The 202,920-nt window shown below is 38.6% G+C and overlaps 18 protein-coding genes, 1 long non-coding RNA gene and 2 pseudogenes across 26 annotated transcripts; 7 read left to right on the forward strand and 14 right to left on the reverse strand.

Annotated features, from left to right (window-relative positions):
- Positions 1-5,231: 5,231 nt before the first annotated feature.
- On the forward strand, positions 5,232-14,866 carry LOC120413202 (probable 3-hydroxyisobutyrate dehydrogenase, mitochondrial). Its single transcript, XM_039573918.2, has 2 exons — positions 5,232-5,493; positions 13,863-14,866. Exons 1-2 carry the CDS (start codon positions 5,341-5,343, stop codon positions 14,679-14,681), a joined length of 972 nt encoding a protein of 323 aa, XP_039429852.1. The 5' UTR covers positions 5,232-5,340; the 3' UTR covers positions 14,682-14,866.
- Positions 14,737-17,898, reverse strand: LOC120413201 (programmed cell death protein 2). The gene is made up of 6 exons (XM_039573916.2): positions 17,660-17,898; positions 17,190-17,287; positions 16,824-17,127; positions 16,572-16,763; positions 16,399-16,506; positions 14,737-15,064 (listed from the first exon to the last, which is right to left on the reverse strand). Exons 1-6 carry the CDS (start codon positions 17,873-17,875, stop codon positions 14,882-14,884), a joined length of 1,101 nt encoding a protein of 366 aa, XP_039429850.1. The 5' UTR covers positions 17,876-17,898; the 3' UTR covers positions 14,737-14,881.
- Positions 17,899-17,990: 92 nt separating this feature from the next.
- LOC120413251 (zinc finger protein 595-like) lies at positions 17,991-23,016 on the forward strand. Its single transcript, XM_039573979.2, has 4 exons — positions 17,991-18,851; positions 21,022-22,007; positions 22,067-22,274; positions 22,335-23,016. The coding sequence occupies exons 1-4, from the start codon at positions 18,684-18,686 to the stop codon at positions 22,929-22,931; spliced, it is 1,959 nt and encodes a 652-aa protein (XP_039429913.1). The 5' UTR covers positions 17,991-18,683; the 3' UTR covers positions 22,932-23,016.
- A 7,263-nt stretch (positions 23,017-30,279) lies between these two features.
- Positions 30,280-32,423, reverse strand: LOC120413241 (zinc finger protein 90-like). The gene is made up of 2 exons (XM_039573969.2): positions 30,838-32,423; positions 30,280-30,773 (listed from the first exon to the last, which is right to left on the reverse strand). Exons 1-2 carry the CDS (start codon positions 32,326-32,328, stop codon positions 30,354-30,356), a joined length of 1,911 nt encoding a protein of 636 aa, XP_039429903.1. The 5' UTR covers positions 32,329-32,423; the 3' UTR covers positions 30,280-30,353.
- A 334-nt stretch (positions 32,424-32,757) lies between these two features.
- Positions 32,758-33,641, forward strand: LOC120413154 (uncharacterized). Its single transcript, XM_039573859.2, has 2 exons — positions 32,758-33,010; positions 33,076-33,641. Exon 2 carries the CDS (start codon positions 33,129-33,131, stop codon positions 33,567-33,569), a length of 441 nt encoding a protein of 146 aa, XP_039429793.1. The 5' UTR covers positions 32,758-33,010; positions 33,076-33,128; the 3' UTR covers positions 33,570-33,641.
- Positions 33,642-36,438: 2,797 nt separating this feature from the next.
- Positions 36,439-39,406, reverse strand: LOC120413168 (zinc finger protein draculin-like). 2 transcript variants are annotated; one of them, XM_039573877.2, is made up of 4 exons: positions 39,230-39,406; positions 37,239-38,489; positions 36,866-37,177; positions 36,439-36,802 (listed from the first exon to the last, which is right to left on the reverse strand). In XM_039573877.2, the coding sequence occupies exons 1-4, from the start codon at positions 39,389-39,391 to the stop codon at positions 36,701-36,703; spliced, it is 1,827 nt and encodes a 608-aa protein (XP_039429811.1). In that variant the 5' UTR covers positions 39,392-39,406; the 3' UTR covers positions 36,439-36,700. The 2 variants fall into 2 exon arrangements, with proteins under 2 accessions (XP_039429811.1, XP_039429812.1); XM_039573878.2 differs by having other exon boundaries at positions 36,441-36,802; positions 37,239-38,484; positions 39,230-39,365.
- Positions 39,407-39,509: 103 nt separating this feature from the next.
- Positions 39,510-42,267, reverse strand: LOC120413172 (zinc finger protein 157-like). Its single transcript, XM_039573881.2, has 4 exons — positions 41,805-42,267; positions 40,175-41,302; positions 39,807-40,118; positions 39,510-39,748 (listed from the first exon to the last, which is right to left on the reverse strand). The coding sequence occupies exons 1-4, from the start codon at positions 41,964-41,966 to the stop codon at positions 39,647-39,649; spliced, it is 1,704 nt and encodes a 567-aa protein (XP_039429815.1). The 5' UTR covers positions 41,967-42,267; the 3' UTR covers positions 39,510-39,646.
- A 140-nt stretch (positions 42,268-42,407) lies between these two features.
- LOC128093576 (zinc finger protein 90-like) lies at positions 42,408-47,771 on the reverse strand. Its single transcript, XM_052710953.1, has 5 exons — positions 47,513-47,771; positions 43,054-44,373; positions 42,822-42,991; positions 42,623-42,764; positions 42,408-42,567 (listed from the first exon to the last, which is right to left on the reverse strand). Exons 1-5 carry the CDS (start codon positions 47,672-47,674, stop codon positions 42,466-42,468), a joined length of 1,896 nt encoding a protein of 631 aa, XP_052566913.1. The 5' UTR covers positions 47,675-47,771; the 3' UTR covers positions 42,408-42,465.
- A 268-nt stretch (positions 47,772-48,039) lies between these two features.
- LOC120413173 (zinc finger protein 184-like) lies at positions 48,040-59,470 on the reverse strand. 3 transcript variants are annotated; one of them, XM_052710952.1, is made up of 5 exons: positions 59,189-59,470; positions 48,655-49,782; positions 48,432-48,601; positions 48,228-48,369; positions 48,040-48,169 (listed from the first exon to the last, which is right to left on the reverse strand). In XM_052710952.1, exons 1-5 carry the CDS (start codon positions 59,345-59,347, stop codon positions 48,074-48,076), a joined length of 1,695 nt encoding a protein of 564 aa, XP_052566912.1. In that variant the 5' UTR covers positions 59,348-59,470; the 3' UTR covers positions 48,040-48,073. The 3 variants fall into 3 exon arrangements, with proteins under 3 accessions (XP_052566912.1, XP_039429816.1, XP_039429809.1); XM_039573882.1 differs by lacking the exon at positions 59,189-59,470 and adding an exon at positions 50,041-50,306; XM_039573875.2 differs by lacking the exons at positions 48,040-48,169; positions 48,228-48,369; positions 48,432-48,601; positions 48,655-49,782 and adding exons at positions 54,147-54,305; positions 54,377-54,518; positions 54,580-54,749; positions 54,816-56,189 and having other exon boundaries at positions 59,189-59,461.
- A 120-nt stretch (positions 59,471-59,590) lies between these two features.
- LOC120413170 (zinc finger protein 62-like) lies at positions 59,591-63,379 on the forward strand. The gene is made up of 3 exons (XM_039573880.2): positions 59,591-59,768; positions 59,829-61,301; positions 63,227-63,379. The coding sequence occupies exons 1-3, from the start codon at positions 59,610-59,612 to the stop codon at positions 63,326-63,328; spliced, it is 1,734 nt and encodes a 577-aa protein (XP_039429814.1). The 5' UTR covers positions 59,591-59,609; the 3' UTR covers positions 63,329-63,379.
- Positions 63,380-63,507: 128 nt separating this feature from the next.
- Positions 63,508-66,444, reverse strand: LOC120413169 (zinc finger protein 3 homolog). The gene is made up of 4 exons (XM_039573879.2): positions 64,983-66,444; positions 64,707-64,914; positions 64,336-64,647; positions 63,508-64,278 (listed from the first exon to the last, which is right to left on the reverse strand). Exons 1-4 carry the CDS (start codon positions 66,176-66,178, stop codon positions 64,174-64,176), a joined length of 1,821 nt encoding a protein of 606 aa, XP_039429813.1. The 5' UTR covers positions 66,179-66,444; the 3' UTR covers positions 63,508-64,173.
- Positions 66,445-66,534: 90 nt separating this feature from the next.
- Positions 66,535-68,384, forward strand: LOC128093577 (DNA ligase 1-like; annotated as a pseudogene).
- Positions 68,385-68,530: 146 nt separating this feature from the next.
- LOC120413176 (serine protease inhibitor 88Ea-like) lies at positions 68,531-70,402 on the reverse strand (annotated as a pseudogene).
- Positions 70,403-72,171: 1,769 nt separating this feature from the next.
- Positions 72,172-76,231, forward strand: LOC120413174 (zinc finger protein 345-like). The gene is made up of 5 exons (XM_039573885.2): positions 72,172-72,442; positions 74,566-75,419; positions 75,480-75,687; positions 75,747-76,058; positions 76,117-76,231. The coding sequence occupies exons 1-5, from the start codon at positions 72,263-72,265 to the stop codon at positions 76,201-76,203; spliced, it is 1,641 nt and encodes a 546-aa protein (XP_039429819.1). The 5' UTR covers positions 72,172-72,262; the 3' UTR covers positions 76,204-76,231.
- Positions 73,349-74,557, reverse strand: LOC128093578 (uncharacterized). 2 transcript variants are annotated; one of them, XR_008212606.1, is made up of 3 exons: positions 74,162-74,557; positions 73,757-73,974; positions 73,349-73,686 (listed from the first exon to the last, which is right to left on the reverse strand). It is a non-coding gene; the product is annotated as an uncharacterized LOC128093578 (long non-coding RNA). The 2 variants fall into 2 exon arrangements; XR_008212605.1 differs by lacking the exon at positions 74,162-74,557 and having other exon boundaries at positions 73,757-74,113.
- A 320-nt stretch (positions 76,232-76,551) lies between the features above and the next one.
- LOC120413175 (zinc finger protein 808-like) lies at positions 76,552-78,527 on the reverse strand. Of its 2 annotated transcripts, none has more exons than XM_052710954.1 (4): positions 78,244-78,527; positions 77,214-78,137; positions 76,845-77,156; positions 76,552-76,787 (listed from the first exon to the last, which is right to left on the reverse strand). In XM_052710954.1, exons 1-4 carry the CDS (start codon positions 78,400-78,402, stop codon positions 76,656-76,658), a joined length of 1,527 nt encoding a protein of 508 aa, XP_052566914.1. In that variant the 5' UTR covers positions 78,403-78,527; the 3' UTR covers positions 76,552-76,655. The 2 variants fall into 2 exon arrangements, with proteins under 2 accessions (XP_052566914.1, XP_052566915.1); XM_052710955.1 differs by having other exon boundaries at positions 76,553-76,787; positions 77,214-78,132; positions 78,244-78,385.
- Positions 78,528-78,915: 388 nt separating this feature from the next.
- On the reverse strand, positions 78,916-80,993 carry LOC120413167 (zinc finger protein 62 homolog). Its single transcript, XM_039573876.2, has 4 exons — positions 80,720-80,993; positions 79,506-80,654; positions 79,140-79,451; positions 78,916-79,078 (listed from the first exon to the last, which is right to left on the reverse strand). The coding sequence occupies exons 1-4, from the start codon at positions 80,954-80,956 to the stop codon at positions 78,920-78,922; spliced, it is 1,857 nt and encodes a 618-aa protein (XP_039429810.1). The 5' UTR covers positions 80,957-80,993; the 3' UTR covers positions 78,916-78,919.
- A 1,149-nt stretch (positions 80,994-82,142) lies between these two features.
- Positions 82,143-87,835, reverse strand: LOC128093575 (zinc finger protein 649-like). Its single transcript, XM_052710951.1, has 5 exons — positions 87,495-87,835; positions 86,030-87,427; positions 82,875-83,044; positions 82,668-82,809; positions 82,143-82,608 (listed from the first exon to the last, which is right to left on the reverse strand). The coding sequence occupies exons 1-5, from the start codon at positions 87,651-87,653 to the stop codon at positions 82,309-82,311; spliced, it is 2,169 nt and encodes a 722-aa protein (XP_052566911.1). The 5' UTR covers positions 87,654-87,835; the 3' UTR covers positions 82,143-82,308.
- Positions 87,836-90,564: 2,729 nt separating this feature from the next.
- Positions 90,565-145,227, forward strand: LOC120413155 (phosphatidylinositol 3-kinase regulatory subunit alpha). Of its 3 annotated transcripts, none has more exons than XM_039573860.2 (10): positions 90,565-91,305; positions 117,674-118,827; positions 124,120-124,476; positions 125,356-125,448; positions 125,626-125,673; positions 129,570-129,679; positions 129,758-129,892; positions 129,959-130,691; positions 130,764-130,971; positions 136,758-145,227. In XM_039573860.2, exons 2-10 carry the CDS (start codon positions 118,611-118,613, stop codon positions 138,337-138,339), a joined length of 3,483 nt encoding a protein of 1,160 aa, XP_039429794.1. In that variant the 5' UTR covers positions 90,565-91,305; positions 117,674-118,610; the 3' UTR covers positions 138,340-145,227. The 3 variants fall into 3 exon arrangements, with proteins under 3 accessions (XP_039429794.1, XP_039429797.1, XP_039429796.1); XM_039573862.2 differs by lacking the exon at positions 90,565-91,305 and adding an exon at positions 99,407-100,297; XM_039573863.2 differs by lacking the exon at positions 125,356-125,448.
- Positions 145,228-151,255: 6,028 nt separating this feature from the next.
- On the reverse strand, positions 151,256-152,253 carry LOC120413194 (dynactin subunit 6). Its single transcript, XM_039573909.2, has 3 exons — positions 152,118-152,253; positions 151,598-152,054; positions 151,256-151,535 (listed from the first exon to the last, which is right to left on the reverse strand). The coding sequence occupies exons 1-3, from the start codon at positions 152,132-152,134 to the stop codon at positions 151,434-151,436; spliced, it is 576 nt and encodes a 191-aa protein (XP_039429843.1). The 5' UTR covers positions 152,135-152,253; the 3' UTR covers positions 151,256-151,433.
- A 3,552-nt stretch (positions 152,254-155,805) lies between these two features.
- On the reverse strand, positions 155,806-201,314 carry LOC120413254 (polypeptide N-acetylgalactosaminyltransferase 1). The gene is made up of 5 exons (XM_039573983.2): positions 200,085-201,314; positions 167,268-167,481; positions 163,450-163,760; positions 163,267-163,372; positions 155,806-160,843 (listed from the first exon to the last, which is right to left on the reverse strand). Exons 1-5 carry the CDS (start codon positions 200,735-200,737, stop codon positions 160,322-160,324), a joined length of 1,806 nt encoding a protein of 601 aa, XP_039429917.1. The 5' UTR covers positions 200,738-201,314; the 3' UTR covers positions 155,806-160,321.
- Positions 201,315-202,920: the final 1,606 nt, after the last annotated feature.

The following is a 202,920-nucleotide window of genomic DNA, read 5'->3' on the forward strand; positions in this document are numbered from 1 at the left end:
TTCAAATCAAAAAAATCAAATTATTCGCTCTACAGCATTGCCTTGGCGTTCCCGATTACGAGATTCCTACTCGAAACTAGGTGTCAGAAGGCTTGATTGTTGAGGCAATTGCAAGCCTCTTTTTACACCTAAGCTTCCATCCACCCCTGGATTCGAACTGACTACCTTTGGATTATTAGTCCAACTGCCTACCAGCGACTCCACCGAGGCAGGACCCAGGGAGACGACTCCTACACCTGGACTGAGCTAACGACATAACCTCTAGGTTAGACCGGGACCAAAATTTACTTCCCTGTCCGACGGAAGGCGGCTGGAGGGTACAAAATTTAACCTCAATCTTTTTCGTGTACGTGCACGCAACACATGCGCACGTAGATAACTCTATGGCAGCTGCGGTTTTGTTCGCATCAGATTTGCCATCTCTTTCTAGTGAAAGTTAACTAAATCGGAATTCAATTCGAATCGTATACGAATTCCGTTTCAACAACCGGTACGTACACTGCCCGATTGAGTTTACTGGCCCAAGAGTGTGTAAGTTCTGTCTTGTTGGTGAGTCCATCTCCCATTCACGATCTTATTCCGTTAATGTTTTTCAAGTACAGTCATCCCTCATATTCGGAACAGATTACAGATCTGCCAATGTTCAACAAATCATAAGGTCTATTCCCGTACTGCAGAATTCTGCAATTCTGCACAAAAACGGCAGCAGAGCGTTCCCGTACTTTTCTGCAACAAAAGTAACTTTTCTTTCAGGCAGAACTTCTGCAGTGAGAGAGGTAGAAGTTGCAGCGAAACCGTTCCCGTACTTTTCTGCAAGCTCTCTCTTCTCTTTCTTGTTGAAAAGTTACTGTAATTTGGTGTGATGGATGTTGAGTACACGTTTACATAAAATTGGCCAGTTGGGTGAAATCAAGCATTTTATTACTAGTTGTAATAATTTTATTACTAGTTGTAATAATAAATGATTTTGGGGTAGTTTTTTATGTCTGTTTTTATTGAAAACGATTTTTTTTTATACTTACAATTTCAGGCTTTGTTCATTCATGTAAATGATAAAGCGATTTTTTTTAGTGTTTTTTTACCTGATAAAAACAGCTAGTACTTCAACAAAACAAAATGTACTATAAAAACAAACTAAACTTTTTAAAGACACATTTCTTTTGAGTTTAATAATTTCAAATAAATATTTGTTTGGTAATAACTTTTGATCCTAAATTGATTTTGAATTTAGTATATATAATTTGTATTCTTATATGAACAAAAAAAATGATGTAATTTTGTCAAAACTAAAATTCTGAAACTCTGAAATTCCTGAATTCTTAAATTCCTAAATTCTCAAATTATTAAATTCTTAATTTCCTAAATTCTTCGCAATCTTGAATCATAAAAAAACACACATTTTTTGGAGTCATATTTTAGATTAGAAACTTAAATTTAGAGGATCTAGAGATTGGAAATTTGGACTGTATCTATTTTATTTATGTTTGAGTTTTAAAATTTTTGTTTTACAGAATTTTTTAAGTTTTACTTATTTTTGAAATTATAATTTCTTTAATTTTCATTCTTATTATTTTAAACTGTTGCTTTTGAATTTTTGATGTTCTGAACTCATAAATATTAAAACCTTTGTTTTTTTATTTCGATTTTTTCCACCTTTTTGTTATTTTAAATTTTCAAAATTAAGATTCTTTTGAAATTCTAAACATTTTGAAATATTTAGTTTACAATTATTTGAATTTTTAAGCCCTTCTATATAAAACCTATGTTTGTCTTTTTTTTTATATTTTCATATTTATTGAACGTACCTGCCACTCTAATTTGTAAAATTGTTTACCTAATGTACACAATTTGAGTTGTTTCTAATATTAATTTCTACCTAAGCATAATTAATTTCTAGTTACTTAATAAATAATACATCCTTGATTTTTAAAATAAAACGTTGTACTGCATAAAAAATAATATCCCGTTATAGAGGTAAACTTCTTTCAATTACTTTTTTTGTGAACAATTTTTTTAATATGTTGAAATCATTAAAAAACTTTAATACCCAATTTGAGTAAATCCACTCAACCCCAGTCACGAATTATTCTAGCAGAGCTGGTTCTGCCAGAATCCTGCTAGAACGGTGGAACAGTTCTGCTAGAATGCTGTAAGAATATCCAGCTCTGTGAGAACTCTGCTAGAATCCTGCTAGAACGTCGTGACTGGGACTGTGTACAATATTGCAGAAAAAGTACTGGAACGCGCTACCCAGGCAAAAGTTTTCTCTCCTTGCAGAACTTCTGCAAAAGAGAGAGATGAAGAGAGCGAGCTGAAAAGTACGGGAACGTGCTGCAAAAAAGTGACTTATGCTGGCTGCAGAATTCTGCAGAAGCTGCAGAAATTCTGCAATTCTGCAAGTACGGGAATAGACCTATAGTGATAATGATTGCTTTTTCCTTCATGTGAACGCTTTTCTTGCGATCTTTCGATTGATGTACACCATGTTCTTGATTTACACAACGAAATGGGGGTGTTTAAATCGAGAATCGTTTAAAAAAGAACGTCCATGACTTAAATTGAGAATATGACTTAAATTAAGAATATTTGGGATTTCGTAACTTTTCGGAGAATTTTCAAAATGTATCAATTGTATTTTGTTAAGAAATGTTATTAAAACATTTTATCATGGTTTTGGAACACCTGGGATGTTCTAGTCCATCCGAAACTTCCGCAAATGTTGTGCAACAGGCTTACCAAAGAAACAAGTAGAAACTTCAAGATTTTGACAACGGATCCTATCCAGACTGCTTCAGTGAGTGTGGTAGGCTACAGATCATTATTGTAACAACGTATTGGGATGATCTGGGTCATCCAAGAACTCCCTGGAGTTAAGATCTGTGGGTCTACCGCCGTAACAAGCAAGAGGTCGACGGTTTTTGACCCCGGAACATATCCGCATAGCTTCAGTGAGTATGGTAGACTAGTTTGCTGATGTGTTGGGATGTTCTGGGACATCCAAGGACTCCCTGGAGTTAAGATCTGTGGGTCTACCACCGTAACAAGCTAGAGGTCGATGGTTTTTGACCCCGGAATATATCCGCATAGCTTCAGTGAGTATGGTAGACTACTTTGCTGGGGTGTTGGGATGTGATTAGATGTCCTGGGTCATCCAAAGACTTCCTAGAGTTAAGATCTGTGAATCTACCGCCGTAACAAGCAAGAAGTAGACGGTTTTTGACACCGGAATATATCCGCATAGCTTCAGTGAGTATGGTAGACTACTTTGCTGATATGTTGGGATGTTCTGGGACATCCAAGAACTCCCTGGAGTTAAAATCTGTGGGTCTACCGCCGTAACAAGAAAGAGGTCGACGATGTTTGACCCCAGAACATATCCGCATAGCTTCAGTGAGTATGGTAGACTAGTTTGCTGATGTGTTGGGATGTTCTGGAACATCCAAGGACTCCGTGGAGTTAAGATCTGTGGGTCTACCATTGTAACAAGAGAGGTCGATGGTTTTTGACCCCGGAATATATCCGCATAGCTTCAGTGAGTATGGTAGACTACTTTGCTGATATGTTGGGATATTCTGGGACATCCAAGAACTCCCTGGAGTTAAGATCTGTGAATCTACCGCCGTAACAAGCAAGAAATCTACGGTTTTTGACCCGGAACATAGCCGCATAGTTTCAGTGAGTATGGTAGACTACTTTGCTGATGTGTTGGGATATTCTGGGACATCCAAGAACTCCCTGGAGTTAAGATCTGTTGGTCTACCGCCGTAACAAGCAAGAGGTAGACGATTTTTGACCCCAAAACATATCCGCATAGCTTCAGTGAGTATGGTAGACTAGTTTGCTGATGTGTTGGGATGTTACGACATTTGTCGTAATACGTATGTATTGCTAACAATTTTTCAAATGGTTTTTCTATTGAAAACTGATAAAATTTACTTCATTGAAGAAATATTTATTATGGTGTTATTTCTAAGCAATGATTTGAGGAAATTGATGAATTTCACGGAAATCTTTAAATTTAACGAATTTTACGCTGTCCGCGAAATCGTGAAAATTCACTAACCCTAGTCATTATGCAAAATAGTCTCTTCGGTCATAGAACAAGCAATAAACTATTTTTTTTACTCTATAAATTCATAATGTTATCTTTAATTTCATGCAGTTAATCAACATTCATAAAGACGCATGTTATACCTAAGTTTAACAAGAATTTCATAAAAGAAATTTCGGGATGTTATATGTTTTATTACATTGGTTTGATTCGTAAAATAACAACTAAAAAAGGACAGTGTAACGATTTTTAGATCTCCATTCAAATTAATAACAACTTGCTAAATTTAAATAAATAGAGGTTACATCGCCAGATAGTTTAAGTCACACTAATGTTGCATCCATAAAAGTACATGCAAAGCCTAAAAAGCTTAAAGCGAGCATCATTCGACTGCGTTGCCTATTCGTTGGGCGCATTCCAACAACGTGAACGAACGAAAGCAAGCCGAGAGTAATTTGAAATATAGTTTTGGAGCGTTCTTCTAGGTGCTTTTTATTTAGAATAATGGATGATTTTTAATTTGTTTGATATTATTACACATTTGTTTTACAGAAACTCTAATTGAAAATAAGTTCAATTCTAGGTTTTGAAGAACCTAAATTGTGAAACAATATGAGTTATATAATTTTCAACTCTTAGATTAACAAGAAATTTAGACGTTTTTCTTTAGATGTCTCAATAGCAGCGCACTGGAATTGCGTTCCAAGGGTCGTAAGTTCAATTCCCGAAGCGGAAGGGCTCTAGTTGTAATCATAGATATCAAGCTGCACACAGAGAATGCCGTGACCTATTGGCACAATTGAGTGAGAAGATCGTTTTCATGTAATGTTGAAACCAATGAAGTAATGTGAAAACATTGAAATAAAAACCCAGAATTTTAGTTTGAAGTTGAACAAATTAAATCAATTGAAATTAATCAAACGTTCGTAACATTTGGAGACGCTTCAAGCTGTATTAGTTAGTTCCAACAACCAACACACCCGAAACTAGTGTCAGTCGAGCCTTCCACCGTGCGTTCGACAGTTTTCAAAATAAAAATATACACATATATTCCTTCATTATCAATTCTCGTTCGCCGGTCGATCCCGAAAAGTTTCTGCCCGGCGCAACAAAGTGGTGTGCGTACTCGACCGCGCGACCGACCGCCTGACAAACAGATCCTCCATATTTTTTCGCGCGACTGTATCGCCGAGTTCAGTCTGCAAATATCGTTCGAACGGCGTGGGCAAGGCAGCCGGGATTCTATAGTATTACCTCCAGCAGTGTGGTGCCAGAGTGAAAAGTGCAAAATGGCCTTCCGTGTGATGTCGACCAACAGCCTGAAGCAGGCCACCCTTCTCGGGGAGCTGCTGGCCCGTTCCTTCTCGACCGGTCCCAAGAACATCGGTTTTATTGGGCTTGGTAACATGGGCGGACCAATGGCCAGCAATTTGATTTCCAAGGTAAGTAGATGGGGATTATTATTTTTGGGTGGTGTTATGTAAGAAGAAGTGGAGAATACCAGTTTTGGGGAAGTCGTTACGGGTCGGCTTCGTGGCAAGGAAGTTTTTGCATGTGTTGGCCAACTGGCTTCCACCAAGGAATCTGGGAATAACTTACCTGAAAGAAGAAGAAAATGCGGAAAATTATGTAATATTATATTCTTAAATTTCAAAATTTCAGTTTGGAAGATTGTATAACTAAACCAGATTATTTATGCTCCAATTAAATTTAAATTTGGCACAAAGTGCCAAGTCATCGTGTTAGAGGTCATCTTCAAACCGGCTTAAGTCCAGCCTCCAAACCAGAATACGTTATCATGCTCCTCCAGTTTCAATACACACTTATGTTCAGTAAAGAATCGACTTATCAACTTCAATTACGTAAATAATGAGGTGGCGCAAATTTCGGCTCACATGTTGCCGACCGCGCACTTGAAATCGGCTGATTCTAGCAGACCAAAGCCCTGAACCACACACCACCAATCCTGATAACAGCGACAGACTGTTTTGAACAAATATTTCCAAAGCAATCAGCATCATCACTAGGAGGAGTATCCATCCAGATGCCCAATTTGCATTTGTGTTGTTGTTGCTGACGCCAGTATAAAAATACTAACACTTTTACTTTTACACACAACCTACATACTAATGGAAACTGCCGCGTGGTGTGTTGTTGGCTCTTAAAATAATCACGACGCACGCGCTAGCGACCTTGAACCGAGCCGTGCCGAGGTTTGTTTTGAAGGGAAGCTGTGATATAATACAATGTAGTGTGGAGTAGAATTAGAGGATTAGAGGAAATTGTTAGGCAATCATGAAAAAATCAAAACACAATTAATCTCTGTTAGTTTGCAAAAAATTCTAATAGTTATCACGTCCTCTATAACCAATTTACATTTTTTTCTGAAGCATAGTAAATTATCATTATTAAGATTTAGATCATTTAAAGATCTGTAGATAACCAATTTAAAGCATTTTTAAAATTGATTGTGTATAAATTTACCGAAAACCAATAAAAAACTGCTTTGTTTAAAAAAGGTAATAGAAATTGCCATTGTTGGAATTCGAGCGAGAAGAAGGAAAGCATTCCTCGCTCGCGAACGAGGGAGAGAACTTGTAGTACTTTTCTCTTCTCGCTCACGCTCGCATTTTCGTTCGCGTTCTCGCTCTCGCCGCGAGCGCTCGCGAGCGCCTCGTGCTAGCCGTTCGCCCTAAGCTAGCAATTTGTTTATCAGGCTTATGAATACGAACCAGGCGATGGTATAGAGGTGTAACTTCCATCGCTGTGTTGTTTTTTGTTCGTTTCTAACACGTTCAACTTCTCGCGAACGGGCAATTCTGGCTCGCGAGAAAGCCCGTTCGCGAGCGGAGGAGAGCACGGGCAATCGGTGAGTTTCTCTCGGCAGCTCGAGACTCGCGGCGAGAACTCGAGAGAGAGAAAATTTTCTCGCGAGAGCGCGATAATACCAACACTGGAAATTGCAATTAGCTCGAGAATTTGCTTTTTTTTATTAAAAAAAGAAACACTTAACTGTAAAGCCAATCTCCCCACCCCATCATAAGAAAAAATACCAAAAAGTTTGAGTTTTAGGAAAAACAGTTCTTGATATGTAGCTGGGCGGAGAACAGGGGGTAACAGATTCCCAAAAAAGTGTCCACGTTGTTTATGGATGGTCCCTAAGTTAGGTATTTAAAAAAAAATACCGCTGCAAAAGCAAGGTTCCTCCTATAGTGACTTGAATTTTCTTTTGAAAAAAAAACTTCAAAAAGAATTTTAATTCGCTTAACTTACTTTTTGCATTTTTTTTTTATTTTCCTTAATTTAAAATTTCGGTAAGAGCCGGAGCAAATGCACTTGAACTAAAATGTTATCGGCCGAAAAAATATTTGATATTATTTTTATTTATGAAAAAGACAAAAAAAAACAAAACAAAAGTTCAATTTGAAATTAAGTGACCAAAAAGCACTATTTTTGATAGTTACCGGCTCCGTGGCTTAATGGTTGCGGCTTCTGCCTCGAAAGCAGAAGGTTCAGGGATCAAATCCCGGTCGGCTTCCTTGAAATTTGGAATCAGGAATTGAACTTTGAATATGAACAAAAAACCTTTAAGAATCAGGTGGGTTCGAACTCACACCTTGGGTTCGATGGTCTGGGACGCTAATGCTCTAGAACTGAATTGATCCGTAGTGGCGAAATAATGTCACTAGGTATAATATATCAAACCATTATACAGCCATTCCACGTCAAACAGGAAGTCTCCAAATCAAAACTGCTCCGATTTGGCTCAAATTTGGAGTGGGGGTTAATTAGACACGTATTTTTTTGTTTGGCGATTTGGGTGGTCCTATCCGAAATAGGGTGATCCAAAAAATTGCGATTTTCGACGATTTTCGCAAAAACCACATTTTTCAAAAAATCATATCTCCGGAACGGCTGAACCAATTTTGGAGCGCCACAATTCGAAAGAAAGGTTATAAGTTGGGTTTTTAAGGAAAAATATGTTGAGGTCCGAAAAAACTAGCTGAGTATTTGAAAAGGTCATATGAAAATTTCATTTGCCGATTTCAAGGTCTCGGGACCAAAGAGCCTATGTCTGAAAATATTTTTCCCTAATTCCTTGTAATATTTTACATAACATGTCAAAAAATTGCGAATATCCATTAACACGTTTCGGAGATATGATTTTTTGAACATAAAAACTGGGTTTTTCGACGCGCCACGCGCAAAAACTGAAAAATGACGAAAACGGGTACCATGCTTCCACAAAATTGCATTGTAGCTAATACGAAATCATTATCATTCTCTCCATAATCGAGGGTTAAAATTACCATACCGCTCTCGACATAGTAAAACTGACTGTCAGTGACTGCATTAATCAGTCAATCCAAGCACGGAATGTTTTTAGCAAAAATACGTCGGTGCGTGTTCTCAATTTAACCCTACAATATGGTAGCAACTACCATGGTTGGGTTTTCAGTGTACAATAAATCATTCTTTGATTTTTCATGCATAAACAGAAACGAAATACACTCAACCCCCGGTGGTTGGTCACTTTTTCGTTTGACACTTTTTTAGTTTGTACCCCGTTGGTTGGTCAAAGTCAAACTAAAAAGTGACGAACTGTCACTTTTTACACGACGCTCACGCACACTATCAAAACAAACGTTTAGTAGTGTGTGTGAACTCCGTGTAAAAGGGGTGTCAAACTAAAACGTGACCCCGTTCGTTTGACAACAGTTGGTGTCAAACCATCGGGGTTTGAGTGTAAAAATTAACTTTTTTCACTAAAACTGTGATAACTCAAAAATTTCAGCGATGACCTATACATGTTTAGGTACCAAAATTTTCATAATTGAAAGACGCAACTTTTGGTACCCTAACATGTATAGGTCATCGCTGAAATTTTCAAGTTATCGCAGTTTTAGTGAAAAAAGTTGATTTTTACCCGTTTTCGTCATTTTTCAGCTTTGCGCGCGGCGCGTCGAAAAACCCAGTTTTTATGTTCAAAAAATCATATCTCCGAAACGTGTTAATGGATATTCGCAATTTTTTGATATGTTATGTAAAATATTACAAGGAATCAGGGAAAAATATTTTCAGACATAGGCTCTTTGGTCCCGAGACCTTGAAATCGGCAAATGAAATTTTCATATGACCTTTTCAAATATTCAGCTAGTTTTTTTGAACCTCAACATCTTTTTCCTTAAAAGCCCAACTAATAACCTTTCTTTCGAATTGTTGCGCTCCAAAATTGGTTCAGCCGTTCCGGAGATATGATTTTTTGAAAAATGTGGTTTTTGCGAAAATCGACGAAAAACGCAATTTTTTGGATCACCCTATTTCGGATAGGACCACCCTAATCGCCAAACAAAAAAAATACGGGTCTAATTATTTGGGCCAAAGAACCCCCACTCCAAATTTGAGCCAAATCGGAGCAGTTTTGATTTGGAGACTTCCTGTTTGACGTGGAATGGCTGTATATAACTACACAGAAAAAAATATGTAAATTTACACAGCACGTAATTGCTGTTTATAATGTAAACTCACTTAATGTAATGTTGAAATATGATGTAATGAGCAAAAAGTAATGGAAATTACTCCAATGTAAATCTAAATCTAATGTAAATCATGAATCTAATGGAAACGTTGAGCATGGAAACTCAAATCTGATGAATTTCTACCCGTGTTCGGCTTCCTGTAAATTCCTATTTAATGTAAATCATATATCCAATGTATTTCTGCCAACGTTGACTTCAAAACTACCCGAACTAAAAATAGTTATATTTGGTTCTCTTTCTATCGCTCTCATATTCGCTGGCCCACTGCCTGAGCCTCGACCTGAACAAGTTGATGCTTTAGCCGCTCGTTTATAAAATGCGAAGATGGCTCAGTCGGCAGCGGGTAGCAGCAGTAACACCGAACATCCTACCCGTCGTCCGTTCGACTCCAGTCCAGCGTTATTCCACTTGGCTGTCGACGAGAATGCGTCCCCTACCTATGAAACAACTTTTTAAAATCCGAATTTCCTTTTGCTGCCCGCTTCAATCATTTTAAAATAGAACACACACCATTTTCCTACTGCAATCCAAGTCGAGCTTCTCATTCCCATTGGCCAATCAGAATTAGTTGATTTGAACAAATGTAAATTCCTAAAGTAATGTAAATTCCAAAACTAATGTAAATTTTCAAAACTAATGTAAATTTCCAATGAATCTAATGTAAATTTCCAATGAACCTAATGTAAATATACATCATTTATCATGATACCTTTTGGTACATGATAAATAATGTAAATTTACAGGAATATTTTTTTCTGTGTACTAACACCGTCACCAAACACCAAATACATACATACATTCATTACATACAAAAAGTACTATTTTTGATAGCTTTTTTTATTCCATTTTCAGAATTAGTGAAATTAGTGGTGTTCCATTTTAAGATTCATTTTTTTGAAAACAAAAAAAAAATAGCAAAACTTTACAAGACAGTTCCGAGCTCCAGACGATAACGATAGAAGTATTGTTATCGTTAACGAAATAAGATAACTTTATTTGCGATAGGTTATCGGCGATAAGACATTTAAATTGAGTTTTTCAAATGAACTTATTCTAACGACATCCTCTCAGACTTAAAAAGTAGCTGATGTAGCAAGTTCAAAACTAGAAGTACTAAAAATTTTATAAAATAACATATTTTTGAAGAAATAGTAAAAAAATGCTGTTTTCATACTAATTGTTCTTAGAATTGCCATTATCTATTGAAATGTATTTTTTTAAAGACTTTTTTTTAGAGTTATAAACCGTTTTTCTACATGGTTTGAAAATTTTCCGTATTTTTATTTTTTTATTTTCAGGTTTACATCAAGTCTGTTTGTCTTGTTTTTAATGAATTTCCGAAGTAGCACATTTTATGTGTTTTTCTTAAAGTACACATCAAACTCAACTTAAAAATGTCATAAAGTCTAAATCGTCCAAAACGTACATGGGACAATTATGCGTAGAACGGCAGCATACACCTGTCCAGTTGTTTTGCCAGCATTAATTTCCAAAATATCTACTTATTGACGAAAATTTTGTTTATTTGCGAAAAATAAAATTTTTGCGGTGTTGTACATTTGAAATTTCATAAAAATTCTGAACATTTTTATACAAGCCCAAACATGCTAAATATGATTACACAGTTCAACAAAAAATCAAATATTTCTTGTCTCTGAGACGAGAATATGTGTTCCTAGTAGAATTTTTCCTGCTGAATCCGAATCCGGGTCCAGAATTGCTCCAAATGGTCCCAATTTTGAGATACACCCGTTTGAAATGTTAGTTTAGGCCAAAATTAGCTACTTTGTCGACTATTTTACAAAAGAACTATTGAATAAACAACTAAACCAATACGTGTATCTTAAAGTTCACGTTTTCCCCTTTCTGAAACACCCCTGGTTTTTAAAATTTGATTTTTTTACGCATATTTATAGCCATTTTAAAAATAAAATTTGACTTGCATGCAAGTTGGAAAAACTTGAATGAGTACCAACTGAAAATATAATTTTAAAATAGTTATAAATATGCGTAGAAACTATCAAATTTTAAAAACCAGGGGTGTTTCAGAAAGGGGAAAACGTGAACTTTAAGATAAATGTATTGGTTTAGTTGTTTATTCAATAGTTCTTTTGTAAAATAGTCAACAAAGTAGCTAATTTTGGCCTAAACTAACATTTCAAACGGGTGTATCTCAAAATTGGGACCAATTGGAGTAATTCTGCACCCGGATTCGGATTCAGCAGGCAAAATTCTACTAGGAACACATATACTCGTCTCAGAGACAAAATCTTGTTGGACTGTGTTATCAATGCAGAAAAATGCATTTTAGATTGCTTTCAGTTGATTAGACTTCTATTTTCATGGAAATTTCGAAGATTTTTTAGAAAAAAAAATTCTTTGCCCCCTAATTTTTCACACCAATTTTGAAGGGTGGGGGGCATAAACTTTGAAAAATATTTGCAAGGGCCTAACTTCGCGGGAAAAAAACTAGAAATATGGTGTCTTGAGGAAAGTTGTTTTAAATTTAATAAACGTTATACGAAATGGTAAAAATCGGATAACGGTTGTATGGAAAAAAATAAAGTTGTCCAAATTTAAAGAGCACAGCACTTTTTCAGTTCCTTTTGGGGTCCTAAATAACTCCCCAAAGTTTGGGACCGATTGGTTTAGTCTTCACTTTGCGCAAAGCGATTCAATTTTCCATATAAATTTGTATGGAAAATACCATTTTTTTATCAAATCCACGTTTCATGCTACATCAAAACCGGACTCATATTCGGATCCTCTGGAATGTGATCAACAACCTTCCCGAAGAGAGTATGGTGCTAACTTGCCCCTAAAAAAAGATACAGCGTGTTCAAAACTCGTCTAAAACGTGTTTTTTGCTCGAAAATTACATTTTAGACGAGTTTTGAGGACGCTATATATTCTTTCAGGAGCAAATTAGCACCATACTCTCTTCGGCAAAGTTGTAGAGCACATTCCAGAGCATCCGAATATGAGTCCGGTTTTGATATAGAATGAAACGTGGATTTGATAAATATCATAATAAAAAAAATGGTTTTCCCCATGCAAATTTATATGGAAAATAGAATCGCTTTGCGCAAAGTGAGGACTAAACCAATCGGTCCCAAACTTTGGGGAGTTGTTTAGGACCCCAAAAGGAACTGAAAAAGTGCTGTGCTGGAAAATCGATTTTGATATTACACCCTAATGGAGCCCTTCACAGGTAAAAAACAAAAACATTTACTTTTCTCCTTACATTTTGACAATTTTCCCATACAAACGTCAAGCGATAAGAGGAAGGGTTCCCGTGGTCTGAATGAGCTCAAATTTGGTATTTCGACTAGGTATAGGTCAATAGAGTGTAATATCAAAATCGATTTTCCAGCACAGCAAATTTTTCAGTTTCTTTTGGGGTCCTAAACAACTCCTCAAAGTTTGGGACCGATTGGTTTAGTCCTCACTTTGCGCAAAGCGATACAATTTTCCTTATAAATTTGTATGGGGAAAATCATTTTTTTGGATTTTTGGATTTATCAAATCCACGTTTCATGCTATATCAAAACCGGACTCATATTCGGATGCTCTGGAATGTGCTCTACAACTTTGCCGAAGAGAGTATGGTGCTAACTTGCTCCTGAAAGAAGATATAGCGTCATCAAAACTCGTCTAAAACGTGATTTTCGAGCAAAAAACACGTTTTAGACGAGTTTTGAAAACGTTGTATCTTTTTTAGGGGCAAGCTAGCATCATACTCTCTTCGGGAAAGTTGTAGAGGACATTCCAGAGCATCCGAATATGAGTTCGGTTTTGATATAACATGAAACGTGGATTTGATAAATATCAAAATCAAAAAAAAATTGTTTTCCCCATACAAATTTATATGGAAAATTGAATCGCTTTGCGCAAAGTGAGGACTAAACCAATCGGTCCCAAACTTTGGGGAGTTGTTTAGGACCCCAGAAGGAACTAAAAAAGTGCTGTGCTCACTAAATATGGACAACTTTATTTTTTTTCCATACAACCATATTACACCCTAATGGGTCAATCTTTGATTCCAGCGGGTAGCCCTAATACTTATACACTTTACTTTACAGAGTATGCCCAATAGTATCAGAAAAAAGTAAAATAGACATAAAAAATAATTGGAAAAGAAAGAGAGAACAAAAGTGCCTCAAATAAAACTCCAAAATAGAGAGAAAATTTAAAAAAAATATCGATGAAAATTGAGAAGAAGAGGAGTGTTTTATGACATCTTTACTTTAATTCCACAATTTAACTTCCAGGGCCACAAGCTGCACGTGTTTGACATCTCGGCCGACGCCAAGGACGCGCTGAAGGCCAAGGGAGCGACCACCTACGACAACGTGTCCGAGCTGTCCAAGGCGTCGGACTTCGTCGTGACCATGCTGCCCAACAACGACATCGTGGCCAACACGTACGATTCGATCCTGGCGGGTGGCATCAACACCAGCACCTTCTTCATCGACTCGAGCACGATCGACCCGAACGTGGCCAAGGCCGTCCAGCAGAAGGTGAAGGCCGCGGGGGCGACCTTTGTCGATGCGCCCGTTTCCGGTGGAGTTCCCGGAGCTAAGAACGCCACGCTGACGTTCATGGTCGGTGGAACCGCTGACGAGTACGAAACGGTGAAGGGAATTTTGGAGGGCATGGGCAAGAAGATCACCCACTGCGGAGGATACGGAATGGGACAGGCCGCCAAGGTGTGCAACAACATGATGCTGGGCATTTCGATGTGCGGACTGGCCGAATGCATGAACCTGGCCATCCGTCTGGGACTGGACCCGAAGGTGTTTGCCGACATCATCAACGCCTCGACCGGACGCAGCTGGGCCTCGGAGATCAACAACCCCGTGCCCGGAGTCATCCCGACTGCCCCGGCTGCCAACTCGTACGCTGGCGGTTTCGCCACCGGACTCATCACCAAGGATTTGGGCATTGCGTCCGCCGTTGCGACCACAACCAACACGCCCATCCCGCTGGGAGCGCTCACCCACCAGATCTACCGGACGCTGATGGCCAAGGGGCTGGCCAACAAAGACTTCTCCGTCGTGTACGATTTTATCAAGAACGATAAGGCCTAAGACGGTGCCAGGGAATGTTTCTTTCGCAAATGAATAACGTTATGTCTTCCAGAGATTGCATTTAAACTTTGAACAACTCGTTCCGAGGCGATTCTCCGCGTGGGGAATCCGGAAACGAGCCGCAGGGATTGATTTTTATTCTAGAGTAAATAGAGATGATGATAATAAAGTGACTCGAACTTTAACACTCTGGGTGTCTTTTACTCGTGACCAATTTCCGGTGGTGGAGCCTGGGGTTCGGTATTGACGACGTCCTGTTTGTAGACAAACTCTCTGGCATAGCCACAATCGGCCGGGTCACAGCTCTGCTCGCACGTGTAAACCGCCAGCGTGCCCCAGTCAATGTTTTCGTTTTTCAAACTGTTTAGCAGCTGGGGCATGATCTGAAGGAGGGATAGTTGGTTGATGTGAAACTGGTCCTAGTCTTATAGAATAATAACTAATTAAGAACATATTTTTTTAAGTTTGTTCTATAACAGAATTGAATAATTATGTTGTATTTACACAAAACAAAGTTGTGTTTAATATAAAGCAAGAAATTTATAGTAGCGTTTGGTACGGTATGTCCACGCATCCTTCCTCCCCTGTAGATTCTGTGAAATGTGATCCGTTCTCAGAATCCTCTCTGCGGTAAACACAACGTAGTAGGGCTGGCCGCTTTAATTTTTGCAATACATTTTCGGGTGTTCTCGGATGTACTGCAATTATTAATAATGACAAAAAAAGTGCTTGGGGCGTAATCTAATCACAAGACTTTCCAGCATGCTTTCATCGGACTGGCTGCGTTTGTGTTAGATTAGATTAGAATATAAAGCAAGAAATTTAAAATAGACTGTTTTGAGCAATTCTTAGAATTTTGACCATAGAACATTTTTTTATTTTCTTAATATTTTTCAAAAACATTTACAAAAAAGCAATTTTTTTATCAAAAAAATCATTTTGGAAAAAAATCTGAAGGATTCGGGGAAATATACCCATTTTAAGCCTAATATTCAATTTGATCTTTTTGGCCAGTAAATGGCAAAATTTGCGTGCTTACTCGGGGCGGTGCCGTTGCTGGTAAGTTTATATCCTAAATAGTATTTTTGGAGCTTTAATCGAGCATCAAACTCTTCATATGACGAAGATAGGTGTTTGATTACAAAGGGTATATTTCCCCTAAATATTTTTTTTTGATGTTTACGAAAAAGTTGAAGGTACACTAATTTTGTTATTTAAAATAGTTTGAGTTTAAAAATTTAAGATGTTTTACATTGATACGTCCATACAAAAATTGTATGTAAATATTCGGAAATCTATATGTTGGTAAGGGATTTTCTGATAGACTCCAATTTCAAAGTTTAAGATATTGACGAGGAAAAATACACTCTTAAAAATTTTTACCCATATTTTTACAACAAAAAAATGACCAAAAACCGTATTAAATATTTTTAATATGTATTAGGAGCCCAAAAAGACAATTTTTGAGCAAATGAGGCCGTTGCTAATATTTTTCTAAGAGCAATTCTTCTAAACATAATAAAAAAATCGTTAAAGTTTAGATATTTTGAAAACTACTGGACTGTTAAAATGCTTATTTAAACGACATTCCGGTTATGTCAAGGCATAACTATTTTAACATATTATTGTTGGGTTTTTCCAGTTTCTTTTTTAATATATTCTAGGTTTTAACCAATCACAATAAATTCTAAAAACAAAAATAGATCCTGAAACTCACCTGAAATTCAAACTTCCGAGATCCTCCACACTGATCACACGCTGGAATGCTCTCCGGAACAACCGGAGACAACCATAGAGGGTCACCTTTCCGATCGTAGCGTAAAATCTACACCGCCACCAAAAAATAACAAGTAATTTCAAAATATACAACATTTTATTCAACAAATTTACCTGGTCCGGATCCGCCTCGATCCGCTTCTTGAACTTGTCAAAGTGCTTGTCCTCGATCTGCCCCGAGTAGTTGTCCAGCTCGCTTTCGGGCAGCTCGCTCAGCTCGCCCGTTTTACCCTCGCTCACCAGCCGCTCGTACTCCTCCATCTGTTTCCGCTCCACTTCCGCCGCGGACAGTTTTGGCTCGGCGTCCTAGCCGGATGAAATCAAAATTATTCAAAGGTGCTTTAAACTTCGTCGATTGAATCTTACAATCTCCTCCGGTTCGGTGACGATCTCAAACTGCGGAAAGAGAATGGGAGAATTTCCTGACGGAGGACACTCCTCACTTCCGCAGCTCGTCTTGTGGCCATTTTTCCAGTCGATTCGCTGGTGGATCACGCCACAGTAGTTGACCTTTTTACAGCGCGAACACTGCTGGGAGCCCCGGCAGCCGCAGACGGCGCACAGAGGGACCGGGGATGGAATTGGGTCGGACTTTTTCGTCTCGTCCGATGGATCGAAGCCGTAGAAGTCGTTCGATCGCGGCAGTTGGCTGCGAAACGCTAGGATGTTTCTGAAATGGGATTTTAGATGTATATTTTGAATTGCTTATTCAAAAATTTAAGTTAATCTTACTTGCTCTGATTGTGTTCGTAGCAACTGGCCTTCGCGCAGACGAACAAGTAAACCATCCGATGAAAGCAGCTCTCTTTCTCCTCTAGAGGTGCATAAACCTAATAAGAATATGTTTGAATATTATTTTAAGATGCAAATTTAAATAAAAAGTATTATTACATCAAATTAGGTCAAATAAATTGTATTTTAACAAAACCAAACAAAAAAGCCTTCGAATAAAAATTCAACCTTGTTCACATACAAATTTAACTAAAGTACCAATATCTCATGGCAGAGTTGCCAGTTCTTTAATCCGATCTTTGAACTTAAAAAAATAGATGCCTAAAATAAAAGTCAGTGTTGCCTGATCTCGCATGCGTTAGTACATCCAATAAAGGTCCAACATTAAAAAATGTCAGAGGTCCCGACAAATTTTCCCACATTAGAACCTCTTACCCTAAAATAACAGACCAAATCCCGGCACAACTCACCTGACAGAGAAAAACGCACGGCTCGCCGCACACACCGCAGAGCAGATCCTTCGCGGCGGGCAGGTTCTTCAGCTCGAGCCAGGCCGGCTTGCCGCCCACCTTGCTGCGAAAAAACTTGTTCGCCAGCAGCCACTCCTCGCACGGTTCCAGAAAACCCAGATCCACGGACGATTCCATCTCGGACGCACGTGCTGCTGGGACTGTTTTTGTTTTCATTCAGTGCTGACAGCGCGCTCTTCGTACACGATGAATCGAACAGACGCAACTTTTGGGTGAAACGTCGCGTTTGACAAATGTGTTACTAAACGCACCCGCAAAGTTTGGCTTTGTTGTTTTCGATTTCGACGGTAACATTTCAAAAGGCATCATGTACATTTTGACACTTTCTGGGTTATTGTATATTCTGAAAGTACTTCTAATAAGCTACCTCTCCACCAAAAATGAGCAAAAGTTACTTCAGTAAAGTCTGTTTAATCATGATTTTAAATAAAGTAACATAAACAAAATCTCTGCCATCAGCAGTCCCTGTTTATATAGCCCTGTCAACCTGTCAAACAAAAGGCTACATAAACCTCGTGACGAAAAAAAAGCAACATGAAAAAAGCGCCATGTACATTCGGCGAAGAAAAACGAATCATAACAAAGCGCCCCCCTCAGTGACAGCAGGGTGATATCGACGTTGGTGATTTCAAAAGAAGTTATGTTTGTTTTTCTCAAATAAAATTACGGAAATAATGTTTTATTGAATTTGGATGATCAAGTATCAATAAAAGCAACGTTTTTCATCGTTTGTTATCATTAGAACATCTTATTTTGCTTTTATATAAAAATGGTAATTGAAAATGGATGCTCAACATTCAAATGCGTTTTTCTCAAAACGCATGGTTTGTACATGATGCTTTTTGAAATGTTGGCATCGATTTGTTGGTAAATTTGCACAATCTGTCAAAAAAGAGTTTGCATTTTTTGGGCTCTGCAGAAATTTTCGATTTTTCTGTGAAAACCCTAACAAAATTCAGCCGGAATGGCCGCGTTCAACCTGGCCAAGTTTCCGGACGTGTGCCGGGTGTGCATGAAGCCGGAATCGAAGCAGTTGATGCTGCGGCTGGACGGGACAACCCGCCGGAGAGGTGGCGGCGGTGGAGACAGTCTGGAAAAGTTCCTGGACGAAATTACCTTTCGCGTTTCGGAGGTTTGTTGAGTTACATTTTGCGGAAAATGTTCTTGTCCATGATCCACGACGGAGAACTTTAGATACTTGAATAGCACATCTCGAGATGAGAAAGGTTGTTTTATGAGCGTTTCATTTTGCTTTAAAAAAAATGGATTTCGATCTAGTTTAAGCCTTCCGTATTTAACTTCGATTTTTAGCTTTATTTTTTCTCTCCTTTAGACATTATTTTGAAATTTGCAAAAAATGGCATTTTGGGCGCCCTGGGGCCTCCTGAGGGGGCGCTATATCTTTTTCATGAAGGCGCAGCACAAATCGGCAACTTGGCAAATTTGCAAAATGCAAAGTTTCTCTTGGGCCCTGCTGAGGGCGCCAAATTGTTTAAGGAGGGCGACATTTTTTGTAAAGAACTTGTTAGTCGACGACTAACCTCGACTAACCTACAGCTCAGCCCTGTTTTTTCAACCGTTTGGTTAGTTTATTTATCTCCGTATTCTATCTTAAAGTTACCTCCTTAACCTGAAAAAAAAGTTGTAAACTAACGGGCACTCGTTACAAATAAACAATCAATTACAATTACTTTTATAGATCCCTAAGACCACAGATGAAGTTTGTTTTCAAAAAAAAAATATGCTCAGTTCCTCCAATTATAAAACATCTATAAAGAATCTTTTAATTGGTTGTAACTAGTCACTACCTTTCCTTATCGAGTTATGGAAGCTACGCGGCTACAGCCTTCCGTGGATGCTGTAACTGATTCCCTCTCCGGAAACGGATTCTCCTTGCAACCATGGAAGCCCTCTATACTACCATCAATAGTTCAGTAACAACATTTCAAAAGGGCGAAACCTACGATCCTGCCGTTTCGAGAAAATCAACATTCAAAATTTTGCAATTCCGATCAATTCCTATTTCCACAAAAAAGCATGAAAACCATCATTTTTTTTTTCAAAACGTAATAGAAAATAGCAATAATTTCATCATAGAGAGGAATTTGAAATTAATTAAGGTGTTTTTGCTTTTAAAAATTGAGAAAAACAAATTACGCCTTTTTGAAGAGCGTGCCTCCATTTTCGCCCCACCGTATTCGCCACCCACTCAACCAAAACAACGGTTTAGCCCGTCAGGTTACGCCACAAAGCAAAAGTAAACAACAGATTCGCCCTTTTGGTTTTTGTTCACTTTTCGGGTTTTTAAAGAAAAAAGTGGAGAAACAACTATTTTATCATTGTGAAACGTTACAGTCAGTGATAATACAGTGATATTTGCAACCGCAGTGATAAAAAATTGGTCTAGAAAGCCTTCATAAGGAGTCCGGTTCAGGCCAAGACTCGTTGAGCTAGGATACACCGTAAGTAGCAAGTTGGTTTGACGATGTGGTCTATATTGAAGTGACGTTCCTTGGGGTGTCCCCGCCGGAAGTGGGAGACATGGCACCTGACGACTAGGCCACCCCGCGACACCATCCTGCCTTCTCAATCTTTGCTTATAGCTTCAATCGTTACGGAGGCGATGATTTTGTACGGCATTCCTCCTAAACCTCCCTACACTAACTTTTTGTCTTGCAACTGCTCGACCCAGAATCCCCGGATGTCCCAAGAACCGGTAAATTATGGACCTTCATATCTAGATTGTGAATCCAGACCAGATCCGATACTACAATAATTGAAATTAAAAAGTTATGTATTTAGGATCATACAAATCTGTGTTTGTTGTGGAATTGTGGTCAGAGACATCAAAAACATACATTTTGATCCATTTTGAGGATTGTCAGGTTAAAATTCAATAAATTATAACGAAAATTTAGTGTTTCTGAATATACGTCGGAACTTGAAGAAAACACTACATTCGCCCCTCGTGATTGGATGAAAACACAAGGGCGGAAACTCAAATTGGTTTGTTTTGATTGATGTTGTTGATTAGCCCTTTTGTTTTTTGCTTGTAAAACTACGTATTTTCGGAATTTTGTGATGATGGAGGGTGTTTTAGAATCAGTTTTTTTCGCTTTATATGATTCTGACAAAAACTCAGTTTGTTTACATCTGAGGGTTTCGCCCTATTGAAAAGTTGTTACAGAGTTCATTGCTTAAAGGTTTCATAGGGCAGATATTTGAAAGATTTGTCCCCATTGCGAGGCCATGCGATCAACAAAATTATCCATATTTCAACTCAAGCGCCACTTTATTTGCAGCACAAAATCGGCTGTTTGCCAAAAATGATTTGCACCGGATGCTCCGAGGAGCTTCAACGGTTTGCCACCCTGCGGCGGAGGCTGGTTTTGACTCTGCAGTTCATGGAGGCACTGATTGATCTGAAGAGCGACTCCAACTCGGAACCTCTGTCGAAGCTGTTCAAAAGCAACCAGCGCGAGCTGGATGCACTTTTCAAGGAGCTATCCCTCTGCAACAAGGAGGAAGCTCTGGTGGATGATTTGCTGGAGGAGTTTGCATCGTACGAATTTGCCACGATGCCGCTGGAGTTCACCATCAAGGAGGAGGATCCGGTTGAGATGGATTTTGGCGGCGACGATGACGATGATTTTCGGCAAGCCAACGATAATGGGAGCGACGACAGCTCGTCCGAGGACATCAAACCGGAGATGGTTCTCGTGGCATCCGATCAGGACTCGGACAGCAGTAGTAGCAGTAGCAGCAGTAGCAGCAGCAGTTCCGATGCGCCGCGAAAGAAAAGACCCTACCGTAAAGGCCAAAACTTCAAGAAGAAAACCGAAGCGACCGGGCAGCGGCGAGGCCGGGGTCGTCCTCGACTCTACAACAACGGGACGTTCCTCGACGAGCCGTGGTCGTGCGACAAGTGCAAATTCACCACCAAGTATCGGAACGCCGTGGAGCGGCACAAAAACGTCCATCTCAAGCGCGAGAACAAGATCTTTCCCTGCACAGACTGCAGGGAAGTGTTCAAAACGTACGATGAGATGCGCAACCACAGCTTGACCCATCCGGAGAACCAGGTTGTCTGCGAAGTGTGTGGGATTGCGCTGAAAAACAGCTACTCGCTGAAGGCGCACATGGAACGGCACGAGGATGGCCGGAAGTACTCTTGCGAATACTGTGACTATACTGCCCAGACGAGCTTGAGTTTGAAGGCTCACATGCAGGCCCACATCCGGGACAACTGGAACAAAAGGTGCGAGGTGTGCGGAGTCGTGTTTAGGACGTAAGTTATCGATTAAAATTTTCATAGTTAAATTAATCAAGAAACATACATTTCTTCAGAACGAGTCGCCTCAAACGCCACATGGAAAGCCACGACAACGAGCGGAAGTACGCCTGCGATCAATGTCCGGCACGGTTCAACACGTCAAACGCACTGCGTAATCACCGAACGCGCGTACATCTGGCCATCCGACACGCGTGCGAGCACTGCGACAAGACGTACGACCAGAAAATCGCTCTGCGTGACCACGTTGAACGAGTTCACCATGTGAGAGCTCTAACTTGATACTCAAACTTGAACTCCTCACTTAAATCACTCATCTTCTAGATCCAATGCACCTTCATCTGCGACGTGTGCGTGCAAACCTTCGACAGCCAGCAAAAGCTGGACGTGCACCGAACCCGCCACGCTCACCCGAAACCCCTCGAGTGCAGCATCTGTCTTGCACTGCACACAACCCAGGAGGACTTCGATAACCACCAGTGCATCACCTACCAGGAGCACTACTTCTGCTGTGGCAAAGATCTTCGTAACCACCTGCAGTACAACAAGCACATGATGGTCAAGCACAACCTCAAGACGAACGCCCGCGTCAAGCCCGTGCCCGGAATCCTGCTCGGGGAACTCCGCGGCGCCCGGAAGCGACTCGAGCAGTGCCGCAAGTGTGACATCGCCTTCCCGACGCGGGCGCTGAAGCTGCAGCATTTGGCCATCTGCAGCCAGCAGGGGACGGCGCCGGAAAAGGTACCGCTGCCCGAGCCGGTGCCGGTGAATGTTCCTGTGCCACCGGTGCCGGTGATATTGCCGCCGGTTGTGCAAGGGGGACAGATGCATCAGCAACAGCAGCATATTCAACCGCATCCGGGGATGATGATGGACATGGATGGAAGTGTTGGCGGAGTGAGTACGGCGGGGGGATATTAAAACTTACTTTAAGAAATATTACTCTATGATTAACTGTCGTGTAGTGGAAGTTTGCGTAAAAATGTGTTATTTATCCGAACGTTCCACAAATGGTTCTTTTAATTGTAAAATTTTCAACACCGCAAAATATCACTTACTTTCTACTTTTACTGATGCAGTTGTTGTCTATATGGCTCCAGCAGGCCTCCAGAGGGACTGCAGCGAGCTCACCCTCGTCAGGCAATGCAGCTTGATCGTTTGCGTCGCCGATGACAATCCTGACGTCGTGTTTTGGACACTTCCTGAACTCGTGATCAAGAAGCTCGTAGTCATCGGCGTCGCTTCGCATGAGCGGCCGAGTGCGCGTTGATGATGCTCAGGTTGAAGAAACGGCCCTTGATTCTCAACCGGCATATTCTGTCGTTGACTGGCCACCAACTAATCACGCGTTTCGCCATTACATAGTGTAGTCACCGTACTCCCGGTAGTCCTTCCCCTTTCAGCACACCTCGAAGTTGAGAGACTTACAGTTCTGCGTCACAAGTTTCCAATCCGTGGATCCCCAGAATCTGGTTGGCGATTTCCAAATATGCAACCTTTGTGTCGAAATACAGTCCAAAGGTTTTTGTGGGACTTCGGATAATCAAATCATAAAAAAGTTAGCTTTTCTTTTTTTTTCGTCCATATCAAATTCGAATTCTGCAACCCCATTTTATGCAAATTGGAATAGAGTGAAACGGAACGCCCGAGCCTCCCAAAAAAGTTGGAACGGTAAATTCAACTTGCTGGTTCTCGGACATGATTAAACCAGTCGGGACGATTCTTGTTTCCAGTGTTTTGTAAGGATGTCTAGAAGATCCTAAAATTTTGCAGAACTTGTTTTGAACTAATCCCTGGGCTTTGTCATAATGAGTATCATAGGTTTGATGCTTGTTTGGCAAAGAGTATGAATTGATCCGATGTGGAATTAAAATCGAAGTATTCAGTATATTGCTGGAGCTTCCATTTTTACACATGGACACCACTTCATGCTGCGAGAACCCACTTTGGCGTAGTCTCAGGGCTTAATCGATGGCCGGTAAGCTGTCATCGAGACCAGGAGGTTCTCCGATAGTGGAAATATCACATTTGTACAATGAAACGCTACATATGTGATTTTTCCCTATCTTAATGTGGGTGTCAGGTTAGGATGCGGGTTTTTAAAAAAATAGTTTTTGTAGAATTTAGGATTTTAACTATAAATATCAACTTTTTATATTTTGCCTTTAGTTATTTAGTGACAAAATTGATAATAGTGAATTTAGTAATTCTATCAGAATCGGTGATTTTCATTCAAGTAGCATAAAAACCATTCTGATTTGTCAAAATTTCCATAGAGTCTCGATCAATCATTAGTGAAATGATATCGGACCAAATTCGTTGATCTGTTGAACTAACGGTTGTCGGATTATGATAGTATCGATCATTGTTGCGAATCGAGGATCTACTGTAACTCTGACGATCAAATGGTCGTCTCTTTTTCAATTCACGACTTGTAAAATATGAACTGTTAATCTATTTTTTTGTTTTTGTTTTTTTAAAAGAAGCCAGACAGGTTTTAAAAGAAACGTTCTAGTTTTTTTGGCTATTAATTAAAATGTCGGGGATTTGAGATAAGAGTAGCTTTCGGATATGTTACTTAAAATCTCAATTTTATTCAATTCAAGTTAGGTAGTTATCCGCAAATGAATATTTGGACTTATATGAATAATTGAACATTTTGGACTTATGAATAACACACAACTGTGCATTTATTCTAGAGTCAGATCCATACAGCGTCAGTGTTTATTTGGTCGAAGTGTACTAATTCATTGGCAGATCTGGTTCTAGTTGTAATGTACGACAAGACTACTGACGGACGGAAAAAAAAAAACTTGTTTTGAACTAATCTGTAATTTCGCGAATACCAATACCAACTACAATCACATATTGCTTCTCTTTCCCACATTGACGTGCCCCTTTCTTCTAGCCGTCTTAACCCTCGCTGGTCGAAGGTTTACGAGCCGTTTTCACAGGCCATCAGCTAGGTTACACCTTGTCATCATGATGACTATACCAAGTCAACGTGGAGGTAAGAAAATAGGACACTTGCAAGCAGGCTTGTAAAATGTCGACCAAAAAAACTACCGTCACATGCAAGCAGACCGTCGACGCAACACGGACAAAGAGAATGTCGCGACAACCGTCATGCAACATCTTCGATTCGCACGTCACCACTACGGTCACGACTAATTGCTTCGCATGAACGTCGCGCGACGATCACAGCTACCCTCTGTGAAGTTCATAGGAATGACCATCGTGCGCGACCATCACAGCACTGTTTGGGTATACAAAATGGTGATTTTTGACCACGGAACATACCCGCATAGCTTCAGTGGTTATGGTAGACTACTTTGCTGTTATGTTAGGATGTTCTGGGTCATCCAAGGACTCCCTTAAGTTATGTTGTTACCGCTATAACAAGCAAGAGGTCGGTGATTTTCCACCACGGAACATACCCGCATACTCTGCTGTTATGTTAGGATGTTCTGGGTCATCCAAGAACTTCCTGGAGTTAAGATCTGTAGGTCTACCGCCGTAACAAGCTAGAGGTCGGAGATTTTTGTGCATGGATCATACCCGCATAGCATCAGTGAATATGGTAGACTACTCTGCTGTTATGTTGGGATAATCTGGGTCATCCAAGGATCTGTATGATCTGTAGGTCTACCGCCATAATCAGCAAGAGGTTGGCAATTTTGGACCATGGATCATACCCGCATAGCATCAGTGAGTATGGTAGACTATTCAGCTGTTATGCACAGAAGATCTGTCGTCCAAGAAATTTCTGGAGTTATGATCTGTGGGTCTAACTTCGTAACAAGCAAGTGGTCGGTAATTTTTTACACGGATCATACCACTGTTAATATTTTATTATCGCGGCCTTTCTTTAATATAAAACAATGTACACTTGTTCCGTTGTACTTCAACTCTGCTCGTCCAAGGACGAGCTCACCTTTATTAAGTATTTCCATGTCGGTAGATCAACTACCTCCCTAGTATTACAATTGACTACCTATCGACTTAACTTCATTTTATCTCCTAGATTTAGTCATTGCGTTTACCTGTTGACGTACATAAGTTTTATTGTCTTATATCACCAAACAGAGATGGTAAATATGGGAAAAAGGGCGTGTTGTGGTTCAGGCCACAACACCACATTGGTCCCGCCCATGTGGATGCCGGACCGCGCACTGGGCTAACAATCAAGAGGTCGCCGGTTAAACTCCCACGGCGGGGTATTCGACGCCTTCGCTCCGTGCCATACCTTCGTACATTTAGGAACCCAGAGTGGCGAAGTTCTTGTAGTGGTTGGTACTAGCAATAGTGGCCGACAGCTATAAAGTCAACTTTAGGTATGATCCTTGGTCCAAAATCTCCCACCTCTTGCTTGTTTCGGCGGTAGACCTACAGATTGGATAACCCAGAACAACCCAACATAACAGAAGAGTAGTCTACCATACTCACTAATGCTATGCGGGTATGATCCGTGATCAAACATTGTAGACCTATTGCTTGTTACGGCGGTAGACCCTCAGATCTTAACTCAAGGAAGTTCTTGCATGACCCAGATCATCCTAACATAACAGCAAAGTAGTCAACCATAAACACTGAAGCTATGCGCGTATGATCCATTCACAAAAATCTCCGACCTCTAGCTTGTTACGGCGGTAGACCTACAGATCATAACTCCAGGAAGTTCTTGGATGACCCAGAACAACCCAACTTAACAGCAGAGTAGTCTAACATACTCACTGATGCTACGCAGGTACAACCCGTAGTCAAACATTGCCGACCCGCCGACCTCTTGCTTGTTACGGCGGTAGACTCACCGGTCTTAACTGAGATTTCAAAAAAAGTGTCCACGTGGTTTATGGATGATAAAGTGTCCACGTGGTTTATGGATGGTATCAGTGCACTCACACTCTCATTATCTGAAGCTTTTGTCAACAACGACACTCCCGTACAGGAACACAGGAACGACGATATTCGGCATGAACATCATCGTTGACCGTCAAAGACTACCGTCGTGCGACGATCGTAGTGTAGCGATGGTAGCGTGACGGTTTTGGCGTGTATTTGCGACGACTTTCGCGCAACGCATCATCGATGGTCTCGTCCCAAATGGTTATTGTGACGGTAGGTGCTGCACAGCATGAATGTCACAGAAAAAATGTCACTCGACGGTACATTTTACAAGCCTGCTTGCAAGGAATCAGAGCTAAACTGGTTTGACCAAAATAATCTGACAGCACTACGGATGTAGTTGGGCTCCTTCCAGGATGTTCCTCGCCTGGGCGTCACCCGAAGAGGTATCATCAGTATCATCCACCATTGGCTTGCTGATTTAAAAGCATTGTAATTTGATGTAAAATCTTTCCGGGATATTTCCGTAGTAACGGTTCAACAGGGCGAAACTGCGTTTGAAAACAAGCAGTCTATGCTCCTCTTACTTGACGTGAACTGTCACTATCGCAGATTCGCCCTATTGAACTGTTACATACTATGGATTTGGTCTCATTATAAAACCAGAAATGAGGGAAAAGCCATAACAATAATTTTGATCAAAATAGGAACCAAAAATATAAGTTTTTTTTTTTTAGATATTTTTAATACCCTAATAAAATTTAAATCCAAAGATTAAAAAATTATAATTATAAAATAGGAAAAAAATAAAGTTCCAAAATTTTATAAACCTAAGGATTTGATCATTTAAATGTAAATCGTATTCGATGATCCTCGCAAAAATGTCATTCAGAAAAAATCGCAATTCGCAATTTTCAGTGTAAGAACGGGCCTTGACCGATCATATGCACCAGGTTCCCGACGAAAACGCACTGCCCTTACACCTACATCTCACCCTTGCTCTGAGTCAGTACGAGCAACACGCTAGAACACGCTTTGAGTGTTCGTGCCAGGCATGCACACCTTCTTTTCCGGTTACGCATTTTAACTCGGCCGGGGGTGGTACATTACGTAGGGTTTGATGTAAGTATAAGCATTTAAATATTTATAGTGTATCTATCCATTTTCATCAATTCAAAAACTGTTTTATTTTTAGTTTGAACTCAAAAACTTATTTTTATTTACTGTGCATTGTTTTCTCCTGAAATCTTTCCTAATGTTGAGTCGTGTTAATCTGTTGCTGTCGCGGTGTTTTGTTGCAATTTTTTGGACCTAAGCATGTTCTTCAAAAGTTTACCAAAAGTACAATAGTAATATTTGTGTAAATTCTTTGATCATTCCAAAAATTGAGTAAGGACTCGAACCTCATTTGTTTGAAGAAATAGATTGAAAAAAGGGACCGTGAAAGAAATATACTATTTAAAGAATAAATAGTAAAAGAATGATAGCAATTTATTAAGCAGATAAAGAAATAAACAAAAATTAATAAATAGAGGAAACAAACAAGCTTAGATTGTATTAAGGGTAATTTATAGGGCAGATGAAAAATTATTCAAATAGATATATAAAGAAAAGGCACATGACAAACAAAATTGACATCGCTGCCAAATTAAGGGAAAACAGACAGCTGGTCAAAGGTTAACGAGTCGTTTCCACAGGCCACCAGCAAGGTCACATTTTGTCATCATGATGACGAAACCAAGCCAATGTGGAGGTAAGAAAATAGGACACTTGCAAGGAACCAGAGCTATACTGTCGTGATCAAGAATGATCTAACAGGACTACGGACGTAGTCAGTGACGCTCCTTCCAGGATGTTCCTTGCCTGAGCGTCAACTGAAGAGGTATCATCAGTATCATTCACCCTTGGCCTGCAATGTCATTCAGAAAAATCGAAAAAAAAACAGAAAAATAAAAAAAAATTGAAAAATGAAGCAACTAAGAATTTAAGAATTTTGCAGATCTTTTTTAAGGTCCAGAATATAAAAATTTAAGAATCAAAGAATCTAAAAATATAAGAATTTAAGAATCTACATGTTTTTTGCCTTCCTCACCTCACTGAGGCAAGGCTATAAAATCACTTAAAAATTGAACTTCTTAAATATACCTTTTAGATATACCTTCACGTATACAAATCGACTCAGAATGAAATTCTGAACAAATGTCTGTGGGGATGTGTGTAGACATGATTTTTTTTCCACACGATTTTCTCAGAACTTGCTGAGCCGATTTTGGCCGGGTCAGCCTCATTCGATTCGTTTTGGGGTCCCATAAGAACCTATTAAAATTTATTCTGTTTTGTTAAGTATTTAAAAAGTTATGCTAAGAAAAAGATATTTGTATCTACAAAAAATGGTGATTTTTTGCATAACCTCAAAAGGCTGGGTCTTTTTGTTTACGTGCGTGAGTCTTTTGAGTCGCGCCAGATGCGAAACGCCCGGTTGCCACATTGCTTCAAGTGAGAGTCTGCATGTTTTCTGGAAAAGTCTGTATTAGGTATATATTTTTTCATAAACTTATTTTCATTATTACTTTGTAAATATGAGGAAGGCATCAACAACCTAATGGTGGATTAAGAAACGTTTTTTTTTTTCGACTAATTGTTTTCAATTGTCAATTTTTTAAGTTTTTAAATTTTCATTTCTAGATTTTTATTGAATTTTAAATTCCTGAATTTTTCGAGTTTTGAATTTTAGATTTTTTAAATTTAGTTGTTCCGGATTTTTTTTTATTTTTGAATATTAAAAAATCTTAATTTTCAAATTTTGGATTAAACAAGTATAAAAGTTTTGAATTTTCTAATTTTTGTTATGAATGTCGGCGCATTATTTTTGAATATTTTGATCTCTTTATTTTCCCCCAAGAATGTTTAATTTTAGAAAAAAAAAACTTTCTACGGGTATTTAACGCATCTACAATCAAAGGCAAAAGCCAGCTTCTGTAACGTCTAATCAAGTTCCTATTTGGGATTTGACCACAGTATGCCCACCGGAACCCAATACTCATTTTTGTTATCCAAATGTCTTCGGGAAAAGCTTTTGCAATATGGTTCACAAGATTAAAAATTGAATATATCCAGTTTAAAATAAACAATAAATATGGTCACTCAAAGCTCAAATGAAATTAAATATTCAGAACCGGTAACAGATATTAAAAATGAGGTTAGAGTAGGAAAAAATTATTGAGGAAATCTTCAACAAAAATAATCTCTTCTTGAAGATTATTTCGACTTTCTTATTTAGAAATTACTAGCAAACATTTTAGGAGTTAAATTCAATTTTGTTTCGTCATCAAATTCTAAATTCTTTTTCAAAAATTCCCAAGTTCTAGGTTGGCTTTTCGGCTCATCTTTGAAGGTTATCAGAAAATGAGTGTGATAATAATAAAGAGTCATTTAACCTATTAATTTCAACCAGAAATTTAATCAAACTGAACAATAACAAACCTTCAGCGATCGCTCTTACACCTTAACCTCCCCGCCACCAGCCAGGCACGTTTCCTGGTGCTGCTTCTTGGCAATCCGCGTCGGGAAGCACGCGTCACAGTTCTGGCAGATCTCGAAGCGCTTCCGCTGGGCCCGCAACGTTCCCAGCAGCACCCCCGGCTGGGGCTTAACGCGCACGTTCACCTTGAGCCCGTGCCGCAGAAACACGTGCCGGTTGTAGGGTTGATGGTCGTGAAAGTCCCGGTCGCAGCAGACGTAGTTGTCCCGGTAGGTTATGCACAGATGGTCGAAATACTGCTCCTGGGTGCCGAACACGAACAGGCAGCGTGCGCACTCGAACATTTTCGGGTTTTCGTGGCGCGACTTGTGGATGGATAGTTTTTCCTCGCTTTCGAAGCTGGCCACGCAGATGTCGCACAGGAAGCGCATCTGGATCTGAAAGGTGGGGAGAAATTACTTTTTTAGAACGTTTGCTTTTGGGGATTTGTGGGTCGCCTACCCCGTGGACGTGCTCGATGTGGTTCAGCATGTTGTCTCTGGTGTAAAACGGCTTGCTGCAGTGTGCACAGTGGAAGAAAGGATTTTTGTGTACTCTCCGGATGTGTTTCATTAGTTGCGATCTGAGTTTGAACTTTTTATCACACTGCTGGCACGGGAAATTGAACACGTTGGAGTGGCAAATTTCGTGCGAGTCCCGGGTGCACTTGCGTTTGAATTCCAGCCCACAGGTGCCACATTTGAACATCGTTTCCGCCAGGTGGACACGTTTGATGTGAGACTGCATGTCCAGCTTAAGTTTGAAGACTTGTTGGCAATATTCACAGCTGAAACATGGTGGATTCTTGCTGTGTTGACGAACTTTGTGCATGGTCAGGTAGCCTCGATTGCTACACTGTAGGCCGCATTCGTCGCAGATCCATGTCCGGTGTTGTTTTTCAACGTGCGACGCCAAATACCGACGATCGGTAAATTCTGCGGAACAACCCTCTACCTTGCAGATGTGCTTCTTATTTTCACGCAACAGATGCGTCAGCTGGTGTGAGTGGAAAGTGCCCTTGCGGTGTGTTTTATACGGACACTTTGGACACTGCAGTGGCTCTTTGGACGACGGACCTCCGTAGATTTTAGTTGCCTGTGCCACTTTTGGATCTTCGATGCTCTCAATTGTGAGGGGCTTAGCGAGAATAGTTTCCCAATCGTGCCGCACGTTTTTACGACTCGTTTCCGGCTTCTTCCTTGGCTTCCTCCTGGAAGCCTTTTCGGGAACGGCCATTTCTTCGTCGCTATCGTCTATAAATTCCCACTTAACACCCGATCCAACCTTCGCGGGCCCCAAGTCCGTCTCGTTTATTTCAACAGCCTCCGCCACATCTCCCCCAGTCAATCCCAGCAGTTCCTCCGGTGAGCACTCCTCAGCATACAAAACGTTCTCCTCTGGGTCATCATCCTCAGCTTCATCCTCCTCAGCAACCTCCACCGGTTCCGCGACAGTTTCCTCCGTAACATCCACACCGACAAAACCACTCCCGCCCAACACCGCCGGCAGCGAGGCAATCCGATACTGCGGAAACTCTTCAATCAGTTCCTTGGCCCTAGGACGACCAGTCTGGCACACACCCAACTCCATCAGCATGGCCCGCATCGAAAGCTTCAGCGTGCGCGAACTCGTGAACAAACTCTTCATCGGTGCCGTGTTAAAGTCTCGCAGCTCGACCAGTGCGTTCATAAACAGATGCACCTGGCGGACCTTGGCGCGGAAGCGGGCAAACGTCCGGAGCAGGTCCTTGCAGGGTGCGCAGATCGAGCGCGGGAACAGATGCCGTTTTTCTTCCTCGACCTGGAACGTGAGCGTGGCCAGGTACTGCTCGTAAGTGGCGCCCCCCTCGAAGACCTCGTCCTCGGTGTCCAGCGAAGTCATCTTGCGGTGCTGTTCCGGCATTAGGCACAGCCGGCACACGAAGGGAAACCTTTCTAGTTTGAAAATGGGCATTTCGCCGGTTATTTCATGGAATTTTCACTTGAAACTGCTGGAACGCGACTACGGACACTTGTGCGAAATCGAAACAAAAACAGTACACGTTGATTTGCAATTACTCACGTTGACAGCAAAGAACTGTTAAATGTGTCGTTTTAAGTTACCGTGCATATAAAAAGTTTTCAAGCAAAACAATGTAAAAGGTCCAAAGTCAAAAGCGTAAACAATCCGGATTTTTGCTGCAAACAAGGCTAAGAGTCTTAAACTATCTCTACATATCGAGAAAAGCATTAAAAAGTAATTTTTATGTGAAAAAATGGCTATTTTACAAAAGGCCAAAGTCAATGATGTTTTGTTTGTATTCAAAATTCTCATAGACCCTTTGCTTCTAAGGGTCAATGTGGAAACTGGGTTTGTTTGTTTTGGAATCGTGTTAGACACAGGGACAAAAACAATTTCTTCCAAAACAAACATCGAAACAAAGTATGGCCCTTTGTTTCAAATTGGTGCGAAACAGCCAGCGGCCGGGACGGAACGGTGTAGCGATGCCTTGCAAGGCCACGGAACATATCAACGTCGACAAGAGAGACCTCATATCGGTTCGGGCAGTTGTACTCGGCCATTGCCGAAAACTGTGCTTATACGTTCGACCATATTATTCACATTCGCCAGCATTTCGGAAAAGCTGAGGTATTGGGTAAGTGGACAATTTTAAAAGTGCAGATTCTAAAACGATAATATTTTTTTGGAACCTTCTTTCAGATCTCAAACCCCTTCAGCACCATCCTGGCTGTTCCCGCTTCTTCAACTCTTTCATGAAGGAAATTTTGCGGCAGCACACAGATCGCTTCGGCAGCAACGACGTGTACCAGGTGAACCTTCTTCCGCAAACGATTACGCTAAGAATCAACCAAACCGACAATGTTCAGAACAACCCGGCAATAGTTTCAAGCGCAGATGACGACTGCGGAAGTGGCCAAACAAGTGGGATGACGACACGAGCGCCACACGGAGCATCGATCTGGAGCGGCAGATGCGTCAGTGTTCAAAACAAGAACATGCTGACCTCAGACGCCAGCTTCGCCTACGAGCAGGAGGAGGCTGTTGGTGGTGAATTGATAAAGGCACCTTCCGAAGAGTATCTGCTACCGGAAGCAGCTGCGGCCAGTACAAGTCAGCGCCGGCAACCACTAACCGCCACCTCGACGACGATCCGGACGACTGACAAACCATTTAAGTTCCAATGCCATCCGTGACGTCTCCAATCAACAAACTAACTCTTCCACTAATAAAAATGCATACGAAATAAAAATTCCTCGTTATTTTTGGTCGATTCCTAATCCCTCAAGACATGCGTCATTATGATTCTATTAATTTTCTAGTTTTTAAAACATACAATAACGAAACACCTCACCAAAAGTTTACAAAGATTTATTAAACAAAACCATCACCATCAGTCTTTAATTATTCGGGGTGATTTTTTTTCTCTGGTTTTCTATTCCATGTCGCAATCTCGTTCCGACGAAAACACCCTCGGATGGCCTCGGCTAAGCTGTCGGTGCCATCAACCCGTAGGCAACACAGGTTCGGCGGAGATGGCCATGCGATTTGGCGGCTTGGTACCTACGTCCCGGATATCGGATTGCACCAATCGCCGTCATCGGATCGTACGACGATGTTCCGTCCACAGATGCCTTAATGTGTTTCCTCAAAGAAGTCATTCTGGGGGGAAACAACTGAAGCTCCTACCGACCATAATCATCCGAGTTTGTAGAAATTTTTAGGCACCAAACTATCACGCACTTTCCTGTAAAATAAGAACTGTATTATGTACTTCGAATCACTAAAACTATAAACTTACCTTTGTGAATGAAGGAAAACTCGATTAAAAATACAAATGATGCGAAAAAAACGGGGTAACAGCAGTAAACTTAACAAAAAACGAGCAAAAATATTTTTTAAAGAAAAGGGCCCAACGCGAAAGCGTGATTTGTTTTGGTTTGGCCTGCGAGGCCAAAAAACAAAACAAAAACAAAAACAAAGCCTGCCGTCGTGTTTGGCCGTTTGGCATAAGGCCCAAATGGAAAATGAAACACGCCAATGTTTACAAAGGTGCTAAAATGCAAAGGGCTTAACCGATCCCGCATGTTGCTAACTTTTTTATAAGGCCTATGTAGTTTTATCTTTAATTTTTCAGCAATAATTAAATGTTTTCATCAAATTGAGTACGGGGAAGCATAACGATACTAGTTTCACGTATTTTAAATGAATAATACTCTCAATTAGGCAAATAAGTTCAAAATAGGAATTGAAAAACTATCCGCAGATTTCATCTTCGTTTTTCTCAATGTTTTGAAAAATGAGATTGGACGTTTTACAATGTTTTGCTTGATTTGATTTTGCTTCCTTACCAAATTTAATAGCACTTTCCTGTAAAATAAGAACTGTATTATGTACTTCGAATTACTAAAACTATAAACTTACCTTTGTGAATGAAGGAAAACTCGATTAAAAATACAAATGATGCGAAAAAAACGGGGTAACAGCAGTAAACTTAACAAAAAACGAGCAAAAATATTTTTTAAAGAAAAGGGCCCAACGCGAAAGCGTGATTTGTTTTGGTTTGGCCTGCGAGGCCAAAAAACAAAACAAAAACAAAAACAAAGCCTGCCGTCGTGTTTGGCCGTTTGGCATAAGGCCCAAATGGAAAATGAAACACGCCAATGTTTACAAAGGTGCTAAAATGCAAAGGGCTTAACCGATCCCGCATGTTGCTAACTTTTTTATAAGGCCTATGTAGTTTTATCTTTAATTTTTCAGCAATAATTAAATGTTTTCATCAAATTGAGTACGGGGAAGCATAACGATACTAGTTTCACGTATTTTAAATGAATAATACTCTCAATTAGGCAAATAAGTTCAAAATAGGAATTGAAAAACTATCCGCAGATTTCATCTTCGTTTTTCTCAATGTTTTGAAAAATGAGATTGGACGTTTTACAATGTTTTGCTTGTTTTTATCTTTTTATGACAGGTATGTAACGTAGGATTACGTTTTTTTTACTTCTGTTCAGTTCTTGATATTTTTATTTTAAATTTTTGAATGTTTAAAATTTACATTTTTTGATTTGTAATTTTTGTGCTCTCACAAATTTAAATTTTGAATTGCCTTTGCCTAATATTGTTTTCTAAATTTAGGAACTGTTATTTAGATTTCTGTTATTTTTTTTTTTAATTGAGATATTTAGAGTTTTAGAATTCGATGCCAACATTTCAAAAAGCATCATGTACAAACCATGCGTTTTGAGAAAAACGCATTTGAATGTTGAGCATCCATTTTCAATTACCATTTTTATATAAAAGCAAAATAAGATGTTCTAATGATAACGAACGATGAAAAACGTTGCTTTTGTTGATACTTGATCATCCATATTCCATAAAACATAATTTCCGTAATTTTATTTGAGAAAAACAAACATAACTTCTTTTGAAATCACCAACGTCGATATCACCCTGCTGTCACTGAGGGGGGCGCTTTGTTATGATTCGTTTTTCTTCGCCGAATGTACATGGTGCTTTTTTCATGTTGCTTTTTTTTCGTCACGAGGTTTATGTAGCCTTTTGTTTGACAGGTTGACAGGGCTATATAAACAGGGGCTGCTGATGGCAGAGATTTTGTTTATGTTACTTTGTTTAAAATCATATTTAAACAGACTTTACTGAAGTAACTTTTGCTCATTTTTGGTGGAGAGGTAGCTTATTAGAAGTACTTTCAGAATATACAATAACCCAGAAAGTGTCAAAATGTACATGATGCCTTTTGAAATGTTACCGTCGAATTATGGAATTTTATAATTTTCGAATACTTTTTGTTATTCTTCGTCCACTACCTAATCTATACCCTAACTGGTTAAATCGCCCTTGCCATCACGGAACCGTGCGTCAATTTATAGATCCACGATCTATTGATAGATATTACAATTCTGGATTTTTTTTTTTTTTTTGAAAGGGTCCAGTAAACCAAATTTTCAGTATTTGCTTTTTGGGTGTTTTTGAAACCGCCTTGAGTCAGGGGTATTTATTGGACCTTTTCAAAAAAAAATCCAGAATTATTCATTGTCTTGATTGATGATGATGATGATGGGGGTCTTGTTGAAAGAGTCTTCCTTCCTTTCTTCACGCGTTGTGGTGTGGTTGTGCGGGTTCCGGGCAGCAATCTAATTGTATAAGATAAGAACAATGTGGATCATTCTGGCACCCATACAGCGTGGTACAGTCGGGTGCTCCATTGATGAGCAATAAAAAAATGGTTCTCACAATGTTGACGGCTTTCGTAATGTTTATTTTTACATTTTTTTTAACAAACTCGATTAAAAAATCCACGGTCTCAACTTTTATTTTCTCCTCCAAGACACTTTTCCTGGTGCTGCTTTTTCTGTGTTCTCGTCGACAGGATGATGCCACACTTGAGGCAGCTCAAGATTCGTTTCTACAAGCAAAATAAAATTATCAGCATCAGAACACCTTTTTCGAAACATTGCCATTTTCCTACCCTTTTGGCGCGTATTTGCCCGAGCAAAAGGCTCAAATCTGGCTTAACCCGGGCGTTTATCTTGACGCCGTGCTTGTTGAACATGTGCCTGTTGTACTGCACGAAATGAAACAGATCTCGACCACAGCACACGTAATCTTCTCTGTATGTGATGCACATATGGTCTGCTAACGGTTCCGGGGCCGGAAACGCCGTCAAACATTGGCCACACTCGAGCTTTTTGGGGTTATCGTGACGGGCTCGGTGAGCCGCCAGCTTCTCCTGGCTCTCGAAATTTGCCACGCAAATCTCACAGACGAAGCGCATCTGAATCTGAAACATAATTAGTCCGCATTAAAAAAGCGACAGTTGGAACAAATCTGACAAATCAAACCTCGTGTACGCTCTCGATGTGGTCCAACCACAAGCTCTTGGTGTGGAACATCCTGAGGCAGTGTTCACACTTGAACGATGCTTCCTTGTGCGCTCGGTTAACGTGGTTGTGCAGCAACGGGTAAATTTTGAACTTTTTATCGCACTGCTGGCACGGAAAGTTGTACACGTCGCTGTGCGTAGCTAGGTGGTATTTGAGGGCAACTTTCCGGCGAAATTCCATCCCACATGTGTCACATTTGAAAAGATTCTTCAAAAGGTGCACATTTTTAACGTGAGTGTGCAGGTCGTTCTTTACCTTGAACGTTTTCTCGCAGTACCCGCACGGGTGCCGGTCGTTGCCGTGAGACCGTCGCATGTGGTCTTGCAATCTACTGGTGGATCCACACTGTTGACCACAGGTCTCGCAGACACACGTTACATGATTTGCCTCCATGTGTACGCGTAAACCCGCTCTATTTGCGAACTGTTCCGCACAACCTTGCTCCTTGCACGGGAAAGTCCGATTTTCACGCCTCAGATGCGTCAGCTGATGCGAATGGTAGTGCGTCGTGTTGATTGTTTTGTACGGGCATTTTGGACACTGCAGCGGCTCTTCCGCCTTTGGAGCCAAATCTCTTTCTTCCGGTTCGAGGCTGTTGAGCAACTCCAGATTGATACGTTTCCTTTTATTCGCAACCGTGATCGGGTTTGCTTTAAACTTAGGCTTTTTCTTGGTTGGTTTCTTAGCTTTATCATCTACAGCATCTAAGAGTTCCGTTTGATTAATTGCAGCCTCTTTCTGCGTAACATCTACCTTGGATGCTTCCTCAGCTACAACTTCCCATGTCACCTCCTCAACCACCTCCTCGAGTAAGCATTCTTCAGCGAATGCATTGTTCGCGTCGCGTTTGTCCGACTCCGCGACACCTTCCGGCTCTATTTCTATTTCCATTTTGATTTCTTCGTCCAGATAGTTGACTTTCAAAGCTGCCGGAAGTTGGGCAACTTTAAACTGTGGAAATTCGTCAATCAGATCCTCCACCTGGAAGTCAGCGTTGGCGCACAAGTTCAGCTCTTTGAGCATCGTCTGGACGGAGCCTGGTTTCGAATTGAAGAGATCCTTGATAGGGGCCGTGTTGAAATTCCGCAGCTCCACCAGAGCGTCCATAAACAGGTGAACGTTGCGAATTTTAGCGTGAAAACGGGCAATTGTTCGGAGCAGGTCCTTGCACTGGGGGCAGATCGAGCGCGGAAAGAGTTGGCGCCTTTCCTTGGGTTTGGGAAGTTTATAGCATAAAATTTATTTTTAAATTATCCGGAGTAAAATTTTGACAAGGACGTCGGATAATGGAGTACGAATTGTTAGGAAATATTTTAAATCCCGAGATTTTATATTTATGATAATTTTTATTATTATTTCAACTTTAACTTTTTTGGAAACGTAATTTCATTATTTTTTTTCTTAATTCAGCATAAATAAAATTTGCAAATTTTAAAATTTTTGTATATGGCATTTTCTGTTCGCGCATTTCGTCGGATGAGAAAGAAAATGTTGGCCCCACTCTAACCAAGAAGTTGTTAGATCGTTTGCTCAGTCCAGCTATAGGAGTCGTCTCCCTAGAAAATAAACCTTCCTCGATTGAGTCGCTTGTCGGCAACTGGACTCACAATCCAAAGGTCGTCAGTTCGAATCCCGGGACGGATGAGAGCTTAGGTGTAAGAGGGGTGTTGGATTGCCGCCTCACCGTTTCAAGCCTTCGGACACCTAGTTTCGAGGAAATTTGCAATGAAGAACGCCAGGATTGTCGGTTTTGAGCGAACAATTTGATTTTTAAAATAAAATAACGCTCCCAAAAATTTAAAATTAATTGTCAAACGTAGTCCTACGTCAAGACTAATTATCATAAATTATAAATCGTGTTATTATTTATTAGCATTTAATTTCAAAACTTCAACCATATAAAATATTGGAAATAAGGAATTAAAAAGTTTTTTACCCAAACTACTCACCTCCTCTATCGGGAACGTGATTTTGGCCAGAAACTCCTCGAAGGTGGCACTCCCCTCGAAGCATTCATCCTCAGTGTCCAGCGACGTCATCTTCCGGATCTGTTCCGGCTTTAGGCACATCCGGCACACGTAAGGATACCTGTCCAGCCGAAAAATTGGCATTTCGCTGGTTATTTCATGGATTTTTTTTCTTGAAATGTGACAACAAAATTAAATTATTTGTGTACAATTTAAATCAAAACACAAACAGTACACGTTAAATTAAGATTTCGACATTTGTGAGCGTATCAACAAAATGACTCGTTCAGATTGACAGTGTACAAAAAAGTCAGCAAAAACTAGATGACGTTGGATTACGTCTTTATTTTTCTTTATTTTTAAAGTTTGTGAAAATAAAGTTAAAAGAAAAGAGCACACTCAATTTTGTGTTTCTACTCCAATGCATGTTTCCTGGTGCTTCTTCTTTTGTGTTCTTGTGGGAAGGATGATCTTACACTTTGGGCAGCTTAGGACTCGTTTCTGTAATTGATAACGACTATGTAATAGAAGCACGTTTTTCAAAGGTTTCATTTCTCACCCTTTTGGTGCGTATATGCCCCAGCAAAAGGTCCGGATTCGGCTTAACGCGCACGTTCATCTTGACGCCATGCTCGATGATCATGTGCCTGTTGTACTGCACATGATGCCGCAAATCTTTTCCGCAGCAAACGTAATCGTCCCTGTACGTGATGCACACATGATGTGACAATTGTTCCTGCGCGTGAAATACAATCAAACAGCGGCCACACTCGAGATTTTTGGGACTATCGTGGCGAGCTTTGTGGGTCGCCAGATCGTCCTGGCTGTAAAACGAAGCCACACAAACATCACAGAAGAAGCGCATCCGAATCTGAAACGGATTATTGCGTGTAAAATTTGTTCAAGAGTGATTTGGAGAAATCAAACCTTGTGCACGTTCTCGATGTGGTCCAGCAGCTTAAATTTAAAGTGGAACATCTGGAAGCAATGTTCGCACTCCAGCGACGCTTCCTTGTGGACTGATTGTATATGCTTGTGCAGTAGGATCTTAACCTTAAACTTTTTGTCGCACTGCTGGCACGGAAAGTTGTAAACGTCACTGTGTCTCGCTTGATGATTTCTAAGTGCCGTTTTTGAACGATATTCCGTCCCGCATGTTTCACATTTGAACACGATTTCTCCAAGGTGAACAGCCTTGACGTGTTCCTGTAGGTCTTGCTTCACTTTGAAGATTTTCTGGCAGTACTCGCACTTGAGTCGGTCGTTGCCATGAAAACGTACCAAGTGATCCTTCAGCTGGCCGTTTGAAGAAGACTGGTAACCGCAAATCTCACAAACACAAGCGGTATGCTTAGCCTCCACCATGTGCTTTTGTAAAGCTACTCGGGATGGGTACTTCTCCGTACAGCCAGGTGCGTGGCACGGGTAACTCCGACTTTCCCGTTTCAGATGGGTCCGTTGGTGCGAATTGTAATGCGTCTTTCGGGTTGTGGTGTACGGGCACTTTGGACACTGCAATGGCTCTTTCGAAGTCTTGGTTTTGTATTTTCCTCTTTTCTTAGTAGGTTTTACTTCAAGGTCAAATGTTTCGCCGGTTGGTTCTAGAAGCTCACATCCTGCCTCTTGATTTATTTCATCGACAATTTCGATCTTCGGCTCGACCAGCTCTTCGAGTGGGCACTGCTCGGTAAATAAAGCGTCCGATTCGAGTTTTTCCGGCTCCACTTCTATTTTCACTTCAAATTCTTCGTTAAAAGAAGTATCTTTCAAAGTAGCCGGAAGCTGAGCAATTTGAAACTGTGGAAATTCTTCAATCAGATCCTCCGCATGGCAGTCTGCCTTGCTGCACAGATCCAGCTCCGTGAGCATCGACCGTACGGTGTCTGGTTGCGTCTGGAAAAGATCCTTAATCGGTGCCGTGTTGAGGTCCCGCAGCTCAGCTAGTGCGTTCATAAACAGGTGCACGTTGCGGGTTTTGGCGCGAAATCGTGCAAAGTTTTGGAGCGATTCCTTGCACTGAGGGCATATTGAGCGCGGAAACAGATGGCGCCTTTCCTGTGATTGATGATAACAATTGTTGTATAAGACAAGCACATCAACAAAATTACCAAAAGATTAATACGGGAAATACGTCTCAAATTGATATGTGGAGGCCGTTAAGCGATTGCGGTGACTGAACGTCAAGAAAAATCATGGAAATCCAATTCATAAATGAAATTTACATATTTGAAAACAAATACATATTTTTGATAAACTTTTCTTTATCATAAATATTTTGAAACATAAAAAAATCGTCCATGCTAACTAGGGGACAGCATCTAATTAAATCGTGCCTCTAATGTTGCCATATCAGGACTTAGACGTTCAATTACAGCTCATTAAAAGCGTTTTTAACTGAAATCAAGTGATTAATAGCTCAATAGGAAGTGAGCAAGCAAGTTTCTTTAAATACTTTTGCAAAATAAGTTGTTTAAAGAGTGAAAATCAGAAAATTGGATGGAGTTAGGTGCGAGTTCTTAACCTATTCAACGTAGTTCTACGTCTTTTAACTGCTCACCTCCACAACCTCGAACGTGATCGTGGTCAAAAACTCCTCGAAGGTGGCACATCCCTCGAAGCCTTCGTCCTCGGTGTCCAGCGGTGTCATTTTCAGGGACTGTTCCGGCTTCAGACACATCCGGCACACGAAGGGATAACTTTCCAGCTTGAAAACGGGCATTTCACTGACAATTTCATGCAATTTTCACATGAAAATTACAGAACGATTCGACAGTTTGCGAGTGTATCCGAAACCAAAACAATACACGTTGATTTGAGATTGACAACTTGTTTCGACAAAAAACATTAACATTAAATGAGTCGTTTTGATTGACCGTACATAGTTAGGACCAGTTTGACAGTTCAGACAGATTGACGTAGGAATACGTTTTCTCAATTTTTGTATTCATGATTTTAAAAAATTCAAGAAACTCGAGAATGAAAGTATTATTATTTTTTTAATTCAAGTTTGACACCCCGACAATACGCAAAAAATAGAAAATTTCTCAAAGTTCAATGTTCAAGATCCCATCATGCCTCAAGCAAATGAGCTCAATCGAATCGAAGCGAGCTTCTTAGGTTTTGGAGCTGTGATATTTCGATTGATGCAGTTTTACAGCATATTCATTGTTTTTTTTTTATTTCGTAACAGAACTCATAAATCAAGTCGTCATTCAAACTCAAACCTGAATGTCACCAGCAAGACACGTTTCCTGGTGCTGCTTTTTCAGCGTCCTCGACGGAAAGATGGCCTTACACTTGTTGCAACTCTCGACCCGTTTCTGCAATAAACGAAAAATAAGGTGACTTTTAAAAGCATAAATGCGCTGATCTTACCCTTTTTGCGCGTATTTGGCCCAGCAAAACGTTCGGCTCCGGCTTAACGCGGGCGTTTATCTTGACGCCATGCTTGACGAGCATGTGTTTGTTGTAGTGCAGATGCTGCCGCCAATCTCGCTCGCAGCAAACGTAATCCTCCCTGGATGGATGTCATGTATTAAAAATTTGAAGTTCAATTCAGAAATTAGAGAGCTACCTGTACGTGATGCACAAATGATCCACCATATTTTCTTTCGAGGGAAATACAATCAAGCAAAGACAGCACTCGAGGTCTTTGGGATGATCGTGACGAGCTTTGTGGGTCGCGAGCTCTTCCTGGCTATCGAACGTTGCAACACAAACGTCGCAAACAAAGCGCATCTGGACCTGGAAAGAATTTGCGCTATGAAATAAAGACTGTCGTTGAACAAAAAACTGACTTTCCAAACCCCGTGTCTGCTCTCGATGTGATCCAGCAGCATCCATCTAGTGTAGAACATCTTGGAACAGTGTTCGCACTCGAGCGTTGCTTCCTGGTGAACCCTGATGATGTGCTTATTCAGTAAGTTTTTCACCTTAAACTTTTTATCGCACTGCTGGCACGGAAAGTTGTACACGTCGCTGTGGGTAGCTTCGTGTACTGTAAGGGTACTTTTTCGCCGAAATTCCATCCCACACGTTTCACACTTGAAAACCCTTTCCGAGAGATGCACATTTACTATGTGGTTCCGCAAGTCTAGTTTCAGTTTGAATGTTTTCTGGCAGTACTCGCAGTTCAGGGTTTCTTTGTTGTGATAACGTTTGTTGTGTTCTTTTAATCTGGAGCCAGTTGAACACTGGAACCCACAAGTCTCGCAGATATAAGTAAATCCGCTGTGTTTCCCTTCCACGTGCATTTGTAAAAGCCGCAGGTTCGCGCACTTTTTCGTACAGCCAGGTTCCTTGCAGGCATAACTGATATTTTCCCGCTTCAGATGCGTCAGCTGATGCGAATGAAAATTTGACCGGTACATGGTTTTGAACGGGCACTTGGGGCACTGCAGCGGCTCTTTCACCTTCTTGGTGCCGTACTTTCTGTTTGCCAGCGCCTCACTCAAATCTCCCAGCTTGTCGAGCGTTAGCTCCTCTTCTGGTTCGCTGTCGTTGAGGAAATCATATTTTGCTCGCTTCTTTTTTGCCGCTGCTGACGCAGCTTTTTTCTTGGTTGGGATCTTTACTTCTTCATCGCTATCGTCTAGGCACTCCCATCGAAACTCGTCATCAACTGTAGATTCCTGCTCCGGAACACCCTCCTCGGACAACTCAACTTGACAAACAATTTCATTGACCAGCCCGGCCAACTCTTCGGGCGGACATTCCTCAGCAAAAAAAGTTTCCTCTTCAGGTTCTTCGAATTCTTTTATTTCTTCGCAGCATTGCAGATCGACTTCTTTTTCTTTAACCTCGGCAACCTCGTCAACCTCGTCAACACCGTTCTGTTCCATCGTGGCCGGAAGTTTAGCAATTTGAAACAGTGGGAATTCATCAATCAAATCCTTCGCCTGGCAGTCATCCTTGTGGCACAAATCCAGCTCCGCGAGCATCGTCCGAACCGATTCCAGTTTCGTGTGGAAAAGTTCCTGCATCGGTACCGTGTTGAGGTTCCGCAGCTCGACCAGAGCGTTCATAAACAGGTGCACGTGGCGCACTTTGGTGCGAAAGCGGCCAAACATTTGGAGTAGGTCTTTGCACTGGGGGCAAATTGACCGCGGAAACAAATGGCGCTTTTCCTGGGTGAATTAATAAAATAATAAACTCTCTAACGCCCGGAATAATTTAGGTAATGATTAACTTTGACCCGTTAAAAAAAATATTTTTTAAGTTGTGCAACAGAGCACACCCAGAAAGATGAGAAACTTATGTTTAAACTTAAAAACTTGTTTTGTGAATATGTTAGAAACCTTATGTTCTGCACTTGAAGACAAAATTTTTCTTAAAAATAAAATTATAATTGAACTATCTTTTAAATACAATGTTGTGCGTGGTTGTAAAGCTAGTACTTCATTAATGTGGATGAAATATGATCAGAAGTTAGTTTATATGTTTCCTCAAGGCTCTGAAAGGCATCATTCCCGATCGGCCATTTGGCGGCCATTCAAATCTTGATTCACAATGTTTCAATCAAAAAATGGTTTTCTTTGTGTTGTTAGTAGAAGCATTTTACATATAGTGATTATTTTTTCATTTCAATTTACTTTTTCTGGACCCTGAATTCAGAACCATCATTGAAGTCATTGCCCCATGACCTTAATATTAGAGAGATCCTAAATAGGGAGACTGGTCTAAACTTGCTAAATCGATCTGGCAACGTATGTTTTGAGCCTGGCAACACTGATAAAACGCAAAGGCAAACGCTCGTTTGGATACGTCAAACTCGTGTCTGTTTGGGTACGTCAAATTCACTTCGACCAGTACCCCTATTTAGGATCTCTGCTTAATATATGCAAAAAAAGCAGTTGAAAATATTGTCAGATCTTAGAGAAATTAAATCCCGAAGTCTTGGTGCTCTGGTAGCCTTAAGCGTTAGAGGGTTAAAACAACTTTATAAATTTTTCTGGTCTAAAATCGAGAAAACTAATAATAAATAATTCTTTCACATTTTTATAATCCAAGCAAAACATTGTAAAACGTCCAATCTCATTTTTCAAAACATTGAGAAAAACGAAGATGAAATCTGCGGATAGTTTTTCAATTCCTATTTCGAACTTATTTGCCTAATTGAGGGTATTATTCAATTAAAATACGTGAAACTAGTATCGTTATGCTTCCCCGTATTCAATTTTATGAAAACATTTCATAATTGCTGTAAAATTGATGATAAAATTACATTGGCCTTTTAAAAAAGTTAACAATATGCGGGACCGGTTAAGCCCTTTGCGTTTTAGCGCCTTTGTAAACATTGGCGTGTTTCATTTTCCATCTGGCCCTATGTCAAACGGCCAAACACGACGTCAGGATTTGTTTTTGTTGTTCTTTTGTTTTTTGGCTTCGCAGGACAAACCAAAACAAATTATGATATCGTGTTAGGACTTTTGCACCAAAAACACTTTTTTTCTCGTTTTACGTTAATTGAACAGTTAATTAGTTTTATTTTCATAAAATTTATATAATGTATCGAGTTTTATTGTATTCCTACAGGTAAGATCCAAGTTTTAGTGTTTTAAAGTACCTAATAAAGTTTTTATTTTACAGGGAAGTGCAAAGCAGGTGGCGGCAGAGGTCGAGGGGAGGAAGAAGTTTTCGTTCGCTGTTTTTTCGGAGGAGCTGCTGCTGCTGAGCCGCCATGGAGTATCAACCCGGTTACGGTGATAAACATGCCAGAGTACGTGACGAGTTGGATGGCGGGGATTATCCGGAACCGGCAGCAGCAGGTTACTGCGAAGCCATGAGGCTCGAAATCGTTTATCACCCAAGGAAAAAGGAAGTGATTGAGTTCTTTCTGTTCTAAAGAGCGTATTCAACGGGAGGTTCCATCGGAACAAAATAGCTTGGATCTTGCTACGGCCGAACAGTACGACACGGAATAGCAAACTGGAGAAATGAATCACCTCTCATAAGCAAAGATTTCAAGTGATGGTTTTCACCAAATAAATTGATGCATTTTTGTTCTTTTGTGTTTTTTTTTTTTAATAAAATCATAATGACGCACGTCTGGGGAGGAATTTGCCAGAAATAATCTCCAATTTTTATTTTTGGTAAATCGACATTAGTGGAAGAGTAAATTCGTTGATTGGAAACATCGATGACGGCGTCGGAACATGGCACCGGTTGATGGGTGACGCTGCTTCCGGTAGCATATTCTCCTTTGAAGCTGCCTTTATCGTTTCTTGGATCGCATCCACAGCCTGCATATTTTCAATTCGTACACTGACGCATCCGTCGTTCCGTATCAATTCTTCGGCGACAAAACGGATTCATGTCGTTGGCCCCGCTCGTGAATCTACTATCACCATGGTCACTGAAGGTGGCCACTATTGTCGGGTTATTCCGGGCGTCGTCACCTGAGCTGATCTTGAGCGTAGTCGTTGCCTGGGGCAGGTTCACCTGGTACACGTCGTTGCTGCTGAAGCGGGGCTGGGTAGCTGTTCACCGGCGACATGCGAGTAGCGCGCGGCCGCAGATTTTTAGTTACTGTCCGTACCGAACGAAGCGTTCATTCTTCTGCCGCGACCACCATCCGGACGTCACCTTTCACCGCTACCATTTTCAACTCCCCTGCTACTTCCGCAGGTGGATAAAATGGAACGAGCCATGTTATTACCGCCAGGACTGACTGGAATTCCGAACGAGCTGCGCGGACTGCCCGTTACTCGGCCCGTTATATTAGTTGGAAACAAAGGGCCATACTCTGTTTCGATTTTTGTTTTGATTCGATACTGGTTTGTCCCTGGAGCTAACACGATTTCAAAACAAAACAAAAAGTTTCCACATTGGTCCTTTGATGCAAAGGGTCTAAGTGGATATTGAAAACAAATAAGATGTCATAAACTTTGGCCTTTTGTAAAATTATGTTTTTTTCTCATAAAAATCATTGTTTAATACTTTTCTCGACATGCAGTGATAGTTTATGACAAAAATCATCGATTGCATTAAAAAACCGGTTTGTTTACATTTTTGACTTAGGTCCTTTTACAATGTTTTGCTTGAATCGTTGCTTCTAAAACCATGTTTAAAAAGGTTTTACGAAACGTAGTCCTACGTCAACATAAAACAAACGTCAGAATAAAGTTTATCAAAAATGCAAAAATAACGAGAATTAACTAGATTTTTTTCACGTTAGTCAAAGATTTTGTTAGGAACGAGCAGGAAAAACTGTTTGTTTACAATATAGCTTAAAAGCTCTTGGCTCATTGTTTTGCTAGAACTCACCTCTTCAACCTGGAACGACATCGTTGCCAGAAACTCCTCGAAGGTGGCACATCCCTCGAAGCTTTCATCCTCGGTGTCCAGCGACGTCATCTTGCGGTGCTGTTCCGGCTTTAGACACATCCGGCACACGTAGGGGTACCTTTCCAGCCTGAAGATGGTCATTTCGCGGGCAACTTCATGGAATTTTCACTTAAAACTGCGGGAACGCGGTGACAGCTACTTGCGAGTACCGAAATCAAAACATAAACAGTGCACGTCGATCTGAGATTGGTCACATTGTCAGCATGGTAACATTAAATGAGTCGTTTCGATTGACCGTACACAGTTTAACGTAGGGCTACGTTTTTGAATATCTTTTTTGCTGAGTGTTTTAGTACAATAATACAATAAAGCATTCTTTGAATATGCATTTTTCATGCGTAAACAGAAACGAAATAGCGCGATTTTTAAGATCAACAAGAAAATGATAAGTTTCTCAAAATAAAAATTAAATTTTTGAAATTTTTGCAACAGTAATTTATTGAACAAATTTCTATTAATACGCAATTGAAAGCATTCAACTCAAACCTCTCCAGCTGTACACGTTTCCTGGTGCTGCTTCTTTTTTGTTCTTGAGGGAAGGATAATCTTACACTTTGAGCAACTTTGGACTGGTTTCTGTAATAAAAAACAACAATGTCATAGAAGCACAATTTTCCACAGTTTTATTACCTACCCTTTTGGCGCGCATTTCTCCCACCAACAGGTGCGGATCTGGCTTAACCCGAGCGTTTATCTTGACGCCATGCTCGAGGAACATGTGCCTGTTGTAATGCACGTGGTAACGCCAATCTCTCTCGCAGCAGTCGTAATCTTCCCTGTTGTTGGAAGCAAGGAGCTAAAGTTGAAGTTTTATTTAGAAACCACAATTTATACTAACCGGTATGTGATGCACATATGATCTTGCATCTGTTCATGCCCGGGAAACACTATCAGACATAGGCCACACTGCATGTGTTTGGGATTATCGTGACGAGCTTTGTGGGTCGCCAACTCATCCTGGCTGTTGAATGAGGCTACGCAAACATCACAAACGAAGCGCATTCGAATCTGAAACAGGATATTTTTTAACAATGTGTTTAAGTGATTTAGCTTAATCATACCTTGTGTACGCTTTCGATGTGATCCACCAGCGTCGATCTAGTGTAGAACATTCGGGAGCAGTGTTCGCACTCCAGCGACGCTTTATTGTGAACTACCAGCACATGCTTAAGTAGCAGGTTTTTAACCTTAAACTTTTTATCGCACTGCTGGCACGGAAAGTTGTAGACGTCGCTGTGAGTCGCTTGGTGGTTTTTGAGGGCAACTTTTCGCCGAAATTCCGTCCCGCATGTTTCACACTTGAAAACGTTTTCCGACAGATGTATTCGTTTGACGTGATCCTGCAGGTCCACCTTCACTTTGAACGTTCTCTCGCAGTATTCGCACTTGAACCTGTTGCTGGTATGAAAACGAATTAGGTGTTCTTTCAATTTGCCGTTCGTTGAACACTGGTATCCGCAGGTCTCACAGACGCACGCTATATGATTGGCCTGCACCATGTGCTTTTGCAAAGCTCGTACGTTTCCAAACTTCTCCTTACAATCTGGTTCAGTGCAGGCAAAACTTCGATTTTCGCGTTTTAGATGCGACCGTTGGTGCGCATTGAAATGCGACTTTCTGATTGTTTTATACGAACATTTTGGACACTGCAGTGGCTCTTTTTCTTTGTTTTTGCTATATTTTCTGCGTACTTGTACTGCATCCAAACCTTCTTTTTCCGGTTCAGAAAGTTTTTGTTCAACATCCTCGCAAGCAACATTTTCAGAAACTATTTCCTTTGACGACTCGACCAATTCTTCCTCCGCTGTAAAATCACCCGCGTCAGGTTCATCCAACTCCTCGACATCTTCCATATCTACTTCCACTTCCATGTTGAGTTTCTCGTCAGAACAAGCGTCGTTCAAAGTAGCCGGAAGTTGAGCAATTTGAAACTGCGGAAACTCTTCAATCAGATCCTCCGCTCGAAAGTCAGCCTTGTGACACAGGTCCAGCTCCGCGAGCATCGTCCGAACGGTGTCCGGTTTCGTCTGGAAAAGTTCCTTGACCGGTGCCGTGTTCAGGTCCCGCAGCTCGACCAGTGCGTTCATAAACAGGTGCACGTTGCGGACTTTGGTGCGAAAGTGTGCGAACTTTTGGAGCGATTCCTTACACTGGGCGCAGATTGAGCGCGGGAACAGATGGCGCCTTTCCTGAGTTTGAGATTTTTAGATACATTAGAAGTTTTGAAGTTGAATTGCATTCAATTAAATTAAATTCAAGAGCAAAAATGAACTTCGTCTTAGGCTATTGCTATTGGGTAGCCATTTTCAATTTCGTGAAGCAAAACAAAACGCCTGAACACCCTTTCCCATCTCCATCTCGGGACGTGCTATTCAAGTATCCAAGGTTCTTCGTCATGTTGGTTATCCTTGTACCGTTAACACTGCATCTTTTATTATCCAGCTCACCTCTTCAACCTGGAAAGTGATCATGGCTAGAAAGCCTTCGAAGGTTGTTCCCTCCTCGAGGTACTCGTCCTCGGTTTCAAGCGAAGTCATCTTGCTGGGTTGTTCCGGTTTTAGGCAGAGACGACACACGTAGGGATACCTTTCCAGCTTAAAAATTGTCATTACTAGCTATTTTATGATATTTATGATAAAATCGAAAATTTAAATTAAAATTGTTGGAACGTAGATTGAGCTTGTGAAGCCGAAATCAAAACAAAAACAATACACTTTGATTGAGGTTTATTCTTTTTCTTTACTATAGCACCGAAATGGATTGAATTTCACTCAGATCTGAGTCAAATTTCCCTAATTTACTCATTTCTGAGTAATTTCACTGATGTTACTTGAGCAGGGAAACGTTAGCAGGGAAAATTTTAGTTCTCGTATAGAGCTATCTAAGCCCGATCTCACACACACTAGCGCACCATTTGTTTTGCTGGCTGGTACAAAATTTAACCTCACTTTTTTTCGTGTACGTACACGCAATACATGCGCACGTAGATAACTCTATTGGCCACCAGGTGGCGTCATTGAAATCCAATTTCCCTGCTCACTTCACATCGTCAGCAGGGAAAAAAATTGTGAAGACAGCAGGGAAAGTGAAATTTCCCTGCTAACGTAAACAGGATTTTTTTAAACTATAATTTTTATCGTAAATGCAATCTTTTCAACAATATATTTGCTTTGATGTATTTAAATTAGTTTTTTTTTACGTATTTCAATGCCTTCGAATCTGAACAAATATTTTCCCTGCTAACGTATCAGTTACTGAGCCAGAAGAAAATTTTAAAGTCATAGTCACGGATCACAAAAATCGGCGTTTTCAAACCAAAATAATAATTTAATTTTAAATTTACAATCAAACTTGTATACAAAGGTACTCAAATATGTTGGTGTAAAATATTTTCAAATCATTCCTGTTCTTCAAGTGTTCAGCAGTGAATTCTATCATAGGGGCGTGGCTTATTAATGTGATGAGCATTTTCCTTGCTAACTTCACAGTTTTTTTGTCACAGTTACCAAGCTTTTTGTTTTTTTTTATGCAAGCTAAGGTCTATGTAGAACTATTTAAAAAATAAATTAGTAGTGTGTATTTAATTTTACACTAGCTTCGTCTGAAATTTAAGTTTATTTCTGGCTCAGTAACTGTTACGTTATTTAGCATGAAAAATATACATCCGATAATAAAGCTACTCCTCCATTAGCTAAGTCAGGCCTTTTTGCTCATTTTTTACATTTTTGATCGTCTAATTAACAATTGCCTACATTTTCATGATTTGTTTGATGGAATCGGTTTTCATGTGACCAGTTAACATAACTTTGATAAAAGTTTGAAAAAAAAAACATACATACTAGTCATTTTTATCTTCATTTTAAGTCGAAAATCAATCCGGCTCGCGGACCAGTTAAAAAAACTGAAATTAAATTGCATTGAAATATACAAAAAATACTGATTTGATCAAATCAGCAGGAAATTGTTCAAATAATTACATTTTACTCATAAAGAAAACAAAAACAAAATATTCCGCTATCGCAAGCAGGCAATCGTTTCGTAAATAGTAGGCAAACTCTTAGAGATTTGGAGTTCCTTCAAAATATTTCGTTACTACAGTCATCCCACATATTCGGAACGGTTTCCAGATCGGCCAATGTTCAAAAAATCATAGCAAATCGATAATTGAACTTAATGATTCGCTTTTACCTTCATTTGAAAGCTTTTCTTGCGATCTTTCGAATGCAGTATCGAACATCCGCAATAACATCCCACAATTATGAAACAGGCCATTTGGAAGCAGTGTTTTGCTGCTCTAGACAAAATAGTCTTGGAATGAAGTTTTTTGTTCAGAAAGTACTACTTTTACTAGTGAAATAGCAAGATAATATCCAAATGAAGGTTCTAAAAATAGTAAGGTCGACAGAAAAGCTACTTTTGGCATGCTATTGACAAATTATCATAAAAGTGTTCCGAATTTGTGGGTGTTCCGAATATGTGGGATGACTGTATTAATCGCTTGACATTAGAACGTTTTTTAGAGCAATTTACAAAAACTATGGAACATTAAGGCCAAAACTCCTAGTGACATCCATTTGAATTATTTGAAAATTAATTATTTTTTTCTTAAGTTGAATTCGTGTCTCATAATTGATTCTTTTAACTGAAGTCACGGACAAAATCACCCTGCTTACGCGTTCCAGAATTGATTAATTTTTTTTTTTTCAAACTGAGGTCCCAAACAAATCAAATATGTTTTCCCTGCTAACGTAACAGTTTACTGGGCCAAGTGTTACTTCAGCAGGGAAAGCGTAAGCCACGCCCCCACAACGTTGTTAGCAGTGAAAAAAAGTGAAGTCAGCAGGGAAAAAAATGCCTATTTTTTATTATGTTTTCAAAACATGTTGAGGCATGATACATTTTTGTGGCTTTCATGTTATTTTCAATTAGATAGATTGCTTACAAAATAATATTTTCTTGAAATTACAAAAACAGAAAAAAAGTTTTTCCTGGTTCATGAGAGGAAAAGCCTTCAAAAGTATCAAGCCGATATTTGCAATCCGGATTAGTGACAATGTTATTACTTAAGTAATGATAAAATGATTCATGTTAATGTTAAACTAATTGGTCGATTTCCCTAAGGTGGCCATATAAGGTCGGGAAAAAATATCAAATGCAATTGAACTCTCAAACTACCGCATATGAGGTGAAAGCTTTGCCACCATACACGGCCCTGTAAAAAAACATAAATCTGTTGATAAGAACTATTTGCCCTGCTGACGACGTGGTGGGTCGTTTGCGAGACGTGGCCTACGTTTTCCCTGCTGAAGTAACACTTAACTCAGTAAACTGTTACGTAAGCAGGGAAAACATTTTTGATTTGTCTGGGACTGACACATAAAAAATAGATTCTGGGACATCTGTCTGAAAAAAAAAATCAAAAAAAAAAATTAATTGTTTTAAAATAAAATTTTAATACCAACCGGTTAATGGTAAAGAATTATTTGCAAGGTAATCCAAATCCTGAAGAGTTATACAATCAGAAAAGGTGTGATATTGTTATTTCAAACAAAATATTTATTTGAGTTTACATTACAATAGTACTTTTATGAAAAGGTAGTAAAATGTGCAGGTGTTAAATTAAATAGATACCTACTCCTTTATTTTTTAAATAGTTTTACATGGCCTTAGCCTGTATAAAAAAAAAACAAAAAGCTTGGTTACTGTGAAGTTAGCAAGGAAAATGCTCATCACATTAATAAGCCACGCCCCAATGATAGAATTCACTGCTGAACACTTGAAGAACAGGAATGATTTGAAAATATTTTACACCAACATATTTGAGTACCTTTGTATACATGTTTGATTGTAAATTTAAAATTAAATTATTATTTTGGTTTGAAAACGCCGATTTTTGTGATCCATGACTATGACTTTAAAATTTTCTTCTGGCTCAGTAACTGATACGTTAGCAGGGAAAATATTTGTTCAGATTCGAAGGCATTGAAATACGTAAAAAAAAACTAATTTAAATACATCAAAGCAAATATATTGTTGAAAAGATTGCATTTACGATAAAAATTATAGTTTAAAAAAATCCTGTTTACGTTAGCAGGGAAATTTCACTTTCCCTGCTGTCTTCACAATTTTTTTCCCTGCTGACGATGTGAAGTGAGCAGGGAAATTGGATTTCAATGACGCCACCTGGTGGCCAATACGAGAACTAAAATTTTCCCTGCTAACGTTTCCCTGCTCAAGTAACATCAGTGTAATTTCGGATTTCACGTAAACTGGGTGATTTCAAATGAGAGTGCATGCTGCTTATATTTCTGTACATAAATTTGACGTAGGATTACGCCTGAACGAATTTTTAAAAACATATCTTGAGTTTTTTTTATTAGGACCTAGAAACATATGAAAGATAATAGCTTATTGGTCCTTTAAAAAAAATAAAATTATTATCAATCGCAATGTCTTCAAAAAAAAAATTTCATGGCCGATGGGTTTTTTTTTTAATTCAAAGAACGTTAGTATCAAATTGCCTTCACAATTCTCAAAGTAAAAGACGTAAATAAAAACAATGTTTTTATTACTAAGAACCACAAAACTAATTCATTAAGTCACAACCTGAAATCTAGGTATTCAATTCTGCAGTACACGTTTCCTGGTGCTGCTTTTTCAGTGTTCTTGTAGCGAAGACGGCCTCACATTTGGAGCAACTTTCAACTCGTTTCTGCAAGTTTAGTTAAAAATAATAGTTACTCTGCAATTCGTTTTTTCCAAACAATCAAATAATTGTCTTACTCTCTTGGCACGAACTTGGCCCTGCAAAAGGTGCGGATCCGGCTTAACCCGGGCGTTTATCTTGACGCCATGCTTGAGGAACATGTGCCGGTTGTATTGCTGATGCTGTCGCCAATCTCGCTTGCAGCAGGTGTAATCGTCCCTGTTGGGTACAGCAGTTAAATGATGATTTCTTTTTTTTTGAAGAGGTTCAAAAGAGCTACCTGTACGTGATGCACAAATGATCTTGCATTTGTTCCTGCGCGGGAAACACTATCAAACATAGGCCACACTCGAGATTTTTGGGATTTTCGTGACGAGCCTTGTGGGTCCCCAGATCGTCCTGGGTGTAGAATATGGCCACGCACACATCACAGACGAAGCGCATCTGAATCTGAAAAAAAACAGGATTTAACTATAGAAAAACGACTACTGTTTGATTGAGCAGCACTGATCTAACCTTATGCTTGGTCTCGATGTGGTCCATCAGCAAGGCTCTTCGGTGGAACATCTTGAAACAGTGTTCGCACTCAAGCGACGCCTCGTTATGTACTGTAGCAATGTGCTTTTGCAGTAAGTTTTTTATCTTGAACTTTTTATCACACTGCTGGCACGGAAAGTTGTAAACGTCGCGATGCCTGGCTTCGTGCGATTTAAGAATAGTTTTTCGACGAAACTCCATCCCACACGTCTCACACTTGAACACGCTATCCGACAGGTGTATATTTTTGACATGGTTTCGCAGATCACATTTTGTCTTGAAAGTTCGCTGGCAGTACTCGCAGGTGATGCGCTCGTTGCTGTGATAACGTAGGACATGTTCCTTCAATCTGGTAGTGGTAGGCATCCTTTCGCCGCAGGTCTCGCAGATAACCGATGAGTGTGATTCCATGTGGGATTGTAACAGCCGTAGTGACGCGCACGTTTTCGTACAATCAGGCTCCTTGCACGGGTAAGTCTTGTTTTCACGCCTCAGATGGGTCAGCTGATGTGAGTAAAAATTCGACTTGAAGATGGTTGTATACGGACACTTGGGACACTGCAGCGGCTCTTTTGCTTTCGCAGTACCGTACTTTCTGTTGGCTAGTGCCGCATCCAAATCGCCCACTCTTTCCAGTGTGAGTTCCACTGCTGGTTCGTTTTCGTTGAGAAGGTCCCACATGTCGCCCTTTTCCATTGCTTTTTTCCTTTCTGACGCTTTCAACGCTCTCAACTCTCTCTTTGTTGGTTTGTTGGGAAACTCTACTTCTTCGTCGCTATCATCAAAACACTCCCACCTTACATCAGGGTCAGGTTCCTGCTCCTGTTCAACATCAACTTGGTCAGGCTCCTGCTCCTGTTCAACATCATCTTGCATAATTTCCTCGGATGTCACATTTTCATCAGCAACTATTTCTTTAGTCAGCTCAGCTAATTCTTCCGGTGAGCATTCCTCAGCGAAAATATCATCCTCCTCTGGTTTTTCCAACGCATTAAACACTTCAACGCCTAGCGGTTCATCTTCTTCGACTTTGATTTGAACAATCTCACCAGGACAACTCTGCACCATAGTGGCCGGAAGTTTAGCAATTTTGCAGTGGGGAAATTCATCAATCAAATCTTGCGCAAAGAAGCCAACCGTGTGGCACAGGTCCAACTCGGCGAGCATCGTCCGGACCATGCCTAGTTTCGTCCTGCATAGCTCCTTAATCGGTGCCGTGTTGAAGTCTCGCAGCTCAACCAGTGCGTTCATAAACAGGTGCAGGTGGCGGACTTTGGTACGAAAGCGGCCAAACATTTGGAGCAGTTCCTTGCACTGGGGGCAGACCGACCGTGGGAAGAGATGGCGCTTTTCCTTGGGTTGGTAAGTTTTTGAAATTAATTAAAAAAAAAAAATCAAACAAGTCGCACAATTAGTTATTAACCTATTTTTCGTTTTCTGATGTAGGGAAAATATGTCCATTCCCATCCTACTGAGCGGTCGTGTCTGAATGATGCTAGATAATCAGGTGTGTTCTTTGAAATTTACTAGAATCAATTACACCAACCAGTAGAGCCGCTTTATGTGAACATTTCTGTTTTATGTGACTTTTACTAAAAGTTTTTCGTATTCCTTTTACAAGCATTATATAAATATATTTCCCAAGTGTATTCTAATCTTACGAGAATGCACAAAAATTTATTTCCCAAGTGTATTCCAATCTGACGAGAATGCACTGGAGCCCACCCATTTTTCTATTATCGCTCTTTTGTGTCTGCCTAGTGCTGCCATTTGTGACGAAATTTTAGGCGCACACTCGCGAAAAGTTGCATTTATAGAGAAAGTTTCCTGGCCTCACTGGCTCATTCTTACGCACGTTGGTGGTGGTGTTGGTGGACAGTCAAAATAAAATAAATTTTTATCAAAAGTGCATTAAATTTGATCTTCTTGGTCAATAAATGGCATAAATTTGTGTACTTACTCGAGGCGGTGCTGTTGCTGGCAAGTTTATGACCTACACACAAAGAAAAAATACTCTAAATTTAAAAAGATCGTTCGTTGGATTAAAAGTTCGCGTTGGTGAATATTCGTAGAAAGTTCAAACTTTTTAATTTAAAAGTTGGAAAGTTTTTGATACTACCATGCACTTCTGGAACAAAATCGTTGTATCGGTAAAAGTTTTTACTTTTATTATAAGAAGAAACTTTTTATGGCAACAATAAATAACGTTTAACATTACAGTGATGATTTTCGAAAAATGTGATAGATTTTATTTATATTTTTATTTTAATATTAAAACTGCTGCTTATGCTGCTTAACATCGCGGCCTACATTTTGGAGCGCGACAGCGATGTAGAGAACAGGGTGGTCTCGTTGCCGGCCATCATCAGGACAGGCTTGGAGGAGTTGGCCATTGGGTGTTAATTCGGGAAGGTAAGTCGACGTTTTCCGACTGGGAAGTGAAGCGCCTGAACCGATAGTTCCCGATCACATCGTCCTCCTTCGAGAATGACACAGATGTTGCCAGTTCATCCGGCCGAAGCTGCGCCGTCGCGAGTTGAGAGTTTGCGGGCGGGAGTTGCTGAAAGAGTTTGAAAGTAAATTAAATTGGCTAGACACTGAACACATTCTCAATACTCACCGGTGACTTCTTCGGTATTCCAGGTAGATGTTCTTGATCAGGTTCGTCGGATATCGCTCCAACCTCTGGAAGTAATCCGAGTACGACAGCTTCAGAACCTGCGGCTTTCGTACAGACGGTTCTTCCAGAACTGGTGCAAACTGTTCTTCCGGATGTTTATGTAATACTCGTCAAACATGTCCCGCACCGAGAAATGGACTGCGGACCCTCAGGACATCCCACACTGTCCCGTCATCACTTCCGGCACATAATGCTGCTGATGGTCGTAAACCGCCGGCACCGAGTGCAACATCCGCGCTGACCACCTCCGATCGCTTCTCGTCGTTTCCCTCTTCCGTCGGATCCTTCTCCTCACCGTTAAAATTAACTTTATCGAATACAACTGGTGCAAAATCACATCCGCATAAACGGCGTCCTACAAAAACAAACAAAATCAAACACAAACGCCACCAAAAACCTAAGCTTCCTTCTTACCCATTTCGGTCGTGAAACAGCTGCAGATCCGGCAGGAAGCTGGCCTCATCCTTTTGAAAACCAACTTTCCCCTAATCCCCTAACCTTGTTCCGCACCATCCTCCTTCGAAGGTATCCGCGTACAAGTCCTGGCTGCGGACGCGTTCTGTTTTGATTGACGTCGTGGACCACCACTCACTCACCACCGGAATCACCTAAACGTTTGTTTACATTTTGGACCGTGTACTTTCACGAGAACGACAAAATGAAAGAAATTATATAGTCGAATTAAAAGTTAAAACTTTTAAATAAGTTAGCAATGAGATTTTCAAAAACTGTAGTAGTAAAAGTTTTCATTTTCAAAACAAGAAAAAAACTTTTAATGTAGCAAATTTTAACCACTTATTAATTCAAAAGTAAGTTACTTTTGTCATTACCATAATATTTTTTTGTGTGTAAGCATGTTACAATGTAGGTAGTTAAGTTATTCACAACTCTCAAATTACATGATTTTTAATAGGAACCTCATATTTTTACTGACCCAATTTCAACGACGAAGTTTATACACTCTAAAAACTGAAAAATGTTTTACTCACGCAGAAAAATGTTTTGTAGAATCAGCCTGTACGAGGTTTGTTTCAACAAAAATTTTGTTGAATATAATCAACGCCGATTTTGCGTTGAAACAAACCTTGATTTTCTCAATTCCACAAAATTCTTTTGTTGTTTTGAAAAAGTTGCTTTGACGTTTAGCGTTGATTCAACAAAAATCTTTATTTTCAAATCAACAAAATGTTTTGTTGATTCAAATATGCCTTATTTTTCTGCGTGCTATCATTTGACCGAAATGGCACATTTTTTAACCATTCGATTCGATTTTTTGTAAACAATTTTCTATTAAATTTTCAATTGCTGTATTATCGTATCATAATTTACGTTGAAGGCTAAAATTTAATGTAAGCTTCCCTAACACTGGTGTGAACTTTAAACAACCGAAAGGTATAAACTTTGCTCCAACTCAAACTACAACACAGATGTAAAGTTCAAGAACACATTATTTTACTGATCAAAACTAATACCACAAAGATGTTTCGATTGATTCAACTGACATAAATTGCGTTATCCAACGCCATTCCTGTTATGTCTACTGCATAAGCAACTAAGTCTTGAACTGTTGTTTTGTAAAACGAAGTTCTGAGTAAAAATTTATTCAATGTCGCCCAATAAAAATAGAACCAAAATGAACAGTTTTTGAATTCATTAAAAACCAAAAACCTACCTCCTCAACCTGGAACGTGATCGTGGCCAGAAAGTCTTCCAGCGTTCCCCCCTCGAAGCACTCGTCCTCGGTGTCCAGCGACGTCATCTTCCGGTGCTGTTCCGGCTTCAGGCACAGCCGGCACACGAAGGGGTACGCTCGCAGCTTGAAGATGGACATTTTTTCATGCGAAATTCAACAAAAAGCCAAATTTTCCTCGAAAGTGGCAGAGACCGCGAACGGACAACACTGATGTAAACAAACGGTGACAGCGGCGTGCGTGCACGCTCAAAAAGATCCCTTCGTGAATGTATTTTTAAAAGTTAAATGACTGGTTTTCGCTGAACGTGTACTGTGCGATTTGTTTTTGTTTATCAAATTTTACCGCGCTGAAATCGCGCTCTGATTTAAATCCAAATGCTGAAACCTCTGGAGAATAAAAATGTCCTTCACCAAGTTGCAAAAGTACCCGTTCGTGTGCTGGCTATGCCTGCGGCCGGAGGCCGGCCAAACCATGACGCCGTTGGACACGGCTGAGGACTGCTTCGAGGGGACCACCATCCGGAACTATCTGACCGCAATGACCGGCAACGTGGATGAGGTGAGTGGGGTGTTATACGTTTAAAATGATTTAAATTAAATGAATCTTGTTGTTATACAGAACAAACGACATCTGTTTCCGCGGTCGATTTGTGCCGGCTGCAAGAAATCGCTGGAATCCTTTGCTCGGTTCCGAACCAAAGTTCGAACCGTATACGAGCTCTTGAATGGGTTGGTTGAGCTGAGGCATGCGAACGCGGAACCGATTCGAGAGTTTTTCGGTTCCAATTCAGCTATGCTAGCTGAGCTAAAGGTGGCCAGTGACGTCGAGGATCTGATCGCCGAGTTTCCACAGTTTCAAATCGCTTCATTGCCGGCCTCCATGATCAACAGCGTTTACGTTGAGAAGATTAAAACGGAGCAAGATGGTTTTGAGGAGGTTTTATTTGCCGTAGAATGCCTACCTCAAGAATTGGCCGAACTGAAGCAGGAAGCGTGGTTCGAAGGGTTAGATTACGAGCCAAGCCTCCCAGATCATGATGAAGCCTTTGAACCGGAAGACTTGCTCGGTGAAAATGAGTCTGAAAGTGAAGTTGACACGAAGCCGGTACTCAAGAAGAGGAAGTACACAAGACGGGATCCCAACGCGGAAGTCAAACAGAAACATGTCAAGCTGGACGAACCGCTGCGCTGCTCCAAGTGTTCGTACAAAACCCACTGGGCTTATCGAATGCAAGGCCACGAACGGACGCACGAGAAGCGTAAAAACAAGAAACATCACTGCAAAATGCCAAACTGCACGGAATGGTTCGACACGTACTCTCGATTGATGATCCACGTTGAATCCAAGCACCGGGCACACATTTGCGAACTGTGCGGCCAACAGTTTTCCTTCCGCGCCTCGCTGAAAGATCACATGGTTCGAGCTCACAGCGATGGCGAGCCTAAATTCAGCTGTGAGTACTGCCAGGCAAGCTACAAACTGAAAACGGATCTGTACGTGCACGTTCGGAACATACACCGGCCGCTGATGACGGTGCACAAGTGCGACATCTGTGGGGCAGAATTTAGGTTCAAACATCTGTTGGAGTCTCATAAAAGATGGCACGGCGACTCGTACGATTTTCCCTGTACGCAGTGCGATAAAAAGTTCAAGAACAAACATTCCCTCGGAAAACACACCACCAAAGTGCACCGGGAACGGCTGTTCGCTTGTGACCACTGCGAGCGGATGTTAGGTACCAAAGGTTCATTGCTTGACCACATTGAGCACGTCCACGAGATCCAAATGCGCTTCGTGTGCGAAATCTGCGTGGCCGTGTTCGAAAGTCGCGACGTGCTGGCCACCCACACCGCGCGCCACCAGCACCCCAAACAGCACGAGTGTGGCCAATGTTTGGTGGTACTTCCGACGGAGGAGCTATTCCGGGACCACGTGTGCATCACGTACCGCGACGATTACGTGTGCTGCGGGCGGGATCTCGTGTCGCACCAGCAGTACAACAAGCACCAGCTCGTCCAGCACGGCACCAAGGTGAACGCCCGGGTTAAGCCGGTCCCGGGTGCGCTGCTGGGACGGTTGCGCGCGACGAGGGTAAGAGCAAAAAAAACATTACCTACTTTTCATCGTTAAACCGATACAGTTCAGACTCGATTACCCGAAGCCTCGATTATCCAAGTTTCGATTATCCGAAGATTTGTATGGAACTTCGGATAATCAAATCACAAACAACCTTTTTTTTTCTTACGTTTAACATCAAATTGGTTGCGTATTAAATAAAAAAAGTATTTTTTCAATATCTCATCACCGTCGTTTTGGCCGCCATCTTGGATTTAAAAATTCTTAGTCACCTTAGAGTAATTTCGAGGTCATACTAAAGCTCAACAATCAAAAATAATACAACGAAAAAAAAAATCTTTTCGTGGTTCGATTATCCGAAGTGAAATTTTGCCAAGGCCTTCGGATAATCGAGTCTGGACTGTATTCAGTATTTTTTATTTATTTTTTATTTTGACAGATGGATTTTTTAATAACCGAATTCGATAAAAAAAATTAACAAAGGAAAAACAAATTTTTAAATTCTTGATTATAAATTTCTATGATTCTGAAATGGAAACAAAATTCTAAAATTCTTAGTAGTAGATGAGCTTATAATTTATTAATCCTTAAAATTTTCAAAGGCTGAAAACAAAGATTTTAACATTTTAAAGATTTACTAATTCTTAAGTTCTAAAAATCTAAAATTCTACAACTCTAAAATTCTACGATTTAACATTTTAAAATTATATTCTATATAAATTTTTAAATTCTCAAATTCAAAATTAAAAAAAAATCATCAAAATACAAAAACTCACAAATCCCGGAATTTTATAGTGGTATGATATGATAAAGTTATTTGACTTGAAATTTTCAAATTTTAGAAATTAATAATTATGAAGAATTTTAAAAACTAGCAATGATGATTTTTTTTATTTTTTTCAGATTTTTTAAATTTGTTGCTAAAAGTATAAGAAAATAAAATAAAACGTTTTTTTTGTGTCATGAATCGATTATCCGAAGTGCCAAGTATCGTGCAAGCAGCAGTGCTGCGAAGTTTGTTTTTTGCTGTGTTTCTTTTATGTTTCGAGTATCAAAATTTCAAAAAAGATTTATAAAATATATTTTCACAAAATTCTTAAAAATAAAAAATTCCACTTTTCCTAACATTGTGAGATTCTTGAAAGTTGAATAATTTTATATTTTGAAATTTAAAAATAAAAAAATTTAAATTTATAGGATTCATTTTTTTTTAATTTCACGATGCTAAAATTAGAAAAAAATCATATATTCTAAATTTTCAAAGGCTCTAATATCCTACAGTTTTAGATAAAATCTAAAATATCCTCAACCCCCGGTAGTTGGTCAGTTTTTCGTTTGACACTTTTCAAACAAACGTGATAGTGTGTGTGAACTCCGTGTAAAAGGGTTGTCAAACTAAAAAGTGACCCCGTTCATTTGACAACAGCTGGTGTCAAACCATCGGGGTTTGAGTGTATTCCAAATCCTAAAATTGAATATTAAAAAAAAAGATTTAAAAAGTACATTTTCAAAAAGATTAAGAATAATATATATTTTGACAATAGCCCTCAAAATTCTTAAATTCCAAAATTCCTTTGCTTTTAAATTTATACAAATTTAGTAAAATATATTTTCAAAAAAATTATGAATTCCGAAATTCCTCTGTTTTAAAATTCCTATTTCTTAAAAGTTTATTCTTTTTTATTATGAATTTAAAAAATCTTTAAATCCTGAAAATTTTAAATTCCTTATTTCAAAAAAATTCAACTAAAATTTGAAAAAAAAAATCTTATGTTTTAAATTTTCTCAGGATTAAATATTACAATATATTCAAAATCCAAAAATTCAATTTTTATATTCTAGATTTCTTAAGTTTTACAATACAAAAATTCGAAATCTTATATTCTAAATTTTCTGAGGTTAAAATATTCTACATTCTCCTTTTTGTTTGTTAATTTTAGAAACGCGTCGAGACCTGTCCAAAGTGTAAGGCCATTTTCAGCACCAAGAAGCTGCGAGACGAACACAAGAAGGTTTGTACGGTCGGAGAAAACGATTGCTAAAGGTATGTTTTGCTGCGAATAAAACATCCATGCTAAATTGATCTGACGGAAGTTTTTTTTTAATTTTTATTGTGAAATACCATGAAAAGACAGGGGAAGTTTGTATAAGGGGATTTTCTTTCGCTTAAAGAAACATGTGTTTTTTTTTTCAGGGGAAATATTCATATCTTAAAATAAACAATTCTGCAGCTTTTTTTTTTTTTTTTTGAAAATCTTAAAAAGGAAGTTGCTTACAAATTATTATTAGAACTATTAATTACTGAGCAACACCTTTATGAAAACTGTAATTCAAGTGTAATAGGCTGATAAGGAAATGTGATTAGAAAAGAAATATTTCCCCTACATGTTTATTGAATTGCAAACATAGAATCCCAAAACTAATACAACTATTGTTTTAATATCTACAGTACGAAGTTGATGAAATTTGTGTAGTAGTTGGCAAACCCTAAAACTCAAACCTAATTTAGGTTTATAAAAAAGATAAAAAGTTTTCTTTAAAATCACAAATGTTCTTAAACTAACAAAAATCAATTACAGCTCAAACAAAACAATTTCTAGAAAGAAAATCCATGCAAATTAGTTCTAAAAATACTTAAAATATGGAATGCGTTATGCATTGATTCCAAAAATAAATCGGACGGGCCGATTTGCTGTTTATAAGAATTAATAAAAGGTAAGCAAATATTGAAGTTATGGAAACATCGAAACATGTAACTAAACGCTGTGGTGTGGTGATGTTAGCCCACGCACTGCTTCCAATGACCTTTTTTTCATTCGAGGTCATTGGGCATTGTCTGGGCCCGCCTAAGCATAGAGCATGGAGCTTCCAAAAATCGGTGTCTTTCCTATGAATCTTCACCCGAATCCGTGCCACATTTATCCTCGTGTCGCTGCTTTGCCTGCCTGTTTGGAAAGACCTTTTCACACTTGAGGCATGTTTCCAACCGTTTCTGAAAAGAGATTTCTAAGGTCACACTGCTTAATATTCGAAAAGCTCGTAAGTTTACCCTTTTCGCGCGCAACTTTCCAGCGAGTTCTTTCGACTTTGGCTTTACCCGCACGTTCACCCTGACGCCATGCTTCACGAGCTGGTGCTTGTTGTAGGTCTTGTGATGGCCGTGATCCTTGCCGCAGCAAATATAATCTTTTCGGTACGTGATGCACAGGTGGTTGAACATTTGATCCTTGGAGTTGAACACCAACAGACAGGTGCCGCATTCCATCTGTGACGGGGATCGGTGGCGTGACTTGTGAACGCTCAGTTGATCTTTATCGTCGAACACTTCGACACAAACGTCGCATGTGAAGCGCATTTGGATCTACAATCAATGGGAGCCATTAAAAAAAGTCAAAAGGATTAGTAATGAGTGAAACTTACGCCATGGATAATCTCGATGTGATCTAACAGCACAAACCGACTGCGGAACGCTTTGCCACACTCGTCACAAATGTGGGACGGTGCCTTGTGAACCCGGTACTTGTGGGCGTGCATTAGACGTCTAGCCTTGAACTTTTTGTCACATTGCGTGCAAGGAAATCCGAACTCGTCCTTGTGGGTGAGCTTGTGTGCATCAAACGTAATTTTACTGAAGGTTTAAAATAATCAGGTTAATATCAGAACTCCGCTGAAAAAAGTCTAAAAGATGCCACTCACTGTTTAAACTCCAGCCCGCACGTTTCGCAGCGAAACTTTTCCCTCGCCAGGTGTATCTTCTTGATGTGGTGGTTCAAGTCCTCCTTCACGTTGTACAGCCGCTTGCAGTACTCGCACTGGAACTCCTCTTCGTTCTTGTGCCGTGCCCGGTGGTTATCCAGGCCCGGCTTCGACGCCCACTTGAGGCCACACTCCTCGCAGACGAACGTTTTGTGGGCGGTCCAGCGGTGATGGTCGTACGCTTTCTTGTCGTGGAACACTGCGGTACAGTTTGCCATCCGACAGCACAACGTTTTGATCTCCTTCCGGGGTCGGCCCCGCCTTCGCTTCTGGGGCGATTTGCTTAGAGCGTCGGCAAGTTCGATCTCTTCGCCCAACGCGATCTCGTTTATGTTGATGGCACAGCCCAGGAAATCTTTGTTCAAAGTAGAATTTGGATTTATGCAGGAGTCGACTGCTTCTTCTGCATGTCCACGATCAACTATAGTTTTCTCTAAAATGCTTGGTGATTGATCGCTAGCAAGTTGGTTTTCTTCTCCAAGTGCGATCTCGTTCAGGAAGATAGTAGCATTTCCAAGATCCTCTAGATCGCTTGAGTTAGGTTTAGATTGATCAACTTCCGGATATATCACTCTATAATTTTCACGAAGTTCATTCACTTCTACCAACGGAATCTGGTCTACAATGATCGTTACGCTATCACTTGCAAGATCATTTAGATTGTTTGTGTTCGATTTAGTGTTCGTTGTTAGATTTACATCCGGATCCCTTTCATGTTCCAAAATTTCATTTATAACATCAGCTGCACATGTCTCGACACCGTAGTCGAGTTGTAGTTCTTCAAAAAGTTTTTGCATAAAATCTCCCTTCATTCTAAAGAGGCCTTCTAATGGAATTCTATTTCTAGCATGTTTCAACTCCGCTATAGCATACATCAGCAAGGAAATGTTCATAACATTGTTTAGATACTTTGCATGCAATCGTAGTCTCTCTAAGCATGGTTGGCATATCTGCTGCGGAAAAAGCTGGGACTTTTCATTTGCATCAAACGTAAGAGACGAGATATGATCTTCTACGGTTCCGTGAAACAGATCGTCACTTGTGTGGATTGAGACCATCGTGTCTGTTGTGAGATCTGGCAACTTGAAGCATAGTCGGCAAACGTTCGGGTAATGCTTCAGCCGGGAGATGACCATTTCAGTGCTTTATCGAAGGCAATTCACTTCCTAGATTCCACCACATCTAGCTCAAAACTTGTTGCAGCTGCTACACTTTGTTTTGCTGAGTTTTTTGCAGGTCGTTTTTGTTTTGTACGCTGGAAAAGAAAACAATAATGTGCTTATTAAAACAACGTTTGACTGACGTAAGTGTTCTTATTGAAACACAAATCTCTTCCAAGAAATAGTCCGTTGAATGTTGCATTTTTACTAAGGGTGCATAATGATTGCACTGTGCAACAAAATTGGAAAAAGAAGTAACATAAACAATCTTTTCGGCACCCTCAGCAAACGTCAAAATTTAAGATTTCAAGCAAAACAATGTAAAAGGTCCTAAGTCGAAAATGTAAACAAACCACATTTTCTCTGCAAACGATGCTTAGTGTCTTAATCTATCGCAACATATCGAAAAAAGTATTAAACGTTCGATTTTTGTATGAAAAAAAATATAATTTCCAAAAGGCCAATGTCAATGATACCTTGTTTGTTTTTAAAATCCTGATAGACCTGTGCTGCTAAGGTCCAATGTGGAAACTGGGTTGTTTTGTTTTGGAATCGTGTTAGTCCCAGGGACAAACACGATGTTGTTTGCCAACAAAAACGAAACCAACATTGGTCTTTTGCTTCAAAACTTCAATTTTAGCTGAAAATTTGAAAAATCGGGCATTTCTGGTCAATTCCTTCCCCTCAAGACTTGTGTCATCAAGATTCTATTGATGTTGGTAATGCCTTTTCACCCTTGCAATCAATCAATCAATAAATAGTTCTGATTTTGGTTCAGTTTGGTTTTGTTTTGTCTTAACCGATCTTAAATAAATTTTTATGTTTTATTTCCAGAAGCAGCTCAAATGATGCTGGACGCTTCAGTAGCCACCGTTTATGAGTCTTATCGAGAGCCGCAACTCGACCAACAGCGGCCGGGTGCGATACTTCACGGCGAAGGAACTGGTCGAGCCGGTGGCCAAGGAGTGGTGGGATTTGGCGAAGGTTATTTGGTTCAGAAGAAGGAGCCGTCGAAGGTGCTTCAACTTGGAAGGTTTAAGCTCCGGGAGAAATCTTCCGGTTCGGTCGAGGGAAGCTCGGATCCGGTGCGGACTCGCAACCCGTCGCGAATAAACCCGCAACGACTCGGGCCAGGTTAGCAACGTCAATGGCGGCGCGATTCGGGACGCGTCGACGCCGGCGGCCATCCGGAATTCGTTGGCCTCTCCACAACCAGCCAAAATGATGACCAAAATCACGCCAAAGCCGAATTCACGACTCTTTGACGACAATGACGAGAAGGAAAAAGCCTCGGAACCGCAACCGGGACGCCCTGCTGTACGACAAGGACGACGACAAGCCAAACGAAATGCTGGATCACAAGCTGGCCGAAGATCGTGCCCGGAAGCATCGTGAAAAGGACGCCAAGGAGGAACGCGAGCAACGTCGGCGACCAAGTTCAAGAACTTTTTCTTTGACGAACCGGAAACTTCGTCGGAGAAGAAGAGCTCTGCCAGTCGGGACAGAACATCCGACATCAAGAAGCCAAAGTTGGACAAGGATCAAGATCAGGAAGAAGATGAAGAGCGGAAGCGAAAGCCGGTGACGTACAAGTCAATAAACGATTTGTTTGAAAAGGTGGTGCTCGTGATTAGCGGGACTCAAAATCCGGAACAGGCCAACCTACGGAATCAGGCGCTGGCCATGGGAGTTCGCCCTCTATTCGGACGATGCGGAGCGCTCGGACTCGGCGGATGAAATCGTGGACGAAGCGCGCCGGCCAAAACAGGATCCGCTCAAACGGGGTTGTCCGGTGAAAGATCCCTCTCCCCGTAAGGGAACGGTCGAGGAAGCAATGGCGCATTACGATCTGGACGATGTGGCGATCGTGGAGGACGCGGAACAGCCACCGACGTACGAATTGTCCGGTTCGGACACGGAGAAGGAAATCGAGTGGGTCAAGCAGAAGCAGCGTGAGCAGACCAAGAATAGGAGTGAGGTGTACGATAAGAGTACGGAGGAGGAAGAGGGAAGAATAGTGAGGAGAAGGAGAAGCAGTTGGACTTTTTTGAGCGGAAACGGTTCCTGCTGGATGACGACGTGGGTGCCGTGGATGTGATCAAGCTGGAGCGGCTAAAAACTTTAGTTGCCGGTACAATCGACCAAAACTGAATGATCAAGGCGAGCCAATCTTGGTTTAGCAAGCACCTGGAGTAGTTTTTTTTTACAAAATTGATCCTCGTGCTGAAGACTTTCGATTCAGAATTGCCGGACATGCCAACGGTCACAGATCAGCCGATTGAACTTTCTCAAGAAAGCTTGCCGTTTTGAAGAGCTTGCTCAAATACGTGAGTGAGCCGAACTAGCAGTTTTGAAGAATCTTTTATTGATCATTGATGCGGTCCTTGATAAAGCAGTTTATATAGCAATAACTAAAATTGTTTGTTTATTTATTTAGAAAAAAACTAGGAATCTCCGATCCACTGTTCCGGTTTACGGCTGTCCAGGTCGAAACCCTTAAGTAGACATTCCTGCTTGCTATCCGGCAGCATAACTGACGAATGCTTCCCGTCGTTGTTCCGGCAGACATTGCTAAACTTCAACTCAAACGTGACCATCACCCACGAATCGACGAGCTTGTCTAAATATTTCAAGCACTCAGCAAAATCTATTTGGAACGGAACTAAATCTACTTCTGGTTCTCTTGTGTCCACGACCGGTTCCTGCTTCTTGCAAACACCTGTTCATTGTTCGTTCTTCCCCGCTGTCTTTGGACATGGTTCCAGACAGTTTGTTATTGGCATCACCGATCAACCACTCGAATGTTTTATTCAGGTGGAATTCTTCCGCGACGTACTTTGGTTACTGGAACAGCAGGGTAGCATTTTCGTGATAATCAAATATTAAACAAAAGTGCGGGGCGTAGTTTTATAGTTTTACTCATATAAACTAAACCAATCAACTGAAAAATTTGATTTTATTTTATTCAGAAATCCCGTTCACATTTGTTATATTCATTACGAAAAATTCCAATCCCAATAATACTACACGTTTTCGACCGAAACGCGTTCGGAAGGAATCTCCCGTTGGTGTGCACCAAGACGGTCAAGCAATTTCCCCACGTAATCATGACCAAAAACTCATCGAACGCGGTACTTCCCTCGAAGCTTTCATCCTTGGTTTCCAGCTAAGTCATCTTCTGGGGTCGTTCCGGCTTCAAAAATCACTCTGGCTGGTGGTAAACTTCGTTGAACAGCTCGGCCTGCGTGGTGTAGTCCTAGATGACGAAGATGAACGGATGGTTGCAGTGAAACATGGCTGGATCGTCAGGTCGCGACGATCGGAAGCTGAACTCGACTGTCGCGGATGCCACCGTCGCGCCCTCCTCGTTGACGGTGATCTTGAACTTTACCAGCACTTCGCCGACCTGGACTTTCTTCGAGAAGCCGGAGAAGCTGGCCGAATTTTCGAACAGCCTGCCCATGCCTCGGCCCAGTACGGTCTACATGTCGACGGGACGCGGAAATAATGCCCTTGTTATTGCCCCGCAGAGGATGTTCGGCGACGAGGTGAGGCGGGCAAGGAGTTTGTCAGTGCGTTGGATTCGGTGTGGGGTAGGAACACGAACATCGAAACGCGGGACTCTTCGTCCTGGCCGGTGTAGGGCAGTTCCAGGATGTGGCAGCCCTGCTTCTCGTTGGCGGCTGGTGGAGGGACGAACCGGTTAGGTATTTGACAGCACAGTTGTTGATTTTATATTACTCACCATGGTTGAAGGTTCCCTCGACGTGCATCATGTCGACAAACTCCTGGCACTCGTTCGAAACGTAAAAGATCTCCTTCTTGGTCTCCTCGGGCTTGAATTTGCTCTGCCAGGTTCCCTACAAACGATCGTTTCAATTAGCCACTGTAACTCAATCAAAGTTATTCAAACCCACCTTGAAGTAGGCAGCATTGGCGATCGCCAGCTTTGTGTTCTTCGTGCGTCGTGTTCTCCACCCAGTTGTTAATGTACAGCCGCTGCGATTCCGGATCATTCTCAAAGTCCAGCTTCTCAATCTCCTCGAAGAACTTGTCCTCCATGCACTCCTTGACCGGAATCTGCTTCCCGAAGAACAGCTTATCAACGGACACAAACTAAATCTCGTCCGCCTTGTTTTGCCCGAACCGCATCGCCAAAGCCTTCTTCCCCACATTGTAAGCCTGCCACACTACCGGTTTGTGAATAATTTAAAAAAAAATTACGTAAAACGAGAAAAAAATTACTTTGGTGCAAAAGACCTAAGACGAAATCTCAATTTGTTTTGGTTTGGCCTGCAAGGCCAAAAAACAAAAGCACAACAAAAACAAATCCTGAAGTTGTGTTTGGCCGTTTGACATAGGGCCCAAATGGAAAATGAAACTCGCCAATGTTTACAAAGGCGATAAAACGCAAAGGGCTTAATCGATCCCGCATGTTGTTAACTTTTTCAAGAGGCCTATGTAATTTTATCATCAATTTTACAGCAATAATGAAATGTTTTCAGAAAATTGAATACGGGGAAACATAACAATACTAGTTTTGCGTTTTTTATATGAATAATATCCATAGTCAGCCAAATAAGTTTAAAATAGGAATTGAAAAACTAACCGCAGACTTCATCCTCGTTTTTCTCAATGTTTTGAAAAATGACAACGGCCGTTTTACAATGTTTTGCTTGATTTAATCAGTATTTACCTGGGTGCAGAATAGTTGTCCGCAAAGCGGCCTCAATAGAGGTATCTACGTGCGCATGTATTGCGTGTACGTACACGAAAAAGATTGAGGTTAAATTTTGTCCGGCCAGCAAAATCAAATGATGCGCTAGTGTGTGTACGAGAAACGTCATAAAGCTCTATTTAGAACTGTCAAAGCGGAACCAATTTACTGTTCGAAAAATAATACCAAAACGTGGCAAGTAATGTGATCGATCTATAATTTATTCTGTCAGGAATAAAAAAAAGTCGATGGCGTCGAGCTATTAAGGTATTCGAAGTCAAAACATCTTAAGAAGAGGGTTGAAATCGAGATTGGAATGATTCGTTGCTAACATTTTTGAAATGTTAGCGACGAATTATCAATAACTATGAATGGTACCTGCCAAATAATATTGGATAATCTTACTCCGATATTATCACTGCACATCAAAGATACATAATCTCGGAACTTCCATTCGGTTGCTCTTCTGATTCACTAAATTCCACCCACTTTTGACACAATTTTTCATCACGTGGAAAACAAAAAAGGCCTCTTTTGACCGTCCATCGTTTAGTATACGAAGAAAAAAGTGGGATGCACTTAATTTTTCATCGAAAACATCAACATCAACAGGTCCAAAATGTTTCAAAACAATTCACTTCAGCAGCAAAAAATATGTCACGCTTGAGCTTGAACATAGCCTTCTACTTTGTTTATGTTTACAGCTGTAGTGCTGTTGTATTAGTGGGGAGCAGTGGGGAGCTTTCGAAAATCACGTTACGCATTCTGTCTTTTCAGCACAAGTATAGAGTTATCTAAGCCTGACCTCACGCACACTAGCACGCCATTAGTTTTGCTGGCTGGTACAAAATTTAACCTCAATCTTTTTCGTGTACGTACACGCAATACATGCGCACGTAGATAACTCTATAAGGCTTTCTAGTCAGAAATTTACCAACACATTCAAAGTATGTTTACATTACAGCTGGACGTTTGTTTGCATCAGATTTCCTATCTCTTTCTAGCAAAAGTTTTTTGTCAGGCGACTTCTAGCTGGGTTTTTTTGACTCACCGCCCGATATGTCAGCAAACATATTTCGCAGGGCTGTGACAGCTCCAGCTCGATATCATTGTTTGCATCAGGACACTGTGACGAGGAGTTCATAATTTTTGGGTTAAACTATATTTTTTTCACTGGGGCTAGAAAGCCTTATTTACCATTTGCTTTTGCGAATCGTAGTTTATGAATACCCCCTTTCTCGTATTTGTTTACGTCTAATTCGTGTGTTTATGTTATTATCGTGTTCATAACAAACCGCAAAAAGTGCTCTCGGGTCAAGTCAAGTGTCCGAAATTCGCCGGAAATGTTCCCGTCCGCAAAAGAAACCCACTACAGGCTGGAACGCTACCCGGACGTATGCCGGCACTGTCTCCGGCCGCAAGAGGAGGCGGGAAGCTTTATGATATCACTGGAAACCCGGGACGAGCTGTTCGAGGGTAGCCTCGGCGAGTTCATTGAAGCGATCACCTTCCGGACGGATAAGGTAAGCCGGTTGAAATTACCCAGTCACGAAATATTCTAGCAGAGCTGGTTCTGTCAGAATCCTGCTAGAACGGTGGAACATTTCTGCTAGAATGCTCTAAGAATATCCAGCTCTCTAAGAATTCTGCTAGAATCCTGCTAGAACGTCGAGACTGGGTAGATTAGCTTATAAAATTTAAAAAAAAAATCACGTTTGTTTGGCCGATCCAATTTACGGATTATTCTCCATACAAAAACAAAACTTTTGACAGAAACTTGCTTGTTTAATTTCTACAACCAAAAATGACGTAAGATTTTTAAGAGGACATTAAATGTCAAAAACAAAACCTAACAAAATCCATCCCTCTAAAATACTACGTCATTTGTGAATGACGCAAATACAATGTTGTTCAGAGTACCCAATAAATAAACGTTCTCATAAAAAAATTAGTGTCAGTCGGCTTTATCGGACTGATTGCACGGCCTATGTCGACATAAACTTGCGCACATTGGTATAAAAAATATCTTCAAAGATATTGAAAATGTAATAATAGTAACCGCCGCTTTATTTTGATTGAAAAATGCATATAAATGTAAAAAAAAAGTTGGAGCTACTAGGAGTCACTAAATGTTCAAGATCGGAACATTTACACTGAGCAAAAATCCCACGGCTTATCGAAGTGTTCTACACATGATCTGACCCTGCTGTACAGAGCACTCAAATATCAATCGCAAAACACTTGAATTTTGGGCACCAAAATATACTGTCAATTCAATAGCAAAACACTTGAATTTGACGTGTTGCGTCACATGAAATACTATATTATATTTATTGGTTTTAAATAGCTTTTCTTTCTATAATCAATGCATGTTTGCATGTAAAAGAAATGGATTTCGATTTTTTTTAAATAAAGAAGATGTTGCGCAATTAAATTTTTTGGCTGCTTTTATTTTCTAACAACTTCAAGAACAACTTGGTGTGTAAAAATTTTGTAATTTTTTTCATCCGGTTGTCCCGCCACCACCACTGCTTCCTGGGAGGTTCCTCAGCGTCGGCGAGTGAAACACCGGTGCCGGCGGAGATGGAGGCCACTGGAGAATCTTCTTGTTGATGCGGAATTCTCTTTGGTGGAACCGCGGTGGTTCCATCGACTCAAACTGTGCCTTGACCATCCGAATGACGCATAGCTTGGCCCCTGCATCCGAATCTTGCTTCTCACTGGCACCGCTTCCTGGTTCGGCATCTGCAGCTCTTTCGCATCCTTCCTGTCAATCATACAAAATACATCCAAAAATCAAAACAAAACCCCGCAACAAAAATTCTCTCCCCACTCACCAAATGGGTCCGGAAAGGAACTTTATCACAAAAGTTGGCTTCTATCCGGGAATCCGGGAGACCAAGCCCTTCCGCTGGCCATACGGAGCCCGATGACGCAGTCTTGTGGCGATGCTCAGCTTCGCGGTTACAAACCGAGCAGGCAATTTACTGGACTGGAACATGGCGGCAGCGAACTCACGCGGTCTGCGAAAAACGAACACACCGGACGGCCAAAACTTTCAAATGAGGAAACAAAGCAAAGTCTCATGAAGCTGTCGCGAAACTGCATTTCAAATCAAAACAAGATCAATTTCAAGTGTTTTCCTCATCACTTTGAATAGTTCAACACAGTGGGGCAAATTCATGAACAAAACACTTGAAATTTTTGAGCCACACGCATGAAAATAAGGTGTCGAAAAATACCAAAAAGTCAATCGCCAAAACACTTGAATTTAATAATGGATTGGATTGAAATTGAAACACAAACAAATTAGATCTAAGATGCGGTTTAATTGAATCATTCAAGTGTTTGGGCACTTGGAAAAAAAGGGTGGCGTATTTTCAGTGTAAATGAAGAGTCATTTAAACTCTTTCAGGCCAGATACGTCATATTATGACTCCAAAACCATTTCCAAATCAAGCCTGTAATTTTCGTATGGCCATAAGAGTAATTTTCCCATCATTAACTTAAACAATATTGAAAATCAGGCCTGAAAAGGTTAAAAGCTATCCGACTCTGCTGCCCTGTTTTTACGAAAAGTATCTCTTTTTTAACATAAAAAAGTACACAACAAACTGCATCACTTGTTTCTCCCTCGTTTATCCAGAATAAATCCCATCTCTACCCGCAAACGATTTGCGAGCCGTGTTTGGAAAATTTAAAGTTCTTCGCCAGGTTTCGCTCTAAACTGCTTTCCATTCACCGACTGATGAACGCCATGGTTGAACTGAAACACTCCAACATGAAGCCGGTGATGAATCTGTTCGAAGGCAGCCCAAATTCGATGAACGCGATTTTCCGCGACCTGCAACTTGTCCGCAAGGGTGGTGATCCCAAGGCGAAAAACCTGATAGCTGACTTCCGACAGTACCACATCGCTTCGCTGCCAAACGTTCTTCTTGCGGGAAGTGTCACGACGGAAACGCCGGTGTATTTCGACGACACTGCGAGTGTCGAGGGAAGTGACGATCATCGTATAGAAAACCAGCAGGAAGTGGAAGAGTGTGACCGCGTTGGAGTGTTGGAGGAAGAGTCTAGCTCGAAAATCCGAGATGATTTCGAAGCTGAATTTCGAGATGAAATAATCCAGTGCACAAAGTGTGCCTACCACACGGTGGATCAATCACTCTTCGAGGCTCACCAGAGGTCACACTTCCGACGCGAAACCGGAACCTACCTGTGCCGTGACTGCAGCGAAACATTTCCGAACCCCAAAGCGCTGAACAAACATCGTGCTCAGTCGCACAAGAAGCACGTGTGTGACGTGTGTGGGTTCAGAACTACAGGCAAAAACTGTCTGCTAGTGCACATGGAACGACACAAGGCAAGTGGCGAGTATCAGTGCGAGTTTTGCCAGAAGAGCTTCAACGTGGAACAAGATCGGTTCCTGCACATAAAAAGAATGCACGAAAAGCAGGTCGCCTTGTGGAAGTGCGACACGTGTGGGCTGGAGTTCAAGCGGTAAAATGAGACGATTTCATTAGTTTAGGTTACAAGCACAACTCACAGAGTTATTTTCAGCAAATCAACACTGGAATTCCACGAGCTTGTACATCAGAACGTGTTTGCGCATCTGTGTATGCAGTGCGGAAGCAAGTTCAAAACTACGATGGCACTGAAACGACACATCTTCAAGGTTCACGGCGAGAAAACTCGAGCTTGTCCGCACTGTGACCGCAAGTACCACGAAAAGTACGCGCTGACCGATCACATTGAGAGCTCGCACGGGGTAATTCAGCAAAATACCTTGTTAATATCTGCAGAAAGTCTTAACCTACCACATTTCAGATTCAAATGCGCTTCTTCTGTGACGTTTGCGTCGAGTGGTTCGACAGCCAGGAGAAGCTGGCGATCCACATGGTGCGGCACAGCAGTCCGAAAGAGCTCGAGTGCGGTACCTGTTTGGTGGTTTTTAGCTCCCAGGAACTGCTGAGCGACCATCTGTGCATCTCGTACCGGGACGATTACGTGTGCTGCGACGAAGACTTTAAGTTTCACAAGTTTTACAACAACCACATGTTCATCAAGCACGGCACGCGAACGAACGTCCGCGTACGGATGAAGCCGGGCCAGCTATTTGGGGCGATGCGAATCAAAAGGGTAAGTGATGTGGTGTCTTATTAGAAGAAAACATGAAACTTATTTTTTTTTTTTGCAGAAAAAAGTCATCAAGTGTCCCAAATGCCAAGCAAATTTTGCCTCTTATGCCAAGAAGTTCGAGCACATGAAAAATTGCAATGGATAAGATTATCGAACCAAAATGTTACCCATTATTGCTCATACAAAATTTCACTAAAGTGTTGATAATTTCCATGTATTATAAAAAGTGTCTTTTCATTTGTCGTGAGTATCACTTTGACATTATTTAGCTATTTAACTGACTGGTTGATCGACTGAATGCCTTGATACTAGGTCGACAAAGTTCGTACAGGGAGTTTGTGATCATCATCTGTCATCAACAGTCATCAGTGTTTATATTTTGAACTGCCCTCTAAGCAATGCTAGCGAGATGTCGAGCCGATGTAAAATCGACGAAGGGCAATAAGGTCGAACGTTTTTTAAATAGACTTTATTTGGTTAACAATAAAAAAATTAATATATGTTGTGAAATGAGTTTGATTTTCATTAAATTTTATTAAAATTCTTTATTTTCATATATCCGGACAATATGATTAAATGCACTTTCGGGCCAATCCGTTAGATCTGATCTAACAGTGAAGTAGCAAAGCTACTTTCTGCCTGATCCTTTCCGCAAATTTCCATGTGCTGCTTCTTGAGCGTCCTCGTGGGAAATGTTTGCTCGCAACGGGCACATACCTCAATTCGTTTCTGAAAATCGAAGAAAATTAAAAATAGAGCAACTTTTCCACCCCGATCACTCCCTACCCTCGAGCAACGAATCCGGCCAAACAGCTGGCTCTGGTCCGCTTTAACGCGAACGTTCGTTTTCTGCCCGTGCACGATGAACATGTGCTTGTTGTACATCTTGTAGTAGCGCAGATCTTTACCGCAGCAAACGTAATCGTCCCGGAAGGTGATGCACAGATGGTCGCTCATTTCGTCCGCGGAGCCAAACACCGACAGACACGTGCCGCACTGCAGTTCCTTTGGTGCGCTGTGGCACACTCTGTGGGCGTCCAGCGTTTCCTGGCTGAAGAACAGCTGGACGCAGATGTCGCAGTAGAAGCGCATTTTTATCTGAAATGTGAGTTGGGTTAGACATTTTGTGATGGTGGACTGTTTCCTGGAACCTACCCCGTGGATGTTTTCAACATGATCCAGGTACAAATAGTTGACGTGGAACTTTTTGTCGCACCTTGTGCATGCGTGTCTCGGGGTTTCGTGTACCTTTATGACGTGATTTTTTAATGCAGAGGGTCTTTTGAACTTTTTGCCACATATTTCACACGTAAAATTGTAGGCTTCGCCGTGAGCTAGCTCGTGATCCTGCAGAATTGCTTTCCGCCTAAACTCCAGGCCGCACGTACCGCAAATGAACTTTCTGCTGGCAATGTGAACCTCACGGACGTGCACGCTAAGGTCATGGTGCGTTTTGAATGTTTTCTGACAGTACTTGCAATTGTAGTCACGTTGTTGGAGGTGGCGTTCCATGTGAATCTGAAGATGTCTCTTGCTATGGTGCCGGTAGCCACAGGTGTCGCAGACGAACGGTTTGTGCGTATTGTTCCGATGGATTCGTAGCGCGTACAGATTGTCGAATTCTTCGATGCAACCTTCTGTCTTGCAGTGAAACTTTTTCGGTTCTCCGGGATTTTCAACCTCCGCTTTGGGTTTGGCTCTTTTGATGTATGGTCGCTTTCGAGGAGGTTCAGGTACGGACGGTTCGTTTGCTGGCTCTGTTCCCACTTCCGACGCTGGTAGTTCCGGGTTGACATCGATACTGAATGTGGCAATGTCATACTGCTTAAACTCGTAGATTAGATCGGTCGCCGTTGGATCGGGTTTATCGCAAATACTCAGATCCTTCAACACTGCTCTGACGGACTCTCGCTTGGTATCGAACAGGTCAACCAGTGGTCTCGAGTTGATGTGCCTCAGCTCTACCAAGGCGTTCATCAGTAGATGAACGGTTACTATTTTTGACCGGTATTTGGCAAAGAACCGGAGCAATTCCATACAAGTTAAGCACACTTGTTGGGGAAAGAACGGTGCTCTGTCCTAAAAATATTGTCAATTTAAACACCTCTCTTGCAAGGCCTTACAAAAACGACATCAAGTGCATTTCCCAAACACAGACGTGAAATTCAAGTCAAACGACACTTACCTCCGCAATCGGGACCGTGAACGAGGCCAGAAAGTCGCGGATCGTTGCCCAGTCCAGCGCGGGATCCGCCGAGTCCAGCGAGAACATCAGGCCGCCCGTGTCCGGTTCCAGACAGAGCCGACAAACGTGCGGGAACTTTTCCAGCTTGAAAACGGTCATTGTTTGTGATGTTTTATTCAAGTTGTTAGCTATTTTACGCTGGAAATCAAATTAAATAGGCAAAGTTCGCCTGAATGCTTGAACACAAACAACGTTTGTTTTGATGAATAATTGTTTTGATAATTAAAAATGACAGTTGCATTCGTTTTGTTGTCGATAGGTCGACTTGGCTTCGTCGACCCATTTATTATCTCAACAGCTGTGAAATTTCAGTAACAACTTTTCAAAAGAGCGAAACCCTCAGTCTTTATCGAGCACGGCGTCAAGACGAACGCCCGCGTCCGGATGCAGCCGGGCCAGCTGTTTGGCAAGATCCGGATGGCACGGGTGAGGAACGGGGAGGATGAGGTTGAATGTTATTTCTTTAACATTTGTTTATTGTGTTGTAGAAAGGAACGGAGGTTTGTACGCAATGCCAGCAGGTCATCAAGAGCAGCAAGAGAGAGCAACATCTGGAGACCTGCGTGGGAATTAAAACTGCTACTTTGTAGTTGATCTTGGTTAGTATTTATTTGTCTCAGTAGTTGAACATGGGAATCAACGGCTCGTCCTGAGCAGTATTGGTAGAAGCTTCAGGCGCAACCGCCGGCGGACCGGTGCAGGTTTCCTGGTGTCTCTGCTTTTTCGCCCGAGTTGGAAACACAGTTTCGCACTTGTGACACATTTCGATGCGTTTCTACAACAGAAAAAAAGCAAATTTACTAAGATTTAATCTCGTTATTTACGATGACACTCACCCTCCTAAGCTTGGACAACCCCAGCAGTTCGTCGGGGTTCGGTCGGACGCGGGCGTTCGTCTTCTGGCCGTGCTTGATGAACATGTGCTTGTTGTACGCGTAGTGGTACCGGAAGTCCCGTCCGCAGCAAAAGTAGTTCTCCTGGTAAGTGATGCACAGGTGGGCGGCCATGTCCTCGGCGGACAGGAACGCCACCAGACAGCGGCCGCACTCGAGCTCCTTGGGGTTGTCGTGGCGCAGCCGGTGCGTGGCCATTTCTTCCGGGTTCGTGAACGGCTGCACGCAGACGTCGCACGGGAAGCGGCACTTGATCTGGAAGAAGATGGTTCAGCTTGACCAGTTGTTAACTAGTGGAGATTCACTTACCCTGTGCACCGACTCAATGTGGTCTATCAGTTTCGTCCGGGAGGGGTATCGCTTATCGCAGTGACTGCACTCGTGCCGTAACTTGACTTGATCGCAGTAAATAATACGATGACTTTTGAGATTCTCGGCCGATTTGAACTTCTTGCCGCAAGTTTGGCACGCATAACTCTTATCCACGTTGTGCGTTTCCGAGTGAGTTTTCAGCATATAATTTGAGGTAAATTTTAGTCCGCAAGTCTTGCATTCGAAATTTTTCTCACTCAGATGGATTCGCCGGATGTGCGTCCCCAGGTCCTGCTTCAAATTGAACCGCCGATCGCAGTACGTGCAGGCAAAGTTCTGATCGTTTTTGTGACGGGCCATGTGGTCCTTGAGGTCGCTCCGGCTGCTCAACCCGGTTCCGCAGATGTCACACACGAACGGCTTGTGCATCTTGACGTTGTGCTTGTACAGCAGGTACGCATCCTTGAACACCTCCGGACAGCCCGGTTTGTCGCAGTGGAACTCGCGGCTCTTGATCTCGTGTTCTATGAGCTGATGAGCTTCAAACTCCCGCAGGTACTCCGTCGTGTAGGTACACTTTGTGCAACGTAGCTTGTACTGCAGTTTAATCTCCTTCAAATGTCTGTCATCTTCTTGGGCAACAGGCTGATCAATTTCATCCGGTTGACCTTGATCAATTCCCGCAGGTTCTACACTACTCTCAACCGATTCATCTTGAGTAGACTCAACCGCCTTCACCCTCTTGACTCGCTTCACAACCACCTTCTGCACTGGGACCTTCCTCTTAACCCTCCGAACCGCTGGCCTTTCCGACTCCACCACATCGTCGCAAACCGGCTCAACGACATCGATTTCATCCGCCCGCTCCACGCTGGCGATCGCGTACGTCGGAAACTCCTCCATCAGCGTCTGGGCCGTGGCGTCCTCAACCTCCTCACAAACCCCCACGTCCTTCAGCAGAACCTCTACCGCGCTCTGCTTTCTCTCGAACAGATCCACAAGCGGTCGGCAGTTGGAGAACCGCAACTCCACCAGCGCGTTCATCAGCAGATGCACATTGGTCACCTTGGTCCGGTACCGGGCAAAGAACTTCAGCAGGTCGAAACACGGCTGGCAGACCACCTGCGGGAACAGATGCGCTTTGTGCTGCAAGAGTTCAAAACTAGCATTTCCCAAACACCAACTCCACATTCAAGCTTTGTTTGTTTTACCTGTTCGATTTTGAAGCTGATCCTGGTGATGAAGTCGCCGATGGTGCCCCCGTCGAACACGGGATCCCGCGTCCGCAGCGAGACCAGCTTGCCCTCCGGCGCGACCAGACACAGCCGGCATACGTTCGGGAATTCGGCCAGCTTGAAGACGGGCATTTTCGGTTGATTTCGTTTGTAGAAGTGGCAACTCGACTGGAATATGTTTTTGTTTTGACTTGTTGACAGTTCAATCGTCATCGCGATTAATGATCGAAATCATTACCTGTCAAAAACGGTTGGTTTCGTTTACATCGACTGCACTGAACTTAGCAGGCGCTGAGATGTTATTCCGGTAAAAGGTGTTGAAATTCACAATTTTTCTTTCTCAAAATATGAAAAATTATACGTATTTATATCGTAGCATAACTTCATGTTAAAAAAATACAATGAATGTTTTTTAACGGATCTTCTCAATCGCTGAGAACCACCTGGATGGAACGGCTACAAACGAAATTAAGATATTAATTCTTTAAAAAAAATGGAGTTAACCCATATTCCGAAAGATCCAGGTTCTGCAAGAAAAGACCCGAGCATTGTACGATCACCACCAGTGCCGAATCCAGCTGCAACGAGTGCCACTTCCGTCGTCCAACAAGGCGTTCGGCAGCCAGTTTCAACGGTCAACATCTCAACTTCTTCTGCAGCGGATCCAGCTGAGACAAATGTCGACACTTCGCTTGTCGACATGTAACCGGAGGACGGCGGCATATAAGTCAATGTCCTGACGCCGGTTCTAGATGAGATCCATGACAACATTGGCTTGGTAAAAAAAATGTTGAAAAAAATACTTTGGTAACAATCAACATGAAAAAAATACAGGACAGCGTAGACCAAGAAGAAGTGCCTCTGCCAGTAATGCCGGATCCAGCAGGGGACGAGTAAGTCAAGTTGACAACCATCGGCGATGACCAGCACATGATTTTTCTTGGTCACGTGAATGACCTGAAGAAGCAGTACGTAGCCAACTATGGAGTGGGAGGACATGAAACAAGCAAAAAAACCACGGTGAGGAGCTACTTATGATTTACAATGCTCTTGATAATAAGGCAACAGCGTCCTCAAACATCGTAGAAATGAAGAAAATCTAAATTCTTAACGCTACGAATCGAACGGCGACGAGTGCTACTTGCTTCGTGAATCCAGCATACACAGCTTAAAGTTCCAATTTTCATGTTTACTTTTCTTCATGAAAGTGAAAGCCCCGTGATTCATCAAAGGTGCCTAGGTACTTGAATCATACGTCCCAAGCAGAGATGATGTTTGCAACACAACAGTTTTCTGTTGCGTGGAAGCAACAATATGCCTTGCGATACTATATAAGCTAACATTCATCAAAGATGGTCCCCACGAACATTCTTCGTTAGTAAATGATACACAAAAAACATCACTTTGCGGAATCCTTTATTAAAGTATAGTAAAAACCTAACTCTAACGCACTAACATTTACCTTAAACGCGATAGGTACGTGCTAAAAGAAAAAAAAAGTATTTTTCACGACGACTTTCAGCTTAAAATACAGCTGGCAAAGCAAAGCGCGCCTCCCACGCCGACTAAACCAAATTCACCTTCCGCGCAATGTCCTCCTTCGAATCGTAATTATCCACGTACTCGATTTCGTACGTAACGCACCCGTCGTCGTCCTGCTGTTGCGGATTGGTGGTGCCCAAAAGCGTGCCTCCGCCAACCACGGGCTTTTCTCCCTCCTCGGCCATCACGACGGGGATCTCCGTCGCACCCATAAAGTCCTGACCGTCACCGCCGCCGTCGCCACGACACGCAATCATGTGCTGCTTCTTTTGGTTTCTTGTTGGGAATTCCCGCTCGCACCGGGGACACCGCTCGGCTTGTTTCTAAAGGAGGAAATGGAATCAATAAGGTTGTTGCTGACCGTTGCTCGAAGACACCTTACCCTCATGGCGCGAACCTGTCCCAGCAGCAGTCCCTGGGTCGGTTTGACGCGCACGTTTGTCTTTAGGCCGTGCACCAGGAACATGTGCTTGTTGTAGTAAAAGTGATACTTGAAGTCGCGCTCGCAGCAAACGTAGTCGTCTCTGTTGGATGAAAGCGAATTAAATATTTCACCAAGTATCAATTAGGTATATCAACGTGTAATTACTTGTAGGTGATGCACAGATGTGAGTTGAACTCTTCCTGGCTAACGTACGCGGTCAGGCAGACTCCACACTGCAACGGTTTCGGGTTCTCGTGGTGGGTCTTGTGCTCCTCGAGCTTGTCGCGCGCATTGTAAGACTGCAGGCATATGTCGCACACGAAGTAGGTTTGGATCTGAGAAAATTGAGTGAAATAATTAGAAATAATTGGGTACTAAAACCCTATGTAAATTTTTATGTACAACGGTAAAAAACACAATTAAAAACCATTTCTAATCCCTTTTTTTTTAATTTTAACGCAAAAAAAATATTAACGAGACAACATTTTTTCTATGGATCAACTATGGTCCCCTTGGAACGAGCTGTCAAGTAGGAACTTTTCTGTCAAGAAGGACCGCTAGGTTAATTTTTCAAAATTGATTTAAAAATCCATTTTAAACTCTTTGTGGTCGTACAAAGGGTCATTGTATTCAGAAAAATAAGCAATATATCAGCAATCTAAGCTTCATTTTAGGACCCAATTAGGTTGGGAACAGTCAGCTAAATTAATATTAAGAAGTGAAACAAAGTCCATATTGCGAGCAGTTTTTGAATATCTCATGAGCCAATCAGTTCGTGTTCCAAGGGACAACTTTACCGAAGAGTGCGCAGAGATTCATCTACTCTGAAGAATGTTCGCAATTCGCAATTCGCAATTCGCAATTTTCAGTGTAAGAACGGGCCTTGACCGATCTTATGCACCAGGTTCCCGACGAACACGCACTGCCCTTACACCTACATCTCACCCTTGCTCTGAGTCAGTACGAGCAACACGCTAGAACACGCTTTGAGTGTTCGTGCCAGGCATGCCCACCTTCTTTTCCGGTTACGCATTTTAACTCGGCCGGGGGTGGTACATTACGTAGGGTTTGATGTAAGTATAAGCGCCTAACCGTTTATAGTGTGCCTAACAATTTTCATTAAAGCAAGATCTGTTTTATTTTAGTTTGAATTCGAAAACTAATTGTTATTTACAGTGTATTGTTTTCTCCTGAAATCCTGCCTAATGTTGTGTCGTGTTAATCTGTTGCTATTTCTTCTGTCGCGGTGTTTTGTTACAATGTTTTGAACCTAAGCATGTTATTTAAAAGTTTACCAAAAGTACAATAATGTTATGTGTGTGACTTTGACAATTCAATATATTGAGTAAGGACTCAAACCTTACTTGTTTGAAGAAAAGGGCGTAGATTAAAACAATAGAAAATAAAGGAAAGCATACTACATAAAGTTCGATACTGAAAGAATAAGTGTATGTTGAAGGAAAGAAGAGTAAAAGCTGTATGAAGTAGATTAAAAATATAGGCAATAATTTATGAAAATAGCTATGTGATAAAAGATAAATAATATCATATAAGCTTAGATAGCATTATTGACAACTTTAGGAGCCGATTAAAATAATATTTTAATAAATAAATAAATAAGCCAATGAATAAAGATTGATATATTCTATGAACAGGAATTAACCCGAGAATTAACCTCGTTTGCATATTAAGGAGCTCAGTTTTTGGCAGGGAAAACACATAACAGTTGAAACTGGCAAATAGAGTAGAGGAGACTTGAAAGATAAGTGAAACAGAACTAAAGTAGTTGGAGATAATAAGAAGAGATACTCCGAGTTGCGATGTTCTAGGTACATCCACAACAGTTCGTTCAACATGCTGTGAATCAAAACAATACCTTCTACAATCACAAATTACTTCCCTTTCCCACATTGCCGCTTTATAATGTAGTCCATGCTCTGCAAAGAAAGAGATGTTAGTAAAATATAAACACTATAAAATAATGATACAGTTACTTTCGGGAACCTGAGTGACATCAGGGTTTCTAATGTTGTTGCTGTTGTGTCCAGTGTGATAATATCACTCCAAAGTGGTTGTCGTGGTGCAATCGTTCTCCAACCGTAGGCCCAGACACGACATGAAAATGGAAACAAACAAAAACAAAACAAAACAAAAAGATGCATTAGTATATGAAAATAAGAGAAACAAAGGATCATGCAATCAAAATAAAATGGTGGATAGTAAACAGAAGCAGAATTAGAAAATCAGTTATACATAATAAAGAAATAGAAGATAGATAGTAGCTGAAAGTGGAAAGAAGAGAAACCCCGTATTGCGATGTATCAGGTACATCCACAACAGTTAACTCAACATGCTGTGAATCAAAACAATACCGTCTACAATCTTCCCTTCCCACATTGCACATCCCTTTCTTTTGGCCGTCTCTACTCTGACCCTCGCTGGTCAAAGGTTTACGAGTTCGTTTCCACAGGCCACCAGCAAGGTCACGTGTTGTCATCATGATGACGAAACCAAGCCAACGTGGAGGTAAGAAAATGGGTAACTTGCAAGGAACCAGAGCAGCTGTTTTGACCAAGATCAACTTACAGCACTACGGATGTAGTTCCGCTCCTTCCAGGATGTTCCTCACCGGGTGTCAACCGAAAAGGTATCATTTCACCCTTGGCCTGCATCTACTCTGAAGAATGTTATAACAATTAAAAATTCCAGAGTTATTTGATAAGGTCCTATAAACATATGGAAGACAATTGTTTATAGGACCATTTAAAAAAAAAAACAAGAATTCAGAATAATAAAAAAATAAAATGTAAAATTCAAAATCATAAAACATTTTAGAAATTTAAAAAATAAAAACCAAGAATACAAAAATTTAAAAAAAAATCAAAGAAAAATTTATCATTCCAAAAATAAAAAAAAAACGATTTTTTTTGGCTGAAATTTCAAAATATTAAAGTACCTAAATTTCAAAAATTCTGAGATTCTAGTATTCTTATCATTCATAAGTTCCAATATTTTTTTTAAATAAGCTTTTAAATTCAAAAATAATAAAAAATAAAATTCTAAGATTCTTAATATCTGAAATTTCTAAATTCTAAAATTTCAAAAAAATTAAATTCCTAAATCCTTAAATTTAAAAAAATATATATTTATAAAATAAAAAAATGTTAAATTGAAGTTCAACATTTCAAAAGCTTAAAAACATTCAAATTATTTTTTTTTCTAAATTGAATATTTGAAAATTTTAAAATTTAGATTTAATTTGGTCATTTTGGTCATGTCTATAACATAACTTAAATTGATCTTAAGGTTCATCTACTCACATTGTGCACCTTCTCCATGTGCATCCGCAGCTTGTCCTTGCGTCCGTACGAGATCTCGCAATGTTCACACTGAAACCGGAAATCTTGATGGACCGACTTGACGTGCCGGTTCAAGTGCGTGTACGATTTAAACCCAAAACCACACATTGCGCACGTATGGGTCCGTTGATTTGTGTGCGATTTCAGGTGCTGGTTGAGGGTGGACTTTGTCTTGAACGTCAAATTACATTCCGGACACTTGACCTCGAACGCGTTCAGATGGACCTGTTTGGTGTGAAGAAGCATTTCCGGCCGCGTAAAGTACTCCATCGGGCAGTAATCGCACTTGTACTGACGAACGTCGGCGTGACGCTTCCGGTGCGTTTCCAGGGCAAACTTCTGCTCGAAGGAGAGGCCGCACGTGTCGCACATGTAATCCCGATGCTCTTGCCGTTTGTGTTTGTCGAGTGCTTTTTTGGTTTCAAACTCTTCGTCGCACCGCTTGCAGTGCCAACCTCCGCCAGAGTTTCGCTCCTTGCGATCGTGCTTCTCCATGTGGGCTTCAAAGGTTCGCGGGTAGTAAGTCTTGAATTTGCACTTGGTGCACTGTTGAAGTGTTCCCTTGCGTTGACTTCGCGGTGAGGAGTTCCGTTTGCCTTTTTTAGACTGGCGAGATCGTTGGAGCAGGTCTTCGTCCAGTTCAAACTCCCCGTCGGAATCTTCCATGCCACCGTCAAAGTGTCCGTCTTCGGCACTTTCCAACATTTCCACAAGCGCGTGCCCGGCAAAGTGTTCCGACGCGTTCGAAAGCCGCTCGATCAGCATGTCGTTCTCGGACAGATCGCCACCGTCCTCCGTCACCCCGGAGGATTCCAACATTTCGTTCTTCAAGTTCTGCAACGGTTGATCGTCGTCGTCCTCATCCTCATCGGAATCCTCGATAACCTTCCGTGGACGACCCCTTCTCTTCACCTTTGGCGATCCCTCCACTTTCTTCGGACGACCTCGCCTTCTCTTCACGGCCGACTCCAAATACTCCACGATCATACTACCATCATCGACCTCGACCTTGACCAAAGCATCCTCCAGAAAATCGGCATCGAAATCCCCCTCTTCCCCCGACCGTTCCCTCTTCACGTCCGTCACCCCATTGATATCATACTTGGAAAACTCCCCGACCAAATCCTCCAACCTCAGCTCGGCCTTCTCCAGAATCTGCAACCGCTTCAGCAGCGCCGTCACGTACTCTTTATCTTCCGTGAATAGTTCCTTCAGCGTTGTAACGTTACCCTTCTTCAGCTGGGCCATCCCAAAGATAAACTTTAGCACGTAATTCAACCCCTTCCGATACTCCAAAAACTGGTCCAACTGTTCCAGACAGTCGCCGCAAATGCTGCCGGGAGTTAAATGGTTCAGCTCCTGAAAACAAAAGCCATAAAATTTCAAACCAAATCAAAACCACCACAAACAGACAGCTCAAACCCACCTCCGGGATCGGAAAGGTCAGCTCGTCCAGCAGGTCAATCAGCCGGGTACCGCCGTCTTTGTCGCGGGTTTCCCCCAAGCTGGTCATCTGGGACTTGGCTTTCGGCTGCAGACACGTCCGGCAAACGTGCGGGAACCGTTCCAGCTTGAAGGCGATCATTTTGATGACACTTTATTTCTTTCTTGTGAGTTTTCCTAAATGGCAATCGTTGGGTTCATGGTTCGCGGACCGGAATTTTCACAAGTTTCGGAATTACGGTGGCCGCCAGACAGCGAAGCGCGATTTCTCGTTATTTTTTTCGGGGAATATTTTGTAAACACAAAATTCACAACTGTCAGTCGCATGAATGAAAAATTTTACAAACACATGCAGGGTTGTACATCGTGGGGAATTGAGGAGCGGTTTTTGGAATGTCGGAGTCTCGGATAAACAACACGCAAAATCCACATAACACAGATCTGTGTAAAAAAATTACACAGATTGTAGAACATGTTCTAGCTGTCAAAACTGTGTAGTTTTATAACACAGATCTGTGTAAAAAAATACACAGATTTTCTATCAGCTTTCGTTTCAAATCTGGGTAAAAACCAAAAAACTTAAGATGGCGACTTTCATGCAGCTCCGAGAAACTTGGTAAGTTATTTCTCGTGATTTTTTCCATGAAGTATTGTTAAATTGTCTTTCTCTATTGAGAGATTCGACAGAAACGTGCACGCATCCTGGTGGCGAGTAGAAGCACTACGCAACGATGTTCGGAATGACAGCGTGCTTGGAAATATTATTTTTTTTGCAGTTTTTGATTTTTATTTCCTTCAAATATTTTTTAACGTCGATGAAAGTTATTGTAAAGTGTGGCAATCGCATAAACGAATCGAATGATGTAAAAATCATAGAGGCTGAGTTAATTTTTCATGTTTTTTCCTCAAATTTACCAAAAAGATCTTTTGAAAAATTGATTTAAATATGATTTATTTGATTGATAATGCTCCTTATGTGTGTATTATTGATAGAACAAACTATTAGAGTCATATTACAGCATAATAACAATAATTTTCTCAAAAAATTGCCAGTTATTCGAATTTTTCCAAAAAATTCCAAAAAATCACCAAAATGCATTTTTAAGGTCAATATTTTGGTCAAAGGGGAAGAAAAGTAAAGTTTAAACAGTTTTACATAACATTTCATCATTACTTTTAACTTTTGCAACATTTAACTCAAGTTATCCAAAATATCGATCATCTTTTTAGAAAAATCGTTTAAATAAAATACCAGTCACAATTATTCACTACAAATCACCACGCATTATGATCGTTAGCGAAATTGCCACACTTTGCAATACCCCACTTTTCTGAAAATGCTTGATTTTTCATGATAAACGCGATTTTTCCCTAAAAACTGCTCAAACTGTATGAGGGCTGTCATTCCGAACACCGCTGGAACAACAGCGAACCTAGCGGAAAAAACGTCGTCGAATTCTTCAATTAGATTTTTTATCATTTCGGCCATTGGTTCCAATAAGAATCAGTCCTAGATTGGATTTTCAACTTTTCAGGTAAATGCATTGAATGAAAAATAGCTAACCTTCGATGTCCTACTTCGTGTGCGGCAGAAGCGCCAGGCTTGCCCGCTGCGAAACTATCCACACCAGCTATTCCAGAGGAGGAGTTCCGGAGACAACACGAGCAAACGGATACTGCGGCTCCTTCAAATGTTTATTATGTTTAAAATCTCAGACTTAAGCTAATAAAATGTGCTTTATTTCACCTTATATTTTTTAAAATATATGTTCAAAATCATCTTCAGAATCAAAACCATATTTTATATTCTATCCAGATTCTGTGTAAAATTGTACACAGATCTGTGTAAAATCCTACTCAGATCTGTGTAAAATTTTACACAGTTTGTTTAATAAAAATTACACAGATTTGACAGACAGCGGCTGTACACAGATCTGTGTACAAGGCTTCTACACAGATTCTGTGTATTCCCGGTTTTGGGCAATCTGTGTCAAATTTTACACAGATCTGTGTTATGTGGATTTTGCGTGAAGACAACATTTTTTCGATGGATCAACTATGGTCCCCTTGGAACGAGCTGTCAAGTAGGAGCTTTTCTGTCAAAAAGGACCGCGAGGTTAATTTTTCAAAATTGATTTAAAAATTCATTTTAAACTCTTTGTGGTCGTACAAAGGGTCATTGTTCTCAGAAAAATAAGCTTTAACGCTTTAAACAATAATATCAGCAATCTGGCGATAATGCTTATTTTTCTGAGTACAATGACCCTTTGTACGACCACAAAGAGTTTAAAATGGATTTTTAAATCAATTTGGAAAAATTAACCTCGTGGTCCTTCTTGACAGAAAAGTTCCTACTTGACAGCTCGTTCCAAGGGGACCATAGTTGATCCATCGAAAAAATGTTGTCTTGTCAATTTTTTTTGTTTGCATTAAAATGAAAAAAAGTGATCAGAAATGGTTTTTAATCGTGTTTTTTACCGTTGTACATAAAAATTAGCATAGGGCTTTAGTACCCAATTGCGTAATTCATGTTTTTTTTTTCTGGTTGCAACCAAGTTGCAGCGGTTAACCAATTGGGTACTAAAGCCCTATGTAAATTTTTAAATAACACGATCAAAAACCATTTCTGATCACTTTTTTTCATTTTAATGCAATTTTTTTTTTGACAAGACAACATTTTTTCGATGGATCAACTATGGTCCCCTTGGAACGAGCTGTCAAGTAGGAACTTTTCTGTCAAGAAGGACCACGAGGTTAATTTTTCATAATTGATTTAAAAATCCATTTTAAACTCTTTGTGGTCGTACAAAGGGTCATTGTACTCAGAAAAATAAGATTTATCGCTGTAAACCATAATATCAGCAATCTAAGCTTCATTTTAGGACCCAATTGTAGCACCTTTCGGCACTGAAAGGGTCAATCGGCTCAATCCCACCCCTGCCGGATTCGGGCTGCCAGCCGCCAACTCCGACAAACTGACAGGTTGCGCGAAAGCTTTCCTGAACTCGCAAAACGCACATCGCCGCGACGGGAGCTTTCCATCAACTCGTCGCGCACAGCCGTCAGAAACGAAAAAGATGTCGGGAAGGAAGGCCAGCTGAAACCGCTCCACAAAAAGTGGCCAAGTGCAAGTGCAAGTGAAATTTCGACCCGTATTTCCACCCGCAAGCAGACTCTGGTGACGTTCCGCCGGGAAGGTATCGTGTGCGGAAGTTCTGGTAGAGCAGAAGATTAGTCTTTTCCGTTTTTTTTTTGGTGTCGCTCGCTGGCCCCCATCAAAGTCGTCGCGATTTCTTCCTTATTCCTCGTTTTTCACGGGCGCGGGGGGAGACGGGCCAATCTCGGATCGTGGGGTGGTGTGTAAAGTGGCCACCAATACACACAGGCAACGTCAGTCGACCGCACACGAGATTGTGTGCCGACACACGTACAGCGGCAGCAGCAGAGTGTGTTTGTGCTTCCTCGGGAATCGGTGGTAGTGTGCGGCGGCAGAAGTGGCCGCGGCCAGCAATAGTCGTGAATTGAAAAAGGATTTTTTTTTCTCTCCCCTCTGTTACTGCTGAAGGGGGTTTGGTAGCAACAGTGTTGCAAAGTTGATTGGAAGAGCAGGTGAAGAAGTCGAAGGAGGAGGACACCATCCGGACTCGGTGAAGACGAGTTTTAAGGTGGCCACCTTCAGTTGTGTGGCTTTTTTGTGCTGCGACGGCCGGCACCGACAACGGATGAGGAATCGACGCAGAGTGGCTGATTTTTGGAGCTTTTGGACCAGGAACGATTTTCAATTTTCCCGGATGGTGAGTACTCCGGTGTTAGCCTTGAGAAATTATTGTCCTCAATATGTAAATATCACATTAATTTCAGTTCATAAAAGTTCTGTAGATTTGAGTTTAATGCTCAGTTGGTGGTACTATAGAGAAAATTTATTGATCTTCAATAATGAATCTATCTTCAATTGAAACGTACTTTCATTAAATTAGTGAGACTCTTTCATCAAACAGTTCGAATTAAATTCCTATTTCTGTTGAATTTCAATTCTGTTTGCGAGAAGGTGATGTTACGAGGCTTTTTGAGCAGTTAATTTATCTCAGTGATTTTGTTTGCCTTCGTTCGGTATTTTCACTTCTCTTTGGTTAAATAAAAAAATAAGTGAGTCTTGCGTGAGTTTTAGAAAGTTCTGCAATAGTTATGGGAAAAATACGCTTAGCATTTCAGCAAAAAGTGTTTCCAAATCTTTCCTGAAATTATAAAGTAGTTCAAAGTTTGAATGAAAGTTATTTCTATCGGCTGATTTTTAGAGTTAGTACAATTTTTGCTGATCTTGCAGAACGCGACTAATTCTCGAAATCCTAAAATTAAATTTTAATAAATAAAAATTGAGTTTTTTTATTCTCGAATGCCAATCTCTAAAATTATGGATTGTTTTGCCTTCCTCACCTTACTGAGGAAAGGCAGTAAAATCACTCGAAAAATGAACTTCTGAATTTGACCTCGTAGACCCACCTTCACGTATACCTATCGACTCAGAATCAAATTCTGAACAAATGTCTGTGAGTGTGTCTGGATGAGAGTTCGTGCACCAAAAAATATGCACTCGATTATCTCCGGACTGGCTGAACCGATTAGGACCATTTTGTTCTCATTCGATCTGTCTTGGAGTCCCATAAGACGCTAGTAACTACTGTGAAGTTTAGAAAAGTACATCAAAAGTTATGTTTAAAAAACGATTTTGGCTAATGTCCGGAAGATTATAAAAAGGGTGATTTTTGTGAGGAAACCCATCTTGTTATATATATTTCGAAAGTTATTAGAAAGATTTTTCCAATGCGCCTAACTAAGACATTTTTTGTTGTGATTAAATTATCCGAAGATTCGATTATCCGAAGTGAAATTTTTCCAAGACCTTCCGATAACCGATTCTGGACTGTAGGTATATGATTGTTTTGAGTTACATAAATTTATCGAGTTTCTTAAATAACTTGAATGTTTTAAATTTTGAAATCACTTAAATTTCTTTACTTCCCAAATCTCTGATATAAAGCGATTCACGTCAAACAGGAAGTATCCAAATCAAAAGACTCGTATTTTTTTGTTTGACCCAAAAAAAAAATAGTTTCTCGTCGATTTTCGCAAAAACCACATTTAAAAAAAATCATATTTCCGGAACAACTGAACTAATTTAGTAGCGCCACAATTCAAAAGAAAAGTCTTAGTTGGTCTTTTCAGGAAAGATATGTTGAGGTCCTACGAAAAATTCAATTGCTGATTTGAAGGACTCGGGACCAAAGAGCTTATATATTAAAATATTTTTTGCTGATTCCTTGTAATATTTTACATAACATATCCAAAAATTGCGAATATCCATTAGGGTGACAATACAGGATACCCCCTGATTCGATTCCTTAGGCAAAAATAAGTAACTGTGAAAATTTTGAGCGAAATCGGTTAAGGGTTAAGGGTCGCTTTTTATCGTTGAAGTTGGTGAAAAAAAATCTTTTCATACAAAAACGTCTTCTTTAAATCGTTAATAACTCGTCAGGGTTAACTCGGATCGTTTTGTGGTCTTCGACAAAGTTGTTTGTCATAAAATTTTACATAAGGATCTCACACTTGACAATGATCCGACACATTAAACGCCACCTTTTGGCAGAATTTTGGAATTATTGCTTTTTCCCTTACATTTTTTCGATTTTTCCTATAGGGACCGTCCATAAACCACGTGGACACTAAAGGGGGGGGGAGGGGTATGGCGATTTTCCACGATCCATTCGAAAAAGTTTTTTTTTGTATGGACAATTGTCCACGAGAGGGGGGGGGGGAACAGATTCCCAAAAAAGTGTCCACGTGGTTTATGGATGGTCCCATACAAACTTCAACGATAAAAAGCGACCCTTAACCCTTATCCGATTTGGGTCAAAGTTACTTATTTTTACCTAAAGAATCGAGCCAGGGGGTATCTCTTACGATTTTCTAAAATTTTCATTTTTTCTTGTCACCCTCATATCCACTAAAACGATTCGGAGATATGTTTTTGTCTTCCTCACCTCAATGAGAAAAGGCTATACAATCACTCGAAAACTGAACTTCTCTATTAGACCCCGTAGACCCACCTTCACGTAAATCTATCGACTCAGAATCAAATTCTGAACAAATGTATGTGCGTGTGTATGTCTGCAAGTTCGTGCACCGAAAAATGTGCACACGATTATCTCCGGACTGGCTTAACCGATTTGGACTGTTTCGCATTCGATTCGTCTTTGGGTCCCACAAGGCCCTAGTTAATATTATGAAGTTTAAAAAAGTACTTCAAAAGTTATGCTAAAGAACGATTTTAGCTAAACTTCGGAAGATTGTAAAAAGGGTGGTATTTGTAAGAAAACCCGTCATGCTATACATTTTTAGAAAGGTATTTAAAAGACCTTTCCAACTAGCACAAAACGTTGAAGATCTGACAACCCTATCAAAAGTTATAACCACTTCGGTGTTATTTATACACATATTTTGATGAAAACGTTGTCGAGATCTACCATGCGACCTATCGTTGGATGGGTAATCAAAAGATCTTTCCAAAGAGTCCAAAAGATTGAAAATCTGGCAACCCTATCAAAAGTTATAAGTGCGTTAGTGTTTTAATTCACTTATTTTGAGGCCGGATCTCAGATATTGATAAAGTAAATGTTATTTATACACTTTTCTCAGGCTGTGTAGTGTATTCACTTTATGAATGTGAGGAAGGCACCAATCACCTAAAGGTGGATTAAGTAACGTTTTTTGAACATAAAAACTGGGTTTTCAACGCGCCGCGCACAAAAACGGGTAAAAAACGACATGTTTCCTTGCATGTGAGCAGTTCTCTAGGATTTCGGTCATTCGTTTTTTTTTTGTATTTTTATAATTTGGCAGCTGTTTATACAAAAATGATGTATGAAAATTCAAAAATCTGTATCTTTTGAAGGAATTTTTTGATCGATTTGGTGTCTTCGGCAAAGTTGTAGGTATGGATACGGACTACACTGGAAAAAAATGATACACGGTAAAAAAAATTTGGTGATTTTTTTATTTAACTTTTTATCACTAAAACTTGATTTGCAAAAAAACACTATTTTTATTTATTTTTATTTTTTGATATGTTTTACAGGACATAAAATGCCAACTTTTCAGAAATTTCCAAGTTGTGCAAAAAATCATTGAACGAGTTATGAATTTTTTAATCAATACTGATTTTTTCAAAAAATCGAAATTTTGGTCGCAAAAATTTTTCAACTTTATTTTTCGATGTAAAATTGAATTTGCAATCAAAAAGTACTTAAGTGAAATTTTGATAAAGTGCACCGTTTTTAAGTTATAGCCATTTTTATGTAACTTTTTTCGAAACTGCCGCAGTTTTTCATTTTTTTAAATTAGTGCACATGTTTGCCCACTTTTGAAAAAAATATTTTTGAAAAGCTGAGAAAATTCTCTATATTTTGCTTCTTCGGACTTTGTTGATACGACCTTTAGTTGCTGAGATATTGCAATGCAAAGGTTTAAAAACAGGAAAATTGATGTTTTCTAAGTCTCACCCAAACAGCCCAACATTTTTCAATGTCGATATCTCAGCAACTAATCGTCCGATTTTCAATGTCAAAAAATGAAACATTTGTGAAATTTTCCAATCTTTTCGAAAACAATATTTTCAAAATTTTCAAATCAAGACTAACATTTCAAAAGGGCCAGACATTCATTATTATGCCCCATGATTTTTTGCACAACCTGAAAATTTCTGAAAAGTTGGCATTTTATGTCCTCTAAAACATATCAAAAAATAAAAAAAAATTAAAAATAGTGTTTTTTTGCAAATCAAGTTTTAGTGATAAAAAGTTAAATAAAAAAATCACCAAATTTTTTTTACCGTGTATCATTTTTTTCCAGTGTAGTCCGTATCCATACCTACAACTTTGCCGAAGACACCAAATCGATCAAAAAATTCCTTCAAAAGATACAGATTTTTGAATTTTCATACATCATTTTTGTATGGACAGCTGCCAAATTTGTATGGAAAATTATATGGACAAACTAATGATGCAAAATGGCTTCTGTTTCAGTCGGATTAAAAAATACAAAAATTAAAATTGAAGAAAAAAGACCGATTTCGTAGAGAATTGCTCATGTCAAAGTTGTCGTGTTGCTCATGTCGTCAAAGTTCGGATAGCAGATATAAAGCAGATTCCTGGTCTCCACAGTGACCAAATCCGGTTCGGTTTAAGCTTTCATTTGAGACCAAGAAAACCAGATTTGGCCAAAATATGGATTTAGGCGATTTTTAAAAGTTTGGTGTCAAAAAGAACGACAATACCTTTAAAGTAACCTTTTTTAACACGCAGAAAAATAAGGCATATTTGATTCAACAAAACATTTTGTTGATTTGAAAATCAAGATTTTTGTTGAATCAACGCTAAACGTCAAAGCAACTTTTTCAAAACAACAAAAGGAATTAAGAAAATCAAGGTTTGTTTCAACGCAAAATCGGCGTTGATTATATTCAACAAAATTTTTGTTGAAACAAACCTCGTACAGGCTGATTCTACAAAACATTTTTCTGCGTGAAGGAGTCGGGGTCGTCCAAGGTTTATTTGTTTTGTAAAATGTGTATTTATGCTATCAATTCAATGTCAGAAAATTTCAAGGCTCTGGAAGTTATATAGTAAAAGTTATGGCAAAATTTATTTTCAAAAATTTCAGTTTCAATTTTGAAATAAAAAATTGCATCTTTTTTTGATCTTGAAAATCTTGTTTTTTTGACGATTTGATTAAAAATTTGCGTAAATTCTAAACACAGTTAAGATTATCCAATGGTTTTGTATGGGACTTCGAATAGTCGTATTTTTTTTTTCTTATTTTTAACATCAAATTCGTGTTCTACGACCCCATTTAAGTAAAATTTCAATAAATAAAATATGCATTTTTTCCATATTGGATTTTAAATTCTAAATTACTTTAGCGTAGCAATGGGGTTACACTTAAGCTCGAAAATTAACAAAAAAAAAAAAAAAATGAAGTGAAATTTCTCCAAGGCCTTCGGATATTCGAGCCTGGACTGTAGTCCTGTTTTAACCTACAATTTTGCCGAAGCTATCAAATCAATCAGATAGTTCCTTGAACATATATAAGTTTTGCCGTATACCTTACATCGACTTGTTGGTATTGACTTTTTTAAGTTAAGAAACTCAACATTTTATAGTGTATCATCAATTCACTACATTTCCGTGGTGACAAATTACCAAATTTGGGTTATAATTTATATCTAAATTCAATAAACAACAACTACATTTCCGTTAATATTTCGAAAGGTGAACAAACTTTTTTTCGCTTTTCTCACTGAAAGTAGCCTAGTAGTTTTTGCCAATCTTGAAGAATCCTTACAAAAAAAAAGAAAATATGAAAAATTAATACAGAGTGGATTGCAAAACATGATGAAACTCAACTTTGTGCAACTTTGTGAACAAATTGCGAACCTGGAAAACTGCCGGCCAATCCACGGCGGGACCCTGGTCGGCCGGTCTCCTGTGTTGAGTCCCGTCGTCGTCATCAGGCGGCGGAGGAGCAACATCATTGTTACATTGAGTATAGAGAGGGAGAGAGGGTATAAGCGGAAAGTTTTTATTGTTGTTGTTTCTCTTCTTTTCTCTTAAGTAACGCACACACAGTAGCAGTGGGAGCGGAGATTCGTTCACCCATTAACAGTGCTGCCAGTGGCACTGCTTTTGATAGTGGTGGTGTTTTATTCAAGAAATTCAAATAGTTTTAGCTTTTTTATGTCTTTTTGAGAATTTTTGCGATAAATATTTTTTTTTCTTCAATGTATTACAATGTAAAACTCCGATGGACCAGGAGAGGGAGAAGGGGGGTCCTCAAGCTTCCTTCAAATCCACCGAGGAGGTAGGGGGGACGAGGAGAGGACAGCACGGGATGTGCATGTGGCTGAGAGTGTATTGGTACCGTCAGGGAATTATAAAGGGGGAATCGGAGAGTATGTTTCGGATGAATGACGAACCCGATCCCGATCACCGCCACGGCAATTGCGGGTGGACCCCGACGAGTCGCAGGGACAAAATCTTCCGGAAGAAGGGTGCCCGTTCACATCAGGCTGAAAAGGAGAGGGGTGACCGAATGGAAATTGGCAACCAAAGAAGAAGACATCTGACGGTGGTTGTGGTGGTGTGAACGAAGGAGAGCGAGCGAGAATGAATGCAAACGTGTTGGGAGAAGGTGCGAGAGGGAGGTTGAGTTGTTCACACGCGTGTGTGTGATGTATCGAGAGAAAGAGAGAGGGCGATTTGAGAGTTAGTGAAGGAGCGGCCCGAATATCGATCTCGTTTTGACATCTGGTTTTGGAAGTGATACACGACCACAACTGATCGGAAAACGGGGGGAGCAAAATCTGAAGGTGGAATTTGTCTTTCGTAAAAAAAGGTTTTTCGATTTTTCAGCAGTCCTCAATATTTGTAATTTTCGATGATGAAAATTATTCAGCAATTTAATTAAATATGGGTTTTACTCCTGCAACTACAAGTAACTCTAAAATTAACAACAAAGTTTATTATTCATTGATCTAATTTCAGAACGACAGTTTGAAGAAGCTACGAGCCCCGATTCCAATCCCAGTAAAGCAATCTGTCAAAGCTAATAAATGACAGGATCCAGAGGTGAAACCAAGTCATTCCAACTTGAAGGAAGCATTCTATTGAATTCTATTGAAGCTGCTAAGATCCAGAAATGCAACCAATACTTTCCAAATTTAAGAAATCATTGCTTTGAAGCTACTAACATCGTTCCTGGATCCAGAAATGCTACAAAGACAATTCAACTTGAAGGAATTATTCCATTGAAGTTACTAGAACCGTTCCAGGATCCAGAGGTGAAATCAAGACATTCCAACTTGAAGGACGCATTCCAATGAAGCTGCTAAGATCCAGAAGTGCAACCAATGCTTTCTAAATTGAAAGAATTGTTCTATTGAAGCTACTAGAATTGCTCCAGGACCCAGAGGGGAAACCAAGACATTTCAACTTGAAGAAAGCATTTTATTGAAGCTTTAAAATCGTTCCAGAATCCAAGCAACCAAGGCATTCCAACTTGAAGGGAGCAATACATTGAGGCTACTACGGTCCATAAGTGAAACCAATACTTTCCAAATTGAAGGAAACATTCTATTGAAGCTACTAAAATCGTTCCTGGGTCCAGAAATGCTACAAAGGCAATCAACTTGAAGGAATTATTCCATTGAAGCTACTAAAACCGTTCCAGGAACCAGAAGTGAAACCAAGACTTTCTACATTAAAGGAAGTATTCCATTGAAGCTGCAAAGATCCTAAAGCGAAACCAACACTTTCCAATTTGAAGGAATTATTCTATTGGAGCTACTAAAATCATTCCAGGAACCAGAGGTGCCACCAAGATATTCCAACTCGAAGAAAGCATTCCACTGGAGCTACCTAAATCTAGAAGTGCAGCCAATACTTTCCAAATTGAAGGAATCATACTATTAAAGCTACTAACATCGATCCTTGATCCAGAATTGCTACAAAGACAGAAATGCTACAAACTCGAAGGACGCCTTTTATTGAAGCTGCTAAAATCGATTCAGGGTTCTATTAAACCATGATCCATTACACAAACAGTGGAACTTAAAGGCATCCTCAGACATGACTAAAGGTTTTCATTCATGAAAAAACAACCTCCAGGATTTCCCGATGGTGACGCCACCTACAGTGTAACCTTCTCGTCGTCCTTGCATCGGCTTCAGGAAAAACTTGCGCAAAACTGCTGAAAAAAAAAACAAAGTTGTATGACCCCTCGGTCGATCATCTTCAGCCAGGTGGTGTCACGTACACACTCTCGCGCACTCCTACTTGCACCAATACAGCAAGCGACACGCGAAGCGAGAGCAGGAGAGCACCACTTGCATCCCTCTCCAACAGCAGTCCCGCGGCTCGTGCCGTCCCGCTCGAGGGCTCGCTCGCTCAACAGTTCACGCTATCTCGCGGCCGCAGTCGTCGTGTACGCAAAAGACGGGAACGACGGACCTTTTGCTGTTCCCTTTCGTGCAAGTCCTTCGGAGTCCCGGTGCACTGGTCGAACGAGTCGGGTGCCACCATCTCGGGCGGAGAAAGTGAAGAAAGTGAGCCCCCCAAAGTGTGTGCGTGCGTGTGTGGAAGCAGCAGCAGCACCGTGCTGGCGTGAACCTAACCTAGAAAAGAGTCACGTCAAACGACGACGACGAGGTGGAGGAATCAAGCAAAAAAAAAAAAAAAGTTAACGAGCCGAGCTAGCAAAAATGGCGATCCGTCGAGAGTCGAAAAAATGATGTGGAGCTGCTCGTCGCGGTGAGAAGATTTTCCACAGCGCCGCTGTGTGTCAAAATTGTGCCCCTGCGGAAAAGGGGGAACCCGTGAAGTGACGTGACGTGCTGGAGGCACGGGAGAAGGACGGAATAAGCTCAGCGAAAAAAAGGGAAAAAAAAGATTGTGTTCGTTTCCTTTGTGGAACTTTTTATTGCTTCTCTGTGCGTCTTGTACAAGAGACGACGGCGATCTGGTCGCTGTGAGTGTGTGCGTGGCAGCGCACCGTGCCTCCCCTGTATGTGTGCGAACGGCAGCGAAATTTTGACAGTTCGCTGAAGAAACGCGTGCAAAGAAGAAACAAACCATTGTACAACGGAGTAGAAGCAGAAGCGCAGCAAGCCGCGATCAGTGGAGGAATGGAGTGACACTTTCCGGAAGAGAGCACACATGCACACACAACTTGGAAGTAAGCAGCAGGTTTGACAGATTCTTCCGGAATACCTTTGCACAGAGGGGGGGAACCGAGTTTCACCATAGTCACCTTGAGAAGGGAACGGCGCTGTTACTAAGGCCCCCCTTCCCCTTGCAAAACCGACAGAGATACGGGGCGGCCCTTTCGGTTACTTTTACCGAAATGTGTTCAAGGTTCTTGTTTTCGAACGTCGTCGGCGGCGATATTGGGTGACAGGACGCCGCCGGGAAGCTGTGCAGAAGTAAGAGCGCAAAAGTAGCTCAAGGTCGTTGGCGTTCCAGAATTTTGGGTCCGGGAACGTTGACGTCACAGGAATGTTAAGGGAGAATGTGACCTGGTTACTAGTTTAGGAGAAGATTTTAGGTAGATAGGAGATCTTAACATAACTTGTAACAAAAAAGATCAATAAATTGAGGATTGCCAAAATCATTTGCAACAGTAATTGAGATTTCTCGATAGCAACTAAAAAGCTGTAATTACTTCAATAGAAACTGTCCGCAGGTCGGCTCCGATGGTGGTCACAAAAGGACGTCCAGCAGCAGTACAGTTAATTACTGGTGGGTGTCACCGATTTATATCGCTGCGAGGTTCAGTCTCGTTAGAAAAATCGATTGCCTCAGACGGGCGCAAGTGTGGAGCTTTACTGGCAAGGATTACTGATGAAAGTATAGTTGTAAAATCAACACTCGTAGGAGTTGCCAAACGAATGCAAATATTTGGAAGGGTTTTTTTAAGACAAAATATTGAAATAAACACGATAAATATTCTCAGAAAGATCTTTGGCCTCCATAACTCAAAAACATCCAGTTTATTTTTCATATCTAGAGTACTTTTTCAATACAAACAATGCACCATGGGTTTATTCTCAAAAAGATTTTTAATATCTAGAGTTTATTTCATTTAAGCTCAATTTTGCAACATGAATCGTTGAAACCCGGTTTTTATTTTTTTATGCAAAACGCTGTTTTTATGTCACTTTAACTAAACTAGGATAAACCTGTCTGTCAAACGAATAGATAACGTATAATTGTTTAATCAGGAACATTTCAACCCAAGCTTGAACCATATTACAGCACTTTTGAACATGCTTTTCGTCTTTTTTTTTTTTTAAGTATGTGGTCTCAAAATAATAAGAAATGTTTAAATAGCTATTTTCGCCAGTTTTTGGGCTTTTTGAAGAAACTATTGAAACATTCAGATCAGTTTAGGTCTTTTTAGGGGACCATCCATAAACCACGTGGACACTTTTTTGGGAATCTGTTACCCCCCCCCCCCCCTCGTGGACAATTGTCCATACAAAAAAGCACTTTTTGTATCGGATCGTGGACAATCGCCATTCCCCCCCCCCCCTCCCCTAAAGTGTCCACGTGGTTTATGGATGGTCCCTAGCATTGCAAAACATTTATACAGTATCTAATACAAAAAGTGGGACTCTAAATGTTTCCTATTCAGAGTTATGATAATTTCCGTAAAAAAGTCGAAGTAAAAAATGTTCGCGTGTAGTGGATCCTTAAAGGGTTGAAAGTGTTGAATTACTCCTATTATTTTGGAAAAAAACACTTTGTTTAAATAAGTCGAAAAGAACATTATCTTTTCTAATTCATTATAATTGTTTTTAATGGAATGTTACAATTTTTTTATTAAGATTTTCAAAGTCTAGGAAAAAGCAAATTACATTTATATACATTTTCAAATACAAAAAATGGTTAAGATAAGGAATTCCTCGAAATTGATTAATCATCATAACGATCAAATTGATTGAGAAATGGTCCAAGATTACGAGAAATTCATCTTCTGAAAAAAAATCACAATTGAAAAAATCGTTCAATAGTTTCAACAGGTTTTAGGTTTTACCCAAATAGTTTCAAATTTTCAAATGCCGACATTTCAGCAACTACCTATTGAACCAATTTCCAACGTCATAAACTAAAATTGTTGTGCATTTAATAATTCCAAAATCAAGCTTCACTTTCAGCGATGGAAGAATCTTCACCAAAAAAATTTCTTTTGACGTTCACCAAGAGAAAAAAAAAATAGCTGTCGCTTTCCTTTCTCATGACAGAAATATCATTACAAAAAAAACTTGTCACTTGTCGTAAATTAATGATATTTTAAAACGAAACGAAATAATTCGCGAAACTTTGCATTTTTCCCATTCCTTATCACTTTTTAAATGGCATTTAAAAAGTTAATTTGTGCCTTTAACATTCAATGCTATTTCCATAATAGCTATTATTACTTTATTTTAAAGTTTGGCTCTTTCAAATAGACATTCTGGATGTGAAAATATTTTGACTAAGTAATCCTATCAATAGCCAAAAAATACCATCAGCTCGTGTAACGGAAATCGTTAATTCATCAATGAATTCATCCTAGAAATTTCTTCCCAATGATTTCGATTTAAAAAAAATCCCACTTCATTCATGCTTCGATTCGATAAAAGTCTCCGCGCAGACCGTGTGCCGAAATTATTTGAAAAAATTGACACAGCTGGGTCGCAGCTTGGCGCTGAGCGAGATTATTAAATGTGTTCCACTAAATCATGCGATCTTCGGAGGACATACACTTAATCGATGCCGCGCGTCCTCCCACGCCATACGCGCTGAATAAAAGTTAAGGTTGAAGGTTTCTAGTTTGAACTAGGAAATTATTTTGACCCTATTTTTGCTACGTGTTCCTATTTTGGTCCCAAGTGTACCCTAAATTGAGTCTGTATTTATTACGATAGGTCCAATAAAGGGTCACATTCCGCCGATTTCTCGATATCCAATGAATTTTCGGCTTGTAGGCAATCTATTTCCAGCATACACTCGCGCGTCTAACATGTATGTGCTAACCTTTCCTATACGGAGCATGTTTCCGCCCCAATGCCAACCAGTTTTGACTGGAATCATCGGTGCCGATCCACCTACACCCAATAAAGACCAGGCCATTAGACCATCGTTCAGCAGTAGCTGTACGGATTAGCTTGAACCGCCAGCAGGTAACAAGTTCGTTGATCTGATTTGTCCCGGCACGGTCCCTGTCCCGCGACGTGGAGGAAAAAATATCGATTCAATCAGATGTTTTCACCCCCTCTCTCCCCCTTCCACGGAACACCGAGAGCGGCAACTCTCACTCTCGGAACCGGCCACGGAAGCCGCTTCATGTGCCGGCCTGACTGTCACACAGCAGAACCGTTTGGCTGTCCCGAAATTCTGTCCCGTTCTGTCGAGTCAAAGCGGCGTCTCTTTCACGGGTGTTCCAAAATTGTGCGCGAAAGGGACGGCCTACAGCCGGGTTCGGTTTTCCTTTATTTCTCTTTCTAACCCTTGAGGCTTGCGAGAGGGAGAGATAGAGCGAGACAGAGGGTATGGGAGAGGAGTTTGACGGGAACGGCTGTCACAGTATTGAGCCGTCGTTTTTGGCTATTCTTTTCTCTATTTCCCCCCTTTTTTGGGACGGTTGGTCGGGTTGGATTGCGTGTAATGATGATGGAAAAGTCAAATTTTGTGACACGGTGACATGGAGCTGGTTTTCTTTGTTTGAAATTTTGGGTAGAGAGGCTTGGTTTTTTGTTTGTTGTGCGTAGCTAGACTGGGAAGTACTATTTTATTTCTGCGTTATAGACAACAGACAAAGTTGTATCGAAGTTAACACTTGTAATTGAACTTTTTTGGATTGAAAAAAAGTTAAATTTTCAATAGGGTTAGTTAAAAACTTAATGAATGGGAAATACCAAAAAAGTCACGTATATCGTAGAAGTAATCGATTAATCACAATGGCATAGGTCCACGTAATTATGTTTGTTTTATGCTACTTTCTTTAGACAAATTAGGTTGGAGATTCGACTCTTTTGTATATTTATTGAATTAAATTATGTTTAATTTAATTTCAAAAAGAGAAGAGGGCTTATTAGATGACACTGAGGAAAACTTATTTTTCACAAATCTTAAGAAATTAATTCTCTCAAAAATATTTTATGACTCCATTACAAAAAAAATTACCATTCAAACTGTTGCGCAAAAGATGCCATTTTTAATCCCCTAAACATTGACAAAAAGTCGAAGACAGCAAATCGATCAAAATAAGTTTTCCATTTTGTATGTTATTTTTTGTTGTTGTTTTGTCAGTCATTCGCTGCCTCATTTTGTATGAGCAGCTCGCAAAATTGTATGGAGCCTTCGCTTCGCTAGGAGACGGTGATTTTAGCGTATTGCAGACTGGATTTACCCATGTGATATGATTATTGTCTAAGCTCTAGTTGCCTAGGAATTTGGGGGGCTAATCGGGAATAGAATCAATTTTACCGGAACCTGATTCTCACCACCATGACAGTCGTCCATTGCCTGCCACTCCCATCTCCACCGCGCACCAGGAACAAGGAAAGGGATTTGGAAGACGAGAAGTCTTCAAGCTACCCTTTTTAAAGGGGATAAGGGAATTTCTCCACGGTATCCCCCAGTAAGTTTCGCTAGGATACGCTCCAAGCAAGCGTTGCGACCAGTGTGTTTAAGGGTCATATTTTATTCTACCAAAATTGTATCCAGGTTTTTAAGCGAAGATGGCGTTCAAATGTTGAACGTCCGAAATGTCAAAATCTCGCAGTAGCACCAACATTAGAAAAAAAATGCGGCTGTCATGCCATGGCACACTTTTTTCGTAATGTTGGTACCACTGCGTGATTTTGACATTTCGGGCGTTCACCATTCGAACGCCATTTTCGCTTCAAAAGCTGGATAGAAAAATTACTCAAACAAAATGGCTTCTTTTAAAAAATGGAATGCTCGGACATAAATTTAATTCAAAAAAGAAAATCGAAAGCTCGAAACTTCTTTAATAGGGTGGTACAAATTATTATTTTATACATATTTGTTCTATAAACCTCAATTCTGAAGTCGTTTTCTACCAATCGTTTCCAAATTTTGAGGGGTAATTCTCTACGGCTCCAAGAGGAGTCGCACACCCTAATGCTTCAAGCTGATTTTGTTTAACGGCTCCAAACAAGAGCATGTTTCTGCCACCGTGCTTTGCATTACTTTCTCACTCACTCACTACCACACTCCGAGTCATGTAACACAACCCTCTGTATTTATACTCTTGGATCATGCGCAAATTGGCGGATCTTCTCCAACGCGATTGGCAGTGTGCGAGAGCCGGCACTTTTCCGTCGTGTTGTTCGTGATAGTGTTGGTTGACCACTCGTTGTCGAGTTCGGAAGTTTGATTTTCCGGTGGGTTCCGTTCCGGCCACTACCGCGTGCTGCTTCCTGGGACTTTGTTTGGGAAAATTTGATATAAACAAAAATCAAATTTTCCAAGCCACTAAAAATTATCAAATACATTAGGGTGATACAAAGTAATAATACATTCTAGCAAATTTGCACCTCTCTCTCTCCCTCCCTCTAACTAGCATGTAACGTTATAGTAAAAGTATGCGCCAAAAGGGAAGCAAAAGTTATGCTTGCTCCTCTCTCCGGTAACAAAGAACTTCTTTATGACTTGTTTTCTTTATTTTTGTCGTTCAACACCACCAGCGCCACCCTCCGGCTTTGATGTCGTTTTGGGCGAACATTATGGGGCTTTGTCAGCGATTTTTGGATTTTCGGTAGCGATTGTGCGCTATGTTGGTGAACGATAGAGAGAGGGTCTAATTTTAGGGGTCGAAAACAAAGTGTTTGGAGCTTTATGTTTGGGTTTTATTGCAATCAGCTTCAACATAACAGCGAAAAATAATAATTTTAAGAAATATTTTGAAAACTTTAAAAGTTATTTTTTAGAAGAATCAATTTTAACTCACGTCAATTTTATCAAAAGTAGACCGTTGCAAATATGTTTTGAAGATTATGTTCCTCGACTCTGACCAAAGTCGAGGGAGGGGCAAACAAATTAAAAGGTAAAAATAAATAAATCACCGTAAACTGGGATAACTTTGATAGGTTTTGAGATTTTTCCGAAATATGAACAGTGCAAATCCAGAGTTTTTTTTTTAAAAAAAAGGACCAATAAACTATTGTCTTTCATATGTTTATAGGACCTAATCAAAACAAAAACTCTAGAAATTAAATACGTACGAAATCGTATGGAATCATACTGTCCCTGGTAGAAAGTGTTCGAATTACTGCTAGAAAAAGATTTCATAACGCTTTTAAAATTTTAAAAAAGTTAGATAACTATAATTAAGAAAATGTTGATTAGTAGGATTATTTTAATATTCTCAAAGTGTCAAAATTTTCTCAATGAATATGAGTTCAAATCGGAAAAGGGAAATTAGTTTTCCACTAGGAAAGGATAATTTTAGTTTCTAATAAACGTTCCGCTAGAATATTTCGTGACTGGGTTCTTAAGACTTCCAGTAAAAAAAAACACTTTCAATAATGCTCCCAACACACAAAATTCGTTTGCGCAATTTAGATGACAAAATATGCCAACTTTTGAGCTATGACAGAAGTTGGACAAAATTCATTTGGCAGGGTTGCCAATTTTTTTGGGAATATGACCGATCATGTCCAATAATAATTTTATTTCTAATGTTTTATCTCAAAAAAAAAAAAAAAAATCTCAAAAAACTAGGGGGTAGAAAATGACTAAAACGCATTTTACAATTGAATAAATTTTTAAAATCAATTTTATAAAATTTGAGAATACATTTGACAAATAAATAAATTTACATTTGAGCAATTTTAATTTTAGGACTGTAATTTCTCGAAAAAAAATATTCTTATGGATTTTATGTATTTTGGATGTAATGGCCAGTACGTATAATTCACTTTGAAATATTTTGTAACATTTTATGAAATATTACACGCCCATTTATGTAGCCCATCAGTATGGAAAACTTAGTTGGCCGAATTGCAAAATTGATTTTGTCAATAAAAAAATAACTATTTTTAAAAGATTTTTGTTTTTGATGATTTTTTTATATTTTGTTTTATCATGAATTTTCAAATAATTTCATAACATGATAAAAGCCACACAGCAAAAAAAGATTGATCTGAAAGATGTTTGAATGAATTTGAGGGTGTAAATTCGCCTCTTTATTGTTTTTCATTCAATGTATAAGTAAAGTTTCAAACGTTTATGAATGATTTCGCCATCGCGCACTGTATTACATAAAATTGCCGTCTTTGTTGAATCGCTCTAAAATTTGCACAAGTGGCTTTAGCAAACCAGCTTTGCAAACATTTTTTTCCTGTTTGAATTTTCAGTTCTTCGACCTTGGTCGCTTTTTCGAGCCCTCCCCCCCCCCATGGGTGGCGCCATCTGGATGACACTTTTTTTTCGCAATGGGACTAGAACAAGTCCCACAAATTAGCAACTGCCCCCGAAATTAAGTTCTCTCAGAGAAGGTGTGTTTCTGTTACCCAAAGAGTGCTAAGTGACCAAACCCGTTCTGTTTTTTTAGTCGGGTTATAATTTTGGGTAAATTTATTTGAGAACTGTGTGTTAATCACAGCTTACCGATTATTTGTTATAAAAGAGCCGGGGAAAACGGGCGACTTTCGCATTTGCAGTGTCGACCTTGCCGCTTTCGAAAGTTTGTGGCAGTTGTTGGTCTTCTTATCACCAATTCAGGGTAAGTTCTCCAAGTGAACCGCTCCTTTAGTACACACACAATTTAAAAAAGGTGTTGTACCTCCTCAGTGCTTAAGCTGATAACAGCGCTCGCCAAGAAGTATGACGCAGACTCCTCACACTTCCTAGACAAGTTGACGTCTCTGGGTTCGGCTTCCCCTGATAAGGGGTACACAATCACAATCTGGCTGTAATTTGTGTTCTCTGCGGTTTAAAAATAGATTGCCCAATCAGCCACCAGGTGTCACCACCGCTCGCCATTCGTGTTCTCTTCATGACAGTTACGTGATTTCGATCACTTCCGAGTATCGCGAGTCTTAAAAGACTCAGCACGAGACGCGCGCAAAACTGTTCGGGCGTGAAGTTTCTAATCAGGAATTGGAAAGACGTGCACGTGCGTGAAACTGTGGTGACGCGATTTGGATATAGGTTTGTTTGTCTGTGGCGATGTGTGATGACGGTGGGTGGTGAGGGGAATCCTCTCACTGAAGTTTTAGCAGCAAAGTGTTCCAAATCATTAGCAATTTTCACGCCTGGCTGACTTTTTGATCAGACGGTCGGCGGCGACGACACGTTCCAGTAGGTCGAGTGTAACGATATTGAGCTAGAGGAGAGCTATAGGTCGAAAAAGGGGTAAATTATAGGAAAAAAATGGGTTGACACCGAATTTAAACTGTGTTATTTATTTTTTGTGTAACCATACAAAAACAAGTTTTTTCAATGAAAATGGCAATTTTGAAACCAATTTCAAATGGGTTTTCTTTTCTAATTTTGGACTTTCGTGTCAGCAGGGTGACTACATCAAGAAATAAGAAAAATGGAATGTCAAAAAAATAATCAGATCATTTTTTTCTACAGCATTCGAGCGAGATTCCTACTCGAAACTCGGTGTTCGAAGGGTTGATTGTTGAAGAAATTGCAAACCTCTTTTTACACCTTAGCTTCCATCCAGCCCGGGAATCGAACTGACGAGCTTTGGATTGTGAGTCCAACTGCCTACCAGCGTATCTAATGAGACAGGACCCAGGGAGATAACTCCTACACCTGGACTGAGCTAAAGACCAACATTTACTTCCCTGCCCGATGGAAGGCGTGATCAGACAAATCTCGTCTCGAAAAATGCCACCGGGACCTTCTGGGGTCGAACCCAGTCCAACACGCTTACCACTGCACCACCGGTCCCGGCTTAAATGGAATGTAAATAGTTTAAAATCTGTATATTGGGAAGTAACTTTCGGATAGGTAGGGTGTATTCAGCAAAGTTGTACACAGTAAAAAAAAATCATGGTAATATTACATCTGGGAAGGGGTATATCTTTTATGTCAGAAAAAAGGTTTAATTTTAGTTCTAATAATGTGTAAATTTACATCTGGCAGAAGCTAGGAAAAAATATCTGTAATCCCAAAAAATATCAAACTGGTGAATAGTCATATCTAGCTTACTAAGTCCGCGCCCCAACCCGCACGGCCAACTCGCCGCTGTGAAAACTGAACGATCAAAGCCGATGTACCTCTACGTATCTCGTATATCGTTGGCCGTGTTGGCCGTGCGGGTTGGGACGCGGACTTAGTAAGCTAGATATAACTATTCGCTAGTTTGATATTTTTTTGGGATTACAGATATTTTTTCCTGGCGTCGTAATTTACCACGATTTTTTTTACGTTAGTACGTAAAATTTTACGTAATATCAAATATTTTTATTTTTATACGGTTTTATTTTCGCAATTAAAAATCGGACAATATGTTGCTGATAAATGCAAAAGTATGCGCATCACCTTCGTCAAAAAAGACACTTAAAATTACACAACGAATGTATTTTTTTTGCAAAAACAAAACAAAATTTCAACTGACAGGATTTAAACCTAGCACCAACAGTAAGGACTGGCGCCTTAGCCCGCTCGGCCATCAAACCGATGAAGAACAGAAATGCTAAACGCATGAGCTTAACATTTCGGTCAAGTAGGTTTTCCATATGGCTACATATTTCAGGGTGTAATATTACCAATGCTTGAAAAGGGATCTATCACTGAATGGGACTGCTCGATATTCGATAGTACTTTCTCTCAGCGATCATTTCCCAAAACGATATTTGATCGCTGACACACAACGCCTATCATGATCGTCATTGCTTGGTGACGGTCAGTGAACGTAAACACGAAGACGAAACGAACGAAAAATGAGCACCACTCAAGCAGCCGCCCGAACGAGACAACGTGCTCTTTCTCTTTCTCTCGTTTTTGTCTCTCTCTCTTCCTAGTGTATGCTGCGTGGTGACAGAAATCATATGATTGCTATCATTGGAGAGATGATCGGAATCTCGGTAGAATGTCAAACGACCGCTCTCTAAGCCAGCGATTCTCAACGGGGGTACCGGGCCTACTTGATTTACACGGTAGGGGGTACCAGCCTAGAAGAAGGTTGAGAATCGCTGCTCTAAGCGATTTTTCTCCTGGAGGGAAGTCAATGATTGTGTGAGTGACTTTGCGTAGCACTCATTCCTTTGTGTGTGAAACGAACGAAAGTAGAATGTAAAAATCAGGTTGTCGTGGTGAAGACGATTGGAGTGTTCAGTCAGCTATCACAAAGTCGAAATTTCGCAAGCCCTGAATATTACATAGAATTTCATAAAATAATGCAAAGATCGGCAACTATTCGTCCGATTTTCACTTTTTTACACTTTAAAAGGGCCAAAACAATGTTTTTTTACAGTTAGATAATTTCATTTTTCTCGGTTTTGGTCCCCTAATTTGATGTTTTGGGAATTTATCCTGATGTATAACAGGTAAGGTGAGGAAGGTGAAAATGAAAAATTAGTAGTTATTTTTAGAGTGTATTTTTTATGGATTGCACTCATCACCAACCTGCTAGTTTGCTTATAAGAGTAAGGTTGGAATCCGTAAAAAATATTTTTTGTCGATAGCCAAGATTTCGAACATTACATACTTCGTGATACTTTTGTTTATAATAACTGCAAACTATGTTGAATACATTGCATTACGTTAATTTTTTTGCATTATCAAAATAGGACTCTGATTTATAAACTAAAATTTTAGTGAAATTGCGAAGCATATCATTGCATTAGGAAATTATTATATGTTAACCCTTTACAACCCAACCCCGCCTCTAGACGGGCTTCGATTTAAAAATCGCCAAAAATCAAATTTTCAACCAATTTTTGATCTTTAAAAAGCATTGGAAAGAAGAATTCCTAATTTTTTTTTAAATTTTAGGGTTGGAAATTTTACTTGTTTTATGTGACTTTGCCAATGTTTTTAAAATGTAATTTTTTTATGGGCCATTTTTGGCTGTGATTTTACTAACATTTCCTAAATTTTAAGTAAAAAAAAGTATGCAGTATTTTTGTGATATCCCAGACTTTGCCTTTACGGTGGTAGAATACACAGCTAAAAAAGTAGTAATCCAGCTGCGTGTAAAAGGCCTGAGTGTAAAATAAATATTGCATTATTTTATGCAATTTTATGTGATTTTACACCCTGAAATATGTAGCCCATCAGTATGGGAAACCTACTTGACCGAAATGTCAAGCTCATATATGCGTTTATCCTTACAGCTTTTCATCGGTCTGATGGCCGAGTGGGCTAAGGCGCCAATCTTTACTGTTAGTGCTGTGTTAGAATCCCGTCGGTTGCAACTTTTTTTTAGTGTTTGCAAAAAATGTACATGCAGTGTGTAATATTAAGTGTTTATTTTGACGAAGGTGATGTGCATGCTTTTGCATGCGATTTTACCATCCGATTTTTTGCTGTGTAGGCCAAATACTATCAAAAACAAAGATAAACTGAACAAGATAACTGCAAATTAAAATACTAAAAATCAAAAAAGAAAACATAAAACAAGAGAAACACCGTTCTCGAATCATGAAGTACAATTATTATGAATAATAAAAAATCAGATAGGTTGGCCTTTCTACAAACTTCCTCCAGCTTTCTATGCTCAACATCGCTGACAACACACACGGAAAAATCCGCAAAAGCAGCACACTTACACACGGGGCACGGCGGGCACAAATACACCCCCAGCGATCGATCGTGGTGCCCCAAACACGTTTTGTGGATCGACCATAGACCAACACTCTGCCATCAGAGTTGTGTATAGGGAGAGAGAGAGAGAGAGCAAAGTGTCTTTTTTACCGGTTTATTTCGCTTTTTTTTTGCCTTCTCCTCCTCTCGGACTGAACTGAGCTCTGATCAAAGTTGAGCCAAGCTAAGGCAGACTGCCAGCCAGCGAGCGACCGACGATGACGTAATTTTTTTCGAGCTCTTCACCATACCGCGCACACTATCATCATCCGACGCGACTCCAGCTCAGCTGTGTGTAGATAGATGTACGTGTCTGTACGTTGAAGTTTTCTTTTTTTTCTTATGGCGATCCTCTCCAGGTTCAGGCACTTGGCAACACTACTGTGTTTAGTGTCTGAGAGGGTTGTTAAAATTACTAGTCGTTGTCTACAAAATTATTGAATAATTGTAATAATGGGTTCAGGAAAGATCACTGAAGACGTCCACCTCATAGCTTCGTAGCTCAGATGGCACATCGACGAAAAAGTAGTCTTCTGCTCGGGTATTAGATGGTGTTAGCCCTCGCGATGCTTCCAATAGCTGAAAAGAATCCTCGACCTATCTTGAAACTTCAAAAAAATCTTTAGACTTTTATTATTTTTTGTCACAATACTTCCAACTACTAAACTTCTCTAGTGCCATAGCTGCCATAGAGCTGCAAATATGCTATATGGCCGGTCACAACCAGACAGACCATCACCACCGGAATAAACATTGAAGTACTGACTATCGAGCCGACAGCAGCCAGCCAGTGGTCAGCAGTCCACCACCATTAGAATGCCATTTCGAACAGACACATACTTTGGCTCTGATGGTCGTCCCGTCCCGTCGTTGTCGCAGAATTATGCAGAATGCGCGGCGATGCTCTACCGTTACAATATTTCAATTGAAATTCGAAGGCCAAACGGCCGTTGCCACATGGTGTGCGGCCTGTGACTACTGGGGTTGGTCTGTGACCGGACCGGGGGAAAACAGTAGATCGTGGTTAGAAGAGCGAATTGGATTTATAGAGGAAGATGATTACCATACAACTTTGTTGCGATATGGGCGATTGTTGTGGTGATTTATTCAGTGCTTAGTGATACAGTTTAATAAAACAACAGACTTTTCGCTTACTTTTTCGAAAGGTTCTATGTACATAGGAAACCCGTGGCGCAATAGTTGTTTTGAAAAAGTAATATAGATTTATAATATCTAGATTTTTTTATTATACTCTGCCCATAACAGAAATAAGGCAATAATGTTAAATAAAAAGAAATTAGAAAAAAAAACGTAATATTCCTGCTTGGCCCTTTTGAAATGTAAGTCTTGATTAAAAAAAAAATGAAAATATTGTTTACGGAAAGATCGGAAACTTGTACGAATGTTTCATATTTTAACATTAAAAATCAGATCATTTCTTGCTGAGATATCGACATTAGAAAAAGGTGGGTTGTTTGGATGAGACATACACAGCAAATTTTTGATTGCCATATCAGTAAACTAAATAACTGAATGCGATTCAGTAATCATCACAAAAATGAACAAAAACATTGCTGAAAAATCAGTAACTGCAGATCTGTCAAACTGAAATGTCACATTTAACTTAATGTTTGGATGCTGTCGTGAGAAAATCCTCTTTCAAAATATATTTTTTTAAATTATTTTGTATTGCATTCTTTAGAAACAAAGGTAAGAAAATTGTGAATAACAAATGCCTCGATGCTAACCACCTGTTTTTTAAAGGTTTGGAGGTAAATAACAGTACTGGAAACATTTTTGATGGCAAGCAAAATCAAATTTTGATAACTGAAATACCCAGCAACGATTGCTGAATCTTCAGCAATTGATCTGTCAAACTGACACAAAAAAAAATACTGAATTTTCATCAAAATAATTTGACATTTCTTTTACTGAAATTTGAGTTTTTTTTTGACAACCAGTTTACTGAAATTTTAGTAATTTATCTGTCAAAGTGACAAATTTCAGTTAACTAAGAGAACTAGTTCAGTAAAAAATACTGAATCGTTTACTGAAATTTCAGTAGATGAAAATTCAGTAAAACTTTACTGAATTTCAGTTAAAAAAATGCTTCTATAGAAAACATCGATTTTCCTGTTTTTAAACCTTTCCATGGCAATTTCTCAGCAATTAAGGGTTGTAACAAAGTTCAAAAAAGCAAAATATAGAGAATTTTCTCAGCTGTTCAAAAATATTTTTTTCAAAAGTGGGCAAATATGTGCACTAATTAAAAAAAAATAATAACTGCAACTATTTTCAAAAAAGTTGCCTAAAAATGGCTATAACTTGAAAACGGTGCACTTTATCAAAATTTCACTAAAGGGATCGTTCAAAAATTACGTCCAAGGATAGGGGGAGGGGGGGGGGTCTGGGATTTGTGACAGCCCATGTTAAAGGTATAGGAAAAGTGCGTGACAGGGGGGAGGGGGGGGGGTCTGAAATCCCGAAAATCTCTGGACGTAATATTTGAACAAACCCAAAGTACTTTTTGATTGCAAATTCGATTTTACATCGAAAAATGAAGTTGAAAAATTTTTGCGACCAATATTTAGATTTTTTTTAAATCAGTATTGATTAAAAAATTCATAACTCGGTCAAAGATTTTTTGCACATTCTGGAAATTTCTGAAAAGTTGGCATTTGATGTCCCCTAAAACAAATATAAAAATTTAAAAAAAATTAAAATTGTGTTTTTTTTTTGCAAATCAAGTTTTAGTGACAAAAAGTGAAATTAAAATTCACAATTTTTTTACCTTGGATCTTTTTTAAGTGTGGTCCTTATCCTTACCTACAACTTTGCCAAAGCCATCAATTCGATCAAAAAATTCCTTCAAAAGATGCAGATTTTTGAATTTTCATATATCTTTTTTGTATGGACAGCTGCCAAATTTGTATGGAAAATCATATGGACAAACTAATGATGCAAAATGGCTTCTCAGGGCATGCCAAAGGCACCAAAAAAGTTTCAGCCGGATTAAAAATTACAAAAAAAAAAATCAAATGACCGAAATCTCAGAGAATTGCTCCATTACATTCGAGTTCTGCGACCCGATTTAAGTCAAATTTGAATGGCTGATTGCCTTAAAAATTACCAAGTGCATTTTCTCAATATTCCATCACCGCCATTCAGGCCGCCATCCTGGATTAAACGTTTTAAATCACTTTAGAGTAGTTTAGGAAGGAGTTATACTGAAGCTCGACCATCAAAAATAAGACAACAAAAAAAAAGTTGTGATTCGATTATCCGAAGTGTTTTTTTTTCGGGGCCTTCGAATAATCGAGTCTGGACTGTAGTTCAAAAGTTGGCACTTTTTGTCTAATAAAACATATCAAAAAAGGAAAAAAATCAAATGGGGTAAAGTTTGTCAAATTCAAAAATTTATTTTAAAATGGATATTTTTTTAGAGTGTTACTATATTTTCGGAATAGTCCTAATAATAACTAACAACTTTGCCGGAGACTCCAAATCGATCAGAAAATCCCTTTTTCGAGATACAGATTTTCGAATGAAGCAAAATGGCCTATTATTTGGACATACGAAATCGATCGACAAAGTTCCATACAAATTAAAAAAATACAGTGAGAAGCCGATTAGCAAAATTCTAGAAAATTGCTCACATCAAAATAAATCTCGAAAATAAGAAAAAATCAAAATCGTAAAAAATACATGGGAAAATTATGCTTAGAACGACATGCAGTATATTCCACAAACCCCTTACTATTTGCAATGGGACAATTTTTGAAATGTTTTTTTTTTTTGCAATCTTTTATTCTGCAACCTCTGAACCTAGGGTCGACTAGGGACTCTGGTTACCTCTAAAAATTTATAATAATTTCTGGTCCAAATAACTTTAAAATGTCAAATTTTACATGAGACATTTAAGCATTCACGGGCAGTGCAAATAAAGCAAAACAGCTATAACATAAAAATGCTTTTTAAAAAAAATATTCAATAAAATTGTGCTATTAAATTGCAAACTTGATTTAACATTTCGAGTTTTAAAATTTTTATTCAGCTATATTTTTGATATTTCCAAATAAAATTTAAATAAATGATTTTACAAGATCAGCAACGCTGACAAATACATCTCCTTTTTTTATTAGATCCTATTAACAAATGTAAACATTGAGTGTATCCCGCTTACTCTGATGGACATTGACATAAGGTTAAAAGGGATACACTCAATGTTTACATTTGTTTATAGGACCTTATGCGCTTTTTTTTGTATTAAATATTAAATTAAAAAAGGATATTTTTTCATTTCCTAAAATTTCTTCAGTTTCTGGAGTTTTTTTTTTGAAAAAGTCCAATAAACCAAATTTTCAGTTATTTGCTTTTTGGTTGTTTTTATACCATACCCAAAAAGGAAAAACTGGAAATTTGGTTTATTGACCCTTTTCCAAAAAAAAAAACTCCAGACATGTAATCGGAAAATCCGTTCTCAATATTTTTCATCCTTTCGACAGCATTTTTGTATGGATAGCTGCCAGATTTGTATGGGCAAACTAATAATAAAATAATGGCTTCTTCGGTTAAAAAAAGTTCCCACAAAGCCAGATCAAAAGCATAAATCAAAGGTAACTGCCTGGGTGATGAATAGAGAGAATGCGTAACGTGATTTTCGAATGATCCCACTTTGTTTACATCTACAAAGTAGGAGGCTGTTCAAGCACAAGCATGACTTTTTTTTACTGGTAAATGAGCTGTTATGTTGTCAGTAATGTTTGTTTTATTTTGTCTAGTTTTTTACATTTTTTGCTGGAAAATTGTCGCGTTTCGATTAGAAGAGGTTTTTCTGCGGCGAGGGTGTCATTCTACGATGTCGCAGATAAATTTCCTGGCTGGTTTTGAAATCCTTCAGCTCTTCTTGGTCAAACGAAAAACACATCGCTAATTCTAGCGAATCTGATCCAACTAAACAGAGAAGATTTTAACTAAACCAGGGTTTCAAACGGAATCAAGCAATAAAGACAGCTTCTGAATTGATACAACCGCATCGACTCCATAAACAACTTCCATTCATAATTATAAAAAATGACGATCTCGTCTTCAACTTTCTTAAGATTTCTTGACTTCTACTCCAGGTCCTCAAAAGACACACATTTAACATTCCTGCTAAAAAAAAATTGTAATGATCGATAACAATACTCTCTACTTTTGGCGAACAGTATATTGGTTCCACTTTGACAGTTCAAAATTGAGGCCGTTTTGCGAACCACTATTCAGCACCCAGGTAACTGCTTGCAAATAAATGCAGGTGGTTATGTTATAGACATGACCAAAATGACTAAGGCTTTGCTAGAATCTTAATTAAAGAAAACCCCATTTGTATAATTACGAAAAAATGATGCTTTATAAGGTGGTGTGCAACAAGGAGTTAAATGATTTAATTTCTCCACCGCACGAGCGGTTCAAGTCCTGAAACGTTTTGCATACCGCCCCGCTTCCATCTGTCGTCACACATTTCTATGCTCAACCATCGGTATAGTCGGTGTAGTAGTAGTTGCCCATTGCGGTGCAGATACTTGTGTACGACAACGACGTCGACGACGGACGCCGCCCGGGTCCACGGCGCGCAGACCTTGAACACAATTCAACAAGTTTCGGTTTCTCTCTTATCAGAAGGAGAGTAGACTTGCTGGTCGTCGTTTTCTGGTTTTAGATTTTAGTTATGGTTACTTTAAGGTGTTCAGACTAATTACAGTGTTGTCTCTCTTTCTCCTGTTTTAATTTGCAGAATCAATCGCATGAAGATGGATCTCGTGCCGCGGAGAACCGCCTCAGCAGCAGTAGCAGTTCCCTGTAAATGTGCCTTACGAGCAGAATGTGACGACGACCACGTTGTTGTTGGTGAAGAAGAAGAGGAAGAAGCTGTGACAGTGGGCGAAGAAGAAGAAGAAGAAGCGCACAACTATTAACGATAGTGCTCTGTATAGTGTCACTCAAAACACACACGAACAGTCACACAAGTGCACACATACACACCCTCACTCACTCTCAGATGATTGTGAACCGCGTGTGAACTGTGCTCGCGAGCTAGAAGAGAGATTAGAGAGGAAGAAGAAGAGGGAGCAGCAGCAGCACACCCACAACAAACCGGTCCAGCCGAATGAGCTAGTTCAACCACAATCAACCCTCGATTATTTAATGGGCCAGCAGCAGCAGAACCAGATCTCCGGGGACATCTTGACCCAAGACGGTATTGTGGTGATCGCTGCCGTAACTGATCGAAGCCGGTTCTTCCTCAATGAGGAGTCCAGCCAACACAAATATTTAGCTTTTTCCCTAAACTATTCCTCCAATTACAATAACCGATAGAAGGAAGAAGCAGGACCTCTTTGTCCACTCTTCCACAAAAAAAAAACACACACACACACAACAGTAACGCGTAACGCGTAACAAGCAAGAACAAAGGGTAAACAATCGCGACCAGAGACATTACTAGCAGCAGCTTCAATTGCAACCCCCCCTCGCGCCAACCTCCTTCCACGTTAGACCCGAAGTTGGCTAAGCCAAACAAGCGCGCCGCGTTGATAAGTCACTCACACACACACACACACCCTCTCGCTCGGGTACATGTGCCACCAGCAGCCCGCCGTCTCACCAAGACGTACGCGCACACTAGTCGTAGTCACTAGGCCAGAACACCAAGTCGTCGCCGCTAGTCGTCGAGAATGGACGAGGACAGCAGCGTTGTGCTTTACCGTGCGACGACCGCCATCGGCACTTCCGCGATTGGCGCAGCGGGCGAGGAGCAGCAGCTCAGCTGCCAGCCCGATGACATCCTGGAGGTGTACGTTCCGGCCAGCAGTGTGAACACGGGCGGGGGAGTCGCCCCGGTGTGGTACCGGGCGACCAACCGGAGAAGCGGCAAGGCGGGCTATGTGCAGTGTAAGTACACACTATTTACTGTGTTACGCTAAGCTACCTGCTCTGATGGTGGAGGAGTTTTTTTTGTTCGGATTTGCTTCCATTTGTTCTGATTTGTTCGATCAATCGGAGATTGCGATCGTAAGCGAGTCAGTTGATACCGTTATGTTTCAACCATCAGGGTTGGACAGTTGATTTTATTGTTTTACGATGCTAAGCTCACTTTTTTTTGTTCAAAGGAGTTGGAGGTGCTGTCGGCCTTCATAATTGTTGTATGGCTTTTGGACATTATCAAAAGAAATCCCAAAAGTCAATATAAACACGATCTGCCGAAATGTTTTTTTTTTTTTTCGCGAGATGTGAAAATTTCACACATGTTTAATGTTTTGACATTGAAGAACAAAACGAAAGTTTCTAATGTATCGTCGATTTAAATAAAAGCTAAATGGGTAACAGTAAGAAATACTTTTTTTTTAATATTCATCAATCCTCTAATCAATCCAAAGATCAATAATAATTATGCTTAGTGATTTTTCACGCTCGAAAATTTCATATTTCACGGGGACCTCAATTTCAAAACACAAAATTTTACGCAAATTTCGCGGAACGTGAAAAATGTTAAAATAACTCTGAAAATCTTATGCTTAAATCACAGAAACTACTTCTTATGCTTCATTATATATTATTCTTAAATAAACTAAAAAAACTTCACTATATTTTATTGAACGTGACACAAAAAAAATCTCCTTATTTTAAAAAAGTTTCCACCTGGTTTATAGTTGAGCTCTATATATTTTTTGAAACAAAATGTAGGGTATGCATTTTCTCATTTACTGAACTGCTTTTTTAATATTCGCCTAGTAAAGCTAACAAGTTTTCGCTGATTTGCTTCTGTCTTATCATTTCACATTTTATTAACTTTCATATCAAAGCAAGATTAAACAATCTTGTTCAGCCAAAATGAGTAAAATAATATGAATTTTCTGCAACAGTTAGCCCATTCAAAATATTTTTTAAAGTTTTCATCTCACTTGTCAAAGACTTAATTAAAAATCAATGGGCAAAATTAAATAATTTGTAACGAAATCGAAATTTGTAGTTGAAATGAGAACAGGAATATTTTTTAACTTTCACGGGAATCATCCACCCAAATAATCAAATATTGTTAAAATTAAACAGGACTCAGAAAAAAAATCTGAAATGTTTTTAAAAGGTGATTTAAAAGATAAAAAAATACTCTTCATTTTATTTTGAATAAAACAAAGCTGGGTAATTTTAATTTCTTTTGAAACAATACCTTTAAAATAAAATAGCAGCTAAATGTTTATGAAAATATTACTAAATTTAGTAAGTTTCTAAAAAAACTGAAATAACTGAACAATTCATTAAATGGTTACTGGTTTACTTAAATAGTCTTTATGGATCAAATATTTATTATTTTGGTTAAAAAAAAAATATTTGAAAAAATGATAAATTTCACGAAGCCGTCCACGAAATCGTCAAAAATCACTAACCCTATATTAGTTATTAAACCAGGGTATTCACTCGCTTAACTTTACAGTAATTCATAAGATTATTTTCATTTCTATTTGAGTTTGATAAATTATTTTGAGAAATATCGTTACAGTTTCACACAAACATACAATTTCACGGGATTTCGCGGATTTTACGCTGTCCGCGAAATCGTGAAATTTCACTAACCCTAAATAACGAAATAAAAAAAGTTGTAGAGAAATTTCTCAGATATTGAAGTTCTGCTTTTCAGCACTTGTATCGAAAAGAAATACTTTTCGACACTATTGGTTTTTGTTTTGACGCCCAACTAACACGGGAAATCAAAAGTTTCACTGAAAAATCTTATTTCAAGGTGTTTTTAGGAATTGCAAAAAATTGTGTACATGATAAAAAATATGGTATATTTTGGCAGATTTTGTGTCAACAAAATGTGTAATTTCACATCAGAATATCGAAATGGAATCAGGAAACCAACATCATTTTCAACCTCCAAAATTCAACCTTTTTTTACTGTGTGTATGCAACTTGTTGCAAAACGATTTTTCAGCTCTCGTCGTATTTATCCAACTTGAAAAAAAAAACGTACGGCTCGTGCTGAAAACATCATCATTTTGCAACTAGTTGCATAAACATATATATATATTTTTTTTAAATAGACGGAGATGGACACATTTTTTTTGCCTTCCTCACCTTACTGAGGAAAGGCTATAAAATCACTCGAAAAATGAACTTCTTAATTCGACCTCGTAGACCCCCCTTCACGTATATCTATCGACTCAGAATCATGTTCTGAGCAAATGTCTGTGTGGATGTGTGTAGGTGGGTGGACAAAAAAATTTTCACTCGATTATCTCCGGACTGGATGAACGGATTTTGACCGTATTAGTCTCATTCGATCCGTCTTGGGGTCCCATAGGTCTCTATTTAAAATCAGCAAGTTTAGTTAAGTACTTCAAAAGTTATGCTAAAAAAATAATTTTGGCGTATGTCCGGAAGATTGTAAAAAGGGTGGTTTTTGCAAGAAACCCTATCATGTTATACATTTTTAGTAAGGTATTAAAAAGACCTTTCCAATGAGCCCAAAACATTGAAGATCTGACAAACCTATCAAAAGTGATTAGCACTTAAGTGTTATTTATACACTTTTTGGAGGCCGGATCTCAGATATTTCAGTAAAAATGATGTCGGGGTCCATCATGCGACCCATCGTTAGTTAGATAATCGAAAGACCTTTCAAATGAGCCTAAAACATGAAGGATCTGACAACCCTATCAAAAGTTATTAGCACTTAAGTGTTATTTATACACTTTTTGGAGGCCGGATCTCAGATATTTCAGTAAAAATGATGTCCGGGTTCATCATGCGACCCATCGTTAGTTAGATAATCGAAAGACCTTTCAAATGAGCCTAAAACATGAAGGATCTGACAAACCTATCAAAAGTTATTAGCACTTAAGTGTTATTTATACACTTTTTGGAGGCCGGATCTCAGATATTTCAGTAAAATGATGTCCGGGTCCATCATGCGACCCATCGTTAGTTAGATAATTGAAAGACCTTTCAAATGAGCCTAAAACATGAAGGATCTGACAACCCTATCAAAAGTTATTAGCACTTAAGTGTTATTTATACACTTTTTGGAGGCCGGATCTCAGATATTTCAGTAAAAATGATGTCGGGGTCCATCATGCGACCCATCGTTAGTTAGATAATCGAAAGACCTTTCAAATGAGCCTAAAACATGAAGGATCTGACAACCCTATCAAAAGTTTTTAGCACTTAAGTGTTATTTATACACTTTTTGGAGGCCGGATCTCAGATATTTCAGTAAAAATGATGTCCGGGTCCATCATGCGACCCATCGTTAGTTAGATAATTGAAAGACCTTTCAAATGAGCCTAAAACATGAAGGATCTGACAACCCTATCAAAAGTTATTAGCACTTAAGTGTTATTTATACACTTTTTGGAGGCCGGATCTCAGATATTGTGATAAAAATATTGTCTGAATCTTCCATGTGAACTATCGTTGGATAGGTTTTTTTTTATCAGACCTTGCCGATGAGCCAGAAAAATTGAAGGTCATCGAACCCTATCAAAAGAAATGAGTAATTAAGTTGATTTGTTAAAAATATTAAGGGAATGTTGCTATTTTTACTGAATGTATTGACTTTATGAATGTGAGGAAGGCACCAACCACCTAAAGGTGGATTAAGTAACGTTTTTTTTTAAATCCAAAATCCTTACTCCAAACGGTTTATTTTATCTAAAGTTCACAATTTTTGAAAGTTTTTTCGAGCATTTTTCCAAACAGTTAAAAAAATCCCAACTTTTTCTAAAATTCGAGATCAGTCATAATTTTTCCATGAAGTTTCTTGTGTCTCATCACCCTCTTAAATAATTAATAACCAGGAGACAACAAAAGTTAAATTAGAGGTTTTGATTGCATTTTATCAAAAAATTAGAAACCAATTAATCGATGGACAAAGTTTAATCCAGATGAAAAAAATACAAAATGAAAAACAGACTTTTTTTTGCGAAATTCTAGAGAACTGCTCAGGGGGTAAAGTTTGTCGAATTATTTTATTGAGTTAACCCATTTTTTAACAGTCTGGAGCACCTAAAACTTTGCCCAATACACAACATCGATCAGAGAATTCCCGAGATACAGATTTTCGAATATTTCATAGCACTTTTGTGTGAACAGCCCGTAAATTTGTATGGAAACTTGTAAAGAGAAACCAATGTTGCAAAATGGCTTGTTTGGGCATAAGGAGTCGATGAGCAAATTTTATTTGGGCATAAGGAGTCGATGAACAAATTTTCAAAATAAATAAAAAAAAGTACAAATTGCTCAAAAGTAAGAATATCAATTGTCATAAAAACATATTTAACCTGAAAAACAAATATCAAATATAACCAAAAAACAAAATTCAAATACAATCCTTATTTTTGAATTGGTTTCCCATAATTCTCTTAAAAACATTTCTATAAAACTCGGACAAAATAATTCAACGGTATGTTTTTATTTATTTTATTTATTTAACGTAAAACTGCTTAAAAATATAAAAAAGTTTACTATTATTTATTAAATAAAGATGTTCTGCCCTTGACTTTGTGTTTTATTCAAAAAATCTCGAAAATCTTATTTTATACCAAACAAATCAGGCATGCAAGGGTTCAAAAAATAAGCTGAAACTTAAAACGGTTGCCTAATTTTGTGTAAATGTGAAGAACAAATTCTATGTATTTCCAGTTCCTAAATTAATTTAATTTTAAATTTGTAAAAAAAACTAATTACATTCATGAATTTTGACCGATTTTGTGTCAGAAAAATGTGTGTTATTACCTCATAAAATGTGTAAATTTACATCTTTATTGGTGTAATTTCACTTATTCATCATAATGATGTATAGAAATAACTAACAAGAGGTTATATTCAATGTTTTTCAAACCTTCAAAAACTAATTTCTTTTCACCAAATCTGGAGAAATTATTTTTCAAATGTCATATTTTTTTGCTGTCATCAGAAAACAATTATTTTTATTATTAGTTTTATTAGCATTATTAAAGACACTTTACGATTGCAATGGCATTCGTGTCGTAGAAAACTATTCAAAATACATTTTCCTGCACTGTTTTTGTAGTATTTAGTGTCTATTTCTTGTTAACACCTTTTTTGCGTTTAAACTCCCATTGATTGTCGTCGCTATGCCTTACGAGCCGCTGTGCTAAAGAAAGATCTTTTTTTTTCTCATTCTACGAATCTAATGTCCCTCCCTTCTCTTCTCTCTTCCAGTGCACAATCTGGCCCGTTGCGATGGCACCAGCATGACAACCTCCGCGTCCCCGTCGTCCCACTACCTGCCGGTAACCGGCCTGGTGAGCAGTGGTGGCATCGTCGGCGACCCTTCCAGCACCAGCAATACTAGTAATAACAACAACAACAACAACGGTAGCACCGTCGATCCGAGCACGGTGGAACCGGTCACGACGGTGGTGGCCACGATGGCGAACCTTACGCTCACCAAGTCCACCAAGGACAGCAATAGTCTGACGCTGAACCTGACGACGACGGCCCCTTCCGGCCACGGCAGCAGCGGCCTCGAGGACATTTACGTCCAGTGCGTCAACCCGAGCACCGGTGCCGGTTTGGGTAATATAAACCGTTTGCCCCCCTCTTATTTTTTGACACTTTCCACCCCCTTTTCACGCTCTGTCCCTACACACAGACACACACACACAAACGAATTCTTTTTCTTTCGGGGGGTGAGCTTGGGCACAGACCAGATGCGTCCCGGGGGAACCGATGATGGCTTGTTCCTGAGGTTTTTGTTTTTTTTTGGTATCTGGTTGAGTCAAAATTTAAAAACGCTACACAAAACTAAAACCGGGACGCTCGTTTTTTTTAGAAAAATTCTAGATGTAAATAGCTTCAGGAAGTTGGAGGTGCTGGCCGAATCTGCAATGAGAGCAATAAAAAATCGCGGATGTTAGTGGTATGACTCCCCTAGCAATTGGCGCATTTTACGTGCGGCTTATGTTGTTTACTTGCTATCAAATTCATTCTGCTTAGAATTGCTTTCATTGCACGCTTTCCGGTTCCGGTTCGCATCTGGTCTGTGGAGGTTTCGTTTTTGGTTCCAGATTGGTTGGCTGTTTTCTTTCCGTGTCTGTCTCGAGATCGAATCATGTCTTGTAACCCAGTATAGTCTTGTCTTTTGCGCGCATGCCAACGGAAAGCAGGCAGCCAACCTATCGAAACTATCCGCTATCGGTGAGGGATCTCTCTAAATCTCAGATATTGCTTACGAATAATTTAAGAGTTACAGATTCCATCTAGATTTTAAAGGAATTCCTCACCCATACAATACAACCAGCAAACAAAACGCAAGCTACCCCCTTTTCGCACTGCACAATAGAAAATGCAAACAACACACACAATCATTCCAAAATCCCATTTTTATCTATATAAAAAAATATTGCCTCTTATATTTGAGAAATAATACCAATTCATTATCAATTATCATTATAGTTAATAAAATGGATGAATTTAGTAATAAAAACATTAACAAATGTCACACGACCGTACCTGTTTATTTTGTAACTCCTATTATCTGTTTACTTTGTAAGTATTCCACACAAAACATAAGGGGCAATATGAGCGGAGTCGATAATCACTGACACTGTGCTATTCTCTGTCTCGTTTTTCTCTCCTTTCATGACATTATTTGATCGTCGCCGTCGTCGTCACATCACGATACTGTGAACAAACGAAACGAAACACCAACAAATCAACTAACAGGTCGCGACTACATCTGGGGACTCGGACTGCAAGGACGGCAGTGTAGACGTAAGGATACCTTCTTCTTTTTAAACTACTGCAATTTGTATTTTGTCCAAGAAAAAATAATCGAATCTAAACAAAGTTTAGAAATAAAAATATTCTGGGATTCTGAAACAACTATCGAAGACTTCTGAGTTTGTCTTTTTCAAAAGCAAACCTTTAATTTAACTTTCTTCAGTAAAAAAATAAATTCCATACACCCACAACAAACAATGGTTGCAGAAATTGTAATCCTAGTCTTACTACGTTAAATTACGGCTTTTGAATAAAAATATGCACGAAACACGCTCAACAGTTTTGCTAGCCTGCAAACTTAACATTGATCTGTTAAATTGGAAAAATAATGAAATATATTTTTGAGTAATTCTCTTCAATTTCACGATTTTTTCGAGTTTTCCATTTAAGTCTCCATAGGGCTGATCATATAATATTCGAAAATCTGTACCTAGGAAAAAAAATATAATCGATTTTGTGTCTTCGGCTAAGTTGTAGATCTTTTTATCATAAAAAGTTCCCAAAATACGTATTTTATGAATTTGGAGTTTTTTGATATGTTTTAGGGATTAAAAAATTCATCTTTTGGATGGTGTCAAATCTGGTACCAACGTTAGGATTTTTTGGGAAAAATATGATTTTCGCATAAAAGCCAAAATATTGTCATTACAAAATATATAATTACCTGCTTTTTATTTTTTGCAAAAATTTCATTTTTTTTTTCAACATGTTAAAATTTGTTATGAAGGAAAAGCACCCCTGCAAAACATATTATCGAAAAGCTGAAATAATTTAATACAATTTAAAATATTTTATGAAGGAAAATGCAAAAAATAATACTTGCAAAGAGCTGAGAAAATTTCCTACAATTTTCCTGTTTGTTACTAGGCTCTAAAAGCTTTTGAAATTGTGAAAAGTGAGGGCCTCGTGGCGCGGTGGTTAGCGGCTTCGGCTGCCGATCCCTAAGTTGCTATGGGGCGCGGGTTCGATTCCCGCCTTATCCTCCTGGCCTTCTATCGGATGGGGAAGTAAAACGTCGGTCCATTTTGCGTAAAAGAGGTTTTGGGTGACTCACCACACATAACCTTCGGACGCCTAGAAATGAGCAGAAACTTGCAACAGAGACCACAAAAGACCCGGGGGTCGTTAAAGTGGATTGCTTTGCTTTTTTTTTTTTTAGCTTTGCTCAGATTCGCATAGTGTGCCCTTATTTTTCATCTGATAGCTTGGAGATCATTGGTCGATTTTCAATATCAAAATATGAAACTGAGATTTTCTTCGAAAATATTTTCTAACTTTCAAGTCGGCTTGTCATTTGAAAATGTCAAAAATACATTTGTATATCCTTTCTTTATGTTGATTGATGAGTTTTGATTGACTTGATTAATTTTTTTTAAACCTTAAAAATGAAAAAGCAGAAAAGTTCACAAAAGTTTCATTTATTGTTATCGAAAATCGAGCCAATTGTTGAGGTTGAGGTCTACGACATAGTCTTAAAAGGAAAATTGCAGGAAATTTCCTCAGTTTTTTTTTTTTTTTGCAGGGTTGTTATTTACTCAAATCATCAATCAATTGGATTTTTGCATCTTATAATTAGTTATATTTTTTATTTGACCATATTTTCGATTTTATGCTAGAAACGTATTTTTTCTTAAAACATAATTTAGAATCCGATTTTGCACCATACTAAAACATATCATAAAATCTCTAAAATAAAAAAAACAACGTAAATTGGGAATTTAACTTTTAGTGATAAAAAGTGAAATAAAAAAATGGCAATTTTATTTTCCGTGTACCCATTTTTATCTGGACATCCCTAATCATAACCTTTATCTAAGACTAAGACTAAGAAATCGATCGGCAAATTCCTTTCGTAGGTACAAATTTTCGAATATTCACATACCTATTTTGTACGACCAGCCCGCAAATTTGTATAGAGACTTGTATGGAAAAACTACGTAAAATTTTAATGGGTGGACCTTAAGGGGTAAGACCCTATTTTTAAGAGCAATTTTCTGAGATTTCGGCCATCCGATTTTTTGTATTATTTAATCTGGCTGAACATTTTTGGGTGCCTTCCGTATGCCCAAATATAATTTTCCATACAATTTGACAGCTTTCCATACAAAAATGGTATGTGAAAACTCAAAAATCTGTATCTTTTTTAGGATTTTTTTTTATCAATTTGGTGTCTTGGGCATAGATGTAAGTATGTGGATGAGGACTACACAAAAAAAATATACACGGATTTTTGTTTGCTGATTTAAATATCACTTTTTGTCACTAAAACATTGATAAAAAAACACTCTTTTTTACATGTTAAAGGTGACATAAAAAGCCATCTTTTCAGAAAATTCCAGAAAAGGCAATACATTTTTTGGCAAGGTTATACATTTTAAACGAAAAAGTAGATTTTAAAAATAAATTTAAAAAAAGATCAAAAAAGTTTTTATGCTTCAGTTTTTAAAGTAATATTAAATTTGCAATCAAAATGTACTTAAATGTAATTTTGATAAATTGCTCCGTTTTAAAGTAATAGCCAATAGTGCCCATAGTTGCCCATATTGTTAATAAATATTTGCGAAATGCTGAGAAATTTCCCCCATTTTGCTTTTATCAACTTTGTTGAAACGGCCTATGGTTTCTCGTTGATCACCGATTTTTCGGGTACTAATTTTTACTGCAAAATCCTTTTTTTCAAAAAAGTTACCTGAACATGGCTATAACTTGAAAACGGCGCACCTTACCAAAATTTAACCTCAGTGCTTTTGAAATTTGAGTTTGCATTAAAAAATTATGTCAACAAACTTTTTTGACCCTTTTTCTGAAAAATGCCATTACTTTTTCAAAAAAATAATATCTTAATCCATGATTTTTAACTTTTTCTGAAATTTTTGAATGATAGCATTTTATTTTGGGCAAAAAAAAATAAAAATATATATAAATTGAAATAACAAGCCATAGTCTCAACAGTTGAATGCAAAAAATGTTTTAATATGCATTTTACACTACTGGTTCAGTTTTTTTGTAATCATTAGTTTGACGAAAACGAAAAAAATTGCCAAAAAACACTTTTTGCGATACATCGACACTTAAAAGAAATCAGAAGATTTTTAAATCAACCCAAATATGCTTAATTTTTATTTTAAACACAGGGGAATGCATTTTAATTTGACTTCAGCTGATTGCTGATTTAAAAATGGCAATGGATATTGACATTTTTAAGTTTTTTGAAACTTCAATTACAATTTGACCAGCATAATCACACAAAAATTGGGTATCATTTCTTTTCAGCGTAGTCCTCATCCATACCTTAAACTTTACCAAAGACATTAAATCTATAAAAAAAAATCCTTCAAAAGATACAGATTTTTGAATTGTCACGTACCAGTTTAGTATGGACAGCTTTTAAATAAACCACGTGCTCTCCAAATTTTATTTTTTTATGAATGGCTTCATCTTAATTGTTTCATTTTCATAGATTTAAAAAAATACTTCGAGTCATTCTAATACATTTTTTTCTCGAGTTTGGCTACATATTTATGATTTTGAGTAACTCTCTTGTAAAATATGTCTCAGATTTCGTTTAGGCTGGAGAATTTAAGAAAAAAAATCTTTCCAAATAGTCAAATCTTCCCAAATACCTAGTTGTTGATTTTCAGCAAGTCAGATTGTAAAATTGATAGTTGAAATTATGTCACAGAAAAAGACCACATTTTTTTGATAAATTTTCCATAGTTGTGAAATTACACACCATTGCTTATCTAATGCAATTGCATCACTATTCACCTTTCTTAAACACTAGCACGACAAAACGCGTTCATTCTCGTTCTTATTACACACGCGAATCCAAATTGCTAACAGATTTGTCACACTCATTTTCATTTTCCTCTTCTCGCCCTCCACAGAATGCTGGTCCTGTTTCCACATCAAGTGCTTACCGCTAGCCATTCATGATATGTGCCAAAGAAATCCCGAAGTTTACCCGAAGATGCCGAACACCTATAGCTCCGACAAGGTTTGTACTTTCCGGAGAAACTAACGCATCTTTAATCCACCCCTAATTCGCTGTTTTATTAACTCTTCTAACTCACAGTCAATTACCGAATGGACGTCCGCCAACGTGCTCGAGTGGATGGCTGCTAACAATCTGTACACCTACGCTGACGTGTTTAAAGCGAAAGATATCAAAGGCTGTGATTTATCGAACCTGGATCGTGATAAACTGGGAGTGAGTGCTTTGAAGAGTTCTGACTGTGACTTTGTACTAATTTGAAAATCTTATTCCGCCTTCCAGCAAATGGGTATCAAAAATGAATTCCACCAGCAGACCATCCTGGCGTCCATCAAGGATCTGCTGACGAGCGCGGAGAAGCCAATCCAAAGTGGCGTGACGGTGCGTACCACCAGCGGCGGGGTCGTGTTCGGCATGACCGGGCTAGACGAAGCCGGAGATGTGGCCAACGCGGCGGACAAGCACTCGCAGCATGACCTCGTGGACCACTCGTTCTCGAAGCTGGTCAAATGTGATAAGTGTCAGCAGTACCTGCGGGGGCTGATTCATCAGGGACTGCTCTGTAAGCAGTGTAATCTCATCGTCCACCGGCAGTGCTCGGCCACGGGCGGACTCAAACCGTGCGGACCGACGCTCATGGCGTCTTCGACCACGACGACGACGGCGACCAACTCAACGCCCAACCGCATCCAGCAGGTCTTCGGGCTGGGGCTGTGCCAGCAGTTCAACGCGGCCGAACTGCCCGCGCCCCAGATCGTCATCATCCTGTGCAACGAGCTCGAGCAGAAGGCCATGTGCGACATGAACCTAGATCTGTACAAACTGTACCGGACGACGCCGCCCAACTACGACGAGGTCAACAAGCTGCGCGACTCGCTCAACGAGAACCTCATCAACACCGATCTGTCCGCGTTCTCGCCCGAGTGCGTGGCCACCGTGCTGAAAAAGTTCCTGCGCGAGCTGCCCGACCCGATCATTCCGGTCATGTTCTACGACAAGTTTGTCGAAACGTCCAGTAAGACTCCAAAACTCCCCGTCTCCAAAAACCAACACTAAACCCATTCTTCCCCACCCTCGACTTCAACAGAGATCGCGAGCGACGCGGAAGCGGTGAAGCAGCTGCGGGCGTACATCCACGATCTGCCCATCTACCACAACATGACGCTCAAGTACATCATGATCCACCTGATACGAATCTGTCGAATGCAGTACCAGCGGGGGTTGAAGGCGCAGCCCACGATACTGATACAAGTTTGGTGCCATATCCTGATGCGGCCGCCGTGGGAGAAGATTGTGTAAGTAGCTAAGAAAAAAATATCATTTATATTTAGAATCTTTAAATGAATGTCAGTGCTTGATGAGAATAATTGCGTTTTCCATAACATAAAAAAATGCTTTCAAAAGAGAAAACTAGTTTTTAAGAAGAAAAATTTAATTTCGGAATACACTGTCCGGTTTCAGCTGAAATTTCACGCTGCTAAAAAAAAAAGGAAAAAAAGGCTTCGTGACGATTTCAGATAATTTCCTGAAAACTGTTGTTGTTGTTGATTTTTTTTATTATATCTTTTTACTTTGGCTATGGGTCATTCGCTCCAGTACTTAAAAATTAAAAAAATATATGTTATTTTCCTGAAATGGTTTCCATCTATGTTTTTCTTTCTGAAAATTGCATACTTGCTCAGGATTATGCAACATAGAAGGTATTGCTTTGATCCTTTTTCCAATGCACAGTGGTCCAGCATATTTTTGGCATTTATAAATACAATCAGTGCAGACACTCAAAAACAATTTTTTTTAACGTAACAATTGGGGGTGATGTTGTAAACTCTTTGAAAAATAAAAAAAACAAACATTTTCTAAACAAAACAATTTTTTTTTGGTAAAAAATGATAAATTTTAAACTCAAATATCTCGAAAAAGCGCATTCCAAGTTTTATGCATTCGGGAGGGGAGTTCCAGCGCTGGAAACCTCTGAGGGGTATTTTTTTTTTTCAAACTCGAGATATAAAAGTAAATCTTTCCCAGTTCCTGAGGGTATCGGGGCCGGCATTTACAAAGCGGATTCAGTGGCAGTTCTTTACTCAACTAATGTTACCATGTTAAGGTTAATGTTAACATTCCATAGGTTGTCTTCCTAAGGTGTCGTTGATAAGGTCCAGTTTGTGACGTTACACTACCTTCCCTTTACTAAGCAATCGAATCCAGGAGGGAAAAGATCACCAGTTGTGTTGGTCCGAGCCGGGATTTGAACCCCGATCTACCGCTTACGAGTCGGAAGCGTTACCACTAGGCTACGTGGCTCGGTCAAACTCGAGATATCCCATTTGAAAATATCTAATTTTAAGGGGTTACATACATGTAGAAAATCATAAAATTTCATATTACAGTAAGTTAACTAAATTCACTAAAAAGATGATTTTCATTAAATCCTAAAAGTTTCATGAAGATATTTCGTGACTGAACTGAGTAAGAAACGATTTAAGTTCTCAATTTTGCCATGCGCAAAGCGAACTGTCAATCTTTGTGAACGTTTTTCTCTAAACACCAAGTTGATTTACGGGTGCCACGATATCTCGAGATGGGATGAACCAAATTGGCTGAAATTTGGGGTGAAGACTCCCAAGACATATCCCGTGTGCATGACGAAGCCCGATTTTGAAATTTTATTTAAAAAAAATACAAAAATCAAAAATTGACGATTTTTTATATGAAAAATATAAAAATATTTTTATCTTTTTTTTTTAATTAAGTTTTTGAAAATCGGCCTTCGTCATGCACACAGGACTGGTTTAACGAAAAAAAAAAAAAACGAAGTTGACTTTATAGCTGTCGGCCACCATTGCTAGTTCCAACCACTAGTGTCTTCCTTTTTATCTACAAGGATTTCGCCGCCCTGGGCTCCTAAGTGTATGAAAGTATGGCACGGAGCGACAGCGCCGAATACCCATATTTACACAAAGAATTTTAGAGCGCCCGCCGCGGGATTTGAACCATCGACCTCTGGATTGTGAGTCCAGTGCTGGTTTAACGAGTCTTCACCAAAATTTTGAGCTAATTTGGTCAAAGCAGTGTTGAGATATCGTGGCACCCGTTTTTTGAAACTGCTAATTTAAAATAGCTTTATCTTGGCAATGGTACATCCAAATGTCTTCGTATTTATTTTGTTAATAGATGAAAATATATATTTTAATGTCCTGCAAAAAGATTTGAAAAAAAAGTTTAAATGTGTGCTAATACCAACCTCTGACATTTTTGACGATTTACATGTATGTAACCCCTTCAATGGAAAATGTCACCACTCAAATGAAACTGGAGTAGAATTGAGTCAAAGTATGACAATATTGATTTTTGATCATATTTTGAGTTTCTGTAGACGGTATTGTTTCGATTTGCAGCATGTTGAAAATGCGTTACCGAAAAAGGTGTGAATGCCCGGCACGAACACTCAAAGCGTGTCGCTCGCACTGACTCATAGGAAGGGTGAGATGTAGGTGTACGGGCAGTGCGTGTTCGTCGGGAACCTGGTGCATAAGATAGGTGAGGGCCCGTTCTTACACTGAAAATTGCAAATAGCTAATTTTGCACCTATCCATTTGTTTTTCAATTATTATTTTTAATTTTTTTTTTAAATATTGACAATTTATTTTTCGTCAAAAATGCTTTTTGCAGTACACTGCCGTTCTACGCATAATTGTCCCATGTCAGTTTTGGACGATTTTGACTTTATGACATTTTTAAGTTAAGTTTGATGTGTACTTTAAGAAAAACACATAAAATCTGGTACTTTGTTCGGAAACTCATTAAAAACAACACCAAGTCTGTTTGTCCCATCGTTAAACTTCTACGCATAATTGTCCCACCAAGTATTTTCTTACACGGAATCATTAGTTTTACTAACCATTATGTCTTGTTTACCTGTTGTATAGTAACAGAATCACAAATAAGGGTGATAAACTGCTAACTGGGGCAATTAGGGACACATAGGGCGAATAGGAACCCACGGGACAATTATGCGTAGAAACACAGAAATCGGTCGAAAATTTTCAATCGCGTTTTTCTCAGTTGCACTTTTTTGAACATGGGACGATTATGCGTAAAACGGCAGTACAGTCATCCCACAAATTCGGAACACTTTTGTGGTAATTTGTCAATAGAATGCAAAATGCAACTTTTCTGCCGACCCTGCTATTTTTAGGGCCTTTATTTGGACATTCTCTTGCTATTTCACTAGTAAAAGTAATACTTTTTAAACAAAAACTGCATTTCAAGACTATTTTATCCAGAGCAGCAAAACACTGCCTCCAAATTGCCTGTTCCATGATTGTGGGATGTTATTGTGTTTCCCACAATTGTGGAACACCTGAACTAAACTGATATTTTCACAAAAAAGTTATCAAACCATTCATAAAACATTACTAAGCATGAGTTTTATTGGTTTCAGAGTGCAAAGTCAGGTGTTCCGAATTTGTGGATTTCAAGGGTCAATGTTTTTCTTTGAAAACTTGATATAAAACGTGAAAATGTACAGCCGGTCTAAACATCAATCGAAAGATCGCAAGATAAAATTTCACATGAAGGTAAAAGCAAATCATTATGTTCAATTATCGATTTTTTATGATTTGTTGAACATTGGCCGATCTGTAAACTGTTCCGAATATGAGGGAAGACTGTACAGTGCATCATAATTTTACCAAAAATCTAATATTTTGCAACGAGCTCAAACATGCTAAATAATCAACGTAGAAAAATAGTTTTCAGTTGGTTAGACTGCTGTCCAATTACAAAATTTAAATTTTCTGAAAAAAAAAATTTTTGCGACTTGTTGCATAAACTACTTAAATGTTCCTTTATTATTTCATCAGACGGAAGATTTTTTGCAAAAAGAGCCGACGACAACTAAAGAACAACGGCCTACCACCAAACATCACCAGCAGCGCGTTTAGGAGTGAGCCAGTGACGCCAGAAGACTTCTTCTGGAAATGCTGCTTTTAGTTAGTTTATCCCAATTTTTTTGTTTCAAATGAGACATGAACTGACAGCCACAAAAGTGCGCTAAAAGAAAAAACATATACTGGTCAATAATAGAATTTGTGTGGGCAAGAGGGCATTCTAAACAGCCGAGAATAAGCTTTGGAAATATGTTTGTAAAAGGCTTGAAAAGGTAATAGGAATAACTTCAAGTAAAAATGAACATAATCAGAATTGTTCACAAAAAGCTGCTCTACTGGTTGATGTTCTTAGTTTTAGTAAATTTCCAGGAAATCCCCGTAGTTTGGAGCATCATTCAGACACCACCGCTTAGGCTGATGGGAATGGGTATATTTCCCATCACGGCTTGTCTAATAGAGATCCTAAATAGGGAGACTGGTCGAAGTGAATTTGACGTACCCAAACAGACACGAGTTTGACGTATCCAAACGAGCATTTGCCTTTACGCCCAGCAAAACTTATCAGTGTTGTCAAGCTCAAAACATACGTTGCCAGATCGATTTAGCAAACTTAGACCAGTCTCCCTATTTAGGGTCTCTATCAAGGGTCCTGATTTTCGGTTCAATGAACAGAAACCACTCACTCATCGCCTATCCAGTCGTCGCCTATTCTAACCCGCTAGCATTCATGAGCGAATGATACTCGCAAGCAGCCAGCGAGTGGCCCGAACTGTTCACTCAGCGAACAAATACATCGTGAAAATATTTGTCTACTCCGTCACTCGACGACACTCACACACTACCATGCTCAGCGAAGAGCCATTCTCACAAAATGCCAGCGCGGCAGTCTTTTTGTCTTCACGCCCTCAGTTTGCCATCAATTTGATTTTTTCTTGGTGGAAGTTTCTTTGAATGGTGTCTTTAATGTTATGAAATCAAAATAAATGCACAATTTAATTGATAACATTGATTTTAGGCAACGCAAATGAATGAGTATAACGCAGCGCATCAGAGAAAAAAATCTTGACTTTTTTTTTGATAAGGTCCTATAAACAAATGTAAACATTGAGTGTATCCCTTTCACACCTTATGTCAAAGTCCATCGGAGTAAGCGGGATACACTCAATGTTTACTTTTGTTTATCGGACCTTATCAAAAAAAAGTCAAGAAATGTTTTCAGTTCAGAGTGATCGGTGACGTTCGGCCTGCCCGAGCCGTTCGGAGACTGAGCCGATCAGAGAGAGAAGAAGAGTAGCAGCGAGAGTGTTCGGGAGCGAATGGTGAGAAAGTGACAAACAGTAGGAATTCATCAGGGCAGTATCGCGTCGCCTGCTATTTGTGCTCGCGAATGGAGTGGTCGATTTTGAACAATCAGGACCCTTGGTCTCTATTGTCTAAAGGTTATATCCTAGAGTTTGTTGGGGGGACTGTCCCGAGTCAGGGAAACTGGTTTTCAAAATCTTCTATCGGTTAAAATAGTTTTTCTCATTTCGATGTTTTTATAAGTTTTTTTTTTTATATTTATAATCCTCAAAAAGTTAACAGATTTCGCACCGAAATTGAGATATTTTTTGTTGTCGTTTCGTCAAAACACTAGTTTTGAGTTTCTTAACATGTCGTCAATATCCTACATCATGGAAAATGTTTATCTCGGTCGTCAGGCTCGATAGTAGCTGCAAAATAGGTATTTTTCCTTATTTTTTTCTAGTTCATCTAGCAATATCAATTTTATTTTCGTTAATCAAAACTTTTTACGTAGATTTGTATCAAATATCATCTGGAATAAATTTACCGAATATAGATTGCTATTACATCGAATCTCTGAAAAGTTATTCCAATTCTAGTGTACAAAAAGTACTAATTTTGAAATTCTGCGATATTTAATATTTCTTTGGCATAAATAACTACTAAGATCATTTCCAGTTCGACGAATCTTAAAAAATGGTAAAAAAGGCAGGAAACCGGTTTCAAATGTTTTTAAATGTAAAACATCATATTTGAATATGTCATTTTTGTTAAACTAAAAATTTAAATTTTCCCTTAAAATGTCCAAACATTTGATTAAACTATGGCATTTATTGAAGCCGTTGAACCGTCAAGTTTAGCAAAAACCTTAAACTAACCATTTTCAACCCCTCTCCCCACTCTTTCAGTCAAATCGTGTACAACACGGAGAACCACCTGCGCATCATGGAGCTGCTGCTGTACAAGCTGGACTGGAAGGAGAAGCTGCCGGAGTTTCTGTCGACACCGGCCGTGCCCCCGCGCAAGACGTCGCGGAGTACCGGAGTCGGTTCGGCCAGTTCCTCGCTGTCCCTGTCGTCGACGTCCTCTTCCTCAACCTCTACGAGCGTGACCCAGCAGCCCCAACCGAGTGCCGCAGGAGGTAGCTTGAAGAAGCCGTCGACGATACAATCGCCGGCCGGCCCTACTGCTGTGATACCGAGTCCCCTCGCGGATGGCGCCGTGGGGACGTACAACAACACGAACGGCGTGGACGCGGTCCGGGGGATGCGGGGGACGATGGCGGTGGGTGACGCGGACACGCCGGCGGACCTGCGAGAGGCAGAGTGGTACTGGGGACGGATTTCGCGCGACGAAGCCAAGGAGAAGATGACGGACGTGCAGGACGGGTCGTTTTTGGTGCGGGACGCCACGAGCGGCGGCGGGGAGTACACGCTGACGCTGAAGAAGGACGGTACGGATCGGGTGATTAAGATTTATCACTGCAACGGGCGGTACGGGTTCACGAAGGAGTGCAATCACGCGAGCGTGGTCGAGCTGATTGCGTTTTACAAGCGGGAATCGCTCAAGGAGTACAACACGATCCTGGACATTAAGCTGATGTATCCGATTTCGCGGTTCGACGACGACAACTACTTGGGTGGAGTTGTGGGCGAGGAAGCCGGGGACGATAAGGAGCGGATGGCGCGGCTGTTTATCGACACGGCGAAGCAGCTGGCGGAGAAGCAGACGGAGCGGGAACGATTGCAGGAAAAGTACAACCAGGCGAAGGGGACGGTCGACTTGAAGAAGCAAGCCCAGGAGGCGTTCGCCGAGGCGGAAAAGTTGTTCCGGGAGCAGCTTACGATTCAGGCCCGCTTCGAGTTTGAGGCGCAACCGCACGAAAAGTCCGGCATCGGTGCCAACAACGTGCTGATTCGGGAACGGATGGAGGAGCTGGTGCTGTGCAGCCAGCAGCTTCAGCAAGCGATGGAAGAGGAAAAGGCCAACATTATGACCTTCGAGCGGGAGCTCAACTCGCTCAACCCGGAACTGATGACGCTGAGCAAAACCAAGGACCACTATCTGGAGCATCTGCACCGGCTCAAGTTCACCGACGGCGAAATCAAACAGATGCTCGCCGATGGCAACTGGTCGGCGGCGCCGAGTTCCAACCTTCCGCACGAGGACGAAACCACCTGGCTCAAGATCGCGTACAACCGGCAGCAGGCGGAGCAGGAACTCGCCGGTCGACCCACCGGCACCTTCCTCATCCGGGGTCGCGTCGGCGGTCAGTTTGCGCTGTCCATCACGTGCAACGAAACCGTCAACCACTGCATCATCCACCAGACGGAGCGGGGTTACGGGTTTGCCGAACCGTACAACATCTACGGTTCGCTCAAGCAACTCGTGCTGCACTACGCGAACAATTCGCTCGAGGAGCACAACGACACGCTGCAGACGACGCTCAAGTATCCGGCGCTGGCTCTGCCCAGAACGGCCTCCAACTAGATTTGTTGTTCCCCCTCACACTCAACTCACCAGTTCCGCAGAAGTCGTCTCTCGTTTTGTTATTTTGTACAGCTTGGTTGATTTTTTGTAAGAAGAATCGTGGTAAAAAACGCATTTTAGAATGGGTAGCGCGCGCACGAGGCGGTTCGCAATTGGCTTCCCAACTACCTATTTCTTTCTTTTTTTTTCATTAGCTAGGAATATATATATGTATTTATATATACTAATTATGAAATACAAAATACAGCTGCGTCGCGCGTTGCGTTGAGAATGAATTTTTGCTCCTGGAGCGAATAGGAATAAAACAGCGAAAACAAGTTTTGGTTTCTTTCTTTTTTTCTGGGAAGATTACCGGGGCCAGTATGATGAAGGAGGAGGAGAAGGAAGGGGGCGGTGAGCGGATCATTGTAGTTCTCGTATGTATTTTTTTCTTTCTTGTGACCATTTGACATTCAAGCGAATGAGCGCAACGCAAGTTCACTCACACAATCATTTTTCATTCGCCAGAAATAATTTCTATAAAAGAAAATTTAAATTGCAAGCATAGGTTTCAACATTTGGATGAAAATAGAAGTTTATGCAAACAAGTTGCAAAAAGAGGATTTTTTCAGCACGAGTCGTACATTTATCCAACGAAGTTTACCGACATAAACATTGAAAAATATTTGCAACGGCCTAATAAAAATGGAAAATTTCTATTGAAAAAGGCTATCAATTTGCATTTCGATCAAATATCAATTTTAACTTAAAAAAATAAATTATCATTTTCGATCTGAAGAGATCAATAACTATTCCTTTAATCATAAAATTTTAATCAAAATATAAGTTCAACTTGGATTTTTTTAGTGTATTGTAATACAACAATTTCGGTCATTTATGAATTTCAATTGAAAAATGTCGATGCAAAAATTTCGAAAAACTCAACTATCAATTTGGATAGAAATTTGTCGATCAACGCTTCCAAAATTGTTGATCAATTGCAAAAATGTATCTGAAAACTAAATCCGACAAAAAAATCTTTTTTTAAATTTTTAATGTATTTTTCAACAATAAAATAGTAGCACGAGTCGTACATTTATTCAACGAGGTTCACCGAGTTGGATAAATACGAAGAGTGCTGAAAAAAATCAAGTTTTGCAACGAGTTCCATACAACATTTTTTGCAATTCCGAAAAACACTCATTGAGTGTAATTTTATGTCAAATTTTCATGTATTTTGTCAATAAATCGTTTGAATCAAAAAAATGTTGAAAAGTGTTACTTTTCGAAACAAGTGCTGAAAAGTTCAACTTTTCAGCACCCATTTCAGTGCTGAAAAGTAGAACTTTTCAGCATTTATTTTGAAAAGTGTTGCTATTCGATTCTGTCATTTTTGGTACAGAAAAGAAGGCTATTTCGTCGTTCAAGAATGACAGGAAAAGTAAGTAGTTTCACGACTGAATTGCAAAAACTAAATTATCAACTCACAAATGTTCAGTAAGCCCCTTCTTCCCGAATATCAAAGAGAATTAAGCATTTTTTGAGCAATTTCCCCCTTCCTCCGTTTTGTTTGTGCCAAAGAAAAAAACAGGCACAAAAAGAAAGAAAGCAAATAATTGAGCAAAACAAGAGCGATTTGTGGGCGGCGAGACCGAGAGAGCGTGAATTTACGGAAAAGAGAGGAGAACCGAAGACAAATAAAAGAGAGCGAGCGAGAGCGAAGCGAGAAACCGAATTAGAGGCGGTCCCAGTTCTTTTTTATTGTGATTAGAAATTTGTTGTTGATATATCCAAGGTCAGGTCCAATATTTGCAGGCCTTTCGGGAAGATTGACAGAGCAGAAAGCAGCACAGCAGCAGCGGCTAATTTAGAGATGCATATATCGATGTAAAACTGTAAAAATTATCTATTATCTGTTTTTATTTTTAAACTTTGTTTAAGAGAGAGAGAGAGGGAAGAGAAGAGAGTGTTCGTGATTCACACGAGCACGTGAGAAAAAAAGAATGGGAACAGGCTCGCGCGATTCCTTTCTTGTGTAATTATTATTATTTTATAAGTTTAACGATTTTTGTGGCGCCACCATAGTTTGGTTTGCCTTGAACGCAGCGAAAAGGGCAACAACAAAAATCGAAGAAAATCGTGAGATGTGAAACATAAACAAAACAAGAAGAGAAAAAAAAAACCTTAGGAGATATATATCAATTGATTTAATCATTTTAAACTGTGTTAATAATCGTAACGTTAGAATTCGAAAGTAAACTATAGGGAGGGTGAAGAAAATGCGAACTTACCGCGGAGAAGAAGAAAGGAGGCCTGTGAGAATGAAGCATCGGAAATCAAAAAAAATACTGAACCCAATACTGCTACACAGTGGAGCAAAATAAACCATTATAAATAAAAACAAACAGAAAAAAAACACGAGCGTTTAAAAAGGAAACAAACAAACAAATATATATATGTCTGGAAAGCCAATGTGAAACAAAGTAAATTAGTAATCAAAACAAAACAAATGAACAGAGTTTTAATTTTAAAAGAAAGAAAACAAAACTTATTACAAAAAAAAGAAAAGAAAAAAACACACACAAGCATAAGAAATATATAATAACAAAATCGTAGATGATGTGAAATTTAAACTACAAAGCGAGTAAAGCGAGAGAAACAATTGCAAATTTGTAACGTCTAAGTTTATTAGGAATGAAACAAATTGGACACACGAAAAAAAAAACACACAACACAGCAACTGACAAAAAAAAAAACAAACGGAACCATTTTTGTGCAAAACAAAGCAAAGCAAACAAACAAAACAAAACTCTAGGAAGAATAACAAATTTTTCGGCAGCAATTTGTGATCAGAGTCGTTCTCACCGCAGTTTGCGGCATAGCGGCGCGGCGCGTGAGCTTCAGAGGAAAGGAAGAAAACGAAAGAATCAGTAACTTTATAAACCAGTTGTGGGTGTGGTTTCGAAATTTCTTAAAATTAGCAAAAAAGATAGAAGAAATAGTGCACACAATTCTAAGTAAACAAACGACGAGCAGAATAATTATTTGAGGTGAAAATGAACCAGACAAACAGACACACACACTCACAATCAAACAATTTGTAGTGGCATTGAATTTAACAAACTTTTCGAACTCGTCAGATCAACCCACAAATACACACACACATTCAAACACGTACGCCTAAAGAGATTTCGACGTTATTTTTTGTTTCTGTTGGAAAAACGAAATATTTTTGGCACAAATTGAATGTTAGTTTCAAAAATTTACGTTCTTGTTTGTTGTTTGAACGATTTCCTTTTTTCTTTTCCTTTTTTTTATATCTTTTGTGTTGAAAAATCTTGTTTTGTGTTTTTTTCTTCTTTTTAACTGTTTTAATGCAATTTTGCATTTTTTTTTATGTTTTCCTAACATTTTGAGGTTTTTATGGTTTCTAAACAGTTTTCTATTGTAACAAAATTCTAATTATTTTTTTTCCAAAAATGTTTTTTTTTCTATTTATTTATATTTTTTCTTTTAAATTTTGTCTGCATTTCATTGTCAAATTGAGCAATTAAAGTTTAGCTAACTGATGTGTTTTTGGTGTTCCTTTCTTCTTTTTTCGTCTTTTTAAAGCAATTTTTGTAGCTTTTTTTCACTGTCTGACTTTCTTAATAAAAAATTGTAACATCATGTAAATGTTCTTAATTTTTTCTCCAAAAACGGTATCTTCTTTTTGTAATTTTCAGTTTTTTACAAAGCTTACTCGTTTTTTTTCTATTGTTTTGAAAATTGGGTATGCACTTTTTTAAATTCAGTTTTTTCTTTTGTTAACTTGACTTATATTGTTTCGTGGTAATTTCTTTTTTGTTTTTTTTAATGCAATTTTGCTGAATGTTTATGCTTTCCGTAAATTTAGTACCTTAATTTTTTCAATTATTTTCTTTATTATTGAGGTTTGTGAGTCGAATTGTCAGCATTAATTCACTTTGTGTTTTTTTCTCTCGCTTTTGACATTCTTTTTTGAAACTAATTTGTTTTTGGTTTTTCTAAAATTTTAATTTTTGATTTTCAGATTTTTTAAGGCTTTCCTCAATTATTTATCAAGTTTTTATCGATTTTTCTTGAATTTTTTTTTTTATTTTTTAATTTTTTGAAGCTTTTGGAAAAAAATAACTTCAGATAATGGAACCATGATTGTTTTTCTCGATGAGTTATTTTCGTTCGTTGAGTCTATATAAACCCAAAAAAGGTTATAAATTTAAGTGATCTAGGATTTGGTTATCCAAGATGGCGGTGACGAAATATATGGTTAAAATGCACTTGTCGGGTCACGAAACTCAAATTTGATGCTTATAGTGAGAAAATTAAAAATACGTTCAAAAAACTTTGTAATCTTCTTAAGTTAAGATTTTTTTTGTAAATTTGACGTTTTTAATGTTGTTCAAATGTAAGTTTGACGATTTTTTTCTCAAAGACATGAAAACTCTTTTATTTTTGGCATTAATGCAGAAACGAGACTGACTGAAGTGTAAAGAAAAGATGGACAACTTCTGAAAACATAAAGTGCCATCTGGTGGCTAACTAGAGAAATCGGGTATTAGACTATGACAAACAAACAAAACACTCGCAATTTTTCGTGTTTGACAGTTTGTCAAACTCCAAACAAAGCAAAATGTATGCATGCTGACGTTTTTGCAAACAGATGCAGGCAAACTGCCAAACTGTCAAAAAGTGCGAGTTTGTTTGTCATAGTCTAATACCTGCTTTAACTGCGCAGAGCAACGATGTACGAACATGATTCTGTCGAAGAAAGAGTATGTTTTTTTTTTTTTCAAGAAATAAACTATTTTTTTGAAATGAAAATTAACGTCGAAATTTGCTCCATTTCAAAACAAACAATCCACAACAACACACAGAAATACAGCGAAAGATGTGACCAAACAAAATATTTGTACTAAAAAGCAATGACCGTGTTAAACTTTAAAAAGAAAGAGAGAGAGAGAGGAAAAAAATGTGAATCCCCACCTGAAAGTAACGAAAACCGAGACGATAAACGAATCAACAACAACAAAACAACCAAGCAGAAAAGAGAAGCAAATAGTCATTCTAACATCAAAGCAACCCAGATAAACCAACGCATTTGGCGGTCGAAACTTTCACACACACACACACACACACACAAACACCCACATTTGCCTATTTGTCCTCCCCCCTTTTTATATACGTGGTAAGTGAAACACTCACACACACTCTAAAAAAACAAAACAAAACAAAAACACATGTGAAACATGTACAAATTAATATTAACAACTAATAAAAACACACACACAAACACACACTCACACTCACAGAAGTGAAAACAAAAAACGTTTAAAAACGACAAAATACCAATTGTGAACGCGAATAAAGTAAAACTTCTTTTTTTAAGAAAATGATAAAAAAACAAGAAGACCAAACCCCTTTCTATAATCCACCCCCTTCCCCTTGCTCTATATTTTCTTTGTCCTGTGTAAGGTAGATGTGTATAATCAATGTGTAATACGTAAAAAAAAAACAAGTAGGAGGAGCAGAAGGAGGAGAAACAAAAACACAAATCGAAAAAGAATATCTCTGCGAGAAGAAAGAGAAGGCGAGCGACCGAGAGAGAACGGCAAAAACTAACCTTTATATATACATATACTATTGAAAGTGAAAAGGAAGAGGAAAAATCGAAGAAAAGGAGCGTTAATAATGTAGTTTGTTTTTAATTCTTTTAAGTCTCGCCCCCTATCGAATAAGTCGAACACGTTTTTGTTTACATTTTTACTGAGCAAAACAAGAAAACACACACTCATACACTACCGTTGAAAATATGGAAATCATTTATAGTTTAGTTCAGACACACACACACAACATAACATACACAGACAAGTATAAATATATATATGATAAAGAATAAAAACAAAACAAGAAAACTAGTAATTATGTAATACAAAACAAGCTAGAGCTGTGGTCGTCGTTTTTACTAGCATTTTTCAAATTGACAAAAAAAAAAAACAAAACAACAAATAATAATAAAGAAAAAAACGAAAAGAGAATGTGATGAATTTCGAAAAGAGGTGATATTGTGACAAGTGGGTGCGCGAAAGAGAGCGAGAGCGGGTGAGAGAGCAAGTAAAAGAGAGTGTCGCCGCGAGAGGCAAAAAAACAAACCGAACACACACAAACAAGAGAAGGGCACAGAAGAGCGTGGCGTTGCGCTCACTCTCTCTCACGCGCGGGAGAGAGTGCGCGCGTGCGCGTTCGATGGAAAGAGAACAATAGACGGAGCGCGAGAGTTGAGCAGGTTCGCAGAAAATCAAGCGGGACGGAATGTTAGGATTTATTACAATTACACAACAGCAAAACAAAAAAAGCAGTGTTAGAATAGATAGGTGTTAGGAAACAAAGGAAGAATAAACAAAGTGAACACTCATCTCTTCTAAAATAATCAAGCTCGTCTCTTTTTTTTCTATAGAAACAAACAAAAACACAAAACAAAACAAACGCAGGTCCCATCTTCTCACACTTACACATAAAACAACAAACACACAAACAAATAAGCAAGTGAAATAACAATATTACCTCTGTTATTAAAAGTAAAGAAAAAGAGTCAAATCCGTTTGATGGAGAAACCCTCCCTTCCCCTCCCCTCCAATCTATCCATTTGTATACAGAGAACACAGAAAACACAACAGATATTTAATCAATAGGAAAGGCTACCATAATAGAATATATAAAAAGGAACATGCTCACAAACGCACCGCACACACATACACAAAATCAGAAACAAAAAAATTCCATCAATTGTTTACCATTGCCGTCGCTTCACTCACACAGCAAAACAGAAAAATTTGACATTTGCCATAAAGAAGGAAAAAAAAAAACGAAAAAGAACTATGAAAAATTGAACATCGTTGAAAAAAATAATACTCCTACCCAAAACAAACTGTCGCAAACAAACAAACAAGAAAAGAAAAGAAAAAAAAAGTTGCGAACGAACACATTTGAACGTCAGAAAAGAGAACGCAAACAAACAAAACAAAAACAAGCGAGAAATCTTTCATTTCACTTTCCTATCCAGTAGTAGACAAATAAATAAGCAAACAAATTGAAGAAGCTTCGGAACAGAGAGCAACAGAGGTCAATAGGCACGTACTGTTGTTGCAAAAGAAAAGGAAAGAAAGCAAATGCAAAAGATCCCCCCACACACACATAAACGGTCAGATGAGGAGAGAGAAGGAAAAAAAATAGAAACGCAGTCAAAAGTGAGGTGAAAACAGAGAAAAATACAAAATAAAATTATATGTGATTGAATGTAAATACATTTGTATTATAAAAATATTAAAAATGAAAACAAATATGTTGAAACTTTGTTTGATGACATTTCCCTTATTGTAGTAATTTTTCTTTTAAAGAAGGTATAAAACTGCAGCAATCTGTAGTATCCCTTGCTTGCTATACTTAGTAGTACCAGATGTAATGACAGAGTTGTCAGTAGGTACAATAGGGTGGGTACGTTTTTCAAAAAGTTCTCGGATCAAGTTTTAGTATGGTTCCCCTTGTAGGGCATGCCCATAGGGACTTTCATGCAAAATATCAGCTCATTTGGTTGTAAACTGGCTGCGCGCATCAGGGTAAAAGTTTACATGGGAATTACTATGGGAAATTGGAACTTTTTGTTCAAACGCTCCTACAGGTCTGGGAAAATCACGCGCCAACTTCTGGTATGGTCAGGCCTATGGGGAATGGTCTGGAGAACACTTTTCCCGAAGAGAGCATATGGATTCGTTGTCCCTAGACCTGGCGCATCGGCAAACAATCCGATGTCTCCGGAATCAACGGTTTTCCCTCAAAAAGCATCAAATTTTCCTTAGCATGCTATGGAAGCTTGATGAACACCGCGACGCCTTACGTCAGGCAGCTACCACGTGGGTGAGAAACGGCTGGAATATTTAATTGCAAACCTTCTTTTAACTAAAAAATGATCATTTCGAGTAATCCTGATATTATTTAGTCGAATTCAGAATCTTTGCATAGCAAATTTGTATTTTTTTTTGCAAATATTTCAACCACGTGGTAGCTGCCTGACGTAAGGCGTCGCGGTGTTCATCAAGCTTCCATAGCATGCTAAGGAAAATTTGATGCTTTTTGAGGGAAAACCGTTGATTCCGGAGACATCGGATTGTTTGCCGATGCGCCAGGTCTAGGGACAACGAATCCATATGCTCTCTTCGGGAAAAGTGTTCTCCAGACCATTCCCCATAGGCCTGACCATACCAGAAGTTGGCGCGTGATTTTCCCAGACCTGTACTGCCGTTCTACGCATAATTGTCCCATGTTCAAAAAAGTGCAACTGAGAAAAACGCGATTGAAATTTTTCGATCGATTTCTGTGATTCTACGCATAATTGTCCCGTGGGTTCTTATTCGTCCTATGTGTCCCTAATCGCCCCAGTTAGCAGTTTATCACCCTTATTTGTGATCCTCTTGCTATACAACAGGTAAACAAGGTATAATGCTTAGTAAAACTAATGATTCCGTGTAAGAAAATACTTGGTGGGACAATTATGCGTAGAAGTGTAACGATGGGACAAACAGACTTGGTGTTGTTTTTGATGAGTTTCCGAACAAAGTACTAGATTTTATGGGCTTTTCGAAAAGTATACGACAAACTAAACTTAAAAATGTCAAAAGGTCAAAATCGTCAAAAAACGACATGGGACAATTATGCCTGGAACGGCAGTGTAGGAGCGTTTGAACAAAAAGTTCCAATTTCCCATAGTAATTCACATGTAAACTTTTACCCTGATGCGCGCAGCCAGTTTACAACCAAATGAGCTGATATTTGGCATGAAAGTCCCTATGGGCATGCCCTACAAGGGGAACCATACTAAAACTTGATCCGAGAACTTTTTGAAAAACGTACCCACCCTAAGGTACAATCAAATGAGGTATTTCCTGTTCGTATTATAGCACGAGGCTAAGTGAATACGATCTTGTCCAGAGTCGATCTCTTTCCCTGCCGACCGTCGTCGGGTCAAGTCGCAGAGTGTAACATCTAGTGGTGAATAATAAAGTGTTGTTTCAACTGTTAAAGCGTGCGTTTCTTGTTCGAGTCCGAACATTTCACAATCTTTGTTCAAAAACAAATACTTGAAATTTGTCCCTTGAACCTGCATGAATAATTCTCTTTTTTTAATTTGTTTTATTTCAATCATTGGATTTTTTCAGGTCTCAGGTGTATCTTTCTTTGCTGATCGTAATATTGAATGTTTGGCCCTTTTGAAATGTTAAAAATATTGTTTTTTTTTGTACTAGAGCGTACAATTTCCCGACCCGGGAAAAAATTTCCCGGGAATTCCCGGGATTTCCCGAAAAAATATATTTTCCGTTCCTGAAATTCAAGGGGAAGTATACATTTTCTTAACTTTTTGGAATCTTTTTTAAATTAAATTTGCAAAAAAAAAACAAATAATTAAAGAACTCAATTTTATTTTATTCAATACTGTTTACTGTTCTTATTGAACATATCAGTTTATCTGAAAATGTCATGTCAAGGTTTATTTTAGATGAAATTAATTTCTGAAGAATTCTCAACTGGGAACAGATGTGGTTTATTTGTTGGGCAACAAAAACGACGATATTATGGAATGAAAATAAACTATATTTGTTCTGGTAAGATTTTAAACGAAAATTGTTGTTCAATCATTTAAAAATAAAGGAAATTCAAAATTGAGTTTTTTAAACGTTTTTTTTTTGTCGTGATTTTCTGCATAATTTTGTTTGGTTCATTTCAACTCAAATATCTATATTATTATCATCATAGATCATATTCCCTCAAACTGGTCTCAGAGACAAATTTAAAAGAAATTTTATGGTTTTGGAGCATTGATTCGTTTTATTCACTGTCCAAATACTGTGATTAAAAAAATGATACATACTTCATAACAAAAAATACTTATTTTTTTTATTGATATTTTGTACGATCTTGAAGACAGCTTATAAATTCAGAAAAATTATATATTTTCTTGAAGTTGTATGGTTTTTTACAAGCAGTCAATTTAACGCCTTGACTGTCAAAAAAAAAAATACATCAATTATTGATCCTCACATTAATTTTGCCCATTAATGTTGCTATTCTATACATTTTTGTTGCAAAATATTAATCAGGACCATAAACAGAACAATATTTGATAAGTTTAAAATTTCCCGGGAATTGTTAAAAATTTTCCGTTTCCCTGGAATTTTGTAACCCCGGGAAATTGGACGCTCTAATTAGCACTAATTTTAAATAAAGAATAACTGCGACTTTTTTTTTAAGTTACCTAAAAATTGCTATAACTTGAAAACTTTATCAAAATTTCATTAAGGAACTTTTGGAATGCAAATTCGATTTTATATCAAAACATGAAGTTGACAAATTTTTGCGACACATATTAATATTTTTTTTTAAATAATATTTAATATTTTGATTCAAAAATTCAAAATTAAAAATGAGCAACCGGAAAAGAAGGTGTGCATGCCTGGCACGAACACTCAAAGCGTGTTCTAGCGTGTTGCTCGTACTGACTCAGAGCAAGGGTGAGATGTAGGTGTAAGGGCAGTGCGTGTTCGTCGGGAACCTAGTGCATAAGATCGGTCAAGGCCCGTTCTTACACTGAAAATTGCGAATATTTTGATTCAAAAATTAAAAACTTGGTTAAAGAAAAGTTGGAAAATTCTGAAAAGTTCGCGTTTCAAGTCCCCTAAATCATACAAAAAAAAAATTAAAAAGAGTGTTTTTTGCAAATCAAGTTTTAGTGACAAGAAATTAAATTATAAATCACCAAAAAAATTAAAAAAAATCTACGTGTACTTTTTTTCAGTGTAGTCCATATCCAATCCATACCTACAACTTTGCCGAAGACACCAAATCGATCGAAAAAATCCTTCAAAAGATACAGATTTTTGAATCTGTATCATTTTTGTATGGACAGCTGTCATATTTGTATGGAAAATTAAATGGACAAACTAATGATGCAAAATGGCTTCTTTGGGCATACCGAAAGCACAAAAAAAGTTTCTGCCGGATTAATAAATACAAAAATTAAAATAAAAAAACCCGATTTCGTAGAGAATTGCTCAGTTATAACTAAAACGTTACTTAATCTACCTTTAGGTGGTTGGTGCCTTCCTCACATTCATATAGTGAATATCTTCATTCAGAATGTCATTCCCCCTTAACACGTTTACAAATTTTAAGCTTCATTACTCATTTCTTTTGATAGGGGTTTCAGATCTTCAATCTTTTTGGCTCATCGGTAAGGTCTTTTGATAACCTATCCAACGAAAGTTCACATGATAGATCCGGACAACGTTTACATCAAATTATCTGAAGTCCAGCCTCTGATAAGTGTTAAATGTACACTTAAGTGCTCATAACTTTTGATAGGGTAGTCAGATCTTCAATGTCTAAGGCTCATTTGAAAGGCCTTTCAGTTATCTATTGCATGATACACCAGGTCATTATTTTCATCGAAATATCTGAGATCCGGCTTCTAAAAAGTGTATAAATAATACTTAAGTGCTAATAACTTCTGATAGTATTATCAGATCGTCGATGTTTTAGGAGCATTGAAAAGGTTTAAAATACCTTTCTAAAAATGTGTAACAAGACAGGTTTTCTTACAAAAACCACCCTTTTTACAATCTTCCGAAGTTTAGCCAAAATCGTTTTTTAAGCATAACTTTTGAAGTACTTTTCTTAACTTCATAATATTTACTAGGGTCTTGTGTGGGATCCCAAGACGGATCGAATGAGATCAATCCGGTCTAAATTGGTTCAGCCAGTCTGGAGATAATCGAGTGCATTTTTTTCAGTGCACGGACTTACAGCCGTACGCACGCACAGACATTTGTTCAGAATTTGATTCTGAGTCTAGGTATACGTAAAGGTGGGTCTACGAGGTCGAATAAAGAAGTTCATTTTTCTAGTGATTTTATAGCCATTCCTCAGTAGGCAAAAAAGTTGTTAGTCTGGTATGTACTGCCGTTCTACGCATAATTGTCCCATGTTCAAAAAAGTGCAACTGAGAAAAACGCGATTGAAATTTTTCGACAAATTTCTGTGTTTCTACGCATAATTGTCCCGTGGGTTCCTATTCGCCCTATGTGTCCCTAATCGCCCCAGTTTATAACCCTTATTTGTGATTCTCTTGCTATACAACAGGTAAACAAGACATAACTAATGATTCCGTGTAAGAAAATACTTGGTGGGACAATTATGCGTAGAACGGCAGTGTACGTGTGTCAAATGCGTTCTGACTTTAATCCCTTTGGCCAGTTATCGTACTTACAGCAATTTTAAATGTGTGTCAAGATCAAGATCAGATCGAAATTTCTTTCATATGAAGAGTGACAACAATGCACGGAGTGTTTCCGGTTTTGTTGACTACCAAAGGATTCTGATCGTATTTTTTATTTTTTTCATTGTACGAAAACATAGTTCCTGAGGCAAAAATCCATCGAAATCCGGGTGAGCTCAAAGGTTTTCGCAACCTCACTTTTTTTTTTTTTTGATACACTAATGAACAGGCACTGTTGTTGACAGAGGTTATAAAAAATCGTTTTTAACAAACTTTTTTGAAGTAAGTTTTGCTCATTTCGAGTGGAAAGGTAGCTTATCAGCAAAGAGAGAGAGAGAGAGAGAGAGAGAGAGAGAGAGAGGTCTGATCTTGAAGTCAGGCCTGCATCGGCCCTACATTATTACCTGCATCGGCCCTACATTATTACATTTCTCACTGAAGTATGGATGCTTTCAAGATGCTTCCCTCATTCAAGTCTTCGGACGCCTAGTGAAGAGCAAAACCTGTGGGTTTTAAATGCATGCGGATGGTTTCGGTTTCGTATTTCGTTAGAGATTTCGAAAGTGTTTGAAAAAAAAATCAAATAGTATTGAGTTGTTTTGTATGATTAAATAAGTTAGCATTTATTACTGGTGCACAAAGTTTAAGATGCCTTTTAAATAAAATATATGTTTAATAGAAGGTAAGGGGACCATCCATGGGATCCAGACTGTTAGGCTAAGTTTTTATGCTTGATCAAGAAAAGTCTACATAAAAAAAATAAGCGCAAGCTTCAAACTTGCGCTCGTGCCTTTTTCGGATCGTACGTTGCCTTCTTCAAGTGATGATAGTTTGGTAGAATCTTCCGCAGATAGTCCAACTGCACCATTTGAGACTAAAACGTAGAATTAACACAAATAAGAAACAAAATGCTTCTAAACAAACAATCAAACTCACCCGCTGCTTCTCGATCGCCTCCCGCTGCTGGCAGTGCTGCCCAAAGATGACCGTCTTTTCCGGCAGGACCTGCTCGCCCACCAGCCGGCATCCGGCCCCGATGACGCACCCGTTCGAAACGGTCACGTCGGCCGAAACGTAGCTTTTGCACTCGAACACGTTCCGTTCGCCAATTTTGAGCGCCTCGACGGTGCAACCGACCTCGAAGATGTTGTCCGGCCCGATGACCAGCGGCTTGACCGTCCCGTCCAGCACGTCCTGGTACGCTTTGTGGCCCTTCGGGACGCGGTGCACGATCGTGGCGTACTCTTCGACGATGCAGTTCTCACCGATTATGATCGGGCCCGACTCGGCGATGATGGTCGTACTGGGATGGATCAGACACCCGCTGGAGATGGTAATGTCGCCTCGGAGGTTGCTGTCCTCGCACACCATCGAGCGGGGCATTATTTTGATGCTGGAAGAGAGGGTCGGATGGATTACGGGCTGCTGTTTGAGGTAGTGTCATAATATTACTTACTCGTTCTTGAGATTCATCGTAGAATGTGGAAAAGTTTAGAAAACTTTGATTTTCTTTTCTGGAAAATGAAAAGTAATAACAGGGACTTGCAGTTTGTTGAAGTAAACAAGAAAACGGTACACGACAGCTCAGCTGATTTTGACATTTCTTTTTGAGCAAAGTGCCGTTGTAGGGTTCCATGTTGCAGTGTAAACGGAATCCTCACCAGAATATTACATATTATTTTGATTTTTTTCATTTTATCTTCTTCTATCTATATATATAAAAAATTTCGAAATTTTGTTCGAACGCGCATCAGTTGATAACGGAAAGTCGGATCGGAGCGCTCTTTGCTGCGTTGGGTTCGTATAAGCCCAAGGAAGGTTCTTACGCTAAAGAGTGACAACTTTGGCCACTCCGGAACCGATTCCGGAAGATCTGCAGATTGTATGGGAAAAGTTGCGTAAAATCAAATTTTGATCACAGGAGGCTAAAAACGTCAAGAAGTGAAAAAATGACAAGACGAAGTTTGTCGGGGTTAGCTTGTTTTTAATAAATATTAATTCAAATACAGGTTAATTTTGTTTCAAAAATCAAATCAAATTATTCGATCTACAGTATTGCCTTGGCATTCTCGATTGCAAAATTCCTACTCGAAAATAGGTGTCCGAAAGCTTGATTGTTGAGGCAATTGCAAACCCAAAAGGCAATTCACTTCTGATATTGCACCAATATGAAGCCAATATTGGAGTTGATACGGTATGCAGCCAAGGAATACTGCGCGAGTATTATGCGCGTATGACATTCACGCTGATATTTGGGTAGATCTGGGATGGGATAAACAAAGAGAAAAAAAACCTATTGTCAAACTAAACCACTTTCAACATGGCCGCTTCTGTCAACCTAAACCAGTCCTTTCTTATGAGGAGAAAATGAGAAGTATTGTAATTTGAGTTGAAAAAAAATAAAACAATTTTAAATCAATTTCACAAATAATTGTAAATTGCTTTAATAGATTGATGAAAATATGTTCAATTAACAGGCATTTATTTCTATCGTACACCGAATGTCGACTTATCAACATTTTCGTTTGAAAAAAACAATACATTTCATGAACTGACGATTCTTTTGCCCATTTAAAACTATTGTTATTTTTTTGCGCGTTACATACAAATGTCATCTAGATTGAACAATAATAAACCTGTGCTTCCCGTGAAATTAAAATGATGCTTGAAGAAACAACATCGTAGAACTGGATTTAAAAAGATTTATTAACTTTCTTTGCGTAACGGGACAACGACAGTAGCAGATTTATAGATAAGAAAAAAACTTCCCCTACCATTTAATGAGTTGCAGGCTTTTTAGGATTTTTTTTAGATTGATGTAAGAAAACGTATTTAAATCATATTGCATTTTTCAAATCCAAATGAAAATTAAAAATCTTTCATATAAAAAACACATTAAAAATTGAAGAAGTGAACATTTTTTGACTCGTCGTGATCGTATCGTATCATTTACCTCGAGTCATCTTTGATTTGCCAACCATTTCTAGTGATTTGTATCCGGCAGCTCCTTATGAACGGATCCACCGTAAAACGATGGAACATAAACTCAGGATTCTCCACCCACGTCCAGCCGCAAAATTTAACAGCCAAAATAAAAAAAACCTGCGAGGAAAAACTAAACAACATTTTAACCAAAGAAAAAGTCATCCGAATGCTTGAACACTGAGTTTAAAAACATTATCAAGAAAATTTAAATTGTCAAGCTATCTGAATCACAGATTGCTTGATATTTGTATTCGAACACGAATTTTCTTGCAAAAAAACAGAAGAAGAATACAAACGTCAACATTCAAAAAGAAGACTCTATCCAGCCGTCCCGTCCCAGGGGTAGATATGACCTCAAATACGACAAATATGGGGTCTATATCGTCAATACGGTATGCAGACAATGAGAATATTATCTGCGAATGATACGCGTATGCAGTATACTCGAAGTGATTAATCCCTAGTGCAAACCCCTTTTTACACCTAAGCTTTCATCCACCCCGGGATTCGAACTGACGACCTTTGGATTGTGAGTCCAACTGCCTACCAGTGACTCCACCGAAGCAAAAGACGACTCCTTTTTTTTTTAATTTGTAAGGTTTTGTTTCAATTAAATTTATGCATTGTTTAATATTGAAAATATGAGCAAAACATTTACATTTAAAGGGGCAAAAAAATACATAAAAAATAAATTACAAGCCATTAAAATGTATTTTACACCAGCCCAATTATTCGCAATCATTAGTTTTCGAAATATCTAAGCATTGACGAATGAAAACATTTTGCGGTACTGTACATCGGAATGTCACAAAAAAAAATTAAATATTTTTTATTGAGCTCAAACATGCTTAATATGATTATCAACGCAGGAAATTGCATTTTAAATTACTTTTAGTTGATTAGACATTTATTTCTATTGAAATGTTGAAGTTTTATGTCCTTTTATTTTTCGGGCCGATTTTGGAAAACTTTGTTTCAAGATTTTAATTGTTATATGACCAACCAGTGAATCATACTTTTTACAGTCTGAACGCCTTGCATGTGAATCACCATTGCATTACAATGCATCAAGATCACAAACATCAATGCGGCCAGGCCTACTGTGTAAAATTAACAGCAAAGATGATTCGTTTATTCCTCGAAAAAAAAAAATCTACTTCGTTTATGGATGGCGCCAAGTATGTTACTCTAGAAAGATTTTTTTGAACAATTTGGTGTTTTCAGCAAAATTGTAAGTAATGATGAGAACAATTCAGAAAAAAAAGTTACGCTGTAAACATTATCCTTTTTTCCATTAACATTTCTTCACAAAAAAATAAAATTCAAAAAGCCTTTATTTATTTTATTAATATGTTTAACCCTTTCAGGCCTGATGGGTCATATATGACCCAAAAATGAAAAAAATTGCCGTTGCAAATATTATTTGAAGTTTATGTCCCTCGACTTTAGTCGGGATCGAGGGGGGACAAAAAAAAATTGAAATAACAAGCTATAAACATAGAAAAATATTTGCAACGGCCTAAGAGTGTTAAAGTATGGACAAAATCTGAATTTGAATTTTTTTTTCTAAAATACGGAAAAAGTACTCTAAATATTTGCCATTTAAGCATAACTTTAAAAATAAGCCTAATAAATATTTCAAAAAGATTAATATTTGTCAAAGTCGTATGGAAAATGAAAATGGCTTGGGCTACTTTGGTTTCATCGAGGGGCCAAATTGAGCATTTTTGATACCATCGTTTTTTTTTTACGTGGAGATTTTCTATTTAGGTACTTTTAACAGCAAAAAAGTCTAATTCAAATCTGTTTAAAAACAGTAATTGAAATAAAGTTCAGACTCGATTATCCGGAGGCATTGGTAAAATTTCACTTCGGATAATCATAACTTCGGATAGTCAAAAGTAAAGTAAGAAAATAAAAAAATACGAAAAAAAATTATTCGTGAATCGATTTCCCGAAGTCCCATATAAATTTTAGGATAATGGTACATTCAAATAATCGAGTCTGGACTGTAATTGCAATTATTGTATACAAAAAAAAGTCCATATGTGAATCATCCAAATCATTCATAATAAGGGTTATTTTAAAAAAACAGATCTATCAAAAGTACAAATGTTTAAGGGAAGTTTTCTTTTATGTTCTATCTGATAAATATCCCCTTTGTCAAGTAGATATAAACAAATAAGTTTATTAACAAAAATATCGTTTTTTTTTGTCAGTTTACAGTTTTGCACAAGTTTGGAACATTTTTGATTTGTTTTAAATTCTTTCTTCGTTAGATAGGTAATATCTTGCGTGGAATATTGATAGAAAAAATATACATAATACACATAGTTTGTAGAGCGTTTCTGATAGATTCTGTAGAGATATTTTAGTTTTGCTTATTTTTTTTTTGTTTTAATTCCACCGTTCCACACGTGCTTTCAAGCTGTGGTTTGCATTTAGGGAGTGGGGGAAGTAAATTATACTGTTGCCTTTTTGAATATAAGCTACACGCGACAGTTTACTGACCGTTGAGAGATTGTTCTATCCTAGGTTTGCTTTCGATTTTTTTTGTGGTTGCTTTAGTTTTATCCTACAAACTAAGCGTTGACTAAGAGTGTTTAAACTAAAACAAGACAAGAGGAGCCGTTTTGAGCAGTTCAGGTATTGTAAAAAGTCTTTCGTGGTTTTTGTTTTTGCTGACAGTGATTGAAGGTGAATAAAAACAAAACAAATTGTGAGTCTCAGTGGAGTGTGTTGTGTTGTGGGGAAGCCAGGAAGGAACGGGAAATTTCTAACTTATACACTAAATAAATGGTTTCACGTCCTAGATTTGTGGCACTTTTCGATAACAGTAAATTATGCTTACATAGCTACATAAGTGTAAACCGGAGGACACATTTTAGTCGATTCAATCGTGTGAGAGCTGACCTTATGTAGAAGTTTTAAACTTTATAGACATTCTTTGTGTTGTTTTGTGTAAGTATTGGCAACTTCTTTCTTTCTTTTTATACATTTTCTAAACGTTAGATTGGTTCTTATTTCGCGCATTCGTAAGTACTAGATAACCACGTGCAAAAAGGGTCAAACATTCGATTTGTTTTTTACAAGCGGATTTTTGTTAACCAAAAGGTTTAAAACAATGCAGCTGCTAATTTGTCACAAATTGCTTCGATATTGTAAATGGTTGCGTTTTTGTTGTTGCGACAAACCACTTTGTTCCGCTTTGCATGTAATGGGCGTGAAAATAAAGTTGTCAACAAAGTCAAAAGTCATGAGCAAAGTGGCGCCGCCGCGCATGCAACGACACGAATCAAACCACGTTTACACGATTGCGTTAAGATATGAGCTGCTTGCGTTGCATGACGATTGTTGATGCGCTAAGGGTCACGGTGTCTCTTGATGGGGAATTTTTTTGAATTTAAAAGGATTTTTTTAAAATGTTGATGTTTTCTCTAAATTAACTAAATTTGTTTTCTCTAAATTAACAATTTTGCAATAGATTTTTTTTAACAGTTCGGTAAACCAAAAACTACCGATTTCGGAAAAATCTTACCGAATTGTTCATTGTTCAACCGATTTTCGGTAAAACTTAGTTCACCGTTCTTACACTGAAAATTGCGAATTGCGAACATAGTTCATTTTGACAGATGGTTTACCGATCTAAACTTTACCGATTTTTCAACTACCGAATCCGGTAAAGAAATCTAAGTTTCAACTCAAAAGGTCATATTAGTTATTTTTTTTTGTTACTGAACTTTAATGAACTTTTCAGTACTCTTATTTTCGGTAATTTCGTCACTTCAGAGGTTTCTCAGCGAAACTGTACAAAATATGTATGGAAAAGCTACACGCTTAGATATTTTCAACCGAATTCGGTAAAGTTCACTAAATTTTAAACTGCTGAACTGTTCGGTAAACTGAAAATTACCGAATTCGGTAAAAAAAACTTACCAAAATTCGGTCATGAAGTTCATTATAGTTCATCGTTCAACCGATGTACGGTAAAATGTTGTTCATTTTGACAGATGGTTTAAAGATCCAAACTTTACCGATTTTTCAACTAACGAATTCGTTAAATAAATCCAAATGTATAGAAACTTATGGCAGATAAACATAGTTTTGTTTTTTTAGTATATTTTTAAAAAGGGTCCTGAAGCCCTATGTTTATTTTAACAAAAAACCATAGACAAAACAAAATATAAAATGCATGCCAGATAACTATTTTTGATCAGGTTTTTTTTTATTTTCATCCAAAAGAAAAATTATCAAGTCGACATTTTGCGATAGATCAACTATGATCCCCTTGGAACATTTTTTTAAAATTTATTTAAAAATCTATTTTGATTTTTTTGATAATTTAGCAAGTGTCATTGTGCTCAACGGACATTGTTTCTTCTCCATTATGAATGAACTTTGTATTTGAGTGTATATGGAGTCAGTTGCACTCGAGGACAACATTTGAGAAGGGGTGAGTGAAAAAGTTTGATAAATTTAAAAAAATGCTGTATTTAAAAGCCGTTGCGTTGTATCAAAAAAGCGATCAAAACAAAAACAATTTTCAAGGAAATTTTTAGAGCTTCCATAAAAAATAAACTGAAACAAAAGCAAACGTTATGTTTATGAGATTTTGTTTGCTTTAAAGGTTCACAAGTAAAAATCGATGGTAAGCGCACGATTTTTACACTCAAAGTGATATAAAAAACGATTTGAATGATTTTTGCATTCTTTAGGAAAGACACACAAAATGTACAAAAAATTAAGAAAGGCGTTACATTACCCGCAGAAACAGATTCTGTGAACGGACCACATTAAACAGAATCAACAAAGGAGGAAGGATGCGTGGACATACCGTGCCAAACGCTCTGAATTAGTTAGGTGTGGTGTGTTAGTGTAAATTTGCAAATAGTTATATTTTTAGGGGGAAGTGGAATTGGGGAATGTGAAAGTGGGGAAGGAGTAGGACACCTTCAAATTTCACTTTTAGTTTAGTTCAAATTGGTAATTTAGAGTTACCTACTTCCTTTAAAAGAGACACCGTGGCTTTACGCACCACATCATGGCATAAATCCTTTACGGAGTAGAGTAGTTACATTGCCGTGCGCGCGCACACACACATTTTCAATCACCACCACTACCAGTTGCACATGCACTCGTCGCACGCGCACTTGTTTTGTTTATTTGTTTGTTACGTTCTCGCTTGTTTTTATTTATTTTTCTGCTATTATCACATTAGTGTTCTTATTATCTCGTTCACTCGCTGGATTCGGTTCAATTCATCTACTGTTTGTCATTCCTTTTAGCTTGTTTAGTGGCTCGTAACATTTTGAACCAGCCTTCTTTTTTGTGTAGCATTTATCAGTTATTATTGGACGACCTTTTTTGATTTTTTGTGTGTAAGGTGTGACAATTCTCGCGCACGATCACTTTTCCCTTAGCTAATGCCCTAACTAAACGTTTTTTAGTTTATTATATAGTTAGTAGGGGCAGGGGGGGCAGAATGGACCGCCTAAGGGAAATGCACCAAAAACCATAGAAAAACATAAAAAATTATGAATCCAGTGTAGTAGGCTTATGCTTTGGAATGTTCCCTTCAATGTTGTATACTTGGTTGATGAAAATTTTTCGACTTAAAACTATTTTTGAGCCACATAAAAAAAAAAGTTTTTTCGACTAACTTTCCGGGGTGCGGGGCAGAACGGACCACCCTGCGGGGCAGAATGGGCCACCTTAGAAAACAAGCCATTTCTTCTAATACAACGTTGAAGGGTGATAAGAAATTACTTGAGGGACCTTTCCATTATAGTTTCCATGAAATTTGATCACTTTTATAAAAATAGTAACTTAAAAAAACAAAGATTTTTGAAAATTGCACTATTTATGTCGAAAAAAGACACTATTTTTACAACTAAGCGTCGAAACAACTAAAAAATCAACTTTTGTTGCATTAAACGTGATTTGTGAAGCTACCAGGAGTGAAATAATCCATTTAGCTCAAATTTTGTAACTTTTGATTGTTTTTATAAGGCAGGAAAAGGGTGGTCCATTCTGCCCCCAAGTGGATTTTAATTTAACACTTCCACCACCAAGCCTCTAAATGATTTTAAGGTTCCGTTGTTGTTTGTATACCTTGGTAGTAGCATCTAGTAACGTTATAAGCATTGAGCAAACTTTTTCAAACAATCCAACTTTTCAGAAAGCTTATTTAAGAACCTCGAAATAAACAACATTTGCGTGGTTTTGTCAATAAATTTACATTTTTGCTCATAATTCGAAAAATACAATGAATTCAAACGTCGTTTTCGGTATGGTGATGCTATTTGACGTCCTTTATAAGACCCTTGCCTTACAGTTGGTCTAAATCCATTCTAAAGCCCAAATCCAAGGGTGGCCCGTTCTGCCCCCATGGTCCATTCTGCCCCCCCTGCCCCTATTGCGTCAACTGTACACACAGACACACATTGCGCGGGGTTGTGTCTTTTCGCGCTATCTCGTCTCTCAATAGTAAAAACAAAAACATCTCTCCATAAATCATTCCGATTTCTTCTCGCGTGTCTTCTATACATACTTGTAGTAGAGTAGTCTTCAGTGGTTTACAGCCGGTGGTGTAAACGAGGTAATTCTTGTCCCGATCAATAAATAGCGGTAAAAATGTACACAGACCTATCTCTCCCCTTCTTACCTTTTGTCCTCCTAGTGCTGGAATTCCCACTTTTGCGTGCGAACCCGCGGCAGGCAGGGCGTCACGTGGACGTAACTCTTCGTGGACAGGTCACTGCTGTCCAGACACAGTCCGGACGGCCCGTGCTGCAGCTGCTGGTGCTCGGTGAAGCGCCACGTGTCGTCAATGTCGTCGTCGTCCATGCACGGAATCATCACCACGTACCGCGTGTCCGCCTTATTGTCCTGCACCGTAGCGCAGCTTCGTTCCGTCCGCAGCACGCCCCGCTTCGTCAGGGACATCAGCTGCGAAGCGCTCACCTCCGTCCGGAAGCACGTGTAGATGCCCAGATTCCACGGCTTGTCCGCGTTCTGCTGGAGCGTGTCCAGGCAGAGGTTCTCGGCGAGCGAGGTCACCCGGCCGAAGGCGCGCACGTTTCGCGTCGGGATGAACTTCTCCGGGTACACATTCTTCATGTACCAGTCGAAGCTCTTGCAGCGGAGCTTCTCGCGAAGCACCCGCCGGTGGGTTACGTCCCCGACCTCGGGGTGGTCCTGTGGATGGGGGAGAATTCTTGTTTAAATATTGTTGTGCAACGATTTTCTTTATTATTTTTGTCTTGTTTAGTTTTTAATAACTTTCAATTATTACCATGATTTTGATTTATATTAAATGTATATTCAGAAGATGTGTTAGACCAGAACTTTTTTATCTAACTTTCATTGAAAAATTATTTGAATTCTTTTGTATTATATGATGCGCTAAGACATAAAAAAAAATTGTACAGATTTTAGTTATATTTTCGATGCAAAATTGTTTGTATGGATTAGTTTCATAAAAAAAACAGTGAAACTTTAAAAATCCTAATCGAAACAAAAATCCTTGAAATTAACTAAAACCAAGTACACCAACCAGTCGCGCAGCTTTTTGTGATCATTTCTGTTTAATATGGCTTTTACCAAAAGTTATTACTATGTATTTCATAAGCATTTTACAAAAATATTTTCAAAGTCTATTCTCGTCTGACGAGAATGTACTGGAGCCCACGAAATTTCTATTATTGACCTATAGGGGCAGAGGGGGTAGAATGGACCAGGGGGGCAGAATGGGCCACCCTTGGATTTCAGCTTTAGAATGGATTTAGACCAACTATAAGGCAAGGGTCTTATAAAAGACGTCAAAAAACATCACCACACCGAAAACGATGTTTGAATTCATTGTATTTTTCGAATTATGAGCAAAAATGTAAATTATTGACAAAACAACGCAAATGTTGTTTATTTCGAGGTTTTCAAATAAGCTTTCTGAAAAGTTGGATTGTTTGAAAAACTTTTTTCAATGCTTATAATGTTACTAGATGTTACTACCAAGGTAATCAAACAACAACGGAACCTTCAAATCATTTAGAGGCTTGGTGGTGGGAGTGTTAAATAAAAATCCACTTGGGGGCAGAATGGGCCACCCTTATCCTGCCTTATAAACAATCAAAAGTTATGGAATTTTGATTAAATGAATTATTTCACTCCTGGTAGCTTCACAAATCACGTTTAATGCAACATTAGTTGATTTTTTAATTGTTTTGATGCTTATTTGTAAAAATAGTGTCTTTTTTCGATATATTTACACTATTTTCAAAAATCTTTGTTTTGTTAAGTTACTATTTTTATAAAAGTGGTCAAACTTCATGGAAACTATGTTGGAAAGGTCCCTCAAGTCATTTCTTATCACCCTTCAACGTTGTATTAGAAGAAATGGCTTGTTTTCTAAGGTGGCCCATTCTGCCCTGCAGGGTGTTCCATTCTGCCCCGCACCCTGGAAAGTTTGTCGAAAAAACATTTTTTTTTAAGTGGCTCAAAAATAGTATGAATTAAAAAAAATTAATCAACCAAGTATACAACATTGAAGGGAACATTCCAAAACATAAGCCTACTACACTGCCGTTCTACGCATAATTGTCCCATGTTCAAAAAAGGGCAACTGAGAAAAACGCGATTGAAATTTTTCGATCGATTTTTGTGTTTCTACGCATAATTGTCCCGTGAGTCACTAGTCGCCCTATATGTCCCTAATCACCCTGGGTAACATTTGATCACCCTTATTTGTAATACTCTTGCTATACAAAAGGTAAACAAGATTCAATGCTTCGTAAAAGTAATGATTTCGTGATAGAAAATACATGGTGGGACAATTATGCGTAGAAGTGTAACGATGGGACAAACAGACTTGGTGTTGTTTTTACAGTTCTTCTGAACAAAGTACTAGATTTTATGTGTTTTTCTGAAAGTATACGTCAAACTAAACTTAAAAATGATAAAAAGTCAGAATCGTCCAAAACTGACATGGGACAATTATGCGTAGAACGGCAGTACACTGGATTTATAAATTTGTATGTTTTTCTATGATTTTCGATACATTTTACTAAGGTGGACCGTTCTGCCCCCCCCTGCCCCTATTTATTTTTCTTTGTGGCTGCCAGTTCATGTTTTTTGAAACAAACATTTAGAAACAGACTAAAACTAACAAAAAGTAGCGTTTCCAGAGGAAGTCTCCTGGCATCACTGGCTCACATTAACACGCGCTGCTGGTGGTGTTGGTGGTAGGTCTTTGTTCTTTATTTGTCTTCGCTTCTCGCTCGGGTTTCGTCAGCCTTCGACGAGAATAGGCAAAAAGTCAGGTTACGCAGGGCGTTTGTTTTTTTGAATAGCGCTTGCTAATTAATTATTAATTAATTATTAATGAAAAGAATCTATCGGTGAAAATTGAGTAATTGAAAAAAGTGTTTTCCTATAGCACGTAGCAGGAAGCGCTCAGTAGGAAAAGAGCAGACAAGTTTTTTACAGAAGGTTTGCAAAATAATTTGTTTAAATTGTGAGAAACAGTAAATTGGATGAAATTTGACTTTTTCTGTTAAAAACTGATCAACTATTTTCCATTTTCATAACATATCATTGTTTTGGTTATAGTATTTTTTGCTTACCCTCAGGTCTGGTCTGTTGAGATACAGCAAATCGATGTAATCGTCCATCCAGACGGTCGCCATCCGGACGGTGTTGATGCCGTGGGTGTCACGATCATTTGGAAATCTAAAAAAAAAAACAAATTAAATCAATTAGCATCGCCAACCTCCACCAAAAGCCCCCCCCCCCTCCCTTCTACTCACGAGTACGGATGAAAGTCCCGGAAGATGTGGCCAATGCGCGAGCACGGAATCGTCTCCAGCGTGCCGCCGCACTGCCACACCCGGAACGACATTTCCAAGTTTTCACCGCCCCACCCGTCCATCTGCTCGTCGTAGCTGCCAATCTCCCAGAAGTAGTCCCGCGAGATGGCAAACAGCCCGCCGGCCATCGTGGGGCTGTACGTGGGGCAGATGGCCACGTCCTTCTCGGAGCATTCGCGCTTCTGGCGCTCCTTCTCGCGCTGCGTCACATCGTGCCAGTCAAAGTGGCCGTCCCAGGTGAAGCCACCGATCTGCGGGAGCGAGGGAGAAACGGAAAAAGGAAAAATACAGAATCCACTCGATTTTTTTTTGTTTTTCATAGCAATTAAAAAAACGTTACTAAATCCACCTTTAGGTGGTTAGTGCCTTCCTCACATTCATAAAGTGAATACACTACACAGCCTCAAAATAGTGTATAAATAACACTTACTTTATCAAAATATCTGAGATCCGGCCCTTAAAAATTTGTAATAAAAACACTAAAGTACTGATAACTTTTGATAGGGTTGTCAGATTTTCAATGTTTTGGACTCTTTGGAAAGATCTCTTGATTACCCATCCAAAGATAGGTTGCATAATAGACCCGGACAACGTTTTCGTCGAAATATGTGAGATCCGGCCTCTAAAAAGTGTATAAATAACATTTAAGTGCTAATAACTTTTGATAGAGTAATCAGATCTTCAATGTTTTGGTTTCGTTTGAAAGGTCTTTCAAATACCTTTCTAAAAATGCATAGCATTACTAAAATCACCCTTTTTACAATCTTGCAAACTTTAGTCAAAATCATTTTTTTAGCATAACTTTTGAAGTACTTTACTAAACATAATGGTATGAAAATATGACTTATGAGCAACTCTCTACAAAAACCGGAAATGGATTTTATTTGTATTTTTTTATTTGGCTCAAACTTTGTGGGGGCCTTCCCTATGACCAAATAAGCTATTTTGAGTGATTGGTTCATCCATACAAGTCTCCCTCCATACAATTTTGGCTGCTGTCCATACAAAAATGGTATGTAAATATTCAAACAACTGTAACTTTTGAGTGAATTTTCTGATCAATTTGGTGTCTTCGGCAAAGTTGTAGGTATTGTTGAGGACTTTTGAGAAAAAAATAGGTACACGGAAAAAAAATTTGCAGATTTTTTTTATCAACTTTTTTTCACTAAAACTCAATTTCCCAAAATACGTATTTTTTGATTTTCGAGATTTTTTGATATGTTTTAGGGGACAAAAATCCGCAACTTTTGAGCCATAGAGAAATATGGTCAAAAAATCTGCCGCCGAGTTATGATTTTTTGAAAAAATAGTGATTTTTGGAAAAAAATTAAGTTTCATGCAAAAACAAGTTTGACATTATTTTTTAATGCAAAATTGAATTTGCAATCGAAAAGTACTTTACAGATTTTTTGATAAAGGGCTCCGTTTTCAAGATATAGCCACCGAAAGTTTGATTTTAGCGAAATATTTGCAGTTTTTCAATTTTTAAAAATAGTGACCATGAGTGACCATTTCTAAAAATATTTTTTTTTGAAAAGTTCAGAAAATTTGCTATAAAATTGTCTAAGAGACATTGAAGATTGGACCTCGGGTTGCTGAGATAGAGCCGCTTTAAGAAAAAGAAACACGAAAATTGAAGTTTTCTTAATCTCACCAAAACAACCCACCATTTTCTAATGACGATATCTCAGCAACTAATGGTCCGATTTTCAATGTTAATACATGAAAAATTCGTAAAAATTTTCGATCTTTTCGAAAAAATATTTTGAATTTTTTAAAATCAAGACTAGCATTTTAAATGGGCGTAATATTCAATGTTTGGCCCTTTTAAAATGTTAGTCTTGATTTAAAAATTTTCAAAATATTTTTTTCGAAAAGATCGGAAAATTTCACGAATGTTTCATGTATTAACATTGATAATCGGACCATTAGTTGCTGAGATATCGTCATTAGAAAATGGTGGGTTATTTTGGTGAGATTAGGAAAACTTCAATTTTCGTGTTTCTTTTTCTTAAAGCGGCTCTATCTCAGCAACCCGAGGTCCAATCTTCAATGTCTCTTAGACAATTTTATAGCAAATTTTCTGAACTTTTCAAAAAAAATATTTTTAGAAATGGTCACTCATGGTCACTATTTTTAAAAATTGAAAAACTGCAAATATTTCGCTAAAATCAAACATTCGGTGGCTATATCTTGAAAACGGAGCCCTTTATCAAAAAATCTGTAAAGTACTTTTCGATTGCAAATTCAATTTTGCATTAAAAAATAATGTCAAACTTGTTTTTGCATGAAACTATTTTTTTTCCAAAAATCACTGTTTTTTCAAAAATTCATAACTCGGCGGCAGATTTTTTGACCATGTTTCTCTATGGCTCAAAAGTTGCGGATTTTTGTCCCCTAAAACATATCAAAAAATCTCGAAAATCAAAAAATACGTATTTGGGAAATTGAGTTTTAGTGAAAAAAAAGTTGATAAAAAATCTGCAATTTTTTTTCCGTGTACCTATTTTTTTCTCAAAAGTCCTCAACACTACCTACAACTTTGCCGAAGACACCGAATTGATCAGAAAATTCACTCAAAAGTTACAGCTGTTTGAATATTTACATACCATTTTGTATGGACAGCAGCCAAAATTGTATGGAGACTTGTATGGGTGAACCAATGACGCAAAATAGCTTTTTTGGTCATAGGGAAGGCCCCCACAAAGTTTGAGCCAAATCAAAAAATACAAAAAATAAAAATGGTCGAAATTGGCCGATTTCGTAGAGAGTTGCTCCAATGGGACCTGAAGACGGATTCAAAAACACAGACCCGGACAAAATCGGTCAAGCCAGTTCCGAGAAAAGTGAGTGAGAAAAAAAAAACTCTAAGTTCATCCAAACACACAGACATTTGCTCAGCTGGTGATTCTGAGTCGATATGTATACGTGAAGGTGGGTATACGTGGCCTATCCAAGAAGTTCGTTTTTCGAGTGATTTTACAGCCTTTCCTCAATAGGTGAGGAAGGCAAAAAATAACTCAGGTGAGGGCATTAAAATTTCATTTGTCAAAGATTTTTTTTCAGCAAAATATTAGTTTTTTTTTAAATTTAAATACAATTTGGAGGAGGGAGAAGGGGATAAAAACTTTTAAAACTGTTAGTTCTAGAAAAAAATGTAGGTATTGGAGCTATTGAAACAAAAAGTTTAAGTCCAAATAGTTTTATAGCTTAAAAAATAAGGAAAGTTCGAGAGTAAAATGGCATAACAACCTATGTGCTATAGGTTTCCTATATTCCCAAATAGGACCTAATAAATATTTAATCTAGAATTCTCCAAAATTTCAGCCATCAATTATTTTTTTTTTATTTGCCTTAAACTTTGAAACTCTGTGACCAAAGAAGCCAATTTGTGTAATTGTTTCGTCCATTCAAAAATAGTAAAGGCAATTAAAAAAAAAAAAACTCAGAAAAATAACCCATTTTTATTTTACTTTTCACACCATTTTTGAGTTTTTTTCTTTTTTTAATATGTTTTGTGATTTTGAGCTATGCCCAGCAGGGGCAGAAATATCTGGCATTGCCAATTTGTTGAAAATTTCAACATTTTTAGTAAACTTTGAAGATGCAATCGAAGCAAAAATGCGTAAAGTATCTGTTATGATTTTGCATTTTAGAATCTAGATAAAATTGTTATGATGTTTTCTTATATTTTACTCTATAAAAATTCATAAGATCATATTGTTTGATGATTTTAACTGATTGATAAATTGCCTTACCTGAAAGTCGGTGAACCCGTTCGTGCTGTAGAAAAAGTTCTTCGCCTCGATCACGTCGATGATCGGCACCAGCACGCTCGTCCGGGACTCCCGGATGCGCTCGAGCAGCGGCTCCAACCATTGGGGCATACACTCGCAGTGTGCGTCCAGAAAGACTAGAACATCGGCCTTGGCGAATCGTGCCCCGGCCAGCCGAGCCCGAATCAGTCCAACCCTGGCGGAGAGAGAGAGAGAGAGAAAAAGAGAAGAGAGGTGAGTTAGTGAGGTTTTTTGCGCAAATTAAAGGTGCGTTTGGAATTTTAAATTAAGTCTTCTTCTGATCATCAATTTCATGGGAACCGGTTAACTTTAGCTACCTTTTTTGCAGGTGTGTTTAATCAGATGCTAGTTACAGGAAAAAATATGCAAACAAATCAACTCGAAATTTCCAAAACTAGTCACAATTCAACGACCTAAATCACTAATAGGAACTAACTCAACCAATCGCTCCCACCACAGAAGCCATGTTATCTCAATTAGCAAGAAAACAGCCACGTGATGCAATCGAAATTGATCAGTCAGTGTGAAATTCCATGTAATCTAATGTGAAGCAAGGCAGCCCACCGCGGTTGTTTCTTGTTTGACCTTTGCTGAGCGCGCAGCCACTCATTCAATTCGTCGTAAGGTTCAACCCTCATCTCATCCAGTTTTTACAAAGAGCACACTTTTTTTTGTTGCTCTCGTTATGAACTGCTACTGATGCATTTAAGATGAGCGCAGGAGCGTGAGTATGTGTGATTTTGAATTTGCATATCTCGACTTTTTTTTGATTAGGTCCTATAAATATATGAATGACAATAGCTTATAGGACCTTTTTTTTAAAAAAAAACTCTGGATATGTCTTATTTAATAGACTCTGGGGAGTTCCATGATCTTTTCAAATAATCATTCCTACAATCCTACAGTTAGAGGAGGACTTTTTCAATTTGTTATTTTCTTTTAAAATTGCAATTAAATTTCTCTTAAAACGGTTTAATTGACCAAAAAATCGAAATTAAAAAATTGGATTATAATAATCGCATGTTTCATATAATAATTTTCTTAAGAACCCTTAAAAGTATTTTTTTTTGCGGAAGCATCTTTCTGCATACTTTACATTTTAACTTCGAATCGAAATAAATCTAAGGTCCGAAAAAAGAATTGCACTAAAAATTCGTTTCACTAAAAAAAACAAATTCAAAGGGTGTTCCGGTATTGCTAAAAGTTGTTGTGTCGTTACAACTTGTTTTTGAAACTTGAAAAAAAAAATGTTTGCAACTCGTTGCATAGACTACTATTTTTCATCAAAAAACTCGAAACAAAGAATTGAAACTTTACTGTTATACATATTTCAACGCTTAGTTTTCCATTTTCAATGAAATTGAATAATATTTACAGTTTAAAATTTCGACAAATTAGACAACACATTAAAAAAGATAACAAAAAAAAAAATCATAAATCCAGATTTTTTTTTTAATTTCGCATCATAACTGTATAATGTCTTTGAGGATTTTATTTCTTTTCAAAATTATCTAAAAGTTGATATTCCTTGAATTTTTTTTAAAAGGTCCCATAAACATATGAAAGTCAATAGGGGTAATCTGGGTGCAGAATAGTGGTTCGCAAAGCGGCCTCAATTTAGAACTGTCAAAGAGGAACCAATTTACTGTTTGCAAAATGATACCAAGAAGTGGCAAGTATTGTAATCGATCTATAATTTATTTTGCCAGGATTAAAAAAATGACTCGAACTTTTGAGGTATTCGAAGTCAATAAATCTTAAGATACAAAGATACATAATCTCGGAACTTCCATTCGGTTGTTCTTCTGGTTCACAAAATTGCACCCACTTCTGACGCAATTTTTCGTCACGTGGATAATAAAAAAACATCTTTTGGCCACCCATCGTTTAGTCTACGAACAAAAAATGCGCGAAGCACTTAATATTTCAGCAAAAACTTTAACATCAACAGATCCAAAATGTTTCAAAACAAGTCACTTCAGCAGCAAAAAAAAGTCACGCTTGAGCTTGAACAAAGCCTTCTACTTTGTTTATGTTTACAGCAGTAGTGCACTTGTATTAGTGAGGAGCAGTTGGGAGCATTCGAAAAACACGTTACGCATTCTGTCTTTTCAGCACCCAGGGGGTAATTCTCCGCCAACTCAAACAGCAGTTGCCCCGACCCCTCTTCGATTTGCGTGAAACTTTGTCCTAAGGGGTAACTTTTGTCCCTGATCACGAATCCGAGGTCCGTTTTTTGATATCTCGTGACGGAGGGGCGGTACGACCCCTTTCATTTTTGAGCATGCGAAAAAAGAGGTGTTTTTCAATAATTTGCAGCCTGAAACGGTGATGAGATAGAAATTTGGAAATTTATGTAAAATTGTACGCCCGATTTGATGGCGTACTCAGAATTTCGAAAAAACGTATTTTTCATTAAAAAAAAACACTAAAAAAGTTTTAATAACTCTGCCATTTTCCGTTACTCGACTGTAAAAAATAATGGAACATGTCATTTTATGGGAAATTTAATGTACTTTTCGAATCTACATTGACCCAGAAGGGTCATTTTTTCATCTAGAACAAAATTTTTCATTTTACGATTTCGTGTTTTTTCTTACTTTGCAGGGTTATTTTTTAGAGTGTAACAATGTTCTACAAAGTTGTAGAGCAGACAATTACAAAAATTTTGATATGGGGTTTGCTTATAAACATCATGAGTTATCGCGATTTTACGAAAAAAATTGTTTTGTAATTGTCTGCTCTACAACTTTGTAGAACATTGTTACACTCTAAAAAATAACCCTGCAAAGTTAGAAAAAACACGATATTGTAAAATGAAAAATTTTGCTCTAAATGAAAAATGACCCTTCTGGGTCAATGTAGATTCGAAAAGAAGACTTTTCCCATAAAATGACATGTTCCAAAAAATTTTACAGTCGAGTAGATAGCCGAGTGGGTTGGGGCGCGGACTTGGTAATCTGAATATGACTCTCGCCGGATTGATGTTATTTTTGGAGTGTGCAGAGGGACCATCCATAAACCACGTGGACACTTTCGGGGGGAGGGGGTGGTGCTTGTATGGCGATTGTCCACGCTCCATACAAAACAGTTTTTTTTTGTATGGACAATTGTCCACGAGGGGGGGGGGGGGGGTCGAGATTTCCAAAAAAGTGTCCACGTGGTTTATGGATGGTCCCAGACCCGATTTTTTTCTGCGGTACATGCTTTTTGTGTACACGTTTTCTCATACAATATTACATGCTTTTGCTCACAAAGGTGATGTGCATGCTTTTGTATGCGATTTTACACAGATTTTTTTTACTGTGTAGTCACCTACAAAGATCATTTTTGAAACTTTTGATATTCAAAATTTGATCAGCAGTTTAAAGATATCGTCGTTTAAAAAGTAAGCTTGATGAAAAAAAAGAAAAATATTTTATTCAGAAGTAATATTGTAGTATTAAGTTTTACACTTATCAGGTTTATTTTGTGAAAAATTATGTAACTTTACACGCAGAAATATGTAGTCCATCAGTATAGGAAAACTACTTGACCAAAATGTAAAGCTAATATACATGTTAAACCTTTCCACTATTCAACGATTAAATATTGAATTTGATGAAATATTCTTTGTGAGCAGAAAAATTGTACAAGGACGCGTGCATATTATACCATTTTTTGTGGAAGAAGTAAAATTGAACAAATAAGATGTAAATTTTAGCTTTTTTGTGATTTTTAAACTGTGAAATGGATGGATGGAATTTCATTAAAATGAAAAAAAATGCTATCGATAAAAAAAACGCAGTCCATTCCCCATATTGAAAATCATCATCATTTCTAGAGTTTTTTTTTAACCAATGCACCTTTTTTATGTAGATAGCACCTTTTGAAAAAGTAAGTTAGAATTTACAATTCACATTGCACGTGGCAAAATTCCGTCAGAAGAGTTGCAATTTTGGATGAAATACAGAAATTTTTCCGCCAATTTAGAATTTCGACATTTTTGTTTGTAAAGTAATAAATGACATGCAAGATTTGCAGATTAAAACAAGCTAATAAAAGGTAAAAAACGACATGTCATTTTAACCCAACAAAAGTGCAAGCTGTAATGATATTTTCAGTGCATGACACTTGATCAAACATATAGTTTGTTTGCACAAGTGTCGCTTAACAGTATGAAAAATAAGTCAATTTGAATCTAAACTGACGTACAAATGCTATTTTTCATTTTTTTCAAACTGAACCCAGTTTAAATAATTGATTTAACACAGTGGGAAATTCACACACGTGATTCGCGAGGCATGAGCAAACACATTTTGTCTAAAGATTTGGCATTGGCCTCTGCTAGAGGGTGACGAGCGGGAATTCCCGGGAAAAATTTCCCGGGAAATCGACCATTTTTGGACTTCTCGATTCCCGGGAAATTCGGTCGAGACTCCCGGGAAATTTTAAACATATAAATTTTGAAGCAAAATTATGTAAACTAATCAAGAATTATTTGAAAAATTCAAAATTGTTTTGTAACATTGGGTGTTTAATGTTCGATGTTCTAATTCAAATAAACCAATGCTTCTCTAATTTTCCTATTCATATATTTTTTTTATTTTTTTTATTTTAACTTGTCAAAAATTCCAATAACTATAATCTAGAGAAGCCAAAAAATGATGACCCCAAAATTTACCTTGAAACATACTCTGCAGTTACACCCCAGAAATGAAATTTAATGTTTTTTTTATAAATCCAGAGTATTTATAGGACGTTATGAAAAAAACTCTAGAAATATTTTTTTTTTTATTATTTCTAAGAAGTAAAAGCTTTTTCAAGATAAGTTCAAATTCCATATCTTCTCTCGAGCATAGCAATTCTCATATTTTTTTTAATTCTAGGTACCTAAGTTAATTTTCAATATAATTTCTTTTTTTATGTCAAAGCGATGTCAATTTATGTTTCACGTCAACCTCAATATGACATTATATTTTTTGGAAAAAAAAAACTCTGGAGCGGTAATCTTTGTAAAGTTAAGGTTCGCCAATTGTGAATACTCCGGTTTTCCTGATAACTGTAAATATATCTTCAATTTAAATTTACAGTTGACCTTAAAAAGGATGAGAAAAAAATTAAATTGTTATTTTGAGTCGTTATTTAACATATTGCAAAAATCTCGATACTGGGAAATTATATATAAGCTATGTTTTTACTTCACAAAAATTTAATAATAAGAAGTTCATGGAACAAGTTTGTGCAACATTTGAAAAGTCACTCATTGCGAATTATGATTGGTAAACATTTTAAAACAATTATAGTAAACTATTTAGTTCCTCAAAATTATGAGGATACTTAATTTAAGGAATAAATAATGAATTTAATACTTTTCTTTTTAAATTTGCCACTATTGGCATAGTAAAAAAAAAACTCCCGGGTCCCGGGAATTCCCGGGAAATGGCCAAATTCAACTCTCGATTCCCGGGAAATTGAAAATCTCGAGAATCGTCACCCTCTAGCCTCTGCTGGCAAGCAGAGTCAGCAGATGCCGGTCGGTGGTTTGTTTGTAATTTGAAAGCGAAATTTTTGTTTATCTTGGTTTTGCGTTTTCTTTTCTCCATTTCTCTAGAGCAATTTTGCGGGTGAGGTTTTGGCATGGCATTGCGAAGCGGTTCGGTTGAGGGAAGAATTTGTTGCGCGAAGATATTAAATCGCACCTCCCGGAGAGCGGGCGTAATAATGGCCAATAAAGACGGATAATGATTCATCAGAATTACCTAAAACGATCCGATCTCTGCTTGAGTTTTGTGGATAATTGGAGTGGGGGATAGAAGGAACTGATTGAACTAGGATAACAATGTTATAATCTGCATGTTGATGTTCTATTACAATCAGCATGCATAATTTTGAAATATTTTTGTGTTTCTCGGAAAAGAGAATTTGAAAAATTAAATCTTTACAAATTAAATTAAAGAAGAGCCAAGCTTCAAAAGCAAACCATCTGTTGATTTTCAATTCAGTTGCAAAAACACACGAAAGTAAAAAGAGAATCCCAACAATGACACAACAGCCAACCCTCACACTGATGATGTTCATTGACCAGATCACGGGGAGGAGTGAGAGTGCTTTCACCCAAGGCCGTCGTAACTGTGCTCGGGCGAGGTTTGTTATTCTTTAGGCTCTTCCATTTTTTCGTCTAGGAGAAATGCGCCCCGACTAAGCCGCGCGCGCGTGCCAGAGTTAAGCAGAATTTCAATTTGGCAGCCTACCTCAGCAGTTGTTGGATGCCATCACGAGGGAAGGTAAACACGCGAAACCTCTTTCTTGGCTTGAGCTCAAATAACTCAAAAGTCACGCAAATATTTCTTTTTCAAGCTTATACTTTCGATTAAAGTGCTCCGACCTTTTTTGTTGACCACAATGTATGCGGTTTTCAGGGTTTAAGATGCTGAAACAGATGAAAAGATTTGAGCTGAAAAAACTTTAAGATTTTAAGCTTTTCTACCCTAACCATTCAAGTATGCACGATGGGAGCCATAAGCTCGGCGCAGAAACCAGAACGAACCGAAATGGGAAACCCCCGGCCGAAAAGGACACAAACCAGAGTGAGATAGTGTTGATTGGGTTGACCTTTGCACTGTTAAAAATTATCACGATAAAATAAAAATGTAAGCAATACACAATTTAATATAGAAATAAAATGATCCCGTTAAATTTTTCATTAAAAAAAAATACATTTCAGAAAATATTTTTCATAGTGCTCATCATCCCTTCAATCTCGGCTGGAGGGAAATGTGGACTTTGGCCGGATTAGTCACCCGCAAAGGTCACCACCGAAGGAGGCTGCTGCCCGCCGGCTTCTGCACAGGAATCACGAGCACAAATCGTCTTATAAAATGCTTATCGGAATGACCGCAAAACGAACAGCCCCGACGGGGACAGCTCAGTGCCAACCGAGGGGATTCCCAGTAGTTGGATGTTTTGTTGGAAGAAGGTAATATACACGGTAGAGCATGAAATTTGGATTTTAAAATTTATTTTTATTCTCATTAAAATAAAATCATTGAGTAATATTTTAGTTTTCTATTAGTTGGTCTTTTAATAAAAAATACTAAGAAATTTAAAAAAAAACATGGCTGATTTGAAGGGTTCGGGATCAAAAATCTCACAGCTGAGAACATTTTCTATGATTTTTTCAGAATGTTTGACAAACATTGCAACGTCATGAATATTTCCACTGTTGTGAAAAAGTGTTTCTGCAAAAATCGTGAAAAACGCAATTTTTGGGCCACCTCATTTCGAATATGACCACCTAATCACCAAACAAAAAGAACAAGAGTCTCATTGTTTTGTTTTTTTTTTTAATTTGAGCAAAATTGGAGCAATTTTGATTTGGATCCTGCAGGTTTGACTTGTAATCGCTGTATAGTAATTCCTGTTCAATTTTGGGAAATATTCAAATTTTGAGTAAAACTACCATATTGAATTGCTGAAAAATCCTACGAAGAATGAACAAATTTATTGGAAATTATTATTTTTTTATTTAGTTGAAATTGAAACCTTATGAAAAAAAGACGTTTTGCATCGTTAGTTTGTCCATAAAAGACTCCATACAACGTTGGCAGCTTTTCTAATGAATTAGCTATTAAAATATTTAAAATGTTTCATGAGAACGGATTTTTTTATTGTTGTCTTTGGTAAAGTTATGTATAGGTATATCTTTAGACTCATTTTATTACAAACATATTGATTAAAAAGAAAGTATTTTAAATATTTTTTTTGCCATTTCTAGAAAATTTTAATTTTTGGTACTACTTTAACCCTCTACTGCCAAACGAAAAACTTTACTTCTCTTGTTTTATGTTGTTCTTGTTTTATTTTTAGTATTTTAATCACCTCTTATCATTACATTTTGCCTATCTATTTTTTTCATGTTTTTACACTAACTTTTTCAATTTTTTGCTTGTTTTTCACATTTTCTGCTATAAAATGGCACCATCAACATTTAAATTGTAAAAAAATGCGTAGAGGCATAATCTGGGACACTACAAAAATTTACTAACTAACGGTCAACAAATCTTAGATTCAGTTAATCAATTTAAAAGCGTCTAACCCAATTCCGATATCAATTTAATAAAAGGGTATTATAAGATAATTATGAAGGGTAGGCAAGACGTGCGTCCTATGTAAACAATTGTCGTAATTTTTCCTCTGCGGAATGGAAAACCGCCCCTTACAAGTCAGTGACTTGAGTGCGAATTACAACTGCATGCATCAATCGGAGCCAGGTGTGTAACATCGTCGCATCTTCCCACGGCGGCGTGTGTCACTTTTGAACAAACCGAACACAGACATGCCACGCCGGTTTTTGCTTTCATACGGCTAATTTAATGCCCTTCGCGCTTCTTTTGGCGTGTTTGTGCCAAATAAATTTTGCAGTTTTTTGTTTATTTTTTTAGGGTAAAATGACTAAAGTTACTGAACCTTTTTGAAGTGTTTTTTTTTTGAAGAATTCATGTGAAAAATGTACGAAAAGTCAAAATAGGTCTAAAGTAGGTTCACAGGTCCAAATTAGGACCATTCCCCCTTATGTGTTGTCTCTTTCGTTGACACAGAACGTCAACCTGTGCAACCGAGGCGTCGCAAAGGTGACTAGACTATTGTTTGCACTAACTTGCTTGCTGTGTTGATGTTACGAGGAGGCCTCCTCTCTCTTACATGAAAAATGAAAGTGCAAACATAAACAGGTACGACACGCGCAATTTAGGGACGACGGCACCCATCTCGGATGATGGGGAGCACAAAAGGTAAAAAGAAAGAAAAACAGGTGCAGAAAAAATGGTGTACACCTCTCGTGTGAGTAGTTTACATTGGCAGGCAGGCGCAGTTTGTATATGATTATCCCACGCGTGAAATTTTGCGACAACTAAGTCTTATTAAAGAAACAGAAGAAGTCTACAATATGGTCATTGCGTCTTGATTAGCAACACGGGATGGTGGCTTTTGTGGTTGCCTTATGTGTGTGTCGTTTAATAATGGCTTTTGGCCTGGGGAGGTTACGGGAGCAGCCCCCGTCAGATAAAATCAGAAGAAATTACTTCATTAATAAGTTGCTTTGAAGCGTACGTGAGGGCAACTTTTGGTGAATGTTTCTATGTGGACTATGTGTAAACTATGTGGACACAATTTTTTTTGGAATATTTTCAACATCTTAAATAGTATGTGTTGTTTTATTTCAAGCTCATTAATAAATTTTCTCAGGATACTTGAAGATCTAATGTCTAATGCTAATGTTTTCTTTCAGATGTATAATACGCCCATAATTGAAAATCATTGTTATCCGAGCATTCGTTGGTGAAGGTTGTCTGAATCAACATGACTCGTCGCGTCCCGGCGCAAAACGCCGGCAATATTGCCCTACCTGCGGCTCAAGCAGGCAAAAAAGTGGGAATTTCCAAAAGGAAGGTTGAGGCCTCAACTGATGGCCAAAAACCGGGAATTTCCAAAAGGAAGGTGCTTTTGGAAGTGACATCGAACAGCAAAAAGACGAAAAAGAGCGACGGTACTGTACCGATGGATGAGGAGGAGGAGAACTCTTCATCGCACGAGGAGCAGCTTTTGAAGAACAACAAGTTCGCTGGGCTGCCTGACGAGGACCAGGTAGCGGAAGCAAAGGAGAATGAAGTGAAACAGCGAAAGGAGAAACTGCCTCCTTTTTATGTGAGGCAATCAGCAGCAACGATCGACTTTCGAGCGGGGCTGGTTGAACTCATCAAGTCTGGGAAATTCCAAGGCAACATTCGTCTGTGTCAGGACGGATTTAAGGTGCTGGTGCAATCCAGGCAGCACTATCAACTGGTCAAGGATTACTTGACCGAAAACGAGGCGGAGTACTTTACCCATGATGTCGTCATGGATAAGCCGTACAAAATCGTCGTCAGAGGTCTGTACGACATGCCAGTGGAGGAATTAGCTGCCGAGCTAAAAGTTTTGAAACTGGATGTGTTGGCCGTGCACAAAATGAGCCGACGCAACAAAGACATCAAGTACCGTGACCAGCTCTACCTGCTGCATTTGGCTAAGGGATCGACGACGCTTCCTGAGCTGAAGGCAATCAGAGCGGTTTTCAACATTATCGTGTCGTGGGAGCGATACCGACCAGTGCATCGTGACGTCACACAATGCTTCAACTGCCTGGGCTTCGGGCACGGAGGTAAGAACTGCCACCTAAAGCGTCGTTGCGCCAAATGTGGTACCGATGCGCACATCACATCCCAGTGCATCCAAGATTCGCTGGTGAAGTGCCTCAACTGCAACGGTGAGCATTCGTCAACCGACCGAAAGTGCCCCAAGAGAGCTGAGTTCGTGAAAATTCGGCAGCAAGCATCGACGAAGAATCAGCCTCAGCGTCGTAGAACTCCCCCAGCCCTGGTGGAGCAAAATTTTCCACCTCTTCAACCGCGACGCCAGGTCCCGAACTTGGCACCGTTGCCGTTGGATCCCAGGAAGAGAGCTGAGATGAATCATCCACGGCCGGGTTCCAGCCAGGAGCCGAGACCGCCACCACCGGGCTTCAGCCAGGAGCCAAGACCAACCCAAGAACCAGCAGTTGAGGAAAATGGTAATGATCTTTACACCTCAACCGAACTCCTCAATATTTTCAAACAGATGTCCGCTGCACTGCGTGGATGCAAAACCAAGACCCAGCAGATTGAAGTGCTGACCTCGTTCGTCATCCAGTATGGATCGTAGGTCCCTCAAGCTGCTGAATTGGAACGCTTGCTCCATTAGGAGGAAGAACCTAGAGCTGGTGGATTTTCTTCGCGAGAAGGAGATCGACGTAGCTGCCATCACGGAAACTCATCTGAAGCCCGGTGAAAAAGTTTATCTGCAAAACTACAAGATCGCGACGCAGCTCGACAGGACCACCTCTGGAGGAGGAGGTGTGCTTGTCGCTGTTCATCGTGATCTCAAGCCACGCCGGCTGCCACACTTCAAGCTGGACATCATCGAGGCCGTTGGGGTGGAAATTCCCACTTCGGTTGGCCCAGTACTCTTCATTGCTGCATACTGCCCACGTCAGGTGAATGCCAGAGATGGTTCAGCAGCAAAACTGAAGAGCGATATCCAGAAGCTGACACGGCGGAGCGCAAAGTACATCATCGCTGGTGACCTCAACGCGAAGCATGAAGTTTGGGGCAACAGCAGGAGGAATCGGAACGGAGTGATTCTGCACAACGATCTGCAAAACGGATACTACAACGTTGTGAGTCCGGATCGTCCAACGAGGGTGGCTCGGTCTGGGAATCACTCAATCATCGACTTCTTCATTACCAATATGGCTGAGAACGTGGCTCATCCTGAGGTGTTTGAAGAGTTGAGTTCTGATCACTATCCGGTGGTTGTGGAGGTTGGAGCTTCCGTTACTCCGCAGCGGCAACCAACCCGGAAAGATTACCACAACGTTGACTGGCAGCAGTTTCAGCAAGTGGTAGACGGCAACATCGACTATGATCAACACCCGGAAACTTCTGCCGATATTGATCGCTCGTTGGAGGTGATCCAGCAGGCTATCAACCAAGCAGAGGCTGCCAACGTTCGGGAGGTTCCTGTTAATTTTAAGGTAACTGATATTGACGTAGATACTAAACACTTGATTAGACTTAGGAATGTTTATAGGAGACAATATCAACGGACTGGGGACTATGACAAAAAGATTTCAGTGAACAATTTGAACAAAATCATACAAGACCGACTTGACAATATCAGAAATCAAGAATTTTCAAAACATGTAAGCCAGCTGGGGAATTATTCAAAACCATTTTGGAAACTTTCAAAAGTTCTTAAAAACAAACCAAAGCCGATTCCTCCTCTTATTGTTGAGGATTCTCGTTTGATAACATCCGAGGAAAAGGCAAATGCACTTGGGCTTCATTTTGTTAGTTCACATAATCTTGGCGCTTCCATGACCAGCCGTAAAGAAACATCAGTTGCCAATAGTATTTCAACAATTAATAACTCTACCTTTGAATTTCCTGCAGATTCCCATGTTTCTGGTGAGGAAGTCAAAGTTGCAGTTAAACAAATGAAAAATATGAAAGCTCCAGGCTTTGATAACATTTTTAATCTAGTGTTGAAAAAACAGAGTGATCAGTTCTTTCAACATCTAGCCAATATTTTCAATAAATGTTTGCAACTTGGTTACTTCCCCACCAATTGGAAGCTGGGCAAAGTCATACCAATTTTGAAGCCTCAAAAAGATCCAACATCGCCAACAAGTTATCGTCCCATAAGTCTTTTGAGTAGTCTGTCCAAACTCTTTGAGAAGGTCATCTATTCAAGGCTTTTGGATTTTACCAACGATAATAATATAATTTTGAATGAGCAGTTTGGCTTCCGAAAGGGGCATAATACTGCTCATCAGCTTACGAGAGTAACTAAAATCATCAAGCAGAACAAGCTTGAGTCTAAATCAACTGCTATGGCTTTGTTGGATGTTGAGAAGGCTTTTGACAATGTTTGGCATGATGGTTTGATACATAAACTGTATTTGTACGGTTTTCCAATGTATCTTATCAAAATTATCCAGCACTATCTTTCGGAGAGATCGTTTCAGGGTTTCTCTGAATGGGATTGCTTCTGGATTATTCAACATTGATGCTGGGGTTCCCCAAGGAAGTATTCTTGGCCCACTTCTGTACAATATTTTTACATCTGATTTGCCTACTCTTCCTGGTAATGGTGTGTTGTCACTTTTTGCAGATGACACTGCCGTTATTTATAAGGGTAAAATAACCAGATATTTAGTTGGCCGTCTTCAGAAGGGTCTTGACGTTCTTTCCGAATACTTTGGCGACTGGAAAATTCGCATAAATGCAGCCAAAACTCAAACCATCATTTTTCCACTTTCCAAATCGGCCAGATTTGCCCCAAAAGATGATGTTTTGATAAAAATGAATGATGTTTCGATACCCTGGTCAAAGGAAGTTGTCTATTTAGGTCTCATACTTGACTCGAAACTATTGTTTCGGCAGCATGTAGATAAAATATTGAACAAGTGCAGCATTCTCATCAGGTGTTTGTATCCTTTAATTAACAGAAAATCAAAGCTATCTTTGAAAAATAAGCTAGCAGTTTACAAACAAATAATTTACCCCGTTATTGAGTATGCAGTACCTGTTTGGGAGTGTTGCGCTAGAACTCATAAATTGAAGCTCCAGCGTGTCCAAAACAAGGTACTCAAAATGGTTTTGAATGTTCCTGGCTGGACAAGATCTAGTGAGGTTCATGAATTAGCAGAAGTAAAAATGTTGGATCAGAAAATTCAAGAAAAATGTTTGAAATTCAGGGAAAAATGTGCTATATCTGAATACCCCTTGATTCAAGGATTGGTTTAGTTTATGGTAAGATTAAGTTAGTTTTAGGTTAGGTTATGTTTTCTTAATTTTTTTCCTCATTGTACCTAGTGTTACAACAATGATAAATCATATACTTTTAAAGTTAAGAAAATGAACAGTGTTTAAATCACGAAAAGCAAACTAAAGCTGAAGAGCCACAGCTGACCACTTATTATGTAAACCAAATGTAATTATTATAAGAAAGATTAAATAAAGTATATTTAATTCAAAAAAAAAAAAAAAAAATTTCCCATAATTGAAAAAAACGGCTTTTATCAACATTGGATGAAATTGAGACTGAAATTTTACTCAAAAATAAATTTAACTTCAGTTTTTAATGTTAAATCAATCTTGCAATCGAAAAGTACTTAACAGAATTATTGATAAAGTGCGCAATTTTCAATGTATAGTTTGACTTAAGTGACTTAAGCCTAACAAAAAAAAGCGGTTAATGCAACAAATAGTGAAAAGAAGATTTTTGAAGGCACGAGCCGTAGGGTTAAGTAGTCATCAATAAAACACTTTTGTTTTTCAAATTTTAACGATTTTTCTAATTTTTTCATCAGCACACAGAAAAAAAATGATGGTAATATTCATCAGGAAATGGTGACAGATTTTGTGGCTAAAAAAATGATGAATTTTACCCCAGAAAATGATGAATTTTCATCAGTTTTTTATGAATATTCATCAGGTTCACATTTGTACGCATTTTTTATGTAATATTACTCAAAAAAGAGGTAATATTTAACCTACCAAATTTTCAACATTCCAAAATTCAACTTTTTTTTTCTGTGCATGTTTTAATGAGCTTTTTGTTGCATTTTCTTTCTTTTAATGTGTTCTAACATTGACCAAAATATGAGATCGATCCGACATCTACCGCCAGAGTTATTCAACTGTCTCATTGTAGACGCACTCGGCAGGAACAATGAGACAGCTTGGGAACAATGAGACACTCTACGAAAATCAATACTTTTCTACACAGAAAAAAAAAGTTGAATTTTGTAATGTTGAAAATTTGGTAGGTTGAATATTACCTCTTTTTTGAGTAATATTACATAAAAAATGTGTAAAAATGTGAACCTGATGAATATTCATCGAAAACTGATGAATATTCATCATTTTATGGGGTAAAATTAATCATTTTTTTTGCCACAAAATCTGTCACCATTTCCTGATGAATATTACCATCATTTTTTTTTCTGTGTAGTAAAACATCATGTCTTTGTATTGTTCCATTGCATTGTTCAATTTTGCCAACATGAAACTTTAATTAAAAAAAAGTTATACTAAAAAGTATTTAAATTTTGTACACGCCATATATTTATACCAAATAACTTTGTATTTTTGGTTAAATGAAGTTAAAACTCTTTAAATATGCCAAAAATCACTTTTAATTCATGTTTTGACAAATTTCCATAGATTTTGAAAAATTTAATAGAGAAAAATCAAAGTGTCTCATTGTTACCCATGGGCTGAAATGAGTGGGGAACAATGAGACAGCCCTGGATTCTGGGTATATTCTAAATCTTGGCCAAACCGTGTCTCAAAGTGCTTTAAAAATCAAGTTTTGCAACGAGTTGCTTACAACATTTTTTGCTATTCCGAAAAACGAATGGAATTTTATGTCATACATCCATGTTTTAAGTAAATTATCCTTTCAAAACAAAAAAAAATATTGAAAATTTAAAGCTCAACTTGTTTGCACCCACAGTGCTGAAAAGTAGAACATTTCAGCACTGGTATTGAAAGGTATTAATTCTCCACTCTTGGTAGAGAAGAGTCGGCCGTTTCGTCGCTCGAGAATGACAGGAAAAGTAAGTAGTTTCACAACGAAATTGTAAAAAAACAGTTTTTCGATTTTTTTAAATAGTGTCCATGAAAAGTTCAAAAAAATTAACAATAAATTGCCTAAGAAACATTGTAGATTGGATATCTGGTTGCTGAGTTACAGTAGCAGTCTCACCCAAGCAGCCCCACATTTTCTAGTTCCAACCTAGCAACAAGTGGTCCAATTCTCGATTTAAAAAAAAATAAACATTCGCAAAAAAATATCTTGAACTACATATCATTTAAAAAGGGCCAAAAGTTTTATATTACGCCCATATCTCATTTTCAAAAATTTTATGTTTTTTTTAAGAGATTAGATTTATCTCTAATTTATTTTTAAATCCGATAGCAAAATAGATACATTATTAATAATAATTTCAATCAAATTATTACTTAATCAAATGCGACCACGTGCTAAGTGCTACTTCACGTGTGCCAACCAGTGCGGATCGCACTCAGCTGATATCAAACAGAGACTCTGAAAAAAATGAGCCATTGTTCAAAATCACTGTAACAGAAAAACAAAGCAAAACAAACCTCCCCAATCTCTCTGGAACTTCCCGAACCCAAAAAGTGCACACCGCCACCTGGCTGCCATTGTGTCCAAAAATTACACAACCTCCACTCAGCTCACATCAAAAATTGGCTCCCCCGAAAACAACAACAAAAATTTCCACCAGCCTTGATGAGCTTTTCCCAAACCGCCACCCCCCTCCCTTCCAAAGGAAGAGATTGTGGAAATGGAGCTTGGGCTACCCTGATTACAATTGAATAAATTTGGAAAACATGCTCTCTGCTCTTCTTTTTTTTGGTGAGGTAAGCGTTTTAATGTAATGCAATGAGCTTTAGCTGAATGAAAGGGAAAAAGTCGGAAAATAACAAGCCGATTAATGGTGACCATTAGGGGACCATTCTGGGAAAGGCGCTAAAAAAGCGAAGGTGACAGTCAAATTAAAATACAATCAGCTGGCAGTGGAAAATGTCCCCTTCCCTTCTAAGTGATCACCAATTTTTGCTCACATTCCAGCTAATTGGGGCCAATTTGTAACACGTAGAGTTTCACAAACTGGGCTTATTTTACGTCTTTTTTTTTATCGAATCTGCATCTCGTTAGTCCCAAAGTGTCGATCAAATTTACTTCCTACTTTTTATTTCAGTCGTAGGCTGTTGTTTGCAATCGGAATCGCAATGCCGAATGACGTCAGTGTCATGTACTTCCTACGTAAAAAATAGTACATTTGCGAACATTGCCGAGTCGAGGGACACGAGAGACACAATTTTAGAACAATAATGTAGAGAAAAAATAAAGATAACAGATGCGAGATTGTGTGTCCGATATTGGCACTCCAACGACGTGATCGAATTGCTATCCATTTGGAGAAGGCACTCTAACAAGAAATTGAACATTTTTTTTTTCAAAAATTAAACTCTATTTCAAATTGCGAAAAAAACGTTCAAAAGCCTTATTTTTTTTAATGTAAAACTTTTAATCAAATACCTTATTGTTAAACAAAATCTAAAATAAATAAATTTTCAGTGGTGCAAGTGTCAAGTTAACGCGCGTTTCATTGAAACATGAGTTGAGCTCAAGTCTGCGGTAGCAATCGTAGTAGCAACAGCTGTCCGGGTTTGGTGGAGCTGGGAAAATCCCCGGCCTGTTGTGGCAGCATGTTTTGTCCCAAACATTCGAGCGCCGATTGTGGTCTGGGCTGGCTTTCTACATACAGCATTCGAACCGCCCTGGACACATTCCCGATTACGTCATGGAATTGGTTATGATTGAATATGAGATGTTGCAGTGAGGTTGGGATGGGTTTTCAGCTGAAAACGCAATATTTTTGCATAAGATTCGATACACGGAGAGACCGTGCCCAGAAATTTTAACAATTAAAATTGTTGATTTTACTTTCGTAAATTTTAACAAAAACGTACTTGTTACTGCCAATATTCCGTTAAAATAACTAAAATTTAGTATTAATTTAATAACCTGTTTGTTGAAAATGCTAGAGGCAAAAAGCTAACAGATTTCCCGAACTCGAATGAACGTGCTCGACTGTTAGCTTTGGTTTTAGGAAAATCAAAAATTTTATTGGTTGAATATAATTTACATTTGGTTGAATATTTAAAAGATGAACTTGGGTTTGTTTACGTCTGTCATTTGAAGTCAGGATTCGAACGAGAGCGGTCGATTTTTTGAGTTTTTTATGAAGTGAGAGGATGTGAAAGGTGAAAATTACACTATTTGGCTAATGTCAAAACAAAGTGTCGCAACCGGGGAGGTGGAATTGGTGAGTAGGTTTGTTGATGATTTCTTTGCAGGTGATAAACTATGAAGAGCAAGAGGACGACCTTCGCCATGAGGATCTCCAATGCGAGTGAGTTGAACACGTTAGAAGAATGTTTGATGGAAAGAGAGGGCAATAGAAGGGAAATGCGGGCCGACTCTTCACGGATAGAGCAGCCCGGGCAAATATAACAAAATGTTGGTTAATCCAAGTAAGTATGGGTTTATTTTTGCACAATAATTTATCTAATGTGATTCTTTAGTAGAAATTGGAATCATTAAAAAGCTTATTTTTTTGTAGAATCATCAATTATAAAATACATAGAAATGCCATGTGTATGTGTACGCAACATAAACAACATAAAAAATAGAGATGAAGTTAAATATAAAAAAAATAAAAATATATAAAATATATAAAAGAAGATAATTATTATATTCTATTATAATTGAAAGTTTTGTTGCAAAACGACTGCTCAATAAACTGGTAAGTAAAACTCAAAATATTTTTTTCAGGAATCGGAGTACGTTGAATAAATTGAATCAAATGCAATGAAAGTTTGTTGCCAAAAGTAATTGTAAAATTAATGCAAGCTTGGTAAGTAGCATTATTGATATTTCTTCTTTCCTCAATATAATTTCATTTATTTACGTTCCTTTTTTCAGTTTATAGTCGAAATTAAGAATTTTGTATTAAATTACTAATACATTTCACATGTCTATTTGCAGAAAAAGGTTCACTTTAGTGAAAATTCTGTTTCCAACCACAAGAAAAATAACTAAACCTGAGACCATTGTAGATGATGATGACTTATCGGATGATTTCACAGTGATGGTAAGTGGATACAACACTTAATTTTATACAACATAATAAAAATATAAGCTTAAAACTTGGTGAAAATTTTGCTCGATTTCTATTTTTCAGGAATTCATGTTAAATTAAACATCTATTTTAAATATGTTTAACAAAATTTGTAATATGCTTTTTCATTATTTTTAGTTTAATGCAACGTATTTTTTTAAAACATTAATCAAACTTTACATGTTTTATAACAACAGTTAAAAAAAAGTTTTGATTTGATGTTTTTTAACAGTAACTTAACAACTTCATGCAAAAAAAAAAAACAAATTAGTACAAAACGTTAAAGTTTTAGGCAGAATAAATGCGAAAATAAAAACACTCAGCTTTAATTTGTGAGGCATTATTACAAAATTTACTGCAAATTCAATAAAAATATTGCTAACAACAGCTAATTATTGACAACATGTACGAATATGTATTCAAGTAAGACAATAGTTAAAATATAGCTAGAAATTCGGCCCAGCCTATATCGTTAGATAATTAAAGAAAATATATATCAACACTTACATAAATTATGTCTAATTAAGAAATGTTTTGTTATAAAATACTAATAATTTGCTGCATGCAAAAATATTTCGGTTGATACAACGAAAAAAAATTGTTGAAATATAGTTGAAAAACATTTCCCAGCCAGTTTTTAACAGAATATTCCACAATATTTCAGCTGAAAACAAGAAATTTTTAGTTAATTTTCTGAAAAAAATATTCTAGCAGTCGACTGCTAGAATTTTTTTCGGCCATTTAACCAACAAAAATGGCAATTCCAAGTATTTTTTTAGTTAATTTTAATTACCGGTGGTCAGCAATTTCGGGTTAACAAAATCAACAATCGATTGTTGAAAAAAAGCTGTGTAAAAAATTAACCCATACTTTTAGTTAAATTAACCAAGATTTTCTTAGATTTGCCCCGGCCGGTCTCTCCGTGTAGTACTATTCACTACAATTTTTGAGCAACGACATATCTGGTGTTTTTTTTTAAGGTCTGATAACCAAAATATTTTATGTATTTGTTTTTTGTGGGTGCACTAAAAAAATCACTTTTTTTTACTTTTCTTATTCCACAAAGCAATTATTGACAATAATTTCGAATACACACTTCAAATGAACTGTTTACATATATTCTATAAAAAAAAACTTACTGATCACAGTTATAAGAAAAGGCCACTCAGTTACTGCTTTTTTATGTGCGTTTGTCTGCAAAACGATTCCGTTATTCGCTGGACAAATTTAGACAAGCCGTTTTTTATTTGGCTTTTCGATGAGCTAACCACTTTAGCTTTCTTTATTTATCTATAGGCAGATAAAAAATGAGGAAAATTATGATAGAATAAACATTTCAAGCTACAGTCTAAATGAGGCACCAAAAACATCAGTGCTTTTGAATTGTTCTTCATCATAATTAATCGAGTCAACAAATCCACCAGAAAACCTCAGGAATCAGTACTTCTCAACAAGTCGTTTTTTTTAACAGTTTGTAAGTAGAAGGTGAAGTATCTAGAGATTTTGAAATTCTGGGGAATCGAGGGATGCAAACGATTGATTTTTATAAGCATTTTTTTTGTGTTTTGTGTTTTTTTGCAGTGCCGGACTCTCCTTGCAATGAACCGTTTCAGGATAACAGAGCTTTTTGTGGTCCAATTCCGATATCACGGTATTTCGGTCCCGCCCAAACATAGACCAAGAACCAGAAAAGTCTACGATCTACACAATAAAAAAAAATCATGGTAATATTTCATCTGGATAGGGGTACATCTTTTTTTGTAAGAAAAAATGTGTAATTTTACCTCTGAAAATATGTAATTTTACCACTTTTATGGTGTATTGGTTTTTCAGTCTGAATTGAGGTAAAATAACATCATAATAGAGGTAATTTTAAACCTTCTGAAATTACAGCTTCGAAATTTACACAATTTATTAGGCTTCCAATCCCAACAGGCAAAAAATAGGATCGTATTTAAATATAATTGAAAAAAAAGGAAAATATTACAGTTTCTATAGAGCAAGTTGTAACTTGCGGCAGTATTTAAATTCTTCGGTCACATTTGCTTCAATTTTTTAAAGAACAGTTCGCAAAATTATGTGGAAAATAGACATTCCGAAAAATGGTGGTTGGTGATAAAAATATGACCAACAATCGATATTTTGACATTTTGACTTAATTATGAGGGCAGATTCAGATTCAGCGGTTTAGTTTAAAAAAAAATATCCTTTAGAGTTTAAAGAAAAATATTCCAGATTTTTTTTCATCGTGTGTAGTGAGATTAAAAATGGCATCATGGCTGTAACTTTTGACCCTAAAGTCCAAAATATTTTTTTTTTCGAAAAAGCACATTTTTGTTTTTAAGAGCTCTAAAAGTCACTTTTCTTTAAAAGTTACTGCTACGTTAAAAAATGTATTTTTGAGGGTTTGCTCTGATACCATTGACAGAATTAGTCGTGGAAGGCGTAAATTCTTGATAAAAAGTTGGTTTCTTCGCCAAGTTGCTTGGATGCTCAACAATTTCCGAGTAGAGAAAAACTCCCAAAAATATTCCTGGATAGTTAGATTTTTAAAATTACCCCAATCGTGAACCACCCCAATTTACTAAAACAAAAATTGCCCTTTCGCATTTGCATCAACTCATCTGAAGACGCCAAAGCTCCAAAATTTCAAATTATTTTGGAAAATCCAATTTCCACTTAATTTTGCGATCTGGATCAATGTGCACATTCTTTATCACTTTTTAGCAATTCTATCAAGAAATATTGCTCAAGGTTCATATTTATTTATTAATTCAGAAGCCAACACTGCCGCTCAAATCTAGTCCGTCCCATCGGTCACAATGATGATCCTCCAGATCCTCCAGATCCAACTTTTCCAGATCTTCAAATAATAGGCATTTCTTATCTAAAGAATGATTTCAATATTCGAACCAAAAATCAAACATTCAATATTTATTACGAATGTTTAAGTCTTAATAGTCTTTTCATTCTCAAATGGATTGAAATAGTGAAAGGAACCTTAAATTTATAGTTAGTTGCTAAAGACGAATTGAGTGAAACAAATTTAAAAATTGTACAAACATTATTCAAGAGTTGAAACATAATTTTCAAATAAATAAAGTATGTTTGGGATTTCGACTTTTCCCAACGTTTTCCCGATGTTTCGTGGATTTTGGCGAATTCTCGACTTTTTCCCGACTTTCCCGATTTCCCGACTTGAAGGCCACCCTGAAAACAGCAAGCCGAAAAAAACGCAATGCAAATATGTCCCGCTAATAACGCTACGTGTTAGAATTTCACAAAAAGTGTAATTTCTACGGACTTTTTTGATATTTTTAAAATAAATTTGTCAAAAATACCTACAATCTTGTTAAGCTTAATTCCCCGACTCGACAACGCTAGTTTCCATGCCCTCAATCCGATCGATCCTCCTTGCTCGGTGGCATTCACTGTCAGTCAACCTTTTGAATGCAAATCTAGGATCTACTCCATGCTGCTACAACAACATCTCACTGAAATTGCCAATTCGTATTCAAACGGTCAGCAGCGGTGGCACAAAAATTAGAGCATCACCGACCGCGGTCAACCGAGTGGAAAAACGAAACTGCATGACTTGACTTGCGGGAACCTGTCCTGCACCGCTGCTGCTGCAGCTAACCCGTCAACCATTCGTTTTACGGTTCGCGAAACAATTCCGGGCAACATTGGTGCATTTCTAACATTGTGTTGAGATGAGTCGTCGTCCAGACGGCGGTCTTCGGGCGAACGCGGCGCGGACTTACATCACCGTGACCGATGGCATACAAAGGAGGGTTGAGGAGGTTTTACAGTGGAACGAACGGAACGGTCAACAATAAGGGCGCGTTGGTCATCCATCAGCTGGTGCAGCAGTTACCATCTTCTTGTCAACTCAATCACAGATGTTGGCGATTTTACGCTGACTTGATGATTTGTGGTATGATGATGTCTAGTCTGGAAAGGATTAAAATTTAATTACAGAGTTGCTTGGACTTGGAACTTATCCAAGATGATGATCTTCAATAGGGACGCAAACTTTGTGTACAAAGTTCGAATTGATGAATAATCATTTATCATAATCAATCACTGCTTGTTCGTAGATATTAAAAAAATAAAGTTTGGTCCCCAGATGTCGGTCAACGGGTATTGGTCGTCGTGTCCCGAGATGCTGCTGCTGACACACAGCTCCAAAGACATCGAAAAAGATGCGCAACATCACCAAAACAACCGGTTTCCTGACGTGGACACCAAATTGGAAGCACGAGAGAGAAATCAAAAAATTAAAAAAAAAAACGTAAACACACTCGAAGTCGTGTGTTCGATGGCTGAGCTGCATCTTCTTTGGCGCGTTTTCTTCCCGGTCCTCAACGTCATTCACCGAAAAGCCTTGTGCAAATGAGCAGTTTGCAGTGTTGTTATGTGTTATGAATCGCGGCGGGAGTGAATTGCATATAATAGACACGAGCAAAACACGTATACTTTACATCATCTCCCGTGACGAGGGAGATTTTGCAGACTGTTAAAAAGTAAGAAACAAGAATAAAAAAAAAGAATAAAAAGTAAAAATTAAAGCACAAAACAATAGATAAACAATGAAAAATAAAAAACATAATTTATTTAAAGTAAAATAATCATCAATGGGATGTTATGATGTCGCGCTAGCGGATTAAGTAACACAAATCTACCAGGGAGAGAAGACGCAAATGTCATCGAAGCTGTTGCCAAATTGTAGAGTTTCTAACGTTCGAGTCAAAAAACATCAACAGCATTGGGCTGCTGCTGCAATGCTTAGGCTGAGTACCTTCATTCACTCTTGGTTGCTGGTGAAGTTGTGTGTTATGTGTCAAAATAACTTAAAAAGTCGTTAAGGCGTTTTATGACTGCCTAATGAATCCATGCAACCACGGTTGTTTGGCACATTCCTGCTAAGTACTTCGTTGAATCATGCATAAATTGTGCGCGTGGCTGAAGTTTGTCATTGAAATGCACTTTAGTAAAAGTGCTGGACATCTTTAAAATTTACGACCAATTCTATACACGAAATCTTACTTTTATGACGAGTTTCGTTTAAACCTTTTTTTTTTTTTAATTTCGCAGAAAACTTTGTTTGAGTGAACTGTAAAGTTTGCTCAGCTCGCACTGACTGCTAATTTTTTTTCTTATCAAAAGCGTTATGATGAGCAAAACCGTCGAAACTGTTTTTTTGGCTCTGAGAAATTTTCTCTGAAATCAGCCGATCTCGAGATTTTTTTTATTGGCTAAAACTTTTCTTCTTTACAATTTTTCGGAGCTGTTTTAAAAGTATGTTTTTCAAATAGCTGAGCAAATGTTCTGCAGGTTTTATCTGCAGGGGTGAGATTGGGTCTTACAATTTAAACTTTTTTGTATGACCCAATCTCACTCCGTAGACCCCTGATCCCTGAAGACGGCATTTTTTTTAAATCATGACTTGGCCGAAATAAAAATGTTCACCATGTTACTATAGCTCAGGGTGGCCACCTCGGGAAAAAAACGGGAAAACCGGGAAAAACCCGGGAATTTATTCCACCGGGAGAAAACCAGGAAAAACTCGGAAATTCGACTGACAAACCGGGAAAATATTATAAGTTAAGTTAAAATTCGACAAATTCCTCTTAAATGACTTCAACGTATGTATACTTTTCTCTATTAGAATATTATTCTAGTTATTCTAAATGAAGAATTCGGGAAAATAATGTTTGAGTTTGTGTAATAGACTCAAGCTGCTAGGCTTTGGTGTTTTTTTTTCTGTTGAGAAGCAACTACGATTACCACTACACCACCGGAACCGGTTTAAAAAACAAATGTTGGATAAGCTGCAATTTGTCCAATCAAGTTCGCGGTTCAATAGAAAATTTGAAGTCTTATTCCAATAAGTATTGAATTTCATAAGCACAATAAACAATTTATTTTTATTTTATTATGTATTAAATACATAAAAAAATAATATAATATTAACTTGAGGGTGCACAGCAGCCAAGGAAGTTTTTGTCATTTTATTCCAAAATTGTTAAACTTTCGGATTTAACCCTTCAACAATATGATTGTAAAAAGAGTCAAAATCTGCTTTATTTTTTTTTGTAGACAGTAACTTTAGGGAATAAATAATCGATAGTTCCCATAATTTCGAAGATACTAACATTTGCGTACCGAAAATCGTGGTGCGCCGTTAAAAATAAGAATACAGTTCAGACTCAATTATCCGAAGGCCTCGGAAAATTATAAAAAAAATATAAATATTGAAATAAAAAGCCACAGTTTCAACATTTGCATGGAAAAAGTGTTTTAAAATACATTTTACACTAGTTCAGTTGTTTTGCAATCATTAGTTTTCAAATAAAGTAAAATTTGGCGAAAAAAAAAATAAGCGAAAAAAAATTATAAACATTGAACATTTTCAAAAGTTTTAATGATTTTTAAAATAATCCAAACATGCTAAAAATGATTCTGAACGCAGGTAAATGGATCTTAAATTGATTTCAGTTGATTCCACTTAAATTTTCATTATAATTTTGAATTTTTTTGAAAAAAGTTTGCCCCCTGATTTTTCGGGCCAATTTTGACGGGGGAGACAAAAACTTTAAATAAAATTTGTACCAGCCTTAACTATTTTAAAATGATTTGGAATTATGAAATCCAAGATGGCAGCCAAAATGGCTGAAATGAAATATTGAAAAAATGTATTTTTAAATTTAATAGGTAATCAACCACTCAACAGTGACTAAAATTAAGTCGCTGAACTCGAATTTGATGTTAAAAGTAAGAAAATTAAAAAATAAGAATTGTTTTTTATTGTTCAAATCTTCGGATAATCGAGACGGACTGTTTACAATTTTTACCGTAAAACATTTGGTGGAATTTCAAAAATCTGTTTTCAGTAGTATTTTATAAGATGATTTTTGACTTGCTCAGTCAAACAAATTATTAAGGACACATTTCTATGAAACTTTGTGCTTGTGTTTTTAAATCAGATTTGAGTACTTTTTTATGATTTTAAAATGTCGGAATTATTTGGTATTTAAGATATTCTATATATATAAAAAAAATTGATGGTTTTGTTCGAACGCGAATCAGTTCAAAATGGAGCATCGGATCGAGGTGCTCTTTGTTGCGTTGGGTTCGTCTGAGCCCAAGGAAGGTTAATATGCTGACTAATTGACATTTTGGCCACTCTGAAACCGATTCCGGAGCATCGGCAAATTGTATGAAGAGAGTTACGCAAAATCAAATTTTGATCATAGGAGGCGGCATAAGCAAAAAAGCAAAAAACGTCAACAAACGAAAAAACAGGCAGAACGAAGTTTGTCGGGTAAGGCTTGTTTTATATAGTTATTTGGGAATCTTTCAACAGTTAAATGCCTATCAAATTGTGTTCAAATTCAGAACATTTGAAAAAATATCTTTCTTTTAAAATTTATTTTAAGATTGTAATTTAAATTTTAAATAAAATTTTCAGATATTTTAAAATAACAATATTTTCAGAGTTCAACTGCATAATAGTCATTTCAATACAAACAGTCACTTTTTATTTTTATTCAAACACAAAAATTGAGTTTTTGTTGGGTTTTATTTAATTCTCATCTGAAAAATCGCAGCACGGTCAATTGATTTTTTACCATTCTGTGTTACTCAAAAATTTAAAAACATCCAAACATGATTATTTTTTCTTTTTTTCAATAAATTTGGCACGGCTCATACAAAGGATGTATCGAGAATTATGTTTATGTTTGCGCGATCTGGGAGTCGCGATGAGGGGTTGAAGTACAGGCCAACTCAGAGGGTTTTTTTTGACAGTTACATTTTTTCTAGAAATCATCTCATCAATACCTAAATCCTTGCCGAAGATACTAAATCGATCAGCAAAAAATGTTTTAAGTTACCGATTGTTTAAATATATGGACCTTTTTCTCTGGAAGAATCGTTCTTCTTGTTTGCATAAATGTTGTTGTCTTTTGCAAATCTTTTCTACCCATACTCATACCCAACATTGTAAATGCTATTTCCTGCTTTCCAGTAATAATTTATGTAATTCTTAAATTTAATACAAAACGATTTTTTATTGATTTTAAGTTAAGAAAAATTGTGGAGCATGGAGATGAAAAATCACAAGCATTATGGAAATTAAGGATTTGGACTAAAAACTGTTAAAAACGGCTTCTTACTTTTTGTACTCAATTTGAAAGCTTTCTTGAGAAATAAAAATATTTAACCAAATGTATACGTTGTGTATGCGTTCAAAAAGTATTTTGATACTAACGAAATATCGCAAGAAAAGCTTTCAAATGAAGATAAAAGCGAGTCATTAGGGTAATTATCCATTTTCTATGTTTTTTTTAACATTGGCCGATCTGTAAACTGTTCCGAATATGAGGGATGACTGTATGCGAAAAGCTAGAGATTTTTTTTAATCTAATCTAATCTAATCTAATCTAATCTAACCCTAGCGCAGCCAGTCTTTCGAGGGCATCCTGGAGAATGCCTTAGGTTGATTGACGCCTAGCATCTTCTTGTCATTATCAACATTTGCAGTGCGCCATTGCATTAACATGCATTGAAACATCACAAAAGTCGAAACGGCCAGGCCAACTGCGTAAAGTTTACCGCAAAGATGATTCGTTGAACTGGATTGAATTTGAACACGAATATTCAAACAGCAATACAGTTCTGAATCTACAGGGGAGGAAGAAACGTGGGGATCCCCCGCTCACGTTCCTGTTTTATAGGCAATAAATCGTTGGAAGCCACCATGCTAAGAAGTTTTGGTGCTCCGGGACCCTCGGGGATGGGACATTGTATTTCCACAAATGCCCTGGACACTATTTGCCGTGGTTATAGCGCCACAACTCGCTCACGAAAAGCTAGAGATTTTTTTTATTCAAAATCGGTTAAGATATTTTTTTCTAGAAGGGTGCAATGAGCAATGTGTCAATCCAAGAATTTATTGGGGATTTACCCGATTGGTTTGCAAACAACGCGGCTTTATTGATGCGTATCGTTATCATAGGCCAATGTGACTCCCCGTAATCCGTCACTAATTGCAATCCATCAAATCGATACTGATAACGAAGAGCCCTGTCGGCCAACTTGTCGGTACTTGCCCTACCGAAAATTAAAGGGTACAACTCGGAAGCAATCAGTCAAAACCTTTTTGGACAAGCCCACCGAAATAACCCGTAAACCCGTTATCTGGACAGGTACACTCTTATCAGTTAACAGTTCTACAACCTATGTAAACATTCCCACAACAAGACCACTTAGTTTTTTTGTTGTATGTTGAGGTATTTGTATTTGCCATCCATCATAAAAGCTTCTACGCTTTTTATTTTTTTGGTCGGTGAACAAACAGACTTCCGGTTTTGACACATGCCAGAAAGCCAAAAGCAAACAATTTTTCGACGTGATTTGAGTGCGTGCGTCTGTTTTTTCTTAAGGTGAATCGAAACAAAAAAAAAAATGCAAGGAAGGTCCAACCGGGCAGTGTGTTTCTGGAAAGAGCAGAAAAAAAAATATAAGAGAAACTTAAGCAAACCAGTTGGAGACTTTTTTTGGGGGTTGTTCAGTGAAAGATGACAAAAGTTGGACACGTTGCAGTCCAGGTCGTCGGAGGTTTCAGGGTTGGGGCCTCTTCCTCCCTTCATTTTTTCTTACTTTGTGCGAGTGTGTGTAAATTTCTCGGCCGGTTCTCTGGCTGGAGCAGAAGAAGAACTTGGCCGCGAATCTGAAGGTAATATAGCGAAGGAAAAAAAAGGAACAATAACTCGGCGGTGGGTGCTCGAACTCTTGGAGGGAGAGAGAGAGAGAGCGCGCGTTTGGTTCGTCAACTTAAGTATAGCGGTTTATTTTATGGGTGCGTGAGAAGTATTAAAACGAAGAATTTAGCGGTGCGCGGTCGACACAGGCAGCAAGAAGCACACACTCAGAGGAGATGTATACGTTTTAGTGTTTGTATACGACTTAATATAGCAGGGTGAAGACTAGGAGGATTTTAATTTCTAGTGTATAATGTTCACAACTCATTCTGTCTATCATTTGTTGAATTTAATTAAATTTTTCAATTGCTCATGATTTTGTGAAAATCGTAGAAAGTTTATTTCTTTTAAATCATTGCCAAAACAAATTCTTTGAAATAAATTGCGCATTTTTTAAAGACACTTGTCAAAATTTTGAAGATTGAATTAAACTAAAAAAGTTCTAGTCATTTTGTTAACTTTGAACTACAATACAAGCTGAAATAAAAAAAAAGAAAAAAACACGCATTTGAAAGTCTACCCCAACTACTATATGCAACTTCGACCATATTCTAGGAATATATTTAAAATTCAAGCTAGATCAAGGTTTGCAGCGCGACTGTGTTGTGAATGAAGTTACTTTCCCGAAATCGTATGCCTTTTTGCCGGGTTGAAGAATGAAATTGATTATTTCTCATGCTGAGTTGCAAAAGACGAGAAAAACTTTATTCTTAAAAATAAAGAACTTCAAATCCCGGGCTTTTCTGTTCGCTTTGGCGTCTTTAGAAAAAAAATAGGTTTAATCTGGACTGATCAGAAGAAAAAAAATTATACTCTTGCCATTACCGACCTAGGCGACTTACAGAATTAATCCAACAAGGGATGAGAAGAATCGAAAAGCTTTCCCATTAGAAATGAGAACACACAAGGGATTTCAACTACTGACTGAAAAAAAATACATGAATACAGTTACAACTTCATGGTCAAATCACCTAACTCGTTAATCCTGATCTCATACTCATCCAACTAAACCCTCAAAACTCACGTGATAATTTGTCGAAGACACAGCCGATCAGCACTCAGTTATCGGACTAACATTCCTATCCACTTCCCCGTGTTCTTATTTCTACAACTAGTCGTAGCCGGCGCCGGTATTGATTACCGTGATAGGGATTGGTTCTCCTTTGCATCAGTGGTCCATGAAGCAATTCTTGAAGATACTGATCAATAAAGAAGTAGTAACTGCGGCCCTTCAATTTTGTAGTTTTGGTTTTGAGGACAAAAAAGGCATCTTTTGCGACTCAGTGTATGAACACGAAATAAGTTTTTAAAGTGTCACCTAGGGAAACAGCATGTAATTCCATCGTGTACTTATTGTTGGCATATCAGCACTTTGACACTTTGAAACCGAGTGAAGTGAGCAAGGAAGTTTATATCAATAGTTTAACAAAATAAATTGGTCAAATTGAGAAAGTAATCGAACTGGATGAAATTACGAACAAGTCCTTAACCTGCCAAACATATGAGAGCTTCCCATAATTAGTCATCATTTTTGAACTAACGATAAATCGGCAACTATTGATCCGATGTGCAATGTAAAAAAAATAAACTTTTCAGAAATATTCTGATTTTGCAAAAGCTAAGCTTAAAGATACTTTATTTGGACTATTAAAATAGCAATTTTGTCTTCAAATTTCAAACCTATTTTTCATTTTTTTTTAATTTAAGGTTTGATTGGAACTGGAGGAAACAGCATTAAAAAAAGCTTAACACATAAGTACTGCTAAGGCCGATGCAAATATTTTTCAAAGTTTTTGTCCCTCGGCTCTGGTCGGGGTCGAGGGGGGGGCAAAAAAATTAAAAAATGTTAATTTTGATGTAACAAGCCATATTTTCAACATTTGCATGGAAAAAATGTTTTAAAATGCATTTTACACTAGTTCAGTTGTTTTGCAATCGTTAGATTTCAAAAAATTGAAAATTTGACAAAAACAAAAAAAAATGCAAAAAAAAAACTTTTTGCGGCATCGATGATTTCCAAAAAATCAAATAATTTATCAACCCAAACATGCTAAAAATGATTCTAAACGCAGGGGAATGCATTTTAAATTGATTTCAGCTGATTGCACTTCAATTTCCATTGAAATTTTTAAGTTTTTTGAAAAAATATTTTTTTTGCCCCCTGATTTTTCGGGCCAACTTTGAAGGGGGGGGAGACAAAAACTTCAAATAAAATTTGTACCAGCCTAAGCAATTCCTAACAAAACCCCCTCATTGGTTTGTTCATACAAGTTTCTATACAATTTTGGCAGGTTTCCGTACAAAAATCAAGCAAAACAATGTAATTGGGCCAATGTCAAAGTGTAAAGAAAAAGTCTATCCTGCTCGTTTCTAATGTGAATACTAACTGACGTTAACAGGATAGCCTCTTTGTTTACATTTCGACATTGGGCCATTGTTCCTTGAAATAGTAGGGGAAATCTACCCTTTCCAATCAAACACCTATCTTCGTCATATGGAGAGTTTGATGCTCGATTAAAGCTCCAAAAATACTATTTGGGCTATAAACTTACCAGCAACAGCACCGCCTCGAGTAAGCACGCAAATGTATGCCACTTACTGGCCAAAAAGATCACATTTAATGCACTTTTGATCATAATTTGTATTTTGCGAGACCACTTCTCATCATTTTGTTGGCACACACAGTGACACACACGAGAATCCCTCAAACGCTTAATGAATATCGCCAAAATTAACTTTTCACTTTCGCTTACTTTTTCACGGCGCTTAAGATATGAAATTGCTTCCAACTACCGGCAACATGTTCTTTTGATCATTAGTAAGGCACTCACTTGAAGAATAATCCCGAAAAATGTAATAAATTAGCAAGCGCCATCAAAAAAACAAACGCGCCAAGTCGTTTGACGTTTCAATTTTCACTTTGCATTCTAATCGAAGGCTGAAGAAAACCGAGCGAGAGACGAAGGCAAAAAAGAACAAAGGCTGGCCGTCAACACCACCAGCAGCACAGCCAGCGATGCCAGGAAACTTTCCCTATAAATGCCACTTTTCGTGAGTGTTCGTTTGAACTGTCAGCGCAAATGGCAACACTCGACAGAGTGTTGGAAGAAAAAAGAACTAAGCCGATATTAGAAAAATGGGCGTGGCCCAATGCATTCGCCTCGATTAGAATACCCTTGGGAATTTTTTTTGTTAAATGCTTGGTAAAGAAATAGAATAACTTTTAGTGAAAGTGAAAATAAACAGAAATGTTCACAAAAACTTGCTCTACTCGTTGGTGTACTTGGTTTTAGTAAAATTCAAGGGAGACTCTAGATTATATATGTGGTCTCGTGGCGCAGGGGTAGCGGCTTCGGCTGCCGATCCCGATGATGCTATGAGACGCGGGTTCGATTCCCGCCTTATCCACTGAGCTTCTATCGGATGGTGAAGTAAAACGTCGGTCCCGGTTTCTCCTGTCTCGTCAGAGGCGCTGGAGCAGAAATCCCACGTTAGAGGAAGGCCATGCCCCGGGGGGCGTAGTGCCAATAGTTTCGTTTTCTAGATTATCCAGCATCATTCAAACACGACCGCTTATTAGGATTAAAATGGGTAGATTTCCCCTATGTATCACAATTAGATTTTTTTACCGAATTCGGTAGTTGAAAAATCGGTAACGTTTAGAACGGTAAATCATCTGTCAAAAATTTTACTCAAAATGAACAAAATTTTACCGAATTTCGTTTGTACGATGAACAAACATGATCTTTATTACCGAAGTTTTTACCGAATTCGGTAATTTTCAGTTTACCGAACTGTTCAGCAGTTGAAAATTCGGTAAACTTTACCGAATTCGGTAAGAAAATCTAAGTGTGAAATATTCGATAATTTGTATCTGGGAAGGGGATTTTCTGATCAATTTGGTGTCTTCAGCAAAGTTGTAGGTTAGGTAGGCCACTTTAATGAAGAATAGTTACACAAATAAAACATCAATTTTTATGAACTATTATCCACAACAAATAAAAAAATATCGATACACACTTAGAATTTTTTACCGAATTCTGTAGTTAAAAAATCGGTAAACCATCTGTCAAAATGAACAAAATTTTACCGGATTACGGTTGTACGATGATTAATAATAAACTTCATTACCGAATTTCGGTAATTTTCAGTTTACCGAACTGTTCAGCAGTTGAAAATTCGATAAACATTACCGAATTCGGTAAAAGAACCTAAGTGTGTATATTTTGGTGGCCCTAAAATTCGTTTTTTGAACCACAAAAAAGCACGGACAAAAAAATTACGGATTTTTTTTAATTTATAGTCGACAAAACCTTTTTTTTTTTTCTTTTTAGACTTTGAAAATCGAACAAATATTTACCTAGTTGCTTTAATTAATTTTTTCCAATTTTTCGAAAGAATATATATTTTAAATTTCAAAGTCAAGCATAACATAATAAAAGGCATTTTTTTTTGTTTTGGCTTAAGCTTTCAAAACATTTTTCATCTGGTTTTATGTCGGCTCCTCTTTTTTTTTTTGTTATTTTTGGTCAAGTATGTATTTCAGAATTTAATCATTTGAGCCATCTCATTCCTGCCAAGCAGTCACCCTGTTCCCTTTCTCTCCCTAATGAATAACCATAACACAACACAGTGCTCCCCTTCCCGCCCTCTTCTCACCGACAGACCCACACTAACCTGTTCCGCTGCCGTAAGACCTTCACCTTCGACGGCAGCCGCGTCCGCACGTAATAATCCAGCTTCCCCTTCAGCTCCTCGTTGGTGCTGCCGTCGTCCACGAGGACAATCTCCTTCAGGAGGCGCTCATCGGCCGTATTCAACACACTGTGCACTGTCCGCACCAGAACCGAGTACGGTTCGTTGTAGAAGATGATGATGACACTGGTCGAGGGCAGATTCTCGATGTCGTACGATTTCCGCTTGCAGGACGGATGCCGTTCGTCCGGTGGGGTCCGGTTGTAGCTCAGGTGTTCGCTCAACTCTTCGTTGAGGGCGATCGTGGCCAGTTGCTTCTCGCCGATCTCGCGCGCTTCGCCGGTCAACTCGACGCCCTTGCCATTGTCACCGAGACCACGTTCCTGTTTGGCCAGGTCGGCCAACACCAGCTGCTCGAGGAGTGCATCCTGGCCACCGGTTCCAGCCACTGCAACCAGGATGTTCCCCCGGTTGAGCGCACCGACCAGCCCGTTTGCGATCGGGATGCTGTTCGGCGATTGGCCATTGCCGTTGAGATTTTTAAAGTAAAATAGCACAAACAGGGCCAAAATTGCCACCAGGATGAGCTTGGAGTAGAGATTGCGCCGGATGCTGAGGCCCCCGCGGAAGAACATTATTGTGCCAGCATCGACCCAGGCCCGAGGACGTTCGCCCCACGAACCGCGTTGTTTACCTTTTTATTACCACTACCAAAGTGGTCATCACTCAACTTTTGCCCTCTTTCACCCCCGAAATCTCTCTCCAGAGGGGACAAAAAACGCAGTGTGCCCTGGAATACTCTGTTGAATGTGTCAACCACGTTCGCAGGCAGAATGACCAAGATTTTTCTTCTTTCCAAAGCACTCTCTCTTCACTGCCCAAAAACCAAACCACTTCAAACTGGAACCGTTCTTGGTCCAGCTCCCCAAACCCGGAACACAATGAAGAACTGGCAATTTATATCAGGAAAAAATGTACACTAACTTTCAAGTTGTAAAAATCCACACCGAAAAACAGGAGCTATAATATTTTAATGTCCACACACACTCTGTTCTCTGTTGCGACCGACGGAGGTGGAGGAGAAGGAATTCCAGCGATTGGCCACGGTGGAACGACGCCGAGAATGCACCCTCCGGGAGCAGTGCGACAGCCACTCTCTTCGGTACGTCGAAACTCTTCGAACGATGGACGGGAACTGAAGTCGAAAGCTGAAGAGGAGCTCGAGAAAAGAGCGTGTTGCTTTTTGACTACTCGGGGGTCGTTCAAAAGCAACGTGGTTGTCATAAAAAATAGAACACTGAATAATTCCAGAGTTTTTTTTGAAAAGGACCAATAAACTATTGTCTTTCATATGTTTATAGTACCTAATAAAAAAAAACTCTAGAATTTTAATTTTAAAGCAAAAAAATATTTTTTTTTAAATTTTTTATGAAATTTTTATTTTTGTTTTCTGCGTCTCATTGAAAAATATAACGTTGGTTATGGATTGCCCCTTGAATGAGTCTAAATTTTATGAGAGAGGGAGAGCAAAAGAGAAACAGCGGCGCAATTTTTGTTGACAAACGTTGACAAAGAGAGAAGGAAACGTCATCACATGGGCTTGGAAAGGGAGGTCGAATATAAATAAATTATACTCAAACCCCGATGGTTTGACAACAATTGTTGTCAAACGAACGGGGTCACTTTTTAGTTTAATGCCCTAGTTGATGCCCCTTTTACACGGAGTTCACCCACACTACCAAACGTTTGTTTTGATAGTGTGCGTGAGCGCCGTGTGAATAGTGACAGTTTGTCACTTTTTAGTTTGACTTTGACCAACCAACGGGGTACAAACTAAAAAAGTGTCAAACGAAAAAGTGACCATATCCACCATGGGTTGAGTGTATAAATTCTAGCGAAACAATAGGGTCTTAAGGTCGTAGAAGGTGTCCTTCACTCTTGTGGCAATGATGGTTCTGAATTCAGGGTCCAGAAATAGTAAATTGAAATGAAAAAATAATCACTATATGTAAAATGCTTCTACAAACAACACAAAGAAAACCATTTTTTGATTGAAACATTCTGAATCAAGATTTGAATGTTTTTCTAAAACAAACATGGCCGCCAAATGGCCGATCTGGAATGATGCCTTCCAGAGCCTTAAAGCACAATGTTAATTTCTACATCCAACGATAAAAGACATACAGAGCGGATTCGTTAATTGTAATGGAACTGCATTCGAATTAGTGAATCCGAATTCGCTGATTGGAACGACTGACAGCTGTCAGAAGCTTAGAACCATATGCTCGGAAATCGTCGAATAACGGGACGGGATAATTTTGACGTTTGAGAGCTTTTTAATTGAAATGCGTTCGAATTAGCGAGCATTTGAATTAGCACACATTAGAAGTAGCGAAATTCGAATTAACGAATCCGCTCTGTATTAACTGAAACTCCAATGGTTTGACACCAACAGTTGACCAAACAGTTACTGTTGTCAAACGAACAGGATCACTTTTCAGTTTTACACAAAGCTTACACTTACTAACAAACCAAACATTTGGTTTGATAGTATGTGTGAGTTCCGTAAAGTACTCCTAATAACTAGTCACAGTTCTAGAAGGATTCTAGCAGAGCTCAAACAGAGCTGGATATTTTAACAGCATTCTAGCAGAAATGTTCCACCATTCTAGCAGGATTCTGACAGCACCAGCTCTGCTAGAATATTTTGTAACTGGGTAATAATTTGATAATTGGGTCCTAAAATGAAGCTTAGATTGCTGATTATTGTTTACAGCGATTAAGCTTATTTTTCTGAGTACAATGACCCTTTGTACGA

The sequence above is a fragment of the Culex pipiens genome, chromosome 3 (assembly GCF_016801865.2).
Source record: "Culex pipiens pallens isolate TS chromosome 3, TS_CPP_V2, whole genome shotgun sequence".
Classification (NCBI taxonomy): domain Eukaryota; kingdom Metazoa; phylum Arthropoda; class Insecta; order Diptera; family Culicidae; genus Culex; species Culex pipiens.

Bases quoted from the DNA above. Each gene is read 5' to 3' on its own strand.
- LOC120413173 (XM_039573875.2), bottom strand. From the start codon at position 59,347: ATGTCCATCTTCAAGCTGCGAGCGTACCCCTTCGTGTGCCGGCTGTGC. The intron at 54,750-54,815 runs GTTAGATCAGTG...GTTTTTTTTCAG, and splicing joins ACATCGAGACCAAGCATAAG to ATTCAGATGCGCTTCGTCTG. The intron at 54,519-54,579 runs GTAGCTCTTTTG...TGTACCCAACAG, and splicing joins CATTTGTGCATCACGTACAG to GGACGATTACACCTGCTGCA.
- LOC120413201 (XM_039573916.2), bottom strand. From the start codon at position 17,875: ATGAAAACAAAAACAGTCCCAGCAGCACGTGCGTCCGAGATGGAATCG. The intron at 16,507-16,571 runs GTAAATTTGTTG...GTGGCGGTGTAG, and splicing joins TCGAGGCGGATCCGGACCAG to ATTTTACGCTACGATCGGAA. The intron at 15,065-16,398 runs GTGAGTTTCAGG...TCCCTCCTTCAG, and splicing joins CTCGGAAGTTTGAATTTCAG to ATCATGCCCCAGCTGCTAAA.
- LOC120413202 (XM_039573918.2), top strand. From the start codon at position 5,341: ATGGCCTTCCGTGTGATGTCGACCAACAGCCTGAAGCAGGCCACCCTT. The intron at 5,494-13,862 runs GTAAGTAGATGG...TTTAACTTCCAG, and splicing joins CCAGCAATTTGATTTCCAAG to GGCCACAAGCTGCACGTGTT.
- LOC120413170 (XM_039573880.2), top strand. From the start codon at position 59,610: ATGTCCTTCACCAAGTTGCAAAAGTACCCGTTCGTGTGCTGGCTATGC. The intron at 59,769-59,828 runs GTGAGTGGGGTG...GTTGTTATACAG, and splicing joins TGACCGGCAACGTGGATGAG to AACAAACGACATCTGTTTCC. The intron at 61,302-63,226 runs GTAAGAGCAAAA...TGTTAATTTTAG, and splicing joins GACGGTTGCGCGCGACGAGG to AAACGCGTCGAGACCTGTCC.
- LOC120413172 (XM_039573881.2), bottom strand. From the start codon at position 41,966: ATGCCCGTTTTCAAGCTGGAAAGTTATCCCTTCGTGTGCCGGATGTGT. The intron at 40,119-40,174 runs GTTTGATTTCTC...AATCCGTTTCAG, and splicing joins ACATCGAGAACGTGCACAAG to ATTCGGATGCGCTTCTTCTG. The intron at 39,749-39,806 runs GTGAGAAATGAA...TATCAATTACAG, and splicing joins GGCATATACGCACCAAAAGG to AAACGAGTCCTAAGCTGCCC.
- LOC120413174 (XM_039573885.2), top strand. From the start codon at position 72,263: ATGTTCCCGTCCGCAAAAGAAACCCACTACAGGCTGGAACGCTACCCG. The intron at 72,443-74,565 runs GTAAGCCGGTTG...TCGTTTATCCAG, and splicing joins TCACCTTCCGGACGGATAAG to AATAAATCCCATCTCTACCC. The intron at 75,688-75,746 runs GTAATTCAGCAA...ACCACATTTCAG, and splicing joins ACATTGAGAGCTCGCACGGG to ATTCAAATGCGCTTCTTCTG.
- LOC128093575 (XM_052710951.1), bottom strand. From the start codon at position 87,653: ATGATCGCCTTCAAGCTGGAACGGTTCCCGCACGTTTGCCGGACGTGT. The intron at 82,810-82,874 runs GTAATTACACGT...TTCATCCAACAG, and splicing joins CATCTGTGCATCACCTACAA to AGACGACTACGTTTGCTGCG. The intron at 82,609-82,667 runs GTAAGGTGTCTT...TTCCTCCTTTAG, and splicing joins GACAGGTTCGCGCCATGAGG to AAACAAGCCGAGCGGTGTCC.
- LOC120413254 (XM_039573983.2), bottom strand. From the start codon at position 200,737: ATGTTCTTCCGCGGGGGCCTCAGCATCCGGCGCAATCTCTACTCCAAG. The intron at 163,373-163,449 runs GTGAGTAGAAGG...TTTTTTTTTTAG, and splicing joins CGGGACTTTCATCCGTACTC to ATTTCCAAATGATCGTGACA. The intron at 160,844-163,266 runs GTAAGCAAAAAA...CCCCATCCACAG, and splicing joins TCAACAGACCAGACCTGAGG to GACCACCCCGAGGTCGGGGA.
- LOC120413154 (XM_039573859.2), top strand. From the start codon at position 33,129: ATGAAGGAAATTTTGCGGCAGCACACAGATCGCTTCGGCAGCAACGAC.
- LOC120413251 (XM_039573979.2), top strand. From the start codon at position 18,684: ATGGCCGCGTTCAACCTGGCCAAGTTTCCGGACGTGTGCCGGGTGTGC. The intron at 22,008-22,066 runs GTAAGTTATCGA...ACATTTCTTCAG, and splicing joins TGCGGAGTCGTGTTTAGGAC to AACGAGTCGCCTCAAACGCC. The intron at 22,275-22,334 runs GTGAGAGCTCTA...CTCATCTTCTAG, and splicing joins ACGTTGAACGAGTTCACCAT to ATCCAATGCACCTTCATCTG.
- LOC128093576 (XM_052710953.1), bottom strand. From the start codon at position 47,674: ATGACCATCTTCAGGCTGGAAAGGTACCCCTACGTGTGCCGGATGTGT. The intron at 42,992-43,053 runs GTTTGGAAAGTC...AATTCTTTCCAG, and splicing joins ACATCGAGAGCAGACACGGG to GTCCAGATGCGCTTTGTTTG. The intron at 42,765-42,821 runs GTAGCTCTCTAA...ACATCCATCCAG, and splicing joins CATTTGTGCATCACGTACAG to GGAGGATTACGTTTGCTGCG.
- LOC120413241 (XM_039573969.2), bottom strand. From the start codon at position 32,328: ATGCCCATTTTCAAACTAGAAAGGTTTCCCTTCGTGTGCCGGCTGTGC. The intron at 30,774-30,837 runs GTAGGCGACCCA...CCCACCTTTCAG, and splicing joins ACATCGAGCACGTCCACGGG to ATCCAGATGCGCTTCCTGTG.
- LOC120413168 (XM_039573877.2), bottom strand. From the start codon at position 39,391: ATGCCAATTTTTCGGCTGGACAGGTATCCTTACGTGTGCCGGATGTGC. The intron at 38,490-39,229 runs GTGAGTAGTTTG...CCCAAACCCAAG, and splicing joins TCACGTTCCCGATAGAGGAG to GAAAGGCGCCAACTCTTTCC. The intron at 37,178-37,238 runs GTTTGATTTGTC...ATTATGTTTCAG, and splicing joins ACATCGAGAGCGTACACGAG to ATTCAGATGCGCTTCGTCTG.
- LOC120413169 (XM_039573879.2), bottom strand. From the start codon at position 66,178: ATGGTCATCTCCCGGCTGAAGCATTACCCGAACGTTTGCCGACTATGC. The intron at 64,648-64,706 runs GTAAGTTTCACT...CATTGATTGTAG, and splicing joins ACATCGAGATTATCCATGGC to ATCCAAATGCGCTTCACATG. The intron at 64,279-64,335 runs GTAAACTTACGA...ATCTCTTTTCAG, and splicing joins GAAAGTTGCGCGCGAAAAGG to AAACGGTTGGAAACATGCCT.
- LOC120413175 (XM_052710954.1), bottom strand. From the start codon at position 78,402: ATGACCGTTTTCAAGCTGGAAAAGTTCCCGCACGTTTGTCGGCTCTGT. The intron at 78,138-78,243 runs GTAAGTGTCGTT...CAATATTTTTAG, and splicing joins TCACGGTCCCGATTGCGGAG to GACAGAGCACCGTTCTTTCC. The intron at 77,157-77,213 runs GTAGGTTCCAGG...CTCACATTTCAG, and splicing joins ATGTTGAAAACATCCACGGG to ATAAAAATGCGCTTCTACTG.
- LOC120413194 (XM_039573909.2), bottom strand. The intron at 151,536-151,597 runs GTGAGTTTGATT...TCTACGTTTTAG, and splicing joins AGGCGATCGAGAAGCAGCGG to TCTCAAATGGTGCAGTTGGA.
- LOC120413167 (XM_039573876.2), bottom strand. From the start codon at position 80,956: ATGACGATTGAACTGTCAACAAGTCAAAACAAAAACATATTCCAGTCG. The intron at 79,452-79,505 runs GTAAGTGAATCT...ATCTTCTTCCAG, and splicing joins ACATTGAGTCGGTGCACAGG to ATCAAGTGCCGCTTCCCGTG. The intron at 79,079-79,139 runs GTGAGTGTCATC...TTTCTGTTGTAG, and splicing joins GGTTGTCCAAGCTTAGGAGG to AAACGCATCGAAATGTGTCA.
- LOC120413155 (XM_039573860.2), top strand. From the start codon at position 118,611: ATGGACGAGGACAGCAGCGTTGTGCTTTACCGTGCGACGACCGCCATC. The intron at 124,477-125,355 runs GTAATATAAACC...TTATCATTATAG, and splicing joins GAGCACCGGTGCCGGTTTGG to TTAATAAAATGGATGAATTT. The intron at 130,692-130,763 runs GTAAGACTCCAA...CGACTTCAACAG, and splicing joins CAAGTTTGTCGAAACGTCCA to AGATCGCGAGCGACGCGGAA.